Genomic DNA, 288,358 nt, shown 5'->3' with positions numbered 1-288,358 from the left:
GGTACTTGAGCATTCCCGCGTATACTCCACACGGCTATCCGAAGGGACGAAGTGGGCTCATGCACCACACAGCGGTGACATTCTGCGGTGTGCTAGATCGCGAGTTATCCAAACGAAGCTGGTATCACCTGACAAGTGTTGTTGGCGATGTAGGTGCGACCGGTGCGACCGCGATAAAACCCCGCGCCCGCGAGCGCAGAGAAATGCGGCCCTCGAATGTGCGCCGGTCACATGTGCATTTGTATGCGCCTTTTTCCAATAATTGTTGCTCTCTCGATCTTGGGCTTGCCGGCGACCAGCCGTTTCTGATGCCGCAGTCTGATCCTTTATCGAGGTTATCGAGGCGACTTGTCATTTCACGTTTCCACATTTCATTGTTGCCTGGATATGAACGCGTCACCGTCGTTGTTGCCTGTATCACGTGAAATGTTGCGCTGCTAAGCACGTGGATGAAGGTCCAATTCCCGGGAGGGAGGGAGGGAGAGAACAGTTAGGAGGGAGAATTGTGCAATGCGATAGAAAGAAAGAAAGAAAGAAAGAAAGAAAGAAAGAAAGAAAGAAAGAAAGAAAGAAAGAAAGAAAGAAAGAAAGAAAAGAAAGAAAGAAAGAAAGAAAGATAGTGCTTCAGGCACGCCTAGGCAAAGCTTCGCTAACCCCAATTTTCCCGGTAGCGCAACGGCTCCTGAATTTTTTTTTTTATTCAAGACCTGATTTGCATGTATTTGGAGTGAAGTAGTCGCTTCACGGGGGCCGGAGATAAGGAAAACTATATCCTTTGAATTTCGAGCCGCACAAACTAAGTCATTGGTCGTTTCAGAACACACAGTGGCTCATTCTTGCCGATAACAATTTAAGTGGACACGAGCAGTCCGCAGTCACTGTCTATGACTTCGTGGTGACCCGGTGCCGAACCTTCAAGGACGTCTATCACGCTTTGTGATCTCCTTTTTCTCTTTGTGTATTGTAGATCTACGATTCACTAAATCAACTAAAGTATTATTTTCCTTTATTGTCCCTTTGAGAATGCGCGTTACGCTAAAAACCGAACAATCGGTCAACAGAACCACGTTCAAAGTCAGGGGTGGAGCGCGGTAAAGGAATGGGGCCCTCTATCTTATCCTCCTGTCCACAGACATCACTAAGGACAAAATAAGTCCCTTGTCCAGAGTCGCCAATGTTTGAAATATGGAGATTCAAGCAATGCGACCGCGGACGACCGGTTGGAGATCCACGCCCGTCACTGAATGCCGATAGACAGCGAAACTTTCTGGGCATCAATGCGTACGTGCTCCAAGCGAGCGTTGCCAGGAGGAACTGTACTCGAGGCCGGCACTCGCGTTGCTGCTCAGTGCCTTCTCTTATCTATTCTTGTTAGCGAGCAGGAGAGGTACGATACGTTTTTGCGAGCACCCGCTCGCACATACGCAAATAATCACCGGAGAGGAAACCTTGAGGATACAAGTAGCGTAGACAAACAAGCAAGCCCCGTAGTATCTATAGCGAGTGGACGGGGAGGGTGTAAGACAGTGACGAGCGAATCCAGCTCGAGCAGTGCCAGTTCTATATACGCACTTCCTCCGTGACTCCTGCTTCCCGATTCGCGAGGCACGATGCTTCACGCGAGAACGAAAAGAAGACGAAGAAGACGGAAGGAAGAAAGGGAGGTCGGCGCGCAGAAGCGAGCAGCGGCGTACCGCAGCTATAGCTGGGCAACTCACGCACACGCATGGCGATCGGCAGTCATTTCGGGAGTGCGTGAGTGAGTCCGCATCGTGCCACCGGTGTTCGCCGTGGTTTTGCGGACGTCGGCGGGAGCTCCGCCGCCGCGCAACTCCGCGGCGTGCATCATCCACATTTCCCCTTGCGCGCAAGGCGGAAGGCACGCGATGCCGGCGACTCGAGCAGTGCGGACGGATCCTCCGCGTCTATATACGCGACGCGAGGCGGTAGCTTGCCGGGGGACGTCCCTGACCCTGCAGCAGCGAGTCCACGTGCTGCGACGGCAGCGTGCCGTACCGTCGGCGCTAGGCAGGTCACTGCCGCAAACGTCGCTGCTGCCGACAGCACCCGCAGACGTTTCCTCGAGAGCAGGCTTGGCAGTAATGGAATTACAGTATTGAAGCTTCAGTAATTAAATTACTTTCGCTGTAATCTTTAAGCGGTGAAAAATCCTTGGAACACGGGGTGTCGCTGCAGCCAACGTTTCGACAAGCGGTCTGAGTTTTCTTCAAGGCCGGTAATTTAGCAGCGTAACGAATTACTTCAAACGAGTAACTTCGAAAAGATTTCTCATTACTTTCTCTATCACTTCTGAATAAGATATAGCATGTTCACTTCCCTTAAGGCAAAAAAAAAAAAGGCCAATAAAGGACAGAAAACAAAAATAAATAAGAGTTAATCTGCGTGTCAAACCTACAGCGTGGGAGCGAGGAAGGCGCGCAGAGAAGCCACGTAGCATGCGAACTAGAAGCCTCGAATAACATTGCCTGAACAACTTCTGTTAACGTAATTTCGAAGTAATTTCATTAATTCTCTTAATTATCGGCAAGAGCAATCAAGTAAAATACCTAGGCATTACACTCACGCCGAACCTTAACTGGGAACCACATATTTTGGCCATGTGTCATAAAGCGGAAAAGAAACTGTCTTTCTTTAGAAGAAAATTGCGCACTGCACCATCACACATTAAAGTTATTGCCTACGAAACACTAATTAGACCGTGTTTAGAGTACGCCGATCTCATCTGGAGTCCACATCAAAAGCACCTCATTAGTAAAATTGAACGAATACAAAAATTGACAGTGAGGTTCGTATATCCAGATTTCGCGAGGCAGACCAGTACTACAGGCTTGCTCGCAAGGGCAAACTTAAAAATTCTTTCTCAACGCAGAATAATCTCACGACTGAAATTCCTTTACCAATTATATCATGGTCACTTCCACATATCACGTTCTATTTACCTGCAGGATCCGCCTAAACACTCATTGCGACTAAATCATTCTAAAACAATCCGCCAACCTGTAAGTCGTGTCAACGCTCACAAACATTCCCTTTTTCCGTCGGCTATCTCCCTCTGGAATACCTTACGTAATGATATTGTGTGTTGTAACATCATTCACTCATTCATGAACCTCATACAGTGTATAGAATTTGCACCATGAATTTTTGACAATGTACGTTTTTTCATGTATCCATGTATACCCACTCCTGCATGGGCCGTGAAAGGCCTGCAGTATATTCAAATAAAATTTTTAAAAATTTTTCAGAGGTAACAGTAATGTTATATCGTTACTTTCGGCCAGCCGTTGTTTGTAATGTAATTTATTATTTCTGTTAAAATTTAGGAAAGTAATTAGTAATGTAATTTAATTACTTTTGGGAGTAACTTTGCCGTCTCTGCTCGAGAGCTGCAGCTCTTGCCACAAAGCGTTCCGGGCGTACGGCGACGCGGCGCGAAGAGGAGCTATTTTACCTGGGCTACTCGGCGTTTCTTTGTTACTCTGACACGAGCCGACGCATGAACTTGTTAGGCAACCAAATTAGAGCATCGTGTTGCGGCGCGTCGCGATCAGTTTTTACTGCACATGTTGAACATTTATCGGTCGAATGTCTTGCATGTGTACTAAAATTCCGACTATCGTCTAAGTTATCCGACGCATGCCCCCACATGTGGTTGTTTGTGCCTTGCCTTTAAACGGCGGTGATTTGTCTAGTGCCAGGTGTAACAGTGTAACTATACCGTAATTAGCAGGACGATATTATCGCATTAATGACAATATCATCGCTTAGTTAAGCCGACTTAGTCTCGCGTTTCTGTTAGGTGTACACGACGAACACGAGTGTGTCCTACGTCATTCACAAGTCGGCGACCACACAATCCTTAATTAAAGAATCAAGTGACGTAGTCTATAGACTTCCTGCCTACTGCGAGTGCACCTCCTGGTCCTTATATAAAATTGACCTAGATATTTACTGGCAATAGTCGATAATACGTCTATATTTCCTTTGGTCTGTTGTGGCTCGTGCAATTTCAATTCAACTGCAGTTTGAAACCTTGTGGGTATGCGCGGTGAACGCTGCTATGCATGCGAGCCTATTAGTTCTCTTCTTTTTCCTTGTTCCTATATCTGTTCTTATATCTCATTCCCCCTTCCCTCCGGGTAGGGTAGCACACCGGCAGCAACTTGCGTCTTTGTCTTTTCTTTGTCTTGCTCTCTATCTGTTCCCATGCACCCGAGTGACTTTAGTCAATGAAAAACGTAAGACCTTCAGTTCACAAATGTATCCCGAAACGTTCCGTATTGATAGCTTGCACGTGACGTCACGGACGCACGACATGGCTCCAACATGGCGGCTTAGGTGACGTCAATGCATTATAATCATGCGGTGATTAGCCTGCTTCAGTGTGATAACGTCGTCGTTGCAACTTTATCGGGCCGCTGTGCATGAATAACGAAGGAACCAGCATGCCATTTACTGATGACACTAACGTGACGTCACATGGTTCGCCTGCCGCCATGTTGGTGCTCCAACGTGGTTGTTTCAGTGACGTCATTGCAGGCCATCTATAGACTTCATCGTCAAAAGCCTGTGGACATTATAAACACATTTCAGTAAGACGGCCACCAGTTGAAGCGCGTTTTTCCTAGCATTCCGCGAAGTCCGCTCGCACAAATGTTTTCTGGCAGTGTCGAGGAGCATCTCGGCTCCAGAACTATATATACTGAGAGAAGCCACCCGCAAGATTCACGGACATATCCTGAATTTAGAGTGCGTACGTTGACTCAGACGCGCACTGTAGTTTGTTCTCCTCTCGGCTGGAAGCGCAGGTTTTTACTTTCTTATTTAACCCTGCTGGCGTTCTTTCTCGGTCACGCTCTGCTCCTGGTTACTCACGCTTTATGGTTATTTGGGAAACGTAGCTGAATCACGGACAGCCTCACGCCGCTGGTGGTAGAGGCTTCGACATTCTAAACAGCCGCATATGCATGAGCCAGGCGCGGCAATTATATATCTAAAATCGCAACGCACGATGTGCCTCGCCTTGAGGTATCTTTGACGGCCTTTCTACTTTTATCTTTCTGTTTTCTTTTTCCTGAAGTGACATCGAAAGACGACTGCAATGTACATTCTTGTTCTAATATTTTGACGAGGCGTGTTTGGCAGCGCACGCCAATAGCGCAGAGGAGACTTTCTCATATCAACCAACGCGGTTGAGACCACCGTACACACCTGAAGAAGAAAAATAAGAAATAAAAGACTTGGAGGCAGCTTTCTTGTTGCATCCGCGTACGTTTTCAAGAGGTCTAAACAACGACCTGATCGAATGATCAAAAAAAGCGAAACTCATTGTTTCTTGCTATCACCGACTTCCTCAGCTGTGATATACGACGACGACGACAAGAACAACAAAAACAACAACAACAACAACAAAGTGGAGTATAGACTGGATTATAGACAGTGGAGTATAGACAACAACAACAACAACAACAACAACAAGGAGTATACACTGGGTTAGAACGCAAGCTGGTAATATTCTACTGGATGAAATATGGAATCAATACTGCTGAAGAGGGCACAGGCTCTCGATTTCACAGATAAGCGCTACAAGGACTAAGATTAAGAGAAACTTAAACCTAAGGATTGAAAAAAAAAAAAAACAATACATTGGTGGTTAACATCACTTGGGTGAAGTGCCGTGTGCTACTAGAGATGCGAGGCATTCATCGCACTGATTGCGTTCGCCGGTGTAGGTTATGTAGCCACTGCAGAGTGCTAACGAAAAGTAATTCAGAGGCAGTACTACTGCAGGGCAGGCATTTCCTAACGCAAAAGAATAGCGATATAAATAAATTAGGGACATAAGAAAAAGAAAGGAATCTTGATGACAACTGGCTACTCAAGTTGATGAACACCTTTCGAACAACGCGCAAAAACGATCCTTCAAAAATCATTTGACCAACTGCATAAGCTGCATCGAAGAACGACGAGCCCTGAGCGCGGCTAGACGTCGACTGATTCTGACGAGAACCATCTAAAGCACCCACGGGATTCTGAAATGAAACGAAGAACGAAGTGTTTTTCTAATGCCCCCGTCAATTCCCGCTGCATCAAAGCGCCCATCAGATGCACTGCGCGCATACTTCAGAACTCAGACAACCGCCGGTCCAGTTATATCTGCAGACACTCAACACTGAATAAGGGTGCCCTCTCTCAAGACATTCAATTCCCAGACTCCTCGAGCGAATCTAGAAGAGCCACTTGTCTCACGGCCACGGCGCATCACTTCAAGAAAGAAAAGACGCCGCCGAGCCACGCTGTCCAGCGATGCTCCTCAAACAAGGCCCTCTCTCTTTCTCGCTACAGCCTGTCGATTCTTTCTATATGCGCGCCATAGTATATATGTGGTCGCTCTATTTTCTTCTTAGCGGAAGACGCTCACTACACTGGATGCATATATGAGATGGGCGCGCGGCACAGCTTGAATGCAAAGATGAGCATACAGGTATATGCGTACAAGATGGGCAGTAAGCTCTCTCAGCCTATCGAACAACGTGCCTGCCGTTGCGTATACTCCGTCTCATCAACTCTGTGCAGTACAACCGAGGCTATACTCCTGCCAGCCAATCAGACACGAGAACCGGTTGCTGGCCACTTCTTTCGGAAAACCAACGCCACCTAGAAAAAAAAAAAAAATTGGAGAACCCATTTGCTTTCCAGCAGTGGGATGGCAGCTATATTACTTCGTGTCACCCTAAGGGGTGGCACTTCTCCGGATCTTTAAATAAAGTTCTTCGTACCGTACCGTACTGACTTATTTTTTTTATTGATTGATTGAGATTGCCTGCAATGTAGCCTGAGCTTTACTAGAAGGCAGAGGGGAAACAATGCACGCTCTTCGCAGCCGTTAGTTCACTCCAGCTTAAAGGAGTACTGACATGAATTTTAAAATTTTTCGGGTTGTTGCTCTAAATGAAAGCACGGGTGTCGAGAACCCTAAAAAGAGTGTCGTGGTGCCTGGGGATGCATTGCATATATTTTTAATACCGCTTCTTTCAATCAGCAGTTTCGGTTTCGGTTTCGAGAGGGCGGCTTCATAGTGACGTGTCAAGTCTGCCCGTGACGTCACGGGCAGACTGCAACCCACGAAATATGCACCTACTGTCCTTTGCTGTAAGTCGAACGTGGTTCATGATGAGGGAACTGTCGTCCAGTGCCTCCTACAGCGATTTCTGTGATTTAGGCTGCATGCAGAAGCCAGACTTTGCAAACCAAGTGAGCTGACTTGAAACGTCATAGGTCTCTCCATGCGGTGAAGCTGCCTTGCAGATGCTGGGAGATGAAAACTTTAAAATCAAACTTAAATATTTATACGTGTTTCCCGGATGCGGTGTGGGGAGAGCGTTAACACTACATGCCAAGGAAACCAAAAACGTCCGTTTTGCTGCACTTCAAAATCGTGTCAGTACTCCTTTAACTCTCAAACTCTGGAGGTGATCCAGTCTTGCAAAACGGCGTAATATGCGAGCGTTCAAGTGCTGGACTCTTTTCGTTTCCCCTACCAACGTAATTTAATTCGAGATGATGTATCGTTGCCTCTGTTAGCAATTCACGTTGCGTAAAACGCTCTCTTTCGCGTTAAGAAAAAAAAAACTAAGGCAGCTTCGGACTAGGGGTGCCAAGCCTGAAGGAAGTGCGGAGATGGACGGCCTTCTTTCTTTCTCTTCCGTTTTCTCTTTCTTTCCTCCCCTCTTTCTTTCTTTTTCTTTTTTTTTTGTTGTTTCTGTCTTTTTTTTTTTCTCTATCTTTATTACTATTTATTTGTTCCTCTTCCTTTAACTATTTCTTTCTCTTTCTTGCTCTTTCTATTTTTCTGCCTATATTTTCACTTTCTTTTTCTCTCTTTCTATTTCTCGATTGCTTCCTCTTTTTTTCTATTTTTATAGGTAGTTTTGCCTACGTTACGCCAAGCGACGACAGCATACGACAGCCCGGGCCCCTAAAGTGCTCCGCACTTATCATCATCAAGGCTCTCGAAGAACAAGAGGAAGAAGACCTCTCCTTGGTGCGAGCGCGCGCTCAGTATGCTACAGATGGCTATGCTATTCGTGGTTTTGCCTGCGTTACGCCAAGCTACGACAGCATACGATGACAGCATACGGCAGCGTACGAGAGGCCGGGCCCCTAAAGTGCTCCGAACTTAATAATGAACCGTGCATATTATACACTGTGACGGAAATTAGAAGCAACGCCCGCCACTGTGGTACAGTGATTATGTTGACCTCCTACTCTACTCTACTGTTGACCCGGAGGTCGCAGGTTCGATTCCGGACGCGGCGGTCACATTTCGATGGAGGCGAAATGCTAGAGAAATGTATACTGTGCGATGTCAGTGCACGTTAAAGAACACCAGATGGCCGAAATTTTCGGAGCCCTCCACTACGGCGTGGCTCGTAATAATATCGCGGTTTTGGCACGTAGAACCCATGATATTATTACTACAATTAAAAGCAACAAGCACTCTTTGAATTATCAATTTATTGTACAAAAGTTGGGCGCCACAAATCCCCCTGTGATTCAGCGTTAACGTCCATTCAGCAAGTTTCGTGCATATAGGTGGATCAGCGACGATCGTTGGAAGACCCTTCTTGGTCCCCTCGTCTCTGAATTGTCTCGCCCGCTGACGACCCGTTGTAGAGCGTTGGACGCACTGCACCGAATTGGTGAGAAGCCGAGTGACAGGCCGTGTGACCCCTGCGGCGATACGTTGTGCCTGGTGTATAAGGCCTAGCAGCAGTGCGGCCGTCGAGAGGGCGGCGTCCCAAAAAGCAGCCGGGCGCAGTCGAGTCGCGAAACTCGCGCCGCACTGCGCCGCGAGCAGGAAAAGCGACGAAACCGTATACACGGGCCGACAGCCGAAACAAGGCGCCCATGCAGGTGTATAGTGAATGCAATACGGCTGGCCCCCGCTGCCCCTGCGGCGTGGGCCGTCGCGGCATGCCAATCAAAGCGTCGCCCAATCCTTTTGCACGGGAAAACGGGCAGCCACGTTGACGCGCACTTTCCTCAACCTTGGTTTCGAGACGCCGCTGGGAACAGGGCGACGTGTTTCCTTTTCTATTTTATTTTTTCTGACGCGCGGTGTCTGGGTTGCGTATTGGGAAAAAGGATCACCTGTATAGCGTACACGTTCTGTTCGGAGACAGCCGTTCCACAGGTCGTGCACCTGTATTATAGGCGGGGCTTCGGCACCCGCGAAGGTGCGTGCCTTCTTTGACGCCGCAGAATTTGTGCATGTGCCAAGGAAGAGAGGGACGATATAAAACGAGTGTCTCGCGGCGGAGGGCCCTGAGCGCACAAGAAAAAGAAAATTTTGCATCCAGAGTTCCTTCGATGCAATTGTCACTGGTGACTTCCTGGACTCTGTTTTCCTAACAGTGCTGTTTTTGAACAGCGAAATAAAAAAAAAAAAGCGTCGCTTGCGCTTTGGCATGGTGGAAAAGAGAGAAAAAAAGAGTCCGACATATCTATAAAAGGAAAAAAAAATCGCACAGTCGCTTATGCAGTTTGCCTAAGACGACTCGAAGGCGAAAGCCATAATCTTTTTCTTCTTAATTAACTGTATCGATCCCCCGTCCTCCTCCTCGAAAGCTTTCCGTACATCGCGTGGTTTTGCACGCTTCAAAACAAGAATCATTTGCCTAAGTCTAATAAAACTACAAAAGAATTCCAGACTTGGTTAAACTACTGGCGAAATTCCGCTGACGGTTCCCAAACGGGCGCCATGGATGATGCCGCTACAGTTCCCTCCATGGATGTTATCGCCTCTTTGCATTCGGAAGTTCATCCCTGGAATGTAGGACTCCAAGAAGAACATGCCCCAAGCAGCTACAGTACAGGCTGCACTGGCGTACATGAGCGTAAAGTACCCTACTACGAAACATGTCCTCTTCTCGTCCTAACTCTGATTGCGGTCTTTTCATTCCTTGTACAATTCAAACCTTATTATGGCGTGTATAGAGCGAGTATACGTCATTGACATCGGCTGAGCTGTTAGCGATGAAACAGGCCATGAAATATATACTCCGACAAGGCACTAAAAGCGCGAAATCTAGAAATTATACTTTGGTCAAAGGTATCGCGTACCTAAACAATTTGGCATTTAACACTGGACATATGTTGGAAATGCAGTGGTTTCCAGGACACTACGGCTTATCACGCAATGAAAAGGCAGATGAAGCGCGAAAAGAATAGAATGAATAAAACAAACGAACGATTCGCTACAAAGTCACACGGTCTTTTATGCATTCGCTTAAGCTAAGACGGCTCTAAGGCGAAAGCCATTTTTTTTTTTCATCTTAGTCGATAGTACCGATTCCCCCTCCCCTCCCCCCCCACCCCTATCCACCTTTCCGAAAGCTTTTCTGCCCCTTACGTGGTTTTATAGTGCCTCTGGAATCGGCCCACCTTTGACGAAGCGATGATGTCACGTGATGACGCCATCACGTGAATTCACGTTTTGTCACGTCATAATGACGTCACACGATCATCACACGGTGATGATTTTGTGCATCTCTTCGAGCTGACGCCGACTCTGCCCATCACTTTTCGCGTTTAATGAGGCATCTAAGGCTCTCGCCTTAAAATGTAGGTCCTGTAGCTAATCACTTCTTGCAGATGCAAAGAATCCTCGAGCTCACACTGTCTCCCATGCATCCACGTTGTTCACCCCAGACATCGAGGGACAGCAATGACTTTCCCACCACGGCTGTGCTTCAACCCGACTTAGCCATCTACAAAGACATCGTAGAAGAGCTGCTTTTCTAGATATGTCTACCCCTAACGTAAAGCCTCTTCCCTGAAGGGGCCTTTGATCGAGGCATTATAAATAAATAAATTAATCGAGACAATAGGTTGCTTTGCTTAGGCTTTTTGACCACCCTTGATAAGGGCGAGAACCAGGCCCGTAGTAAGTAATCTTGAGAAAAACACCTATTTTCATTATTTATTTTTGGTAAACACACCTACTTCACCAAAATTTCGGGGTGGGGGGCCTGGCCCCTAGCCCCCCCCCCCCCCCCCCACTCCCCTGGCTACGGGCCTGGCGAGAACGCAATTGACTGCATTATCATACTTCTTTTTATCTGGGCACACCTTTTCGGGTCATATGTTGCGACGCAGTGTCCGCAATTTTCGTACTCCGCGCAGCCCAGAGTTGACTTTTCGAGCTATTTCAACCTGCGTGCGGAGCTGGGTTCTTAACGGCGTCACCCGCGGCGCTGCGTAAAAACGAGAAAGTTTAGTAACAAGGCCGTCGGCCCGATTCCAACGCGACTTTACTACCACGTTCGAAGACGCCTCGTTGCCTTTCGAGCGGGACTCTGACATCTAAAATGAGCACGACCCGTTTGGCGAGTATAGAAAGGGGGAAAAAAATGCGAACTCATGCTGGGAACTGTTTGCTTACGTGAGGTCGCCGACTGTCCACCATGCATGAATGGTAAAAGGGTATAAACTCTCTCTTCTCCGTGTTTCATGCTCGTTTTTTGTTTTTTTTTTCAGGAAAATGACAACAGTATATGCCTCAACTTGATTAATGCAGCATGCGAAGTAAGTCGGTAAACGGCATCATGAATGCGAGATAAGCTGAGGAAAGTGGCCGGTGTCATTAAAAGAAAGGTGGCGCTCAGAGGCGTGCGTGCGTACAAGGTATGTAGGGGGGTATGTATCTTATGAAGCACATGGTTTAACGCCGCATGGATGGGAGTAGGAAAATAAATTAATGGAATATAGATGAGGTAAGAAATTTGGGCGAATTAACGCGCGTGTCGTCGGCGCCGGTCGGCCCATTCCTTCCCTTTGCCCAAGTAATCTGAAATCCTTTAGATAACATAAGTGAACACATCTTACATGAGCTGTTTCTTTTTATATATATATTTTTTCAAGTCTGCAGAAAAAGCACTCGGGATAACCGTAGTTTTTCGCAAGAATTAGTCTTCACGTCACCCCTTCCTTCGCAAGTTTTTTTCACCTTTCGCCGCCCGGCCTGAAGAGCCGTCAATATTATCGCGCGTGCGGTTAATCATAACACAGGCCACCCAGATCGCGGAAACTCGCTCCACAAGGAATGGATCGACAGGAGAAAAAAACAGTGGTCCTGAAGAAGAGATTGCGAAAGAGAAAGAAATAGATATTTATGAAAAATATAGAATTCCTGGATGTATATGACTGCCTACCTGTTGCGCTGCGTATAGGGGGTTAGTGATCCAGAAAAGGGATGTCGTAAGACAATGAAAAGAGGAAAAGACAGAGAGATAGAGAGTAAGGGAGCGAATTGAGTGTATACGACTATGGCGTGGTGGTCGAGTTGTTAGGGCGTCCGCCTCCAATGCGGGAGGTGCTGGGTTCGATTCCCAGTGCCGCCGTGTACTCACCGGTTATTATAATGGGGAGAGAGGGTGGCGCTGGGTGTTGTGGGTACTCGTTTCTCAAGAAGGTGGCCTCTGCTTCCCTCCCTCTTGTTTCACTCCCCTTTCTCCTCCCCCCAACGACGCTGGGCAGTTCTTCCTTGTGAGTTCAGAAATATGCGTCTTTTTTTTTCTTGTCATCAAACCACTACTTCAAGAGTAATGAGAACTAACAGACATTCAAGCCAAGGAAAGTATACGGGATGTTATTTGCAGTAACTGTTACATAAGTGCGAATAAATTAAAGTGGACGAAAAGATAACTTGCCGCCGGCAGGGACCGAACCTGCAACCTCCGAATAACGCGTCCGATGCTACGCCGGCGGTCACCCTCCCGTCCATTTTATCCGGTATATCTGTACATTTAAACCCGGGAATGTTAATCAGCTAACTGATGGCTACTAGGGTGTTGCTCCTGCGCTGGAGGTACACTCCTCACAGAGCTTGTCAATTAAGTCAATAAATCGAATGAATTAAAAAACAAGAAAAGCTAGAGCTTAAAGTCGATTGCTCTGAAGGACAAGTCATAACGTACGTACATGGCATTTATACTAGTCATGTAGAGATACAGGGATTCCACCTTCCTAAAGGTGTATAGGCAGGCACTGTACCCCCCCCCCCCCCAAATGGCAGTTTTGAGCCTGCTCCCTCCCTATTTCCTCTGTGTCATTGTGTGTTTGCGTATGCAAATCAAATAATAACAATAATGTAGAGAGAAAGAGAGACCAGGATCAGGAAGTCGTCAACGTACCGGAACACACGATGCACGCTCGATCCGTAAAGTTCAGCTTCGAGGCGTCGGTCCATGCTTGCCAACAAAAGGTCGCTCAGTCTACCGTTTTCACTTTAAACAATGAAGTGATGGTACAGAAAGAAAAGAAGTCTGCATTGGGTCCTGCCTCGCGCCAGTACTGAGCGACCTTCTGTTGGCAAGCATGGACCGACGCCTCGAGGCTGAACTTTACGGATCGAGCGTGCAACGATCGTCTGTTCCGGTACGTTGACGACTTCCTGATCGTTTTCCGGAAGACATAATGCGTGATGCGACTTCTCAAGTGACGTCTATTGCTGCCGTCTTCAGCCGGGTTTTAGCTGATCTCACACTCACGACCGAGGTTCCGACGCACGGTGATCTGAGATGCCTCGACACAAGTCTCCCGTTTCTCGGGGATCATGTTTGCTGGCAGTACATTCCCGCGCTCAAACAAAGGCCTCTGTCCCTTCCACTCCGCCCATTCCGAAACTCGTGAAGAGGGCCATCGGACTCACCATCCTCAGTAACGCCCTATCGCGGTCGTGCGTGCATAACATCGACTCAAGTTTCCCGACTCAAGCAAGAGACTGACTGACGCCGGATTCCCTTCCCAAGCTCTTAGGTGACCTTGCTGCAACCCTTCTGAATTCCCTACGGGACAATCCGCAACCCCCCAATAAACCAAGTGACTAGAAAGGCTAGTGTAATTCCCTATATTCACGGAGTTTCACGTAAAATCAAGACGGTAGAGCGCGGGGCGGGTGCGAATCCCCGTCGTGTTTTCAGCCCCCAACAAGTTGAGCAGCTAGGATTTGCAAGCTCGTCAACCGAGAAGGATCCAAGAAGGCTGCAGGCAGCACCGAGCACGCGAGTCCGTTTGTGAAGTGCGCAGTGGGTGTCGTGTACGAAGTTCCCTGCGGTCCTGTGGTCGAACTTACATCGGTCGAACTTACAACACGCGCCTGAGAGAACATTCAAATGACCTGAACTACAAGCAGGGAAGTAATTTGGCCCTATATATGTATACATTGTGGAGAATGCGGATGTTCGCCGGACTTTGCTTCTTACAAGGTGCTAGCTAGTTATCGCCAAGATTTCGCGCGGCTGGAGGTGGAAGCTCACGCGATTCTTAGGAAGGGTGACTCGTGTGTTAGCACAGCATCGTCATCCCTTAGTAAGAAAGAAATTAGTTTCTTAGATAGTGCACCTCACAGTCACGTGGACCTGTCACTTTTATCTTTTTCCTGACGATATTCACAGCTGTGAAGAATTTTGTTCATATTTTCTTAAGTTTTACGTGTTTTTTTTTTTTCACTCACGTTGACGTGACGATGTGAACTGCGCATGCGCTAGCAGGCTTTACTTTTCCATACATTGCCTTGCTGCAATAAATTGTTCTTAGTCAGCGCATCGTGGGTCGTTCCTTCTAGCTGTTTTTTGCCTTTCGATGGATAAAGATGTGGGGCAGACTAGCCTGTGCACACGCCTATGGATTTACGTAGAGAAGTCTATTCCTGTACCTTTTTGAGTACGTACCGAGGAAGTTCCCTTACTTTGAGCAGCTCGGACAATCAGCCATCGACGGCGAAAATTTCTTCGAGCACTTGCGCGTACGCGTGCCGTAACAGCCACGCAAACAACGGCAGCCCCCCACCCTCCCTCCAATGCGTTACACTAGTACGTTATCCCTATACGTGTACAAGGGATGCCGTTCAGCGACGGTGACTTATTACATAAGAAAGGGCCCGTTCGCTACCACCGCCGCCGCCGCTCGACTATAAAGGGCCTCATTTTACGGCCACGCGGCCGTGGTTTTTACGTCCACACCCCCTACGCATACCGCATACAGACGCGCGCCTGCCCGGCGGCCATTTAAACGAAGGTGCGGCAGTGCGGACGGTAGTGTTGCCGAACACGATCGAGAACGGAGCGCGGCGTTCCATGTCAAAGAAAATTGCGACCGAACATGCTTGCTCGGTCACCGGCTCCCGCGCTGGAGAAGCAGAGAACATCGACAGTGTATAGACCGATGACGAAGAAGCCGCCGGCAACGCTGCAGCAGGGTCACCGGCTAAATTTCGAGGAAGTCGTTCGGAGTCGCCGTCTCCTTCGGTGCGCCCTCCTGTAGCCGAAGACGACGAGCATAGATGCTGCGGCGGTCACGAGTCAAGCCGTGCCGAGCGAGAGAAAGCGCGCGAAAGCCTTGGCTGCTGCTTCTTCGCTGGCGGCGCGGATGTAAGTAGGTTGCGAGCGGCAGGCCGGCCAGCAATGCTTGCACATTCACTGGCTCGCTCACTCACTCGCGGGTGTGTGCGTGTGTATACAGACGAGGAATCTCCCACCGATCGAGAAGCCGTTCTTCGACGCCCATCTTCGAAGAAAGGTGCTCCCGACGCGGAGCAGAGAGAGGCGCCCTTCAGACTGGGCACAGGTACCGCGGTCGAGTGCATGGGCCAGAGGAGCGGCTCACCACCGCGCTTGGCCGGGAGAGAAAGCGACAGTGCTTGGCGGCCTGAAGGGGGCGACCTTTCACTCGCCGGGGTTGTGCTACAAAGGGCAATTAAACGCCGAGTATTCCTCGCCTCTGAGGCGAATATGCGTGTGTGCGGGCGCTTTGGGCAGAACGAACAGAAGCGGTCGGCGTTTTTTTTTTGTTGTTGTTGTTGTTGTTGTTGTTTTTCGCGCGTGCGCTGCGTTGTACATACCCGGACGGTCTTCGTATCGTAGGGCCATGTGCACACACAAGATCGCGAGGGAAAGGCTCATTGCCGCCATTAATAAGGGGTGTCGGTGGCAGGAACAGAAACCGCGAGCGGGGTCAATGGCCGCGACGCATTTTGCCGCGTAATAACACCTCCATCCGTCATGACGACGGACACGGGCACTTGAATCGCGAACTGCTAGTTAGCAAAGTGCGTCCAACGCTAAATGCCTCTGCTGCGCTAGACGGCTGTCAGCTCCTGAACAAGGAAAAGTGCAGCCAGGAGAGAAGCGTGTCTTTCATGAACTCAAACTATATACGGTGCTCGCTCGTGGTCCCTGCAGAGCAGCCACGGTTTCCATTCACGATAATGTTCGTTTTGTCCCTCCCTCTTGTGCACTGCTGAAGTGAGGAAGGTAGGGCATAACAATGCAAAGTCGGCGTGCACTATACAGCTGGAAATTCTGCGTGTCGAGAAAAGGCTGACAAAGAAAAGTGTGTGCTTTCATTTTCACTGAAAAGAGTAAACAAAAGAGCTCGTACCAGTGTCCAAGTGAACGAGGTCTTCTGCCGTTTCCCGCGCTCTTTTCCAACACTGTAGTGCATGGTTATCAGCGAAACTGCGGCTGGTTTCTGAGCCAAAGAGAGAACGTGTTTTGTTTTCATAGATGACTCAAACAAACGCCTCCTTTGGGAATGTACACAAACGCCACCCAAGCTGTCCGTTATTTACGGGCTTCGCACAAAAGATGACGATTTTCCGCTTCACTGCATATTTACAGAAGAGATGTAAGCCTGGCACGATTTTCCACAAACCCAGTCTTTAGTTCACCGGAGCTTACCCGAGTTCAGCGTGCTTCAGTTCTCACGTTGGTCGCGCATTACTAGTGCAGTTTGGGCTTTTTCTGTATGAGCAACGGTTTTGAATAACGCAAATACGAGTGAACTGAAAACTAGAAAGAAGGCCGTCTTCTTTCACGTTTTCCTTTTACTAAGTTGCGCTGTTCAAGATCTTACAGTTGGTTTTGCAACCTTGCGACCGCAGATTTTTTTTTTTTTTTTCTGGACCACATTTCAACGTGCACGTGGTATCGCTGCAATTCCGTTCACTGCGCTGTCCACAGACAAACATCGCGAGAGGACTGTCCACGGTCTCGCTTTCTTGCCTGCTTAGCGACCGCACAGCAAACAACCATTGTTTCAAGGCGGGCGAGGTCGCAGGGGGGAGAAAGACTCAACCGGGCCTGCCGCCATCGTGTACCCACTATAGGCCTGACCCGCTCCGGGTCTAATTGCCTTCGTTCTGACGCGTTTTCTTTTGTCCCGCGAGCTTTTACTCACGCATTCGGCTTCTAAAATAGCGCGCGTCATGCAGCAAACGTTCTTGGCATTGGTTGCTCCTCTGTAAGTCGACCCAGAGGAGCAAGAAAAAACGTCGCTCAGTGGCAACTCACGGGAGGTCAACGCTCCTTGATGCGGTGGCCCGTATACTGAGCCGGGCAAGCTTTCACTTACCGCAACCGAGAGAGAGAAATCAGTTCATTCAGATCGGCCTCCATGATCAACACGTCGTTATCGTCAACCTAGAGCTGCGTCGATAGGCGATGGTCAGAGCCCATTGCGCTTTTCTTATGTACCTGATTGATTACAGGTTACGGGAGCTTCCACGCCTCCAACCGATGTCGATGATCAGGCATATACGTTATTCAAGGAGCTGCATAGCTGGCGGTCCTGCTACTTTGGAGACGAGTATCGACTGCATAGCTGCGAGAGTGTATGTGGGCATTGTTGGCGGTCGTTTGATGCGCGTAATGTGCTCTTCAGCTCAGCCTGTGTAGCCCTCCAGCATTTATATAGCCTGGTGGCTTCAGAGCCAGTTACAGCACACCTGATCCTGGCTCGCTGCGGTCGAAGAAGCGTGATAATTCCAATTTCGTAATGCCGAGGACGTTTTACCGAAAGCATTGCGCCGAAGTCGGCGACCAGTGAACACGGTGTTGTTGTTGTTTAAGGTTGTTATGCATGTCCTGTCCTCTCCTTTGCATCTTCGCCGTAACAATTAATACGTGATCCAAAAATTACGCACTCCGCTAACCCTAGCACGACCTGCAGTGGTGGCTTAGTGGCTACGACGTTGCGCTAAGCCCGAGGTTGCGGACCCGTTTTATTACCGGCCACGGCGGGTGCATTTTAATAAGGGGCCCTTACTGAGGGCCCTACGATCAGAACGCAGTGCAAAGACGAGCTAATGGGAGTCGCGCCCCTTGCCGGTGTCGGCGTCGGCGGCGGCGTAGTTGGTTGTGAGCAAAAATCAGCGTTGTCCGTGAGCGAAAAACCGAGAAAGATGCAATAAAAAAATAATAATAAAACTTTCGTTCGAGTGAGAATCGAATCCAGGTCTTCTGCGTGGCAAACAGGTGTTCTACACCAGAGCCACATCATTGCTTGAAACTGCCGCGGAAAGAATCATTATATGAATGTCGTGTAGTGGAAGGAGTTTCCTTAACGCATGCAATATTGCGTGGCAGAAGCGTAGAATCGCGCCAGGCGTCAAAGCATGCGAATTGCCCAACGATTGGGTGCTTTAAAGGCCCACTCATTGCAAAGCGCTCAGGCATATTTAATCATCATTGTCAGCAACAGCATCAACGAAGTGTGCAGGTGCGCAGGTGCGCATGTCACCTTACGGATGCGTAGTGGGTGCTTAGCCGATTCGCAAAAGGAAGAATTATGGCGTAGTGGGCACTTCGCAACTGTACTTGCAGAATGCATTGTGGGATAGTTTGAAACGGCCAATGTTACGCGGACAGACGTTCGTTTCCTTGCGGGACGGTTGAGGTGTCCACCGAGAACCGAAGCCAGACTAGCAACAAAGAAGGCGATGCACTCGGGGCCCGATTACGCTATCGCGTTATACTCTTAAAGGCGAAGCTCAAGCGCCCTCCAAGTTTTCTTTTTTTTAATTTTTTTAGTGAAATAAGCACCGCGACCAACCGCCAGAGCACCGCGACAGGCAACAAATGAACACAATTCGGTAGAAGCCACGGTCAAACGTGGTTCGTGTACGTTAATCGAAATTAGAAAGTGCGCTTCCAAGATAAAGAGCTCAGCAGCCGGTGAGCCAGGCTTCTCTTCCTAAAATGTCTTACTGCGGAGAAGCCACCTCTGACGAACGATTTTACCGAGTTCTACTGCAGGAGCAGCTTGGCACAAACTTTTGTAGATTGATGTTGATAATAATAATAATGTCAAGACGTTTATTAACGGGCACTCGGCGACGGCGCACGACAGCGACAGTCAAAGCGGGGCCGACTCTCTGCACGAGGGGCGTGCTCTCAGAGAAGAGAACGACCCACTGGAAGGCGCTCGAGAGGACGACCCATTACTGAGTAGGAACGCTTCGCTACAACAACAACAACAACAACAACAACTACAATAATAATAATAATAATAATAATAATAATAATAATAATAATAATAATAATAATAATAATAATAATAATAATAATAATAATAATAATAATAATAATAGTGATGACAATGATTATGAATGGTGGGACAGCCGTCACTAAAGCTTAATTGGCACAGCACGGTATAGGATGAACCGCACTTGTCTAGAGTGGTAAAACGACCAATTAGGCCGCCATTCTTCGTTGAAGAAAGTAACGGGAACGGCCAAGACCGCAATATAAACGCGAATGATCACGCCGACGCTCATCGGATAGAAGGTTTGCGCGGAGTCCATTTGGAATTTTTTCAATGGCTTGTTCACATTATTTAATACATGCTGTAATAACGATTGCAACAAGATGTCTAGTAAGCTAACTGCAGCTTTTAAATTAGAGAAAGCTAGTTGCCTTCAGTTGTACAGCGCCACGTTACAGCGTCAAATGAAGCAAGGGACCAGCGGCTGTCAAGCTTTGGTTAGACTTTGTAGAACAGTCTTCCTGTTAAAATACTGTGAAACAAAATACATTTTTCTGTTAACCTGTACTAATGAATGTTTAAATATAATTCCAGTACGCTGCCAGTCAGCTGCATAATCACACAAAACAGAACGGTTAAAATCGCTACTGCTGAAACTCGATTTAACGAGTTGATCGATGACCACGCTCGAATTATTTCGTTAAATCGGGAATTTCGTAAAATCGAGAAAGGGATTTTTCGGTCCTTCGAAATCTAATATTCCAACGTAGCGACACCCTAAAGCTACCACGGCATTGTTCTTGCCGGAAACCCATGCTTGCTCGTCTGAGAAGTCCGCCAGCGCGGTCCGAGGGAGGCACGCACGTATCCATGTCCTTGCGATGCCGGGCAGGTAGACGGTCTCGTGAAGTTATGACAGGTTACCGATATGCGATGACGCGGACAACGAAGGCAATGATTGTGCGAGCAATACGAACGAGAAAATTGCGAGGAGGCGATCAGTGCTATATGTCGCATAAATCGTGCACTAACCAAAGCAACCGCCCTCGCCTCTATAGCGCCATCCGGTATATACGTAAGCGTGCTACCGACTACCGAGTGCGTCGTTCCGTGCACGGGCGCGGCGTGCAGCCTCAACAAAGTAAAGCTAGGGCCGTAACTATACGGTGCCTAGATGTTTTAACGCGATAGTGTTAGAGCGCACGCTCCAAGAAAAACCCGTCTCGGTCAAAATAATAAGGAAATCAACCCTTTTTCACCCAGTTACTTCCGGAAAAACTTCGTTAAATCGGGTTTGGTGGCCAAATGAGTTCGTTAATTCGGGTCCATGACAACACTGAACCTTATGGGCATTTGCCGGGGAATGGAAATTTCTTCGTTAGATTGGGAACTTCATAAAATCGGATTTCGTTGGATAGAGCTTTAACTGTATTTTGTACATTTATAGCTACGGATCCAAGCTAGCCTGATGCTACGGATTCAGATGCTTCTCGTGTATTTACCGATTTATGTCTTTGCAGCAAATAAAATGCAATTCAGTGGAATTCACGTCACCCATGCGCGGGTCTGGCAGACAGCCAGGGGCGGCGCAAAAGGGGGCGGGGGCACGGGGGGCGCTCTTCCAGATTTTCGCCTCCCCCCCCCCCCTTGTAAATAAATCCTGGCGCGGCCCCTGGATACATCCTGCTTCCCCTCGTGAATTTCTTGCGCGCACCGACAACGTATACGACACGTAAGCGTGCGAAGGTGCTGTGCCGTTACAATGCTCACTCGCACACGAACTTATTGTCGTAGGCATCCGTGTAATCACAATCACTTCCAGTCGCCATCTCAGACTCCCGTAAAATAAATCTGAATCAGCACCTGGTCTCACGAGACGCAAACGCCGCTCCGCGCTTCGTTAACAAGGGATGCAGAGAATGAGCTAGGCTGGCCAAGTATTAAATCGTTTTAACCCGATCACATATAAACTTTCGGAGAGGTTGCCTCATAGAAGCGAAGGGCTCTTCGTTGAATGAGTGGAAATTGCTGAGCGGAAGTTATTTGCCCTGCATAATTTGTTCGGGAACTGGCGTTCCAGGTCAATAACTGCGACTCTCGCGCAGCAGAATTCATCGGAGCAGCCCCGTTTGCCTTTGTGCCCCCGAGACTCCACTAAGCGTTACTATACAACTCATATCCGAAAACAAACGAATATTTGACAATTTCGAGCAATAAATTCTGTAACGAAATACGAATCGAATAGGAAATAAAGATATTAGATTCGTATTCGGCATTCCGAATATTAGCACAGCCTTAGTAAGTTGGCCGTTTCGAAAGGATGGTGCACGTTTCAGCGTACGTGCTTTTGAATCCAATATAATTATTTGTTGTCCTAAGGCTACAGTCCCCACAATGGAGCAGATGACGGTAGGCAGGCGCGCAGCCGGGAATTCTATACAAAGGGGGGGGGGGTACTCAAATTTCGGCAATTACTTCCCCTCAAAAAAAAAAAACAAACGGGTAATTAAATTGCGTCCCTTTTAGTGCACATTATAGACCTATAGTCCTTATTAGAGTTGATCAAAAAAAAATCCGTGACACAGAGACCTACCCGCTGCTGGAAAAAACTCTCCACCCCCCACCATTTATGTTCGTCATAGTCACGTCACGCAATACCAGTTTTAGTGCATATAAAGCTAGGGAAACGGCCGTGAGCGCACCATGAGCGTGGCTATCCGGGGATATCGGGTGCCTTAGGTAAGGAGGAAGAACTTAGAAAACAGCATTACCATATTGATATTGAATTCCGTGCCCCGCCACGGTGGTCTAGTGGTTATGGCGCTCGACTGCTGACCCGAAGGTCGCGGGATCGAATCCCGGCCGCGGCGGCTGCATTTTCGATGGAGGCGAAAATGTCTGAGGCCCGTGTACTTAGATTTAGGTGCACGTTAAAGAACCCCAGGTGGTCAAAATTTCCGGAGCCCTCCACTACGGCGTCTCTCATAATCATATGGTGGTTTTGGGACGTTAAACCCCAGATATTATTATATTGAATTCCATGATATTTTTCCTAATAAAAATCCGGCAGATCCCACGCACTGTGGGAATCGATGTAATTCCCACGCACTGTGGGAATCGATGTGTAATCGATGTAATGCGAAGCAGCCAGCAAAGAACTGCATACATCGATTCGTTTGTCTTTCAGGCAAATGAAGTCATTCATGTCATGCCATCTAGTTCACTATATATGCATCATGTTTGTCATGCATGCATGCATGTACAATCTTTAATATAATGAAATGTATATTCTGGTATATATACAATGCATGACCCGTCATTTATGTTCGTCGCGCACTCATGTCATGTCATACCAATTTTGGTGTATATCCAGTAAACAAAACGGCTGGAAACACACCAAGACAGTGTCATGTAAATCATGCCGTACATGACATGCATGTTATGATTTGCGTATTAAGACCTGTCATTTATGTTCGTCATACAGTCACGTCACGCAATACCAGTTTTAGTGCATATAAAGCTAGGGAAACGGCCGTGAGCGCACCATGAGCGTGGCATGTAAATCATGCTGCACATGAACTGCACATCATGATTGTCATGTCACCACCTGCCATTAGTGTTCATCATACAGTCGCGTCACGCAATAGGCCTGACTGGCTGCCCAGGCGGCGCTGCGAAGGATGGATGGATGGATGGATGCTATGAGCGTCCCCTTTAAAACGGGGCGGTGACATGTCTGCCACCAGGCTCGAAAAAAAAAAAAAAAAAAAGCTTCCTTGTTTCATGTTGGCCTAATACCTTATCTACATTGATTAAATCAATGTTATTATACCAAAAAATATAAATTCACGGTCCATCTCTCTGCCTCTTAAGGCAGAATGACCTTATTTTTCCCCCATTATTTATTTTTGTTCTTTATCTCTACTTTTCTGCCACCAATACTCTAACCGTCTCTTACTTATTTCTATCGCGGACGTGTTCAGCTTTCCATTGTTGTCCCTAAAACCCAAGGCTTCATGTAGACTCGTGCCCACACGTATACCTGGGTGAATATCGCCACATTCAATCAGTACATGTTCCATCGTTTCCTTAGTTCCCCCGCAGCATGTACATTGTTCTTCTTCGTTACTAAATCTCGCTTTATAACTACGCGTTCTAAGGCAGCCCGACCTTGCTTCAAACAGTAAAGCGCTTCCCCTTGAATTATCATAAAACCTTTCCCTCCTTATTTCGTTTTTTCCTTTCGGTAGTTACTCAGAGCCGGCTTCTTTTCCATCGCTGCCATCCAATAAGTCCTCTCCGCCTCTCTGACCTTCCGCTTAATGCTCCTTGTTGCCATATCGCCCGCACTGCCAGCCGTATATTTACTGGTGAGCCTCCTAGTTCTTTTTCTCCACTGCGTGTCAACGCTTTTTCTATACAAATACCTGAAAACCTTCTCTGCCCATCTACTCTCCTTCATTTTCCTCAGCCTCTCTTCGAATCTCATTTTGCTCTGCGCTTCCCTCACTTCAAAGCCTGTCCATCCCATATCACCCTTTACCGCCTCATTTGTCGTCTTCCCGTGAGCGCCCAACGCGAGGCGGCCCACCGTCCTTTGATTTACATCCATTCCTGATTGCACCTCTGACTTCATGCACACCACTGAGTTCCCAAATGTAAGCCCCGGAACCATCACACCCTTCCACAGCCCTCGAAGCACCTCGTACCTATTGTATCCCCATAAAGCTCTGTGCTTCATAATTGCAGCATTCCTCTTTCCCTTTGCTACCGATGCTTTCTCTTGTACCTCCATATATCTATCCCCCTCATTTACCCATACTCCGAGGTACTTGTACTCGCTTACCCTCGGTATTTTTTGGCCCTGTAATAATACCGTATGGTCTCCGTGATCATTGAATACCATCAATCCACATTTTGTTGCACTAAATCCTAGTCCTAGAGCCTCACACTCCCTTCCGCATATATCTGCCAGTCGCTGTATATCATCTTGACTGTCCGCAAATAAGACAATATCATCAGCATAAAATAGACCTGGAAGCTTCTGCTCAACCATCGCTCCGACCTGTTTGTGTGACAAATTAAATCCAATGTTGCTACCTTCTAGCGCTTTTTCCATCCTCGCCATGTACAGCATGAATAACAGCGGGGACAAAGGGCATCCCTGTCTCAGCCCCTTGCTAATTTCAACGCTGTCCTTGCTACTTATTCCTTCCCATTCTATACAAACTGTATTTCCTCGGTATATTTCCCTCAAAAGCTGTACACAGTCGTCACCTATGCCCACTTCCTTCAATATATCCCACAAAATTTCCTGATTAACGTTGTCATACGCCCCGGTGATATCTAGATAAGCTACGTATAAGGGCCTGTTTTCTATTTTAGATATTTCTATACACTGGGTAAGAACAAACAGATTATCGTCTAACCGCCTGTCGATTCGAAATCCATTCTGAAGTTCTCCCAAAATATCATTTTGTTCTACCCACGCTTCTATTTTTAATTTTACTGCCTGCATCGCCAACCTGTATAGCACCGATGTAATTGTTAGCGGTCTATACGAGCGAATGTTATCCTTTTCTCCCTTGCCTTTATAGATTAAGTTCATTCTACTTTTTCTCCAACTGTCTGGTATTTCCCTCTCCTGTAAGCACTTTTCTACGGCTTTCAGCAGTGCTTCTTTAGTGTTATGTCCGAGTTCGTTAATGAGGCTGACGGGAACCCCATCTAAGCCCGGAGTAGTGCGCTTAGGAAGTTTTCCTTCGGCCTTCTTCCAATTGAAATTCTCTAGTACTACATCTTCGTCGGTTGCACTCCTTTGCGTACTTTTACTCACCGGGGGAATCCCCTGGGGGACCTTTTTAAACGAATCGGCTGTTATCTTTCGGATGTAACCTAGCGCTTCATATCCTTCCAATTTATTTCCTCCTTCATCTACCATATGTTGTTGCATTGTGACAGACTTCCTACCCAGCGCTTTTAGGTGGCTCCAAAATATCCTAGGCGCGGCCTTCTTCTTTTCGCGAATCTCTGTCATCCAGCGTTCACTTTCACCTTTAATTTTTGCCTCGACTAATTTCTGCACAATGGATTTTTGCTCTAAATATATTTCCCATATTTGGTTGACTTCGTCCTGTGGCCGCTTCTCCTTTTTTGCCTTTCTGTGCTCCCGTGATGCCTGACGTCGCATCTCGATCGCTTCCCGGATTTCTTTGTTCCACCAACTTTTTGGCTTTTTCTTTCCTTTCCAACAAATAGTTTTCTTCTCTATTTCCATTTCTTTCGTGATTACATGTAGCAGCTCACTATACTTCCAGTCTTTGCCTGGTAGTTCGTCTACTTTTTCCTCGACTCTTACGGCTATATTTGTTATTTGTTTGTCATTTAGATACGAGCTGCCAAACTTTGATTCTATGTTCTTATTTTCAGTTTTATATCCCATTTGTAATATTATGCGTTTATGATCACTACCTAAGCTGTTAATGCCTTCTTCGTCTATTCTCATCTCTCTAAGTTTGTCATATATTCCTTCTGTCATGAGACAGTAATCAATGCTCGATTGCCTGTTTCTGACTTCCCACGTGATCTGCCCCTCACACTTAGGCCCCACGTTAACTATCTCAAGACTATGTTGCTCGCAGAGATCTAGCAATAACTTGCCATTGGTGTCTGAATATCCGTCAAGGTCATGAATGTGAGCGTTCATGTCCCCTAGAAGGATTATCTCGGCATCATGACCAAATTCTTTAATATCGGTGCTTATGCATTTCACTATCTCCAGATTCTTTTCTCTGCAGTTATTGCCTGTCCACAAGTAAGCTACACCTAGCCACGTTTTCTTTCCACCTACTGTGCCCGAAACCCACATGTGCTCTGAACACGTTTGTTTCACTCTCTCCCATTTTGTTCTGCTATGAATTAGCATTCCAACCCCCCCATCTCTCCTTTCTGATGTGATCCTGTTACATCCTTCCGCGCCCCCTACGATAAGTTCTGTGGTTTCGAGTAGTCAGACTGGCGGCCGCATGCAGCACTAAGCTCAGATGCGCATTGGAGCCGCCGCTGCCGGTTGTGCTGCGCTTTGGATCTCGGCCAATTTCTGGCGTGGCTGAGTTATTCAGGCCAAGCAATCTGCGTAAACGCAAGAAGCTCGTCAACGTCAAGTATGTTTACGACGTGCAGGAGATTGAAGACCATTTCGGCGCGCTGCAACTCGCAAGTGCAGCGAATCTCATACGACGTTGAACTCGAGTTAAGTTTTACGAGGCATGCTCGCGCGATTAACGACAGTGCATAAACGAAAAGATTGCGGTTAAGAAAGCCGAAATGATTTGCATTACACGACGAAACGGAATCAAGAAAGGTCCAGTGACGAAGGCGAGCCGTCGGCAGCCCGAATGAGCGCATTCGCACCGTGTGCCGTTTTCTGCCGCATTCAGTCGCAAACACACTTTTTCCCCATGCACGGTCGTAATTTTCAACATCTGCTTCTAGGGAATTCGTCAAATTCTGTCAGCGTGCGGTGGCGGGTCGAGAAGCGACGGCGCGCAATGTCTACAGCCGGCCGCTGGAAGCAGCCGGCTGTAAGCTGCCGGAAAAATCGTAGGCACATACGCAGTGTTACTCATGGCATCGTTTTTCTCGTTTCCCACGAAATGCCGGCTGCATATCCTCGTGATCGCCGTCGGCAGCCACGGCGTGCCGTCTGGACTGCACACAGGGAATATATACATATATAAACGCGTGCACGCGCGTACGAAAAGTAATCAGCACGTTACGTTGCAAACCACGTTTTGCTCGCGTACTCACTTCACGCGTCGGACGGCACGTATCCAGCGGTTCCGTCGCTACACTTCGTATGGCTTCAGGGGAACCAGTAAAACCGCACATTACGATCCTTACCCCCATGTTCGAGGCAATTAACCACGCAACAATAACGGCGGCGACCGCGCTTCGGGACCGCGCGCTGCTCAGAACCGTCGCCCGGACGACCTGCTTTCGGCACGGTTTGTTGAAGCAGGGATCCCTCGTCAAACATGTCAGACTCTGCAGGCATAGCGGACAAGTTCCTGCGTACGTTTTAAGCACTTTTTGGGCCTGAAAACTAGCCGCAAAATTAAGTAAAGCGCTCAAAGCAACTGAGAACTGCGTAACTCGCCGGTCGGCGTCTATTTTTGACTACCCAAGCAACTTCGGCGCACGCCACCAGGCTCCGCCACAGTACTCAAAACTCCAGCGCGTCAGCCCTATACTAATACAGGTGTATGTCAAGCTGGTGAAAAGGCCGCGAGCAGGCCATGAGCGTTGCATGTAAATCATGCCCTACACGACATGCATATCATGATTTTCATACCTGTCATTTACGTTCGCCATGCAGTCTTGTCACGAAACAATAATTTCGGGGTATGCCAAGCTAGCGAGCCGGACGCGAGCGCACCATGAGCGTGGCATGTATATCATGCTGTACATGAAATGCATGTCATGATTATCATGTTACCACCTGTCATTTATGTTCGACATACAGTCACGTCACGCAATACGAGTTTTAGTGTATATCAAGCTAGGGAAACAGCCGTGAGCCCACCATGAGAATGGCATGGAAATCATGCTCCACACGACACGCATGTCATGGTTTTCATGTTACCACCTGTCATTTATGTTCGTCATAAAGTCACGTCACCAAAAAATTGGCCGTGTATCTGCGTGCTTCGCTGCAAATGTCGTCGACAGACAATAGTCTCCCGGCCGTACTACATGAGTCCTCCTCCCCTATGTTGAATCGCCGCATCTGGCTCATAGCATCGCATTTGCAGCGCAGCCCCCCCCCCCCCCCCCCCGCCTAAAAAAGTAGCATTTTCGGTGCGGCCTAAGAAACACTAGGGTCTTTAGAATTACGTATCTATGTATTTTCTAGGGGAGTGCGAATATTCGAAATTTCGAATATTTTTTGAATAGCGTTTGCTATTCGATTCGATTCACACTGGAATTTTACTATTCGAACTTCCCAAAAACAATTACGGTCAACGTCCGATTGAGAGTGACCCCTACAGATTTTTAATGTGCTTCACCTCATTACACTTTCGTATTGCGGCAAAGCTGCCTTTCAAGATCCGTGCCGCCGAACTTTGCCAAGAGACAACGTCCGATTGAAAGTGGTCCCTAGCTTTTCAGTATGCTTCACCTCTTCACAACCTGGTATTGCGGCAAAGTTGCCTTTCAAGCTCCGTTACGGTCGTACTTTGCCAAGGCACAGTCAACGTCCGATTGAAAGTGGTCCCTAGATTTTCAATATGATTCACCTCATCACCTCGACGACCAGCCGCTTTCTGACCAGTCAATCTTGGAATGTCGGAAAGATCGAGCTTCACGCCAGAAAGCAACGAAGGCGCTGATGAAGTTTCTGCGAGCGACCCGCCTCGTCGAACGATTGTGACACTCCTGAGTGTGTATGTGTGTTTGTGCTTCCCTCCCTCCCTATCCCATTCATTCCTCTCTTTCCTACTATTCTGTCTCCTCTTACCCCTTCCCCAGTGCAGGGTAGCAAACCAGATATGTTTTATGGTTAACCTCCCTGCCTTCCCGCATTACATCTCTCTCTCTCTTCACCTCATCACATTCCGGTATTGCGGCAAAGCTGCCTTTCAAGCTCCGTTACGGTCGAACTTTGACAAGAGACAGTCAACGTCCGATTGGTAGTGGTCCCTAAATTTTCAGTATGCTTCACCTCATCACACCCCCGTATTGCGGCAAAGCTGCCCTTCAAGCTTCGCTACGGTCGAACTTTGCCAAGACACGGTCAACTTCCGATTGGAAGTGGTCCCTAGATTTTCAGTAAGCGTCACCTCATCACACCCCCGTATTGTGGCAAAGCTGCCTTTCAAGCGTCGCTGCGGTCGCAAATGTACTAACTCAAGAAAACGCTGGTTCCAACATGGAGATGAAAGATGTGGCAGAGGTGGGGGCTCAATTAATGCTGTTTTGGACCCGAAATTTGGGCAGGGAGTCCGAAAAATCGGAAGCCGAAGCTTTTTAGCATCCAAAATTTCAGATGTTCTTATATATCGACGTCTACGAGGCAGATTTGGAACTCCGGACTTGAAGGGAGCACACCCTTGTCCGCCACATCAGTTGTGCTTCCACAGAAGTTGAAAGAGGAGGAGAGGCTGAGAAAATGGCATCTTTGCCTAGCACGTGTAAAGTGTTGTCGGCAACACTTTGGTTGCATCAAATCATGTACATAAATAGAATTCGGCCTCTACATTGCCTCATCCTTAATAAGACAACTATGAAACACCACCCCGCCAGTGCTTCATCAACCTAGCGAAAAGAAACACTTTCATGTTGCTATCTCATAATATGCTTAGGAATCCTCTCTAACTTTTTGTTCTGCAATTTCGCTTCGAAGTATTCGAAAAATATTCTAGAAATATTCGAGAAATATTCGAAAAATATTCGATTCGATTTGCACTCACACTTCAATATTCGAATTCGCTTCGCACCCAAAATTTTGCTATTCGCACAGCTCTAGTATTTTCTATTAAAGGAACCACCGCCTAATACTTACGTATTGATGTAGCACCTCAGATATGTGTAACATTTGCTTTTTTATCGACAATGTTCACAAGTATGAACGGTGCTACAACCAGTTCAAGATGGCTGGGCGTTGAGAAAGTGGTTAAACTTTGGCCAGGTGGCTGAATCGGGTGACAGACAGACAAACAGAAAGACTATAGTCTTTAATACCAGTTTTGGGGGTATGCCAAGCTAGCGAACCGGCCGCGAGCGCACCATGAGAATGGCATGTAAATCATGCTGCACATGAAATGCATGTCATGATCGTCATGTTACCACCTGTCAATTACGTTCGCCATACAGAAAGGCTTCGTCGTACCAATTATGGCATATATCCATCTAATTAAACGGCCGCGAAGGCCCCAAGACCATGTCATGTAAATCATGCTGTACATGACAGGCGTGTCATGATTAGCACGACAGGACCTGTCACTTATGTTTGTCATACAATCTTGTCACGCAAAACCAATTCTGGTACATATCAAGTTAACGAAACGGCCGCAAGAGCGCCAAGACTGTGGCACGTAAATCCTGCCGTTCATGACATGCATGTCACGACTTTCATGTTACGACCTGTCATTTATGTTCATCATACAGTCATCTTATGTCATACCAATTTTGGTATACGTCCCATTAACGAAACGGTCAGGAGCACGAAGTCGTAGGCGGCTAGATAGATATGCTCAAAGTCGCAGAAGTTCGCTAAGAAATGTTTCGCATTTAAAACAAGATTATTTCCACGTCATATTTTAGATTGCTTATTGCAAGACCACCAGCAGAGTACTGGAACAAACAGCATTATTGCCACGGATGCGTCACAGTGCGATGAGAAGCATAGGTGTGCGCAGGGTTCCCCATTAGGGGGTGGGGGGTGCAAAGTCTCAACTCGTACGCGTAAGGGCACTTCATGCATTAGTACTTGTTCACTTGAGGAGCCCGTTTAGTTTGGGTGCCCGGCAATAAATGATTGTTTATGAATGAAACTGCCGATTCTTTAGCAAGGTGATCAAGTGCATTGACGATGAAGTGCAGTCAATCAGTTTACGGCCGATTCCAAAAGTTATCTTTGCCACAATGACAAAATCAAAGGGCTATAGGGTGAAGCACATAGAGAATCTAAAGGGGCCACTGTAACAGCGCAGTGCGGCTATGCCTTTACTGATAAGCACCGAAAATGCACGGAGGCGAGATGGCTAAGCATCTTCAGCTAACTTGTCGGTAGTGCGTGTGACCCAGTGCAGTTGTAAGCGTATATAGAACGCTTTTAAAAGGCGACAACCCAAGTGCACCGCGCTGACATACGTTCACTGCTGCCTCCTTGTGCGAGACCGCTAGGTACAGACGCGTTACTTTCAGGAACAGATGCTATACCTTGCGCAAAATTACTTTAGATGCAGTATTCCAAATCATTAGATTATATATAGATGCACCAAATTTAGTTTCTTTGGGGGCCTTGTCCCATTGGATAAAGTGCCGGGAAGATTGCCGGTGCCTTGCAGGGGTTTCTTAAAGGTTCAAACAGATTTAGGCTATAGAATCAACTTTTATTCCCGATTTTCTGTTTTTCCGAATTGCTTTATTTCTTGGTTCAAGTTCTCAGCTTCATTTGTTATATCTGTACTTTTCAATTTAACTATTCTTACTATTTCCAGGTTTTAATTTTTAGCTTTAATATTTTTAATAGACAAAATATAACTTGTGATTTAAGGATTTTCTTTAAAAACTACCCGGTTCTTGGCAAATCACCCAGCATGTGTGTGTGTGTGTGTGCAACGCATACAAGGATCTACTCTACGAAAACAGCTAGCCACCGCCGCGCCCGTGTGCGGCCAGGCACGGAATGGGCACGACAACGGCAAACGTAAGGAACAGCAAGAACCCCGGCAGTAACGTAGGCTACGTGCTGCACACAACTATGATCGATGGGCTCTACGTGGCAGCCAATGCTGCGTCTCAATGAGGCGCCGGCGATTTTCGTGCGCACGCGCACGCACCGGGGAAAGCCACACGAGTCGTTCGTTCTCCCATCACAGCCCGTAGTGTTTAGTGCCATCGTTTCCAAACACTCCTTCGAGAGAGACGCAATTTTTTCTGCGCTTTGCCAGTACCGGTAGCGCTCGTCCCGAGACTCAGATTTGCAACTGGCAGGTACCGAATGTATTCACGAAAGCCTTGTGCGAGCACTGAAATGCCCGAGAAATGTACTGACAGGTCTTGAGAACTATTTCGGACGTGGCTGTAGCGATTTAACTGCTTGAGCAAAGTTAAACAGCATGATTTCGATTTTTTGAACAGCCCCATCCTTCGGACGATATCGCGGTCCTTTGGGGAGGTCCAAAAAATCGGACGACTGTATTCTACCACAATTGCACGAAGAATGCATTTGGCTGCAGATGAGATTGCCCAACTTATTGAGATTGCACAACCTATGGAGGGTACGTTATGCGCAAAAGCACAACATTCACGTCTGAGTATGCAGCCTTATGACTATAAAAGAACTTAGCAAAAGCCGACTTTTTTTTAGGTTTTATGCGCAAAAGCGGAACATTCACATCCAAGGATGCAGCCTTAAGACTATAAAGGAACTTGGCAAAAGCAGAGTTTTTTTTTTTTTTCCGTAGAAAGCGTGCACTGTAAAGTGAGAAGCGCAGATGTGAAAATATTTTAAATAAATAACACAGACAACACAAAAGAGTTGAGCGACACGGCATTTTTTTTTCGAGCTTGCTGCGGGAGTTGTGTGTATATTGTTAAGAGCAACAAAAAAAAAAGGAGTAAAGATGCAGTAGTGTTAAAATACAAACAACAGTGAACATTGTAAATGCAGCAACTACTCAAAAATGACAGTCTTCCGTGTGTCGCGCACACATGTAGCCGTTCTTAAATTAGAGGGTGTAAACGAGGGGGAGGGCAAAGGGGAAGGAGGGTTTGGGAGAGGGAGGTGCAGGGTCAATTGCTTGCAGCAGCTGCTCTCCCTGCGACTGGTTCTCTTGCGCGCGACAACGGTACACTGTACACGAAAAACGAGTGCAGCTGCACACCACAGGGAGAGGAGGAAGATGACACCTCGCGTGTTCTTGTTACGATGCTTTCGTGACCACTTTTCGTCCCCTACTCAGCTGCGCACTAATAATGACTACGACCACTGGTGTCAATTTCAGGGGGGGTATCGAACTGGTCCGAGGAGGTGTCCCTAGGACATCCACGCACGCGTCAAAGTCCATCGCTGCAGTTTGTGGGGGGGTGTGTGCTGCTTGTCGCTGCGGCTAACGAGAGCGGGGTCATACTTTTTTTTTTCTGTTTTTGAGTACATTTGCAGCTGCTAGCACCGTCCCGACTAAATGTGTCAGGGCATGCCCCTCGAAGTCCTCTCTTCAAGCACAATCGACTCTCAACTGGTGTCTCGTGGATGTTTTCTGTTGGCTGTTATTAGTTGAAGAGCACGGACTCCGGGTCTTCGTTGGCAAGGAGCTTGATGTGGCGTAAGACGTCCTTCTTGGTTATAATGCCCAAGATTTTTCTGGAAAGTATGGAGAAAAAAATGTAGTGAACCAAACAACATCGACGGCAGCTACTGGGTTAGGCAAGGTTGGTAGGAGGTGTACTATACACTTCTCATCCCCGTGACACACACATTAGTGAGGAAGCTGTACTATTCCAGGAACAAACACACCACCAATGACGCTTACACAACTACTGAGAATAGACTGTTTGCCACACTCAGTTTATGCTCTGTTTCTTATACCTCAAAGAGGTGGAGTGCTTCAATGCAGGAGGTACTCACTAGGCTGCCGGTGGTCCACACAAAGCATGTAAACTGGTCCAGTCAAATAACTCGGAATCCTGACTAGAAGCTTTACTGGACTCTGACAATGACGACAGGGACTAAATATATTTTCACTGTTTTAAATCTTGAAGCGAATCTCGTGGCTCCGAAAAGGCAGGACACGTCCTGGTGATGAGGACCTTCATAGGAATTTAGGCATGTCACTGCTATTTAACTGAAATCGTTACAATGTCAAAAAGCAGCACGTGACATGACACAATGTTATTGCATACAAAATCCTCACTCGTCCCTAGCAGAGGCAGTGAGCTGAACACAGCTTATTGCCTTGGTACAAGACCACAATAGTGAAACAAAAGATGAAGATATAGTGTGTCCAGCCAATGACCTGTCTTGTTCTATTGCTCTGAGCACAACAGACAGTAAACAACATCTGCATCAGAGGCATAACCCTGTTCAGCAGCTTGACCAAATGTGATATGCATTCTCTAGTGCTGCATGCAAGTTCACATGAATGTTTACCGCATCACTGAACAAAGTGAACACAGAGCATCGAAACATAAGACACTGTACAAGATAGAGTAGATGCAAAGTTTGATGACAGTTGTAAAATGCACATGCATAACAGTGCGCAGGGAAATCAAATCATAAAAGAGTTCCCAACTGTACTCTGTGAGACCATGTGATTTTGTCACCAGTAATTAGAGAAAAACACTTGACACCACAGAAATTAGCTGTCCCCTCACATTCCCCGCTGTCAATATTAATTTGGCACTTCAGTTATGCCTAAAAATAAATTTCAGCATCTTAGCTGTGCACCTTCACAAAGCGAAGCACTCACAACTCTTACAAAAGAAGGTTATCAAAACGAGGGCACTAATGCCTACCCATTGTGCGTGACTAGAGTCTGCCTCAGGCCCAACTTGCGGAACATGTCGATTACGGTTTCCATGGGGGTCTGGTCTGTCACCGTGATAGGAGCCTATGAGGAAAGGAAAAATTTAGGTTGCCTGCGATTAATTTGAGCGTACACTTAAAGCCTTGATGTATCAAATTATATCGGGTTTCAAGATTAAACAACTGCAAGGGCACGTGCAGCCTATCAGTGCATCAGCCATGCCAAGTGACCAGCAAGTTTCCTTGTTACGAAGTGATGCTGGCTATAAACACAAAGTTTTTGGAAGTTCGCAACAGTACCACAACTGATACAACTCACGCTGCATGAATCATGATATCTCAGAGTGTCTTCCACCATCATTAGCTTTAAAACAGCAAACATGAGAAAACATGTGTAGATTCTCACTTCAATTTACAACCTCAATTAGCTTACAGCTGTGATGAGAATGGATGCGGCAGTGCAGTTCCATAGAAGCAACCTGATAAAAGTGGGGCTGTCAATGTAATATATAGTGCAAACCTGGACCAATCGGTACATGGATGCCTGATAGAAAAAGTTTTTTCGAAATGTTAATATAATACTGAGTACACCCTACATCACCCCTACAAAGGGCTTCACATCCTGTTTTGCTGCTGAGTACACCTCGCATCAACCCACAAAAGGCTTCACATCCTGTTTTGCAGGAGCGCTAGAAAGCAATGCGATCCTCAAAAGTCATAGCTCCTATAGCCGACGTTTTAAATTTTAGGTTCGCACAAACACTGACATCAAAACAGTTTTGACAGAAGATATGTTTTACTTCATCATTCAAATAACTTCAAACAGATCATGCAAATTGTCACCCTTTATTAATGCAACTTGACGGCACTGCATAGATTGACCAGCTAAAGCTGAAGATCTGGAAGAATGGCACATTAAAGCAGCAGTGTAATAGAAGATATTCACATGAAATAGCACCAGTATGAGGAATAAAAGAGGCACTTGCCAGGTCTAAGATGCGACGCAGTTTGACTGGCGGTGGGCCATTCCATGGCGTTGGTACCTGGCTTGTGAAGAGGGCACGCGAGCTGCCCACAACTCCTTCTTGGCACTTGCGAGCATTGGCTGCACAACATGAAAGCGTCCAAGGGCAATTTAGCCTATCATACCTAGGATCGCTATGTTCTCTATTATCGCTCAATTATTCAGGAAGAAAATGGAGAAAACACTAATTAAGGCAAAGAAACAAATCCCATACATATAGAACACCTTGAATGACTGTGCAGGCATAATTGCAGGCATGAAGCAGAACTTTTCTTAAGTACATGTAGTGGCATAGATGGCATATGTCTGCAATCTTTCTTTTGATATAGCAGGTTAGAATGACTTGATTAGTATGTCTATACTCGGATAAAACTTTAGAAGCCTGCGGAGTTTGCTCCTCAAAGGCAGATGAATATAAGCCCACACCGAATGGCATGCACTCTAGATTAACATCATGAACCGCACGGCCAGCGACTCCACCGTACGGCTTATGAGTGGGACTATTTGTTTAGTCGCAGAGGAAATTGGCACTCACAGTTCGGTCGTTTGGACAGGGCTTCCCAGACTTCTTTGCATTCGACTATAGAGTAATATATATGTGTTCCCCAAGACAGGCCCTCAGATGAACCATATCACAATATGGTTCAACTGGAGAAGCTTTATCTTCTATAATGAATATGTCATTGTAACATACTGAGGTCGTTTGACAAAACCTGCTAACATGCATTTTGGCTGTGATGCTTTCTATTATTTGTCTTGAATATTCCTAGACAAACCGACATTGTATACTGTGCTCTGTCTAGGCATATATGTTTTTACGTCACGAAACAAGCCCAACGATGGAAAATGCAAGAACCTTTTCGCACACATGTGCACTTGTGCTGGATGTCAGCCTGCTAACCTGGCAATTTTCAGCAATGACAATGCACAGTTTTTACAATGTACTGCTTCAGGATACATAATTTCCATTCACATGGTTCTACTTCACTTTTTCAAGGTAACACGGGAGCATAAAACAGGAGCTACACATTGGACTCAAGTGCGAACACAACCTACTCGGGGAACACGTGTGTATAAAAGGGGCAAAGAGCTGTGTGCCATCAGACTGTGAAATGTTGCACCTCATTCAACTCCAAATGCAATTAAATTTGCAGTGACGTAAAAAGCCCAGTTTAATGCAGTGTAGATATCGGACAGTCTCTGCACAAAATCTTAAAGTTTGAAATATGGAGCTAGCAAAACCAGATGTTCTTGGTGCCAAACGCTGCCCTCACCTCTCACTTTCCTCTCCCCCAACCCAGAAAAACACCACCATTACTACTCTCCCAAAGTGACACTATGAATAGGATCACTAGCATTAGAATATACCAGCTGCTGCCCAGTGCACAGTGAAAAATTTTAAGAGGCAATGCATCTACATATGTTATAGGCACTAACTGAAGGCTACACGCATCTACCTAGCAGCTGTTTAGGGACCGCCAATAGGAAAATCAGACACTTACACCTTATGGTATAAGTTATGCCTTGTGCCTTTGCCAAGAATGCTTAAGCAGTACATGAAACTTATTTATAAAATCATCATCATCATCATCAGCCTGACTACACCCCTTGCAGGGCAAACGCCTGTCTCATGTTCCGCCAATCAACCCAATCATCCTGTGCTTGCTGCGGACATGTTATAGCTGCAAACTTCTTAATATCGCCTGCCCATCCTAACTTCCTGCCTCCCCCACGCGCGCTTGCCTTCTCTTCGAATCCAGTCCGTTGCTCTTAATGACCAGCGATTATCTTGCCTACGCGCTACATGCCCTGCCCATGTCCATTTCTTCTTGATTTCGACCAGTTCATCCTTTATAACCAATTCAGCCGATATAGAAATATTGTCAGAGTAGGTCTTTAAGAGAACAAGAGGCAAAATAAACTGCAAACTGAAAGTAGTGCCGGCACTTTAGCCCTTCTTAGCCCCTCATTAGTGACAAAAGCCGATGCGGACACTCACCCAGACCCAAGCTCAGGTCTTTGCGCAGCACGAAGCCGACAAGATACTGAGATTCCGTGGACACTATCACAGGGAAGCCATTATGGTCGGTTGTCTTCAGGAGGCACTCTGGGAATGCAACATGTAACGCACAACACATTCATGACAGGGCACGTTAAGGGTACTGCTACAACTGATAGCAGCCGTCTCATGCTACGAGCTCACCTAATTCTTCGACCGTCATACTATCCTGCGTCACACAGCAAAGTGGTCCTTCCCCACGCCTGCAGCGATAAAGTGAGATGTTAATCCTTTCTCTGTTAAACTGCGGGCACAAAAGGTACAACTATAGCAACATTTCTCGACATGGTTCATTCTCAGATGAACTAGTAGCAAGATCAAAGAGCAAGAATATTAAGTATGAAAAGGCTTACAAAAAGCCTGCACAAAAGATTTGTGTAAAAAAAAACATCTTGGAGACAAAAATTAAAATTTCTTTTCACCAATGAGTAGAAACCGCATTTCTCCTCGTGCAGACATCTCCATTGGAAACATTCTACTTGTTGCCTAACGACAGCATTCCAGCCTTCTACAAGTATATAAACAGCGAGTGTTAGAGTTAAAACTTTGAAGTAGCCGATCTAGTAATGCACTTGGCATGTTTACGTAACATGGTGGGAGCTAAGTTATTACTAATATGTTCACTTCGAAATTTCTCATGGACTTTGGAATGGTATTCTTTTCCTGCCCATACTCAACGCAAGACGTTTATTCTGCAACTTAAACAACAGAACAACATGTTGACGAGTGCAAACACAGCGGCAAAGCACAGTAGTGCACCATGCATTTTTGAAAGCTTACCGTGGTTGCATTACATCAGCCGCAAGAGTGGTGTGGGCGAATTCCTCTTTGTTGTCCAGGAATGGGTAGCCATTCAGGTGAATGTGGGCATCGTAGCTGAGCGCCACACAATTAAGGAAAGAAACCTTCCAGGCAGAGCCTTTCGCTGGCAATAAATATTGTTCTGGTCTAAACGAGCGTGCTGAGAGAGGATACAGGTAGATTTAGATGTCATTACGTAAACAAGATATGTACCAACCAGGGTGACAACAAATGTATGGAATGTCTCGGCTAACACACAGCAAGTAGACCGCGAAAATGTGATGGTTTTTGGATGAGAAGAACAAAATGAGCGTTAGCAACATCCTAGAGAAAATTTCAGTAGAGCAGTGTATAATTATTTAACTCTTTATTTAAATTTATGGACATAACTAACTTCAATACAAGCTTTGATGGGCACACATGAAGTCCGTTTCACTATATTATGAAATGCTGCCACTTTGTCAAAAAAGAAGTGCAAAGAAGCCCTAAAAGGCCATTGCAAACCACTGCTCGCATGGCATATCAGCTGTCGTTAAATGACAAACAGGAAATGATCAGAGCTCTGACAAACTGGACAGGAAGTATCATAACGCAAACCATGATCAGGGGCACGAAACAGAATCAAGGCAAAGTGACATCTTGAAGGTGGTGCTTGTTCAAATGCACATGAACTCAAAAGCATATGTGCAAATCGACAACAATACCACTCTTTATAGAGAAGCAAACCACTGGCTTCACAGAACGGGAAGGATACATGCCCTCCTTGCCCAGCGCGTCACCAACCCACTTGCTGGCCATGACAGCTGCCATGAGGGGCTCGATGTAGCGCACCGAGCCGGTCAGCTCGAACATGATAACCACCAGAGACACGGTCATCCGTGTCACCCCACCCAGGCAGGCTGCAGCCCCTACCATGGCGTAGAGGCCGGGTGTCACACAGTTTTCACCCGTGTTGCAAGCCCCTTGGAACACCCAGAGGGTCGGGTATTGGCTGCAGACACAAATACACGCGAGAGAGCGTTCTGCTGATACATTTGTTGGGTTGACTTGTGCTTCGGCTTGAAACACAATTTTGATAGCACAATGACTATTTTTAGACAATCAGGTATGCTTAACCAAAAGATCAAAGCTTCATAGTTGTGCAAGTTTACCATCCGCAAACTCATCCGGCTCGTGCTTTTATAACTTAAATAACAACACAATTGCCGAAGTTGTATGCAACACACTAACAATATGTTGGAAGAGAAAGCGGCAAACATCTTAGGAGAAGCTGATGGACTAGTTGGTAGGACATAATTCCCACAATAGTACAAGGAACCACACGAATGGCTCAAGAGCAAGATGCTGCTATTGCATGAATCTTGGGAAGTTCTTCAGAGAGTGAAATGGCTTGACATTTGCAAATCTTAAAGGGACACTAAAGGCAAATAACAATTTATGTCAGAGTGAAAGCTCAATGTATGACGTCTAAAACGGCAATATTATCAACAGCAGTGCCCTACTTACCAAGAATTAAGCTAAATGTATCACACTATGAGCGCCACGAGCGGCACATTTTGAAAATGATCCCGATGACGTATGAGAGTCTGCCTACAATTAATCACTAGTAATCAAACTAGCAGCAATAAAAAAAGAACCTTCCCTGCATCAAGAGACGTTATAAAATGCTGCTTGTTCGTTTCTGTTTGATTCATGGAAAGAAGAACCTCTGTGGTGTTGCCATGAGAAATGGCGCGCGTGGTTCAAAGGTTCCATTTTCGCCGAACTGCGCTTCGCCCGGTGCCCTGCTTCGCTCACGCGGTCGCGTCTGAGTGGTAGTTTCGGTATCGCGTACTGCCGCGTGCATTTTGCACGCTCGTGAAAGTCACTCTGACAGAAAGTTCGACAAAATGCCGCATGCATATGATGTTGCCGGATGCCCAAATGGCGCACGCCGCCAGTGCACACCGCCGCGCAGTAATGGCGGGCAACGTTGGGCACGGCAGCAGTGACGTGTGAAAGACTGATTTCAGGCGGGTGATTTGAAGTGCGCTAACGCGATGCGGACCACTAAAACGTGACTTTATTTCAAAATAAGCACTTCCTTGGCATAAAAGTAGCACTACGAGGTTTCTGGACCGCTATTTCAACAATCAACGTCGACTTAATATTTGCCTTTAGTGTCCCTTTAAGAAGTCTTTTAAGGGACTGAAGTGGCTTGACATATGCAAGCTATTTTAGCATTCTTTAATTTGAAATTGTTTACTTGAGAGGCCCCATCAACTTACATTATGTTTATGTCACATTTATCTTATTTTTGTTCTTTCTAACATGGTGCTCAATAAAAACCCAGGGTTACAGACCAAGAAAGCAGTTGTGAATTAAATAACAAATGCAAGCTTAGTGACTTCTGCAGCTGCATAAACCAACAAACAAACTAGTGCGACCAATCTGCATTAAGGTACTACAAAAATTGCGAGCGGTGACAAGTGGCAACAACTCACTAAGCCAGCTGCTCCACAGCGATGCCAATCATGCGGCCCATGATGGCGCCAAAGGCCATGCTTGGAATGAAGATACCAGCGGGGACCTGAAATGCAGCAAGGGTGGGGCAAGGTACCGAGCAGCTACCTCAAAATCACAGTGACTACAACACTTGCAGGTGAGAAATGGCCCCGGTATTTACTGTATTACAAGTGTAGTGACAGGTAAAGCATGAAGCGCTTCACTGTACTAAACCCATCACGATAAAATGATACACAGACAAATGTCTTATAAAAATTCGAAGGTCTACATGACATAGGGCAAAAGCTTGAGAACTTGTAAGACGGCGTGAATTTCACGAAATTCAAGATTTTAATCTTTATTCTTTTTCCGTTACGTGGAAGGTTTTCTGCTGAAAAAAAAAATGTGGTCATTACGACACGATACATACGGCCACGGACAAATGAAGCGCTAACACGAAATTACACACGAGAACAGGTTTCATGAGTGATCAAGAGTGCTATCTTAGACTGCTAATTATGTGGCTAGGAAAGATGGTTAGACCTAAAATTATGTGTGCAAGCTGAAATTATGCTGACAGGTGAGAGTACAGATGAAAACAAGAACGAAAGAATGCATTTTAGCTAACCCTAGCTCGTTTGTACTTCTACTGTCCATGACTGCACGTGCATCATATAATTAGGGATTAACACAATATATATACGTAGTTTAAACCAGTGAATAAGTTTATCAAAACCTGAATGCATCTTGGATATTAACTGAAATTCTATTAACCGACTTTGAAATGCTATAGATGTGTCCTCTGGAAACGCCAAGGAACAAACAACAAGCTTATGGCAAAGTTGCATCTGTCCAGGATGTTGGCTGAAATTGCCTCACAGCCACTCCAAAACTTAATTTAAATTGCCTCACAAGAAAAACTTGCTGATGCTCTTTTTCCATGCCATCACAGAAGTCAAAGTCAGTTCAGAAAAAAAAAAAAAGGACGCACCTTGATACCGAACGTAAAGATGGTGATGAGCAGCTTGAATATCAAGGCCAAGCTCAGCTGCCACAGGGAGTTGTAAACGCCATCCCCGGCCTCAGCTATGTCAATGTGGTTGTTTACATTGGTAAAGTTGCGCTTGTAGTCGCACAGTGGCGACACGTCAGTGATGCCACATTGGCTAAACAACACCTGTGAAAAGAACGGGAGCGAACAATGTCCTGCAAGTACGCTTGACGTCGCTGTAAACAGGACACACAACGAGCTATCTGGCCACAACCTTGTGTTGGCAGCAGGCATTACCCAAGCAACTGTTATCCTATCAAGCAAAAGAAGCAGATGCCCTCTCACATATGTAACAGACAGATACAGGGAGCTACATTCAAACCTCGATGTAGCGAACACGGATATAACGAATTATGGGTTATAATGAAGTAAATGAAGAATAGTCTTGTCATAGATGCAGTGTTAAGAATATATGTTTTTAACGAATTTTCGGATATAATGAACTTATTTTCATGCCAGATGCGATTTCGTTATAATGAGGTTTGAGTGTGTACGCGCATAGTGATCAATATTTTTACAGGGTGAACTTTCGGCTAGTTTGCACTTTATCTGCACGTGCAAACACTTTCGATAACAAATGGTGAGCAAAATATCTCCACACACGCTTTCTTCCATGGGTATGGCCAGAACTCGCACTAAAATAGGAACCTACGGAGACAGCAGTTCACACGTGCGTTACACTACAAGAGCAACGCCATAACGTTTCCTTACCTTTATCAGGTCGCTAGTATTCATACGTGTATATTCGTTGGGAAAACTGAGAACAGCGGTAATGACCGTAATCGCAATAACCTGCAAAATGAACGAGGATTACACTTTTGCCACATAAGATTGATGACAGCAATTGGATCGGTGCAAACTGTTTGGGAAGCACCACTCACCTCCGCTATGGGATACTGGCCCAAACGAGATTCCTTTCTATACCGACACCAGCGAATGTTGCACTTGATGAAGATGGTGGCCACCACACCCTGTAACACAAGATACATTGAATATAAATGGTCATTAGTGGGCAAGGAACCCAGAGTCTAACTTAAAGCACACTTGGGTAAGGACTTGCAGATGCGGTTGTTTGCTGCCTTACAAAAAGCTATTTCCACGAGCAAGTATAGTGCGATGCCACAAAACCAATAAATAGCTAGTGCAGATTCACAGACGAGCCACTGGAATCTTCCTCTGTCCTATCTGTAGTTTCATATTGTGTCTCATGAGTGTTTGAAGTAGCAAACCTACAGAGAGTACTGGAATATGATAAAATTTAGTGACGCAAGACGAGCAGGGTGGGCCCGTTGCTGTTACAGTATAACCTCATTACAACAGACCTTCATAGTGAAGAGGATTTTGGTCTGTTGTAAAGAGAGTATGTAAAATCCAAGTACTGTTACAACAGACTTTTATGTAAACGCTGAATGAGTCTGTTATAACCGGAGAGAATTATGAGTCATAAACATGGTCTTATTTTTAACGGGGAAACCAAAAAATGCGATTTTTGGACGATCGCATTTTCAGTTTCTGTAGCCCATTTTCTATCTCATTCCAAAATATCTTCACTGAAAACTACATAGAAATGCTGTAAATTTTTTTTTTTGCGTCTGCTGACTTGGCGAAAATTGTGGAAATAGCAAAAAGAAACAAAACAGCGTTTTTTTTTTTTAAATTATAGCTCAGCAACGGCGCAACCGGGCGCCACCATTTTGGGCTCGTCGTAAAGAGCATTTCTCAGTCTTCAAGTTCTCCGTTTCAGCTAGCTCCTCCATTCAGTAACAAGCGTACAAAAAGCACATGTTTGAAGTTCAATTCGAGGCCTTCAATTGGCTGCTCCTGCCGTGATGCTCGCCTCGGGATCGTCGTCTGCTGCTTGTGCGTCGGGAGGTCATGGCTGTCGAAAATTGCTCTATTTAGTACGCGTTCGCACGCGTTCACACTCATTCCTGTGTTCACGGGTCGACGATAATTTAGAATGCTTTAGTTTGGCAGCTGCAAGCGGAAAGCTCAATCATCAGATTACGATAGCGCGCCACACTCGTCGCGAACATCGCAACTGTAATAGCGTTTACTCGTTGGGCCCGCTGTTAGAGGTTCTTCTTATCAGCACTTCGGAGCTTATGACGAAGACCACCGCGGAACAACTCTTTGTACTCGCAATCGAGCATGGCGTACTTTGAAACATCGGGCACTGCGGCCACGCACAACGCAACCGAGCTTTCTACTTGACGTCGTGGCTAGGCCTAACTCCGCTCACGGTGCCGATGTACGAGACAAATCCGAACTTTGCGGGCAAGAACATCGCACTAGCGGACATGCGAAAGCGAAGAAACCACAATGTCCTTCGTCGCAAGCAACGAATCGCTTCGCCCGCTGGCTCATCAGAACCGCGGATGAGCATTTTGCGCATCGGCAGCGGACCCCCCCCCGGCCAAGCTCGCCGCGCAGCGACCGAAAGCGGTGGCAGCGGCTAGCAATTTCGAGCGTCAGTGTCCCAAAATGCAACACCAAGCACGCTGCGCGCCGATATTTTGTCGCTACAGGTAGGCATAACTGATCATTGACATACAGGAGATCGGCGGCCTTCGATCTTAAATCGGTACGTCGATATCCGCGGCTCGCTGTTCCCGTCCCGAAAGTATGCTAAGCTATGTTTGAAGTCTGAAATTATTGAATTTACTATGTCCGTGGTAGAAAAGTCCGCTCTAATGGAGGCCTGACCAGCTTGCTGGCCTGAAATTTTAGTCAATTATATCCGAATGTCCGTTGTACCAGAATCCGTTGTAAACGAAGCTCAATCAATGGAACAAATACGGAGGCATAACACCCAAATTGGTATGACATGTCTGTTGTAACACCGCAAATTGGATAAATTTTTGCACAAACATGTCAGAAGGCACAATATCCGAATGTCTGTCCAGGACACAAAAGCAAGCTGTAACGAGTAAAACCCATAGTTGACAGCGAGAATAAACTGTATAATTGTATTACCACATAGAGTTATTTTTATCGGCTGGTGCTGTTTAAATGGGAGGCGGAAAAATTTTGAAAAAATAAAACTGAAATATTTTTTTTAAACAGTCTAAAAAACTCATTCCAAAAAATTGCAGCTTTCAGTATTTGGTCTTGGCACACATGTACAGCACCTCAAAAAGTCCATTCAATGCGAAGCTAGCACAGCCATTTTGGTCTCATTATATAGCTGTTCCTCAAAGGCTTTTCATCTAGCAGAGGCCCACTTTAAAAAAAAAAAGTGTCAGATGATAAATTATTCCTTCCATCTGAAGATGCTTCTGCTCCAGATTGTCCGCCACACTAATTGATGAAAAGCAAGTTGAACACTCGCGGGAGGAAGTGAATGGCTAAGATCACCAGCGAGACCAGAGTAAAACCCAAGAAGAATAATGATCTATTGCTTCTACTATCCTAAGAACACCAATGCCTTTTCCACAGCGTTTCTAAACTTCTTTTCTCATTTTCTCAAAAACACATTTTTCATCAGAATGCTGGCCCACAATATCTTTTAAAGTGATAATTTTTCTGTATAATTGCAAGAAAACCAAGAAATTACAACATTTTTTATATCACTGTGATTTAATTGTAAGCAACAAATATTGGTGCTTTTGAATGGATACTAAAAATTAAGTTATGGAGTACTCTCGGTCTTTATACGCCATAAAGGTATTATGTAGAAAGTGGGCAGAATTTATCGTCAATATCTTACAATCCATGCTGGTGCTGTTTAAGTGATAATAAAACTCCTTTCATCCTTTCAAGTTCTGAAGATTTGCATAGACAAAGAATGACTCAAGCCAGTATAAACCACTGAGTTGCATCAGCCCTCTTTGATAACTCTGCTTTATGTAGCACTTCATTTCAAGCACTCTGCATAGTCTGTCAACTATGTTGCGTGAGACAACTCATTAACAACAGCGGCGGGGAGAACGACGGCGGAGAGGGAGACAACCACTTTTTAATTAAGAACTAAAGAGAAAACGTGGCTGGAGAGTCCTTTTCTTCTTATAATATCACCCAGCCAGACAGGTTTCTGTCAAATATGTTTACCTTTATATCAATATGTTGGTCACTAAGCTGACATGTTTTGGAAAAAATGCCGGCCCATTGGCAGCAGTCAACAGCAAAAATAAGAAAGTCAGACAAAACACATGAACACAGCAGAAGTGGCAACTGACCCCGAGAATCCCAAGCAGAACGAAGGGCAACAGCTCGAAGAAGAGCCATGGGAGGTCATACTCTACGTAGAACATCACCAGGTGGTCGTTGCCAAATGGATTGATGGAGCGCAGCACAGAGGCTGCCACCAGGGCGCAGAAGAAAGACCGCCACAGCGTCTTCAGCGGGAAGTAGTAGCTCACCTGCAAGGCATCGAGAAACACAGCTTTACAACAATGGATTTGTCACCATGCTATCAAAAAAGAAGGATTAGTGCCCAGTAGCACATTGTAGAAATATGTTGATGTCAACCGCAGAATGCTTATAGTTCTCGACAATGTATAAAATGTTCTGGGGTTGTAATCAGAGTTCTATATGAAAAGAATTCAAAAGCCCTTCCCCAATCAGGGAAAGGGGGAAAGTGACTGCTTGGCGTGGGCATGCCTGACATACTGCTTTTCTATTCTTTCTTCTTTATAGGTAGCGACCATCCCCAAAACACCGTTTAAATGAAGAATCAGCGTGGCTGTCTCATGTTCTTTCCAGCATTTGTCAGCCAGCAGAACGGCCCAACGAAAGGACCATCATGCAATCATGGAAACACGGTTTAGGAATTCAATTTTCTCAAAGTCGGAATTTTCCTGAAAATGTGCAATTCCTGATATTGACCTTATGCACTGTCCAGCAGATCGCTTTTAGTCCGCCAACACGAAATATTGCAATGAAGCACCCACAGCAAGTGTACTGCTTCCCAATTGTTTTTTGCAGTCGTCAGGTAGAATGCATTGATGTGCTTCAGTTCAGTTCACGTAGGGCAAACATGGGCACGTGGCTTGGTGTTCAAGGCACTCCCTTTCGGGCTGCGGGCACCCGGGTTCAAACCCAAGCCTCAGAAAAAAAGATATTTTGTTTTATTTATTATTTCTTTGGTGCGCACGTGCCAGCTGTGGGTGAGGAGGGTTGTTTGGAACATCACCAGCTACACAGGTCAGTTAAAACAAGCTTCGCTTGCAAAAACAAGTATGAGCACGTTAAGAGCGAGTAATACCCCTGTTACACAGGCGTGCACTTTGATGGAGTGCACTTCGCTGATAGTGCCATTCGGACGCTGTCACATGGGAACACTTAGTGACACTCGCTGCAAAGCGCACTTGCCGGTGAGTGCGTTCGCCAAATTCACTTCGCCGAGACGGAGTGTCTAGCCTCGGTAGCAGTGGCTCAATAACAGATAAGTTATTATCCGAGGCTGAGCTCACAGTATTTTTTAAACTATCGTTTTCGTTATTAGGAATATTGTTAAGCATTAAAACATACTATACCACTGAAAACGACCTTGCTATTCTCGTTCTTAGGCAGTTTGCAGCCACGGCCGCCAGGGGCATACCCAGCACACGCTGTGCAATGGCCCTTGTACTCCGCCCTTGTACCTAAAGTTTATTTTAAAGGGGTCATGAAGCACCCCTTGGGCTTGTTGAAAAAACACATCCTGCGGAAAGCTGACACGGCTAAAAACTGCTCTGCCAAATACTACAGTCGTGCGCGCCGCGTAAAGGCCACAAGCGGAGCGCGAAGTTGCCGTTTCCCCAGGCGCCCTCTTTTCAAACAGAGGCCGGTTCTCACTCTCGTCGGTGGGCGGGGCGTCTGTCAGTTTACGTCGCGGATCTGTCAGTTTACGTCGCAAGAGACATAGCATGCTTATTGGCCGATAGCCGACGTAAATCGAGAGCGGCGTTCGGATCAGATGCGCTTCTTGCCGCAGGGTGCCGCCACTTGCCGGCGCCGCACTCCTCAGTACACGGTAGCCGCACTCGCGCGAGCGAATCACAGCGGGAGAGCGATCGCGTTTCATGACGCGCGCTGACGTAACTTCTTTCCCCCATGCCATCCCTGCCTGTCTAGCTTCCAGTGCGCTCGTCGACACGAGAAAAGAGAGAAAGCGCTGGGAGCGTGCGCCAAACCCCCGTAACTCCGCTGATTCTTGACGGATTCGAGAAATTTTTGCGGCAATCGATTCGGGAGGCAGTAAACTCCGATAGTGAGGTCATTACATCATTACTTGGAAAAGTGGTTCATGACCCCTTTAAGGGCTGCTTATATAGACATATCACATTATTACTTAAGAAACATTGCCTGAAATAACAAATAGCTGCTGTGCTGTATAATTACCCATCACAATTACCATTATTTCCAAGGTACACTTCCCTTTCTTTTGTACCAGAGTGCCACCAAAGTGACGTTCTGGAAGTGTAAGTGACACTAAATGACACTAAATTTGCCAGTGTGACCAGGGCATAAGTGCAAATGGAAGCAATTACAAATTAGTATTGGTGAATATGGGTTGGAATGAGTAAGAACGTGAGTGAGTGAACATGAGCGAGTACACAGTGTGCAAAACTATTGAGTACGAGTGAGTATCCATTTATCCTGCTTACTTCCCAGAGAAACAAGTTATGTTCAGTAAACTCTAAGTAAACAGAAATCTCTCTAACGGGACTGCTGCTTAAATGGAACAACTGCCTCTGATACAATTGATCTTGTAGTTGAATTCCACACCCCTGTTCCTCTCTCAGTGAACGGAACTCCTGTTACATGGAACATGGTCCCTTCAGGTTCCTAACCAGGGTCTACTGTATGTGGTTGGTACCTAACCTCCTCCAAGCTGAACAGTACACCACCAATGGGAGCCCCAAAGGCAACAGACACACCGGCAGCTGCAGCAGCTGAAAGGATCTGTGTGGAGAGAGAATACATAACCAGGTGAGCCACAAAAACAATGTCCTTGCCTTTTTACTAGTCGGGCAGAAAATGGACAAGCGCGACAAAGTCTACCCTGAGAGTGACAGAACACCCACCTCTAGTAGTATAGTACACATCATATTGTAGTTGACATAAAAAAAGACGGCCTGTGCACGGCTTTGCAAATGTCAAGGCTATGGTTCATTAACATAAGCATTTAAAACAAATTTAAATTGCTTTCAAAGTCCAGCCTTAAATGCTGCCCAGTCTACTAATACAATGTCGGGATGCATGCCTCTTTTGCTGGCTTCCTCCCTTTGGAACAAAAAGGAAATTCCAGCTCCGTGTTAGCTTGAGAACATAAAATTGTAAATGAGTGGAAGCACATACATGCCCAATTGCACAAATCAAACAGCTGAAAAAAGGCACAAACATATCAGTGGAGAACTAAGAAATAGTCAATTATTTTCTCGATACAAATACCCATCTGATGGCAGTGGCACTTTGTTGCTACCTCTTATACTGGAGCAACGTTGCCCAACCACTGATACTCAGCTTTACTTGGAATGAGCGTCTGGTTATAAAAGTTACAAAATATGACATCGATTTTCAGGCAATTTAGTGCGAGAGATCCTCTGCCCTCTTACTGTTTGCATGACTTCTGCCATGGGAGCAGACTTGTGCAGCTTCTATTACTTGCAAATGAACAAAAGGCAGAGGCTCCCCGAGGTGGCTTCGTGTGGTTCCAAATAAGAAAATCAACCCCTTCACTTTACCTCCATTCTTCTAGCTCATCACACAGCAACGGCCTCAAATATGGCAGCAATGTTGTCCTGTGAGAGCATGGAAGCATGCAGCGGCTCATCACCTGCTGCCAAGTTGATGTACCATGCAAGGCCTATGGTCGAAAGGGTGCTCCACGTACACCACAACGGCCCACATGTGGTGCTGGATAGCACTGCCGGAGATAATCTTGTATAGCATTCCCCAAACTTTCTTGGAGCTAATCTGGATTAGCTCCAAGAAAGCTTCAAGATATAGAAGATTAGCTCCAGCAATCCGAATAGTTGAGCGGCACATGCACTCTTCAGGAAATTTTGTGGAATGATGGGTGGAGCAATAGGCTGATGGTGAAACTCCCAGTATATGTGCAATGCAGAATATGTGGGCTTGGCACCCACTTGCGGCAAATCGCCTATTTGTCTGCTCTGATTTCTATTTTCCCGATTATTTCTGCCAGTTAAATACAACAAAAGAGCAGTTCAGCTCATCTACCTACGTTTACCTAAATTCCTAGTCCACTGTCCTCACATGGTAAGTTTCGTGTCGGTTATGGAACAAGTGGCCACAGGAAAGCACTAACCAAGCCAATCTTTTCCGTTACTGGTCTTCTTGCCAGAAATGAGAGAGATCGGAGGGAGGATGAAGCGAGTACTTGCCTCTCTCTTCTTGGCTTCGTTCTTGCCATACTTGGGAAACAAGTAGGAGAAGATGTTGCCAATGCAGCAGGCAACGTGGACCAGGGGCCCTTCCTTGCCCAGGCTGAGCCCGGCGCCCACAGCCAGCACCAGGCACACCGACTTGATGGTCAGTGTCCATTTGCCCAGGTAGCCACGAATGATGAAGCCGCTCAAAATGGTTTTGATCTGTGCACGTAACACAAAGCAACCGCACAATGGCAGGGCCTATGTCAGACACGGCGAGTAGTGAAGTTCACAATACTAACCGGCTTCCCATGACCTAGTATATTATGAAAAACTGTTCACCCTCTTATTTTGTCTGACATGGCCCTACAATTTTTAAGTAGACTTGGTCATTCATGCAATACACTCGAGACACCACGCTCCTATTTCACAAACAACGGGTTTCATGCACAGCAGGGCAGACGGGTTGTGATTAAATATAATGCTGCCAAAGCTAGAGCATCATTCACCCTACCTGCATTCAGTGAACAAGGTATAAAATGTGATGCACTACAAGTCAGATAAATGAAGAAAATACATAAAAGAATGCAATGTGGACTTCATATATTGTAATTGTAGTAGATGGAGCAGCGATCACATAGAGAGTATTCTGGATTTTCACAAGAGAACTTATGAAGCTATAACATCTTTCATAATCACATTATACTAACTTCCATGACTTCTGAACGAATTGCCAGCAAGTACTGAAATGAAGTGTGTTTTCCAACTGTCACTGCAGACAAGGCTTCAATGTGACTGCTTACAATGTTATCCAGACATCATAGGTCATCACTTCCCTCTAGCTCTACTGTCACACTGAGTCAGCTACAGTGTAGAGGGCCTCTTGAGTGCCACAGCTGTGATGGAAATGATAGCAGCAGTGAAAAATTGCTACACTACATATTTTTGTGCTTCACATTCGATGTCAAATGCATGCAAATTCCCAGAGTGGATGACTGAATATGGCCTCTTAATTACCTCTCTAAAGCAGCATGGTTGAGCTGTCAAAAAGTTCCTTAAAACTTCCCATGATGATGATTAGTTGGTTTTTGTGGCGCAAGGGCCATGGGTGGCCAAAGAGTGCCATGACTGATGATGTGGTGTTAGCGTTGACTAGTGAGTTTCGATGGTTGTATTACGGCTGTATAGGGGTCTAAAAGCATGCGCTGTATGGCAGCGTAAAAGATGTGTATATAGCATAAAATTATGACAGTGACAAGTGATGTGATCTATGGGTGTGGGATGAATGACGCGCGAGTACGATTTCTACAAGTGATACACGTTAAATACCACGAATGCCTCCTTAGGGCCTTTGCACCGAAAAGCCGAGAGGCAGGTGCATTTTGTTGATATAGTACTACCACAGCCGCAACCTCCGTTATGAGGCCATGCTACAGGTTACCTGAGAAAATAACATTAAAATTATTGATATCTTGTAAGAATCCAAAAACAGACTGATATTTAAAAAGTGGTTCCCTGCCTATGAACGTAGTGGGGTGAAGTGGCCACTGTTGCCAGTATATTAATGGAAAATGCTTGTTTCTTTCGAGCGTCTAGTTCCGTGCACTGCAGTGGCATGTGAAGGACAGTGAGAGGCTTGCCACATCTATCACACAAAGGTGGATCGCCACCGGACAAAAAGTACGAGTGTGTACTGTGTGTGTGTCCTATTCCAAGTCTGCAGGGTGTTATTTCTGTACGACGTGTCTTAGATATCGACAGCCAATTACCAAGATGCGGTTTTATAAGGTGTAGTTTATTTCTTTTTCCTTATCCCATAAGCACTGCCTATGGGCTCTGAGCATCCTTTTCAGGAAAGGCTTCAGATCTAGCACAGGCATAGAGTTTCCTACAATACTTACTAGAGGGAACTCTGGCGCTAGTGTCTATGGGAGCTGCAACGCATGACGCTTCAGCCAGCATGGGAATGATGGGTAGTACACAAATTTGTCTAAACTTCATTCTTTCGGCTCCGTTTGGCTGCGCGTCGGCTGCATCCGCTTTGTCGCAAAACAAAGTTCAGCAAAAGTCAGCAGTTCCACTTCACCACTTTAACTTTTTTAGGCTCACCAAATCAAACCTGGTCACGAAGTTCACAACGGTCTATTCTTTTATCCGAAATGAACGCCAAAACACAGCAATAAACAAAGCCACAGGTACGTTTGAAGCCGCAAGCACGAAGACTAGGCAAATTTGTGTACTACCCATCATTCCCATGGCAGCTGAACGATCGCAGCGCCAGAGTCCCCTCTAGTTAATTTTAGGAAACTCTATGAGCATAGGGACAGCCATCGGTGTATCGGCGGCGTTTTCGTTAAAACTTCCCAAGCATAAAATGAAGAGATAATAGGCCCTATATATCTACTAGTATATATGTATACATTGTTATGAAGCACAAAGTTTAACCCACTAGCTGCACAATAAAGTGGCTTATTTAGTAACAAGGAACAGCACGAAATGTTCAGGCATTATTTAAAAATTGAACTAGTACGCATGAACTATAAATGCCAATAACAATTAACGCTGATAATGATAACTGCCATTATTACTTATAACCGCCCTTTGGTTGAGTGCACTTTGTAGCATTTCTTTTTGTACATACACAAATGTACTTTCTTTGTGTATCCTTACGAATTCATATTCAGCCTCATAGAATTGCACTTTATACCTTGATGTAAAACGTCCAGCTTCTTTCTAACATATATTACCTGTATGAACCCCTCTCCCTCCGGACATACAACTTTGCAATGATGCCTTTACAAAGCTTCAGGGGCACTGTTTTTGTTTTCCACTGTAAAAATGTTAAGTAGCGTCATAAGTAAGAAGGAAAGTCCCACCTCTGGAATTCCAGAGCCACAGGCATAAGGCGCGAATGTCCGCACCAGCATGACAGCCAGGCCAGCAAAAAGTACACTCCATAGGACGTACAGCAGGTAAGAGAGGAGGTAAAACCCTGCTCCCTCCCTGTCAATATCACTGTCAAACATTTCTGGCCACCTGCAAGAACCAAACACGAGCATGGATGATTTAAGAGCACAAGAACGCACGAACAGGCTCTCATGTCCTGCAAGCCATGCTAAATTTGAATCGATCAACTGCCACTGTAGACCGCACTAATTTGAATTGAACTGCCACACAAATACTGGTCACTAATTGCTGGCGGGTCACAAAGGCCACTGTTGAAAGACAATGCCGAGGACTGCAAAGTTGAAACTGAGGCCGCAGAGGAAGTGTCGTTAACAAAACAAAGGCCTCCTTGCATTTCACAGGTGATGCTAAAGGTTTGCATCACTACCTTGTGTCGCTGAATCTCATAATCGTGGAGTACAAAACAAAAATGCTAACTTGATAGCCTGATGTGAGGTAGTTCAAATGCAAACACTAGTGCTTAGGAAAGTGGGGAAATGAAATTTGAAAAACGGTAGGCTGTGTTGATTTGCCATGCAATTTTGACAGATGTAGCACATAAGAGTTTAACGCCACGAAGCAATATTTAATGTAATCACTCATTTATAAAGACCTATTAACAATTAAGGCATCAGTTTATCAATCACAAGTTGAAGCAGCAGCCACTACAGAACAAACGTGTATAAAACCATTATACTCGGCAGCCATGCAAAGAAACAGCCTGCGCATGCCATTGAAGCACCGTTTGAAAACACGAGAGAGAAGGAGAGAGTAACCTCAATGGACAAGTGAATGCTGCACTAAAAGCACTAGCATATGCTGACAATTTCATAATACAAATGAAAACGCTCTTCAACACAACAGCCCAATAAACATGTTGTGAAAAGTATTCTAGCATGGGACCTACACAACTTCTATACTGGAAAAATACATTCTCTGTCACACATTCACTCACCATATTTACATTGTGCCAGAGGCAATGCAGCATTCTGCTTAACAGGGGCACTGTGTTTCCCCCACATAAGCACCATAAACAGCTGCAGTCCACCCCAACTAAACCCAACATACAAGAGGTGCTATCAAAAACATAACCCAGTATAAATTATGCACAAGCTGTAGGAGCTGTGCACATAGGATATTACAGTATGCTGCCCTCTTCATACTTCCAGTTAGAAAATTTTGTTGTTGGGTATCCAATAGGCATGCCTCAAAGTGTATCCCACTTCATAGCCCTCAATTGTGTTTCATCGTAACTGCTAAAAATGTCAGCACATAGCTTGTTCCCAGTGCAGCTGGGAAAGGACAAAAATCTGGTAACATCCACTTGCCAAGTTAAATCTTCCTTAGCAAAACACAGGTGACGACTGTTGTGGGAATCCCAGATTTGACTTTCATCATATGGTGCTCTTTACCGTGTTCTTAAACTTTAAACAAGTGTTTTCACAATCCATCATCAGATTGTGAAATGCGGTGATGGGATTGTGAGATCCGAGATTGTGACAGCCAGGGATTAAATCTGCAAATACTCGTCAGCCATGTTACTCTTAAACGGGTACTGACACGAGAATTTTCAGATGTGTTTTTATGTCAAATGAAAGGATAGCCCTCAAGGGCCAAGAAAATGCACTGCTGAGCGTGAGTGCACAATGAAAAAACATTACAGTATGTTTTTAAAATCTAGTTTCGGTGCCTACTGTACCCAGACGTCACAACACAGTATGAGCTTCTCGTCACTGTGCTCGCACAATATACAGTGACGTTTCCACGGCCGCTCCGCACCAGAGCTCCTTTGGTGACTGCAGAAGCGGTCATTTTCAATGTTTTTGGTGACTGCACAAGCGGCCATCTCGAATGTTTTGGCCCCTATTGTCATTAAAACTACCTATACTGATGCGTGAAGTGGCCAGAATTGACACTGTAGCCTGACATCATGCTAGTGTTGATGTCAGTAGGTGCGCCATGCTGAAATGAATTTTAAAGTCAAAATAAAATACCTTATCAGCATTTACTGAGCCTCACACTTGCGCAGAGCCGTCTCTGTATACAGGATATTTGTACGGCAGAGTAAACTCGTCTTCGAAAATTCACGTCAGTACCCCTTTAAAGAGGCAAATAGAAACGTACAACACCGTGTACGGAAAAGGGGGTGGGAGAATAAATAGAAGGCAAAAAATGAAGAGGACAACCTGAGGTGAAAACTGACAAGGCAACAGCCTCTAAGCCATTGCATCAGGCAAGAAAAGAACAGCCGAGATTCTTCAAAACGGTAGCCTCCAGTAAAGGGGCGCGTCACGGACACACACCTGTACCACTGCTTGCAGTCATCCCCCTTGAAGAAGGTGTCGTTGGAGGCCCAACAGCACTGCTCCTTGTTGAGCCAGAAGGCCTGTGGGCAGATGCCCTCGCGCAGGTCCTTCATCCAGAGGGCGCCAATGTCGATGACGGCCGCAATGGCACCTGCCGCCAGCCCCACCAGGAGCACACACAGCCAGCCCGACCATGCGTCGTGAAAGCCCACCAGGAGCTCCACCAGACCGCCTTGTCCGCGACGTTTGACAATAAGCCGGTGGCGCATGCGGTCCCGGGCCAGGTCCCGCTGCCAGTCAATCGTGTGGAAGTCTTCATACTGTGCCGCCGAGGGACCCAGCTGCTCTTCAAGCTCCTGCTGCTGCTGCCCAGATGAGCCTGCAGACAGACAACGGGGCAAGCAACCATGGCTCAGGGAGACAGAGTGATAGGTTCTTTAATGAAGACTGGAGAGGACTGCCTCTCGGTATGCCGAGTATGCTACTCTAGATCGAGTACGATGAAGAGTGAAGTGAAATACACAGTGCTTGAAAGGTAACAACATACACAAAACATACCACAACAATAAACAAAGTATGTCAATGAGAACCATCATCAGTGTTTCTAATGAAGTTCAAAGGTAATTTTGTTGCTAAAATGTATACAAGCACCATTTTTTTCAATGGTCCAAGAATGCCTCTCAGCTCAAAAGAAGGCTGTTTTTCATTGTTGTTAAGTTTGGTCATCAAGGCACGTCTTTATCTACTTTTATGTAATAAACATTAAATATGCACACCTATGACTTCGCAAGTTACAGTCAAGCATTGCTCGAATACGCCGACAAACCGCTATTTACGATTTGCACATCATCGCACCGTAGTGTGCACCTCATTTCGATAAAACTGATGCCCGTGCTCTAACGACAGTGCCGACATGCCACTGTAGTCGACGTGCCTGGTAAGCACGTGATATGTGCACTACTCGATTCACACAAAAATGTCGATCCGCTCGTAATGCTGGGTCAAAGCTAAAAATATGGCATAGGCTGCTACTCACTGTCTGCTTTCTTTAATATTGATTCCCACAATGTGTAGGATCTGCCGGATTTTTGTTTTGCAATGTTGCAGTGAAATTCATCAGTGTTCACTCATTTTATTTTTCAAAACAGCCCAATGATATGAAGAAAACATACATGTCTGTTTGTGAGACACATTAGCGGGCAGGGTAATAAGTAAGTGTTAATTTTTATTTGCCATAAGCAAGCAGGAAAGGAATAGAAGCAATTTCTTTACAGCAGGCTTTGAGACAATGCAGACAACCTTGTTAGGCAAAGTAATATACAATTTCAATGAGATGAAACTTGCGCTGCAGTGTACCGTGCCCCCTTAGCTAATAATTTTAAAAATACAGATTTTCTCATCACTTTAGCTAATAAGCCTCATGAAAATCATTTCCTTCAATGTTTTCGTAAGCACAACACATGAGCCTGGTGTATGCAACTGCCCAGACTGGTCAAGTTGAAATAGCGATATCATTTTGAGACAAAACATTTCGTCGCACCATCAGTACATGTGGGTATCAATGAAGCACATGTACGCGAGTTAGGCTATTTGCGCACAACTTAAAGAACGAGGACAAGAAACGAACAGACATGAGCGCAAGCTTTCATAACCTAACCATGAATCGTGACCAACTAGCCCCATCCAGTACACTCCAAACGTACGTGAGCTGATGTAGTGATACAGTTCCCAAATAAAATTACTTTGAAACGTCCACGCACAGATGTTGCCACATCAGCCGTACAGCTAAGGAACGACAGCAGTGTTAACAGCAAACAGCGCACGAGAGTGAAATATACTTTATTATTTCAACTGAGTCATCCAAGTAAGATGAAATTCTAAATCCGCACATGCTGGTGAGCAGAACACAAATACAGCTGCAGCAGGCTCTCAGGTACAGCTTGATGTCATGCGTGTCATGCATGCATGATGAATGCGTCTGCGGAGGAAAATGTTTCAGAAGCACAATGCATCCAATGGCATGCCAGCTCAACGAAAACATCATTTCAAGGTCTAATCGAGTAGGCACCATTTGTTGGCCGTTCAAAGGAACCGAACACTTGTAGGGCGATGTAAAACAACCTCCGGAAGAGGAAGCCGACGCATATCCGATCCGATAGCCGAAACGGAACGGACCGCCCGCCTCGCGATATGACGATTTCACCAAGATGACGTCACGTCGAACGACGCGCGCGCGGTGCAACCGTACGCTGCTATCGAACGAACAGCGGGTGTCACGAACAATCGGTTCCTCGCCACGCGGCCAGGAAAAAAGGAAAATATCCAGAGGTGTCAAAGCGTGGCGTAAAGCAAGGCAACATCGATCGGAACGTGAAAAGCTGCGAACAAACCAACTGACGCGAATTCCTTTGGCGTTTAATTTTTGTTGTCATGCAGTTTAACGTTAATCATTGCGATTAAGATTGGCCGCACAGAGGGAAAGAGAGAGAGCTTTCGAAAGAAGTGGTTCTCTAAGAAGGAGGTGGCGCTAAGTTTCACAGCGTCGGCGCGGCTTGTTATATAAGGCGTACAAACAGTCCTCCATTAGGATTGGGGGGGGGGGGGGGGCAATGTTGTACCGCAGCCCCCCCCCCCCCCCCCTCACACTCTTCGTGCGTACGCCTATGCTCGTTTCGCTGGCCGCGTGTTCCCCACCTTTGGCGCGTCTCCTGCGCTTTCTGGTGTACTAGCTGGCTGCCCTGTTGGCGGTCACCAGGTAGGCCGCTGCTCATGGAAGACTGACGGCGTGTAAATGAGAACCGTGGCAGCCAGTTCCGCCGCCGCAACCGCCGCCTCTGCCAATTCCGCCTTGGTTGACGGCGACAACGACTCCGATGACAGCTCGCGAGAAAGACGACGACGATGGTCGACGGGATCGGGAGCCGACACCGCGGAAGCGACGGCGACGTCCTTCGGAAATGCACTGCTTCCGTTCGCCAGTGCAGCAGTTCACCAACCAACACACACACACAGCCTTCTTCTGTTGAGCCGCGATTCGTTCGCGCGATCAACCGCGCACGCACTCACACGCACAAGCGAACAGTGCAACGCACCGTTCGAAGCGGCGACGGCGGCGGAGACTCAAAGGAAACAAGAGAAAGAACGGAAGAGAGAGAGCGAAGGAAAGAAAAAGAAAGAATAATAGAGAACAGCAGGCGCGCGAAAAGGACACCCTCCGACAATGGTTTTTCTTTCCGCGCTCTCTCTCTCTCTCTCTCTCTCCATTTCTCAAAGAACATGATGAAACGAAATAGAAGAAGGACGCTCCTTCGGGTAGGGCTCCGGTCGGTCGGACTTGTGAGGGGAGTTCGGACCCCCGTCGAAGCCAAGGCCAACGCGGGGAGACAAACGCAGCTGTGCCGCCGCGCTCCCGACTGAAGCTATCAAGAGACGAATGACGGGCTCACGCACGTAGTGCGTACGAACGACGCGGAAAAGTTCGAACGGAATAAGCAGCGCGCGCATTCTCCGTCGACTGCTGCGTTGCCGTAAAATGCAGCCAACGAAGCACTCCGACGGTTATACCCATAGGCGTGCGCAGGGTTCCCCTTCAGGGGGGGGGGGTCGTCGCAGCACCCCCCTCCCAATTATGTCAATGTATGGCGCTGACATTGCGCCCCCCCCCCCCGAGTCGCAGCGCCCCCCCTCCCTATTATGTCAATGTGTGGGGGTGGGGTTGACTGACTTTGCGCCGCCCCCCCCCCCACCTGCACCCGCCCCGTGCGCACGCCTATGGTTATATCTCGCCAGCTTACGCCAGTGCGATGAACGAGCCACGCGCGGATTCAGGTGAGACAAGATAAAACAAAAGGCAGGCATGCAGACACGGACACAAGGGACGAAATCAGAACATCTTGATGTCTTCTCTTGTGCCCGAGTCTGCACGCCTTTTTTTTTTAATCGTGAATCCGTACCGACTAGCTCAGTTTTCTGCCGTTCTAAGATTCAGGTGAGTACGGCACGCGAGAAACTCGCGAAGACCACCTTAGTGCAGCTGTTACCGTATCGTTAAAACGCTCGCTGAAACGCAAGTAAACGTATTATTACCATTCTTGAACGTAAGCAATCGCGCAATGATTGTCATCGTCAATTCTTTAAAAAAAGTTAGAAGATAAAGAAAAGCCGGATCCGCGCCTGGAGTGGGCGGCAATAGTTTAACTTATGATAAATGACATAACTTTATAACTTTACAACTTTATTTAGGCAATTTCACGCAAGCTGTTTGCCTTTTCGCCCACCGGCGAAAAGGCAAACATGTCTGACAAGCGCTTCCCTGCCGCAACGCTCAGTGCGGATAACAAAAAAGAAAAGAAGTCAAGACTGAATATATAAACACTGGGAGATTCATTGTGAGAGAAGTATAAAAGAATGAATGAATAAAACATTTACTGCAAAGAGATTATATGTTGTGCGCGATATTCATGCGAGGAATATCAACAAGAGCTGAAGCGCTTTACAAACACTCGACAATATAACGAGCCGTCAAAGATATCTCAATGAGGATCTCGTTCAGCAAGAGTAAGAAATTTGATTTGATTTGATCCTGTTGTTTATTGTTGTATATTATTATTATTATTATTATTATTATTATTATTATTATTATTATTATTATTATTATTATTATTATTATATAGGCGGGAACGGATATGCGATTAACTGTCGCTTCAACAGGCGTGTTTTGGTATCAAGTAATCAACAGGGTTCCGGGTTCAATCCGCAGCTGATGCGATCGTAATCACGCCATAGCCGCCACGGGTATAATTCTTGACAGCACGGATTCGAAAGCTACAATGATTCGAGTGAAATGAATACAACGACAGAAACGAGAGGTGCACGCGGCGGAATACGAAAAGTCAGCCCGACGCGCGGAGCAATCGGACCTGCCGCCGACACTGACGACGCGTCGCGATATACGACACGCCGACGACGCGATCGCACACGCAGCTGCGCACGTTTCCAGTGTCGCACATCATTAATCGTATATATGCATATAGGCGATCGAATTGGCCGATGTGCGTCACAAGTCGTGCGCGACACCACTATATCATCACCTGTCATCGCGCACATATATACACGTACACATAGGCGATCGATGTATTTGCACACGAAGAAAACACCACTTCACTGAATTCGCTTTACCGTTAACGACTTCGCGCGTCATTAAAAGCAAAGGGGAAAAAAAAATCATATCACGCGCGAAAACGTAACACCCGAGGTTTTACGTCCCAAAACCACAGTATCATTATGAGGGACGCCGTAAAATTTCGACCACCTGGGGTTCTTTAACGTGCACCTGAATCTAAGTACACGGGCCTATAGCATTTCGCGCACATCGAAATGCGGCCGCCGTGGCCGGGATTCGATCCCGCAACCTTACGTGCGAAAACAACGGGGCACGGTTGGTGGACACGGGTTCAATTTCGACCACCTGAAGTTCTTTAACGCGCACCTAAATTTAAGCGCGACCGGGAACCGAACCCGCGCCTTCACGCTTAACAGCGCAACGCCACAGTCGGCAGAGGATGATCCACGCACACCGCATAGATCCGTCATTCCGAGAAAACTCTCAAATCCAGCTGCTGTCACAGTGTATTTCACGGAAAGCGCAAAGCGTGTATACAAACGCAGCGGCAATGGGAGCACCGGTAGGCGCTTGCAACCGCAGCTCGAGGAGCCCTCATTTTACCTTCGGTGCAGTCTTCGTCGTCGGCGAGCGGTCGGAGCGCGAAGGGGCGTAGAATCTTCCAGCGATCGCCGACGAGCAGTTCGCTGCCGTTGCGGTGGAGCGCAGCCAGCGACGGCTCGACGTAGCTCTCCTTGCGTTCGACGGTGCAAGCCATGGCGGATACACCCCCACATCCGCACGCCCGAGGCGCGAGCACGAGTACGGCTCGCCGAGACGCTCGCACGCACGCACTGAATCACTCAACGCGCGTGACGCCGCGACGTATGGTGGGATGTGGCAGCGCCAACAGCTGACCCCCCGACACACACACACGACGACGCCGCAGAGGCCGGCGGCCGTCCTCCCCTATCGGCGGCGCTATACACCGCTTATCGAGAACGCCCCGACGCGCGAACGATCAGGCATGTAAGGCTGGCCGAGCTCAATAAAATATACGACATCGCAGACCACCGCGAGAATGCAAATTGCCCGCTTTTTCCTCTCTTTCCCGCGGCAGCAACCGTAGAGCACGTTGCCAAGTTGTGTACAGCGGCGAGCCGTTAACGCCGTCCTCTGGGATTGAAATCGAATTCCGCGTCTCTCGAGAAGGAAGAGGAGTCGGCCTGCGAACGAAGCAGCCACGCGGCCAATTTCCCCCGCCAGAAGAGCTGTCAAGAAAAGAGTGAATCACCAGCACTTCCCACAGGGCTTCAAGAAGCAACACCTGCCGCCGCCGTCAGCAGGGAAAGCGTGAGCGGCTGGATGTCTTAGCCCCCTTCGTGGCAACGACTAGCATTACTACATTTATAGCTCCAGAAGAACACCGCGCGCGCTGTTACCGCAAGCGTTGTATAAATGCCTAAAAAGACTGAGAGTTGTACGAATGACGCGTCTGCAGCGCGAAATGCATACAGCAGACTGACGCGCACGCTGTCTCCAACTGCGGCATTCGACATTCGAAAAGCGCAGCTGACGGTCGGCCCTAAAGAATTATCTGAGCAAAACGTCCGTATTCTCGGACCACTCGATATGACATTATTATTATCTTTATTTTTGTGAGAACAGTACGTCACGTTGGGTACCTTCGACCTTTTCGCTTGTGGCCCTGTCGTAAAGAGAACTCACTGTTCGCTGAAGGAACGCCAGACTGTTAGCGAGACGTGCGTTCGGAATAAATGACGGAGCACGATCAAACATCACGAAGCGCCAGCTGCGCGAACATTGCTACGCTCACATACTACACCTGTTAATCTCATACAATCGCAGCCTGCAAATGTAAATTAGGGCTATCAATTAGTTCACTATGGACTGCAGTCCGATAAGCATTAAAACAATTCAAACAAGCGCTCAACAATCTCGCCCTAATTATAGAGTACGAAATGTTGACCAATTCCCTGTGTGATTACAATCTACAATGTTTACCTTTAGTTGATGTAAATGACTTTCTCCTCGCTATTAGCCAGGAGAGAGTCATTTACAACAACCAAAGGTAGGCACTGTATATTGCAATTACGTTACAGACATTGTATATATGAACTGAACAGTGCAACGATTCGTATAAACTGTTCAGTTGACCGTCATAATGAGAATTATTAAAAGAAAAAGCGAACGTGTTGATCTCCTTGCGTACGCGGCAACACAGAAAGAGGCGTGCTTTGTGCAAACCCCTGATTAGATTCTTTTCCCTTCGTTGTTTTCATCGACAACGCTTATGTGCCTCACCAGCGAATAGAAAAAAATTGGGCAGCTACGCATCAGTGGTGCGAAGACCGAGGAGACAGCGAAGTCGGTGGCCTTCCCCTCCTCCTCACCCCTTGCTATGCTATACTATAGCAAGAGTACGACATGCCTCACCCTCTACCCTCCTCCTTTCCCACATCACCCTCACTATACCACACTACACATGGCTGTGCCATGCTATACTATATATACCATACAAGGCTTTGCCATGCTTTCTCTCTCGGTTTCTATCTCTTTCTTTGTCTCACTCCATTTCTTCGTCTTTTTGTCTTTCTTTCTCTATCTTTTTCTCGTTCTCGCGCCCATAGCAACGCAATCATGTGGTTCCCATAAATGCCCGTTCTGCTAGCGTGCCTGGATAGCCGAGAGGTTACGATGCTAGACCATGGGTACGCGGGTTCGAATCCCGCCTCGCCGAGAAAGCTTTATCTTGTTTTATTTATTTCGTCTCCTCCTCCTCTTCTCCTACTTTCCTTCCACAACGCGTTGCTAGGCGACGTGAGATGCCATATAAGGTAGAGGCCATTCGTGATGACGATAGCTTTCTGTTAACGCTACACGGGGCTTAGACCAGCTCAAACAGTTCCGCAGTTAAGAAACGTCCAGCCATGCCGCAGAGAACTATATTGCACAGAGAACTATATTGCAGAGACGTATATTGCCCACACAATGCTCCTAGCCTTGCATTTTTTGGTAAGCGACAGACGCGACGGAATGTATTATCATCATCATCATCGTCCAGCCTTGCCTTATTGCAATTCTTCGACCTGTGCTGACGAGTTAATTCCAAGAGCGTAGCGAACTCCCACAACCGTTGACAAAAGGCGAATAAGAAGCGACAAACGGAAACAACACACCGGGAGTACAATTGCCCTTAACAACCTGCCGAATAGCTCGGGCAACTTGAGCTGCATGTTTAAGTCGCTGTTAACATACAGCTCTGCCATTAGCTTAAGCATTCACTTTCCTCAGGAATGTTGCCTTGATGTTACCCTCTTCCCGCAAATCGTGCATTCACAACGCTCTCCCGCTCTCCCTCTGCGTGTGTGTGTGTGTGCGTGTCTAAGTTGTACGTGCATCGCTTTCAATTGCTTTCTCTCTTTATTTCTTCCTTTCTTTATTTTTCTTTCTTTCTTTCTTTCTTTCTTTCTTTCTTTCTTTCTTTCTTTCTTTCTTTCTGTCTTTCTTTCTTTCTTTCTTTCTTTCTTTCTTTCCATGCCGACGTCAGCGTAGATTCCCGACAAAGCCGTTTATCAGGCGCCGATCACCGTGCACCTTCACTCGCTGATTGGAGACCCACACAGCTCGCGCGTTCCTTTCGCAGATACGCATACATTGTTCTACAGCTAACGCCAGGCTGACGAAAGGGTCGGGAAAATTACCGCAATCTCAAGGTCACGCTGGAGACAGCGAACGTGTATACGCAAACACTGGTCGAACGGTAACCCATTGTCTCCAGCTACACACACGAAGCCTCCTTTCTGCCCTATAAAATCACTACTAATCAACGCTGCGGATAGGACTTCTTTTTGAAGTGACTATTTGGTCGATTCTATCTCGTCATCCACCAATGACGATCAGTAGGTCCTGGTGATTACGCGGACGGTGCTCTGTTCGGACCATTCAAGCAACGTTGAAAAGTAATAGGATTACGGAACAGAATTGCGACATAATTCTCGTCCAGTGATATTAGTATTTTCTGTGTTCTGTAACAAAACAAAAAAAAAGCTCCGATCGTAATATGTATATTTACCTCTGTGTGTGTTTTGTGAACTTATCACCATATTACCACTGTCACTTAATGTGGCCTACTAGGCTGAATATATATATATATATATATACACACAGTGACTGTTTTTGCGACATTAATACACAACCTAATCAATTTACAGCAACGCAATCTTCCCCGTACAATTATTACCGCGAAGAAAACGCATATGCTTTAAACCACTAATTATAATAATCACTGTTGTGGTTTTGCGTCCCAAAAACCACGATATGATTATGAGGGACGCCGAAGTCTCCGAAAATTTCGACCACCTGGGTTTCTTTAACCTATATCTAAGTACACGGGCCCTTAGCATTTCGCCTCCATCGAAATACGGCCGCCGCGACCGGGATTCGATCCTGCCAACTTCGTATCAGCAGTCGAGCACCATAACCACTACACCACCGTGGCGGTGCTTTAAACCACTTTAGTGAAATATTAAACGACACACACGTAATTTATCGAGACAAGAACGTATACCGGCTTTCACTCCGAAACTGTGCGTGTTATTTCAAGGTCGGTGGCATGCAGGGCCGTAATCAGTTAAGTGCCCGAGTCCAATCTACGCTTCGCTACTGAAACAACGACCGATAAAATTCAACGACACCGCACGCAACTCCTGTGCACGTATACGAATATGTCGCGAGATAAAGCGCTTCATCAGATAACGGACACAAAAGGTGAAGCTGATAAATAGATTAAAGACACACACGTCAGCGATGATACCGACTGGTGCATATATAGCAGGTCGTTGAGCTATGGAGCTATAGTTTAATTGCGCGACATTAGGCTCATTGGCTCACGCTATGAAACGACAGATGCGAAGGCATCTAAAAGCGATAACAGGAATGTGGAACGCCATTTTTTGGTCGTAAGAATTAACTGCACGGACCAGAATCGGTTCCTATACGGGGTGCAGCCGGAGATCACGCATATGCTTGCTCTAAACGGTGTGAGATACAAAAGAATCTGGCTAACATATGCGTACAACAGCCGTTTATCATTCCGAGATACCGGTCGAATAACCTATCGGGAGACGGCACAGAACTCTGACGACATCGTGATTTGAAATCGTATGAATGGATGACCGCATGCATGGTGCGATATCTTGACGAAATTCTAACGGAGATCAATTGCTTCTACAGAAGACGACGATGACTTGAATAGCTATGTCGAAATTTGCGTTAGACAAATCAAACAAGCCGAAGGAAACTTCCGACAAGCGAAACTCCAAAGATTAGGCTACCTATATAGCATCTGGAAGCGTGCAACTCCGTGTACGGCTTACGTGGCGGTTGACGACGGATGACATACGAATAGCAAACGAATGTATGTAGCGCGTAACCTCACAAACCGACCTTTCAGAGCAGGTGTGTTGCGATCAGTTCGGTTCACCACGCGTATAAGCTTGGTGCATTGCTTATGCAGTTGAAATTTCCGAGCGTAACCGCCTCCTTTTGCCCGCGCTTACCTCCTTGGCGCCACCCAACGTTGAATGTATACAGAACATACGTAGGTTATTAAGCATGCATGGCTGCTACAAGTGGAGTCGATTTCAGCCTTCGCGACACCGCCTCAAGCAAACAAGGACAGAAAGAGAAATTGGTTCTTGCACGTGGCGTGACCATGTGCAAATCGGTCGATACGTGTTGTGCCTAAGTAGAGACAGAATAAGGCGTATATGGACTAAATTCAAATCATATTTCGTGGTCTAACGTCCCAGAGAAATGCACAGTGCGTTCTGGGGAACGCCACGGTGGAGGGCTACACGGATTAATTCTGACCATCTAGGAATTGTTAGTGCGCATACAGTGCATGTAAAAGGGTCGTTTTTCATTACGTTCCCATCGGAAAGCAACCACACGCCGCCGCTGGGTTCGAACCTGCGATCTCGTGCTCCACAGTGCAACGTCGTTTCACTGAGCTTTAAGACTGAAAAGGACGCGCAAAAGCTTTAAGATAGAAGGGGAAATGCAGATTCGCCACCGCCATCTCTGTATAGTATATCAAAGCAGCAGGGTGCATGCCTCTTTATACGCGAAGTGGCAGCATTGTCCTCATGACCCCTGCAGAAAACTTCCGGCGATGTCATTTTTACAACCAAGTTAGCAACGAAAAAAATCACTATTATTTTGCCGTGGTCTACTGCAAATATACGTGTTCTTCACGCGTTCTCATGTAAGGAAAGTTCCCCGTGCGCCGAGCTAATGTATGATAGCGGTCTTACCGTATCTTAGCAGTGTAACATATGTCAAACATTGCAAGTGCAGCAAGTTGCCGCAGTTACAATGTAGTTCCGGCTGAAGCTTATGGAACAGCCCACCTAAGTTGCTGGCGGCAACATTGGTCTTTCTGGTTTTCTTGTGTGAATACACAGAATGGATATATATACGCTAGAGTATGCATGCGATCCTGCAAAGCTGCATCTATAGCTCACAGCGGCCTCGACAAAGCATTCCAGTTAGCGCGCCCGTTAAATTCTTTCGCGCTTGTTCAAATCGACAATGGGTAAATGAATTAACGACGGCGTGAAGTGCGCACCGCTGCAGCTGGTGTCGGCGCCATTCCGTTGGTGCCTCACTGCGCGCCGTCGGTGGCGGTGGCCTTCCGTCAACGGCGGCGCCGGCAGCCGCAGCACCACGTTGCCGGCGGCACCCGCGGGTCCCGCGCCGGGCCCAACGACGGCGACGGATGAAGAGCATGCCGACGAGCAACGCTCCTGGTCGCCGGCGAGGGACGTGCAGCTTGCGCTGTCGTGGTGCAGCGGGCTCGGGCAGGAGTAGCCCCGCGACGACCCGTCGCCGCTGCGCTGTCCTGCCTCGTGGTGCATCAGTGACGACGTCGACGACGACGCGAGGCGTCCAGCGGGGCGCCCCGGCGCAGGGCCGGCCCCGCTGCGTGGTGTTGGGCTGCCTCCGCCAGACTCCTCTCTACGCAGCGCTTCCTCCTCCTCCTCTTCCTCATACCGCACAACGGCCGACAACGATGCCAGCTTGATGATGAGTCACTTGTCGATGGCACAAACCCACTGCGGGCGAATGTGCTGCCGCCGCACTGCCTCTTTTCATTTGGTACCGTTTTGCGCTGTCCGTCGGCGTCAACACGAGTGATGCAAAATATCACCGTCACGATGACGTCACAGATGCCAAACTTTGTGACGTCATCATGACATCATCGCTTGGCCAAGGTGGGCCGTTCACGGGGGCAGTGAAAAATGCCTCCGATCCTGAAGGCAGTGCAAAACCACGTTAGGTGCAGAGAAAGCTTTCGGTGAGGGTGCAGGAACGTACCAACACATCGACTGAGAAGAAGAAGAAGACTGCTTTCGCCTTCGAGTCGTCTTAGGTGAATGCATGAGGGACCCTGCGAGCTTTTTTTTTTTTTTTTTTTTGCGATTACGACTTGCCGTAAGGCACGATCGAGTTTGTGGATTATGTGTTTGCAGCGAGGCGTCCGATGCGCATGAATTAAAGCAATGTTTTGTGGTATCTGTTATGTACCCAATGATCACAGCATGTCGTGGCACAGTGTAAGGCTTCCAGTAGGAGACGGAAAGGTTCCGACTGCAATCTGTGCATGTATACAGTATGTGGTACGCATCTGCCTCCCCATCAATGGATACGGAGAACGTAACAACCAGCGATAAGCGTGAGTACAGTTCCACGTAGAGGCGACAGCCGGTGCAAAAGACAACCCGGCCAGGGGGAGGGAGCGAGCAAACAGCATAAGGGTCCTCCTTGGCTGTGCCCTACCGGACAGAACATATAAATAACAACGCGGGGTGAGGCGAACTAACTGTGCAGTGATAGTGGGGTACACAAAATAAACTCGACATTGTTGAGACCAAATTTTGTAAGTTTGCTTAAAGGGACCGACAACTGGCCGGAACGTGTGATTAGATCCTGGTAGAAAGGAAAAGACCGTGAAATACAGTGACATGTTCCAGCATCCTTTTCGCGTTGAGAGTAGGACTGACATTTTTAAATCGTCTTTAAAAGTATACAAAAAAAAAAACCGGTATGCCTAGCGGAAGAGCCTTGAAGCTGCATTATGGAGTCGGATCACTTTGCTGTACGTAGTCTGAGGCTGCATTGCGCGTCATAATTAGTGCTCAAAATTAGAGTATGTATATTATTATCTATCCCCGCTCTATTCTTTGCTGCTTACGAGGTAAAAAGAGTTGCACGGTGAGAAGCGGCGCCGCCTTCGCGGCAGCCAGAAGACCGTGTCGATTCGCGGCGCATGCGCGCGGAGTGCGCGCATGCGTATAGTAAACTGCCGCGCTCGAACACGAACCGCGATGCTATTCTGGACATTGTCAAATTCCGCCATATTGTCAAATTTCGTAATGGCGCCATTTTAAGCCAATCAGAGAGGCCGCAGCAGCCCTCTGGGCTAATCAGAATTGACTATAATGGCGGAATTTAACAACATGGCGGAATTTGGCAATGTTCAGAATAGCCCTCCCGCTCTCGCGCTCACTTTTGCAGCATGTGTTGTCACGTGTGTATACGACTTCATATACGCCGCAGACAAAAATTCCGATTACAAATGTTTCACGGCGTTTTCCACGTTACCATTCCGTGATTAAAAGAAAGTAGGTGACTTTTAAGGGCTCGTTTTTCTTTGTTAGACACAATATTAATGAAAACTAACAGTCGGCGCTGACTAATACCCCTGAAACACGGGGCAACTTATGTGCACTTTGAGGGAGTGCACTTCGCCGCTAGTGCCATTCGCACGCTGTCACACGGGAACGTTTAGTGGCACTCGCTGCAAAGTGCACTTGCCGGCGAGTGCGTTCGAAAACTCACTTCGCCGAGACGGAGTGTCTAGCCTCGATAGCAGTGGCTTGAAAATAAATAAGTTATTATCCGAAGCCGAGTTCATAGCATTTTTGAACTATCGTTTTCTTTATTAGGAATATTCTTATGCATTAAAACATACTATAATACAAAAAACTGCTATTCTCGTTCTCGGGCAGTTTACAGCCCCGACCGCCAGGGGCATGCCCGGCGCACGTCGTGCAATGGCTGCAGCCGCCGCGTTTGTACGTAAATTTTATTTTAAGGGCTGGTTATAGCTGTAACACAGTATTACTTAAGAAACATTGCCTGAAATAACAAATACCTGTTGTGCTACTTAAGTACCCATCACCATTACAATCATTTCCAAAGTGCACTTCCCTTTCTCGTGTAGCAGCGCGCTGCCTAAGTGCCATTCTGGGGGCGTAAGTGCACTCGCTCAAAATGACACTAAACTTGCCAGTGTGACCGGGGTATAGCACTCCTAGGTTTAAAGTGGACGGGAGCATGATCGCCGCCGTAGCTCAGAGGTAGAGCATCGGACGCGTTATTCGAAGGCCGCAGGTTCGGTCCCTGCCGGCGGCAAGTTATCTTTTCGTCCACTTTACTTCACATTTATATCCTAATTACTACAAATAACGTCCCCTATACTTTCCTTCGCATTATTGTCTGTTAGTTCTCATTAACCATTCCGTGATTAGACACTCTCACCGGCAAGCTTTCCGTTGCGTTAAAGAAAATAGGTACCTTCAAAGTTGGTTGTCGGTCCCTTTAAGGTTAATCTCAGTATACACTACATGTCTGGAACAAAATGTAGCCGCTAAAACAGAGCTGCTAAGGTGTGCAGCCGAAGGGAGCTAACTATAGTTCGCGAAGAAGGGGTGATGGGGAAATGGCTTCCTCACCCCTGGCAGCAAATGTATATAAAGCACGGCTGCGGGAGGTCCACCACTGACACGTTAGGGAGGGGTGCGATATCTGTTGAATTGAGAACGGATAGCCGCGATTGATTGAATCCGCTGCCGTTTTCGCTTTCGCACTCATTTCCATGGTCTCTCATCGACAACATCGTCATCATCTTGCAGCAGCCATTCGTGCGTCGATGGTGGGATTACAGCGCATAGACTCGGGGACAGTCGTACCGTTCTCTGCCTTTTACCCCCTTTTGTAGCTAGGCGGGGTATCTTGCATCGCCATTCTCACTGCTCGTGTCGTTTTGGCTATGATTGCATTTTACGACCACCACGACCCCCGCCACCACATGATGGCAATGAGCGCAGTGACGAAGACACACGTGTCTTCAGGGGAGTCTGCTTGCATATCTAGCATCACGACCGAAGAGAATCTGAGACGAGCCGCGAACCGCCTCTCTCCCATCGGCCCCTTCCACACAATCCCGCTACGTATACCGAATAGGTCATACGCCGGTCACATTTTTTTTTTCATAAAAATTTTTGCTACCAGTACTAATTGTTATTACATCCGCTGCACGTGTGGACCATGTTAGAACAACAGACGCAGCGTGGTCATGTTAGAACTTAGACGCCACCGGAATGCTCGGCTGCACACGGAAGCGTTGCTTCCTGGCTGTGTTCGCATATACTCTTTCGGCAAAACGGGAAGCGGAACTTCAGTGCCATCGATACCGTCAAATCGGAGAGAACACGTGCGCAGCACTGACGGTGTGACGAACGACAGTTATACATCAGAACGCATTAGGTATAGGGGCGCTTTCGTGCCTCACTCGTAACTGTAGACTTGTTTTTTCTAGCGACTGTATTCGTAACGGTACTTACAGTTACTATGGCACTTATATAAATTGTATGCGGTCATATATGAGTATATATGTAGACAATTGGCTTTGATGAGGTAATGCAAGAAAACAAATAATAAATTAAAGCCATCTAATAATAATAATAATAATAATAATAATAATAATAATAATAATAATAATAATAATAATAATGATAATAATAATAATAATAATAATAATAATAATAATAATAATAATAATAATAATAATAATAATAATAATAATAATGAAAGGAAACATCGCAAACGGCTCGCGTTCCTCCGGCCACAAAAATTACCGAGACCACAAGCGGCGTGGATTGAGGTAACGCGCGAAAAAGAGTTAATTAAGCTAGAAGGAGCGCCAGCGTTCATTAATTGCGCGAAGGCTGCGGAAAGAATTAAAGCCAGAGTTGAATGAGGAGAAGCGCATGTGCTGTGAAGGGCGTTACGGAGAAATCAACGGCCCGTAACTCAGCCGCGCTGTAACTAACCCGCGCTTGCAACACTCGGCCGCAACCTCCCTGCAGCACGCAATGTCGCGACGTACGGCGGCAAACGGACACATGCTGCTGTATACAAGCACTCCGCACACGACGCGGTGAAGTATGGCTATCGCCATAAAGCACGCGTACAGCAACGGGTTCGAGCCGCGCCGCTTGCTAGCCCGCATGCGACGATTGGGCGCCCACGCATGCTGCCTCGCGTCGCGTTCACAAGTGGGCCTACATATGTACTTAAGCTGTGCACAGCTGCAACTTGAGCGTCACAGTGAGGCGTTCTGTGCACAAACGAGGGGACAGAGGAAGTGTTGTGTGTACGCCATTCACAAACATTTACAGAAATAAGCAGGCTGTATAGTATTTTCTTAATTTGTACAGGCGGGTCCACTGTTAAAGGGAACACTTGCGTGAAGGACATGTTTGGATATCGCTCTCTTGCAAAAACATAGTGGCTTAGATTTGCACGAAACTACTGGTGGTTGACAGCTCTGCCTCTTTTTCACAGACTCGTGCAGTGCATGAACAATGTTTCCCAGTCCACTCGCTGTTAGACGGCCAGCAAAATGAAAGGTGCTCACTGGAGTGTTCCCTTTAACGGTGGACCGTACTGTACATCAGCAAGTTCAAACAGGTCAATTCAGACCAACGCGACTAATAGAGAGAAAAAAAAATATATTAGGAGCCCTAGCCCTATTGGCTTGGCGTGTGCGTGGTGCCTTACCTATTTATTTATGTTCGTTTGCCTTTCTTTCCTTCCTTCTTTCTTTTCTTTCTTTTTTTTCTTTCGCCTTGCGCAATGCTCCCTTCTAACTTTTTCCTTGCTCCATGCCGGGAATTGGACCTTCACTCACGTGCTTAGCAGCGCAACACTTCTGTTGCTACAGGCAACAACGACGGTCATGCGTGAAACAATTAAGTTCAACAATGAAAGGCAACAATGAAATGTGTCAACGTGAAACCACAAGTGACCTCGATAAAAGATCAGACTGCCGTATCAGAAACGGTTGATGGCCGACAAGCCCACGATGGAAAAGAGCATCAATTATTGGAAAACGACGCATACAGCACACGCACGTGACCGGCGCACCTTTGAGGGATGCATTTGTGTACAACCGCATTGCTGTGTACACTCGACGGAGCCGGGTTTCTCGCGAACTATGCCGCCGCCGAAATTTGTAACTCATAAATGCTTCGCTTAAAAACTCGTATGCAAATATAGTTCAATGCAAGGCGTAATTGAGCGAATCCAAAAAGTCGCGGGAATATTTTAAGCAATGAGAGTGTTTAATAATGAGCCTCGTCCGAAAAAAACATCGAATATTAAAAGCTTTGCTGTAATATTTTCTTTATAATCTTCCGGCAACCGGCTGCCCGCGCTGTTCCCAACAATCTCTGCCGACACACTAATGATCAATATTAATGGAAAATCACAATCCATATTAACCATCAATCACCGTAGTTTCATTGTGCTATCACGGATACTTCGCAAGACCCGCGGTCTCGCGCAGCGTCATTAAATTATCCACTTTGCGAGCGCATAATGCGAGCTCCCCTATAGGACAATTAAAGACGTTCTACGTCACTGCCGGCGCTTTAGCGCGGATTAAGAAACAAGCCATTGTTAGATGCGAGACCTCCCTGCAGGCCCTTGGTCGGGACTAGTAACTTTATATACCCGAGCAACAGAGGCCCTGAACTCGTACTGATAAGCACTGGCGGATGTATACGTAAAGACGGCTCGGACTAACCAATCACAAATCGAAAGCTGCAGTAAACAATCAAACTACACTAAATGACGTCACAAGTATATGAGTGTGCGTCGGCGTTTAAAAGCAGGCGATCTCAGCTCGCGCACAGACGGCTAACGAAGCCTATACAAAACCGCATTCGGTGAATAACGAAGCCTGCATTTCTTGCCCTATATATGCTAAAGGCTCTGTCTACATTACATAAAGCACCAAAAAAAGTCAAAAGATAAAAAATACAAAAGAACGACTTGAACAAGGTGACATAAGCGTCGCCTTCTGCCACTTCTTTTTCTATCTTTTTTTTTTCTGTATGGTGTCTCGCTACTGCGCACGTCGAATTCACAAACCACGTACTCCCATGTAGCCACTGTAGCAAGCAAACGCACAAAGGAAGGGAGGCAACGAAACAACAGAATCATTAGCACAATGCCAGAACGCGCAGATAAGCGTGCTGAAAAACAAACGAAAAACAAAATAAGTTTCAAGGATTAGTACTGCATATCGATCTTCGCGCTGCCGGGTTTTCTTTCTCTCTCTCTCTCTCTTTTTCCCATAAAACTCGAACCATGTAAGATCAAGTTCAACGTTTAACTCACGCTGCTTTTCCGTGAACATCAAGAAGCACGTTATGTCACACCTCATTAAAGAACAGTCGCATGAAACAGCGCTGCAACACTTTTGCTATGTTCCGATAAAAGCGAACCACAGCAGTGGCCTTCACGTTTGCGTCACCATACGCTGTACACATAAACACCTCTGTCATAACCAGCGATATCCACGTACTTACATTGTGATGGGGTGTCTATTCGCTGACTGACAACAAAAAACCGCATTAGAACAAATATTGTAGACAACGCAATCATCAGACGAAGATTGAATGCAGACAATGTTGCATTTTTAACTGCCTCTTTGCCTCAGAAAAGTAAACAAAGGGGCTCCTACAGAATTAAAGTAAATGCACTAAGCAATCCGAATAACGTCGGGCAATACATTCATTTATACCCCACAAAGAGCACACGTTTTGCCTTGGCTATGCGATTAGGCTGATCAAAGCGCACAGCTATAAGGGAGCCCTCTGTACTACCTAGAGGCAAGTTGCATTCAGCCAGATATTATCACACCCTGGTACAAAAAGTGCGTGTCTTCAATAACTGACGTAACGCGTTATAAGTTTCATAGCGAAAGAAAAAGCCCTATGTTTTTTTTTTTTTTTTTTAGCTGAGTATACTGTCTTGGGATAGTTGCTTAATAGTTCAAAAAAATGGACAGATAGGTCTGGCGCTCGAACTGTCCTTTCGTCGTCTTTTTCTTTTTCTTCCAGCGATATAAACCACGCGTCGCATCCTTCGTAAGGCATATGTTCTAAACAGAATGCAAACAAACAAACAAACAAACAAACAAACAAACAAACAAACAAACAAAAAGCGATATGAAAAGGTCTCACCTATACGACCAAGGCTGTTAGCACGCGAACAAATTTGAGAGACGCTCAGGTATGCGATTTACTCCGTCAATAAATTTCCCTCGCTGAACAAGAGCCGACAGAGCCGGAAAAGCGCAGTCTACTACTACTATTACTTCTACTACTACTACTACTACTACTACTACTACTACTACTGCCACCGTTACTCGAGGTGACGTTTGCCGTCGCGCGTTGCTTCTATAAAACGAACACGCCTCAGCTTTTCCTTCGTTCGCAAGCCACGAACAAAAGGAAATCCCTAATTTCTTGAGCCCGAGTCGGATAGCGAGCGACGTACACAAGCTAAAGTTGCAGGACTTTCCGTGTACACATATATATCTCTCATATGGCAGAGGACAGCCCGATTATGCATGTATTCAAGCGTGCTCTTGAATTGTGTCACCCCCAGCGGCACGAACACGTAAACACATATGGGAACGCAAGCTCGCGGAGAAGGCTACACCGCACAGGTGTCGTGTTCTATAAAGGGCTTAAGCCTCGTATGCACAAGCCGCGCGCCAGGTGTTGTCCGACCTTACAGCGCACGCAGCAGCTCGGTCGGTCGGTCGAGAGTCTGGCCTTTCGCCGTCGGCTTGCCGATAAGACGCTGTTAGCGCAGCCTTTCATTATGCAAGGTCCCACGATAACACAACCTCTGATACCATCTTTATCTGGGGACCCCATTAAAGGGACACTAAAGTGAGACAACATAATAATTTGCGGGGTTTCACGTCCCAAAACTACGAACCGGAAGTTTCGACCACATGGGGTTCCTTAACGCGCACCTAAGCAAACACACGGGCCTCTAGCATTTTGCCTCCATCAAAATGCGGCAGCCGCGGCCGGGATTCTATCCCGCGACCTTCGGGTCAGCAGTCAAGAACCATAACCACTAGACCACTCCGGCAGGTTAAAGTACGACAATGAATGGGTTTAAACCGATAAATTATTCTTTGACCACTTTATTATTTATTCCGCCATTGTAGGTTCATTATTACGAGGGAAAATGGAGGTCAAGGTTTCGTATTCAACTTTCGCTCATAAATCTCCGCACCTGAATGCCAGCGTGACGTCACACATTTCAGTGTTTTTTTTTTCTTCGTATTTTAACCACAATGGCTCAGCAATATTTTCCCAGACTTATTAAGTTAGGTCTATGGCCTCCCTAAGGCGCATTCACACCTACGATTTGCCCCGGTTGCGCAGCCATTTGCGACAAAAACTTAAGCGACTCAACGCGAGCGATGTTCATAGCTGCGTGCGTCTTATACCCGCCGCCAAACAGAATTCACGGCTTATCGCATATGGCTCGCACTGCCACTGCCCCGTAAAATAAGCTGACGCCCTGTTTCCGCGCATCTGATTGGTTCAAACGTTTGCGACTGCAGCCGCGCGACCGAAAAATCCAGTAGCGAGCTAATGAGCCACGACCACGGCGGCCACTTTCGACCGTTTGCGACCACTCGCTTAGCGACTGACTTGGTCGAGCGACCAGTTCTAGTCGCAGGTGTGAACGAGCCCTTAAAGAACAATGCAGTTCATCTTTATCGATAACGAATTATCTGGGCACCAGCAGACGCCATAAAAATTGACATGACGTCACGGCGAGCTGGTGCGGTAACTTCAACGTGGCGTCGCCACAAGCATTTTCTTTTTGCGCTTTTTCTTGATAACCAAGCGTCTTCTCGCGGGAAGAAGAGTGGATGCTTTTGGTTTTGTGAACGGGTACAATTTATTAAGTGCGGTCGCGAAAATTTTTTTAAACCAAATTAACGTGACGCGTTCACCTTATTCGGCACGTCTGTAATTAAGACCCTCATGCTCCTCGTTCCAGGCCAGGAATTTTTTTTCGGGGGAGCCCACTTGTCGAAGGCCTTGACTATTCGAGAAAAACACCTACTTTTAATATTTATTTTCGGTTAAACATACCCCTCCATCAAAATTTCGGGAGGCGGGGGGTCGAGCACCTAGTCCTCCCCGGCTACGGGCCTGACTCGTTCGTTGTGAACAAGGACCCGAATGAGACGTGGAAACGTGAAAAAAATATATATATTTTTTTTTCAACGAAGCTCTGTATGCCTAGGTTCTGATGAATCGCGTCCCGCGGACAAAAGACGCGTAGAACAACAATTTTCGGCGAGCCGATTAACTCGACTAATCGCGCGTTTTCTGCGTCGAAAAAATGGACATGGCGTGAAAGTAAGCATAAAGGTGCACGATTTCAGCGACACGGCAGAATGAGGTGAACAGTTTTGCCTGAATGACAAGACCACTTACGTAAGAAACGAACGCCATGCCATTTATGTACTTTCGAAACAACGGGGTTTCTCATGTATGTAATACAGGACTTCATTTTGAGAACGCCGTTGATGTGATAATATGCGTCATGCGCAAGCGAAACAGCGGGATCTTTGAGTGCGTATCTTTTTATTCGCTCAATATAGTCAATAGTGATAATATATGAATTTACTATAGCAATATTCACTATACATAGTCACAGCTTCGCAGGTTTCCATCGTCGCAGTAGTGGAGGGGCTCTGAATTTTTTTTTTTTTTTTCGGTTGGCGACTGTGTACGTTTTCTTCGAGCAAGTTTTTTCCTCGCTAGAGGAGCTTTCGGCGAAAGCCTCGATTATTTTTTTTTAAATGTACACTTATGCAAATACACAGCTGCAACGACTCCGGCTCAAAATCAATGTGCCCCGGTTTCCTTTTTTGTTTACACCAAAACCCTAAACGCCTGTTGCAGCCCAACTGCTGTCCAATGAACACTTTCTCCCACCTGTTTTAAGGTCCCTCTTTAGAAACACTGCGCGCTCTGAAAGGTGGGCGCTTTCTCAGAGTTTTCTGCGACGCGGGCACGTGGCGCCCCCTATGTGCCGCCTACGCACTCACCGAGAGCTTTGCCTCCATGTTTATGTTTACCACCGAACGGTCGGAGGACTCGAGCGTTTCCGCAGCGGCGTGACCGATATCAGTGGTCTTGAAGTTGAGCGACAAAACAAGGACGCACAGATGGCGCGCAAATGGAAGAAGAGCGTGCTCCTCCGTACGATGGCGGTGCCGTATCCTGTTGCTCTAAAGGTGTACCGACACCAATTTTCGAAGCCGTGTTCACTTCGCCATACAAATCTCCTGCATATAGAGACGGCTCCGAGCAAGCGCGAAGCTCAAGAAATCTTCGTAAAATATTGCCACGTGCGTTTCTTTATCACTTTTGCTGCATTCGGTTTTCGGCCACAAAGACTGTCAGCAACGCTCAGCGCGAACCGCGCCTCATTGTTCGAGAAGCTTCGCGATCATTGTAGATCGTTTTGTTAAGATTGCGCGCAAGACGCGCACACTCGAGCTTATTCTAGAATTTGCACGACAGCCAGCGATAACGCTGGAATATTCGACGGCACATGTTTAAATGCCGACGCGCTTCACCGCTTGTCGCGGTTGATCGACGGTCGACGCTCTGTCCGCCGATATCAGTGCATTACTGTAGCTTGTCTTTCAGTTTCCCGGCCACAAGTTCGGCCAAATAAAGAGTTTCATCTCTGACGTGCCGACTGCTGCCTTCGACGACGTCACCACCACGTGACAATACTGATGTCAATTTTCGCACGGCGCACCCACCGACACCGACACTAGCGTGAAGTCACGCTGCAGAGTCAATTCTGGTGACTTCGCGCACCTGCAGCATGTCTATTTGTGACGATGTCTGGTACCAAGACATAAACAATGACCACGAACGGAGCCATGGAGCGTAGGGACCGTGGAAACGTCAAGATATCCTGCGCGAGCGTGGGACGAGAAGCTCGCACAGTGTCATGACGTCAGGGTACAGTAGAAACCGAAAATAGCTTTTAAGAGCGTCTTGCAATTAATTTTTTCGGGGCGCACTCACGCTCACCAGTACATTTCCTAGGCTCTTCCTTGATCATTCATTTGACACACAAAAAAAGACTAGTCGCACACAACTTTAGAAGTCGGCGGGATTTCCTCCGCAAAGGCGGATGCACACAAGCCTGCCCCAATGGGCGTGCACTCCACACTGACGTCGTGAGCCGGACGGCCGGTGGCTCCGCCTTCGGAGAACATTGCAGAGTGCATGAGCGGTACTATTTCTTTATTCGCGGAGGCGGTCGGCTGCCGCGCTACGGTCGTCTGGGCGGGGCCTCTCCGGACATCTTAAGTTGTATCCTATACTGCAGAACTGAAAATCTTCATGTTGGTACCCCTTTGAAAGGAACACTCGTGTGAAACACTGAATCAGATTATATATAAATATATATATATATAATGTGAGAACTATTTCTATAAAATATATATTACCGTATTTATTCGAATCTAAGCCGATGTTTTTTTTTTTTTTTCGAAATAACCATGTGCGAAAGTGGGGGGGGGGGGGGGCTTAGATTCGAGTACAATGATTGTTTTTTTTTTCTTTTCTGGCCTTGCGAATTTTGAGGGTCGGCTTAGAATCGGAGCCGGCCTAGATTCGAGTAAATACGGTAACAATGCTTATTTCTTTATTTTCGCACTGAAACTTCAGCACCTGAATGCCAATGCCAGTGTGTCGTCACGGATTTCGATTTTTTTTTTTTTTCGTATTTTGGCCCAAATGATCAGTGAGGTTTCCTGAAACTTGCTATGTTAAATCGCTGACTTCACTACAACACAGTTCAGTAATTTAATAGTCGTAGTGATTCCTAGTGAAGCAATTTTAGGCGTCTAACCCCACGAAGCCCACGTCACTATTATTAATAATAATAAAAAAGAACTTCCACTTCTTTATCTTTATTTCACGACATGGAGTCACCCTGAAAAAAAAAAATGAATGACACGTGACTTCAGTTACAAAGTAATTAGTATAATGGTTATTACGGACATCTAAAGCTTCGTTCCAGCGCACAAAACACGCTAATATATCAGCTGCGTTTCGAGCGCTGCGCAAGTTTCAGTGACTTTACATTATGAAATTAATTGTTTGTTTTAGCTGTGTCCTAGAGGCACTGGTCGTGATCTGCATCTTATACCTTTGTCCATATTTTTTTTTTTTTTTGTCGGCACTTGCGGTGAGTAGTCTAGACTATGTCTGCGCATGTCTTCAAAAACCTTTATATTCTGAGTACTTCCGAAAAATAAAATTAGTTGCGAGTTGCCGCTCTTTCTGTCCTTCGATTTTTTGTTTATTCTTTCTTTCAGATTGTAAACTTGCACCAGTCTTTCGAGTAGCGAATTCAGCATATAACGCCACGCACAACTTATCTCACGGCGCGCTCCTCCGAGATTGGCGACGCGCAACGCAGCATCTCGGAGACACTGCGCAACTGTCGATAGACTCGGCAGAAGCCGAGAAGCGGCGCGACCTGTCTGCAGCGATTGATAGCTACACGAGGCAATTTAAATAGAAAAAAAAAGAAGTAATGCAAGCCACCGCACATTATTTCCTGGCGAGATATATCTTAAAATGTAATGTAACTAGGTAGGTAATCCTGTGAGCACGTTTTTCAGCAAAAACTTAGTTGACAGTATGGAATAACTAACTAACTAACTAACTAACTAACTAACTAACTAACTAACTAACTAACTAACTAACTAACTAACTAACTAACTAACTAACTAACTAAGAGGTGCGTAGCCAGACATTTCTTTCGGGGGGTGTGTTTAACCACCCTTGACATATGTTCGCGCGTGTGTTTGTATGTGTGCGTGTATGAATGTACATAAAAACTGAAAGAAAATATCGGGGGGAGCGGGGGTTTGAAGCCCCAAACCCTATGACTACGTCAATACTAACTAACTAACTAACTAACTAACTAACTAACTAACTAACTAACTAACTAACTAACTAACTAACTAACTAACTAACTAACTAACTAACTAACTAACTAACTAACTAACTTAGCTAGCTAGCTAGCTAATTAAACGTCAAAACAACACACTAGCTTTGTACAACAAGCGCATTTTGTTGACAACCTGTTGCAATCAGCTGACCGGCAAACCACGCAGCGGGTTCCCGTCTCCGACAACATTACGTGGAAGGAAAAAAATAGCAAAAAAATATTAAGACAGTCACCACCCCGTGTCCAGCATACCGTTATTAACCTACAATATTGCAACGATCGCTGCCACACAGCGAACTGCGGGTAAGCAAAACCCACTCGACCGAAAGTAGTGGTGGAGGAAATGAACGCGAGTGCTCAGTCACGACGGTCACGATCGAGTGCATACAGTAAGCGTTTAGATCAAGGGATCTGCTATTTTAGTCAACTTTGGTTTAAGGCAGAATTGGAAGCGAAACTGCGGTATACGCGTCCCTGGTCGCCTGTTACGCCCTGTTACAGATCCACAACCTCGTCGGAATTTTTCGCGCTGACGGGTGAGGAGGAAAATCCATTGCGTCAGACACTTGCGGTCCCGATTCGGTATCAACGAGTCCTCCGCGGCTAATCGCTTAGTTCAGGCAATTATTTATCGAAGATTACTGTCGGACACAATGAAACGACCCCAAAGCGATCGCATACTGTGCCTGCTGATGAAGTTGAGAGCATGACAGGATTCCCGTCTGGCCGGGATGAAACATTTTAAAAGAAGGGATCCGAACAGCGACCGAAACCGACCTTTTTTTTTATTGTGAACAGGGTTCCCGTGGGGGAGCCAAAACGTTAATGCATTTGGTTTTTAAAATCATTTTGGTCGGTGTCCGTGCTTGCTGATGACAAAAACTGATTGATCGCGTCAAAGTTACAGCGCTAAGACTGCAAAGTACCTTATTTGCAAGATTCTAACACGCACCTTTTTTTTTTTCTTCGCTGAATGTAGCCCTCAAATCTGTGTGCGCGTTACCACCGGGCTCAAAAGCGAAATCGGCATCAAGTTATCCTTTTAAATTTTCCTACTGTAAAATTATCTACGCGTTACAAACGAGGGCGGGCTAGAATCGTGCAAACACGGTATGTTGCGACTCAGTGTGCGCAAAAGATATCGAACCAATATATACAGGTAAGGGTTTCGGACTGACTCTCCCAATCTAAAGTCCCTAGATTTTCCCCTAGGAACTTTTATCCCGATTCCCTAGGGAAAATCTAGGGACTTTATCCCAATCATGTGACCCAGTGTACGGTACAGATATCGAACCAATATGGGCAAGGTTTGCAATTCACGCTCCACAGCCGTATTAAAGATTCCCGGAAGGGCAAAATTCTCCGCAGACCTCCCCTGCGGGCGTTCCTGTGACGTTTTATATGTTCTGAACTCGGACGAATGTTAAAATTTCCGAGCGTCTTTTCTCCTTTCCTCCATTATTACAATTTCGCCCCGCAGTATAATACCAACAACACTAGACGTTCGAGACGTAAAGGCTGAGCATCGGCATATTCGTGTCGTTTATTAAGGCCGTATACTTTCCCGAACAACGGAATGCACTTTCCGTCTCTACTGCAGCGAGTTCCGCTAAAGTGGCACCATTAGGCTCGCAAACAACGCACAAAAACGGTTAGCTGCTGACGCGATAAGCTCCGTGACATCCGTGCGGTTCGGCCCACACCGGTATCGGTAAACAAAAGAACAGAGACAGCATTGGGCACCCGATAACTGCGAAGGACAGATAACACCCGAACCGGGGGAGTGGGTACTCGGACGACGCTTCCGTCCCGGGAGTCGGCATTGCACATCGCTGGCTTTATCCGTGGACTTCGCGTAAAACAGAGTGGCATGTGTCGCGTGCTCACCTGTCAGCTAGCCGCGTGTACATCCGTCATCTTTATGAACGAGAACACGCGAGCGCGTGGCAAATAGCCTCGTATACCTAAGGTCCCTGCTCGTACCGCACATGCGGCGCGGCGCAGTGGCGGAATGTGAAAATAAAAGAAGAGCGGTGCCATTCCTTCTCTTACCCACACCCCTTCTTGCAGTTATCCTTTTTTTATCACTTTATGTAGTTGTGGCAGACGATTGGAGAATTAAGAGCGTTTCGTTCATAACTGATAGGGTGATCATGCCACCGCAGTTCCCGAACGCTTCCGAAGCTGTGATAGCAACAATCCTTATCGAAACAATCCTCGTTCGCTGAAATGTCCCAACAAAAGACGGGTACCAAAAAGAAAGCGCGAAATAAAGACAAACGCATTCGTGACGGGATTCTATATAGGCAGTAGAAGGAACGACACCACTCCCTCCTTTTATTTCCACATTTTGCCACTGCGCCGCGCCATGTGCGCGGTACGAGGCTATCTGCCACGCGCTCGCGTGTTCCCACTCATAAAGATGACGCTGTAAATGCACGACAGCGATATAGTCACATGACCACACGATGGGATCGCCGCGCTTCGCCTGCGGGAGCGGAGGCGCGTGATGGGAATGACGGAGGACCGGGACCTATACGTTGCGACACATAAGTGTACACGCACTGCATGCGTCGATGCAACGATCCTGTCAGCACGTTTACTCAGAGCGCTTCAGTAGTGCGCTGCGACTGTAGGGGATTGCGTTGCTGCTTGGATCGTCAGGTTATGCTTGAGAAACGACAGACACGTCAAAGTTAGCTTTTAGCGCACGGTATAAACCTTTTCACAGGAGAGCAAGCAACGCCGCCATGCTGGGCTGCGCGCGGGAGTACAAAGGCTGAGTGACGTCACAGCATCGGCAGCGCATGTTTGGGGGGTCATGCCTATTCAGCGCAGCCCATAATGTACTGGAGGCATTTTCAAACTCGTTGGTGTTTGTGCCCAAACATCCTTATAGATGCTGGTCTTATGTAAGTTAATTATATTTGTACTTGCCCTGTCTTATTACGGGAAGCGAAGACACATACATACGCTGAGGGTCACGTGACCACGCTCGACGTATACTGTTGTTAACACGCTACATAATTACCCAGTCAGAGCTTCGTGGCATGACAAATGCGCACGTACAGTGACAATGCGTCATAACACACGTGTGTCTTTGCTTGTTACGAAATAATTATCTCAGGCGTTCACTTTCTATATGACGACGCCATTATTCTGTCACCGCTTGCACCGTTTCGCATGCTTTTACGCTCCCATCCGCATTTGGTCCTCGCATTCTTATGACCAACATCTTTCTCGTAAGTTTCGTTGATTCAGCAGAGCCAATATACCTCTCGCTGCCGAGGTACCAACACGAATGCAAGCAAAGAGGACTCGAGAAAATAGAGGCAATGCAACGTGAGCTGTGACGTCGCACAGGAAGGGCCGACACCTGAGACCACCGAGGGCGCAAGCGGGAACGAAATATAAGCGCGATCCATCCGTCATAAATATTGCCAATTAACTTCAGTAAAACCGAATAAAACGACAATGGATAATGCGAATTATTCTATACATCGAACACACGAAGGGGTCAATACTCATACAGAATTGCTCGCTCAAAACGAACCGGACATTGCATATATTATAGACTAAGGGGGTCTGCTGCATGTAAAATCCATAGGGCTGCTGGCGCACCATATTTGGGCGGTTACATTTATACTGCTTCTTCTTCTTTTTTTTTTTTTAAATCGTGCTTTATTTTCATTTTTAAGCACGCGCGCCAGAATGTTCGTAAGTGGGACACTTTGTCAAAGCCAATCTAAGCGAGTCCCCTACACAATCTCGCGCATTCAGAACGCAACGCGATGCATCCCTACAGGTGACACGAAATAAACAGCCGAAGGCACAAACGAAAGTTCCTGCCTATTACACATAGTTTTTTTTTTTTTTAGTAACGAATCCCCACAATTCCTTGCTCGCTCGCTTTCCCATCACGAAGGCATTACAAAATTTCGTTTAAGTTCGTTATAGGCGACTATGGGTATATGCAATTACGTTTTATTGATCTACTTTCCAGCGCATAAGTCTGTTCATTATAAGATGGAAGGACTGTCAACGAATTAAGTTTTGACACTGCAGACTCAAACGACCATGTCCTATTGTGGTTGCCATATAGGAGGCGCTATTGAAGAATATCGCGAAGTACAATGCGTGTGTGTGTGCCGAAGCCGACTGGTTTAAATGTATAGCTAATAACTTTCAAGAGGCTCAGCAGAACACACTTCGAAGCACGAAGCCACAGGCAACGCCAGCTAAGTACCGTTATGTTCAAATTCGTGAACCATATCTCTTCCAAGTGCATGTGGGGGAAGCGGACGTGGCGATTGTGTCTCGTATTTACACTTTAACATGCACCGTTAATGTACAATGTATTGATTAGGTTACGAGTGATAGAAGGTTCTAGCGTCCCATGTGACACTTCTTCTGGCGCACGCCGATAAAGTAACAAGGCGCTCATGTTCTTTTTTTCTTTTTCCACTTTCACGTTCCCATTATTCCTCCACAGTCCGCCTCCTTGGACCCATTTTCCGCAAAGTAGCATTTAGGTAATATACTTCAGCCAAAAAAGAAACGCTTTGATTTTCGATAAAGAGCTTTCTCTCTTTCTAGCAGTGAAGAAACTATCTTCAGATTAGACTCGTTGACGAATGGTGTTACGTCAGGGGAATATAAATGTACAGCTGTAAACTGATTCGTCCAATCGCGCATGTACAGACGGGTCCACTGTTAAAGGGAACACTTGCGTGCAGGGCGTATCCGGATTTCGTTCTCTCGCAAAAGCGTAGTGGCTTCGATTTGCATAACATTACTGGTGGTTGACAGTTCTGACTGCTTTTGACAGACTAGTGTCATGTGCAAATATTATTTCCACGTCAACTTACCGTTAGGGGGCCAACAATAGAGGATTTTAGTCTGTCCGGCACACCGCTATACGCAAAATGCTTTGCGTATACCGGAATACCGGGTGTGAACTGCGCATGCGCACGCCTGGTAAACATGGCCGCGCCGCCGAAAGCGATTGCCGTCCACCTCGAATCTATCAAGTGGCCGTCGCGCGCTCTCTCGCTCGTTATGTCCGAACTGATGATTTTATTTGATTTAAGTTCACGTCCTTAAGCGTCGACAGCAAGGTATTCGTGTCGATTCGGCACCGTTTTCGACAGCCATACTCAAATAATCAATTATGTAGGCTTAGCGAGTGACAATCCGGGAATCTCGGAGGTCATACATTATGTGTGTGTTAGTTGTGTTTATCCTCCATAGCTGGCGCCACTTGACGTGGCGTCAGCTACGGCACACGCTATCCGGTATTTCTCTACGCCTTCGCGTTACCGGAATACCGGACAGACTAAAATTCTCTAATATGAAAGGTGCTAATCCGAGTGTTCCCTTTAACAGTGTACCCGACTGTACGTTCCAGTAATACATTTTCCATAACGGCATCAAAAAGACATAGCAAAGCAGTGCCCGAGGAGATCACGTTCTCGTGTTCAGTTAAAGGAATGCGCAATGCGCGCCTTCTATAGAGACCGCACTAATGAACGCATGATCATATAACGTAAGGAATAAGTCAAGACAGCTGTAGATATCACAATGGCAAAAAAATTTATTAGTACAATCTTAACGCAACGAAACGATACCTACCAGGTCATATCCGCGCTGAAATTTCATACCTCGGCGACTCCAGAAAGTTCCAATCCATCTGGTGGTGTTCATTAACGTGCATTGACATCACACAGTATACGGGCCTCTAAGCATTCCGCCTCCATCGAAACGCCAGCGTCCCGGCCGGGATCGACGCCGCTACATTCGGGTCAGCAGCCGAGCATCGTAACCACTGTATTACAGCGGCGTACACGTGATTGGAAGGACCCGTTATTGACGACGTCCCAGTCACGTCCGCGAAGCAACGCTCGCGCTCCCGATCACACGCAGGCAGCGAGGTCGGCGCAACTATTTGCAGACAACGCGAATACAACGCCTAAGCATTCCCCAGCAGCAGCACACAATAACAAAGAAGCTATAGAGGCAACATTGCGATCGGTTCACCCTTGGGAGAGAGGGCACCCGTGATTGCCAAGTGCTGAAAACTATACCGCGGAACAAGCTCTCGGTCGAGTCGTTAGGCAGTTTTTGAACGGGGTACGTAAAGCTTTGCGTTAGCGTTTGTGGCCACTGCGCATGCGTCATACACTATACAATATACCCAACGAACGCTAACGCTGCGAACCCTATTTTAAAACTGTCGAATGAGCATAGCGTCCTAAAACAGCACTCGTGACTACGACAGAGCCCAGTGGAGGCGATCGTGGTGATAGCGTTATCTTCACGACCGGCAAGAAGAACCTGTATGTTTACAAAATACGACACGTCGAACATCGGCGCTCCACAGTTCGCCGAGAGCAAGAAGGCAAGCATACTTGCGAGACAAAGCAGAAAATAAAGTAAATAAAAAGCAAGAATAAAGGAGGAAAAAAAGAGAAAAGCGTCGGGTGCATGGTAGTGCGTACAGAAACGCGCATGCGGGGTGGCATCTTGCCGCTTTTACCTGTGAGCTGCGTGTTCTCGGCCTCGAGTGACTCGAAGCTGGAGTCTCCGAAGGGCTGGGCGTACAGAGGGTTAGTGTATTTGCCGGCGTCGTTCGTGCCGCCTGCAAAGGGGCCCAACAACAACCAAGAGAAAGCCATGCAGCAGCCGCACCTACACACGTGCGCATATCGATCACCATGTACCACATGCCCCCGTACCACCCCGTGCCCCGTACACACACAGCACGCTAACTAAATACGCCAACGATCCACCACGTAAAGAGCATGCGTCCTGAGCCAATCCTAAATAACACTCGGGCGGCGTCAGCTGAGGGACGGCACGTCACCTCCGACCACCACAATTCCGCCTCGCCTTTTTTTTTTTTTTCCTGAAAAAATTCGCGATTACGGGCTGCTGTTCCGAACACTGTCAGATTCCGCCATGTTAGCGTTCTAGTAAATTGGAGAGGTCATAGGCATCCTCTCGACCAACCAGAGCTACAGTCAGATTCCGCCATGTTAGCGTTCCAGTAAATTGGAGAGGTCATAGGCATCCTCTCGGCCAACCCGAGCTACAAAGACGACGAATTAGATAATAATAATATCTGGGGTTTAACGCCCCAAAACCACGACATGATTATGAGGGACGCCGTGGTGGAAAGCTCCGGAAATTTCGACCACCTGGGGTTCTTTAACGTGCAACTAAATCTAAGTACACGGGCCTCAAGCATTTTCAGCCTCCATCGAAAATGCAGCCGCCGCGGCCGGGATTCGATCCCGCGACCTTCGGGTCAGCAGTCGAGCGCCATAACCACTAGACCACCGTGGCGGGGCAGACGACGAATTAGACAACAGGCGGAATCTGAATTGAACACGGTAATATATTTTCCCAAGGAAAGGAGAAATGAAGGATTCTCTAGTAGAAGAATCATAAAAGGGCGACGAGCCAGATTATATTACTCCAAATCGATTGACTGATTGATTGATTGATTGATTGATTGATTGATTGATCGATAGATAGATAGATAGATAGATAGATAGATAGATAGATAGATAGATAGATAGATAGATAGATAGATAGATAGATAGATAGATAGATAGATAGATAGATAGATAGATAGATAGATAGATAGATAGATAGATAGATAGATAGATAGATAGATAGATAGACAGATAGACAGATAGACAGACAGACAGACAGACAGACAGACAGACAGACAGACAGACAGACAGACAGACAGACAGACAGATAGATAGATAGATAGATAGATAGATAGATAGATAGATAGATAGATAGATAGATAGATAGATAGATAGATAGATAGATAGATAGATAGATAGATAGATGGATAGATAGATAGATAGATAGATAGATAGATAGATAGATAGATAGATAGATAGATAGATAGATAGATAGATAGATAGATAGATAGATAGATAGAGAAAACGAAAGGGATGACAGAGGAGTTCGACTTCGTTGGAAAAAAAGTTAGCAGACGCCGGATTCCTATGAAGAGGGGGGTGGGAGGAAACACCTCCGACTCGGCACGCAAATGAACAGTGAAAGCAATGCGACTAGGTAAAGGCTGGAGCCTGCCATTGTCACGAACGGCCAATCGATCTAATGGCGCCCGCGCATGCCCTTCGTGACGCCGCCCGGTGATGCGCCTCCTCCGACGGACTGCCCCGGCACGAGTCCCAAACCCCAGCGGGAACGAGGTGTTCTGCACGCTCCGTATACGCCCGCTTAGCCCACAGCTCTGAAGACACGCGTGGGAAGCGCTGCAGTTAATTCCAGAGAGTGTACGCGCGGCACGCGAGCAGCCGACGCTCACGATGCGTACGGGGAAGAAACAGGCGTTCGGCCAGGTTGCAAGAGCACGACCTTCCTAAACTGACCCTGCCGAAGCGATTGCGTTGGTAAAGCTAGTGCGCAGTTACAGCGGCGAATCACAATATCCAGGCTGCTGGTTATACAGGCATTCGCAGGTTGCTCGTACATATTGCCGCTTAAAATAATAAGCAGGTTAAAAATATACGCTGTTCGGTTTTGTGACGTTACATAGACGAAAACTTCGCTCGGTGTGTTAGCTGCGTTGTACTACCAATGCGGTGCAAAGTTGCATCGCAGATTCAGTGACGAGGACAAAAAGGATGAGTGAATAACACAGGACAGGCACTGTCCTGTGTTATTCCCTCTTTCTTCTGTCCTCGTCACGAAATCTGCGATGTAACTTTTCACCCTGTATGATCACCAACTCGCTCATCTCTATATACTAATTGGATTGTCTATGCTGATTATGCTACATTATGCTGTCTTTTACTGCTATCTCGTTACACGTTTCCGTCGACTGGCGTTCAAATATGAGCTCTACGAAGTCAGGCCTTTCAGTGAAGTCGTCGGGAACTTCTTCCTTTCGCACGTCTTCCTGTTGAACATCGTTAATAAAACAACCGATCACCATTATTATGTCTTTAAAAAGCAGATGTTTCGGCAATCAGAGAAGCGACATTTTATGCTAATGTTACTCTCTATACCCCCTCGTGACCGCGCTAAAATGTATGAACCGCAGAGGGTACACAACGGGATCAATGTCCTGCTAAGCTAACATATGCAGCCTATACCTCTACACACGGATGTACTACACAGGGAGTCGGTCCCGTAACCTGGCAGTCAGTCGGAGGGGGCGCGTAGGTATGCGCAGCGCACAGAGGTTCGCGATTCGTGCCGGGTAGTTCCCAAGGAAAAAAAAAAAAAAGAACGGAAAATGACGGCGCCTTCCTATACATACAAAATAAACGTGCAAGAACACCACAGAACACAGTCACCACTGGAATAAAAAATACAAACTAAGCACGCGCACGTTTCTATTGAGTGACACTCTACAGAAAGTCTATGTGCAGACAAATCGACATATGCATACGCACTCGCGACCCCGCTGTGCGCATGAAGTGCGATATATAGGGTGCAGGACAGGCAGTGCGTCGTGACAAAGATGTATATATATGCCCCAAGTCAACATAGTCATCGAGGAAGAGCTTGTATAACAGAATGATATTCCATTATGCATCGATAACTTTCAGGGCTTCACTTTCATTCTCGCTTGATATGTGGACTTAAAAACTATACAGCATCACAGTACAGTGCAAGGAGGCCGAGTTCGCCTATTCTTCGAGGAACTGCATTACTACACTAGCGAAGCTTCGGAACGGAGTGAAATGCATTGTTCACTCCTTAAAGGGACACTAAAGGCAAATATTAAGTCGACGTTGATTGTTGAAATAGCGGTCCAGAAACCTCGTAGTGCTGCTTTTGTGCCAAGGAAGTGCTTATTTTGAAATAAAATCACGTTTTTAGTGGTCCGCATCGCGTTAGCGCGCTTCAAATCTCCCGCCTGAAAATACGACTCTCATACGTCACTGCTGCCGCGCCCAACGTTGCCCGCTTTTACTGCGCGGCCGCCGACACTAGTAGCAGCCGAGCGGAAGTAGCGGGACCCACAGTAGCAACAACGGCGCTGCGGCAAAGACTTGCTCATTCAAAGCCGTCACCAAGTTGCGGATGGTCTCGTAATCCTCAGTACGATCGAAAGTGCAGCGAGCACACACGCAGAGGTTTTGACTGTTTAGCACACTGGCGCAATGGCATGACACTAAGCCACTTCGAGCGTAAGGGCTCATTCCGCGGCACCCAGTGAAAAGACACACCGGTTTCCTTGCTGCAGCACTGGCGTTGTGCACCATTCGGGCATCCGGCAATATCACGCGCATGCGGCATTTTGTCGAACTTTCTGTCAGAGCGACTTTCACGAGCGCGCAAAACACGCACGGCAGTACGCGATCCCGAAACTACCACTGAGACGGGCGAGGCACAGTTCGGCGAAAACGGAACCTTTGAACCATGTTTGAACCACGCGCGCCGTTCCCCATGGCAACGCCACGGAGGTTTTGTTTTCCATGAATCAAGCGGAAACGAACAAACAGCATTTTATTACGTCTTTTGATGCTCGGAATGTTCTTTTTTTACTGCTGCTAGTTTGATTACTAGTGATTTATTGTAGGCCGACTTCCCTACGTCATCGGGATCACTTCGAAAATGTCCCACTCGTGGCGCTCATCATGTGATACATTTAGCTTAATTTCTCGGTAAGTAGGGCACTGCTGTTGATAATATTGCCGTTTTAGAAGTTGTCATACATTGGGCTTTCACTCTGACATAAATTGTTATTTGCCTTTAGTGTCCCTTTAAAGAAGTACCGACACAATTTTCGAAGCGGTACTCCGCCATAAAAATATCCTGTATACAGAGACGGCTCCGAGCAAGCGTGAAGCTCAAGAAATGACCATAAGATATTTTATTTTGACATTACATATAAAGTCCATTTTCGTGTGGCACACCTATTGACATCGACACTAGCGTGACAGTACCAATTCCGGTGACTTCACGCACCAGTAAGGCTAGTTATGATGACGTCAGGTACCAAAACATACAAAAATGGCCGCTTGTGCGACACCAAAGGAGTCGCGGAGCGGAGCGGCCGTGGAAACGCCACGATGTCTTCCGCGAGCCCGTGAGGAGAAGTTCATACCGAAACTAGTTTTTAAAACTGACTTTTTTTTTTTTTTTCCGAGCGCACTCACGCTTACCAATACACTTTCTAGATTCTTGAGGGCTTGGCCTTTCATTTGGCGAAAGAAAACTACAACTGAAAATCTTCGTGTCAGTGCCTGAGAGAGTTAAATGTCCTTTATGCTCCGGCCATTTGCGGCGATAAGCAGTACAGCGCGCACGTCCAGAGCGCGACGAAAAGCCTGCTGGAGGGGGTATAGGACAGCGTTCGGTCAATACATCGACAGCGGAGCGAAAATAACCCCCCTTTCGACAAATACGCTTCCGCCGTCAGAGCGGATCAATCAATGCGAACTGAAAGGCGCGAACCCGAAAGTTATCGACCGAATGGTATATAGTATACCGCGCGAAAAAAAAAAATGTTTCATGCGGTTATATCGTGCGGTGGTGCCGCACACCCTCCTGCGGCCCAAACGTAAGTGTATACAAAACAAAAATCCGCGACGCGACGCCGCACGAAACCGAGCATTGCGGATAGATTTACCCAGAGGTAAATAAAGTCGGTTATTTAAGGTTAGCTTTGAAACCGCGTTACGGTACACTCCTAGAAAAAAAGGGAAAAAAAATTCCTTTGACGCTTTTCTGTGTCGAAACGTTGTCTCCGGCGACACCTCGCGTTCAAGAATTCGTCCTCTCTTCAAGCTGTCGGCTTACCCTGAACTTCTGTCTTTAAAAGAGTTATGTATGTGGCAAGTCATGCAGGAGCCACAAAAAAAAAAAAAGGTCAAAGGACTTTTTTTTTTTCTTAGAGTGTAGCGGTTGCGCTAATTGAGGCATCGTCAACGCACGCAAAGAAAAAAAAAATGCGTTTGCAGTGCCAGCCCATCATGCACAAGCACAACCTACACCACCATGTGCCCACTATTGTCACAAAACTCATGCCGCGTATACCAGTAACGCAGTTGATGACCGCTGGATTAATTACATACAGTGTACTTACCGCTGTATCACTGCAGCTCTCCAAAAACAAGCAGATGCACTCTGCTATACGATGACACGCGGGAGCTCACGACCCCGGGTAGTTGGTTACCATTAAACGATGAGGAGGCATAACCTATTTCGATCGAGCACTTTACCGAACCGGTTCCGCTGCCATCGAGCAACATTTACAAGTGCGCGCGGCCAAGAGCTCGCAATGGGCAATACTAATAATATATATGGGGCTTTACGCGCCAAAAAACCACCAATATGATTATAAGGCACGCCACAGTGCAGGGTTCCAGGAATTCCTACCACCTGGTGCCCTTTAACGTGCACTGACGTTGCACAGTACACGGGCCTCTGGCATTTCACCGCCATCGAAATGCGACCGGCGCGGCCGGGATCGAAAGCGCGACTTTCGGCTCAGCTGCCGAGCTATACGTAGCCAATGTACCACAGGCTTGGTTATGAACAATGCTTGTCGCTTAGTCATAAAGAAATTCTGTAGAAGCGCGCTGTGCTCCGCCAGTTGGTATATGTAATTAGAACCGAATCGAACAGCGTTTAAGACAATACAAGTAGAGACCTCATAAGACGAGTTATACAATAGAGCACGCTTCTGCTGTTCAACTGCGTCGCCTTTGTCGTCTTTACTTCGTACTGCTTTAAGCGATGTTCGATCATTATTTCGCACTTAGACACTGAATTTGCAGAAAAATTAGGTAAAACTGCTCTTCCTTCCTTATCTCAGCGGAAATTTGTGGTAAATAAAGAAATCAGCATAAGGTGTGCAGAAATACAAAACTCCGGCAGAAAAACAAAACTCCTCACACAAATACGCAAACACGGAAGAGAAAATGGTACTTCGAGGCCACGGCAGAAGTTGTTTATGAAGAAGCTGCATCAATAAATTTGGACGCGCTCCAAAAGTTACGCTTATATGCCGCACGTTCTAAGAGTAAAGGCGCCGAGCGCAGCTGGCGCGGTATTGGAAAGAATTTATTTCGCCTTTAAATTTTTTTTTAAGGCGGGCTCCGAGGCGAAAGGGAGGAATCCGTGACAGCTCGCGGTATATAGCGCGACAGATTCACCGGCAAATGTGAAAAATAAATTGAATAAAACAAAATGGCGATCCTTTTGTTTTTCTTGTCACTCGGCAACGGTAAACTCCAGTCTGTATATACGACGACAGGGAGAGAGGGAGAAAGTCGAGAGCGTTTGCACTCGCAACGGCGGAGCAATTTATCACCACCCATTCTGAAAACTCAAGAGCGGCATTTGAGAGAGAGACGAATGATTGGTTCCCGCCCCCAAGTGGCGTGATTCCATTACAGACGGCGCAAAATTCGCTGAAATATGAAATACTCGCGCGCCTGCGTGCGTTTTGCGCATTCTCTGGACGTTCACACGAGCTCGTGGCGCACGCTTAGATGTATATAAGTAGGCTATATATGGACGCGAGCGGGCGCACATCGGCCGGTGAACAGAGTGTTTTAGCAGTGCCGGTTTACCGTACGATAAGTACGGAAATGGCGTACGGTTGCGGTCGGCGCGCAGCATTAACTTTGTAATCGCGCGAGTCGCTCACTGCGTGCGGTAACGTGATGAGATAAGCAAAGTGGCTAATGGATGTATTGCAGACTTAAAGAGCTATACGTGCCGACCACAACGGTACGGTATTTCCGTATTTACCGTACTGTAAGCTCCTAACGGGTCCGAACGCGTGAATCGAGTGAGTAAGCATGTGATGATTGAGCAAAAAAAAAAAAAAACGGAGAACACGTATTTAAGTCGGAAAAGGCGCGAGTACGATATAGACAGAGGCGAGGAGGTTTGATGAGAATGCGAGTGAGAACCACGGTCGCGGATCACCAAGCCCCGTCGAGCGAAACGAGCAAAACAAAGCATTACTATTCAATATACGCAAGGGCAACGACAACTGTAGTGGGTGGGAGGAGGGACGGTCGAGTGAAAAAGGCATGGCTTTCACTCGCTGCCCGAGACTGCGACACAATAGAGCCGTATATATGTGTATATAAAAAAATATAAAGAAGAGCTGCGGCGGGAACTACAAAAAAAAGGGACACTGCCATCAAGCATTCACGATCGCTGAAATGCGCGACGGCGAGCGCGCAATTTCCCGTCACAAATCTGCCACTCTTCTTCCCCCCCCCCCCCCCCCCCTCATCACCTCCCGCATATTCTCGTCTGCAGCCTCTCTTTATATTGCGACCGCCACCGGCAGCTGCTTTCCGTCTGCCGCGCCCTTTTAATGGGGTAAAGGTTTCGTTTGATGCTCCCGTCCATGCGATGATGTGTGGGCGTTTGAGAGCGCGCGGTGCAACTCCTGACGTTTTCCTAGAGTTAGTGCAACTCAGGGATGCAACTAAAGTCCCTAAGATTACATATATATATATATATATATATATATATATATATATATATATATATATATATATATATATATATATATATATATATATATATATATATATTATAGTGTGTGTGTGTGTAGTTTTCGTTAAAAGACGAGTGTTTGTATGAGCCGTTCAGTTAATAACAATGAAGTCAAATCGGCGTTAGATATGACCGGGTAAAAAGTGCAGGAGAACGTGAGCTCTTGCAAAGGATTACTCCGGCTTTTAAGTGTTCGAAGATATCTTTGACTTGGATAAGAGGCTCACGGCTCATGCCAATGCAGCCTCGGCTGCGTATACACATACCGAATGCGACTTTTTTTTTTCTTGAACGTATACCTCCTGTCATTACGCTGTCGTCTCCTGCCAAAAACTCCAGGTTGGTGCGCAATCGTGTCTCATCAGATCCGTGATTTACGTTAGAAGATTGCGCCCCTCAACAACAAGAAATGGGATGTGCTAGCTCTGTTGCTCCGCAGAATTTATAGACCCTTTTTATCCGCGCTGTGACAGTTGAAATCTTCTCTTTGCATGCAGATGACATTCAATATGGGCTATCGAATGCTAAGTAATATTTCACAAAGGCTTTCTGGCGACAAAAAAAAAAAAGAACAACAAAAAGATGTCTTCTAAATTAAACAACCAGGAGCGAGGAACGCCCATACATGTTAAGAATGATATTAAATCAACTGAGCTCCACTAATTAACGTTCTGATTAATTAATTTACGGTAGGTGCAGCGAATGGCGAGGTGTAGTCGTGCAGCTTGCAAGGCATATGAACTGGAAATAGACTCTGAGAGGGGCGCCAACTTTATGGCGCTAGCGCCTAGCGACATATATGTTTCTCAAGGAGCGCACCGGAAGTCGGCCCCAGCCAACCGGAAGTTGAGCGTTGGCTCGAATGTAATGACCCTCCCCCCCCCCCCCCCCCCAAAAAAAAAAAGAAAATCGTACAAACAGGCGCTATTGGATAAAGTCAAGAGTTGTAGAGGACACGTATCATGTCGGAGCATAAGTTTAGTAAAGATAAGGGCCAACTAACTGTCAGGATATTTAGGATAACGAATGAAAATTGAATGAGATCACTGAAAGTGCAGACAGCTTAAAAGTGGATATGGGCCATCTCGATCGCATACCCATTTACCGAGCGCTCTCTTTCCACTCATAAGATGACTCATCGCTAAACACTAGTGCACCATCTCAGTAGAATGTGAGGGAAGGGTTGACGTCACTCAGTAGTGCTCTATGCTCAGCGTGCTTTCTCCAGAGCGCTCCCATGCGGAAATCTTCCACACGCGGGTTATGTAAAAAATTTTGTGCCTGCATGGCGCGAGGAATGCTCGATCAGTCGAGAAACGACGGCACGGACTAGATCACCAATTCTCAAGAGACAATTGAAAGACACGGTGAGGAAGCCGCGCATCTCGAAGCTGACGTGTCGGTCGACGGGGGGTACGACGGGCGACGACGGGCCCGTGCTTCGGTGTACCAAGCTTTGCAGAACTTAGTGCAAAACTGCCCGCAATTTCTTCTTCCCTTTCTTAAAAATTATCTTTCAAGCGCCACCTGGTGCTCTTTGAATAAAAGTACCGCTTATACCCGCCTCATCCGTGCGTGTCTCGCGCAGCCCACAGAACACGAACCAGTGTCGAAGATCGCCCGACATTAAGCTTGAACCGTGTGCGGACATTAAACGGGTCGATACGAAGACGCTGGATAGGGCCCCGGATTACGAAAGCCCCACCGAAATAACACGCACGAAGGACGCGCCTTTCAACTGATTTTTTTTTTTTTTTTGAAAAGTTCAAATCTGACTTTGAAATGTAGGGCAAGGGTTCCGTATAACGGACAGCCCAACGGAACCTTTACAGATGCTCCACCTCCACCTGTATCATACGATGCACTGCGCAATTGCCTCAACCTTACGAGCTTAAAATTTGTACAGGAGACGAAATCAAAGACTGAACGTAAGTGACAGATGGTGAAGACAAAAAAAATGATCGAAGACAGCTGATTTTTTTTTTGTTGGTCATACATGTCTTCACCATCAGTTCGACGTTGGAAGCAGCGATTTGCGTCGGGTTTTTCCTCAATTCCTATACGACCCATGCACCACGTTAAAGGGACCGACAACCAATTTTTTATGGTACACCTGTTTTCTTTAGCGCAAGGGAAATTAGCTTACCGGTCAGAGTGTCTAATCGCGGAATGGCGACGAGGAAAACGGCGTGAAACATTCATATTCATAATTTTTAAATCTGTGGCGACTACGTGAAATCGTACACACAACACACGCTGCAAACGGTGGGAGGCGAGCGCGACAGCGGTTAGACGTGTTTGTCCTCTGCGATTTGCTGCGCATGCGTGCACTCCGCGCGCATGCGCCGCGGCTCGCCATGTTCCACTATTATAGTTGCCGCGAAGGCAGAGCCAATCCCTCTTGCCTCGTAAGCATCATATAGAATAGAGCGGTGATGGATAATAATATACATACTCTAATTTCGAGCACTAATCGTGGTGCACATAAAAAACAGATCAGGCTACGTACAGCAAAAAGAACGACTCCACAGTGCAGCATCGAAGCTCTTCCGCTAGGCTGCGCGCCCCATACCGGTTCTATACAGTGACTTCTAGACGCAATCGCGAAAAGCACGCTTGAATCTGTTACTATACGCACGGTCTTCTCATTTCCACCAGGGCCTAATCACACGTTCTGGCCTGCAGTTGTCGGACCCTTTAAGCCTTTCCCGTCACGTGCAAAAGCGGATAACCATCACCGAGAAATTCAAAAGAAGTCGAGCGAGTGCTTAAGTAAGACTCTGCAAATCTAAGGGCTTTCAAAGCAACGTTTTTAACGGCTATAGACCTCGAGTGCCTGAAGTGGAGTTTGGGTTATTTCTAAAGCTCGTCACTTCGACTAGCTAACGTGCCGCGAGAAATGGGAAAATCCTAGTGAAAGGCCAAGTGAAAAAGGCCGTCACATTTTGGAAACGATTAGGGGTTCATAGTAACTTTGAAGAAAAAAATTCAAGGATTTTTAAGGGCTTTCAAGCACCTAACAAAGAATTTTCAAGGACTTGAAGCAACACTTGTTGAGATCGTAGAAAAAGGAAACACCAGCTTTTACAGCATGAAGCACATCCTTCATTGCACACAAGCCAAAGCAGGCACTTTTTCACAATTAATAGCAAACTAAAGGAATTCTCACAGTTCCCTTTTCGCCCATATTTTGTTTACACTGTTTTCCGAAGGTTTCAGTATTCTTCTGCTAGTTTACTTAAACTGATTCACCTCACAATATGGATGTATTGCGTGAGCGCGTGCGCACGCGACACACACACAAAATGTGCATTGCCAGCCTTAGAATTTTTTAACCTCACATGAATATATAGATGACATAATCGCCGCTAATATAACACAAAAACGCAGGAAAAAAACACAAACATGACAACACGGGCAGCACTTCCAACTTACTTTTGTCATTTTAGGGGCAATTATGTCACATAGCAAGTACCAACTAGGCGATGAACACGCTCACCTGATGAGCATATACGCACACACATTTGCAAAGGGGTCGGGCACCCTTCCCTCCCCACTGCCACAGAATAAAATCCTCGTTAACCCTCTGATCAAACTTAGGCTCGTGCGAACATAACTTTCTAGGCTCAAATTAAATGGCAATTAGTGAAGAATAATTTTGAAGTGAATTCAAATAGTGGCGGGACTTGAATTGTAGTAGGATGCAAATTGTATGTGGAACATTATTTTAAGTCTTGAAATTTCTCATACTTAGGCAATATAAGACGCTAATAAAAAGAATGAGTGAGGTGCACAAGTGTGGCTTCGCGCTGGGACGGATCTCCCCTGACAAAGTCGTTTCTCGGCAAAGCAGTCCCGTGTTGCAGTGAAACCATCTTTAAGGAGGGTTACACGTGATAGAATGTCTATCCGTTCATTTTTAAAACTTTTAAATATTAAATTAATGTCACGGAGAATTGGAACCGTGTAATATGAGCTCGATTATTCGCACGGAACTATCCAAAATTGCTCAACGAAAGTGTATTGGCTCAACAAAAGTGTATCGACAAAATTCAAGGACATTTAAGGACCTACAAAAATTAAAGGGTTTTCAAGGCCTTGAAAATGCTGTTTGAAAATTCCAGAGTTTTCAAGGATTTCAAGGACCGCTGAGATTATGACAAACCTTTAAAAAAAGGAAGAAGGCCGGAGAGGGGGATGTAGGACAGCGGCAAGAACAAGATAATGTAGAGAAGTTAAAAATGGTTGTAAGATGCCCAAAGGCTGCAGACAAAAATAGCTGTGATAAGAAAGGTGGAAGTGGTGTGCTACATATCAGGCACGTAGGCAAGGGGGGGGGGGGGGCGGGGGGCCCGGCCCCCCCCCCCGAAAAAAATTTCTGGCTACGTGCCTGCTACATATATTATTATTATTATTATTATTATTATTATTATTATTATTATTATTATTATTATACAGTAGCAGGAGGTTGAGGAGTACTACTGTACTAAATGAAATATATATATATATATATATATATATATATATATATATATATATATATATATATATATATAGTGTGTGTGTGTGTGTGTGTGTGTGTGTGTGTGTGTGTGTGTGTGTGTGTGTGTGTGTGTGTGTGCGTGCGTGCGTGCGTGCGTGCGTGCGTGCGTGCGTGCGTGCGTGCGTGCGAGCGCGCGCGCGCGCGCACAGCGATGGAGCAACGAGACGAAGAAAAATAAAAGCAAAATCGCCCCATTGCAGCTCTGGAACAGGCACGAAGATGACGCGTCACAAAAGGGATACCACGAATCCGAGACGTCCAGTTAGCGGATATATCGTGCTCGATGTGGCGCAAAAATAAATAGAAAAAGAAAAATGGAAAAGAAAAAAAAAAAAACGGGTCGCCGGAGATGGTTATAAATAACCTCTGCAGCGCAAGAGTCCGTAAACGCGCTGTGACCTCGAAAAGCGCGCCGGCTCGTCGCGTATGAATATCTTGCGAAGGCAACAATAAAGAAAACACACACACACACCGACATAAAACAAAAAGATACGTCGAGGAGCGAAGTCGGCTGACGGCCGCAAACAAGGAAGAATGGCCCCGTGCACGTATCGTACGTTGAACAGCGGCCTTGCAAAAGTCACGAATAGCAGAATAGTATCAGCAACACGAGAGTAGAAAGGGTTTATTCGACGTTTCGACCGGAGTCCGGTCTTCATCAGGAATGAAGATCGGACTCCGGTCCGGTTACCGAGGGTCTTCTATTCATTTCTGTCTATTACGCCTTCGGGCCCCTTCATCACCATGTGTGTATAGATTTGAGCGCGAACAGACGGGACACACGAATCGACATATTTTCACAGCGCAAAATGAACGAGGACGGATGAGAGTACACAACACAGGTGCAACATAGACACTGTGCGATTGCGCTGATGTGTGCTGTTGTTTGATGTGTGCTGTGTTTGATTTTCGCTAATAAATTTTAGATGAAGTGAGCGCCTGTGTTGTGTCCTTTCATCTGTCCTCGTTCATTTTGCGCTGTGCAAATATGTCGACGCTTAATTCTCACGCACGCACACTTTTTGCCAGTTTTGCAACAGCCTTGCGAGACGGCTGCACACTTTAGCGCTGTAGCAGGTCGAGTATTGTCTCGCTGGTCCTCTGATTTACGACTGGAATGTTAAGTCCATCGCACCAATGTGCACTGCAAGCAGATAAGCATTCATTCCTTCATTCGTTCGTTCACTGTACGTTGCCCTACTTTCCAGGTCGCTGGACGCCACGCGACATCCGCAGACCATCCTCGATAAGCCCGGAAGTGGAACTTCCGGACATGCTGTCACCGTCTAATTGAGAAATTCGGCGGCATCCTTTAAAATTTACGCACCGAGACGAAAATAAAGACAAGCTATTGTCTTTCTTCCCTAGCTTTTGCTACTGCCCCGCAGAAAAAAAAGGGGGGGTCGAGATAAAGACGTACGTCAGCGCGATAACGTACGACCGCGCGCATGCCTCTTTAGCGGAGAAGAATCGCCACCTTGGAGAGATAATAAAAACAGGGTATGGCTGGCAATGACGCCGGACGACGTCGGCATAACATGGCACTGGGTTTCGCAGTCTTACCTTTGCCCAGCCAGTTCATGGCACACGCGTTCTTCTCTCCCGCATAAAATGTAATAATAATATCTGGGGTTTAACGTCTCAAAACCACGATATGATTATGAGGGACGCCGTAGTGGAGGGCTCCGGAAATTTCGACCACCTGGGGTTCTTTAACGTGCACCTAAATCTAGGTACACGGGCCTCAAAAAATTTTCGCCACCATCGAAAATGCAGCCGCCACGGCCGGGATTCGATCCCGCGACCTTCGGGTCAGCAGTCGAGTGCCATAACCACTAGACCACCGTGGCGGGGCCCCGCATAAAATGTCGTCCGGATTTCGATTACTATTTCCTGAAAGACGACCGATGCGATTCCCCGGTACTGTTTCGTTCATAGAAGTACACACCTGATTGCATTAGCTATTTGTTTAACTTTAATGCGAAGCATTCTACGGCAACCCCTGTACAAAGTCCAGCCTACTGGACTTTGTACAGGGGTTGGAAAAGTTAATTTTTTTTCGGGAAAGTTCATTTTTAAAAATTTAACTAGACCATGTAGCATATATTAAAGAATACATGCAGCAGATAATAATAATAATAAAACCCGTATCGCTTTTTATATAGAACTGTCTGAACTCCTACCACAGGTGTGTTCTCGTTGCTGACTCTGCTCTTCGCACAACTACGCTGTAAAACGACAAACGATAGCTGAATTTCGCCAGCGACAGATATGTCTGGTAAAAAGCACAATTCCTTTAATAAAGTAAGCCTCTGTACGGGTGCATGTTCCCTGGGTTTGTGGTTTGGTAAGTTTACCGCCTCAAGCAGTTTAGTTAACACAATCTTTAGGATTTCCCTGTAGTACTAAACTGCCATCTCAACAACACGTTCGCAGACCCTGTAAAGGTCCGTTCACACATGCGCACGGCCGGGTGTCTCGTGTTATCTCAATGCGCTCGACGCGCCTCCAAAAGTTTCGGCCGCATTTTCGTTCTTCACGCGTAGTTTTCATCGGCCTCCCAAGTCAACGTGACTCGCGCTCTAGTTTCACTGGTGACGTCATTCTCGTGCTTCCGGGACAAAGCTAAGCAATTTAACTTATTCCAGCCGAGAAATTAAATTGCGATATTGAGCGCAGAATGATCGTCGTCGCACATTATATTCTCGGCACGACTACGAGGCAGTGTGCGCAATGCACGCAACTACAAAGGCGCGGAGGTACGCTTTACCACACCTGGTTTTGCTGCAGCACACACGCAAACACGCGCCGGCAGCTGCTGTCACAATTTCGCTCCGGACACAGAGGGCACAACTGGGATTCCTATTCCCTCGCATGACAGAGCAATAGCCTCCCTAGCGTATCAGCTCGCTTCACAAAGCGCGCATTTAAGCGCTTGCACGTAGGCAAGTAATACAAATTTACACATCGCAGTAGGCTTCAGGGTCAGTCATACGTGACTAAGATGCGTGGAATCACCGAGTATAAAACACCTTTTCTTTTCTTCTGTCAAATAAAGGGATTACACTTTTTTTAAAGGTTAACAATGAGAATTCTTGATGCCACACATTTTTCGCAGCAAACGAGACCACTGAAATAGTGCAGTAACTTTATGTGCATATGTAAAATCAATACCAATCTTCCCTCTTACCACTGTTGTTCTAAGCTCAATGACTTCTAATTTCATATGGTTAAGCCGGTTTAAATCCACGTCAGGACTAAACAAGCTGCAACCATAATGCATACAAATCAGTGGAAGAAACGGAAAGCTTTCAGAAAACACACAACAGAAAAAGAAAGGTCATTTTGTGGTAGAAACTGTATTTTTCACAGCTTAAGAGCTTGTTCGCAGGGCGGCATGACTTTATCCCAGGTTTGATCCAATGTATCCATTCCATACAATGACTGGTGAGCCTATTGAGATTAAGGAGTCAGTGTGAGCCACAGTGTTTGTGCTTCAAAGGACCTGTAATTAGGTTGCATCACATTAACTTAAAGTGCTCAAGTTGATGAGACGTGACATTACCACGAAATGATAGGTGTTCCTGTTACCCGCTCTACATATTTAGGAGAAAATAAAAGCAACAAACTGTGAATGACTACAGTTAAACGTGATCTCGTGTTAACCAGATCTGAAATGGTCACTACAGTTGTGCAGGTGATATTGCTAGTTCAAATTTAACTACAAAAACAAGTGCCTACGAGACTTAGGCAACCACATTTAGTAAACAACAGCTAATATATGCTCTTCCTGGTAACAGAAAAACTTCCAAAAAATATTTACTACACATTGTTCGTGCCGTGTGTCTATATGTCATGTTGGTTGGTGGATATATGAACTGAATTCTGAGGTTTTACGTGCCATAAGTACAATGCGATTGTGAGGCGCACCGTAGTGGGAGACTCCAGACCAATATGGACTACCCAGCGTTCTTTAACATGCACCTAAATTTAAGAACCTTGGCACTTTTACATCTCGCCACCATCACGATGCAGCCGCAGTGGCCGGGAATCGAACCCACATCTTCGTGTGTCCTTAGGAAGTCATCGCCATGGCCGCAAAGCCACCAAGGCATAAGCGAGAAGCAGCCACCATACAATCAGCACAAACATGGCAACGTAAAAACCACAGCATATCATTATAAGAATAATCCACGGAGGCTGGAGGCACTCACCCTGAACCCTACAGGTGGCCATAGCATCTCCCGATGCCCTGGACTGTTGTTCAGACGGCTTTGCAGTGATGTCTATCATTTCTTCGTCACTGCTGCTGCTGCTGCCGGTTCGATGGCGAGTGGGGGCTCTGCGTGCGTGCGGCTTAGTCCCTAGCAGGTGAGCGTGTCCCGTGGCCAGGGCCTGGTAATTGGAGCCCGTGAGTTCCTGAGGAGGCCGGCGTCCGTAGTCATGCCCCACTTCGCCCGGTGGTCCTCCGGCGACCAGACGCTCAGTTTCCATTGTCGGAGCCCGGACCCTGAGCGCAGTGCACAAGGATCACCTGTCAGACACTCGGCGACGTCCGTGGGCACCACCACACTTTCACACACAGGCGATCGAAGCTACATCGCACCGTTGACAATCACTACCGAGAGGTGCGCGCTCACGGTCTCTGTCGTGGAACTGCAACCGGAAGTACCCCGCGCGCTTGCCGCAGGAACAACTGAGCACACGGAGTGGGAGGCAGTTGTCGAGTGCGAAAGCGTTTCGTCACCGGTCCAGCCTTCTGCGCTTGGCTGCATAGGAATCTTTCCGCAACAGAACGAAGCGCTTTCTCTCGCCTGTCGTACGTGAGAGGTCTGTAGCCCCCCAGCAGACAAGCGCGCGGCATCATGCCAGTCCGCAGCTGCGGCGTCGGGTCAACCCGCTCGGTGTATCACGCACACCGAAATTCATCGTGTCACTTCCGACGAAGCGATCCGCTTAGCCCATTAGACGGGCTCTTGATGTGCGTGCACGCGAGCAAAAAAAAAAAAAAAAAAAAAAAGACGCGTTGTGTTTACTTCACTCGTCACAGCGCACAGCGCGCGAACACGACAGACATGGGCAGGCGCTCGAGCTACCGGATACGACGCGCGCTACGGGAGCGAGGTCTTCAACGACGCATGACATCGTGTACTGTATTTTCCTTTGACGTGCGCCGCAACAATTACGGTTGACCGGCAACCGAAGCGATGGGATAAACGAGAGGAAACAAACCTAAAACGCGACTTCTTCGAACCATCTGGCAGACAAAAGGTAATTCTCAGCATCTGTCAAAAATACGGATCACACGCGGCAACGAGATCGATAAACGTGTCCCAGGGGCCACGGAGCGCTTGATCCCAAGTGGCAGTGATAACAAAGCTAGACAGGCCATTTGTGAACACAGCTCGGCTGCTAAGTTCCGACATAACCTCAACGCCGATCATGCATACCATTACCATAGGATCTACGACACTTCATTTGAATTGGTGGTGTCTTGAAGGATAGCCCAATGGTGATGCAACACGAAAAGAAGCAGTGTCTTCGTGTACGTTTAGCGGTCGACAACAGTTTTTTTCTTTGCCCATCCTCTAATCTCACGAGGCATGAACGATTCAGCGAGTACGCTAAGAGGCGTTAAGAGCCACAAACATGTTTAAAAGAGCTAATTTGGTCCAAGACGCAACCCCCAACCGGAGATCAACTTTTCGGGCATCGATACGGCATCCCTGTTAGCATCTGCCGGGTTTCAGAGAGGCCTGCGGTAGTTTCGGCGCAACTGTTCGAGGTTTACGCGTTTCATGGTTCGCTAAGGGGCCAAGATGCAACCAAACTATTCAGTTTAGGAGCTAACCGCGTTAACGCAATGAAACAAGAGAAGCACAACTGCGTTTCGACTATTGCAGCAATGGACGATGACAACTCAGGCCCATGAGTCAAACATTGCAAAAATAAAACAGTAAGCCTAAAAAAAGACCAGGGCGAAAGTCAACGCACCAAGAAGAAATATGAGAGAAATGGCCTACGCGTTATGAAATAAATTCTTACCATTATAGCAGCCCTTCTCCTGTCTTCCCCAAAATTACATCCGTGGTCGTTTCCTCTGTAAACGCAGCTGAGCGGCATTATAAAAGCTTTTAGTTGCGCCTTAGGACCTACGAAATCGATAATGACAACTGTAGAACAAGCACACCGCTAAATAAAAAAGTAGCGCTGTAATCGTTTAAGATAAGTTTGTTATTCAATTTATTATTTGATTGTCCTTACCCTAATAACTTGAGATCCCCCAGATGCTTTATAAATATTGTATTCAAAACTATGGTAATGTTTAAGATTATAACATTTGTACGGTTAAAAAGTTAATGTTTTATCGTCACCACCACGGTAGTGAGAACAGCGCCCCTTCTTGCTTAATTTAATGGTATGCGCGTGTTTGACTCGTAAAGTAAATCTCTAATTTATTTATTAATTGTTTCAATTGAAATGGGACCAAGGGTGCTATTCTGGACTTCCGCCATTTTCTGTCAAATTTGACGTAGGCGTGACGTGTACACAATGATGACGCAAACGCATGAAATGCTTGCGAAACGTGACGTGAAGGGGACCTAAGATGCAAAGAAACGTGCAATTAAATAGTATTTTTGTATCTGAAATTGTTAATGCAACAACAAAAAAATAAAAAGAAAAGTGAAGCGTTTAGTTTTAGAGTTGTGAAGCAGACAATAACGTCTGCAATTTAGCGCCATATTTGGACATGAGCGACAATGCCATAGTAACTTTTTTAGCCAATAAGCGAGCCAGCCAAGCCAGCGTCGACATTGCCGACATCGTTATTTCGCTGGTTGTTTTGTGTAGGTGTTCTGTGGTTATGTCGGCAGGTCGCGAACAGTGGGCCGCGATGTTGCATTTTTTTAGCGATCGTCCCTGTATGGGGAGGGTGGTTTGCAACTTACTACTGAGGTACGATGGGAGCCGCGACAGACGATGACAGAGCGCCTTTACCGCCTGGGCCCCAGCAGCAGGCCGCCGCCGGAGTGGCGGCAGCTCGAGCTCGAGGCGCGGAATGACGGTGCAGTCAGGTAAGCTTGCGTTTCACTCGGGTGGTGTTGAAGTTGCAGCTATGCACATGCTTATTGCAGGAGAACAGGCGGATGGCCGTTCGATTTGGCGACGCACGTTTCGGTGGACGACGCCCGCGTCGTTACAAGTATGCGCGTCGACCCCGTCTTGGGCTGCGGTGGCCCTTCGTTCCCAGGGCCCGCGGCGTCCAGAAGCGCTATAAGGAGCTGCACAGTATTGCAAGTATTAATAATGCCCCTTCTGTTCCTTCTGTCTTTTTTGTTGCGGTGGCTGTTGCGCGTCTAGCTTATCTTATGTGCCAACTAGCCCAACAGCCAGCTGAGTTATTTATAACGTCTCCGATGCGCGAAGTATCTTCCTGAACTGTCGTGATCATTAAGATGGTGCTATATGTTTTGCTGAGGATGCGTAAGGACTACTGTAAGTAAAAGTTACAATCATGTAAATATACATAAGCAGTAGCAATAAGAGTTAAGTTTCAGGACCTCACGTTACGCGCGATCAGTTGAATCTGAAAGATAAAGTCTAGGCGAATCTCAATCCACAGAAGTGATGCACCTCCGAAGGTGTTAACTGTGGAAGGTACTTCCACGTTGCTTACAACATACGGATAAGAAGTGCATAATGATCACAGATAAAGAGGAGGAATTGTAGTATTTCACGCAGTTGATGTTCCATTGGACTGGCAACACTAAGAAGTGCACAAACTGCATTCAAAGAGATGTCATTAATGCAGATGTGCTGGTTTCAAAACTGGCTGGTACAATATTAGAGGCATCCTTTGTTGCTGTTGGCAGCAGTGAATGATAAGACAATGATGTAAGCAATGAGACAACTTGACTGCTTTTTATTATTGCAAGGATGATGAATTGACTCACAATGATGAATTAACAGAAGAAGATCAACTGACTCACAATACATTATGAAATATCACGTATTACTCTTGCATGTAAACTTTTATAGTCCACCAGAGAAACCAGGACAGAAAGTAGCTACACAGTGCTGTGCCCACGTTGCCCCTTTCGGTACTGGTTCGTTTTGTGCCTATAAGCGTTTACATAGATTACCAACCACAGCAAGCTTGTGTTCTTGCATGCACGAGTGGCTACTACATGAACAGAGCTTTTGTACACACCTGCCAGACTGGTACAGTCATCACATGGGTTCGCATTGTGAATAAAGTGCCCAAAACAATGCTCTGGAATGGCATACAATGTTGCATGCACAGCTGCAAAATAACACAGGCTGTTTACAGAGTCACTATGGTGTCAACAAACTAGTCCTATGATTTGCGGCAGAAGCTGAGCATGCTTTTGCCTAACGGCTTGGTACAATTAGCATGCTCTCAATGAACGAACACAATGAAGCTTTTGTCAGAATACAATTCCTGCAAGAACACAAGTACAGGGGATGGGTATAGGATCGAATAGAATGCAAGTGGCTACTTTGTCATGAGAAACAGCAAGAGCTTCTTGTGTTTCACGTTTCTGTGCACATCTCGCAGGAATGTAAACGCCATTACATCGAGTCGTGCCCAGCTGTGAACCACTACAGAGCGTGATCCTGCCATTGCCTACCCGCCTGGTTCATGTCTACTGCAGCCGTATTGTCGCTATTGTTGTTGTAAAGGTCCGCATATTCTCATTCGAGTTCTTCAGTGCAAGGGATGTCGTCTGGCTCAGGCAGCTGCTGCCAAACACCGAGGTTGTGAAGCACGACACAAACTGCGATGATTTTCGACGTGAAGAGTGGGCCATAGTACAGTGTTCTGTACCTCTGCAAGCACCGAAAGTGTGCCTTAAGGACTCCAGTGCACAGTTATACGACGCACCGCAGTGAAGAGTGGGTGCGGTGGAATCGGGCAGCAGAGGATTCTGCAGGATGTGCTCCAGGGATGGGGTTAAGCAGCCAAGGTTGAAGCGAGTATGCACTATCACCTGTGGAGGACAGTGTTCCAATTAGCATAATATGAATGTATACATGAATATGTACTATTCCTTTCTCACTTCTTTTAACTTATTCGAGGACATCGTGTCACTGATATGCACTGCTTTCCTTTTTTTACAGCTAGACATATTCACAGAATTGCTTGTCTGGTTAGGTTACATAATTACGGCTTTTGAAATGCTCCAACGAAAAAATGGCTTTATCAACACAATTCCTTCGTCAGGAGGAATGACAACGAAGCTACTGAACTGCAGCCCTTAACTTCTTTCATAGAGACGAAGGGGCGAGTGACAGAAGGCGCATCTTCTTTGGTGGTAAGGGTGTTGTGCTTTCTTTTGATTGCATGGGACTGGTGTGCGGCTGCAGATGGTCAGCGCACTCAAGGCTTGGTTTCCCTTAGTTTTCTTTTTGTGCTTAGGCCGTCAATGAAACATGACAGCAGGTTTCTTTTGCAACCGTTTCAGTTGTTTTTTAGTGCTTTTTATGAACCATGACTGAAATACCTTTGAGTTGTGAGTTGACTTATTTTATTGCTATATAGCACATGGCTGAGCTTGCTTATTTGTATTTTCTATACAAGTTGTCCTTTCTATACAATGGTATTTATGAATGTACAACATCTATGGCAGTTGTATTTGATGTATTATTTTTTTAACATAGCCTCAGAGTGTAGCATTTTCTGTATCATCGCATGCTTACTATTTATTATTTCACCACTTTATAATAAATGATCATACAATGTCTTCATGAAAGTTTATTTAATGCTTGACCTTTCTATTGCACTAGTAGTCTTTCCCATGACCATGGAAAGACAAGTTGCAATTATACACTGAGAGCAAGTCGGTTTGTTGTGTGCCGCCTCGGGTCTCAGTATGACTTGTTTTCTCAAATGTGTGCATGAGAGAATTTTCATTCAAGGGAACACGAGTGCCACTAAAGTAGATAGTGTTCGACCAAGGTAGCTGCCAGTAATAACATACGGGGCAGAAATTTGGACAAAGAGACTTTAGTAGTTAAGATCCATGCAGCATGTAATAAAATTACAACGAATAATGTTTTTGCTACACTAAGACACCACACAAGCATTCTCACGCTTGCATACCAAGCAGCTATTCACCAACCTGGCCACGGCGTCCACTGCCCAGTCCTGGCTCACGGTGGATGTCTTCCACATAACGGCGTCGTGCACGGGCCCCGAGTGCGAGGGCAGTCATCGGCAGGGTTGGTCACATACCTGCAGAGTGTTGTTTGCATTGGAAGGAAGTCGGCAACAGCAATAGAACCAGCTACATGCAGAACAACTGTAACTGTGTGGTCCAACGCACTTATTTCTCTCGAGTTGCTTTCGGAGCGCAGCTTCGACAGCTGTATCTTTTATTTCATATGTGGCAGTTACTGCATGTCTGCATATCACTGTTTATGAAATTAGAGCGCAATCAGCACGTTTGATTTCCTTTCATGCATTATTTTTCTTAAAAGCTACCACGATCAAATATGAAGCTCGATGAACTTTTTATAGTGTCACGTCACCCCTGCCAAAACTAAATAGTGACGGAAACTCCGTTTACCGCGACTACTGCGTTCTTTTCTATCACTGCAGTTGGAGCAACGGCAAATGTCGTTAAAATACTGGAGAGTGGCGAAAAGCTGTCTTTCACGTTCCTCATTTGCATTTTACTAACACCATGCGCGAGATTGAGTAAGATGAAATTTTTTCTCACCACCATGACGCTGAGGGCGTAAAAGTTCTTGCGGCAAAAGTAAGCAGCCTCGTTGCCATCGTCCTTTTCATACGGCCCACTTATGCACACGAACGTGTCGTCGACCACCTCAACGCAGCCTTCAAATCTTGCATCTATGTGGACAAAGCCTTCCTTTTGGCAGGGAGGGCGACCCACTCATTACCGAGGCGCTCGACGATCGCTTCCATGACAGCATGAATCGTGAGACCCACACTGGACTAGCTCGTCGCCACGTCCTCGTTGTTCGAGATCGCGTCGTGGTAACTGCCTGTGGCGAACAAGCGAAGGACGCAAAGCACTTGTAGCTCAACAAAAACAGCAACGGTCGGGGCTGTTCTCGTGTCCGTACGCCGCCTCTCCAGGTCCTGGCGAAGCTCCCCGCACAGCCATCGCACAGTGTCCTTCGTCAGCCGGCACCACAGTTGAAATAATCGATCGGTCATCACAAAAGCATCGCGGTACTCGCGATGCTTCCTGCAGCTCCAGCCACTACACAACAAAGGGCAGCGCCATTTTTCTTCGCTTATCTAGCGTTCTCTTGCGGCGAAAACCGCAAATTCGAACAAGCCAAATTAAACAATAACCTTTTATTTTAACAAGCAAGCTTCATGTACAACACTTTATAATATTACTAACCGAAGGCATGCTTGTAAAGTAACTCACGGAATGGCATCTACACATACGTATGTGAGGCTGCACATTGAACAAGCAACTCAATTTACAACAATATGGCGGCCAATTTTGGGCACTTCATTGTTCTCACATTTTAAGCTGCAAATTTGGCAGGATGCAACGTCACGCAACGTCAATTTGACGCTACAAAAAGTGAGATCCTGTGACGCAATGGGCGCCATCAGTGCAATGTCCAATCGTGTTGCAGACATGGCGGCTCTTCGTCAAGCGAGCAGTAGTTTCGATAAACCGCAAGTGGACCGTAGGCACAGCTCAGTACCATATTTCGGTTTCGTTGTTTCACCCAAACCTTTATTTCTACATGACAGAGTACGGCGAAGCGTTGCTTCGGAAAAAATTTACTATTTTTTGGCACGTTACGTCATCGCGGATTCCTGTGTCGTAACGCCATTGCAGCGCCACAATGCGAACGACTTCGCGTGACCAATCAAATCATCAACATGGCGGAATTTGACAACATGGCGGAATTTGACAATGTCCAGAATAGCACCCCAAGAAACATTTTTTGATGTGAAGAACGACTGATGTATAATTAATCCGAACTTGCTCCCTTATCTAGCAGTTAATGCTAAATGAAAGCCTTCATTCACCAAAATTACGTTTATTTAGTAAAAAAATGTTTATTTAGTAAGACGTTGCAAGTAAATGCTATCATAATTTGTAAAATTTGACATTTTAACACTATCATCATCCGTACCGCTGACTGCGACGCGGAAATGCCCTCGTGGCGGCTGCTCGCAACAGCACCATCTTTTTTGTGATTGGTCGAGAGGTTTCTTCCTTCGCTGACGTAACATTCTAACCGGCGTTGGGGTTGCGAAGGGGCGAGAAAAGCCTGTGGAAAAGCGACGAGAAGATCGAGAAAGTTCTCGAAGCGGGGCCTAGTTGTACCGCTGCGACCGTCGATTCATTCTTGTTCAGCTCGAGCACCTGAATTATCCGGTGCGCTTTCAGTGTCGTTTGTTATCGTGCGACGATGTCAGTGATCGGGTTCGACTTCGGCAACGAGAACTGCTTCATTGCGGTTGCTCGTGCCGGTGGCATCGAGACGATCGCCAATGAGTACAGCCAGCGAGTCACGCCGTAAGTTGTCTTTTCAATTCCTGTTCATTCCGTAGAGTAGCCTAAGGGCCCGCATCTGACGCGTAACGAGCTCGTCTCGTCTTGGCGAAGGTTTGAAGGTTAATTTCCATTCATTAAAGCCGTTTTTTGCCCCGCATGAAATCCCAAGTCCCGCCGCCAGCCCACGCCGGCCTTGGGGGGCGAGTGTTGACTGGCGTTTCCCCGACAAAGTGGCCGCGCGTGTGTTAAAAAACGTGCCTTGCGTCGCCTTCCCCGCAGGTCCTATGTGGCGTTCGGCGAAAAGACGCGTGACTTGGGCGTGTCGGCAAAGAACAAGCAGGTGACGAATCTCAGGAATACCGTGTTCGGCTTCAAGAGGCTGCAGGGCCGCAAGATGGGCGACCCGCTAGTCAAGCACGAGGCGACGTTCCTGCCCTATTCGTTGGTGGACCTGGGTGGCGGGCGCGTGGGCGTCCGTGTTCGCTACCTGAACGAGGACAGGGGCTTCTCGATCACGCAAATCACTGCCATGCTTTTCACCAAGTTGAAGGACATTGCCGAGACCGCGCTGAAGATAAAAGTCAACGACTGCGTCGTCTCCGTGCCGCACTTTTTCACAGACGCCGAGCGTCGGGCCTTGCTGGACGCGACGCGCATCGCGGGCCTCAACTGCCTCAAGCTCATGAACGAAACCACCGCCATAGCGCTCAGCTACGGCTTCTACAAGAACGACCTACCCGAAGAGAAGCCGCGAATCGTGGCCTTCGTCGACATGGGCCACTCGGCGTTGCAGGTCGGCATCGTGGCTTTCAATCGGGACCGACTCAAGATGATGGCCACCGCGTTCGAGAGCGTCGGCGGCCGTGACTTCGACATGGTGCTGGTGCGGTACTTCGTGCAGGAGTTCAAGGAGCGCTACAACCTCGACGTGTCCAGCAACCGGAGGGCGCTCATCCGGCTAATCACGGAGTGCGAGAAGCTCAAGAAGAACATGAGCGCTAACCCTCACGAGCTGCCCCTCAACATCGAGTGCTTTATGAACGACCGCGACGTTGCCGGCAGGATGAAACGCGAGGCGTTCGAGGCCATGGCGGCGGAGCACCTGGCGCGCACCGAGCGCACGCTGGCACGGGCGCTGCACGAGGCTGGCCTGCGCCCCTCGGACGTGGATTCCGTGGAACTGGTAGGAGGAGGCACGCGGGTGCCGGCGATCAAGCAACTGGTGCGCAAGGTGTTCAACCGGGAGCCGTCCACGACACTCAACCAGGACGAGGCAGTGGCGCGCGGCTGCGCTCTGCAGTGCGCCATGCTCTCGCCCATCTTCAAAGTGCGAGAGTTCCAGGTGGTGGACGCGCAGCCCTACCCCATCGAGCTGTGCTACGCCCCCAGCAAGGGCGAAGAAGGCCGTGCCGAGGTGTTCCCGCGCTGGCACCAGGTTCCCTTCAGCAAGATGCTCACGTTCTATCGGAGCAAGCCCTTCTCTCTGGAAGCCAGGTAAGTGCTGAACGTACTCTTGCTGTCAGTGCACCATTGCGTCTTAGTGCATAGTACTTTAGGGCCCCGGCTTGTCATCCATCCACTGTCTCGTGTCGCATGGTCATGCAGTGATCAATACAGGCCTAAAACAAGGCCAACAATGCTCAAAACCAGTGCAAAATAAACTGACAAGGTCTAAAATAATATAAAATACAGAAGTAACCAAGAATCAATCTCAATAATTTACCTAAAGTCGCAAAAAACTCTTTTGAAACGTTCAGCTGATACATGGGCTGCGCATGGCACACATGCTTGTCGAGGCAAAGCGTGTGCTTGCGTGCTTGACGCGCTACACACTTCGTCAGGTTTCACGGTAGTGGAGCTGCATTAAGCGCAAGGTTTAGAACTACACCAAGACCCCCACAAGAACGACGTTGGCGCAGGATTTTTTTGGACAAGGCACGGCAAGGTGCGGACAGTGGCTTTTGTTTTGCGCCTTGCCTGCAGTGTGCAAAGTTCAGTCTTATGCATTGCTTTTTGGTGCAGTAACATTGCATTTCGCTAGTGAGCTGAGTGTTAAACAGTTGTGCAGGGAGCTTAAATGCATTAAACAAGCTTTTTAAGTAAGTGCAACAGTACGTAGGTAAATATTTCTGCTTCTAAAAGTACGCAGCAAATGATGGCCTTTTCGAAGGCTTGTGTGGTTGACCTTTGGAACCAACTGAGGTGAAGAGGGCAGCCGTTTGTTAGTTTCCCATAACTGACGAACTGTAAAGCAGTCTTTTCTTCCTTTTTCGTGCGTGCACACATCGCAGAGGTAGCATGCAACCAAGGGAATAGATGTTAGCAAGAAACTGTCATGGGTGCAGGTGATAATCACTCTTCTAATCTCGCATCATCCATGTATTGTTCTCTAAAAGAAAGGAGGCAAAGTGTTGAAGAGAATTTATGGTTCGCATACAAGACTTGCATACAAAGCATGTAGGCTTTGTTTTGAAGCATTCAGCATTGTCATTTTTGCCATTCACGTGGGAAAAATATCCTTAGACATTCGAAATCAAATATATCCTTAGAACGTAACATGAATAGGAAGTAAACCTTAAAATCTTTCTCTGCACTGTCTAAACTTCTCAAGTGTCTGCACGTCCTGATGGAAAATGTCTTGCTTATTGCACCCAGGTACACAGCTGATGCTGCTGTGCCCTATCCCGACCTGCAGCTCGGCGTTTTCAACGTGAACAAGGTTGCTCCCGCAGCCGACAATGAGGCCACCAAGGTCAAGGTTAAAGTGCGGCTCAACCTGCACGGCATCTTCTCTGTGGTGTCCGCCTCGGCAGTTGACCGTGTCAAGCATGATGGCCGACAGGCAAGTGCTGCCCCGGAGAAGTGTTCAAATGGTGGCGACCTAGCAGCGGCGGGGGCGGCGTGTGGCGATGAGGTGAGTCTGCCTCCCCCCCACCCCCTACCCTTCCTGTTCCCCTTATGCTTTGCATGAAGGGCCTGGCGAGATTTTTCTGAATCTAAACTCCCTATCTTCCCCTACCCCCTTTACCCCAGGTGCCCCCGAGCGAGGGAGGGGATCCAGTCGAGAAGGGTCCCGAGACCAACCAGGCCAACGAGGCCAACAAGGAAGAGAGGCCAGAGCCGACCAAAACTGTAGGCATTGCCGCCCCCGCCACTAGACACTGTGCCTCTAACGACTGCTCTCTCTGCCTCTTTTGCACGTGCAGGAAAAGACCAAGACGCTTGAGCTGCCCATAGAGTCCCAAGTACCGCAGCTGTCTCCCGCAGAGATGGACCAATTGGTCGAGGCCGAGGTAAAGATGGTGCAGAGTGACCGGATGGAGAAGGAGCGCGTGGACGCGAAGAATGCCGTGGAGGAGTACGTCTACGAGATGCGGGACCACTTGTCAGACAAGTTCAAGGCGTACATCGTCGAGAAGGACAAGGAAAAGTTCCTCGCCATGCTTAATGAGACCGAGAACTGGCTCTACACAGAAGGCGAAGAGGTGGCCAAGAACCAGTACGTGGAAAAGCTGAACGCTCTGCGTGAGATAGGCCAGCCCATCAAGAACCGCTGCAAGGAGCACGAGGAGCGAGGGTTGGCTGCCGAAGAGATGGGTGCCGTACTGCAGAAATCTCGTAAGGCCCTCGTCGACCTTCAAGCTCGGTCGCAGGAGGAGGCCTACCAGAAACTTGCCAAGGCTGTGGAGGAGCGACAGAACTGGTTTGACGGTGCTATGGGCGCACTGTCGAAGGCTCCCTTGTATGAGGATCCTCCAGTTCTGGTGTCTCGCTTCCGGGAGGAGGCGAAAGCCATGGAGGCCCTCCTGGCAGCCCTCACAGTAGCACCAAAGCCACCCAAGGCTGAGAGCCCCGCGCGACAAGCCCCAGAAGGGGGACACACGCCGTCTCAGTCTGAGGAAGCAACAGAGTCTGAAGAGGCGACTGACAAGATGGATGTGGACTAAAGGTGCCCAAAAGGGCGGCCCACAAAAAAGAAAAAAAAAACTGCTTGTACATAACATGCACTTCTGTCTTCGCTGGAAAAACACAAGTGTTCTTTCGCCTAGTTTTTCTTTTTCTTCTGAAGAGGAAAAAAGGATGTGGTTGGTGACATTCTTGCAGACCTTGCTGTGAAGACTGGTTGATGAACTGGTGGTGATGTAATAAATCACAGCTTGGCAGTTTTTCTTTTTGCCTGCTAGTGAGGTGCATTTGTTTGTGGTAGTGCGGGGGAAAAAAAATTTGGGGCAGTTTTCATTTGTTCACCTGTCACGAGCAGCTAAAAGGCTCTGAAACACTGCTACTCGTGGAAATTTTACTAACAAATTTTTCTTGCAGTACCGGTGTCAATGTATTGCGCAAAGTTGCTTCATGTTGTTTTAGCTAACTTAATTTGGGATGTCCCCTAGTCCTAGTTCCTGTGATTCATCTGTGGAGCACTGCACTGACATGCTTTGCTACATGCCAAGGTTAGTTAGGGGAACAGAAGGATGTTTTGAGATTGCAAGGTCATGTATAAATCTGTCATTAATAAATTGCCCTGTTGCACCCAGGAATCTGTGTTCAGTCTTGCCTACAATGGGGTGCGTGAAACTACTCTTTTTTTTTAGCAGGCGACAAGCATGATCCATGGTACTAATTTGCCATGGCCACTCAAGTAAACGAGGGTGTTTCAATCTCCTCAGATGCATAGCACTACAATGTAGGCAGCTCACAAAAGGAAAAGGGGGAGGGAGCTTCATAAGTGAGTATCAGTGTTGTTTGATCAAACTTGTGGAGTGACACGTGTACTTTGATGGAACACTTGTCCAAAATGAAAGCATGCATCGCACATCAACATAGAATTTTAAGTGCAAAGCATTTATTAGCGAACTGCAGGCGCTTTGAACGTTTCAATCTGCGGGTCTATTTAGCCGCACCTACGCCTGGGCGCTCTCGTGGTCGTCTCTTTAGCTTGGCACCAAAATTGGCATGGGAGGGAACTAGTGTATGGCGAACACGAACAGGTCATAGCATCAAAGGCTTGAGATAGTTGTCGCGTACGTCATGAAACCCTTTCCTTCAGTTGCGTGTGGCACATACCCATATACCACGGCCCATGGAACGTGGGTATGAGCCACTGCTGATACACAGTCCGTATCAAACCAGGAACAGCGATAAAACTTTAAAAAATCTTTACAAGATTGCATTAAGGAGCTCGTGTTGCAGAAAATGTGGGACAGGCTTCGGCAGCGTTCTCGGTGAGGGAAATATTAGAGGGAAGAAAAAAGTTAAAATCACGGCGAAAGCAGCAATCGAACTCAAACATTCGGTGTGGCAGTCAAGTATTCATCGACAGAGCCACGCCAGTGCTTGAAACTGCTTACAAAAAAGGCCCTATAATGGCTTCATATTGCGGCAACGTCAACTGTGGTTGCAGTGTTCGCTATCACCATTTGTAAGAATGTAATAAATAATACATATTAATTTCTATGGTTCGCCAAGCTATGGTCACTCATTGCTCAATCTGGAGGAATACGGCAAAGCCGCTTCTTATGATGTGCACATCATCACACACCGTGGCGTGCAGTTCATTTCGATAAAGCTGACATCTGTGCTCCAAGGTGAGTCGCGACTTTACGTCAGACCACAGGATACCCTTTGGGCATCTGTGTAGTCGACGTGCCTGGTAAGACCGTGGTCACTCCCATAGCCAGGGAGGGTGAAGGGCCTTAGGAGGCCCCTCCCGCCAAATAGTTGCTTCCTCGTATAGGTGCCTTCCTCAAAATGGGTGCTTTCCTCAAATGGCAAGGTCTTCAACAAGTGCTTCCCTACCCACTGCTCCCCAAAAAGTTCCTTGCTACGGGACTGCCCATGATATACTACTCGAAATGCACAAAGAAGTTGGTCCAACTCTCAACACTTGACTGAGAGCAATAAAAAAAAAAATTCGGTATAAGCCACTACTCGCCTACTGCTTCGCATGGCATCGACTCCCAGAATGAGTGGGATCTGCAGCAATTTTTTTAAACGCAACCTTGTCTGCTTTAGAGTATCGGCACTAAAAGGCGATAATGGAAGGAAGGACAATGTATGCAGTGGTCGGCTGGTAAAGAGGGGTCTTGACCGAGGTTTTTTTCTTTCTTTCCCCAGGTGCATATCTGTCGCATTGCTGTTGTGTAGTGGCTATATCGACAGTATCGTAACTATAAAAGCAGATTCACAATTCAGGCCGTTTTCAATGAAGTTGGCAAGGAGTTGCTAGCACAATTGGCATTAAAGGGACCGACAATTTTTATGGTGCCCATTTTCTTTAGCGCAACGGAAAGCTTACCGGTGAGAGTGTCTAATCACGGAACGGTAACGTGGAAAACGCCGTGAAACATTTGTAATCAGAATTTTTCAATCTGCGGCGAATATGAAGTCGTAAACACAAGTGACAACCGATGCTGCAAACAGTGAGCGCGAGAGCGGTTTGTGTTCGAGCGCGGTGGTTTGCCGCGCATGCGTGCACTCCGCGCGCATGCGCCGCGGCTCGACATGTTCCACTGGTTACCGCGAAGGCAGCACTGCTTCTCACCGTTCAACTCCAATTTACCTCGTAAGCAGCACAAAATAGAGCGGGGATAGATAATAATATACATACTTTAATTTTCAGGACTTATTATGGCGCGCATGACAACATGAGACTACGTGACCACATACAGCAAAAAGTGATCGACTCCATAATCCAGCTTCAAGGCTCTTTCGCCGGACTGTGCGACATACCGGTTTTTGTTACTTTTTTTTGTTACTTTTAAACACGATTTAAAAATATAAATCCTACTGACAATGCGAAAAGGACACTGGAAACTGTCACTATATTTTACTGTGTCTTCATTTTTACCAGGATCTAATCACATGTTGTGACCAGTTGTCGATCCCTTTAAGACTTCATATTCCTGACAAAGTGTGCAACCATAGAAGTTGTACTGCAGTAGCATATTTCTTTTAATGTCACAATTTATTATACATTACAGAAAATGTAGTCTATATAAAAACTTTTATTCAACATGAGATAAAAAAAATATTAAAAATGCAATATTTGTACAATTTGTGAGGAAGCGACCAGTCTTTCTTTTTTTTCTTTAACAAAGCGAAAAACTTCCATTGCTGCCACTTTTGTTAAGTGCAGCAAGTCGACATTCACAGTCTTCATGTGGGAAGATCTTTGACTACACACACACCAAGTACACTTTTTGTGGAGTGTTTTTGTTACAGAGTGTGCCCAGAGTAGGCTGTGGGCATCTTCAGCGACAGCAGTAGCACAGTGGTTCAGACGCTGGAAACTGCCTTCACATTGTTGACCCTAACTGCAAGTAATGGCTGGTGTAATTGGACCCTTCAAGTCTCCAAAGACAGATTTCCTACTCATTCAAGAGGGCAGGTACAGTACTGAAATCGGTACTGTATTCTTTGCTGTGACACTGAAGGCGCCGAGGAGCACAACCTGAAACAAGCATTCCATAAGTGCACAGCACAAATCGCGACAAGGCACTGTGGGTTTCTTTGGTGTTACATTCTATAGTGGAGTAGAACTTAAAGGGACCCTGCAACACTTTTTCGGCATGGTCAGAAAACGCTGCCGATCGGTAGTTGAGGCTCCTGAGAATGCGAGCCAAATATAGCGCAGCACGCAGCGTGGAATTTACAATTAATTCTCTAAGTCAGCTAGAAATCTCTTGCTCTTCTCTCAACAAATGATGCCATAAACCCAGATGACTGCACCATAAGCCCAAAATCCACAGCCATTCACTGACTTGAGCATCGTGAGCTGAATCATTCTCGCGGGTTGTTGTCACGTGTCTACCCGCTCGCTCGTGATCACATTGAAAGTAAGCCATGCCTTCGAAGAAAAAAAAGGTGCTCATGGTCATGATGTGTGCTGATGAACGGACATAGCTTCTTGCCCCTTTGTCATTCCCCCTGCGTACCTTTCAGAGCAATCGCTGGGGCGAAAGGAGAGAGAAAGCACTTAAAGCGTGCGAGAAATCCCTGTAACTCCATGCAGACTTGACGGATTCTGAAAAGTATTTTGGCAGTCGATTCGCGATGCAATAAACGCCTATAATGAAGCCACTCGATGATTACTTGGAAAAGTGTTGCAGGGACCCTTTAAGAAGGGACGCGGGGATTGTTTGCAACTTTTTAGTTTCTTGGCCTAGGTTGATGGAATTTGGTACATATAATACAAGTCATCTTGAAAAGGCAAATTAAAATTTTTGTGAACGTATCTTTAATAGATTTTATTTTATAAAAATTCACAAGTTCCTTGCTTGTGGAAAGCCTGGCACAGTGATGAAACATGCTAGGAGGCTGAAACTACTTTGTTTGTACTTAATGACACTTTTAGATTTTTTTTTTACACCCCTAATAATTTTCTGCTGAACATTACGTCAGATGCCTGTGTCTCAGCTAATTGTGCCATGCAGTAATTATAAAACAAGAAATTAATGAAAGTCTAAACAAAAATTCCAAGACTGTGTTGAAGTACAGCACAGTGTGTGGATTACAGTAAAACAAACAACATAAAATTGCACGACTATGGCCGGGCCATAGTCGTGCAATGCTTCCACAAGCGAAGTGGCAGGCACAAAACACTCTTTTGAGAAAACGGACAACAAAGATTTGGTTGCAGTTGACCTTGTGCTAAAGTGTGCCAGGACAGTAATAATTGGTGTCCTTGTCAGGAGGCAGTCTTTCAGGCCTCTACTTCTTAATTTGGCCTGATTCAGGAAGTTTATTACCCTCTATCATTTTCCGCAGACGCGTTTGTGCAGCCCTCTGGAACGCAAGTGCAAAAGGCTGCATGTAAACATTGGGCATATTGGACTGTATCGCTACTTTTGCAGCCGCAGAACGTGTCATCAGGCGGTCTAAATAGTGGTGTATTAGTTTGATGAAGCTTTGCAATCACCCCTGTCAACTAGTAACGCCTAAAGATTCATTTTCTTGCACAATAAACTGCACCCACGCCGCAGAGCCGACGCCTTCTCGGCAGTCCGAGCGCCGCGTACATTGCAAGGTTCGTAAGAACGCCCTCCGATTTCTTTGTTTGCGCATTTTCTATGCGGTGATTGCAAGCGAGAAGGGCGCGAACGGAAAGACGCAACTTTGAGCTTTGAAACGACGCCAAAATGGCGGCGCTCAGTGGCAGAAAAGACAAGATACGACGGCGTGAATTGCACCATTTTAGCGTGATTTTGGACTTCTTTTTCACCGACCTCACTTACAAAATTATTTTTTTCGGGCACTTAGAGTGCGTTTTCAGCGTAATCGTTTAGATACTGCGTAAATAAGAGACCACAAATGCCAAAACAAGGGTTTTCCAATAATTGATTTTGTGGCGATTTTCGCGATTTGATCCCCGCGTCCCCCCTTAAGAAGGCAAGAGAGGCCCCACACAGATGACCAAAGCATGGCAGCCAATAGCCTCCCTGACTAAAAAAAGTGTCCTGTTCACGTACTCGGCCACATTGCCCATTGAGATGATGACTGACCGCTCTGCTTGTGATGTTGGTTTAGAATGCGTGGCCATGGTTCATTTGCCTTTGAGGTGGAAATGCCACTGCCTTCTAAAGTTGTACCCAACTATAGAAATTCGGCAATTTTTCAAATATCAAACCAAGGGGACAAAAAAATTCCGGCAGATACCACACGTTGGAATTTATTTCATGCAAAGCAGCCAGGAAGTAGCTGCATATGCTGCATTTTTTGGCTTTGAGCCAAGGCTTGCGAGGTGTATTGGAGTCTGTGTAAATTATATCATGGGTGTACCAGGCATGTCTACTACAATGGCATTTAACATCTTCCGACATAATGTTGGCACTAGCAATACAACAGACATCATTTTTATCAAAACGAAGTGTAAGCAGCGTTCATTAGCGTACTCCTGTGGGGACAGGCAATGCTAGTATATAGCTTGTTGAGTCATAAGAGTACATGCGTGAAGTTTATTACATTGTTATAAAGCATATAGCCAACACTGCAACCACAATTGACATTAGACAAGCACCACCATCACAACCCATGTTAAGCAACCGTTGATGTCATAAACTTATTTACGATCTGCACCGCATGGTAGCTGGCTACAGCTCGTTGCAGCACATTTGTTAGCTATTTTTAACTATAACAAACGGTATGCCTTTCTCTTGTTTAACCCATGCAAAGTGTTTTGTATAGGGATGGGCGAATAGCAAATTTGAGGTTCGAAGCGAATCCGAAGCGAATAGTGATTTGGTCGAATAATTTCGAATCGAATAGTTCGAATAGTATATAGCGCATATTATTATGAAAAATGAGCGTTTTTGTCATGACCCTTGGAGAATATTTTTAAGAATTGGAACTAGGTATGAGCGAATGTCACTTTTTGGGTTTGAAATATAGTGGAAGCAACCTTGAATAGTATCAAGATTTGAATAGCAGTAGGGTGCAGATTAGAAGTGGAACAATATGTTAAAATTTAAAAATTACTATACTTAGCGCATATAATCCCATATAACACGATTTAAACTTAAAAAAAAGAATGTACACTTAACCTTGAAGTGTGGCTTCGCGGCAGTGCAGATTTCTTCTGTAAAGGTGGTTTCACGGTACAACAACCTGCGCTGCAGTGAAACCACCTTTACAGGGGGTTATGTCAAAGCCACCTAGAACAGGTTAAGGCCTGCGCACTCCCTCCGTGACGTCACGCGCCTTGCCCGAGTGGGCCGCGCCTCGCGAAAAAGTTTGTCTGCTAGCCGCCCAGGCTCTACTCACTTCCATGCGCTAGACGTGTGTGGGGTTGCCTCACACAAGTCGCAGTGGTAATCACATATATGTACTTTTCACTCAAGCATGCAGATGTAAACTCGAGGGCAAGGTATGTCAAACTAAGACATGCTAAAGGAAGCTTTGATTATTTTGCCCGAAAGCCGTAGTGTTAGAAGCGTGTCAGACTACGGCGTGGCGTCTTTCGATTTACTTGATTAAATAGAAATAAACTACGATGAAATATATTTCATGCAGACTGCATCATTTATTTATTCTGAGGCGAATTTTCATGCCGTTAAAGGTAGCTTAATTAAGCGTCTTCAGTTTTCTCTTCAGTGCTGCACCCTTCTTTGCCGCCGTTAACTTGTCGGTTTTCATTTGGACGTAGTTTTTCAGTAAGGTGTTGGTGGCTGCCCACAATATGTTATGAAGCACTGTGTCTGGATGGTGTCCTTTGCAACAAATGTCCAAATCTTCATTGTCAATTAAGAGGTGCTTCACCACACTGAGAAGAAGCTGCCTTTGGTGCCGTGCTGCATGAAAGCGGGCGATGTTCTCTTTTGAGGTTAGCTTTTCTAGCACGAGTTGTGTGTGAAGAACAGCACTGATTACTACTGGTTGGGGAAACTTGAGGGCCCCTCTTGTGAGGCCTTCGATTAGCATATCATCTCCCATTGGCATATCCCTATCTCGTCTCGTGATGTTGGCCGCACAATCTTCACAGGGAATTTTTCTGAGAGCGGCGTGGGCGCAGTAACCTGCAATTTACACTATTGCAGGCAAGCTTTCCTCTTTTGATTTCACGTCCTCTTCGGTCACCTTGATGCCATATTCTTCTATCACCTTGGCTGCATCAAACACAATGCTGCTCGGCTGCCCCCCCCCCCCCCCCGAAAAGAAATTCCTGGCTACGGGCCTGGCTTTATGTGAAGATTTATTGGTACAAATCTTAAATTCTTGCCTTCGGATCACGCAGAGTATCGATGTCGACGTCTTCCCGACGAATAGCGCGTTTCCATTTTACCCTGCGGTGGTCTTTAGGGAAGGAGAACAAGCGGACCTTCGGTCCACCGTCATAATTTCCACGACAGTTCGGCACGCAGCAGCGGCCCATCCTGCGGACTTCCTGGTAATTTCACGTCACGAAACTTCACTGCTTGCACTCCAAATAACACAGATAGGGTCAAGACTTGCACAAATCTCCAAAGCACGTCCACCAGCACTATTTCCAAATTCTTGTGCAGCGTAGCACCTCGCTGTGGCAGGCCCAAACAAGTTCAGGAGTGACTGACTGTGCATTCCCCAACCGGTCCTCACCTTGCCCACCAGTTCGTCGGGCTAGGTGTGGTGACGTCAGACAGGGAAACGAAGGGAGTGAAGAGGCCTTGAAAATTCTAGGAGGCGCTGGTTATGTGCGGTCAAACATACATATATTCGTTCATTTCGAATACTTCGAAATTTCGAATAATATAAATTCGTATTGAAGCGAATTCGAATACTGTAATATTCGTTCGAATATTCGAAACACCCGAATATTCGCCCAGCCCTAGTTTTGTAAAGTTTTCAAGGTCCATTTTTGCTGCTGCTGGGTATAATCATGTATGGCACATACTCGCGTACCACAAGCCGTGGTATGCACCACATGTGACTGGGGAAAGGGTTTTGTGATTTATGCAACAGATACATCATGTTATCCATGTCATGACCTGTCAGTCATGTTCATCATACACTCATGTTTTCCTAAGTCAATCTTAGTATATTCCAAGTCAAAGAGGTGACTACGAGAGCACCAAGACAGATAGAAACAGTCGAAGTAGCTTTGGCTTGCCAAGAAATTATTTGCATTTAGAACAAAAACATGCTACCACTATTGCTGACAGGAGGTGATGTAGAACCAAGAAAGTCTAAACTCTTTGGCACAAGCTTCAAGATTAGGCAGCCCTTCGCAGCGCATCGAAAACCACAAACGCCACTATCTGGAACTTTCATCAAATCAGCTAACCACCAAGTGGTGTGAGTCGTCTGCTCGCCCGCTATTTAATGAGACAATTGCCAGTCCTGTAATGTACAAATTACTTCGTTATATTCAGTTACAACCTAGGGAAAAATGTAAGCTCTGCCAACAGAAGTGCAGTGCGCCTGCCCTTCACCTGCGAAAGACAGTCAGATGTGCCGGATTCCGCTTGAACCGTAAGTACTTTTTCTCGGCTAATGTAGATAATACATGCATTAGGAGTACAAGGTTCATCGTTACTCCCTAAAGCATTACATTTGACTGAGCAGTGATGTCAGAATCCATGACGAAATTTACCAGGACGTTCAAGTTTTCGACCTAAAACCAGCGACACAAATGTGCCTGTCTATGGGAAAGTCAACTATCGGAAACGCCTGAGAATTGCCCAGCGTCACGAAAATGGGTATGAAGCATTTATGCAAATATTCTGTGGGAAGGACAGTGATGGCTGTAGGCAGAGCTGACAATTTTTCTTGGGTTATATCTGGCTATAGACTATTTTATGTAAGACATATGGGCACTACCACCTTGGGCTGTTAAACGAATGTTTTTTTAATTTTGTTCTCATGACATGAACTGATAAAGTCAGGAAATGCCGAATGCACCAACCCAACCATTCTGACGTGTATACGGCAATCATAGTGCTGTTCGTTCAATTGTTCAAGATACAAAATGGTGAGGTTAATATGGCCCAATATGGTGGCACCGATACCCATCCGTAAAATAGTCTATAGCAAGCAGACTAATTACAGCAGACTCTCGATAATTCAAACTTTCAGTTAATTCAAACAAATTTACAATTTTTGGTTGGCTCATTATGTTCGCCATGTATTTTAAAGCCGTTTTATTTAAACTGCTCCATTGCATAAATTCGGTTAATTCATGCTTCATGCTTGTCCGGGCCTGAAAATGTCTGCTGCCTTTGTTGCTTCGAGCCGAACATTTGCATTTTTATGTCACCAACAGTCACAAATAGTCAATTAGCTGCCAACAAAGTGGACAAACTAGACAAACTGCGTGCTCCAATAATCACATGTTGACCGTGGAAGAAAGAAAAAAAACAAAACTGAGACTGTCTGGCCTCAGTCACTGAACTGACAACCATCTTCAAAACTGACTTCACTCCACCATACAAATTTCCTGTATACAGAGACTGCTCAGAAAATGCTGATAAGACACTGTATTTTGACATTAAAGTCAATTTTTGCATGACGCACCTACTGACATCGAAGGATCTGTCCTTACATTCATGCGAAACTTTTTGTGGCTCCTCACAGCTGTAGGTTGGCATACTCACGAGTGAGCTGATGTATACTCAGCTCACAGGTGCGAGTTGGTGTACTGGGTCTATGGACTGCAATAAGTACTACTAGTTTACACAAGTACAACGAAAATTAACGATGGTGAGTTCAATTAAATATAAGTGAATAAGAGTGAATACTATATGCACACGTGACCAAAGAATACACAAGAGGGAATGTCAGCAAGTATGAATGGAAGAGAATATGAGCACAAGTGAGTGTTGGTGAGGACGAATAGGAGCATGTGTGAGTGCACGGGGGTTTGAGTAAGGGCTTAGTACACAAATAAAATAACACACGACAAATAAAATTGTCGGGCAGAAGCTAACCACAGGAGAATTCTAATCTTGTGCATAGCGTAGCATTCCTTGATGTTTTTTGGCTTGTAGAAGTGGCCATATCCTGTAAGCAGTTTTCTACCATCGCGAGTATGTGACCTGCCAGGCAAGATGTACGGCTAAAAAAAAAAGACTCGGAGTGGCCGAGATGCATTATTGTCTCTGGGATCGGCCCAAGTTTCTGTGACACTGCCTACAGGGTTGGCACACCAACTAGAGCTGGCCTATTCTGAAAAATCTCAATACCGAAGAGCACTTTACTGCTTAGAGACTAAAGAAACAGGTGCACCAAACGACAAACTTGGGAATGTGTTTCATGTGTTGCATGGCTGCGATTGGCGCTGACTAACACTCCTAGGTTTAAATGCACATATATACCCCATAAAGTGGGCGGGAGGATGACCGCCGCCGTAGCTCAGTGGTAGAGCATCGGACGTGTTATTCGAAGGACGCAGGTTCGGTCCCCGCCGGCGGCAAGTTATCTTTTCGTGCACTTTACTTTCTTCACATTTATACTCTAAATACTACAGATAACACTGCCTATACTTTCCTTGGCGTTATTGTCTGTTAGTTCTCATTAATATTGTGTCTAACAAAACGAGCCCTTAAGAGTAATCTCCTTTCCTTCATGATTTTGAAAATAAATTCGAAAATAAATTGCAGTCTAGGCATAACAGCATAAAGCAGCCGAATCATCCTTCAGAAACTATTGCAGGTGCACTGGATAACCTGAGCATGCACGAAGGGAACAGACGCGTCTGGCGGCCAAGTGGATAGGGCATCATTCTTGCCGTGATGTCATTCATGAAAGAGCACCACAACAGCTTCTGACCGCTGATAGCTAAAGGCACTCTCTGTGACAACAATGTTCATCACGAAAAAGCTCAAATGCATGCACAGGCTCATCCACAAACAATTTCTCTTCAATTATATACATACTTTAGCGAGACAAAAAATAAAGAATTACTGGCATCATGGACATAAGTTGAAGGCAAGTTTCCTTTCTCGCGGCTGCTTGTAGTCGTGACACCTTTGGGCAGGGGGAAGCTTCGGGAACCTCCGAGCAGCACGATTCACCCTACAAGAACACAAGAAAGCTATAATGAGAGCTGACTGCAAAGCTTAAATACGTGCAGTGCAAGTTCTATGCAATGTGGCAAAGTAAGACAATGGAGCAAATTTACGCTACTCCTGAACAATGTACTATAGACACATTGTGCCTCTGCCGGCGAGAGCAGTATGGCCATTTTCCAAAGTCAGCCAAGAGCAGCCAGTAAAATCACCTGTGTTACAAACAGAAAGAGGCTATTCAACCAGTGTGTATGTTAGAACAGCTCAGGACATGCTTCCTCTGTCTCTGAATTAGAGCAAGGACGACATGCACAGGAGTATCACCTCCTGAATGTTTGCTTGCTGCCCTCACTATTCATAAGTTCAATAGATGCCGTGGCGCCACACATCCTCATTATGCCATTATACTGCACGTTCAGGTACGACATTTGCTATAGCGTGTTCAAAAAGCATCCTGCAGCTAACTGCCAGTTGTCTTCTTTCAACTCAACCTTCATGCTGGTTCGAGAGAATGAAACTGGTGTGAAGGGAGGGCTTTGCAGATAAATAACGAGAAATGCGACACGCACCAGAACTTCCACAGTTCACCGTGGCCGCCTCGCTTGCAGTTGTGCAGGCACCAAACTGCCGCGTGACACAGCTCGTGCAGTAGGGTGTCTCTTGTTTGTTCGGCACTGCGGAGAATTTTCGACGAGAGCTCCACACGATACTTGTTGTTGGGCAAGTTGAAACACCGGCCTGCTGTCGATATCAATCGGCCATTCCAAGAAATTTCCCCTGGAGGGAGCTATGCGTGTTGAAAAGAAAAACTCCATAAGTTTCTGCGGTACGTTTTGTAGCAAGCACACAGCGTTGTAGGAAATACAGTCAAACCATAACGTAACAAACATGAATGTAACTAATCATCGAATAGAGTGCAGTGAACGTGACATTTTTGCCAACATTGCCATATAATCAATACACATGCTTTTAACAAACATCAAGTATAGCAAAGGTATATCCACTTTCAATGCAGCTACGTCATAAGCCTTCATTTCACAGTCAGCAAAAACGAAATTGGGGACAAACTTGGTATTTATATCGCAAGACGGCCTTTAATTTGAATGCATGCCCCTGCAGTAACGTCTCCTGATATCTGCCCAGAAAAATGAGATTTGGCGCAATGACTTAATTATAACGATGTATGCTCACTTAAGACAGCATTCGAAGAGCACCACATTGAAGGTGAGGACCCGAGGTAGTACATCCAGTTTTGCCATGTTTTCATGAATACAATGCAATAAAGGTTTCTATTTTTGTCTGCTCATCCCCCTCCCCCTCAGGTTACAAACTGAGAATTAAAAGTGGAGAACAGAAAATAAATCTGTCATTGTTGTGATCAAAATGAAAATAATAAAAAAGAACAATATGCAGCTGCTAATTAGGGCTGCTAAGGTATGCAGGCCAGAGTGGGGGGGGTGTCAAGGGGAAGGGTGAGCACCCCTCCTGCTCTATGCCTATCACCCCGACAACTCTGATGGAAATTATCAGTCTGAACTGCCTTGTATGTTTCTTTTTAGAGTTTCTTTAGCAGGCAGGAAGATAGTATAATGTGGAAGATAGAGCAAAAACCAAAGTAATGAGTAGTTAAAAGGGGTACTGACACAAAATTTCATGGCCGAGATAGCCTGCAGGATCGATTCACATGAACGTGCATACATCATCTACCAAATCTCAACAGTGAATGTAGTTTCGGAGGTAATTATTATGAATGCTGAGGTTCGCGTGCACTCTCCAGTGCTATACGCCACACCTTGTGACCCTGACAACATATAAGGTGACTTTAATGTGACCCCCAACTTCCGGGACGTCACCAATGTGGCTGAGCTCTGAGCTAGCGCAGCTAGTATGACGATGTCATAGTCACCATTGCGCTTTTGCAGCAGATTAGCCAGCGCCTCGCGAGTGCATACCCGCGGCAAACATGCGGAAAGTGTGGAAGCCTCGAGAAAGTCGTTTCTACCAGACGACGACAATGACGGTGCGTCACATGCAGCAGGCGAAAGGATGTCAGCAGACGATGCAGGCAGCACGGAAGTTCGTCACAGTTATGTGTGCCATTTCACATGCTAGACGGCATTAGTTGCTCTGGTGGCTTGCCATTCTCGGAGCTCTCCCGAACCAACACTGAAACTGGTCGGAAATAAACAGACTGTAATTAATTATTTGTCACGTGTTGCAACAAGCAATGTGTCATGTTATAATAGGGCCCCGGCAACATATTGCAGCAAAAAAACGCGAAGCCAAAATTTTTGTGTCAGTACTCTTTTAAAAGGAACAAGCACAGTTGGTTAGGCCTTGTAATGCATTATTAAGAAAACGGCGCGACAGAAGAAACGAAAAGACTTTTACCACACAAACACAAGCGTCATGTTCATGTGGTAAAATTCTCAGTCTTTTTTTGTTGCACCTTTTTTTTTAATAATGCTAGGCCTCAGCGGTTTTACAAGAGAAATCGCTGAGGCCTACAATATAATGATTAGGGACAAGACTTGTATCTGTGAACCGTCAGTCGCTCTTCATGACAAGGAAATCAGCTGTCTTTGCCAACCTTGATTAGGTGCAATTTTGACAATGGTGCCTTCATGTATATTAGTGTCTTGCACATGTCACGGTTTTTGTACTTGGTACATATAAATGTTTCACAATTCTTCAATAAAATATCAGTTGAGAGCCAGAGCTGTGTTGTTCTTTTTCCTTCGTTTTGTCCGTGTCTAGTGTTGCACTGTAACAAAGTTCAAGATGAGTCTCTAAGAGAGTGCGCAGTCTTCCTTTCAACATGAAATAGGCCAACTGTGATCACACCATTCCTGTGCCAGATGTGTATAAGGAGAGTTTGCTTTCAACTCCTCACAAAATCCGCATACATTTTCAAATAGAATACAGTCAGCTTAATGACCAATGCTAAGCCCTCATGAGCAATGGCCCACGCAACGCAGGACCTACCTTGTGAGCAAAGACCTCCCTGTTGAAAATTGAAAAGAGAGCACTGGCAAGATCCTCCCGGGAACTGTTGAAACTTTGCTTGAACTTGAGCGTATCTGGGTGGCATTTCTCCAGAGGTGTGCTGTCAGACAGCGACTCAAGGAACCAGGTGTCCCTGTCCTCGGCAAATGGTGTCTTCACAGCAGCGCATGGCGTGAGAAGCCGTGAAGCAGGTGGCTTTCGTCCCGCCGACGTTTCAATTTCATCGTCGCTGTCCGAGCTGTCTTGTAGAAAGGATGGGCGCCGCCTGCAAAGAGATGTGTTCCTGCATTGCCAGCACAGCCACTCGAAACTCTCTCATTGATATAAAGAAGTTAGTTATTGTTGCTTTTTGTATCTCAAAGCAGATACAGATGAGGTGACTACGGTGAGGAGAACCTACGTAGACTTGTACATATTACCAAAAAAACTAACAATCAAACCTTCACGGTTGCAGTGCTTCTTCTGATGCCCTTTCCCAGCTCATGTAGGACAGAGCCGTTCGCTTTTCATCAAAATCAAATTGTGGGGCTGAATGTACCAATGCACCACAGGACGTATGAGAGGCACTGCAGTGGTGGGTTCCAGATTACTCTACACTGCCTATGGTACTTCAAATAGTTTGTAGACCTGAGCACATCGGCGTTCCTACATTCCGTTTTACAGTCTGGCTATGGACACTTGCATGCGTGAAATGTGGAAGCTGTTAAGAAGGTCAATGTACAATCTGAAATGTACATTTACAGACCACGTGCAAGGGGAACATTTTATCGATAACCTTCAGATGTAGATCGGGAAATGTATGTACGGTTGGGTACAAAAGTTTACGAGACACACAGGGTTAGCAAAGGGGGAAATTCCTGTGAAGTCAGCTTCCATAGCCTCAAGGTCAAAGTTTCAGTGTGGAGTAGTTTTTCGTTGCCTGGGTAACCCTTTAAATTAGAAGCACCATTCCATGAAAGCAGAAATTCACACTTTTCATAGTACACGTGGTTCCATGACCTATTGTGGCCGACTCTGCACATGCGTTCTTATGCTACATAAACTCTCTTTCCATCGAAGTAGCGGTAGAGTTTTGTGATAAGCAGGACCAACATTTAGGAGGAATTCAAACTGCTTTAAGAAATTTTGCCAGCTGATAGGCGCCTTGAAAGCTGTGATGCCCAATAGTTCCAGTACAGAATATTTTTGTTTTATCTGTTATAAAGGTTTAGCTACCGAAATACATATTTTTATGACTAAACAATGATTAGTGAAGACCTTCTTTGTTTTGTTTTTCATCTTCCAATCACTGTACAAGGCTAAGTGCAATACAACATACAAAAATTGTTAAACGTTTAGCAAAGAATTGTTTTCTGTTAGAACCGATACTATTTATCAAACACGGCGCCGCATTGCACGCAAGGAACATTACTTGAAAAGCAAGAACACGCGGCGAGTACGGTTGTATTATTAATGCGTTAGGAGAAATAAAAAGGATTTTTTTTTCATATGATCGGCGCAACAGCTATATAGTGGCTTAGCAAGACATGTGGTTGGGCAAGTTGGTTATTACTTGATGCAAAACAAACGAGCGTTAAGCAACGGGCTCCTGTGTGCCTCTCGTTTATGTCCCCGTTTCTTAGCGCTCGTTTGTTTCGCATCGCGTATATCGTGGCATTGACCTTGTATGTTCGTTACATTTACTGATTATTAGGTATGTTTATCTTCCCTTCTACATATCCTTTTTTTTTTTTTTTCACGCGACAACTTACCGAGCAGATGACCAGCAACGACGACCGGGCAACGGATCTCCCCTACTCCGCTGAGGTGTCCAAAATTTGTGAGCGTTCTTCTCTAACGGGGATTCATTCAGCCTGACGGCTCTTTCGAACGCCTCGCTTAGCTTGTCACTCGCCATGCCACCAGCCTAAACAAAGCAATCAAAAGTTAATGCACATCAACACGGCATAAGTCACGCCATAGTCAAGGAACACGTAATTACATACAGTACCTTTTCAATCAGCTCTAAGCGCTACAATCAGCTACCGTGTGGGACACATAATGAGAGAGGAATCAAAGCCATTTGCAAGTTCTCCAACTCCCGTTGAACCTTTCCGCAAATTCCTGCTAGGGCGGCTAGAGCTGCTAGAGCCACAGGGCACCTGAAGATTTGGTTGGTTGCTCCTAGGATGTGGGGTGGCCTGTAGCTAGTTGCTAGTTTGTTTGTTTGTCGCTTTTAAGGCTAGTTGCGCTAGTTGTTCGTAGTGAAATTTCCGCGCTGTTTTATAAAATATGGTCACGTGATAACCACATTAATGATGGTGATGACGATGCGATAACGCGATGAAGCCACAGTAAAAAAACCGGCACTGACTACGGTGACGGGGCCCGTCAGCGCAGTACCGTCGTAAAAGTGACGGGGCCCGTCACCGTAGTGCGAATTGTAATAGTGACGGGGCCCGTCATAATAGTGAAGTACTTATGGTGACGGGCCCCGTCGTCGTAAAGCGGTGACTACGGTGACGGGGCCCGTCAGCGCAGTACCGCCGTAAAAGTGACGGGGCCCCTTTACCGTAGATTTTTGGTCGTTTTAGACGCCCACGTCGTGTGATGTTCATGGCGTAGTTGGTTGGCGCGCTCTCCATAGTGTTATGGCTGCAGGTCGTCAGTTCGATTGCTCCCGCTTTTCCTTCCTTTTTTTTTTTTCAGGTTATGCGTCAACATCAACGTTACTGCTCTGACGGAGTCGTAACTTTTTCCTTCATGTCTGCGGCGGTTAGACAGCCCTAGCGTTCGGATGATGCGTTGTTCCTAGGCTTGTGCGAATATTCGAGCAGTTCGAATATTCGAACGAACATTATAGTATTCGAATTCGCTTCGAAACGAATTTAAATTCTAGGAAATTTCGAACTATTCGAAATGAACGAATAGACATAGATATAAAACCGCATGTAACTCTCTGTAAAGGTGGTTTCACTGCAGTAGAGGTGTGTTTTACCGTGAACACACCTTTTCAGTAGAAATCCGCACTGCCGCGAAGCCCCACTTCAATGTTAAATGAACATGCAGTAAAACCTTGTTAATTCAGAGTCACTGGGACTGTGACAAATTTAATTAAGCGGGTTTTCGAATTAACCAAACATACAAAAGGCGAGATGCAAGGAACATTGTATTACTGGAAAGTAATCAGAGGTGGTCGTTTGCTGTGCCTGCTAGTTTGCGGCTACAAGGGTTTTTTCCAGCAATACTTGGTCCGAATTTTGCCGCTAAACCGGGGAAACGGCGGGCTTCGCTGAGGCCAATGCAAGAAAAAAAAAAGAAAGAGGAAAAAAAAAACGGTCTCGTGGTCAACTGAAATGCGCGCCTGTGAAAAAGACGTGCTTCGCTGCAACACAGTGGTGACACACGGGCAGCATGCCACCTGCTCCTCGCAGCGTCAGTGCGTCATGATGCGGCCACTCGCCCATTCTTTCTGGTAAAATAAAGAATGTAATAATGACCAGTGTGACGGAATTCGCGATGTGTTCTGGGTGGAAAAAGAGGATCATTGACGCTTTCGAACTGAGTTTTCGAAGTAGGCGTTGCGGGCAAGTACTCCGCCAGCAGTGCAAGTGCGCAAATTGCCGGAGCAACCGCCAATCGGAGGTTCACACACATCGCGAATTCCGTCAGACCGCCCTTTATTAATTTCTCTATTTTGCCTGAAAGAATGGTTAAATCATGACGCACTGACGTTGAGAGAAGCATTCGTCATGCTGCCCGCGTGTCACCGCTGTGTTGCAGTGAAGCACGTTTTCTTTTCCGCAGGCGTACATTACAGTTGGCACGAGACCGCCTTTCGTTTTGTTTTTTTCTTGCGCTGGCAGCAGCGAGGCTGGGATGCTTCACTTGTCACTCATTAGTATCGCTACATTGCATTGCCTTGTAGCTCCTAAAGGCCATCGTTTCTGCGGATTTGCGGCTAAATCGGGATCGGGAATTGGCACATGGCACCCAAAGTTTTTGAATTAACCGGGGTGGTACTCACTGCCGCTTCAAATTATCCCCTCAGATTTACATTGAAAAATACAGGGCCATAGAAATCCTTCTAATTATGCGGGATTTCGAAATAAAATTTCGAATTAATGAGGTTTTACTGTATTACCCTCACATCGATTCATCATTCTTTAAGTTTAAAAGCTTATTGTTATACCGGTTTATATGCTCTAATTATAGTAAATTTTAATTAACATATTTTACAGGTTATCACTTGCATTTCACCGAAAGTCAAATCCTGCTACTACTCAAAGTTGCTTCGAATTCGCTTCGGACCTAAAATTTACTATTCGCACAAGCCTAGTTGTTCCTATGCGACCTCGGTTCTAATCGCGCTGAATAAGAAAATGTTTCCATTTTTTTTTCTTTTTTCAGTATTGTTTCACAATACCGTCCCGAGCTTCCGGCTAGTCAACAATAGTTACTCATTCGTGGTGACACGGCTCAGCGTGGGAGAGCGGAGCCCGTTAATCAGCATGTCGCTGCGCCGCTGACGGTCATGCGATGCCATGATGGGCACAGCGAGGACAGCCAGTCAAATCAGCAATGTTCCCTCCGAGATCTCTTTCGACCATGGAAAGCAATAAAAAATCCAAGAAGACTTCAGGCGCAGGTGGCTGTTTTGGTCGGCGGTGCACGTCAGTACGAAAACATTTCGGGGGGGGGGGGGGGGGGGAGCAGCGACGCAGTGACATTGGCGGCAGCGACATGCTGATTAACGGGCTCCGCTCTCCCACGCTAAGTCCGTGCTACCACGAAGGAGTAACTAGTGTTGACTAGCTGGAAGCTCGGGACGGAATTGTGAAACAATGTTGAAAAAAGAAAAAAAAGACACAAAAAATTTTCTTATTCAGCGCGATTAGAACCGAGGTCGCATAGGAACAACGCATCATCCGAACGCTAGGGCTGTCTAACCGCCGCAGACATGAAGGAAAAAGTTACGACTCCGTCAGAGCAGTAACGTTGATGTTGACGCATAACCTGAAAAAAAAAAAAAAAAAAAGGAAGGAAAAGCGGGAGCAATCGAACTGACGACCTGCAGCCATAACACTATGGAGAGCGCGCCAACCAACTATACGGTCCCTACCAACTACGCCATGAACATCACACGACGTGGACGTCTAAAACGACCAAAAATCTACGGTAAAGGGGCCCCGTCACTTTTACGGCGGTACTGCGCTGACGGGCCCCATATGGGGCCCCGTCACCGTAGTCACCGCTTTACGACGACGGGGCCCGTCACTATAAGTACTTCGCTATTATAACGGGCCCCGTCACTATTACAATTCGCACTACGGTGACGGGCCCCGTCACTTTTACGACGGTACTGCGCTGACGGGCCCCGTCACCGTAGTCAGCGCCAAAAAAACCACGGTTAGTGAACCGCCAACGCTCTTGGTGAGAACAGCATTGGCTAACTTCGCAGAACCAGCACTGCAGAACCAGCCACACCTAGTACCGATAATAATGTTTTATGGGTGATTGAGTGGAACTTCGAACTTCTTTTGGCTCATGATGTGGGTGGCGCAGTTGCAGGATTCAGCAGGATTGCAGCCCATATTAGGGTCCCATATGCTGGTCATTACTGGTCATGCTTGTTGCAGCTGCAGCCGTTTTCGCCATGTTCTGGTTGCGTCAGTTGTGTTGCGTTTCATACAATAATTAACTTTCATAGGGAAACCTATGGCATGCTTGACTGCCGTGCGGCCAGCACTTCGTCGGTAGATCGATCATGTATAATGTGTTTTGTCTCAAAGTTCCATCGACAGGCCGAGTGAGGCCGGCCAGTTCTCTGGATTCTGTGTGAGGTCTCCTGTATCAGCAATATTTGGAATCAACTACAGCTAGCATGAACCGTCAGCATTGCAAGCGCCGTTTATGAAAGCGCCAACCGTCATCAACGTGGTCTTGCGGTAAATAAAAGCATGAAAACACGACGCTTTGCAGTCGAGCATGGTACACACCCGTAGTATAATTTCCCTGCCCATTTGCTACGGAAACACACCCATATTTGCCCATTCTTTCCACGGGCAGATTATAAAAGGGTTGCCCGCATGGCCCGTGACGCAACACGCAACATTCCCACACAGCCGGAAACAGTCCATTTCGTGCTTCCGGCATCATTGCTGTTTTATGTATTGCATGTATTAATGAAATGCATAGTTTAACAGCCTTCTAAAATGTGCGCCAGCAACTTGGACTATTTTTGCAGCTTTTGCGCTCTGTCGCGCGAACGCATTGCAACGCGACGTTGCCATGGTTTCGCGTGAGCTTTGCGTTGCCGTTTATTTGCCCGCGTGTTTTGTTTGTTTTGATTTGACGTCTCTCTCGAAAAATATTACTATCTGTCGCTGTCCGACAAAATTAGGCCGAACGCCAGAGGCGCCAGGAAGTTTGTTTGCCGCGGCCTTTAATTAACTGGTTGAGCTGCAAAGAAACAGGTTTGCCGACGTTTAGGAAACGACAAAAACAAATCGAACGACACTAGCCGCAACCACTCCTTCGTACACTTTCCTCGCGTATTTTGACACCGCGGGGCTAATCGTTTCACTTTTGCGGCGCGCTGTCAAGTCCCGATAAGTTGTAGTTGTAGTACGTGCGTGTCGAGCAAGCGAAAACAAGCAAAAGTAAGAAACCGGTGCACCGACACACGCGAGAGAAACAACGCAGTTGAGAGCCCAGGGAGCCCGAGGCCTCCCATAATGCGCCGGCGGAGAGTAGGGAGAGGGTGGGCCGGTTTTGTACGCGGAACATAATAAAATGCCACGGAAGAAGTCGGCGAATGGGCTCAGTCGCGATTCTTTGATAGGATGAGCGTGGTTTGTAATGTTTTCCTACAGTCGATACAACGGACTGCTGCGCCCCGTGTGTTGAAAGTGGTGTTTGTGACAGCTCGCCAAGAACAATATAGTGACGGAAAAGGAGGCACCGAGGCTGTTCCTTGGTGGTGCGCCTATATCGGGTGTCCCAAGGGTAGATGACCCACACAAACGCGACGACAACAGTTCTGCGCGAAGCAAACGACTGGATGACTTTCGGGCGTTGGTGAAGGTGAGTGCAGCTCGAAAAATTCTCGTTGTCTTAGGTATGAAGCTGCGAATTCATGCCGACGTTCTCGTTCTTGCTCCGAGGAGCGTGGGAATGTGTGAAAGGTTACGCTAGCTTCAGGAAAGCGGGTCATGCTTGGGAACCGACGTTTGCTCTGCGACGTCGCTGTTTTTTTCTGCGTGTAGTTACGTTGACGCTGTGTATGTCCCGAGTGCCACTAAATTTCGCCGCCAGCAACGCTGCGATTAGCGAGGAAAGGGGATTTAGAGGAAGTGTGAAACGGACCGGCGGGTCAACTTCCGTGTTTTCTGAGTGTGCAAAGGTCACGGCGTCGTTCACTGCTGGCCGATTTTCTATAACACGTTCTTGACGATGTGCCGAAACAAGTTCACTTGTCCGAGGCTGTTGTGGATACTTGGGTGAAACGATCGCGACGGGAACTGACCAGCGAACGATTGGATGAACAGTGTGTGTTTACTTCCGCGTTCTATGATTGCAGCGAACCGGATTGTCTGTGTTCGCTTTCGATGTGGCGCGATTAACACTTCCTATTAACCTACATACGGCTTTCATCCGCCCCACACCGAAGATGCGCGCGACTGGGCTGTTCGTACTGTGCCGCAAGACACACCTAAAGAAACCACACATTCACTTGTAGAACCTATGCGAAAACTTCTTTTAAACAGTATGGTGGATGTCACCTCGGCATATTCTATAATTTATTATACATTTATGTCTACACAGAGGTGAAAGAATTCGAGTCTTAGATATGTAAACATCTCATTGGCATGCATTAGTTGTTTTTACGAAGATCTGAAAAGGCATGTGATGGCAAGAAATAAAAATAATCAACTCCACAGTACAGACTAGACCACGAATGGAGAGTACAGTTGCACTCAATATGACTTTCAACACAGGAGCACGTGGCCTCACGAGTTCAAAGACTGCCCATTGCTTCCACTAGCCCTTATTTCCATAACTAAACACTGTTCTTGCACTCGGGGATGATTCCAATTAAGAAAATATCATTTAGTTGCTGAAATGAAAACAAGTTGAAGCCATGTGCAATCTTTGAACTCATGAGGTCACGCGCTCCCGTGTAGCAAGTCATATTGAGCGCGGCTGTAGTTTGTGTGTTTGTCGGTGCATACTGAGTGAAGAAAAGTGGAATGGCAGGTCGATGCGACAAGAGTGGCAATGAACTGAGCAACATGAGATGGTTGGACACAAAAACAAATAGCCTGACGTAGAAGAACTGTAGCATAAGAGTGCTTGCAGATAGTTGAACATCATAGGTATTGGCACAAGGAAAGGAGCTAAATGTCCCAAAGCAGTGCTCTTGTCATTTGTAGACCAGTCCGGCATGCATGTAAAAACAGAACAAGAATGGCACAAGCACGTCCTTTCACAAATGTCCTGCGTTCTGCATTTGTATTGACTGTTCCAAAATATACAATTCGTCGAGCCTTCTGTATTACTGATACATGTGAACTTGTCTGCATGAATGAGTTGGTTTATGAGTAAGAAAAAAAAAGGTGTGGTCCACGAGGAAACGGCTCTTCCATTGATGTACAGCACTGCTTATTGCTTAACAATGCTTCTTCTACACCAGAACAAGTTTGGTGGCATTCTCCAACAGATATTAAATATCAGGCACTGCTCGAATTGATTTTACGTTTAGTTTTGTTTGGTCTACTTCAACCTTACTGGCTTAGGAGCCAATACGCTGAGTGGCTGGTCAACATAAATAGGCGACAGCATGACAAAAGAAATTGGTTCCAAAAAATATGGCCACACGTGGCATTGTCAGTTGCTGCTGTCATTTTCGCAAACAGCGTGCATACATTTTAAGTTCCCTTGTATTGGGAAATAAAAAACATAGGCGTGGCTCTCATGATGAATCCATGCATGAGAGACAAGCCTTAGCATGTGCAGCTACCACATCATCTTCACATTAACCACAACTGGTGCCGTCATTAGTTCAGGAAGTGTGCAGTGCAGAGAAGCACACTCGTGAATGATGAAAATGGGTCTGATAACAAAGTGCATAGCATTTTAAACCAGAAACTGGGGTTTGTTGCACCCGACATTTCAACGTAAACTTGACTTATTCTAAAGAGACAAATGGTGGCATAGATCTAAACATTTGAGGGAATGGTTTTGGAAACTAAGTGTATCTTGCTTGTTTTTCCGGTGTGGCTAATAAACAAGGAAGACAAATAAAGAGAGAGGTTCAGGGGCACGGAATGAATGGCAGTGAGGTAATAGCTACTACCAGTATTGTTGTACAGTGGCATGTTTTTCTTTGCAGTGGAATGAGCATATGCAATGAGTAGATTGCGTTCGGTATAATCGACAACTGACTGCAGCCAATACATGTAACTGCACTCATTCAGCAGCCATTGAGGCACCAGGCACACCATTACTGTAATGAAATGATTTGCTAAAGAACAAGGGCATTGGAAATAGATTGGCACTGGATTCTGCTGCTGGTGTTTCAGCAATATGACCTACACGTCTCTTTGAAGCCAACAGCAATTTTCAATTGGAGAGCCCAGAATGCTTGTGTACGAGCTAGTGTTAGATGATGATGTGTTTTATGGGTCTCCTTGAAGCAAAGATAACCAGCAGGAAGTCCTGCAGAGAGCACTTGGTGTATTTTTGGCTTATCTGAAATGTGAAGAACTGTGACCAGGACGGGATGCACAAACAGAAGTAGCACTTGCCTTCAAGAAGAGGCAGGAGATAAGGCAGGCAAAAAGGGGTAGCTAGCTGCAGCAGGAAGGCAGAACGTATCTTCAAAGGTGTGTAAGCAGATGAGCACATATTTGAGTTTACTCTAAGTGCCCTTGAAGTAAGCTTGCTCACTCGTCGGCGAAGTTTAGATTCACTTGTTTTGCTTACTTTTTATTCTTAACTGCTTAGCTACCTTTTTCGCAAACATTTGCCATGAGACGGTCTTTGGTAATGTCGCATACTAGCATTTTCACTTGATGTCTTGTGGCAGCTTCTTCAAAATCATTCCCCATAACGCTTTGCACCTATTGTAGCATGCTGATGACATCATTGTCTAGGAACATGGCAAAGGCACATTAATAAGAGTGCTTAATCACCTTACCTTAGTCACCATTTCACTATTCCCAATAATGTCTTGGAGGCAGCAGTATATGTTGGAAAAAGAAGAGAGAATGACACATTCGCCAACAGTACTGGTATTGGTATGCTAATGGTAACCCATAACACTGTAATTTCATAAAAAGCAGTGACCACTAAGAAGAATCTGCAGCAATGACTGCAATCACCTGCGCCAACTAAAAATAATCTTAAACTGCTTAGTGGCAATTATTCATGCAATCTCCTTAGCAGGCTTACAAAAGGCTTGAAAAGTATGTGGGCAGGGCCGTAACTAAGGGGGTTGATGGGGGTTCTGACGCCCCCCGAAATTTTTTCATGCTTGAACTTTTCGGGCGATACTAAAATATTTGTATGCTTTCACAGCGACCATCAGTTGCCAAAGTTCTACACACAAACACACCCCGAAAAAAATTCCTGGGTACGGCTCTGTATGTGGGACTAACCAGTACAGGCTGATGTCAAGTTAGTGACTATGGAAAAGCTTAGTAGCCGACCATAAGGCCACAGCCTTGATTTCCAGCCACAGCAGCCACATTCCAGTGGGGTAGCAACAAGAAAATGTTCACATACCATGTATTGGATGTATACATCATTCTCCTCTATGGAGTCTGTGCTGATTTGTGGCATTAAACTACTAAAATAATAATAAATAACACGAACCAAAGAAGAAAACACAACGTTCTGAACACGGCAGTGCATGCAGCTATTTCCATTCTTTTGTAGATATAATATTCCATCACAGAAAGCAGCGAGTTCAACAGAATAGCATGCCCTAGCCTAGAAGTCTCTTGCTGCAAGAGCATAAACTGCAACGTAAAAAAAAAAAAAGTGCAGCCTTTTCTTGCTTGATATGCAAGATATGCGTAGTTATGTTTTTATGAAGTCGAATAAAATATTGTCACTCATCTTATTATGCAGAGAACCTCTTTCATTCAGTCCTTTATAGCTTTAGTTTTTCTTTTTGCAGGGCAAGGGTGGCCTGCATGAGTGAGGTGCAGTGTAGATAATCTGTCAGTGAAAGAGCAGTGTAGTTTTCAGGCCAAGTTAAAGCTGTTTTCAGTGGTTGAACAGCAGCGAGTTGATTCAGCTGAGTGAAATAGGACAGCCAATCAGCACCAGACTGAACATGCGCAGTGTGGATACTGCTAAAATACACATAAGGCAACTGTGATCTTTTCAAAAGTATTTTCCCTTATACAGAGAACCTTGTACTCATCCTGTAGAAAAAGTAGAAAAAAGTGTAGGTATAATCTATGTACTTCAGCATATTGAAGCCAACGCACACTAATGTATCCACTGACACATAATATTTTGTCCCTGGTCTCTTCTAATATTTTTCTGCACATTAACTTCCATCACTTATGCCTAGTGTTTGATGTCACAGTATCCTCCCTCCACATAATACTTTTTTCTCATCTGCATTCCACATAGTCTGTAATGTGCTCTGCCTTCATGCAATCACCCCTTTTCTTGCCGGAGTTATCACTGTTCTTTTCTTAGTGAGGGCCTGTGTTTGCACATTCTTTCCCTGATCCTGTTCTCACTCTCGTATACGATAAGCCACAGATAGCAGAAGCAACTTCGTGAGAGACGCGTTTGTAACCTCTGCTACAAGATGAAGCATTCTGCAAGCCTTTGCTCAGTGTGCCACAACCTTCGACATTCTTTTCTCTAAGGAAGTAAAGTGTATAGTATGTAAACTGTAGCAAAGATGACTGATAAGTAGATCAAGACAAGATCAAGAATTATCGTGTTGAAACAGTGGCTAGTACTGTCTTGCTTCTTGCTTACATTCTTTTAAAAGGACACCGATGAAAAGCAATACAGCAATTTAGACTGATAAATTAACCTTTCAGAACTTCTTCTTTATTAATTTCACAGCAAGGGATGCCTTATCAGAAAAACAAATGATACGAAGGCCAAACTTGCATTTCTCAAACTTTGTGCTAGAACCTTAGCACTGGTACGCCAGCATGGTCTCGCAGGTTCCAAAGCGCTTTCTCGAATTGGGGCCATTGTAGTGTTGTGAAAGTTCTCAAAACTTAATTGTCTTTCACTTCGTTACAATGCAATCAAGTTCACCTCCACCGATGAAAAATTAATCTGGCTCTAGCAGAGGCACCTAAAATCTTTGACATTGCGGCGAAATGGTACAGGAACTCCTACGTGGTGTCACTACTCATCTCTTGGCCTTGAGCCTTTTGTGTCTTACAAATACCTTTTGCATGGTAAGAGCTTATATTATTACGGTGCAGTGCTGCCATTCACTGCAACTCAACTTTTTTCTTTAAGTGTCACTTCTATAAAAACCTCCACTTTGCAAGTGTCTTTTATGTTTGTGTGACAAGTATTTTCTTTATGACAAAGAAAATAACCGTTTCTGTGGTCGTAGCGCTTTCAGCATCTGCCTTCTAAGAAGCTAGTGCCACTACAGAGCCCTCAACGAATGCTGCTTCCTACAGACCCGCACAGTCTGACCCGAAGGTGCGCCAGCACCCTTCGTGCAGCGACTGGTTACTGACAGCGTGGGCATGGGTGTCGGCTGCCATGGCAGGCGGCTACCGTTACTCGGCTGCATTAGACAAAACGTACATGGAGCAACGTTGGGTGCCACCTAGCACCCCGACCGTCCAGCCCGTGCGCACCGTGCCCATAATTCGGGCAACGCCTGCGCCCAGCGCCTCCGACCCACTGCGATTCATCAAGATTGGACAGGCGCCCCTGGGCAAACAGGCTCGTGAGCAGCTTCAGGCCTACGAGAGCAGCGTGCGCAACCACGTGCAGGCCAAACTTGACGAGCAGGAGGAGCAGTGGCAAACGGTGAGTGGAGTGCTAGTTGGGCGATATTCCGAGAATCACTTTCGGTGACGGTGTCACTTTGCACCCGCCATGGTAGCTTGTACATAAGGTGTCGCGCTGCTAAGCTTGAGAGTGTGGGTTCAATTCCCGGCCACGGTGGCCGCTTTTTTTTATGGAGGCGAAGTGCAAAAAATACCTATGCACTTCGATTTAGATGCACATTGAAGAACCCCGGGTGGTCTAAATTAATCCGTAGCCCCCACTACAGCGTGCCTCAATCATATCACAGTTTCGGCACATAGAACCCCAGAAGTTATTATTATTAGCGTCACTTAGCATGAAAAAAGCTTGAGTGTTCATTGACTGAAGTGACTACTTGTACACCTTTCCTTAACCTAATTAGCGTTCACTGAAAGTGACATTTCAGTGGTATCTCCAAAAGTGATCATCACAAAATATGTAAGCTGTCCCATATTATCCGTAAACATTATTGCACCCTTTTACAAGTTGTGCAGTATGCATCTTCTAGTTACTTAAGGAGGGCCCTCACATTGTCCCAGCAGTCCTTCCCAACACAAATACAAGTTCAATGAAAGCATTATACAGGAATTAGCACTGCTCAGTTAGCGAGCCCATCTTTTGCCAAGATGTTCATCCATTTCTCATTGCTGGCAGAATGACAGTGTTTGATGCTGAGCAGTACAATGTCATAGTCCCTACAGTCAAAGCAGGTGCAGCAGTGCTGATGTGTAAAAGACCGACCACATTCATTCATTCGCTCATTGCAGAACCTCGACGAGTGGAAGAGCAGACGGAGGAAGGCATCGGAGAGGGCCTTTCAAAGAGTGCAAGACGCCAAGCAGCTTTTTCCCGACGACGGACGGAAGGAACCGGAGCCGGAACCAACGCTGACCACTAGCACAGAGTTACTGTCCGAGTACAGCACACGGGAAGAGTTCATACCTTCCAATAAGGCAGCCCGTCCAGCCCCAGCTGCCCGCCCGTCAACAAAAGGCCCCAAACCGCCGGTGCCTCCAAAACCAATGGCAGAGCTGAGGAGGAAAGAGTTCCTGCCCAATGCTGAGACAGGCGAGCAGGACAGTGGCAGGCAAGGTGCTCCGGCAGAGGCCACGTTGTCGGTTAGCGGCCGCAAACTTTGCTCACACTGCAATCAGCCTCTAGGCAAGTTCTTAGCATGCTTTCTACTATACTGCACACTTCCATTAAAGGGACACTAAAGTGAAACAATTAATCAGTTTAGAGTGACAAACTGTACTCTGAGAACTCTATAGTGTGGTTAATGTCGAAGTGGCGTCGCCACCCGCATTTCCTAGTTTACTAAGCACCTTCTTGTGACAAGCATGGTGACTTCGGAATTGTGAAAATGTACTATAATATCAGAAAGATCATCTCCCTCTTTAGTGTCCCTTTAACCGCCGTTGAAGAGTATAGTAGTCATGATGTTTTGTAACAGTATAAGCAACGACGACTGTAGTGGCCAAGAACAAATATTTGTCTCTCAGTGAACCTATACAGACTATACTAGTAGTCCTAATGCATGCGGTTGCGATTCCAGACACAATATTGACACACGTCCATGTTACGCAATGTGTCTCGCAGAGTTTGCCTCTGTGCCACGCCCTGCTTTGTAACCTACCATACGAATACAGGCTAATAACTGCTTTAGGGGCTGTGAAAAAGTAGGTACTTTTCATTTGCATGTTTATGTCCTTTTCTTTGTTGTGTATTGAGCCCTGCAAAATGCTTTTTTTTTGTAAGACACAAAGGCCATGCAGTGAAGCATCCTACAATCTCTGTATTCCATTAACATAACAAACTCGGCGAATTGAAATAACAGTGTGATTTTATTCAGAAAGAAAAGCGCTACATACCGAGTGAGAACAAATTCTTCGTATTGGTACAGTTTTCTTCTTTTTTCATGGTCGTTTAAGGGATCATTTGACTCTAGTTACGTTATCCCCGAATGTCAGCTGGTGCCCATGTATTTCTATAAGCTAAAACCTTTATTTGATGGCGATATATGCTCAGTAGCGTCCTGGTTGATGAACAGGTCAACTGGGACGTTACCAAGCGTATAGGTACAAGGCCTTCAAAATCAATGGAGAAGCAACAACACAGACAACAATGCTGGAAAGAACACAACCGTGCCGGACAGTCACCCCCTGAAGAGGACGCCGAAGTGGCCTCAGAACGTTATGTCAGCTGAGTTTAGCTTTTGTTGAAACTAAAACCTAAACTCTAAACTCGGCTGGAGAATGTTGTGGTTTTACCCATACAGAGGTCTGTCGTCGAAGACTTTTACATTTAAAGACTGCTTAAAGGCCGCTTCACATGCCGCGATTGCAGCGAAGAAAATCGCTCGGTTCGTTCTATTCGCTCTGTTCGCAACCACCGCTAATGGTGGTTTCATTTTACATGGACTGCGAATGGTTTGAGAATTGTCTGCGATTTGCGCTCTGTGACTGGCGCTGTGTGCAAAGTTGTTTGCTGCCGTTGTTTGTGGCAGACACTGTATAAATTTCAAATGTGATGTAACAATCTGTGCGTTATGATATTCTTAACTTTTCATCACCGGTTGCGAAGAGCATGCGTGTTTTGTCATTTGAAAACACTTTAAAATCTAAATTCACTTGAGAATATGCAACAACGGCCATAATAACCAAAACAAACTCGTTGGCGCAATTTCGACGGGACATGACTGAAAAATCGCTCCGCCGCTGTGAACAGAGCAAAAAATTTCCAACATGTTGGTCGCTCGCCGCTGACCGCTGCGGCGAGAGCGATCGGCCATTTTCTTTTTTTCTGCGAGCAAATTCGCAGCCTGAAAATCGCTCTGTTTTGTGTCATGTGAAACGGCCTTAAGGAGTGTTTTACTGAAGGAAGACCTAAAAAAGCTTTAGCAATAGCGTATGTGAAAGGAAATAAAAAATGAGGCAAAAATTTTCTGTCAATACTCACTTAATACAACCTTTGTCTGTAAAGTTCCAAGACTGAGTCCATTAAAAAAAAAATTTGTTTAACATTGAAATCGTTTGTAATCCCTTTGAAATAGTCTCCCTTGCAGTCTATACACAGTTTCCAATGCTTGAGGTCATGGAAACAGTTGGAAAACGCTTTTGTTGTGGAGTCTTGAATGGCCTCCAGCGACCTTTTAGGGCTCTCTTCACACACACGCACACAAAAAAACAGGAAAAAAATCGCATGTGGAGAGGTCAGGCGAGTATGGCGGATGGGGAAGTACAGTAATGCTGTGCTTGGCGAGAAATTTTGTCATGCCGAGAGCAGTGTGTAGCCTTACGTTATCGTGGAGAAGGCTCCATTGTCCAGATGCCCATAGTCAGGGCGACGGCGTCGCAGTGCATCACGCATGTGTTAGAGCACGCGGATATAAAACTTTATTCACTGTCTGTCCTTGTGGGACGAAATCATGGTGCATGACACCTCTGGCATCGAATAAAACTATCAGCATCGTCTTTGTTTTGGTCTTTTGTCACGGCACCTTTCTTGACACCGGAGAGCTTGTGGATCGCCATTCGGCGCTCTGCCTCTTTGTGTGAGTATCGTATTGAAAACACCATGTTTCGTCTTCAGCAATGATGCTGTCGATGAATACAGCATCCTTCTCTGCATCGGAGAGCAAATCGGCGCTCACTGATGCCCGCGTGTCCTTCTGATCCTGTGCGAGGGAGTGCGGCTCAAGTATGGTATTCAGCTTTCGTTTCACCAAGTGCTCACGCAAAATTTGGTGGCGTGTTGTCTTACTAATGTCGAGAGCATTTGATAGCATGCGGACTGTAATGGTGCGGTCTTGCTGTACAATCTCCCTGATCCGAGCCACGTTGTTTTCATTCCATGAGGCTGCAGGGCGCCCCTGCCTTGTGTCGTCTTCCACTGACGTTCTCCCGGAAACGAACCTCTTGTGCCACTCGAAAACTCGCACCCGCGATGTCTCATTGCTGTAAGCGTCACGAAGGAGCTCATACGTTTGTGTGGCTGTCTTGCCAAGCTTCACACAGAATTTTATGTTTACACGCTGTTCGAGGTGGACGTCCATCCCTCCACGTTCACTCACAGTAGAATGCGCAGACAACTAGTGACAATGTATTTTTCCACGTGTAGTGCCACCTAGCGACTGCCACAGCAATTAACATAAATATCTCAGGTTGGCCTGAAATGATGGCGCTACACATACGCACCAAGATTTGTTTTGAAGAATCATTTCTAGAGAAGAAAATAAATCGCTCTCGAAACTTTACAGACAGGTTGTAGAATGTAATACAGACAGATGCTTCTTGATGGCAATTCCGTCAAACATTTTGAAGTTTTAGCTAACACTCTATTTACTGTTTGCTTTGCAGGTCATGGTGCTGCCATGGTTATAGAGAGCCTTCAGCTGCTGTACCATCTTGCTTGTTTTCGGTGCTGTGTATGCCAAGCACCACTGGGAAATGGCCTGTGTGGGACAGACGTCCGCGTTCGCAATACAAAGCTTCACTGCACGGACTGCTACAGCAATGATGAGGGTAAGAGAATGGACCCCTCAAACTTTTTTAAACTTAAAATATTAAAACGCTTTCACATTTAATCATGTTGCATGCAGAAACCTGCAAGTCTAGGGGGTGTGTTTGCTCGTGCATAAGAATGAGGACGCATTGAGAACAAAAATAAAAAGCATGCGCAACTTCAATATCTGTATCATAAATGGGTAATCATCCGTCAAATCTTTGCTTTGCAGCGGGAGTGAAGCTGAGCAGGGTCTGATGATGGAGGTGATCAATGGTGAAGCGCCTCCCATGGCACAAATATTTTTTCACGGCTGGTACAAGACCTGCATCAACCGGTGCCGTGTCTTGGCTGCGGACCCTCCTAAGCAGCTGTTCAGCTGCACAGGCCTGTAGAAGATCCAACAGTAATCACGCAGTGTTTTTATTCACTCAGCATATATTTTGTACGTAGTAGATACAGCCCAAGAAATGGCAGCTGTTTTATACATGCAATAAAAGCTCATAGCCAAAGAGAATCTTTTACATTTCTGTCTGCCATCATTAAGAAATGTTAGCTTCCTTATCCTTGGATTAGTAGTGTCATTATTTCCATCACACTAGTCTGCAAAAGATATGGGTATTGACTTTTTGTCTAGATTGAACTTACAGAAGTCTACCAGTACTATCCGACAATCATGCCGAGGCAAGCAACAAAATATTTTTTAAACCTCCAAATGTGTCAGGACATGGAATGGTAGTTCTCAAGCATAAAGTCGCCATGAAGTATTGAATAAAATACTTTAAGCACACAGAAGTACTTTAGCGTGAATAAGTAGCACCACTGTTCCCTCTATTCGCTGATCACAACAGTTACACATTGGCAACAATTCTTCTTAAATTTTCACTACACACTCGTCTTTCAACAGAGTAGTAGCCAATGATGCCGCTTCCGTATGGAACCAAAAGCCAAGACAAGTTCCACTTTACACTGGTAGTGAGGAACACGAAAAAGAAGGGTAGTTTGGCAGAAGTTAGCCTAGTTCCCAAAGATGTTTATAGAAGGGCTTTATGCGACGAACATCAAGTTGGTAGAACAGTCGGCTACTTGGACTTCAGGGGTCTACTTAGACTATGATGATTCAAACACTATTCAGCAGGCATCACTGTTTCAATTTGAGCTGTAGGGCTGCCTTTTGTAGCGCAGAAACGAATTCGGAGAATGATGTCGAGGGACACCAGCCTGCGAAATTTGGTTGCCCCCCAGCATAACGCTTCCCCAACGGAAACGAAAGTGAGCTCACTTTGATAAGAATGCTTGGAGGGCCTCCCGGGCGGTGCTGGCAAAGTATTCTTTTGGCACCAACTCAGCTAGTAGCACCATGGCACCTTCTGTTGTTGCTGCCGACCAGCTCACCTTCTGGTCCTTCTCAGCCTGCGGCAAAAATTACGCATATAAGGTCGCTGGCTGAACAAGGAGTATCCAGTCACGCGTATGTGAAAACAAAATCACGTCGACAGCTGGCCAGGCTCTAACTTGCAGTTTTGCTCTCCCGTAAACATGCCATCAAAAGTATATCTTTATATGAAACAGACGTACAATGGTAAATTGCGACTTTGGTAAATCAGAGTTGAGCTATTGAAGCAGCTTTTGAAGAAATGCAGTCTATCATTAGCCACTAGGCTGTAGTGTTTACTCTTGTCAACACAATAAAGTTATGAGCGAATAAAGAAAAGCTAACGTCACTCACACCCAGTATCCTTTAGTGCTAGTGATGGTCATGAAGCTGTGAATTAGGTTTATAGCACCATGAATATGTGGACAATAAAAGATCCCAGATTAAAGACCACAGTTTCAAAGAAAAATGTGAAGCGCTGATATGGATAGCATGTTCTAGACAACTGCACGAAGAAACATACATAGTTTCATCGGCTGTGTATATCGCAGCAAATGTTTGTTTACTAATTAGATTACTAAGCATAGTATCACATACACACAATGAGAGGTGAGTATAACTTACTCAGGGGTGCAAAGCTGAAATAGGATTTGGAGTACGTTTTAGAGCAGGAAAATCCAAATTTGGAGCAGGTTATAGGAAAAAAAAAAACATTTTTAAGCACCAAGTCCCAAATTTGGAGTAGTACAATAAAGAAAGCTTACTTTTTGAACAGAAAATAAAAAGATGTACAAACCATTCAACGTCAGCGCAATAAAAATTTAGCTTCAATGCTGAAGGTCCAGCAAAAGTGACCAGTGAATTCTACGGACACCCACAAGGCACGATAAATTTGTACCAAATTCGAAAGCAAGTTAATCAGAATGCTTAGAGGATCTTGTTGAGTCAAGGCAGCGATGGTGACCTGCCTTCGATACTGAAGTGACATGCGCTCCACGTAACTGCAGTGCACTTGGCGGTCCTGCACAAGGATGCGGCAGCGAACGGCACATTTATGGCCAATTATATGCGTGCACTACATATACAGCGTCGCCAACACACCATGCCACATGGAGTACTGAGCAGACAGCTGAAGATGCTTACAGCGCCGTGACGAGGTTGTCGGTAACAAGTCGCACTGGCGTACTCTGTGCCTGCCATATCATGCCTTCGTGCTTTCCCATGCTTACCACTAAAGGGTCACCGCACTGACACCCAAGTCAAAATCATTAGTCGACCAGTCTGCATTTCATGAAAAGAGCGAACGCCTTTTGCAGCACGTGTGGTCAACCTCACTGTGAGTTGGGGGGCGCAATCAAGTCAAACCAGTACAGCTCAAGCGGTCAGCGAATACACTCGTCTCAACTACATTTTAATCAAGATAATGATGATTCACCTTTATCAGGCCCAAGTTTACCAAGATTTCATTGGTAAGCCATGACAATTGGTTCTCCTTTTTGGCGAGATTGAAGGCAGCAGAGATCAGTGCGTCTGCACAGTCCACAGCGAGGTGTTTTCCTGCGTCACCTTCTTGGCCACTGCCCACCACAGATGCCACCTGTAAGGAATACCGCAGAACATTTTTTGCATCTGCATCCCTAACACTTGACAACATCGGTTCATTACAGGTAATAGCGGATTCACTACTTGCCTTCATAAAAGCTGTTACATAGCCACGAATAAGGTCAGTGCCACTTGCAGTTGATTCAACCTCTCGAAGTAAATTCTGTGAACGCTGACTGCCAAGTTGAGCCAGCTTGGCTGCTGTCGGAGACGACAGGAACTCCTGCAAGAAAACAACATATATTGTGCCTATTGAGCGCTATTAAGGCTTTCTGACGACCTCAGCTCGTCACAGGTGATCACCAGTTTCCGGCCTATACTGAGATAAGGCAGTGAAAGGACATTTGTCCATTTAGTACATACTGACAACACTATTGACCGTTTTCAGCATGTGTGTACATTCACGGCGCATGCATTTGGTATAGTGTGGCACACTCTTTCAACTGTTTCGTCCACCTCAATAATGCATTTAAATATTAACATTATTTTTTTTTCTCCAGCAAGATGTGAACTGCGATAGAATTTGAAGCCATTGCCCTACTTAACAGAAGTTGCAATAGTTACATGCACAGTCAATTCTGTGCCTTCCTAATTGGAACAAGATTTTCTTGCAAGCATGCGTGCATGGCAAGACAAAGTTTATTTTATCCTTTCCCTCTACGAGACCCTCAACTTTCTTACATGTACACTTTTTCTGGAAAGCCTTAGGCCATCAGAATAAAAGTGAAAAGACTTTGCTGGGAAACTCTGCTAGGTAGCAGAGATTTGAAGTGTGACAATATGTCCAAAAGAATAGCCCCTACAGCAGCAAGTTTCAATAAAGAATTTCACAACAAGAATCTTCTTTCTCAGAAAGTACATATAAATCTAGATGTGGGTGCACCACCATAACATCATGAGCAAGTTGAATAACATGGATTCAGTTCTTATGGTAATGCACAGCAATATTAGCGACTAATGACCTCTCGACTATTTGATGTAACGCTTATTTACACAAAACGTATTTGTGAGAGTGCGGGTCACAGCCATTAAAGGAGTCGTGACGCAAAATTTTGAACACATGTTGAACATGTTAATGAAAGCGTCGCATCGGAAATTGAACCAAAAAGCAATGAGGTCATCATGTGGAAGCCCCTTGTAAACAATGTACGTCACGAGTTCTGGCCAGGTTATCGGAGACGTGTACGAGATGGACAACGCTGGTAGCGACAGCTGATGATGCAGAGCATAACCAGAGACCCACGAACATAACATTGCAGCAGCTTACCTACTTACTGACTCTGTGCAATGCAGTGAGACAATTATCAACTCATAGTCTTACACTTAAAATATTGCAGCGCTACATTTAACAAGGACAAGACAGAGAAGTACATGACAGGACGGGCGCTTACTTTTTTTTTGAACAAGAACAGCGGCACAACTGAGAATATATATATATATATATATATATATATATATATATATATATATATATATATATATATATATATATTTAGTCCTTGGACAAAACGCCAAAAGATGTCGCGACCGGCTCAGCTGCTGCTGCCATCAATGGCTCCAGCAACCGGGTATCCGCAAACATTAGGAAGTCTAGACAAACTAAAACTCTCCACTGCCGGGATCGTACTGCGCAGTGAACAGTTATATAACTGCTTTGGCGCTGCAACGTACGTATGTGGAATTTTTATGCCTTTAGAACTTAGCGTTGCCTGAGCTAAGTACGAATCAGTAAAGCGTACATCATGCCACTTACATGTTACGCCTACACACTGCTACAGAGCACCAATGTTGCGATTTCACTGCTTCCTTCGTCACTTCTCAACCTGTTACTTTACAAATGATCGGAGCGAAAATGTTTCAGCGCGCCTAATACTGCGGCTGCTCCAAAGCTCACGGATATCGTCACCTCAGTTGGATGACGATGACAAGAACAAAATCGTAGCCACCAGCGAGATTTGCAAAGTGAACCGAACTTTTCGGACCGATTTTTACACTCTTCACGGCTCCTTCGTCAATTGCACTAGATGAGCAACATAGTTTGACGATCAAGGAAACAAGGACTCGCAGCACTCAACACAGCAGACAGAACAGCAGCACTGACAACGTGGAGGATGGTGACCAATGACGTCACTAGTATTCTTGGTCACACAATAGTATTTGTTCAAGAGTAGGCCAAGTACGTTTATGAGTAGGCAGAGTATGTTTTGTGGCCGCTATTAATGAGTCAGTAGACACTGATTAAGAGCAGGAAACAGAGGTTCACAAATATTGTGTCACCACTCCTTTAAGATAGTCACACAAACATACTGCTAATTCGTGAAGCAGCTTAAAAACGAACGTAAAGGGTTTCAAAGAACGCGCTGCACCTTTTAGGCAAGCAGACGTTGAGAAAGCTATAAATAGGCCTCACTGTCTCTCTTATAGATTACTAAGCTTTTGTCAGGCCTCACACCTTTTCAAATAATAATTAGAACTAACAGACAAGAAAGCCAGGATTGTTAGTTCTAAATAATGTTGTGTCTAGCAAAGAAATAACGGGCCCTTAAACTTCCCCTTCCTTCGAACTTTTTAAATAGAAGCTCCACAGAGGCTCAAATCGATTAACAGCTTTCGCTGCAAAAACAGCCCAAGCCCTCATGACTGCTAGTTATAGTAGAACCTCCATGATACGATCACGGCTTATACGAATTTCGGGGTGATACAAGTTTTTCTGTGGTCCCGGCCAAGGCCCATTAACCTGCAATGTAATGGAGTACGGTTGTTGCGAACCAATTTTCACCCTGGGACGTTTGACACAAACGTACGCTGCCGCGCAGGTGCTGCCCACGCTGTCACCGAAGACGTGGCCAACCGCGCACAGTAGTGATGCAGAACTATCAATGGTACTATCGATACTATCGATGGCTGTGTCACTATCGAACTATCGATGGTAAAAAAGGCTATCGATAGTGCTATCAATAGTAAATTCTATAGTACTATTGATAGTATAAAATCAACCGTGCGAACTAATTGCAGCATAAGCTTGGTTGCACAAGTGCGTGGTATATGGTGGAGCAGGAGTAGCATGCTAACAGCGAGAGAGTTGGCATGCTCTTGTTCCTTCACCAGAATGCTTGGCTGACCCATGATAATTAATGCTTGGCTGACCCATGATAATTAAGTTGAACTGTACAGCCTTATCAGAAATGAAGCTGTTACATGTGGTGAAACTGCACTGCTACAAATTTATATTGCATTTTGTGATTTCAAAATAAAAATATCAAGAACGAAGTTGGTTAATTGTAAGAAGGTGCAACTGGTTACTTTTGAATACGAGTTAACTGATGTACATATTCCGGTATTTTCAAAGCGGAAATAATTTATTTCTTTTATCGAAAAAATTGATTATAGATTAAGCGAACTAAGTATTGCTGATGTTTTGGCTCTTATCACTGACCAACAACAGCATAATCATTCGCAGCGCTATCGATAGTATTATTGGTAGTTGTAATACTATCGATAGTTTGTCGATAGTAGTACTATCGATAATTTCTTTACACTGTCGATAGTTTAAAATATACTATCAATGCTATCGATAGTCAATTTACCGATATTTTGGCATTACTAGCGCGCAGGCATGCACACCACACCGCGTTGTGAGTTAAGCGCTGTCCTGTCAAGTTCTTATATCTTCGGTCCCCGTTTTATGTGCGCTTATAAGCTTTGTGCTTCAACATGAATGGTTGTAGCCAGATTGTGCACACGAATCTTGGAGGCCAAAATGCACCTTCGTGTGCCTTCGCATTTAGATTACCGTATTTACTCGATTCTACCGCGCCCTCGATTGTAACGCGCACCCGTTTTCCGCGACCAAAAAAAAAAAAAAAGTAATACATCGATTGTAACGCGCACCCATTTTTAGTGAGAGAAAAGAACAAAAAAAGTCCGTAGGAGTCAAACTTCGCACATTCAGAAGAACAAGCATTTGGGTTTTAAAGAACTAAAGTTTCAAAAAAGTAAAACACAAAGTCAAAAAGCGGGCCTTGCCGCTAAAACTGTCACCACTACGGCGGCGATACGAGTCGCGTAATGGATCAGTCCTCGTCGCTGTCGGACAACTCCTTGTCGCTGTCAACGCTCTTCGATTTCGGGAAACCGGCCCTGCTTTGGTCCACTGAAGCCTTTTCGTGAAGCTTTGCTGTAAAAAATCTGCTTCTGTTTGCACCAGTCTCGCACGCACGTTTCGGGAACTCCGAACTATATCCGAACGACCGCGATGCGGCCCGATTTCCGTCCGTCTCTCTGCACATGTAATAACTATTCTTTTAAATGCGGCATCGTGGTACACTCGTCGAGTATTTGGAGTCGGCACTTCCATGCCGTCGATGCGAACGCAGAACGGGATGACAATCTCCTCAGCACATGTACGAACTTACGAACTGAAAAAATGGCAGAAATCGTAGGAGGCGGCCATTTTGAAATGTCGGTGGCAATACGGTAACCGAGTTTCTTTTTTTTTTTTTTTCGGTACTCGATTCTAACGCGCATGCGATTTTTGGACTCGTTTTTCCGGAAAAAAGGTGCGCGTTAGATTCGAGTAAATACGGTACAGATGGCGCTGGCGTCGCACTTTTATTTTTTTCTTTTCAACGTGTTGAAACTCGCGCCAGTGTCGTTGTGCTGAGTTTACACGTCCCTGCCACGTCGATACAAGTCATGGCCTTGCAATCGGGCAGGACCGAAAGAGGAGCGGACGGTTTTGGCCAAGGAGCTAGGCCTTGCAACGTCAGCACGCACGATTATTGGGGATGTGCACGCCTGCCAACTCCCAGATTTTCATGGCAGAAAACCAACAGATTTTTTCGAGCACGGCCGTAAATCTCTCGAAAAACATCCCAAACGCCACCGTGATAAGAAAATAATAACAACAAAAGACAGCGGTTCCAAAATTTTTGTGGCCTTCATCTATTGCATGGAAAGAGCTGCTTAAGTCACTTTCGCCGCAGTGCTCTGATGCAGGGGTGCCAGGTTTGGCTACTTTGCGCGAATTTGGCTACTTTTTTACTTTTTGGCTACTTTCTTGTCTCCTTGATTTGAGCAATATGATGAAATCTGGTGATGTTGCAGCCGCTGGTGTTCGAGTATAGGTGCCAAAAAATAGCAGTCAAAGTGTGCTTCCAGCTCCAAAAATTGAATTTTGCAATTTGATTACACAGATAACTCTACACAGACGAACTTTAGTGGAAAGGATGGCACAGTGGCCTAAGCAGGCATAAGGGTCAATGGTCGATAATAACATAAATGTAAAAAACTACACGTTTATAGCCTGCCAGTCAAGTAATCCTCGCGCACAAAAAAAAAATGCTCTTGGATGCCTGGTTGGGACTCAGAGAGAACTGTTGCATGGGGCCTCATTTCGCAGATCACCCATTGCTGAACACGGCTTTAAACCACAATTGCAAGTGAACAGTAATCGAAAGTGCTCCGCATCCAGATCGGGCTTCACACTCATTGTCATTAGAAATCAGATTTCCGAAATTTCCAGTGAGCCCTGTAAAACCAGGAAACAAGAGGCAAAGGCACAGTACAAGCGCTCACTAACAATAGTTGTTAGTCAGCGCTTGTGCAGCCTTTGCCTCTTGTGTCGTTTTTTTTTTAGTGCTCTCCTTAGAATGCCTTACCAACTTACACAACAAGCAATCGTTCTAGAATATGTGACGAACTGCTTGTAACATTTCTTATTAAGCTCAGGTACGGACTGCGACTCTGGATTTGTCATCACGGAAGGAATTTTTCCGAACGTGGCTTCAGTTTATGCTTCAATGCAGCGACGGAGATTTTGAGTGCACTCATCGTGTCTTATACCCCTGTCACACGGCACATGTAATGTCATTCGCAGCGAATGTCATTAGGTGTTGATGCCATTTTTGTTGCTGCTACACGGGCATAGCGAATGACATTCACACCTAATGGCATTCGCCCGTTGAATGTGTTCACCGAACTCATTCAGGCGCCGCATGTGTACTCTCGTCAACAGGCGCTTGGCAAAAGATTGCGACATTGATATCTTAAAGCATGTTAAAGCAATATGTAAACGATGTTAACGTTCTCATTAAAGGTTGTTGTTAACTTTTCGATAACTTTTTTACGTACAGCGCGATGTTGGAAGCAATTTGTGCAGCTATATTCTCTTTCCCATACTCCGACTTGACGCTAGCGCCACCTCCTGTCAGCCATGTGGCCATGTTTACAAACGCTCACTGTTGTTTTGGTGAAGCGACGCCGCGGTAGCCGTAGCGACAGTTGCACACATATGTAAATTAAAAGCACGATTTGTAACTTTTTAATGTCACAGCCGCCTGCCGATAAACATTGACATCAATTGCGAACGTCATTTCATATGGCCGTGTAGACCCGGAACGCAAGATCGCAATGACATTCGTTTTGAATGTCATTCGCAGCGAATGACATTACATGTGCCGTGTGACAGGGGTATTAAACTCAATTTTGCTATCGCAAATTCAAGTCTTTTCAAGAAAAGTCATGCAAGGCGCTTGAAGAGAGAGAGTCATTTTTTTAACAGCACGAACACTACGTCACCATGCATGAAATTATTGCTAAAGTCAGCAATTTATGCTGGAATCCCAAGAATTATGATTTTGAATTGTTCATGCAGCACATATTTACATTTCCGCCAAAGGGCTTTTGCATTTACTAATTTAAATAAAAAATGTGGACATGGTTTTCACATATGCGTGGCTACTTTTGGCTGCTTTTACTGCCCTTGGCTCAAGTTGGCTACATTTTGGCTACTTTTTCCAATTTTCTGGCTATCTTTTGTTTTTTCAACCTGGCAACCCTGCTCTGATGTCATGCGGAAAAGCATACTTAAGATTAAGAGGGGGCTACTAGCTGTTACGGGTCACAACACATTACCTACACACGCGCGCATATTTATGATTACAAATATGATCGTTGAAGTCTAAAAACTTTACTGGTAATGATCCAGAGCTGTTTATGATGTTCCTGCGGCCCTGAGAAACAATAAATGAAGATGTGCACCAGCTTTCTTCAGTTGCATATTAATTTTCCATGTTTTCTGGTAATACATATATTTCAGATGATAAGAATATTTTTGGTGACCCCGCGAGATTCGTATCACCGAGGTTTTACTGTATCTAGAAAACTGCCTGCGCTTTATATTTACCTCTGCAGTGCAGCTAGCCTCGATGTACTCCTTCTCAGATCTGCCTTTTACAGGACTGTCACCACCTTCTTCGTCGTGGCCTTCTCCATCGTCATCCTCCTCCTCTTCATCATCAACACCTTCATCATCACTGTTAGGAATGCAGCAGAGAATTACGCGGGCATTACAGTCAAATCCCGCAACAACGAAATTCACGGGACGCGTGAAAAAGTTTGTTGTCGCAGAATTTCGTTGCAGTGAAAGTTCATCTATAGACCACAAAAGTTAGGAAGATCTGATGATCATGACTCGTTCTTTGGTCTCGGCAAGCGCATGCACTGTCCTTTGCATTTAACTCTCCCCAGCTCGGACGTACTTGGCCGCACACCGAGTGAATGTAATTTCTCGCGTATAACACGCACAATATATACAGAAAATTTAGTGTTAAACTCGGGGTGCAGGTTATATACAAATTTTGGTGCGCAAGTTGGCCTCATGGTAATGCAACGAAAGCGGCTTTGCGTCAATACGAGAGTTATACACATAAGCTGCCCTCGAAGCGAGCCGAGTGCGTAGCGCCGCAAAGGAGCGTGCCAAAGTTCGCTAGAGGCTAACTGAAAGCAAAGTGCCAAAGCTCCGCACTACCACAGTCATAAGCGTGCGAAAAGAAAGCCGAAACGCTTTGTGCTGTTTTATGACTTTATTGCCTTTAATCTTTCTTCCGGTGTGTTAGCTGCGTACTTGAGCATAGTCGCTATCGATGATCGCAACGATGGCGACCGCGATTTTCCGCGCAGCGGTTGCGCCAAACGGTAGTTCTGTTTTTAATCTGTGCGCGCTGGCCGTGCGCGTGCTTTCAGAACTGCGTCGTTGCTATCTGTGATCGCGTCTACCGTGGTTTTGACCTTGGCATTGCTTTGAGTCGGTGCGCGTACTTTCGTGGTGCCCATGATCGCGTCGACATGACCGCATTTGTGTTCGCAGTGGTTGCGGCAGAATGTAGTTACGCTTGGACTCTGTGCGCGCTGGCCGCGCATGTGCCTTCAAAAAGCCGTGGATGTCATTCACGATCGCAGGGCTTGTGACGACGAGCAGTAGTTTTGTTTTGAGTGCTACGTCAAAAACATGGCGGGAGTTCTTGAAGAACGATTCTTGCGCGGCCCGCACGCGCATCAAACCCGCCGGCAGCATCATGGCGGATGGACGATCTGACGCCGAGCATCTCAGTGGTGAAAAATTTACCGGGATGTGCGTGTGGTGCCAGAAAGCATGTCTCCGATAAAGACACGGGTCTTGCGATGCGGCTGCACGGCTCTGGCAACGAGAAATGGTAGTTTCTAGCGGAATTTCGCGGCAATCCTAGGCAAGCTCCTTTTCCTTATGTGGTGGCACTCGCGAAAACTTCAAGTGGAGATACCCAGTAAAAGTATTTGTTGTGATGAGACATTTTTCGCATTGTTTTCTGTGGGCGGCTGAAAGGGAATCTAAAATTATTCGTTGTGACGGAAATTTCGTTGTAGTGGTATTCGTTATGGCGGGATTCAACTGTTGTTCTCATTCACAGGACATAGCAATTTGTTTCGTGAGGCTATTTTAATTTACCAGAAACTCAATGACACTCTTGCTTAGCAATTAAGATTCAAATATTTTTGGAAAAAAGCTATCAATGTGCTCAGTAAAGGCTGCTGTGTTGCTTTTAACTGTTCCTTAAGGTAGTGTAAACTGTGCAGTATTAGATTAAAGAATGTAGCAAGTTGGCCCACAGCATGCCTTACTGCCAATTTGCTGTGCCTATAGGCACCGGGCGCTGGGCGAGTTTGGACTGGTGGTGGCTCTTTCGGTGGAGGCGCGGAACTAATGGCATGTGGGTGCCAAAAAGGAGCAGGCGCTTGCTGCGGGGACGCGGTGCTGGATGTTGGCTGCGCTTCATTGTGCTCTCGTTGCTTGTGTCCTGCGCTGCCGAAAGGCCCCGGGAACCAAGCCCGAGCAGACAGGCTGCGCTTTAGGCTGCACAAACAGCTATGCAAACATGGATAAAGCTGGGGAGTAGATCCAGTTCCATCGGTTCCCGTCTGCAATTGCCGTCGCCGACGGCCTTGTTCGCGCACCGGCCTCCAACAACGGCCCTCGTTGCGTCAAGCTACATGAAATACATAGACTGGAGATAGCTGTTGAAATATTAGAATCGGCGACGCTTTGAAAAGAAAAGGAAAGCAAAGAGGGAACTGGAGTTTGCAAGATGTACACCGGAGGAACAACATGTGCAATCGGCCAAGCATTGCGTAAAGAAAGCCGGAAATCGAATAGGAGACGTAGGGTATCCTTTTCAAATGTTGGGAGACAATGTTGACGTGTAGACAGAATAACAAGGTATTAAATATTCGGCAGATTCCATGCCTTGTAGGAATCGGTTTCATGCGAAGCAGTCAGCGAGTAGTTCTATGCTGCATTTTTTTTTTTAGTGTTGAGCCAAGCGTTACGAGGTGGATCGACGTGTTTTTGTAAGTGCAGTAGTTGTGTACACATCGTGGTCTTACCAGGCACGTCAACTACACTGGCGTTCAAAGGGTAACTTATGGTCTGACGTAACGTCAGCACCCACGTTACAGCACATACGTCAGTATTTTCGCAGTGAAGTGCACTTTACGGTGCGATTATGTGAACATCATACGTAACTTTCGTTTGTGTATTCCTCCGGGGTCGAGAAACGCTTGAATATATCTTGCTAAATCATATAGGAATACAAATGTAACGTTTATTACTCTGCTATAAAAGCAGAGCAAACACTGGAACCACAGACGTTAACCTGACATGACGCCTGTATCATAGGAGTACATATGTAGTGTTTATTGCTTTGTTATAAAATTAGATAGCCAGCACCACAACCAGAACTGACGTAGCACCAACATTACGTCTGCATAGGGTGTTTTTCCAAAGCAGGTTCTAGACCTGGCGTGGCTCTGTGGTAGAATACCTGACTGTCACGCAGAACCATTGGGTTCGATTCCTGCTGGGATCCTAATTTTTATTCTCTGCATTCGTCGGGTCAACGCTGACGTTGTCGGTTTTTCTTAACGCTCTCGCATTTTAATTACCAATGTCTGTTCTCGCCGTTCCTGGGTAGATATAAACTGTCAATCACCTGTGGCGCATACCCGTATACCGATGCCCGCGGTAAACGGGTATGTGCTACACGTCTGGAGGAAAGGGTATGAAACGTGGGCGACAGGATTTTCACTTTATTCATGCCATGAGCAGAGAGTCATATTCGTCAAATCCGCTTACCCTCCCATGCCAATTTTGGTCTACGTACACCAAGTTAAGGAGGCGATCACGAGAGCATCCAGACGTAGGCGGCTAGATAAACAGATACCTAAATAGAAACGCTCAAAGTGCCTAGGGTTCGCTAGAAAATGCTTCGCATTTAAAAAATACAAATGGTGCTACTTACACCTAGCTCCACATCGTAGTTTATCGCATTAAGCTTCATCTGCGGGGCGCACTTGCAATGCTGTTTGCACTCGTTGTCACCTTTATATTCCGTGATGTCGTGCACGTGACCCGCTTCGTGCAAGCGGAGACCCTTCTCTAGAGCAGACGCATGAAAACGCGTACGCCAGCTGGTCAAGTCTTTGAAAGTGCAGTGCAAAAAAACTGGCAGCGCCATGAGTGCACTTGCGCTGTCAGAACTCGCCTTCGCGCCAGGGGCCCTCCAGACAATAATGAGGAACAGCGAGTTCGGCAGTTAAAATTCAAAGATGCTTATTTTACATCGTGTCACCAATCGGGCCTGCCTCATTTGCAGTCCCGAAAGGGAGGAGGCATCGTGCCCCCTCTGGTCCGTCTTCGAACGAAAACAAACGCCTACAAGCACAGCACCACGCAAAGAAGCTGACTCGTTTGATGTTCCGACAGCGCTCATCGGTGTGGACATGAGAGGGACACCGTGTCATTCTTTCTAGATGACTTGGCGGCCATTAAACGCGTCCACGACCGCAAATGACTGCGCGGGAGTCTGCCTGAAGCCCGACGACGGGCCCCGTTGTCTGAACACACGCCTGAGAGTCGAAAGCTTCGTGCATTGTTCAAAAGAACACTGCTGCTGCCGCTTCTCTTTGCCTCTCGGCGACAAAACGCAACAGCATGCAGCTTCGAATTGCTCAAAAAGAAACGCCGCGCTTCTCTTCGAATACGTGCCGACAGTAGCAGAGCCTGCTCCGCGTCCTCTGCTTCACATGCCAGTGCTGTCACTGCCGCCGCTTGGGGCGCTTTTCGGGAGAGGCGTAGATGGTGCCTTACGACGGCCGCCCGGTGCCTATATACCTCACGAAGTAAGCAAGTTTGGAACCGTGTCGTACATTTGATTAGAAAGTAAACAAAAGAATGAAATGTTAATAGGGTATTGATGCAGGTAGCCTTAAGGAGAGTCACCTGAAGGCACACAGCGCCTCGATCTTGCCCACTGCTTCCATAACTGCCTCCAGCATGTTCACTCCTTCAGGGCCAAACTTATTACCTGTAGAACGAAAACAAGCGAAATAGATCAATAGTTGGTTTCTCTGACCCACAATACCACAGCGGGCCAGCGTCACATAAAACATCTGACACAGGTGCCCCTGAGTACTCTCAGTACTTCTTGTTAGCTATGTACGTTAACAGGGATCAGAAGTGCCTTTGCAGTGTTACTCCTTTCTATAGCTGGGAGGAACCCTTCTTTCACTGTTTTATTTGGTCCCCATGGAAAGATATTCTGATATCTCCAATACAGAATATTTAAATTGAGTAAGTAAAGCAAAACCTTGTTGCAAGAGACACTTAGGGGGCTTGGGAAACGCCTCCTGCAACAAAACATTCTAACATTGAGGGGCCCAATGAAATCACTTGATTATACTGTTAAGCCTCATTAATTTATCCCCAATTAATTCGGATGCACCATCAGGTCCAGTTAGGGTTGCCACCTGTCCGGTTTTAGACCGGCCCGGCCAGTTTTTTAAATAGCGGGCTGGTTGCCAGTCCGCGCCGGCCGCCCTTGGCCATTTTCTTTTTCGTCATAATTAGAGACCGGATTTTAGGCAAATGCCTATTTTGTTGCTTGCGCTCCTATCGCGCTCTTTTAATATATGAGCATGAATTAGGGGTTAAGAAGGGCTTTTACAGTGTTTTTATAGTGCCTATAAATGCCTATTTTTGGCGTTCATGCCTAAATACTTACAAATGCCTATAAATGCCTAATTTCAAAATTGGCGCTTATATGAAGATTACTTAGCCTCAAGTTTCGCTCCCGGGTGCAGTTTGAGACCGTTATTCATGTTACCGCGCAACACTGTTTGGAACTATGGGGTTCAACCTAGTCCTTTAAGGGGAGACATGGTTCTTAAAAATGGTTTTTTAAAAGTTGGGTGAATGGCATGAAATTTAATACACTTATTCAGCTTTTTCTGCAGATTCAAAATCTCTAAGTAGATTTTTAATAGCTGCATTAGAACAAAAGATATGCAATTTCTAACACATATTTAAGCGTACTTCTTACGGGGATTTTTGGCAACTTTGCTTTGTCAAACACAAAACCAAAGTATGTGGAAAGATTGCCAGGAAGCTGGTCTAGCCGGTGATGCTATTTATTTTCTTATAATGTTGTTCACCAAATTATAATTCTCGATTATCAGAAATAGTATGCAGCAAAAAAATTTCACTCACATTTACGTCTATTTATTTTGCATTCAAAGTTTGTCGAAGACAATCGGATTAGCATCACCGGCTAAACCAGCTTTCTGGCAGCCTTGCCACATACTTTGTTTCTGTGTTTGACAAAGCAAAGTTGCCAAAAATTCCCATAAGAAATATGCTTTTAGAGATTGCACATCTTTTGTATTAATGCAGCTACCAAAAATCTAATTAGAGATTTGGAATCTGCAGAAAAAATGGGATAAGTTTGTTAAATTTCGTTCAGTTCACCCAGCTAATAAAAGAAATAAAAAAAAGACCCGCATCTCCCCTTAATTAACCAACTCCCGGCAACAACCGCTAGCAGCCGTGAAGTGGTACACGCCAGCGAGCATTCGTCCCCGCACTGATATGGCGCAAGAAATTGACGAATGCGAACCCAGAGAGCCGTCAGCGCAAAGGAAAGTGAAGAGCAAAAAAAAAAAAAAAAGAAAAGAAAAGAAAAAAAAGAAAAATGTGATGTGCACGCAACTTTTGTTTTGTTTGTAACTTACTTTTTAAGGCGTTCACTGCAGTAGCGCAGCCAGAAACTTTTTTCCGGTGAGGGGGGAGGGAGGATTCCACCATACTCTATGCATGTTCGTGTGTGCGTTTGTGTGTGTGCGTGTATATATACACACAAAACTGAAAAGTTTTGCGTGCGTGTGCGAGGCAAAGTGTAATTGCACGGCTACGTTCAACTGTTGGCGCCTTTGTGCCATGTTAAGCAATAATTTTTTTTCCTGTCGTAGATAGAGGTCGCGCACTTTTAGTTTGAAATTATTTGCATTTATGCGAAAGTTCATTCTGCCTATATCTACGATATTGGAGGCTTAAAACGATGCTTTGCCTGCCTATTTTTGGCGCCTAAAACGAGCGTTTTAACTGCCTAAAAATCCGGCCTCTAGTCATAATATCACAATTATTTATTTCCTGAGGCACTTTATAAGCGTCAATTCAACAACTACGATGGTAAATATTTATCGTCAATCACCAAAACTCTTACGCTATTAATCAACCACTTTCTAGGATCCCTTCAGGTGTAGTGATCATTGGAACAGAGCATATTATTGCGCATGTATGGTACATGAATATCCGATATTTTTGTGGCATATGCACCCTATACATTTTAATGTTCGTTTGTATCTATAATGCCACTGGGCTGTTGGATTCAGACGCAAAGAAGAGCTTTTCATGGACGAAGTATTGCGGTTCCTTTTCAATGCAGCACATTCAAAGCAATACGCAAAGCGCCATTCTAATCACGGGTATTTTTATGCCAGCAATGAGACTAGCTGATCAGCTCAGTGTGCTGTTTTTGTTTGTACATTAAGTTTACTTGGCTCAAGAAATGTACATTATTACATTAAATGGCACTGCATGCTGAAGACTTGACATGGCGTCTATTGTTCAACATTAATCTCGTGTCACACCCCCCCCCCCTCTATCTCAGTCTGAGGGGCTTTTTTTTTTCTTCAGGAAAAGGTGGCAACCCTAGATCCCATCAGATATGTATATAGGGCTATGGCACGATACTCTAGTTAATTCAGACACTTCATGGAGCTCAGAGGCACAGAAGATGGGTGACACCAGGGGTTGTCCGAATTGCACCACCAGCAAGGGCTTTGTGGTCCATTAGTCTAGAATAATGGATCGCAAAGCCTTTTTGGGGACAGCTGTGTTCAAACTTGTTACATTGCAAAGAGTGCAGCTGTGCACCAGTGTTTTTTCTAGCACTAAGGTACTCTCAAGATCATATGACAGGGTGGCACAAGAAATCGAAGAAGCATTTTTGATAATCAAGTCTAGCGAAACGTGTTTTGTATTGCCATCCATTACGCTGCATACCACTGACCGGTGTCAACAGGTTTCTACATACGTATGTCTTTTGCATCACGTTTATTCGGTGAGTATATACCTTTTGTTGCCTCGGTAAAACCTCCGGTGATAGTTCGCGCCATGTCCGCGTTCTTCTTCTGTTGTCTTCGTTGAATTAGCGCACTTTCGTTGAAGAAAGCAGTAAAAACTTGCCCAGCAAAGCACCCTCACTCTAGGAACTCCAAAAAAGTTGTCCTTAGTAACCGAGAGTTTCTCGTATGCAATGTTGTTAACATGTTGAACATAGGAAAACCAAACAAACCAATTTTAAATGCCTTAGTATCCCTTGTAATCATGTATTTTGTAAAAATACTTTTTTTATGAATGGATATAGATAGACAGTTTCAAACATGAACAACAACAAAGACTGCTCCATTCACAAGCAAAATCACAAATATTTTCAGACCTATAAAAAGAAAACTGTCCCAAGCATTTATGTTAATAACCTCGGGAATTATTATTCAACATAACTGCAACATGCCCAGATCTGAAGAGGCAAGCTTAAAAAGCAAAATGCAAATTTTTTGCTGTTTTTACCGTGCATTCCAATACTCTCGCAGCTCTATGGCCAAAGTTGCCTTTGTGGCAACCTAACTACTAATAGTATCAATAAATAAAAAGCAAAAAGTACTATGTAAGCACTCATAAAAGGGCCAGATTATGTGTGAAGCCATGGGCTATTACTGTATCAGAAGTGGTACACGAGAACTTAGAAATCACCGGTTATGAAATCCACAGAAATACGAGTGGAAACTGGATGCCAACGGATACACAAACTGAAACTTGTTCACACAAGATGCTGGATTCAAGTCACGTACCGTCAAGTTCAAGAGTTTCCAAATCTGGCTTCCCCTTGAGGGCTTCCACAATTTCAAGGCCTCCGTCGATTGCTATTTCATTGTTGCCCAGATTCACTTCCTGAAACATCAAGTTGCCACTTGAACCAACTCAGTCTCCCCCAGAAAATGCAACACTACCAAGGAAATAACTAGGGGTGTGCGAATATTCGAAATTTCGAATATTTTTCGAATAGTGTTTGCTATTCGATTCGATTCGCACTGAAATTTTACTATTCGAACTATTCGAACTTCCCAAAGACAAATGCAGTCAACGTCCGGTTGAAAGTGACCCCTTCAGATTTTCAATATGCTTCACCTCATTACACTCTCGTATTGCGGCAAAGCTGCCTTTCAAGCTCCGTTACGGGCGAACTTAAGCAAGAGACAGTCAACGTCTGATTGGAAGTGGTTCCTAGATTTTCAATATGCTTCACCTCATCACAACCCCGTATTGCGGCAAAGCTGCCTTTCAAGCTCCTCTACGGTCGCAAATGTATTAACTCAAGAAAACGCTGGTTCCAATATGGAGATGAAAGATGTGGCAGAGTTGGGGGCTCAATTAATGCTGTTTTGGACCTGAAATTTGGGCAGGAAGTCTGAAAAATCGGACGCCGAAGCTTTTTAGCATCCAAAATTTCAGATGTTCTTATATATCGACGTCTACGAGGTAGATTTGGAACTCCAGACTTGAAGGGAGCACACCCTTGTCTGCCACATCAGTTAGCCTTCCACAGAAGTTGAAAGAGAAGGAGAGGCTGAGGAAATGGCATCTCTGCCTATCACGTGTAAAGTGTTGTCGGCAACACTTTGGTTGCACCAAATCATGTACAGGGGTGGTCAAAAGTTCCCAGGCCGCAACGCCCGGCCCTGGAGCAGCGGCTCGCTACTATCGGGGCGCTTCCATCGCAATCACGCCTTGGCGCACGCTGGCGTCCAGCGTGTGCGTGGAAGGGGAGGGGGTGGTGTATCCCTCTCTCTCTTTGTTGCTCTCCTTCATAAGGAACCTAGGTATAAACTACTACTGTGCAGCGCTGCTTATTCCACTAAGATGTTCCAACTAGCCCCAACACAAGCTCTTCTGAATACATTTCAGGCTCCGACCATGCTCGTATGCAGCGAAATGGCCTGCGAAGACGGTTGATAGAACCACCGCAGTGCCAATGGAAAGTTAAACTCACGATATTGTTTTCCAGGAAGCCGAAAACCACGGTAATGTATATGGTGCCTAGCTAAATGTGGCCGCAATCATGATGCGTCAGTTTTCTGGAAGACTGCCGCCTCGCTACACGCTGCACAGTAGTAAAACATCGACGAGTGGACAGTGAGGGAACATGACGCACCAAGTTTATATATCGCTTTTTTATCAAGGAGAGCAAGAAATGGAGAGGGGGCCCCTCCCCCTTCACGCACACACTCGACACCAGCGTGCGCCAAGGCGTGATTGCGATGAGAGAGCCCCGATAGCAGCAAGCTGCTGCTCCTCAGCCGGGCGTTGCGGCCTGGGAACTTTTGACCACCCCTGTACATAAATACAATTCGGCCTCTACATTGCCTCATTCTTGATAAGAAAGACAATCATGAAATATGACCCCACCAGCGCTTCATCAACCTTGCGAAAAGAAACACTTTCATGTTGCTATCTCACAAGAACATACTTAGGGATTCTCTGCAACTTTTTCTGTAATTTCACTTCGAATTATTCGAAAAATGTTTGAGAAATATTCGAAAATTATTCGAAATTATTCGATTCGATTCGCACTCAATCTTTATTATTCGAATTCGCTTCGCACCCAAAATTTTGCTATTCGCACAGCTCTAGAAATAACACATCTAAAATTTCTACCGTAAGAGAGGTAGGTAGTGGCCAAAGAGGAGCAAAATTATCAAGCAAGAAAATTTGTTCCTGCATTGTGCTAAACTTAACTAGGGTATAACAATAATAATTTGTGGGGTTTTACGTCCCAAAACAACATTATTATGAGAGACGCAGTAGTGGAAGGCTCCGGAACTTCAGACCACATGGGGTTCTTTAACGTGCACCTAAATCTAATCACACTGGCCTCACATTTCGCCTCCATGAAAATGCGGCCCCCGAGGCAGGGATTCGGTTCCGCGACCTTTTTCAAGTACACGGTCGCGCAGGCCTCACGTTTCTGTTCTCCGCTTGCGCCGTAGTACCAGCACTTCTTAGTAGGGGTGTGCGAATATTCAAGTTTTGAATTCGAAATGAATAATAGCTAACCGAATAATTCGATACAACTTTCGAATAGCTAGTATTTCATGCGTAGAGATACATGCAGGTGCACTAGGATATGTGTAGTATTTACGATTTAATAATAGCCAACAAGCAGCGACATGTTATTTTCATTTCCCGCTCCCATGGAGCCAACGAGCAGCGGCAGACGGAACAGCCGGCTGGCTCGACGTACACACTTTTCCCATAGCGCTCCGCATGCCTGCGGGGCGTTCTGGGAATGCTTGAAAAAGGTCTATTTAGGCTGCTACCTTAACTTCATGTGATTTTAGAATGCAGCTCTTTTGAATTCATGGCATGTGGCAGTTTTTGATGTTGTGCATGTTGCGCATGTGTTTTTGTGGCATGCGGCAGTTTTTGATATGTAGGAGGTTGGGGTCCCTTCAGTCTTGTCTTCAGCAGAGGCTTCTGAAGCCATAAGAGATGTAAGCTCTCCAAACACGGGGAATTTCTACAGTGAAATTAAGCAAAAAGAAATATTTGATGTTCCTGCAGGTGCTTTACAGTACAGGTTGCTCGCTTTACTATAGAATGTGTTTACATAACACCTACAAGTGACAAAATGCTGGTTTACCTTGGTTCACGAACACTTTTCTAAAAACCACACTTATGATTATTGTGCTTCGAGAACTTAATTTTTTTATTTGCATTTTTTCTGACATGGGGAGATCACAGAATGAAGCAAATGAGAAGAACACACTCACCTTCAGTGCATTATGACCATCTTTTAAGGAATTAGCAATTTCCTTAGCTCCAGCGGTCTTCAACAAGCAGTCACCGAAGTTGATGACTTCAAGGTTGTCAAGGTGACGCAGTGCCTGAGGAGTAAGACAGGGTGAGCATTTGTCAAAGCACTGAAAAAGCAGTACTTGCAGTAAGCCCACACACATCCTCCATCAGAACAAAAGTCTTAATTAAAATACAAATCAAGGCACCATCTATGCAAGGAGTGTACACAGCGAATAGTTGTACTGCGCCCAATAATATGCACATGGTGCAATTATGTGTGCATCGGTACCACATTGGTGTTGCTCAGAAAGTGCCATACCCTAGTACAGCTTCGCCATTGCTGCTCTGCCTTTCTGTGTGCCTTTGTCAACATATATAGCATATAAATTTAGTGCAGTAGAATCTCATTGATGCAATGCTATTATAATAATATCTGGGGTTTAACGTCCCAAAACCACTATATGATTATGAGAGACGCCGTAGTGGAGGGCTCCGGAAATTTCGACCACCTGGGGTTCTTTAACGTGCGCCTAAATCTAAGTATACGGGCCTCAAGCATTTTTGCCTCCAATGAAAATGCACTTGGTGCAATTCTGCATAATACTTTTTTTGTTTCTCTCTTACCCCAGCAAACGTCCCATAAGAGCAAAGTATTTTGATGCGGCTAATGCTATAGCATCTACACCTGAAATGGCACTATACAACAACAGAAGTGGGTTTTGCTCGTATTTCTAAAACCCGTAGCTTTACCTATATACCAGTCTACTAGCTCAAATTACATTTCAACAACCCACAAACATCGTGTTACCTGCCCACAGTTAAGGTCTCTGCTGCAGTCACATTTATAAATCACTTCATAACAAATGCTCGGTGGAGCGAGGAAATGGCAGCTTATTTTATGAAAAGAAAAAAGTTGAGCTTGAATTGATGAATCATTTTAATGTTGGCGAATAAAAATGCCTTGGCTGCAGTTTGCGTGGTGTCGAGCGGTACTGCTCTGCACAACCTTTGCTACTGAGTTTGTCGCCCAGTACACCTACTTTCATCATTTTTGGAGCTTGCATTTGATATAATTTTCAGATAATACATTCTAATTTTCTGGTTCTAGTCAAGATCGTGTCATTTACATACCACTTTATATACATCTACATTTTTCATTCAATACTGTTAAGCAGTGGGGAACTGGTTTTTAGACAGTGTTATACACTCTAACATCGATATAACGAACACTGATATAACGAATTATTGGTTATAACGAAGTAAATGAAGAAAAGTCTTGTCATAGATACAGTGTCAAAAATAAACATTTATAACGAACTTTCAGATATAACGAAGTTATTTTCGTGGCAGGTGCAACTTTGTTATAACGAGGTTTAAGTGTATATAATTTCAGCTAGCATGATGAAAACTTCAGTGCACATGTATTTTCATGTGCTGATCTCAAATGCACTCACTTATTATGTAGACTATGCCATTAATTTTAAAACAAACTATTAACGTAAAACATAATTTTATCACATACTTATTACACTGGCTGCTCAGATCTTGCATTAAATGTCATTTGATTTCAGATATCAAAGAGTGCAACAAGAGTAATTTTATGGTTCTAGCCTTCCTAGAACAAAAGTTATGAATCTTCAATGTTCTTATTTGAATCGTTGAGAAAAAGCTTATTCCACCTTTTCTAAAAATTCATAACTCCCCAAAGTAACATTCTGGCACTTTATTGCACTCACTAAACACTGAGCTTTTCAGCAAGACAACAATGATCAAAACCGCGGGTGTGAAAGCCGAGAAAGACTTCTCAGAAGATTGTAAGGTTACAAATACGAAACGGGGAAAAATAGCAAAAGAACAAAACACTATCAGTTGCTGATGTGATATAAGGCTCTCATGGCTACAAAAGTGATCTAGGATGCATGAAAATTGGCAAGGTTATGCATCAGTAATGGAAGAATTCAAGAATAATATTTCCAAAAAATAGATTTTTTGAGGCAATTTTCGGTCACAAAAAGCAGCTTCCCCCCTCAAGGAGAAAAAAAAACAACCGGCAAATGATTTGCGAGCTTCAGACTGTTTTTCAAACAAAACTTTAACCCGAAAGCCCAATTTGCGCAGACACTTCATGGGTTAGTCTAACCCTAAGCCGCTGGTTTGTATGCATCGCAGCACAGTATGCAGTGACGCATCTTATGTGTCAGTGACAGGCGGCATTTACGATTTAGTGTTCAGTCACATTCTGCTACCACAATGAAAGCTAGTTGCTTGAAATAGCAAAAGGCGCTCACACAATACCTGTGCCATATGTCGAGCTCCTTTTGCTGTGAACGTGTTATCATTGAGGTTTAGTATGCGAAGGTTTTTGTTTGACATCAAGCCCTTTGCCAATGCAGCAATCCCTTCGTGGTAGATGCCATTCTGAGGCATGGCCACCTCTTCCAACGTGTGCAGTTTCTGTAACCAAGTCAAACAGAAAGGGCAATTAGTTCATTTTCTTAATGACAAAACACTGCGAGTCATTTAACTATTAAGAATGAGAAACCATACAGTGAAATGAAACGCTTCAACTCAGTGGTGTTTGTAGTTATATCTGCACATATATTTTTACTAGAGCTGTGTGAATAGCAAAATTTTGAGTGCAAAGCGAATTGGAATAATAAAGTTTGAGTGCGAATCGTATCGAATAATTTTCGAATATTTTTTTAATACTTCGAAGCGAAATTACAGAAAAAAAGTTGCAGAGAATTCCTAAGCATATTCTAAATTACATTCTAAAAACATTATAGCTCCGCAATGGCGCAACCGGGTGCCGCCATTTTGGGCTCGTCGGAAAGAGCATTTCTCAGTCTTCAAATTTCCTGCCTCGGCTAGGTCCTCCATTCAGAAACAAGCGTACAAACATCAAATGTTTAAAGTTCGTTTCGAGGTCTCACATTGGCTGCGTTCGTGGTGCTGCTCCAGCATGCCTCGCCATTGGTCCGATGCTCACTCCGGGAGAGCGTCGTCTGCTGCTTGTAGCGCGTCGCGAGGTCACGGTTGTCGAGAATCGCACTACTTAGTGACGCGTTCGCTCATTCTGTGTTCATGGGTCGACGATCACTTATAATATAATTATGCTTTAGTTTAGCAGCTGCAAGCAGAACGTCAATCATCAGATTACGATAGTGCGCCACGCTCGTCGCGAACATCGTTGACGGGCGTCTCGGACCGACTCATCGGACCTGCGGTTGGAGGTTCTGCTTGTCAGCACTTCAGACCTCGTGACGAAGGCCATCGCTGGACAACTCTTTGTACTCGCGATCGAGCATGACGTAGTTTGAAACATCAGGCACTGCGGCCACACACAATGTGACCGAGCTTACTGCTTGAAGTCGTGGCTAGGCCTAACTCGCGCTATATATAGTTGCGGCTTTTTCGCGAAAGCGAAGAAGCTGAAGAAGCGAAGAATCGTGGATGGGCACTTGACGCATCGGCAGTGGACCCCCTGGCCAAGCTCGTCACACAGCGATCGATCAGAGCACTGGTGCAAGTGACTAGCAGCTTCGCACGTCGGCGCCCCAAAATGCAAGACCGAGCACGCTGCACGCCGATTTATCGTCGTTATATTTATTTTCCATTATCATAAACCGTTATATTTATATTCCAGATGTTTGACTAGTTCGAATAGTAAAATTCCGGTGCGAATCGAATAGCAAACACTATTCAAAAAATATTCGAAAGTTCGAATATTCGCACACCGCTAATTTTTACTCTATCACAATGACCACATTTCTGGATGTAGTACTGCACACACATTATACCAAATTGTGCCTGAGACAACGGCCTTATGAGGCCCATGGCCTCATCCAAAAGAAATGCTTTTTGCTAATTACAGTGATGCTACCGAGGACTTCTGATTTGGAGCAATTTTAGGAGCAGCGAAATTTCCGTTTTGGAGCACTTTGGAGCAGCAAAATTTTGATCTTGGAGCACTTTGGAGCAGATAATTTTGCATCTGGGAGCACTTTGGAGCAGCGAATTTTACATCCTGGAGTGCAATACAGAAGCATATTGCATTAACATTCAAGCACCTGAGTATTATTATGGGGTTCTTATGAAGGCTAGAAATATTTCGATTCATTGCAAATCTCACGGAAAAAATCATCTCAGGAGCATAGGCGTGCGCACAGGGGGGGCAGGGGGGGCGGCCGCCCCCCCCCCCAATCACCTAAGAGGGGGGGCGCAAAATCTGCCCTGTACATTGACCCTTGCGATAGCAATTATATGGACACTCTCGACGGATTTTTGCCATCGCCGTTGCCGTAATTTTCCGTATAAAGTCCAAATTAGGAACATCACGCGCGTTCTAGCCGCGGGTAAAAGCTCGCGAGCGCTGGCGACGAACGCGGCTGAAGCGGAGATTAAACTAGCCGGCCGTCTGTCTCCGCCGCACGGACAGCGCATGAGACATCTTCCCGCGTGCGGGCCTGCCGTCGATTGCTCATCGAACAGAGACGGAACAGCCCCGCCCGTCTTTCGTAAGGAGCATGAAGGGACGCCAGGGGAGCGCAAGGGGGAGGGGGGGACCGCATCTTTCGAAGGGCGCAGTTGCTGTGCCCTAAACGCTTACTTCGCGTTTAGAGAACTGCAAGAAAACGCTTCGGTTCCTGGAGGGGCCATATTCCCTTAAACCAGCGTTTTGTTGAGTTACGCGAGATCGGATCCAAAAGAGTTAGCTGCTAGTCTTACTTCGTTTCACAATACAATTTTTTGGTATCGCATGCACTGCTTCGCTATTAAGCGAAACTGAGTTTTTTTAACCGTTAGCTACTGACCAGGGGCGTAGCCAGGGAGGGGGGGTGGGGGGTTCAAACCCCCCCGAAAGTTTTCAGTTTTGCTTGCGTATATATACACGCGCACATACAAACGCACGCACGAACATACATAAAGTATGGTTGAACCCCCCCCCCGAAAAAAAATTTCTGGCTACGCCCCTGCTACTGACCCCCGAAAGCGAGGGGCGGACGTGTAACATGGCGTAGCCGCTTCACTGTGGGCCCGCTACTGACAGCTGCGCATTTGCGGCTGCTCCGACCAGGAGATATGATTTTACTAATGAGATGACATTTTCAAAAAAGCAAGCAAAAAATTCGAATTGGAACCCTAGCACGTGAGCTCGAAAGGGCAGGGCCTTTTAGGGGGTATTTACCGCACAGTGATTACAAACTCGGACGTGCTGGAGCAAGGAATTACAAAAAAGCTGTTTTGGATGAAGATTCATAGATAAAGTATATCTAAGGAAAAGTGTCAACGCGTTTCCCCCGTTCGCGTGCTCTTCCATAAATGCGAAGCAAGGAAAATTCGATATTGTTCCACATATCTACTGCGAGCGATCCCAGATTTCGTTCCGCGATGTCCGGAAACAGAAGTGACAGACATTTTAGCGGCACTCATGTAGTTAGTAGTGAACATTGCTTTCCTTACGTGCCGTGCGACGCTTGAAACGAGCTATCAGCAGCGTTTCTGGAACAGACGACGTCCGCCGATGAATCGCCGTCGCACTTTCTCGCTACCGATAGGCCTAGACGTCACGAGCCTCTGCGGAGAGCGCGTTTTGCTGTCGAGCCGACTTGCAGAACAGAAGCTGCGTCGGCACCGTGCATGGCATCGTGACTTACTCGGAACGCACGCGCGAGCGTTATTTATTCAGCGGAATAATTCTTAGTCCATGATTGCGACTTTATTGGCAGCCCCAAGATCGAGCTGCACATGTTCTGACGCGCCGGCGGTGCGACTGCCGGTGATAGACGCCCCAAACCCGAGACTTTGGCGCAGTTTGGCGCAAATTTCGTCGATATTATCAGGATGGCGCAGTAAATACAATTTGGCGCACTTTGGCGCAGTTGGCGCAGGAGTGGAATCACTGTAATTATGCTGTCAAAACAGAATAACCAGCTTGAAACTTCGACCAAACTAAACATACTGTCATAAAAAAACTCTCCATCAGAAAACTAATTTCAGCTAATTCAACAAAATATTGAAAATTTTGTCGATTTGCTATCGCCAATTTGTAACACACAACACCACATTACAGTGATCGATAACGTGGCTCCCTGAAGCAATGGCTCAGAAATCGATAATAAGTACGATGACACAAACCCCGAAAACAGCGCCCATGGCAATTGCTCCAACATTCTCCAACCTATTACGGCCACAAATTAAGGTCCGCAGAGCTAGGGGCTTGCCAGCCTTCGTGCTGTCTTCAATACACTTTGTCAGGGCCTTGGCCAAAAACTCAGCACCCCCTGTCCCAAGTCCGTTGTTGTTCAGCCGTAGAACCTGCATAAAATGTTCCACAGAACAGCAACTGTGTAATCACAGAACAAGCAATACAATTCACTTTACCTGCATCAGATATGCAGATATACCAGTTTGCAAACAACTTTTGCATGGAACTGCAGTTGTTCTATATTTGCAGTTTTCTTTAAAACTTCCACAGCGAATACATTCCTTGGGAAATTTTTTAAAAGAATCTACAGTAATAGTGACAAAGCTAATAAATTAATTAGCGTTTCAACCTTCCTATGCTGCATATGTGCCAATAAAAATTAGAGCTGTGCGAATAGCAAAATTTTGGGTGCGAAGCGAATTCGAATATTGAAGTGTGAGTGCGAATCGAATATTTTTAGAATATTTCTCGAATATTTTTACAATATTTTTCGAATACTTCGAAGCAAAATTGCAGAAAAAGTTAGAGAGGATTCCTAAGCATATTCTTATGAGATAGCAACATGAAAGTGTTTCTTTTCGCTAGGTTGATGAAGCACTGGCGGGGTGGTGTTTCATAGTTGTCTTATCAAGAATGAGGCAATGTAGAGGCCGAATTGTATTTATGTACATGATTTGATGCAACCAAAGTGTTGCCGACAACACTTTACACGTGATAGGCAAAGATGCCATCTCCTCTGCCTCTCCTCCACTTTCACCTTCTGTGGAAGCCCAACTGATGTGGCTGACGAGGGTGTGCTCCCTTCAAGTCCGGAGTTCCAAATCTGCCTCGTAGACGTCGATCTTTTGGATGCTAAAAAGCTTCAGCGTCCGATTTTTCGAACTTCCAGCCCAAATTTCAGGTCCAAAACAGCATTAATTGAGCCTCCACCTCTGCCACATCTTTCATCTCCATGTTGGAACCAGCGTTTTCTTGAGTTAGTACTTTTGCGACCGTAGCAGAGCTTAAAGGGCAGCTTTGCCGCAATGCCGGGGTGTGATGAGGTGAAGCATATTGAAAATCTAGGGACCACTTCCAATCGGACCTTGACTGTGTCTTGGCAAAGTTCGACCTTAACGGAGCTTGAAAGGCAGCTTTGCCGCCATGCCGGGGTGTGATGAGGTGAAGCATATTAAAAATCTAGGGACCACTTCCGATCGGACGTTGACTGTCTCTTGGCAAAGTTCGACCGTAACGGAGCTTGAAAGGTAGCTTTGCCGCAATACGAGAGTGTAATGAGGTGAAGCATATTGAAAATCTGAAGGGGTCACTTTCAATCCGACGTTGACTGTATTTGTTTTTGGGAAGTTCGAATAGTTCGAATAGCAAAATTCCAGTGCGAATCGAATCGAATAGCAAACACTATTCGAAAAATATTCGAAATTTCGAATATTCGCACACCCCTAATAAAAATGCATCGCCATTATACCCCCCCCCCCCTTTTTTATTCATGCATTCATGACAACCTTTCGTTGTTGGAGTCTGAAGAATGTACACATGGAGCAACAGAGGAGTGGTGGTAGAATAGGCACAATGTGTTTGCCTTTATTGAAAAGCAGCCAACATCACTGGGACCGAACTCGCAACCAACAACAATGGTAACCTATTGTGCATGCCTTTTCCTGCTTATGATGCCGCTTGCCTAGTGCTTTCAGGCCACTAACTATGTGCAAGCTATCAGCTTGACATACCATTCCCGATAGGAAAGTACCCAGCGCTGAGTTTCCAAGAATGGAAAAGCAAGCACGATTACGATTACTGTTGTCAGACAGAAGGACGCCTGAAAAGCGTGCAATTGTGTTTTGAAGGTGCAATGACATAGCTGCTAGGCTACTGCAGAGGATCATACATGATGAACCACTGCATTCTTCTGATAAATAGCCGCAGGCTTGGACAGCTTTGATGCTATAGTTGATCAAACTCAAAGTCTGACTCCCACTTACGTTCTATAGTTAGGGCTCCACGTTTTAGGAGTTTATTTTTCGTAAACCCCCAATTCTCCAGAAACCAGAGTATAATTTTGCGTGATTCTCAATACTCCAATATCCTAGATGAAGTGATGTCTGAACACGTGAACATCAGAACACAAGAAGCGTACTTTATTAATGAGCACTATCAGACAATAATGCAGAGGAGAGTATAGGAGATGTTATTAGTAGTAAATGTCATGTAAATGTGAAGAAAGAAAAGTGGACGAAAAGATAACTTGCCGCGGGCAGGGACCGAACCTGCGACCTTCGAATGCGTCCGATGCTCTACCAACTGAGCTACCGCAGCAGCCATCTCCCCGTCCACTTTACGGGGTACATATGTGCATTTAAACGTGGGATCGTCAATCAGCGCCGCCAGTAGCCACGACGGCGAGCGTGGAACACTGATTTTCTGCCTGTTCGCGTCACGTAGCACGTGAACTTATTACGAGCTGGCACCTGTCCAATAATCCCTCGCATACTACCTGAAAGCATCAAGTCTGCCAGAACGAGACCCTCGCTATGAATGAAGGAAAGAAGTGGAAATTTTAAGGGCTCGTTTTTCTTTGTTATACACGATACTAATGAGCAACTAGCAGACAATAATGCCCAATAAAGCGTACTTTAGTTGTCTGGGAGGTTTGAACGCACGAACACATATACATACAAGCACAAATACTTGTATACAAAACACCCACATTTGTCCGTACTACAAGCTTAAAGCTTGTTGTAATAGACCCAAGCATACTTTACAAGATCCATATATTCAATGTCATCCGATACGCCCCAGTGCCGCCAGGGGACCGCATTTCAAGATGTCGTCTCCCGCTCCTGGGGGCCCTACATACGTTGACGTCTCTCGCTCCGTGTGCAACAAGCCTTTTGTTAAATGTGCAATGGGTGCGGTCTACGAGATACTGTAGACGTGAGGTAAAGTTTATATCGGCCAAACCGGACGATGTATCAATGACCGCTTAGCACATGCCCTTTCAATAAAGAACGATACAGGGTCATAGTGGCCCTTAAAATTGGAGTTTATCGGATCAATCCGAATTGTCAAAAATTTTACTAGCGAGTGTTAATCGAATTTTTCCCGATTTATCCGAAAACACGGAGCCCTATCTATAATCGCCTTGGCATTAAAATTTCAGTTCAAACTCGGGACATGCTGCACTGGAATGATTTTTCATGAAACAGTGTCGCGTTAATGAAACGTACCTCAAGCTGGAAGCAGACTGGTGAGCTCAGAAGGGGCAACAATGCTCCAGCACCAATCGGTCCAAACGCATTGTCACTCAGGTCCAGCTCTGTTAACGTTGCCTTTGCTAGCAGCATGCCGGAACTCAGAAACCTCTGAAAATCATAGTAGAAGAATGGCTGTGTTAATATTAATACACAAGACTAGTGCTAAGACAGCAATCAGAAAATGCAGAAATGCTCAGTGTCCAATCTTTGTTTTTTTTTGCAAAGTTGGTTTCACCACAAAGATGTGCTATACTCAAAAGCATACCAAAACAAATAAAAGTGGGGGGGGGGGGCACTGTCATGGGACACAATTATGCACACGAACGTCCGCCACATTCTGTTAGTGAAAAATCATTAATATGTACCCGTTTTTATCACACTAATGGGTAAAATGTAATTTATGAATCCTCGACGCAGTCTACATAAAACCTAATGTTTTCGCTGCCTGCGCTGCAATGGATTGTTATGCACTGTGCCCACTGGTTAGCACATTTCATGATCACTTTTATTTGCACAAAGGGGAGGTAAAGAATAACAATAACATCTGGGGTTTTACGTGCCAAAACCATGATGTGATTATGGGGTACTCTGTAGTGAAGGGCACAGGAAATTTAGACCATCTGGTGTTCAGCTACATGTGCGCTGACATCGCAGAGTACACGGCTCTCTAGCACGCCCTTGATCCGATATGGGGTCCGGTCAGGTAATTGTGGTCGAGTGTCATGTTATGCTCTGTATCCCATGGGTGAAAATAATAATTTCAAAGGAGGGGGGGGGGGCTAGTGTGCCACCCCTTGGCTACACCACTGTGCTAGTTCATGCCCTGAATACCTCAATGAAGCTTTTCCATTTCATTCCATTAAGGGGCCTACCATGGATGGAAAATCCGCTGATATTTTCCTTATGCTTTTCTCACGTAATGAGGCCTCTAATACTTAAGCACTAAAAAAAAAAAAAACTTATCAACTACAATGGAAATTGACATAAAAAGCGCTGCATCAACTCACGTACAACAGCATCTGGTATTTCAGTCCTGAGACGGCCTGTGAATAAGTCTTTCCATAAGGCTCTCTGGAAAATGAAGGAAGACAGAAATGTCAGCACAATGTCAGTATGATACACAAGTAGTCACAAACCACAAGTAGCTACGATGAAATGGCTGGAGCACAATAATGCAGCCAGTTCATGCACAGTACTCGCGAATTGAAACGCGACATTAGGACTTTTAGTATTACGACTGGTAACTCGCAATTACTATTAGATAGCCGCATCATGTCTCGATGAGTGTGGCCGCTAAAGGAAATGTTCAAGCGTTTCAGTGAAAATTATGAACTGAAGTGAAGTGAAAATTATGACATGAACTGAAGATGGTGCGAATGAAACTACATTAGGCTTGTGCGAATAGTAAATTTTAGGTTCGAAGCGAATTCGAAGCGAATAGTGATTTTGGTCGAATAATTTCGAATCGAATTCGAATAGTGTATATCACATATTGTAAAGAAAAATGACCCAACCAACCTGCACAACATTTTTTTTAAATTGTAACAAGGCATGTGCAAATGTCATTCTTTTTGGTTCAAAGGAAGTGTAAGCAACTTTTAATAGTAGCAGGATTTGGCATTCGGTAGAATGCAAATGATAATATGTTACATTTTAAAATTTACTATACTTGGAGCATATAAGCCGGTATAACAAGTTTTTAAACTTAATAAATGATGAATAGATGTGAGGAAATATGTTCATTTAACCTTAAAGTGGGGCTTCGCGGCAGTGCTGATTTTGCCTGGAAAGGTGTATTCACGGTATAGCACCCCTCCACTGCAGTGAAACCACCTTTACAGGGGGGGTTAGCGGACTAATATACACCTATTCGTTCATTTTGAATACTTCGAAATTTTCAATAATTTAAATTCGACTCGAAGCGAATTCGAATACTGTATTATTCGTTCGAATATTCGAAGTGCTCGAATATTCGCACAAGCCTAAACTACATGCATTACTTAGCCCTAAATTTACATCACGTTTCAACCGGTGGGCCTTGTACACTGCCGTCCTTTATGAAAGGGAACACGCGAGCGCGTGGCCTGCGCCATGCGGCGGTTGCCTACAGCACCATCAACCGACAGCTAAGGAAAACACGTCCGCTTTTGCTGTCATCTATTGGCAAACAAAATAACGAGTCATGGTCGGTGGACAAGCGCTGCTAGATTACACTCCCGCTCCGGTATCGCAACGGGCGATGCCGCCAAAAGCGGACGTGCTTTCTTTGGCTGTCGGTTGATGGCGCTGTAGGCAGCAGCCGCAGAGCACAGGCCATGCGCTCGCGTGTTCCCTTTCATAAAGGACGACAGTGTACATACAAAAACGAAACAAAACGGAGCATATTGAAGACAAAATAAAAGAAAGTAACTGCAGCAGGAGCATGTGTCTTTCTAATGACGCTGTGTCTAAAGGTACGTCGGACATACCCTAATTTCAAAAGCTAAAGGTGCGTCCGATGTATGCGGAACTGAGAGACTAGAATACGTCGGACGTACCCGAATCCCAAAAGCTAAAGGTACGTCGGACGTAGCGGAATCCCAAAAGCTGAAGGTACTACGTCGGACGTACCCGCCAATACGGCCAAGCCGTTAAAATTGTGCCGACGTGTAAATAAATTTAGATTGGACAAGTGTTTCCTGATTTTCCACAATCGTGTTATGCAGGCACGAAACCTGCTCCTTTGACTATATGCTCTAGCTGTGCCCATTTAACGTAGGCTCCACTCTACACGATGCGGTCAGGTGAGATGAGCCGCTGAGCAATCCAGATCTTGCCTGTCAACTCCAGGCCGTCAAGAAGGCTTGTGTCGTCGCCGAGAGTCATCATCTCCAGGTGCCGACATGGGTGGAGCCACCGACTTGACTGGGGAGGTCTCTTGGCCTCTTTTAATCTTGTCGCTCAGGACTCCAATAAATTTCTTGGTATGTATGTATGCAAAGTGTTTATAAATGGAAGAGCACACATGCTGTTCGTTACCGTTCATGAAAACTTAATATATCATATCGCACAGATTTCTACATTCGTCTGAAAAATTGTGCAATGTCTGCCACAAAGAACGGCAGCTAGCAATTTGCTCGCCGCGCCTTTGCATTTGCAGCACATGTGAAATTAAGCCGAACGGAGCGACTTCGCTGTCATCGCGGCATGTGAAACACTGGCGACTGACAGAAGTCCACGGCAGGCGACCGCGACGCCTTTCGTCACACACGCAATGCTCAAAGTTTTCATGCTCAAAGTGTTTCATTGTCGGCAGTGGTCGCCCGGCTTGCTCCTTGTCGGTCTTTTACGTCAACAGACTCGTACAAAGGCTCGTTGCGCCGTATATATGCAAAAATCGGTAGCCGCGACCCGCCCGTCGACGAGTGCGACAACATCACGACGGCCGACGTATCTTTTAGACTCCCGGTTGCGGGTACGTCCGACAGGGTACCTTCACCTTTTGGGATTCCGCTACGTCCGACGTACCTTTAACTTTTGGGATTCGGGTATGTCGGACGTACTTCTAGACTCCGGGTTCCGCGTACGTCCGACGTACCTTTAGACACAGCGTTCTAATTATCTGGCCCTTGGGCCAATCTGCCATACTGTGTACGTTCCAGTAGTAAAGATAAACCAAGCTAAACTTGGCCCAAGACTCAGATACAGTACCTTTAGGTTTGGACAGGATTCCAACGCTTTGCCGATTGCCTTTGCAGCGTCAACACCCAATGTGTTGCCCTCCAGGCAAAGCATTTCCAACTTGGGGCAGCGTGTTATTGCTTCCACAACAATGCTCGCTGAAAAAAATAGAAAAAGACCGCGTAAACAAAAATTCACGCACACTTATGTGTCATACACGTCGAGAATGGAGCCCTTGAGATCGCCGCTAAAACCAATCATTGTTATGCAATGTTTAATCACCTGTGAGCAAGTCTGGTCCTTGTCAAGCTGGGACAATGGAACCAAAACACTGCTACAGTGTCATCACGCAACCACATCACAGTAACAGCAAAATCCTTTAGCGCAAGTAAAGCGCTAAGCGATGTTCACAAGCAGTATAAAGGCATGTCCTTACCGTCCTTTTCGGTGTCCAACTTCAAGGCTTTGTCTTTGAAGCTAACCTCTTTCGAATCTGTGATGGACGTAGAAAGGAGCTGATCCGCCAGCTGCTTCACATCACCGGCAGCCATTGCAGTTGTCAACGAATTCGGCAATCCGCTTGACTTAGAATTCGACGCTGTAAAACACAACACCGCGAAAGACACGTGCGTGATAATCTCGTTCGCCCCTTTCTCACGGCCGATAAACAACAGCAGAGGCGGTGTCGCTGGACAGATGCCCTTGGGTCCCCAAATATTCTTATTACTTTAATACAACTGTACCGGTGTTAATCAGCGGTGCTGCAATGGAAGGATGGTGAAGCAGAGACCTTCAGTACCTCCAGCTAGCCGGCACGGCGCGCGGGACAAGCAACCGAAGCCGAAATAGCTGGATGATGACTGGCATGGATTGGCCGCGAGACTGACGACAGGATTGTATTTTTCTTAATCACATTATAAAGTTTGATATAGTCGTTGTTTAAATAATTGATTACAAGTGTTATAACATACATTATACTTTTCATTTTTACCGACCTAATAGTTTGCTTTTTAGAGTAGCCTAGTTGTTAAGGCCTCTGTGACAAAACGTGACGCCTTTTGTTCTAAAAACCTTCTGTTAACTACCAAATGCAAGCTAGAAAACTAATTGTGTCAGATTCATGAACTTGGTTATGATTATAAATTTAACTATTCCGACTCGTTTTTGATGCCTCTGAGAGTTGTGATTTGAAGCAGCCAGCGTCGTCGCTATCGTCGCTGTCGTGGCCTTCGAGATTTGCAATGCAACTGCACGACTTCTTTTATCTCAAGAAGTTCTTCGCTACGAAATACAAACCACAAAACCGTGACATCGTGTTTACAACTATTACGCCGCACGATCGTGCCTTGGTTTATTTATCAAAATCGGGCCACCATTCCGTCCCGCAACGCCGTGGTTTTCCATTCCTTCTTCCGTCAACACCGCTGACGTCATGAGCGGTGAGCGCATTTTTCTCGTTTTATTATTCCATCACGGGGATTTTAATATATATGTTGTTATTTAGGCCTGACGACACGGAGCTGACGGGGACGACGACGGTGCGCTGACTTGGCGTCCACACCGAAAATCTTCTCTTACGCTGTTCACAACACCGATCGGTAAGTGTTGTTGCTTTTGCTTTTATGCCGATGCCGTAGTGGGTCAGCTGCTGCGAGGCAGGTCATCGTCGCGTGCCTAGCTCGCGCTACAAATCACCGATCTAGCACGAGCGCTGCGTGCCTTCGAGCAACGTTAGGCTTACTTCCTGCGGGCCTGCTGGGCCGCTGCAGTCTTTTAGGGACGCCAGCACTGCGATCGGGGCCGCTTCCTTCCTTTGTGGCGATCTAAAGGTAGCTGATCGCGTTCGCGAATTTTGTCCGTCGCTTAGTGCTCGATCGTGTGCGTTGACGCTACCTTATGTTAATGGTGGTCGCTATCCGATTCTTGGAAACTAAGGATCAGCCACCGTGGGATCAGCCATTGAGAAGGGGGGGGGGGGTGCAGTTTCGTTCGCGATCAGCGTCTGATATTTTGCGCGGTTCTTGCCGTTGGTTTTGATTCGCAACCGCCGCGTTAATTGCCGAGCAGCTGGTTTTATGGCGTCCGCTAAGGTAAAGTAACGAAGGGTCGTGCCTTTTCTTTTTTTATTTTTTTTTTCGCCCCTCTTTCGTGACGTTGCATTGTGAGGCCTTGCTTTTTGTTGGCGTCGCACCAAATAACCTGGCTGCGGTTTCGCGTGCTGCTTCCTCTGATAGGACTGAAGTGGCACGAGGCGACCGGGGCCGGTGAGATGGCGACCACGGCTGCGGCATTCCAGAGTAAGCGCAGCTGTTCATTGTCCATATGTGCGTCACCCTTCCCGGAATAAAAGCTGTTACGCCATAGTTGAAGAGATGAAACGAAACATAGGAAAGGCAGTTGATAATGCCAGTCATCGGCGCTGCTTAACCGAGGCACTTGTCTTGCCAGCCATTGGCGATGCTTGCTTTTCTATGTTTTCTCCTAATGACCCGTAGTGCGCCACGTCGCCTCTTATCAGTCTTAGATGCGTCTTTTTTTTTTTTAATTCGTAACCCGTCACCCTCCTTCCCCTTGTATATTCGTGAAATTCTGCCTCTGCGCGATGAGCCTATATGATGTAACAGCCTCTTAATAATTTACGAAAATATTGTAAAACGAACTTACTTGCTGCATTTCGCTGTGGTTTAAGAAAGAAAATGTCTTACAGCCCAAAATATGGCTTTAGGATGATGCCTTTAGTAATTTTAGGAAACGTGGCGTTTTGACAGTAATCCTACTGCCATGTTCAGGAATATGGACGTTTTCTGTTTTTTTTTTTTTAATTCTCTGGCAGTCTCAACGAGCTTAGCCACAATATCTTTAATTCTTTTCCCTGTTAAATGAAAGTCAGGAACCTTACAACTGTAGCGGAAAGAAAAAAATAAATAAACTGCCATCTCTTGGAGCATGTGAGTAATATAACAGCTTTAACTACTGCTAGGTTTAGTGTGTGGAGGTTATACTTTATCATGATGTTCACCACCACATAATGACAATGTCATTTTACTTCTCATGCTGTGGCACCATCTGTGCATGAAAAACGAAATCAGATGCATGGTTAGTTAAATTGAGACATTTTGCCATGGGCATGCAAAGTGTGTGTAGACATGAACTCGTATGATGTTAAGTGATGAAAAAAACTTCGTGTGACTAGAATAATCATATAGCCCCCAATTGTATCTATTGTGCCTTTGGTGTCCCTTTGAAATTGTCAGCCCCGTTGATCAGTTAACCAGCCATTGAAGCATGTTATGTCTACCTCATTACGTTTCGGTGATCATCAGGTGACTATCGTCACATTTACAGATGCGTGCTTATTTAATTCCTAGCCTTGTTGTAAGCTTTTCTCCGTCACACTTACTTACACAGCCCAATCTGTCACAGCTTGCCTCAGCTGCCATATTGAAGCAGACGTGAGGAATTTCTGTGCACACTGTATTATAGGCCTGGCCGAGCTGGCTCACCGGGAATACCAAGCGGGAGACTATGAGAACGCCGAGCGCCACTGCATGCAACTGTGGCGACAGGATCCCTCAAACACTGGCGTGCTCTTGCTCCTGAGTTCTATACACTTCCAGTGCCGCCGACTGGACAAGTAAGTGTGCTACTCAGCCAGACTCCATTTTGTTATAACAGCAAACTGTTGCACAGCTACCTCTGGGTGTTGTGCTCTGTGTACAACTTCGAAGCTTGGACGACAACTTGCCATTCACTGCAGCGATTGTCGCAGCAAACCAAATTACATAATATGGAAAGGTGGGCTAGTTAGTTTGGCTGCATAGTGGAAAATTTGCGCACACCACACGAAGACACAACGAAAACTAGTAACAAAGACACAGCTGCGCTGGTCCTTGTGTACTTTTCTCGTTGCGCGTTCATGTGTTGTGGGCAAATTTTCCGCTATGCAGCCAAATTGCACGACAGTCATGGGCCAAATATAGTAGGACTGTCATCCAAGCCATAGTGATAGGACAGTTAGCCAATAATTATGTAAGCATGCCTTCCCACTCTTTGACAAAGAAATTGATTGCCCAGGGACTAGCATACACTGAATGTCCGCATACGACACTGTCTTGTATATTGGCATACATTATCTCGCGAAATGAATGCGCTGCAAATAGTGCTTTGTGTCCTGTCACCTCTTCCCTTGTGTTTTACACAGTGCGGAACTTCTACACACTTAAATAACCAGCGCCTCCAAATTGCCACTTTGGCACACTCTGTGGTTGTTTGTACAAATCAGGCATTATGTGATAGCCTGGTGTTTAGCATAAGCCCCTGTCGTTTGACCAAGTCAATCACTAACAGGGGCGTAGCCATGAAGGCGCAAAGCAAAACATGAAGCTTTCTGGATGAGGACGTCTCTGAACCGTGCTGTCATAAATGTGCAGGTCGGCCAACTTCTCAACACTGGCCATCAAGCAGAATCCTTTGCTGGCCGAGGCCTATTCAAACCTCGGCAACGTCTACAAGGAACGAGGCCAGCTGTCCGATGCATTGGAAAACTACCGGCATGCTGTGCGTCTGAAGCCAGACTTCATCGACGGCTACATCAACCTGGCGGCAGCTCTGGTCGCCGCTGGTGACATGGAGCAGGCAGTGCAAGCCTATGTGTCTGCACTTCAGTATAACCCAGTGAGTTGCGTTGCTTACCTCGCAAGGAAAGAAAACCTTGGGGCCAGTTTCTGACCAAGCATGCGCTTTCTTTCTGCCTTGCTGTTTCAGGATTTGTACTGCGTTCGCAGTGATCTGGGGAACTTGCTGAAAGCCTTAGGTAGACTAGACGAAGCCAAGGTAAGTCTACCACACTTGGTTGTCTGCCTGTGTTGTCCAGCTTCATAGCTTATTCTAGTTAGACTCGCATCAGCTTGCTAACAGGATAGTATGGATGGCTTCCTCTGCAGGAGGACTGCTACAGACTTGCCGTAGGGAAGTAACGCTCCCTCTCCTGCGGCGCAGCGTTTATTTCTTGTTTCACGTCTTGGTTACCGTTTAAGAATCGCTTGGTCTAGTCTTTTCTTCGGTGCCTTCGCAAGCGGCCGAATGTGGCCTATTGCGGAGACCATGGCATTCGAAGAAAGGAGCTACCATGCTTTGCCAGGCCTGCAATTGGTTTGGAAGGCTTTGCAGACTTCCTGGTCTTTTGTTCACCCCTCCCACCATTGCCTGGCAAAGTGTGGAGGTGCAGCCAGCATGGGCTCTGCACCACCGGGGCCCTAGGGGCGCCTCGGCAGCAGCAACAGTAGCGGCAGCGCGGCGCATTGCGGCAGCAGCGGCGGCGGCGACGCGCGTACCTGTCATCGGAGCAACCGACGACGGCGCCTTGCGTACCTTTTTCAGGAACAGCTGCCCTGCTGTACCGGATCGCCCTTTTGCTGCACTAGGCAGCAGCTGGCTAAGCAGTGGCAGCTGTGGAAACGCGCGACGGAGCATGGCAGCGCGACGCGCGTGCGGCAGAATAGCTGGAGAGGGAGCTTTACTTTTGGTGTTTTGTGTGTGTTCCTCCTGCAAGGGAAGGGCACCCAGCATGTGCAATCTGCTAGACTAATCATCTTTCTCTCTGCTTCTCGCACTTCTCTGCAAAAGTGCTTTTCCTGGCCTTTTTTGTGTTAAAGCTTTTTTGCAAAAGAGTGACGTGATTGCACGTGGTGAGCACCAGTGTGAGCTTAGGCAGGCCATGTTAGGTCACAGCTAGCGCAGCCACCCACCTGTCAGAAGTGAGGGGCCAGGGCCTTTTTGAAAGAACAATTGGTGCAAAGGAAAACAAAGGTGGAAGGGGAAGAGACGAGCTGAGGACGCACGCAACGTCCTCCTGCACGCCTCCTTCCGTTTTGCCCACGTTTTCATTTGCACTGTTGTTCTTTCTTTGCAGGTGGGTCAGCTAGCCCGTCGTTTCACAACCACAATTGTCAGAGCAGTGTCTTTGTGTGTGAGAAGCTGATCGTGCACCTAGCGAGCCATTCTTCCTGCTTGACTAGTGGATGAGGTGAGGGGCCTGGCTCATCCCAGGGCATGTGTCCTGCCAGCCAAGCACTGGGCGAGGGCCGACCGTTAGCGGGCGGCAGCGGGTGCCTTGCGCACCCGTTTCCCTCTCCTACCCCCCCACCCCTCGGTGGGAACTCTACTAATATGAACTTTTTTCTCTTTTCTTTCTAAGCGACACGTTTGGGGTGTAGCGTTCGTAGCTCTGCGAGCGGCCAAGCGGACACTGTAGAACCATGGGCGGATTGACAAGACTGCAGCGCCAGCCCTCTCTCCCGAGCATCCCTGCAGTGGTAATCCGGCAGCGTGCCCGGTCAGTCTGCCCTGACGCCGGGTTTGCCCCCCTTTCTTTGGCTTCTATGTGGTCCCCTCCGAAGATGGCTGAGCCCTGCATTGGGCACCTTGCTTCGCTGCCCAGTGTTGTTGCTGCAGTGGAAGTATGGTGCCCTTACTGCTGGCCTCGTCCCTCTTCACATCGCGCACACTGCGGCGGCAATAGCAGCATCACTATGCTCCCTCGTCCCATGCGGTGCATAGCGGCAGCGAGCGTGCGCGTCCCGCCCCCCAGCTCCTCCTCCCACCCTTTCTCCTCAGCGCGAGCGTGCTGCTGAGGTCGCAAAGCAGCACATGTGGCGCCTGAAACACCCGAGTGCTCTTTCCTTGCGCTGCTCTGTTAACATTGTGTTTGGGCTGTGGGTATTGCAACAGGCCTGCTACCTAAAGGCCATCGAGACTTGTCCAACATTTGCCGTGGCCTGGAGCAATCTAGGTTGCGTGTTCAATGCCCAAGGGGAGATATGGCTGGCCATTCATCATTTTGAAAAGGTGAGCATTTAGCGTTGCTGCTTGCTTGCAAAGATCAGCTATTGGAGTTAGTCTCACAATGGCTGTTGAATATTACATCATGGGCTGTGTTAAGGAATAAATGGTTCAGGAAACGAGTGTTGCGTATTTGGTGCTAGCATTGCCTAGTTGGCGGATGATTTTCTGTAAGCACCATTTGTGCCTGTGTGAGCTCAGCAAATGGAGTGCTGATACATAAAGGATGTTCAGACATGATCTGTAGGATTCTTTTACTTTGTTGGCATACACTGCAGCCTTACCTGCCGCACACGCTCTCTATGATTTCTGGAGCTCACTCTGCAAGTTGCGAATGCTAGTTTTATGCGAATATTCGAATGAGTGTTACAGTGTTTAATTTTTTTTTTGCTTCGATAAGAATATAATATTTCCATAATTTCTCCAAGAACGAATACACATTTTTCCACTTGTAAAGGTGGTTTCACTGCGGTGCGGAACTGCTACGTCGTGGAACCACCTCTCCAGGGGTGAATACGAACTACCGTCAAGCCACCTCTTCAGGGGTGAATTTGCACTACCGTGAAGCCACATTTGACGCACTCTTTAGTATTAGGAGCATTTCCTAATTAAAGCAAAAAAGTTACTGCTCTGTCATTTGGCGCGTTCTGATAACAAGCCTTGTGTTTGTTGCAACAGGCAGTGGCCTTAGACCCGAACTTCCTTGATGCCTACATCAACCTGGGTAATGTGCTGAAGGAAGCCCGCATTTTTGATCGAGCTGTGGCAGCCTACCTGCGGGCATTGAACCTCAGCCCCAACAATGCTGTGGTGCACGGAAATCTGGCTTGTGTTTACTATGAGCAAGGGCTCATCGACCTGGCTGTGGACACATACAGGTACATCGCGTTGCTGTGCATTTAGCTGCCTCGCTTGTATTTTTCTTCACAGAACTTCTCAGAAGGCCTGAAGCCATAAGTGGTGCTTGTCACAACGTCGCAAAACATGTCTTCAGCTTGAATAACTATAGCAGCTACCAAGGTTTCTGTCAGTAGCCCATGTAGTGTTGATGCACAAAGTGCTACGTGAATGTTTGAGGCATGCAAACAGCCTGTGAGATGACGGCTCTGGTATGTAGTGTTCATAAAAGTACCCTGTGGTCACAAATATCACATCAAAGCTCACCGTGCAGTTTCTCAAGGGCTGTGGCCACATTTTCAGGGTGACTGAATGCATACATGAATGTGTGGGCTCTTAAGAATGTTTCAGTTGTAACAAAATGTAGTGGAGCTTTCTGCAGGGTAATCACCTACATGCTAATATGAAACATCACAAATTTATAATCAAAGGTAACCAGTTCATATGTTCATTGGTTAACTAATATTTTTTCCTGAGCAAGAGGATGATGTTTGGTGCAGGCAGGCCTAGCCTTACAAGACTTTATGAATTTCTCCACACAAGCACTGCATTTCAACATACAGTAATCCTTCGTTATAAAGAAATCGCTTTACTCGAAATATCGCTTTATTCAAAATTTCTTCCGGTCCCGACCTGAACGCATACATATTAAGCCACGTTACTCGAAGCACACGAAGAGCTTGACCTGCTTAGAAAAAAGTGGTGAGCGGAGGCATCGCCGAGCGGCAGCGACGCTTTTGTGCTTGCAGCGTAAAATTAATGCCGCCGACATCTCACGCAGGCACAGAACAGGCCACAAAAGTACAAACCAACAACCGATGACCACCTAGTAACAGGTGCCAAGCGAGTGCCCAATGCTCCCAGTCACTGGTGGATTTTTCAGACTCCAAAAATTGACTTAATGGACATTTTGCACTTCGTGAATGTACCATGAAGGTTCCCATAGCACTAATACATTTTCGCGACCGATTTTTCGGATGAAAATATGCCCTAAAGTTCAATTTTCTAAATTGCTCGTTTTGAGCCACGCCGCTTGATCTTGAAAGCAGCCATGTTGAATTTTCCACTTGCTTGGTCAAGTTTGGCTTCCAGTGGCCAGTTGTGTTGCCTCCAAGATTAGGAACACGCACCATCTTCCAGTTTCGGAGGCCATGCCTGCTCTTCCTTGGCTGGCAAAATGTGACTTCTTTTTCGCTCAGCCTTATCGTCATCAATAATACGCCAGTTTTGCTTTTCCGGTTGTCATTCCGGACGTGGTCGTGTTGGTGGTGTGTCTGGTGTTTTTGAGCCGTCGTGCACGTCACATGTTCTCTGCTGTTGCATTTGCTCAGTGCTCGGCTACTGACCTGAAACACGCGGGTTCAATCGCGGCTGCAGCGAGTGCATTTCGATGGAGGTGAAATGCTGGAGACGTACTGTGCAATGTCGGTGCAGGTTAAAGAACCCTATACCGCATCTTTTAAATCCCACCAGCCAGACGAGATGTTACGTGCATCTTCTTGTGACTGGCGTCAAAATTTGTTTGCTTCGTGCCATAGAGCCACCAACTGTGCCGCCCGCAACGGTTGGTGGCAGCAATTGCCAACGTGCTGACGTTGCTGTAGACTGAATAACACAATCACATGGCGATTGGCCGTGTGATTGTGTTATACAGAATGTTTTTTTTCGCACCTGCATAAAGTTTTGCTTCACTAAATACATTGTGTTTTAACTTCGTCGTAGTTGTAGCGCAGTTAAAGGTCGACTGCTTTAGCTTTTCTCGAGTGGTCGCTTATATTGAAGTGCCACTTACAACAAATTTTCTTGCTGTCTCGCAGACTTTGTTTTAACGAGGGATTACTGTAGCTTCAGAAACCTAAAGTTTGTATTAGTCATGTCACTCAGTGCATGTATGCTTGCTCTTTTCCATTTTGACTCTAATTACGTTCAAGTCTCATACCTTCACAATGTTGTATTTGCCCAGGCGTGCCATCGACCTGCAGCCAAACTTTCCCGATGCGTACTGCAATCTTGCCAACGCACTTAAGGAAAAGAGCCAGGTGACGGAGGCAGAAGACTGCTACCAGACGGCCCTTCGTCTGTGCCCCACTCATGCTGACTCACTCAACAACCTTGCAAACATTAAGAGGGAACAAGGTTTCGTAGAGGAAGCCACTCGTCTCTACCTCAAGGCACTGGAGGTGATGCTCGTATTGACAGCTTCCTTTCTCAAAAGCTTGCGTGTTCTATGTGTCTACATTAGTAAAACCGTAATGCATGCATGCAGGTGTTCCCGGAGTTTGCGGCGGCCCATTCCAACCTGGCAAGTGTGCTGCAGCAGCAGGGAAAGCTGGCGGAGGCTCTGCTTCATTACCGCGAGGCTATTCGCATCTCTCCAACATTTGCCGACGCTTACTCAAACATGGGAAACACCCTCAAGGAAATGGGCGATGTTCAGGGCGCTCTTCAATGCTACTCTCGTGCAATCCAGATCAACCCTGCCTTTGCCGACGCCCACTCCAATCTCGCATCCATTCACAAGGATTCGGGCAACATCCCAGAGGCGATCGCCTCCTACCGCACTGCACTGAAGTTGAAACCAGAGTTCCCGGATGCCTATTGTAATTTGGCTCACTGCCTGCAGATTGTGTGCGACTGGACGGATTACGAGGGCCGCATGAAGAAGCTGGTCGCCATTGTCGCGGATCAACTCGAGAAGAACCGCCTCCCCTCTGTGCACCCACACCATTCCATGCTGTACCCACTGTCGCACGAGTTCCGCAAGGCCATCGCCGCTCGCCATGCCAACCTGTGCCTTGAGAAGATCCAGGTACTGCACAGGGCTCCATACCAGCATCCTCGGCAGCGGCAGGGAAGGCTCCGCATTGGCTATGTCAGCTCTGACTTCGGCAACCACCCCACGTCCCACCTCATGCAGAGTGTCCCGGGCTTCCACGACAAGACTCGTGTGGAGGTCTTCTGCTATGCTCTCAGTCCTGATGACGGCACAAGCTTTCGCTCCAAAATAGCCACCGAGGCTGAGCACTTTATAGACTTGTCACAGATACCTTGCAACGGGAAGGCGGCCGACCGCATACATGCCGACGGCATTCACATCCTGGTCAACATGAACGGCTACACCAAGGGCGCACGCAACGAGATCTTTGCACTCCGTCCGGCTCCCGTGCAGGCAATGTGGCTCGGCTACCCTGGCACCAGCGGAGCTCCCTTCATGGACTACCTGGTCACGGATCGCATCACCTCACCGCCGCACCTAACTAGTCAGTATTCCGAGAAGCTGGCCTACATGCCACACACCTTTTTCGTTGGCGACCACCGCAACATGTTCCCCCATCTTATGGAGCGTGCCATCATTGAATCTCGCGAGTCTCGGCTCAAGGGAAATGGCGAGGTGCCGGACAATGTGTCCATCGTGAATGCAACAGATTTGTCTCCCATTATCGACAAGGCAGAGGTGAAGAAGATCCGTGAAGTTGCTGCCGCCGAGCAGGGAGAACGTGTGGAAGTGGTCAAGACCGTCATTGAACTCCCAACCACAGTCCAGGCTATGATTAGTTCCGGCCAAGTGCAGGCTCAGGTGAGGATCATATGTCTTGTTCCTTTATATTCACTATGTCTCTGTGTTGTAATGCTGAGTTCGTGTCTTTGTAGTTGTGGCTAAGGACATTTCATGGTTCTGCAAGAGCTTCCACACTATTGTCTCTAATGAGGCGTCCCATCTCCATCCTTAGGCCATTTGAAATCTGTTGAATCTACAATACTACTGGCATATGCCAGTGTATCTCTGATCAACTTTGCAGAGTTTGCAGCAGTGAACACAAGTCATGGACCTTGCAGATATGCGAAATAAAAAAGCTAGATTCTTTTGAGCTGTTGTGCTGGCAGTAAAGTTTTGAGAATGCCATGAACTGCCAAACGAACAATTTTTTTTTTTTTTTTGAAGGAAAGCTGCCAGTTCAAAAGAATGAAAAATTAATGATGTTGCCCATGCACAAGATGGTTAGACAGTATTCTTCTGGCCACAGGCATATGTCTGCGTGAGCTCAGAGAGATAATGGCATTCATCTGCTCATAGTGTTGGGCATAACTAAACTTTGTAGGTGAATGGTGTGCTGGTGCACAACGGCCTGGCGAGCACCCAAGTGAACACACGGGCAGCTACCGGAGAGGAGGCTCCGCGGGCCATCTTGGTCACCTGCCGGCAGCAGTACGGCCTTCCCGAAGATGCAGTGGTGTACTGCAACTTCAACCAGCTGTACAAGTTGGACCCAGCCACGCTGCGCATGTGGGTGAACATCTTGCAGCGCGTGCCCAACAGCGTCCTCTGGCTGCTGCGTTTTCCCGCTGTGGGCGAGGCGCATGTGCAGGCCTGGGCACAGGCTGAGGGGCTCACACAGCCGGGTCGCATCATCTTCTCCAACGTGGCTGCCAAGGAGGAGCATGTGCGTCGAGGCCAACTGGCGGATGTGTGCCTCGACACGCCGCTCTGCAACGGCCACACGACGGGAATGGATGTGCTCTGGGCTGGCACACCTGTTGTCACATGGCCGGGGGAGACCCTGGCATCACGTGTGGCTGCCTCTCAGCTCCACTGCCTGGGAGTGCCCGAGCTGGTGGCGCGCTCTCGTCGAGAGTACCAAGACATCGCTGTACGGCTAGGGACCGATCGAGACTAGTAAGTTTTCATTTGCTGTTTAGCATAATGCAAAATGAAAACACTTAAGTTTACATTGACAAATTACTCTTGTCATCAGTAAGAGGTAAGAATAAAGGCCAGGCTTAATTTTTTTTAAATTACGGTCTTACACACAGTGCCAGTATGTGCTGCATCATCAACCTTACATACTTCACGACTTAAGTGATGTTCTCATCATCCTTTAGACTACGTGTCTTCTTGCTAAAAGAAATGTAACCAGGCAAATGTTCAGAATTCACAACATCTCGCCACAAGCTTGTGTGTATAGCAGTGCAAAACAGCATAGCCGCTCTACATTAGCCTCTCTCTCTCCCTTTTTTTTTTCTTTCTTTTTGAACTCGCTGCTGCAATAGGTGGTGCGGTGCCCGTTAAGTGGTAGTGCTGGACAACATGAACTTGGTCTTATTTAACCTTTTTACGTGCATTTAATAGGGGGATGGTGAGGTTAAGCTGTGTTGGGCTTAATGGCACCTGTGGTGCAAAAGGAAGTAGCTAACTGCATACTCCTCGCAGCTTTTATGCCTGCATCTATACTGAGAGCTATTGTTTCATTCACAGCCTCAAAGCCATTCGAGCGAAGGTGTGGGCTGCCCGTATGGAGAGTCCCCTGTTCAACGTGCGCACCTACACATCAAACTTGGAGAACCTGTTCCTCAAGATGTGGGCCAACTATGAAGAAAACAAGCCACTAGACCACATAATGGATTGAGAGCAAGCAGCATTTTGACACCAGAAGGCCACCAGCGCAACACACCGTACAGTGGCAACGTTGTGACCATCACTTCAGAGCATTGTAAATAAACATTGAGGGCAGGCTGCCTAGCAGACAAGTTATATTAATCTTGCTAGGCTTCAGTTGGAAATAAAAGTCGCTAAGAAGTTTCACATGTTTTATCAATTTACTTCGCTTTGGCAGTGGATTTTTAGAGGTAGAGCAACTACAGTAAAACCTCATTGATTTAAAGTCACTGCTGGGACTGTGAAAAATCTTTGAATTAAGTGGGTTTTCGAATCGACGTAACACATCAGAACAGCAGGATGCAAGGAACTTTACTGAAAGGATTACTGAAAGTAATCTCGGGTGGTTGTTTGCTGTGTCTGCTAGTTTGCGGCTCCAAGGGTTATGTTTCCAGCAATAACCAGTCCCAATTTTGTCGTAAACCCAGGGAAACGGCGGGCCTCCATGCTGCCAGCGCAAAAAGAAAAATTCCGCCATCTCCACGTAAAGGGAACCCTGAGTAGTATGCGAAGCAGCCATGAGTTGACTTAGATTTCTGTAAATGTTTTATTTTCATCACGGTTGATGGTCCTTCTACTATTCGAGGTTCCCCTGATGGTGTTACTCGTCATATATGACTTTAAGCTCAGGGGAACGTTTTCCCTTGAGTATAACGGCTTTGTGGTCCGTAAAGTATAAAGTTAATGGCTCTTGCTGCAAAGGTTGCAGCTTGAAGTTTGAGAATGTGATGTCAACGCGCCCGTTATGCTTCGGCTTCGCAAGCCCTCCGCTCCAGATCGGCTGGGGCACTGACTACGTCGACGCGACGCCGGGGAGACTGGCCTCGTTCATAAGCTGCTTCGCATTTAAGGGTACCTTGCATGAATGACGGTGATTTATGGCGAAGTAGGTACCTTGCACGATTTGGGGTGTAGTGGGTACCTTGCATGATTTATACTAGAGCACGCACCGCAGTGGAGTGAGAACACTATCGCACGTCCATATGTCAGGCAAACATTCCTTTCCGCACACCATGCGCGAGCTCTCCTCTCGTGCCAGCACTTCGTTCTCTTCTTTCTTCCATACATCTAGTTGCACGCGGAGCACTGGTCATGCCAGGGGGACAGGCCTCGTTTATAAGCTGCTTCGCATCTAAAAAAGAGTCAGCTGAAATGCGCGCCTGCGGAAAAGACGTGCTTCCCTGCAACACAGTGGTGACACGCGGGCAGCATGTCGCCTGCTCCTCCTATGGTCAGTGCGTCATGTTGCGACCATTCGCCCATTCTGTCTGGTAAAATAAAGTATTTAATAATGGCCAGTGTGACGGGATTCGTGATGCGTTCTGGCTGGAAAACATGATCATTGAAGTTTTCGAACTGAGTTTTCGAAGTAGGCATTGTAGGCAAGAACTCCGCCAGCAGTGCAAGCGCGCAAATTGCCGGTGCAACCGCCAATCGGAGGTTCGCAAACATCGCGAATTCCGTCGGACCATCCTTTATTATTAACAGCAAAGCTGTTTAGAAAATCGCTCCTTGTGAGTCGATCGCAGTAAACTATCACCTTAACGGGTATGTGGCACTGTGCGGCTACCTGAGAACGATGAGTACAGAGAGAGAGATAAACAGAGAGACTGAAATAACGACATAACGAGAAAAATCGTTGCAAAATAAATATTCTCGCGACACTGGGTTCGAACCCGCGTACCCTCAATACGAAGGCAAGCGTCCTAACCACTCGGCTATCCAGGCACTCTAACAGATCATAGCATAGCCTTGTATAGTATAGTGTAGCAAGGGGGCAGGAAAGGGAAGTGAACATGAGGAGAGCTGTGGTAGTGAGGGAAAGAAGGATGGGAGAGAGTAAAGCATAGCACAGAAAGAATGCGCAAGAAACAGGGCGAAAGAGACAGAGAGAACATCAAAGAGAGAGAAAAATATAGAAAGCAAGAGGAAACAAGCATCGTATCGACTAGCGACCAGATACCGCACCACCTGCCTTTCCTCTTCTCGCTTTCTCCCTCTCTATAGTCAAGCCGCGTAGTAGCCACTAAGCAATGCCCACCGACGGAGACATCGAGCGCACCCTACGTTCTACAGTGCATACTCCCGGGGAGGAAGCCGCGCATCTCGTACTCCCGCAGCTGCGTACTCCCGAGAAGGAAGCCACGCATCTCGAAGCTAGACGTGTCGGTTGATGGGGAGTACAAGCGGCGACAGGTTCGTGCTTCGCTGCGTCAAGCTTTGAGCGACTTCGTGCAAACTGCCCGAAATTTTTTTTTTTCCCAGAAAGAATGGGTAAATCGTGAAGCGCTGACGTTGCGAAAAGCATGCGACATGCTGCCCGCGTGTCACCGCTGTGTTGCAGTGAAGCATGCCTTCTTTTCCGCAGGCGCACATTTCTGCTGACCACGAGACCGCTTTTTCTTTTTTATTCTTTTTTTTTGCGCTAGCAGCAGCGAGGCTGGTGCGCTTCAGCTGTCGCTCATTAGTATCGCTACACTGCACTGCCTTGTGGATTCTAAAGGCCATCGCTTCCGCGGATTTGCGGCAAAATCGGGAATTGGCACATGGCACGTGCCCAAAGTTTTAGAATTAACCGGGCTGGTGCTGACCGCCGCTTCAAATTATCCACACAAAATTTACATTGCAAAATACGGGACAGCAGAAATCCTTCGAATTAAGCGGGATTTAGAAATAACCGAGTTCGAATTAATTAGGTTTTACTGTATGAAGAAAACAAGCCACTAGACCACACCACGGATTGAGAGCAAGCAGCATTTTGACACCAGAAGGCCACCAGCACAACACTTCATACAGTGGCAACGTTATGACCATCACTTTATCGTAAATAAATGTTGAGGGCAGGCTGCCTAGCAGACAAAAGTTATATTAATCTCGCTAGGCTTTAGTTGGAAATAAGAGTCGCTAAGAAGTTTCACAGGTGTGCTTGTCACTTGATTTTACTTCGCTTTGGTAGTGGCTTTTTGGAGGTAGAGCTAGATGAGGAGGATGCACTACTACTGCTGCTGCTGCTGCTGCTGCTACTACTGCTGCTCGAAGAGCTGTCACTGCCCGATGAGCTGCTGCTACTACTGCTGCTTGATGAGCTGTCGCTGCTTGACGAGCTACTGCTGGAATCGGACTCGTCTCCACTGTGAGACTCCCCATCTGAACCACTGGAAGACTTCTCGGAGCTTCGTCTCGTGGGCTGTACGGGTTTCTTGCTGCAATTGAAGTAAAAATAATAAAGTTCAAAGTAAAAAAAGGTAACTGTAGCCAAGTGGAGGCATACATATATATACTTCAGGAGGCTCGATAGTTTATACTCAACGGGACCACGGCATTTTGTTTGAATTATCAGTTCTCATAAATATGACTCAGGGCAACATACAAACTTGTGCTGTAATGGAATGTTCACATATAATACATAACTGCCAACTACGGAACCTTAAAATTCAGGAGATTTATAATGTGGAAGGGGGGGCACCACAAAAGAAAACTGGCATGTGTTTTCATTTATTGTTTCTTGGGCAAAACAACATCATGGACAGCAATGAATGATTGCCAGTAGTTTTTCGATGTTGGCAATCGTACTGGTACTTGTTATATGGCATGTGCATGCGTGTGTAATGAAGGGACAAAATGCGCTGTGTCCCGTGACCGAGGCCTAACCAAACCTTTGTACACTTTTTTCGCAAGACATTAACGTGCTGCGGCGAAAGTGACTTAAGTGTTCCACACGTGACAGACCAAGGCCAGACCGTCTCTGTTTTTTCTTTCTTTCTTGCTCAGTCAACATGCCATTGTTGGTGCTGGGGATTGGCTAGTTTGGCTGCTCTGACAAATGCAGGCAGGCAATTGGCTTTATCTGCGACTGTTAGTGACATGACACAAATTATCATCAAGAAGTGAAAAAGGCAGCAGACGTTTTCCAGTGGGAACTAGCAAAAAGTATGAATTAAACAAATTAAGGCAATGGAGCAGTTTGAATTAAGCGGCTTTAAAATACATTGAAGGCATAGCTGGCCAACCAAAACTTGAAATTTGTTTGAATTATCAGGGTGCGAATTATGTGCAAGTGGAAAAACGCCACGAGTGGTAGACAGCACCTTAAGCACTATGTGAATCTGCACTTTGAAAGTATACGGATGCGAGACTAAATATTGCAATTAGCATTGGCAGAAAAAAAAAAAAAAACTAGCATGGCCCTTTCACATACACACTGCTGTAGCACTGGCAAGCATGTGACACCACATTCACCATGCATACCGTCGCTGAAGCACCAATCAACCTGAGCGTGTTGCCTCTCATGCCTTCCTTCTCTTAGCATCAAACTGAACCAATATTTTTGGAACATACCTGAACTGAAACAATGATATTCATTATTAATATGGAAAGAGGCAGTTCAAAGAATAAGTGGCAACAGTTGCTGCAGTCTACATGGGGAGACTACTGATTCTGGTGAACTGCTGTTGCTGCACAGATGAGTGGGTTCCTGAACAAACGCACGAAGCAGGTCACTAAAGCAAAACATTTGCCTGCAGTTGGGTAGGCTTGTCTCGCCTTTAAGCAGCCTACTATTTCACTATCTCGATTAATAAGTCAAAGTAATTTACTGATTCACCAATGTCCACATGTTTGTATTCCTTCAAAATAATGCACACTGCTGTAATTAACTATATGAGCACAGCAATCCACATTAGATGCATCTATTGCACTTCTCTTCATCATTAATTTGAACGTGATCATGAACCTGATGTAATACTGCTGTGTCACATGTAATGTCCATGCCCCAAATGCAAAGAGTTTCATTGTCAAGCAAATTCTATGACACTTTTCCCTTCAATTCATATTCTACAGTCATTTTTATCTAATGCCCTTATTCGACCGGCTTCCAAAATTTCGCTCTTCAAACATCCGTGTAAACATCTACTGATTTACATGCTCTTAGTATCATTAGCACTAGAATGAAGCATAAGAAAAAGAGAGCTAAGGGATGGACGTGTTGAAAGGCCACACACAAGTGCCATGCAATGCAGCGCTAAGAAGATGGTCGTGTTTTTGAGTATATCAGCTGTAGCTATTTTCCCCAAACCTTACTCGCATTTATGCAACATCGGTCGCAGTTTCCAATTTGTCGACATACCAAATTCTTCCACCCCCTGATAAAAGCTGAAGCTTCACCCGACGTAACATATCATTGGAAACCTTTCATGCATCTCCAGCACGGGGCGGGTAGTGTGCTGGTCTTCAACTGATATTTATTTTATTTTTACTTGTCCTATGCCTTTTCTCTTCTCTCATTTGTCAATTTACTTTAAAGGGGTACTAACAAGAACTTTAAATATTTTCGGATTGTTGCTCTAAATAAAGAGACTGTTGTTGAGAAACCTAAAAAGAGTATTGTGGTGCTTGGGAATGCACCAAATATATTTTTAATACCACCAACTTAAAAGAACACTCTCGGTTTCGACATCGAGTGGGCAACTCCTCAGTGATGTGTCATCGCAGTGCGACTTTGCAGGGAGACAGCAACTCGTGACGTACATGTAAACAACAATGAGTGAATTGGAGTCCAACGACCCCGACAGTGATTTCTGCGATTTAGGTTGCATGCAGGACACAGAGTTCGCAAACTCAGTGGAACTATGTTGACTCGTCAGGGTAATGTCCATTGCAGTGGGGCTGGCTTGCAGATCCTCAGCGACAAAAACTTTTAAATTAAAGTAAAATTTTTTATTCAGAATGTCTGACTCCGGTGTGTGGAAAGCGTTAGCAGTGCATACCGAGGGAACGAAAAATGTCCCCTTTGCGATGCCCCAAAATCGTATCAGTAATCCTTTAATCACTGAAAATGCATGAAAAAGTCGATTTTCCAATTAGCTCAGCTTTCTGCTTTAAATCATTGGAAACGAAAAGGAAATTAAATGGAAAATTGAAAAATACAAGTGCTCGTGCGCTTGTAAGCACAATCACTTGAGTAGTGCTGCTGCATGGAGCACTTCAGCTTAGCATGTCAGCACTGCACAATGTGGCAAAGATAATGCTTACTGTGGTAAACAGGCTTGCAAACAATTATATAGATTTTCATTTCACTGAACCAGAACGAAATGGCGCATGCTGAGCCCATGCTTGAACCCGTTTTTCTTTTTAACAGCAAAGCTGTTTAGCAAATCGTTCCTGCTGAGTCGATCCAGAAAACTATCATCATCATAACGAGTATGTGCCACAGAAATTGGGTAAATCCCACTACTCACCACTGGTCCACTAAAAATGAAGAAGGCAACAATTAGCCCAACAAATGGCTGTGAAGCGACGGCGGCGAGCCGAAGACCCCGAGTACGTACGAGAGAATACTAGGGAACGGGAAAGGCAACGGCTGCTGTGAGAAGACCCCGAAGCAATGGAAGGCCTATGCCAATGACGACGCGCCCGTAGATCTATGATAGGTGCAAATGCTTGGTTTCAGCGCAAGTTTATGTCTGTAGAGTTTGGACAACCGTGTTGTGTCCGTGACTGTCTATGGTTTAAGTCAAACCTCTCTGCACTGAGAGAATGTAGAGACAGCCTAGCATCACCTAGCTAAAGCCTAGCAACAACCTAGAAGCAACCTAGAACCTGCATCACCTAGCTAAGGCCTAGAAACAACCTGGAAGCAACCAGATTAGTCTTCAGAATAGTCCATTTTCGCTGTTTCAAGCCTTGCGCAGCTTAGTGCAAGCTTCGCCAATTTTGTTTCCTTTTTGTTCGACGCCTTCATTAGTTCTGCACCCCAGCTATGAAACAAGATCTAATGCAGCCAAGAAATACACAAACAGTCTGGGGCAAGTGTTGTGCCATTCCTTCACATTGAAATGATTGTTTGGATAAAGATCTCAGCCCTTTGAGTATCGTGGGGCAAGAAAAGCAGCCATGTGGCTTTATTTTCTCTGTTTATGTATTTATCTTTCGAAGCGAAAGTTGTTTGACTTTATTTACTCATTTTATTTATTTATTTGCTTAGGTTGGGCAGGTGGAACTGGCGCAAGTTCTTGGACAGCGCCTTTCGGATATCAAGCGTAATTTTTAAGCAGTTGATCACGTGCAGCATTTGGTCATCGCCTTTTCGCGCTGCTTTGTCCCACCGCGCAAGCACACGCGAGCCGAGGTGAACATTCGATCGCGATTGGCTCATTAGTGCAAGCTGCGCGGAAAAGAGCCAATCATGGTCGATATGTTCAATACGGGTCGTCTCGATCACAGCCGAAAGTACACCGTGCGTGAGTCGTATTATTCGTCTCGCTCTGCTGCAATCTAGCTACGCAAAACCGGCGCACAGTACGTACAGTTGCATTGTGCTTGCTAGGAGTTGCTTCTTCACGTTGTTTTTCAGAAGTGTCGTCCTCGAATCTCTGTGCACGTATTTGCGCTTCCCCGTGCACTGATAAGTCCAGTGGCCGAGCTCGAGGCACTTCTGACAGCGCACCCCGGACAGGTTTTCTCTGAAGGGAAAGCAAAAAAATGTGTCCCAAGTCAATCGACAGTTCTGACGCAGAAAGCTTCAAGGGATGCTAAGGCAAAAGCGCACTTACACTTTCTTCCGCAACGGCATGTCGAATCGCAAGCGGTGCGAACAGATCGCTGACAACCGAAACGTTCAGGTTGTGCGCTTACGGTCAGGTAAGTCAGGAAAACGCCGTCTTGCGCCTTCAAAGAAACGAAAGCAGCACGTTTCAGCGCGATATGTCAAAACGCGCGACCATGTTTGTTTTGGTATTCTAGACGAAGCAATTCAGTTGATTCAGTGACCCAGTGAAGTCGGGTGTTGAGCGCCTAGAGCAATTTGACACTTGAAGTCCTAGAAGCTAAATTACGCCTGCGCCTCTAGTGGGATTGCATGAGACAACATCCCATGAAACACAAAACCTCTATAAAAAGTCTTTAAAACGTTTAAAACCTCTATGAACCTCTATAACACGTTTTATAGATGTTTCGTGTTTCCTGGGATATCACATATCACCTCCGAGATTGCCGTCAGGGAGATTAAATCTCAGAGGCTGGGGTAAGAGGGAGTCAAGTGTGTGTGTGTGTGTGTGTGTGTGTGTGTGTGTGTGTGTGTGTGTGTGTGTGTGTGTGTGTGTGTGTGTGTGTGTGTGTGTGTGTGTGTGTGTGTGTGTGTGTGTGTGTGTGTGTGTGTGTGTGTGTGTGCGCGCGCGCGCGCGCGCGCGCGCGCGTCCACATTCATCGAGATAAAGTTGGCGCATAATTTCTTGCATTTTCCTCACCATCCCACCAATTACCTTTCTTGAAGTTTCTTGCTGCGTGCGAGGGCGGAAAGGAGCAAGTTGGCGGCGAGCCGTATTTTTCAGCCCATGAGGAAGCATATGGCTCAGAGCCACGATCCGTACTCCCTAAAATAGCGACTCTCTCTCCAACCAGTAGAAGCATAGAGTGACGAGGGGTTATTGGTCAACTGTCCGCTCGGTAGAGGTTCATGTGGTTCACGTGTAGAGTGCCTCGATGCCCGCTCATCCATGCACCCTCTTCACGTGCTACGTGACGCCGCGCCATCTGGCAAAAGAGTGTTCCACGTTCGCCGTCATGGCTACAAGCGGCGCTTACTAAATCTCCAGTCGTTGATCCCCTCCCTAAAAACATACATCCTGAGCACTACATATGGCACTACCCCGAGCAGCGCGAGCCTCCGCGCTCTGGCGTAGGTTCGGACTGCAACCTGCCGTGGCTTATGTGGATGCCGCCCCGTACCGCCACTACACACACAGCCCACGCTCTTGCAGTCAACGAAAACTACCTCCGACCCACTATTACGGCCTCCGTCTACACTTCCACCTCTGTCGAGGCCGAAGAGGCTGCGAACGGGTGGCACCCCCGGCCGCCGGTATCTTGCGTTCTGGCACCACTCCCTCTCGCCCCATTTATATCATCTGGGACCGAGCAAGCCCGCCCCCGCCGGGAATGGACACGCGTGGCGCGACGCGCTCCTCACGTACCACGACATCACACTGCACTACCGCCTCTCTCCCCTCACTTTCCCCCCACTGCACAAATTCCTTTCCCAGCATCACCAACACATACGGCGCCAACTTCAGTCCCGCACGTCTTGCCCTCTTCCACCCCGGGACGTACTCGCCGGCCTGCCGCTTATGTGGCAGCTCCAACGCCAATTATGACCATATCTTGTTCTCATGCCCCGCCTCTTGGCAATTAAGAAGACCGCAGCAGTGGGGGGGCTGCTTTGTCTAGCACCAGGCCGGATCTCTAACTTCGGCTGGTGACTTAGGCGGAGGACGTCGCGGCTAGGCACGGCCTGGACGCCACAATCGGTAGCCTGAATGCCGCCCACAACGCTGCTTTTTAATTTTTTAAATATTTTTTTTACCTTTTTGGCCTTCTCAAAAACAAAGTTTTTCACCACCACTAAATCTTCCAAGTTCGGATGCACATAAATACCCGACAAAGTGGATGAGGGGACGACCGCCGTCGTAGCTCAATTGGTAAGAGCATCGTGTGCGTAATCCGAAGGTTGCAGGTTCGGTCCTTGCCGGTGGCAAGTTGTCTTTTCGTCCAATTTACTTTCCTCACATCTACATCAAAAACTGTACAATTAACGTCCCCTATACTTTCCTCGGCTTTTACAGAGCGTCCCAGAAGGGTCCGCCTCTATAGTACACTCTAGCCTCACCTTATTCACAACTTTCTGCGGGCAGTAACTTACGTTTATTGTGTGACTTGGTCCCATGTGGCATGCAAAAAAAAAAAAAAAAACGGACAAATGGAGACCTCGGGGGATGCGGACCCTTTCGGGAGAAAGGATTATACTTAGGAAAATGAAAAGGCGCTATTTTCTGCAGCTTATAAGGTAGCACGGCTCAGTACTGTGGGTAATATAGCGGAGCAATAAGATATTAGAAGAGAGGGAGGAGCGAGGAGATTTGAAATATCCAAAAGTACTAACTGTCTAACATAGCTGGCGTGCGCAGGGTTCCCCTTCAAGTGGGGGGGGGGGGGGTCATCGCAGCACCCCCCCCCCTCCCTATTATGTCAAAGTTGGTTGGTTGGTTGGTCAAACTTTATTAAACTGTCCTGAGAGACGCAACTAGCGCGCTGTGGGCTCCTTCCACGTTGGGACGCGGCAGGCTAAACCTGGACTCTAAACCGTGGGCTCCCTGGACGGCCCATCGCTGATCCCCGTTGTTGGGGCTTCTGATGCCGGAGAACCACTGGGCTTGGATGGCTTGATCGCTGCTGGGGCAGACCTGTCTAACAACAGTAGCGTAAACTAATGTATAATACAAAGGGTAATATCGGCTTTGTACTGCACTAACAGGCTGACGGATTCATGTGCGGAGCGAACGTCCACACGTCCCCTCCTCATCCCTCTCTGCCCCTTCATCTTCCCAAGGATTTCGAAAAGAAAAAAGGACAGGAAAGGGCGGGGCGAAAGGAGAGAGGCGTTCTGGCGTGGCTATGGTCTTGAGCGTTCTAATATTTCACAGTGATAGCAGTGCTCTAATGCACCGATGTATATTGCACCGCAGAGGTGGCGAAATGGTTGAGTGTCTGCTTCCCATGTGGTAGGTAACGGGTTCTGTTCCCAGGCCGACCGAAAACTCGCCGCTGAATTCTGATGGGTAGAGGAGTACCCCGACCTGGCACTCGTTGATTCGGGTGTACTATCTCGAAATCTGCAGAGTCCGATGAGGTTGTCGGAAGTCCTCGAGTCTTTCCTTCTATACAGCGATAGCAGTGCTCACTGCTATCACTGTCAAAGCTTCGCACTTCATGCCTAACTACGACATTCTTGAAAGTTTATCTGCTATAGCTGTTACGCGAGATGTATCTCCAAACGAGCGCGCGACTGAGCAGGGCCGCTGGCGCGCCAGCGGCCGTGCTTCTGGTACGGCACCCAGATCTTCGCATACATCTCTTCACACTGAGCTATCAGTAGCACTGCTCCTAAACGCAAAATTTAGTTACCAATCCGTTCGTCTAGTTGGTCCAGTACGAAGCCGATATTTTCCTACTTATTATAAATCATGGTGAACCACAGTGCAACTACCGAGACAGGCACGAAAGGAAGAAGGACGAGCAAGGCGCCATATGTTGGTCCTTCTTCCTTTCGTCCTGTCTCGGCGCTTGCGCTGTGGTTCCGTCATGCATCACCAATTCACCCCAATTTTCCTGTTATTATACATCAGTTTACGTTACGGTCGTCTAGAGAGTTTGTATTTCGGATATTCCAATACACTTTTCCAGCTGAAATATTTGACAGTGAATGAATATGAAGGTTTAGCTTCTCCCTTTAACGTTAGCCACGGCGGTGAGGACGTTACAGTGACGCCATCGCATACGTCGCTACTTCATTATCGGCGTACGTATACTTTCCATTCTGTCCGCAGGTAGCAACCGCAGTTGTTGCTGAGGTTGCGACCTGCGTGGTTCGCAAACCTGGAGGGGTCCAATCTTCCTTTATACATATGCTAATTGCAAAATATTGCCAGGCTGGCAAAGATCGAGGAGGAGGAGGAGGGGTAGGTTGGCATTGGGCGCCAATACGTGGGACAAGGTACAGTTACCGAGTCATATGCAGTAACTCTAGGACAAGATATAGATAATGTACATTGGCGCCAGTGGTGGCTATAGAAGTGATCTCGAAAAAAGATAGAGCTGTGCAAACGATGATATTTCTGGGCTATGTGTTAGAGTAGCGATGTAGAAGGGCTTGCGAAAAACTATATGACGAAGCATATTAAGGTAGACAAAAAAAAAGGAACGAAGTAACAATGTATACCGACCACATCTCGCGCCTGAGGATATTTCCATTGACCGCCGCTCGCTCCCCAAAGAGCAGGGTTATGTAACGGGACCTCTGGCGAGCCTTCGGTCCGGGCAATATTGAGTCCGCGAAACCAGTGTGCAGACGTTAACTCGTTGCATTGTGCTTGTAATTTGCTCCAGTTCTCAAGCGTACATACTCGTGCTTAAGAAGCATCGCCGCTATTATAAGCGAGGAACAGTAAACGAGAAGGTCCTCGCTCGCAAGCGTGTTTTATAGGCTTCCCCAACACCACCCCACAAACAACGTCGGAAGAAACGCCGCAGACATTTCTTTGCAGAGTGATTTAAAAAAAAAAATTAAAACGGCACTCTGTAGACTGAGGTCCCACGCGCAGCTGACGAGAAAAGAGCGTCCGTCACTTGTGGCGTTTGTCCGTGTGCTCGGAAGAGATGATCTCGCAGCGTCGCCACTTCTCGGTCTGGAAGCGCACCTCGCGACTGTCCCTCCGTGGCACGGGGCGCGACGGCGGCTGGGACGACGCGTCGCCCGAGTCGCGCCGCGACTCCGACGAGCCGCCGAAGAAGCTCAGTATGGACGACGCCGACTTGCTCTTGTTGATCTTGAACGCCTTCTCCTCCTTCTCCTTGCTACTCAGGAACCGGCGCGACGAGCCCTTGGACTTGCGAGCCGTCGGCGTCGGCGCCGCCTCGATGGTGATGGTCACTTCTTCCTCCGTCGTCGCGGTGGACGACGGAGGCGACGTTTCACGCGTCGGCTTCCTCAGGGGCCTCGCCGCGGCCGAGGACTCCGACGTGGCGTCGGTGAGGTACGCCGGCACGTTGGGAGCCGAGGGCATCTTTAGCGTGAAAGACACCTCAACGTCAACGTTGCCTCCTTCGTCGTCGTCGTCGCCCTCCGGACCTCGGCCCTTTGACGTCGCGGGAGCCCGACGCCGCTCGCTGGCGCCACGCGCCTCGGGCGTGATTAGTATGTAGGGCACCGAGTCGTCCTGCTGCTGAGCCGGCGCGGTCGAACGACGTTCCCGGCCCCGGTGCGTCGCCAGCGTCGTGACGGGTCGCATGAGCACTGTCCGAAGTTGTTCTTCTTCCGGCTCTTCATCTTCGTCCTCCGCGTTGGCGCCGTCGAAGACTTGGTCGCTGCCGTCGTCGTCTTGAGATCTGTGAAGACGGCGTGGAAAATGAAATTTAGCTCTCAGAGTACTCTGCGACATAGAGGTCGTTTCATTCATTCACCACCACACTTCGCGATATTAGCTTGATTATTAGAAAAAAGACATGAGCGCCGAATGAGGTCATTTCTCCATCTTTAGGCGATTGTGGTATAAAGAACCTAGTATTTTATTGCGATAGCAATTATATGGACACTCTCGGTGCGTTTCTGCCGTCGCAGTCGGCGCCGCCGTGATGCCCTGTATAAAATTACAAATCGGTAAGCTCTTTCCGCGCGTGGTATGTTCCGTGTGCGAATGAAAGCGTGCGAGTGCAGGCGAATGAACGCTTATCTAGCGGAAAGAAGCGTGCCAGCCGTCTTTTGTCGCACGAAAGGCCCATGGGGAGGCTTCGTGGCTCCGCACTTTGCTCAGCCGGGCGCAGTCTCCCGCGTTCATCTTTAGAGGCATCAGAAGGCTTACACCTTTGTATGTGCTGAACTCACCGGTTGGTTTTGCGATGGTCGTTTCGTTCGCTGCAGCAGTTGTGTATTCTTACGCCGGCGTTTTGTGGAGTAACGCCAGGCCGGATGCTAAAGGAGTTAGCCCCTATAGACCTCTTCACAGACGGCTGCCTGGGCGCCGACATAGTCCTCTTTGATCTGCGCTAAATAGGCGTGACCCCCCAAAAAATGCACTGCCGAGGCTGTGACGTCAGCCTTCGTACTCCCGCGCGCAGCCCAGCATGGCGGCGTTTTTTCCCTGCTGAGAAAAGGCTTATACCCTTACTTCGTATAACGTTCACATTTGTTGCTATCGCATTCATTGCTTCGCCCTCGCGGTGCGCAAGTGTTACTTTTTTTCGTTCTCTGGCAATCGATGCAGGGAAAGGAAGAACAATTACCCAGGCGCGCTGTAGAAGCGCCTCCTGAGGAGGATTTCGAGGTCCTCGGGGCTCTCGACGAGAAGCCTTTTGTAAAGACTGTCCAAGTCTTCAGCCGAGACCTACGCCAGACGACAGACACAGACGGAGAGTGTAAAGAAAGGGACTAGGACAGTTGTAATATCACAAGCTTTCCTATGATAAGAATGATAGAACACATATCGTACGGATCTCTCCAAAAAAATGTTCACTGCTTGCGCTCACCCGAAAGAGCTCCTCGTAATTCTCGATCAGCTGTCGCACCACGAGGATGACCTCGCAACGCTCTTCGGCCCTCTCCAGGTTCTCCACGATGAACTTGTCCTTCTCGGAAGTCTTGCTGAAGCGCAGAATGTTCGGTCCCAGCATGGTGGCCAAGTTGTGGGCGTCCATCTTGTTTCCCGGAAGCTGCAGTGACACGTGCGTTTGTGCACGCGTTTTAGCATCAGATGGGAGGACAATAACTTTCATTTGGCGTCGCTACCTAATAAGCAGCTACTATATACGATGAACAGCACTGTAGAGGAATTCAAAGTGGTAGCGATACATGCATGCCCGGTGTGGCTTAGCGATCGCATGCGCAGATGGCTGAAGCCAATGGCGATAACGGAAAGGGATAAAAAAAGACTACAGCTTTTTACTATGACGTGTTAGCGCATAGCCTTACGCAGAGCACAGAGAGGCTTCCGCGCATGTCAGTATACGTGTGAAAACCCCGAGGAACTCTGTACAGTCAGATAATAATCATTGTTGGAATTTTACGTCCCAAAAACCACGATATGTTTATGAGGGACGCCGTAGCGGAGGGCTCCGGAAATTTCTACCGCATGGGGTTCTTTAACGTGCACCTAAATCTAAGTACACGCGCCTCAAGCACCTCGCCTTCATCGAAATGCCGCCGCCGCTGCCGGGATCTGATCCCGCGACCTTCGTTCGGGTCAGCAGTCGAGCACCATAACCACGAGACCACCGTGGCGGGTAGAGGCTCTGGATTTAGTTAATTCTTATATTTGGCCTACACCAATATCCTACCGCTACGCCTGGGATCGAAACCGCTACCTCGAGCTCAGCTATGTAACGTAGGAGAGGATTAATAAATTGTCTAATGGTCTTCCAGGTGAAACGCTCCACTCCCTCGTGTTGCATACAAAGTGCGCTCAAGCGTGCACTCACGGGCTGTCCCGTGGAAGACTTCTTGTCGACTGAGTTCTCGGCCACGGTGTTTAGGAACTTGAGCAGGGCCCACAGGGTGTCTCTGCTGTGCGTGGGCAGGAGCCGCACCAACTGACGCAGGATGTCCAGCTGCTTGCTTTTCTCCCGCACCCCTGCGAGAAGGACGGTTGAGCTGTAAGACTGTCGGTTGAACTGTATAGACCAGAGTTGTACACGTTACAGAAAATAAATAACCGATTACAATTACTATTACTTCTTTTAAAATGTAACTGATTACAGTGGTCAATTGCAGCCCCAGAAAAGTAACTGAGTAATTAAAGAAATGTAATCGATTACTTATTTCAAAATTTTCTGCCCTAACACAATAACTCATGTTCATTCAAACTGCAACGAAGGGCTGTGCTTGCATGGTAGAGAGAAGGCTGGAGGCTTACTGTGGCTTTTGTGAGTGCTACATGTCGTTAACTCTCAACAGGAGTTGTTTTTCAAAGTTGTCGTCACTGATTCTTCCACTTTTCCTCGTTCAGAGGTCAGCTGCTACACTGAACACTCTTTCAATAAAAGTATGTGGCCGGACAAATGTTCTGGTCGCCTCCGTAGCAGACATTTGTTGCGAGCTCGCAATCGTAGATGTGAGCCTTATTGGGACAAAAGATGGAGAGGCATCGTCACCAGTGCGAAGAAAAAAAAAAACTTTCAGTGCTGAGTATAGGTGGCCTTGGAGTCAGTGGCGTAGCCGGGGGGGGGGGGGGGCACACCGCCCCCCCCCCGAATTTTTTTTTGCCATGGCATACAAGCTCAAAATGACATTTTTGCGCTTTTTCGTCTCTCGTCTTCTCTCGTCAACCAACTCGCCCAACAAGTCACTCTACAGTCGATCACATTTGCCTGCCTGTCCCCCACTTCAGATCAAGGAGGTACCCCCCCGAAAATAATTTCTGGCTACGCCCCTGCTTGCAGTTACGAAACAGGCGTAGACAGCCGGATAAACAGGATGAAACATTCGTGAACGAAGGTGGCTCTTACGCTGGGTGTACAGAAAGGGCTGGTACAGGTCTCTCGTGAGCAGCGGCTGCGGCAGGTCGCGCAGGTACTCCTTCAGCAGCTGCGCCACGTCGTGCGGCTGAGGTCGCTCCTGGTCAAGGTGGACCTCGCGGCCACTGTCGAACTCCTCGCGCAACTGCGTTCATTCATTCGTTGATTATCCCCCTAGTCCGCAACGTCCGCAAGGCGACTCTGCTTATAGCGTTTACAACGTAGCGTTGAGCGGGTTTTTATCAGTAAAACGAATTAACGTGAATTGCTCTTCGAGTATTAAAAAAAACGGTAAGAACGCCGACACTATACACTGTTTTACTATAATCATTCTACTGTCGAATCCGATCGACGTGCATTTACTGTAGTGCGGGTCTCTGTGTAAACGTGCCGCCACGGCGTTGCAAATTATGCGCGAACGCGATAGTGCAATGGCACGCTTACGCGAAATAGAAATAAAAAAAAGCGAACAAAACAAAAAGAGCTCCGATTATGCAGCCGAACATCTCAAAATGAGTCAACTCCGGGCGTACAACTGAAGTTGAAGAATTAAGTTGGTATACGGATAGTCTGTGCGCGGATACGTATAGTGAATAGGAAAATATTGTCAAATGTCGATATTTGTATCCTGCTATTGTATTCGTCATTTTGACAATGGCAAGTTTCTTCGTTCCAACCTTGGTTACGGGGTGGGCCTCTTTTGTTGTCTTCGATTGCGCAGCTTCCGGTATTTATATTTCGTATGATCAACGATCCGTAAAACGCAGCTACGGTCGCTTGCCGTGTGATGTTCACAGTGTAACGGTCTCGTATTTCAGCGTCGTCACTGGCAGCTGCACGATTTGCATTGAAACACATTACTGTGAGTATTCGTGTGTTTAAAGGCTCCATCACCCGATTAAAAGAATAAAAAGAAAGATACCATTACAATACTAAGAATAACACGGCGTTGTACCCTTACTTGGCGCACTCTCCGCTTGGAGCCGCTCACCCTAAATATGCCCACGGTGTTGAGACCTGCGATGCAAGAATTCCACTGCGTCACACACACAAAAACTGGCAGAACATCATGGCGATCGCTAACTCAAGTGACGTATAGGGCGTTAGCATTACTGCGACAGACAGATACGCTAGCGCGTCTACAAATCAACCCGATTCTGCATGTTTCTGGGCGCGCAATAAATGTTCTGAAATCTTTGCTGTCGAGAGGTTATCTGGAAGCTAAACTGAACCACAATAGGTCGGAAACATTGCATTCAGCTCCGAACCAATAAACTTTGAACACTCAAAGAAAATCGCAACCTCTCTTTGCATACATAGTACTCCTTATATAAGTCGCGTTCATGCACCATTAGCATTAATTATCTCTACGGATATTATCCCAACCTCAATGTGCTTCCGAGGTCGCCAAAGCGTGCGTTTGAGATACCCGTAAAGCTGGTTTCACAACATCTAGAGGCATTGTGAGGAGAAGCTTCCTTCTGTCACTACTTTACATATACTTTGCAGATCACGAACGCGTTGCTGCTGCGTACTGAGTTAACTTAGTCGCAAGCTTTTTTTAATGCGTGAGGATTAGGAGAGGCAAAATGGCAAAATGCGCATAGTTTGTCTGAAGCCTGCCGTGCGAAGCCTACCGTATTTAGTCGCGTAATACCAGCACTGTTGGGTATAATGTTGGCTGTAAAGGTAATTAAACATTAATTAGGCATATTCTCACACATTAACTGAGAGTCTAACCAGAAGTGAAAAATGAGAGGAGTTCAAGACCGGAAGCGTGCATCCAGATGTCACGGACCGGAAGTGGCACAATTCAAGTGAGGTATGACCTGGAAATCACGCGAAGGAATTAGGAAGTCACCTACAGGGGGAAAATCAAGGTGCCGAGCCGACGTAATGCTCGTGCACTTCGAACGCTCACGCTCATGCCTTTCGTCACATGGACACGCGCGTTTCCCAAGTATATAGATATATCTATAACCACAAAACGGGGCCCGGGGAGGTAGGCCTGGGTCACGTGGTCTCGAGACTGTCAAGTGCTTCGCGGCCAAGACACGCGAGGGATACGCACCGTAGTTTTCGAGGTAGCGTAGGCAGCAGTTGACGACGCGTGGCACCTGAGGCCCGTTCACGGTGAGGCCGTCGTCGTCACCGGGATCCGTAGTCGAGCTGCGGTGCCGTAGAGAGTCCACCGAATCCTGCGCATTCGATACATACCATTCTACGTAAGATATATGGGCGCCACCACCCTGGGCTGTTAAACATATGTTTTATCATTTTTGTGTATCGCGACGTGAATTAACGATGCCACGAAAGGTCGAATGCACGAACCCACTTGCTCTCATGCGCACGCGTCTACCGTAGCACTGTTTGATTAGTTGTTAAAGATACGAAGCGGCAGGGTTCACAGCCCAATATGGTGGCGCCGAAACTCATCCGCGAAATATAGTCTATATGGTACGGCCTAATGATATCGTCGCTTGGTTGCGAAGACGATGGATACGCAGCAGTCAAGCCGGCAAGAACTGAGCTATATTTGTTTAAAGAAATGATGATGCCTAGCAAAAACAAAACAAAAACACTCGCAGTACAACGACAGCAGCGAGCACGATCGTCGAGAGTCCGATCGCTGGGTGAAACGAGTCGGCTTTTATACATGCGTCATAAACACATCACATCTCAGTGTCCGGTGCAGCTTAGTCTCTGCAGCATTTAGCATGAGCACAAGTTCATTCTAAAGCTGTCACAGGAATCCGGCCACATTGAAAAAGAAATAATAATAATGAAGACAATAAACAAGTACGCGTGGAAACATGCACGTCTAATCGAAATAACAGTTTTTCCAACACCATTTTCAACCACTCAGCCCGATTCTCCCTTCGACCAAGTGGTGCCAAAGCCGTTAAGTGTACACTCTTAAATATGAGAACGAAAAAAGAAGAAGAAAAAAAGAAGAGTTAAGGCGCCGGGAAGAGATGTGGGCTGCTGGTTTGGACGGGGTCCGCTCATTCGATGAAAAAAAAAAAAAGAAAGAAAAAGAGCCCTCTCGTCCTAACGTTATCACGGAAGCAACACCAGCTACTTTATTGCACTGATCTATCTTCAAAGTTATATGACGCATAAAATAGAGAAGGCACAGCGGCCATTCTCGCTGTCGGACCAACATACTCTGTTTTGTTCAGTAATTTCGATGTTCTGTAATTTTAGCATGAGAATACTCTTCGAGGTCACTTGAATACAAGTGCAAATCCACGGACGCTATCCGCCATCTCCGTGCTGGATGCACGCTCAGAAGTACTCGCGGCGTGCGCAGACACTGCAGTATACTATACTGCCAAATTTCTACGGTCGCGAGTCAAAGGCGTACAACGCAGCGGCTCTATAGTAACGGCGTACAAATGGGCGACACCGTGAGTAATGAATCACTGACAAGCGTTATTTTGTAGACTCGCTCGTACGGGGCTTTTCTACGCCGTTGTGAAGCCAGAAACAAACAAAACAAAAAAAAAAAATCGTTAGCACATGTCGTTCTTTCGGGCAGTGTTCCAAGATCACTTCGGACGCGCCGTAAGTGAACGTAAAGAAACGAGCTGAGGAGACGACGGGTTAAGCACGTCTTCTGGAGTCAGGAGTGAGGCGGGGGGGGGGGGGATGCAAATAAGGAACTTCAAAGGCTCCGCGCGGCACCGAGCGGGCTACTTCGCGGGAACCGAAGCGTCGACGGAGGCGCTGTTTTCTTGTCACACCTCGTGCGCGACGACGGAACGGGAAGATCGACGCTGCTAAATGCGTCTTGTCTGGACGGTCGAGACTAACTACCGCGAGTCGTCGTTTTCTCTACTAAGAAAGGGCCTCGGAGACGCTGAGCGCGGAACAGCTAGGGTACTTTTTCAAGGCCTGCGTCGAAAGGAAGGAAGGCTGCTAGCTGGCCGATTTCTCTTTTTTTTTTCTTTTTGCGTGGGCTCGGTGCCATTTCACGAAGGTCGCGCTCGCCCCGTAGTCCCATAGCTAACGCGCAGACCAACCGTGGGAAGGATGCACCCAGCCGAAGCTATGCACGGTATAAGAAAGGCGTGCGCACCGAGATGATCTACGTGAAAGAGGTACACATGGCATCCGTGATCGGACAGCGTGTCGAAACTGCGACCACGCGTGATATCGGAGACCACGGTGTGGAGCTGTATGCAACTATAGTAAGCAAGTCGGTCACGAGGAGAAGCATGGCGAATACGCTATACTTCAAAGAAGACAGAAGATCAGGTGAAAATGGAGACCTGAAGTGATGAAATATCGTCGAAACAAGTAACGTCACTTGATCCAACGTTTCAACTAGGCGACTTTCCGTTGTCAGGGCAGCCACAGCCGTAGATTTCCAGTGTGCCCGGAAGGGGGGGGGGGGGGGGGGGGGGGGTGGGAGGAGGGGAGGGGATCGAGCCAAACTGCATATTGAGAGGGAGGTTCAGAATATAAAGCAGGGATTGTGATCGAAGCTAGCAATTTGGTTGGGCAAGGAACATTCCAGCATGTCTAGAATAATATGTAGCCGTTGCTAAAGCTATGCGGTCGAAGACGGAAATAGGGGGAAATAAATATATAAATAAATAAAATACAAAAAAGCATTGTGAATGAGGAGGTAAAGGTCGGAGTGGGACGCCAGAGACGTCGTCTAGTTCTTCGGCGTTGTTATGCAACACTTTTTTTTTTTCACCCGATTGTATCCCTACCTTATCACGTGCCGCTCTTAGTGGCTGATCATCCGTTAACCTCGCACGAAGTGCGAAGTTAACGGATGACAAAGGACAAAAAGATAACATTCATATAAATAGAATGAAGAAAAAAAAAGAATCGTTACATAATACGGGCCCCGCCGAATGCCGGTGCTGGCGCTCGTCGTTGTCGTATGCAGCGTTCCAAAGGCAGCGAACAGCGCATCGTAGAGGAAGCGACAGCACATCGCGCAGGAGACGTACCTTCCTGGAGTCCTCGGTGGAGAAGTCGGCGAGAGAGGACAGGGAGCTCTCGCTGGCGTTGTCCGAGCGCCGCGACAGGGCGTCCGCCGCGGCCACGTCCGGGCCGAGGTCCCAGGGCGACCAGGGGGCCGGCTGGGCCAGCGTCGAGTCCGGGAACCGCTGCCGGTCGCTCTGCACCACCTGTTGCAGTCCCACGCCGAACACCTGTCCACACGGAATGTCTGCTGCAGAGGGCCGAGAGACAGAAGTGTACAAATTGAGAGAAATGGCGCTGGTACCGGGTTCGCGATCCCCGGACCAGGACGAATTTTCGGCAGCCACGAAGCTTTCTGTCCGAGAAATCTGTATGGATTTAATTGAGACTTTGCCACCTAGCAGGATTCCGCAGAACCGATTCGCAGTGTACCAACTACCACCTGACGGAGTAGCTTACGCAACCTTACGGAACTAGCTGATAATAAGACGAAGAGAATCATGGCGAAAAAAAAAAAAAGGCCCACATTTACAATGCCGCGTGGCAGCCTATGGAGTTCCTGAAACTAACCGGACTCAGTAACACTAACCTTTCTCTCATTTAATATTTCCCTCCCATCATCCCCTTCTCCCAGCATATATAGGGTAGCGAACCGGACTCGTGTACGAGCCAGAAACCAGATTGTCGCCAGTCCGGAGATCGTGTGCGTTACTATACGATCATGATTTCAAACTCTGATTTTACGGCTGACAGACCTGAATTGTTGCTTCGCCCTCGATCGAGGTAAAGAACATATAACTTGTCAATATCTGGGTAGGTTCGCCGACAGTGCTTGGAGCACGGTATCTGCGAGACAAAGCAGAGCTTGTGGTTTGGGCGAATTGGTTCATTCATGACACGCAAGCCTTTGCAGTACACAGTGTATATACGAGAAGGAAGACGAAGAAACTTGGCGCGTTCCTCTTTCTCCAACTTTGTCTGCTGCGCTGTGAGGATTTATAATGTCAACTTGCGAAGGTTTTCACGGGCCTTTAGAGAAATCTCTAAATGTAAACGTGCCGTTGTGATATTTAACATCGAATTTGGGACAGCCATTCGTCACAAGCGCATGCACACAGCCACCACGGTGACGTGAAATGTCACAAGCCCCTGCACACTTTAGTCTACGTTTTACACCTGTACACCCTCTACTATGCTGAATGAACTCAGACTATAAGGATTACTCAATTTCTGGACTATTCGCCGTTAGAGTTTTCCGACGTACAAATCGGGTTATCGTGTCGCCAGAAGAAAGTTTACGTTGATCGAAAGCAATTTCCCTCAGCGAAGTCTACCAAGCGTTCCTCTCCGCTAATCCTGCGGTCAATGCCAAATCTTGCGTAGCAGTAGAGCCTTTCAATTGAAGGACTCTGGTTGTAGCTTCGTACGCGTCAAGAAAACACACCCGCAGACGCGCACGCACACATACCCCGAGCTAACGTGACGTGAACGTCACAACTTTACTAAATAACTATCGGCACTGACAAGCGACGTCTTCCTTACATACTCAGGAGGTCTTACTGTATACGCCACACACCCTCCGTCTTTCTCTCGTGGAAATAAACACAGACGCTGTCGCTGAGAGGGCTCCTTCAAGCTAACAACTTTAACGCAGTGCTGTAAACTCAAAGCGTGGATAAACTATGACAGTGACATGCGAGAGACGACAGGAAAGCACCCGGAACTAGTGCTGTTTACAAACCGACACAAGCATATGCGAAGCTTAACGTGAAGAGACGAGGCAAAAACTAACGCCCTGACGCCGCAAGCCTTCCATTTTTTTTTTACCTTCTCACGCCGTTCCGAATAAAAGTGCTAAACATGTACGCTCCGTCACAACGGACAGCTAGCTACAAGAAGGGGAAATAACATCGGTAGCCAGCTGGGGTCGCCAAACTCCAACCACGGTTTTTTGCCAAATAAACCTCTCCGCTAGCATGACGTCACCGAGCGAGAGCGAATGAAAACGCGCACCTGCTTGAAACCGCGGATTAACGCGCGCGGCGCAACGCGAAGCTTCGAGTTTTCGTTGGCACATGCGATGGTGGCGTCCACTGACGTGATACCGCCGGTCGGGGGGGAGCAGAGTGTGACTCAGCTTGGTGTGTCACCTGTTTACAAACACCGAAGCGGGAGTGCGCATGCGTGAGCGCTAAAGTTTCCTCGTCGGGGATCTCGGCACACGCGCGTGAGTTGGGCGACTGAGATACCAGAACGCTAGGAGACTATATAAGGATTCGCCCCGGAAGCGAAGGTAAAAAAAAAATCGATTACGGTTATCAATGCGTGAAATAAAATAATACCAGCACGCAACATTTCCTACAACCGGCTTTCTACACCCCATCGCAAATAGATAAGATGGAAGTCCAGTAACATTTGCTGGCAGGCTAGATTGGTGATGCGTAGTGTATAGGTATAACAACATAAACGTACAAAGAATCCAAAACACAGGTCAGGGTGCTGACTGAGCACTCTGTCCTGTGTATTCTTGGTTTCATGTTACGTTTGTGCTGTTATACCTATGAACTATGCGATGGAAACAGTTACCGATTAAGACTCAAAAATCGGTGGAAAGTCGTTTCTTACTTACACGTCAACGTGTTTCCAATATGAAGCTTCGTAAATTGAGGACTATATGCACACGCATATGCATAAGCATTAAGCTTGAAGAACCAAGGCGAGCGTGCGCTCGTGCTTACCACTTTCTTTGCGACTTTCGAAAAAGCTCGTGGTAATGGCCTTCTTACGAAGTAGGGCGGGCCGTCTCCGAAGTTTCGCCGACGCCTCCGTACTGTCCTCTGCACGTACAGAGGAACACAGGTGAAGAAAGACGTGAGACGGAATTCGCGTAATGCAGTTACTGAAGCAGGTAATGCGGATCCTATTTAACAATTCATTATTCAACGCAGAACGTATCATGTATTGCCAACCGCAAAAGTTTCTGGTTTACGGGACCAAAAAATAATAGGAAGCTTAAAAAAAGAGAAATTTCTTCGCAGCCAACGGTTTCACCATCGACTCGGAAGGTACTGTGAATAGCTTACCGCTGTACTACCATAATTCACTGGCTAGCCAAATTATAGACGCGTCGCGAGATCGAGAAGAAGCAAAACTTTTTCGCGAATCCCCTGTTCCGAAGAAGGTTTGCAGTTCGGGGTTTTAGAAATAAACTGCTTCGTGTATGAGATGGAAAGTCACCAGTTTATAAAATACGCAAGGATGATGCCCCCGTTCATAATACGATAGGCGAGCATTCGCTTGAGCGTGTCGACTCACAAGTGTGCAGCATGCCAGTGATGTCACACGTCTCAACATTTCCGAAACGCAGACTCGATGCAATGCGAGATCGCGTTGCATTTTGCCTGTAGTCAACGGAGATATTTGCGTGTACACTGCAACCCTCGTTATCCGCGCGCTCCGTTTCAATGGCTCAAGTCTGCAGTGCAGAGCGGAAGATATACTTTCTTGTGGCCCTCACACAGGACAGATGCCTGCTTATACGAGATCGGACCCTGGTGTACGTAAGCGACGGTGGTAGCTTACAAATCACGAAATGAAGCGAAAAATAAAAAGAAGAAGTAACAAAGAGAATCAAAGCTTGCCCAGAGCTTCAAGTTTATACACAAAACTTCGGCAGAACGTTTGTCACCGCATTCGTCAATAACACGTTGTCTACACCACCGTTAGGCAACGCTCGGTTTTCATGAACTGGCTTAACGCGTAGGACTAGCTTCTAAACGGGGGCGCTAAATTATATGCTAAAAATGGTGCGAGACAACTTGCTATTGAAAAGCTTTGACGGAGACGCTTGCGACCGCCGCCCGATCGGGCTTCCTGCGACTGGTTTTCACAGCTATATTTTATAAACGTTCCAGGCTTTATACAGTAATACGAAGGCGATCCTTATCGTCTGGCGCTGTCCTAGCTGGACAGAGTTCAGGGTAACTATATAGAGGTGGTCTGCCCAGTAAGGCCGACTAGTCGGAGAAGGCAGTTGTCTCAACCGAGCGACTTGTCCAATAGAAGGCTTCGCATTCCACGAGAAGCCGTATCAGTGATTCCACTCCTGCGCCAACTGCGCCAAAGTGCGCCAAATTGTATTTACTGCGCCATCCTGATAATATCGACGAAAATTGCGCAAAACTGCGCCAAAGTCTGGGGTTTGGGTGCGTCTATCACCGGCAATCGCATGGCCGGCGCGTCAGAACATGTGCAGCTTGATCTTGGGGCTGCCAAAGTCGCAACCATGGACCAAGAATTATTCCGCTGAATAAATAGCGCTCGCGCGTGCGTCCCGAGTAAGCCACGATGCCATGCACGGTGCCGACGCAGCTTCTGTTCTGCAAGTCGGCTCGACAGCAAAACGCGCTCTCCGCATAGGCTCGTGACGTCTAGGCCTGTCGGTAGCGAGAAAGTGCGACGGCGATTCATCGGCGGACGCCGTCTGTTCTAGAAACGCCGCTGATAGCTAGTTTCAAGCGTCGTACGGCACGTAAGGAAAGCAATGTTCAGTTATAACTACATGTGTGGTGCTAAAATGTCTGTCAATTCTGTTTCCGGACATCGCGGAATGAAATCTGGGATCGCTAGCAGTAGATATATGGGACAGTATCGAATTTTCCTTGCTTCGCGTTTATGGAAGAGCACGCGAACGGTGGAAACGCGTTCACACTTTTCCTCAGATATACTTCATCCATGGATCGTTATTCGGAAGAGCTTTTTCGTAATTGCTTATACCAGCACGTCCGAGTTTGTAATCACTCTGCGGTAAATACCCCCTAAAAGGCCCTGCCCTTTCGAGCTCACGTGCTAGGGTTCCAATTCGAATTTTGTGCTTGCTTTTTAAAAATGTCGTCTCATTAATAAAAGCATATCTCCTGGACGGAGCAGCCGCAAGTGCGCAGCTGTCAGTAGCGGGCCCGTCGCTGACGGCCCACACTGAATACCCCATGTTACACGTCCGCCCCTCGCTTTCGAGGGTGAATAGCTGACGGTTAAAAAAACTCAGTTTCGCTTAAGGGCGAAGCAATGAATGCGATACCAACAAATTGTATTGTTAAACGAAGTAAGGCTAGCAGCTAACTATTTTGGATCCGATCTCGCGTAACTCAACAAAACACTGGTTTAAGGGAATATGGCCGCTCCAGGAACCGAAGCATTTTCTTGCTCTGATTTCTCTAAACACGAAGTAAGAATTGAGAGAACAGCAAGTTTACGAGCCGTCTCCTCATGCCTCGAGATAGCGCGCGCGCAAGCGACTGCGCCCTTCGAACGATGCGGTCCCCCACCCCCCCTCCGCTCCCCTGGCGTCCTTTCATGCTCCTTACGAAAGACGGGTGGGGCGTTTCCTCTCTGTTTGATGAGCAATCGACGGCAGGCCCGCACACGGGAAGATGTTATCTCATGCGCTGTCCGTGCGACAGAGACAAACGGCCGGCTAGTTTAATCTCCGCTTCAGCCGCGTTCGTCGCCAGCGCTCGCGAGCTTTTACCCGCGGCTAGAATGCGCGTGGTGATGTTATTAATTTGGTCTTTATACAGAAAATTACGGCAATAGCGACGGCAAAAATCCGCGGCGAGTGTCCATATAATTGTTATCACAATAAACATTTTAAAAAAGTTGAGGAGCCATTTCACTCTGTGAAGTGGATGATAAGCGAAGCTGTTTCGCGCATGGCAAAGAGGTGACATGGTGGAGGACAGTTTGGTATGTAAGGCCAGGTTGTTAACGTTCAATACGCAATATTAATGCGAAAGCCTCAGATGCTTTATCAAACACGAAAATTGACCGTCGGCGGCGTAAATCGATTGATGCAAAAAATAATCATCATGTGATGCCGTCATCATCACGTCGTAGATCGTCAAAACTTGTGACGTCATCATGGCGTCATATATCGTGATGTCACGTGATGACGTCATCACATGACATCGTCGCTTTACAGTGCTTCCGTAATCGGTGCGCCGATCATGGAGCTAGCGCAAAACCAGGTGAGGTGCAGAAAGCATGCAGAAAAGGAGGGGGAGGATCAACCCGTCGATCGAGAAGAAAAATAATCAGGCTTTCGCCTTGAAGTTTTTTTAGGGGAATGCATTAGAGATAGTTTGGCTCTTTGGCATTGAGGCACTGCTGTACATCACGGTGTTTGTCTACAATGTCTGCTGATAACCACATAGATGCATTTAGAGTTATTTCATAAAGTGCAATTTTATTGATCTGGTATTCTGTTTATTTGGTAGTGTCGAAAATAATCGCCGAAGAGGTGAATCCAGAACACTCAACTGCATGAGCCTTTCTTTTTCATTAGCGAGTGAAATATGGAGTACTCCTGAGATGATTTTTTCCATGAGATTTGCAATGAATCGAAATATTTCTAGCCTTCATAAGAGCCCCATAGTAATATTCCGGTGCTTGAATGTTATTGCAGTATGCTTCTGTAGTGCACTCAGGCCAGGATGTAAAATTCGCTGCTCCAGTGTGCTCCGAGATGCAAAATTATCTGCTCCAAAGTGCTCCAAGATGAAAATTTTGCTGCTCCAAAGTGCTCCAAAACGGAAATTTTGCTGCTCCGAAAATTGCTCCAAATCAGAAGTCCTCGGTAGCATCACTGAGCCGTGTACATTCCCACCTCTGGGTATGTCGACTTTGCAGCCGATGCCGATGCTCTGCAGCCTATTTACAGCCAGCGGCCGGAAACCCATGGCCTCCGTCTCGGTGAGCGCCACGAGAGTCGTCGGCCGTAGCGTCAGCCGGCCTCCGGTCCGGGAACGCCAACGGCAGCAGCCCTGCACGCACCGACCAAACATATCTTACACAACGCAACACCACCAAAACTCAGTGGATCGTACCAACAAATGACCGGAACACACGCTGAGTTTTTGCGTGCGTGACTGTGTGTCCCCCCTGTGATATAGAATAAGGGTTGTGCAGTCGGCGTCTCAAAAGTAGGTCACTATAAGCCTGAGGAAACATTGACTTTCCCAGCAATCTGAGACTTTGTTAGGTCGAACCAGCACAGTACATGTTTGCGCGTTTTTACAACAGGCCGGAAGAACAAATTCAAGGCTGGATGCCGAAGCAGCTTGAATATTCAGCTTTTTCTTGAGTCTCGTGGTCTCTAAACTTGACTATACAAAGCGGAATAAAGTGCCTCAGACAGGGTGGCCAACGTTTCGATAGGTGGACCTATCTTAGTCAAAGGCACCTTGTCATCTGTGGCATGTTAGCTTCAAAGGGTTAGTGAATGACCTCACGTGATGCAGCTGTCGGTGGACAGTGCAGAGACAGCATTATGGACTGAACTAGCGCATATAACCATGCATATAGCAAATCAGTTCTAAGTGTTTGAGTTCATCTTAGCGAATAGACGAAGGTGGCGACGAGGAAAAGCACTGCTTATGCATATAAAGCGGGCGTCTACTTCCCCTGTAGTTTAGTCAAATAATTATAAAGGAATGTCACGCCTCAGGTATACGTATGGTTCCTTCATTTTTTTTCTTCTTCTCACAATTGTTGAACGTATCGTAGCATTTTTCGAACACTTGTGTCGCTAAAGAGAAGGTACAATTACGAGACTCGCGCAGTTGTCACACCCACCTCGGGGCTCCAGCTGCAGACGCTAAGCGTGGACACCCTGGACTGGGACTTGGCCCGCGACCTCCACAGCTTGCGAGGAACGTTGGACAGCTTGCCGGGCGGACGGCCGGCGTGCTGCTGCTGTTGTTGGTGTTGCTGCTGTTGGTGCATTCCTGGTAAATAAAAGAGAGACATTTTCTTTTCATGCCAGCACAAGAGATATGGCACGAGTGCGCTTTGGCTTCGATACCGTATTCATAGGTATAAAACATAGAGTGCATGCATGCGTGCGTGCGTGCGTACGTAGTACATACATACATACATACATACATACATACATACATACATACATACATACATACATACATACATACATACATACATACATACATACATACATACATACATACATACATACATACATACATACATACATACATACAAATAGCTCTGCAGCAGAAACATGGCGTCACGCAGAACTTTAAGGACAAGCCTCCAACCGCTTTACGTTTATGTCGTTAACTGGAGTGGGTCGCTTGGGCGTTTACGTTGGGACGAGAAATTGTCCCTGCGCGATTATTAAACGGAAGGAAATTTTCGACCGCTAGCAGCGTGGGGTCACGCGGCCTGTGAAGTAGCTAAATGTTTTCGAGATTATCAATATATAAGGAGCATTGGACTACTTCTATAATGCAAGGTCATTCCTATACCGATATACTAATGCGTCCTGTTACGGATCAGTCAGCGAAGACTTAGCTTTTCAGCTCAACTCTGTCGTTATCTGTCCCGGTGTTATAGGACGACACTGATATTGGAAGGTTTTCACTGTTTCAGCTTAGCCCTGGCAGCGAGTTGTATATGAATAAAGAATAACAATGTGAAGATAATAGGCGCCCAACCGAACAAAGTCCAGCGGAAAAGCTCGTGGCGTTCCTCCATTGCCTTCTTGGGCGATCAGCGTCTCCGGGTCGATGTTTAGCAGCGCGGGCGTCGAAAATCCGAAGCCCCACGCAGTACCGGTCGGGCTCAGGTGCACAAGTCCACGTAGACACGCCGAAGACCACCCGTGCTGATAAACTATACTGTTGTTGCCGTTACCATCCGCAAAAAGGTCATGCCTCGTACCCACTACGGGGGATCGGAAACAACCAAGCGTATTAACCGAAACGACAACAGAAGATAAATGAATAATAACCACCCTATACCATCACAGTAATGGGTGACGATGAGTGGCCAGTTTACTTGTATATATATATGCAGACTAGGAACAAATTTGTTCATGGCCGCGGAGATGGGCCGCACGAATAAGGCACTGGTCGAAAAATAGGTTCACATGCAGATTTAAAAGCTGGAGGCGTAGATAATTAGGTCAAAGATTGCTTGCTTGCTTGCTTCTTATTCTATCACGATGCGAACGCACAATGGAAGGGGGTGAGGTGGGGAAGGGGACTAGCTTAAAAAACACGGCGGTTAAATACGGGAGGTACAAGTCTGTCTAACAGCAGATTGAAGCTTCAATTATTACTTGAGCAATTAAGTCCTGCACTAAGCTTGTGACACAATGTAACGCGCTTGTTCCGTTGTCATGCCATATATGATATCGTTGCCGTCTCCATCGTGCTGTCATTATTTTGATGCCGTCACTGCTAGGGTTGATGCCATGGTGAAGCCGCTATTGTCTGCATCGAGTCGTTTTCAGTGTTGTTATTGTCCCGCTGTTAAATTCGTGCAATTGTCATCTTGGTGCCGTTTCTGTTATCGTGTGCTGTAAAAAAGAAGTATAGTGGAAGGCTGGCTTCTCCACACAATGATCCGTACCGTGGAGAAGCAAGCCTTAAAGGCTCTGGTTGCCCCATATGCGTGCTCATTCGAAACGGTATCGATGTTTTCCATACGCAAAGGAAGGAATTGCTGCTAATTGCCGTTTCTGAAACAAACGGAGCAGCACCGTGCGAAACGATATGGGATAAAATTTAATGTCCTAAAACTGAGTGAGCACGCGCAATAGCTATGCGCGGCATGTACAGCTAGGCATGACAACGTAGATTCCGCGTCTGTGGAGCCAACCGCAATCGAGCCGCAAGCGAAGGCAACGGCGGCCGTGTTCGTGTTTTCCTGACACGCATGAAGAAGTGCACATTGAAGACTTTCATTCTGCCGCATGCAAGGGGCTGGGAGGATGAACCAAGGTTGACGGGAGAGCAACCAACCAGGCGTTCGCACGAGTGAGCGGCTTCGACATGCGTGACGTCGTATGACCTTGAAATTAATTGTTAATTTTGAAACTCCGCTACATAGGCGACTATTCTGTCTTTGCTAAGTCATCGCTGAAATAACTGCTGCTGGGAGTGCTTACTCGGAAGCGAAACCAAAGGCCCACGTTATGACCGAGGGTCGCTAGACAACAGGAAACACGTCAGTGACACAGTTCTGAAACGTGCCAATCCTTCCTCCCGCAACACTGGTCCGAACCTCGTCAATGTAGTCCACTGCACGTAACTGCCGCGGCAACGTGCGGCAGCGCGCTTCCTGCAGCGCCCTTTATTGCTGCACCGCGCAGTATTCGGGCGCACAGACAGACACGCCTCGCCGTGCGTCGCATGTGGAGTCATATAGTTAGTTGCACCGCCGCCCTCCCTTTCTCTCCACGCGGCAGGCTCCCGGCAGTCGGTCATCGCCGCTCACGGAGCCGCGGCCCTCATGGCAACCCCGCCGGGCAGCCCCGTGGCTTCGCGCTCTGACGTCAGAGGGGCGCGCCAACAAAATAAACCCGGCCGCGTCGCGCGCACGCGGTTCGCTTCGCCTTGTTCGCGCGTTGCACGCGTGCGCGCGGTGCTGAGGCAATATTTTGCTTGTTCGCTTTCGGAAACAGTCTGTTTAATGAAAAGCCCGAGAAGCCTCAGGTTGGCCCGACGTATTTCGAGGAGCCGAGAAGGGAGGAAAAGGAAAGGAAGGGGGGGGGGAGACGCGGGGTCTTCCCCCGAAAGAGAGCATGCGGCTCCCGCCTCCCAGCTCAACCTGCGAGCGAAACAAAGACCTCGGCGCCGCGGCGCGCATGCGACTATGCACGCGGTCGTCGACGGTGAGCAACGCGCCTGAGTGGAGACAGGAGGCGAAGACAGATGGGAAGACATTGCGCCCACTGTTGCATGAACGAGTACATGCTTGCGTCGAAGCAATAGAGCCAGTGACGAAAGGAGGAGCTACTCGTGATGTAGGATTGTAACGTTGTACAATTTTAATGGAATGCTCGTGGAAGGAAGACCCGTGGAAGGAGTCCGTCCTTTACAAGGTCTGGGTTTCAACGTGGATGGAAGTATATCGGTTGCGATAAGCAACAAAAAAAAAAAAGAAAAGAAAAGCAGGGATGTATTTGAGATACCGATGAACTTGTACCCGTTCCAGAGACAAACGATGGTTTTTGCCACACATGGTTGATCGATGTACACGCTTACATCATGAACGGAAGATGTACGCGCAAGCCAGGACCAGTCGCACGTGGTAGAAATGTCCGTTCGTTCATAGGACGGGTACAAGATCCTGACCCTGGAGTCGTTAAAAAAGCAGCTAATAGGGCACTATAGAAATAGAGGCTCGCAGGGAAAAAAATAAGAGAAATAGCCAGGATCCTAGTTGAAATAACAGCTGATTATAAGATTAACCGGATTATAACAGGGCAGATAGCTACTTGTGGGCACCCCGTTTCAAAGGGGTGGCATTTAAAGATGATCATCAACACAGCCACGAGTTTCACGTGCTTGGTATGCCCCAACCAAACGATATGAAGCATTGCCAACGCGTTTGTTTGGAGGTCTCGCCAAGGTAAGTTTTGCGCGTCATAATGCACTCGTACTGCACTCAAAACTGTGATGGCCGTATATGTGATGCGGGGTACGTAGTATTATGTATAACTGAAAGTGGCAACCACGCAGGACAGGCACCTAGCTTTCAGCCGTGATTACAGAGTCGATACCTTGCACCTCGAAATAGAGGTTAGGAGTCTTCCAACGAAAGTTCGTTGCATGTGTATTCGACGCGGCCTTAGCGTTAGGTGAAAGATTTACGGCGTCAGTTGGTCTTATGTAGTAGAACCTGCAACGTAAAAAATCGCTCCACCCACTGCATGAAGCCATGACCGGCCCCCGAAAACTCTTTCAAGGGAAGTTCTCAATAAAAATATCTCGTGTGAGTCACGCATTTCATAAAAATATCCTTACTGGATTGAAACCAGCGATAACTCGCATTTGAAGGTACAAGATGAAAAGACGTATCGCAGAGCACCGATTATGAGAGATAGCGGTGTTAATGAGCATTGACACAATAATCGAAAAAAGCTAATTTTACGCTAACGGACTCGTGAGCCGACTCACTCACGCTCAGTATGACTCGGGTCAAGCCGTGAGTGTGAGTCCGAGCGAGCTTTAAAGCAGAGCAAGATATATTTCTTGAGTGAGCCTGAGTGAGCTCCACACCTTTTTGCCGATCTTTGTTCTATCTACACTACTTCAGCGTTAATATCAGCTTTATGTCGGCCTCACGCTTATACTCCCGTCGCTTCACACATACTTCAAAGCCCTAGAGTTCATACGCCAGCTCAATATTTATTGATCAGAGGCGTGAGTTACAATGTGTGTGTGTGTGGGGGGGGGGGGGGTACCGTGACCTGCCCCCGCAAACTATTTCACAGGGAGTTCTTGATAAAAATATCTCGTGTGAGTCATCTCTTTCAATAAAAATGTCCTTACTGATTGCAACCACTCATAAGTCATATCTGAAGGTACGAGATCAAAAGGCGCCAAGTAGAGCACCAATTATGCGAGATATTGGTGTGAAAGAGCACTGACACCATGCTCGATAAAGCCAATTCTACGCTAACGGACTCATGAGTCGACTCACTCACGCTCAGATAGAGCCGTGAGTCTGAGTCTGAGTGAGTCCGAGTGGGCAATAATTTGGTGAGTTTGAGTCCGAGTGAGTCCGGCTGAAAAAAAATTTCATTGAGTCTGAGTCCGAGCGAGTCCGGTTGAGGAAAAGTGTCGTGAGTCTGAGTCCTATAGTGAGCTCTAAGGGCAAAATAAATTTCATGAGCGAGTCTGAGTGAGCTCCACATTTTTTGCCGACCTATGCTTGATGGGCAGTGGATAGGTGAGCCACCCCCATTTCACTCATACCTCATTCGGTAACGCCTAACTTGAGATCACCGTCATTTAAACCTTTCTCCTCTGAGGATGTTATTGAATGAAAGCCAACTCAAAGCTTATTTCATTGCGGGCGACGAGGCCAGGTTCTCTCTGAATCGAGGGCACGCTCTATTGCGAGGGCCGCGCTTGAACGAACTTTTCCCGCAGGAAAAAAGTCGTTCTGCTTAAATTACAGCGTATAAAAGTGGGCGCGATAAACTTAGGTTGAGGAGATGTTCCACGCGCGCGCTTCCCAAGAAAGAAACAAACATATCACCCGATAAACACCACCCTCCTCCTCACAGGCGCACACGTGAAAGATGGGTGTCTTCTGCGCGAAGAGTGGGCGCGACAGCGAGCGGTCAGTCACGTGAGTTAAAACCGGGGTGCGTTCGAAAGGTGAGTTGGCGGGGGCGGTGTGTAGCGCTAGCAGAGCGAGTCATCGGCGACTTTTGCGCAACAGCACCGGCGGTGCGGTGAAGTGGTGGCTGGCTGCTGGTGCGATGGCAGACCGACGACTCCGTTCGCTCCCGAATTGCCACCGTTCGCTCTCGGCCATTTGTCGCGCCTGTCTCCTCGGCGGTTCCTCCCGCCCGTAGGCCGTACGACGACGCGCCGTTCACTCATCCGTTGCAGACCACCGAAAAGAACGCACCAGCCGCCACGTACGCGACGGCGGCTCGAAAACGAATGCCGTATTTATTCTTGCAAGGTCCGCGCACCTCTTCGAGACCTTCGCGGACTTTTATACGACGGCGCCGTAACTACTCCGCCTAATAGGAACACCTCACTCACTACATTTGCCATCACAGTGTCCAAGGCGCTGTCCGCCGTGGTGGTACAGTGGTTACAGTAAACGGCTGTTGACCCGGAGGTCGCAGGTTCGATCCCGGAAGCGGCGGTCCCATTTCAATGGAGGCGAAGTGCTAGAGGCCCGTCTACTGTGCGATGTCCGTGCACGTTAAAGAACGCCAGATGGTCGAAGTTCCCGGAGCCCCCCACTACGGCGTCCCTCATAATCATATCGTGGTTTTGGCGCGTAAAACCCCAGATATTGCCCCAGCCGTCAACATGCCCCAGCTAAAGTGGTACACGCATTAACGCGCGGCTGTACATCGGTGCTGATCTGAATAAGGAGGAGGAGAAGGAGAGAAAGGAAAGGCAGGGATGTTAACCAGTCTAGAAGGACCGGTATGCTACCCTACACTGGGGGAAGGGATGGGGGAGATATAAAGATAGAGAGAGAGAGAGAGAAGGAGAGCACGCACGCACAAAAAGTCACACACATTTCACGGTCATCATAACGACGTTAGTCTATAAGCGACGGTGGAGGTCTGATGCCTTCAAGAAGTTTAGCACTGCCTTCGTCGCCTTCACCCGCGATGACCTATCAGGACGACATTCCAGAATGGTTCCTGCCGTCATCGGTCTGGGATCTATGCGAGCAAGAGCGACGGCGAGGGATTTCCTCTGCGCATTGTAGCGAGGACAGTCGCAGAAGATGTGCTGTAGTGTCTCCTCGCTACCACAGTTGTCACAAAACGGGTTGTCAGCCATTTGGATTCGAAAGGAGAATGACTTTGTGAAAGCCACTCTTAGCCATAAACGGCAAAGCAGAGTGGCATCATTTCGGCGTAGTCCCGTAGGTGTCTGAAGACGCAGATTGGTCGGGCAGTGGCGGTGGTGGTTGTGCAGTCTGCTTACTGTGTTATAAGTGGAGGAAGTCATTTCTTGTGCAGCCACTCGAAGTTGGCTAGCAGCATCGGTCCTTGATAGGGGTATCGTCTCGATCCTGTCACCTTGAAGAGCTGATCGAGCAGCATTGTCGGCGTGTTCATTGCCTATCAGGCCGCAGTGACTTGGCAGCCACTGAAATGTCACGTGGTGTCCTTTCTCTAACGAAGTATGGAGGAGGTATCTAACCTCGAAGACCGAGCCGGCTATTTGCCGCTCTCAGAAGTGTGGTGTCTTCGGTTATATAGAGATGCCACGACCCTCGGTTGACCACTTTGCTCGGTCCGACAGTTCTCGCTGGTCCTTGTGATCAGCGTTGGTCGGCAGGTCCTTCACACTCTTTTTAAGATGGCGCTGTATGGGCTGGCGCTTCCACAGCACCGTTGCGCTTGCAGACCACGATGACCGGAAGTATCGGGCATTCGGTAGAACGCACAGTTGTATTCGTGCATTCGTGCTCGTGTAATTATGTTGCGTGCACCGGAATTCGTTTGGTGTCTTCGTAGCTGCACTGCACCTAATAAGTGTGGGATGAGGTGGTGGGTAATCTCGAGTGTTCCAGAATGTCTCCGCACCGTTTTTGAGGCAGGCGTCGCAGAACGATCGCCAGTCGGTGATGCCCGGTTGGCAAGGCCTCTTGTGCAGCACCAGTCACTATATGTTTTCCGCGAGGAAATCGTGTCACGGATTCCGCACGTTATGTCTATTGGGTTGTGCAGTTCAAGCAGTGTAATTGAGTGCCGCTATGGAAATACGGCCTTTCTGAAAATATCTGTAGCAAAGATTTCGTTTCAGAGACTGCCAATAAATGAAACATTTTTTTTCTCTTTCCCACACCTTCGAGCTTCAAATAACCAGGTGCGGTCTTCATTCGAGAAGATACGATACCTCGCAGTGGTTCATCCCGTGGGTGTACTACGAGCACTCCGTCCTCCTGCCTTGCGGTTTCCTTTCAAGCAGTGCGCGACACTTTGAAGAGAGTCGCGCGTATTTATTTTCTTCTTCATCTTCTGGAAGAAGGAGGGAAGAAAGGGGTGGGTGGAGTGCTCGCCTCATATCGGCAGCTATATATATATTTTTTTCACCGTTACGCTCTTTTTCTTTTTTTCGTGGGGTCCGTTACGCACTTACGCGGTGACTTACACCTGAAGCTATGCAGAGGTCAAAAGTGGAACGATCTCCACCAAGGCCCGGCTCAACTCTTGCCGCTCGACTCTGTCGCACGGTGCAACACCCAGGCGCGTTGCTGTTGATATACGACTTCGGCTGGGTTACGACTCGACCCGACGTCGGCACACCGAAAAGGCGGAGCGCGTACAGCGATGGGCCTTCACGGAGGTTTGCACAACGTTGCAGGCGAGACGGCATGCGCCGGTTTCTCGGAAACACTTGCTGTTAGGAGCCAACACTGTAACTGTTTGACTGTCTGCGTTCGACACGGCTGGTTACCTACTGATGGAAGCGCCTTGGCGTTCCGTTAGACACGTATTCTTTTGAATTAGCGAACGCTATACAGCTTCTTCTTAGAATGCACTGTGAGGATGAAGTTACAGTGCACATGCTAACATATGCTAAAGTAACACTTGAAATACTGCTCTTAGTGCCCAGCTTCACACACAGTTTCGCTTTTATTTCCCCATGTGTGGCTAAATGCATATAGGCAAGGGAACTAACGGGAGTCATTCTTTCTTTCCTCTGATATAACGACAGGTAAGAAGGTTGGGGGGTGAGGGGTGGAACTTGACTCTGTCTTTCAAATCTATACTATTTTGCAAGCTGTAAATCAAAGCACACATATCCTATCTGCAGTGACGACGAAGAGCCCTGAAAATGCTCTAAATAACACGAAATGCGCAAATGGTACCGCAAGCGGGAATCGTGTACATGTTAGTTGCTTTTCGTGAAACTGTTTTGACTATCCGTCCAAATTCGTTACATACTTCAGGAGAGCTTGTTAGTGGCCTTCTTGCACTTTTGATGAACGCAAAAGCCGGCAGGGCTGTGTTAAAAAAAATAAAGAAACATGTCCGCTGTATATGCCGAATGTGATACAGGAGTTGCGTATACCAGATCCCCATGACGTGCTGACGTCCAGCCAGTCATATTTAGACAGACTGACCACTGCCTTAACGAAAGAGCGAAGGAAACATCATCTAAATATAAAAAAGGAAAATAAACTTGCGGATCTCTTCGCGCTCTGTAAGGCCTGCATATGTGCAAAAGGCAGCAGCAAGCATCAGACGGCTCGCGAGTTAGTGGAAGCGTTTTACATAAAAATGTTGGAAGGCGCGTGCATTAGCAACACGTCAATACACCTGCACAATTCTGAGACTAGACTCTTTCAAAGCTGGTTGCCCCGTTGGGTACTAGCTGTCATTCTGTGCATGCGTTTTTTTATGTGTTATTGTCGGTTCGGCACCTGAAATAAATCAGTTTGAAGTACCACCCGTGTTGTGTTTGTGTTTCTTTCCTGCGTTTTTGTGTCTTTTTGACGGCAATTATGTCATACTGCATTATACATACTAGCTTTGGGAAGCGCCTATTATTTCCAATAGTAGTTAAATATGCAATTTGAAATACATGTTAAATTCATCTTGAACACAATGACATGTGGGAAAGGACTTCTTTGCAAAATGCCTTTGAAAGAAGGCCTCTCCCACATGTCATATATGCGACATTTCTGAAGGGGATTTGACGCCAGGATTCGAGAAACATATCGATACTAACCTCCAGAACCATTGAAATCTGGCCGCCGATGTTGAAATTTAGTTTTTGTTCCACGGTTATGTTTCAACACATGGTGACTGCATGGGATGGCTCTCTCTCGCACGCACGCACGCACGCACGCACACACGCACGCACACGCGCACACACACACACACACACACACACACACACACACACACACACACACACACACACACACACACACACACACACACACACACACACACACACACACACACACACACACACACACACACACACACTAGCGAAAGGTTCGATACAGTAAAAGCTCGTTAGTTCGGCCATCGTTAATTTGGAAAACCGGATAATTCGGACGTGTTCTCTGGTGACAGCAAGAATAGGCATTATTTACGGCATCGCACTCTTGTTAATTCGGTCATATTTGGCCGCAACCCGGTTAATTCGGACGATTCTGGGAGCGCGCCTAACGCGAAGCCCCGCAAATGTGCAACGCAAAAGGAGCGAAAAGGACAACCGAAATGAGGTGGCGCAGTCTGCATCGCCATCGTCATCAGCGAGAACCATACGGTAACATCGGTAGTGACGTTTCGGGTTACGTTCGTGTTAGCACGTTTCGGGTTAATTAATACAGGGGCGTCTTGAGCCGCAGTCACATCGTGAACGAATGTTCCGAATGGCGAAAATTGCGGCTCTTACAATGCTCTAATGCAAAGTAAGTACAGGATTTACGTATGAGAGAGAGAGAGAGAGAGAATAAACGTTTATTTTGAGCAAGCGCACTGTGCGCCCAAGGTGGGCGGCCTCCTTATTCCAGGTAGCCGCGGGCCTTCGCCAGTCCTTGATTCAAGAAAATGAAAGTGTGTTGACGTAATAGACATTTATTTATTGTTTTCTTGATACTTGCAATAATTCGGAATTCGGCTATTTCGGACATTTTTTCCGGTCCCGTGAGAATCCGAATTAACGAGCTTTTAGTGCATTAGTAGTACGATCCATGTCCGCGGTTCGTGCTCCATTCGATACAGAGTTAGCAACAATATGCATATAAGCAAACATTGAATGCTTTGGAAACACTGATTAAGCTAAGTGAGAGGGAAAACTGAGAGATACGTCATCTAAGCTGACTGTGTGGTTGTCTAACCTGCAGTGGTGGATGGAGTAAGGGCCGGAAATATTAGAAGAAAAAGGAACGCTACGTGGCTAGGCTAGAGAAGAAGCAAGAAAACATCCGCGATCGGGTCAAGTATGATGCTGATTTTAGGCGTATAGTGAGAAGAGATTAAAATAGAACGCTAAATCAGACTTCACCGGAAAGCTAACATTTGGAACTCTTCATCCCTCCATTGAGCTGAAGAGAGCAGGGACCCGATGAGTGAAAGCATTAACAATAAACGTTCTTCCTCTCAATATCGCGCCCAAATCTCGGTGCCATCGACGTCAGTATAATGTCACGAATTTCAACAAGTTTTGAAAAACCGACACCTCTGCCATAAAAAAAAGAAAAAAAAAGACGTACGTACAGAAGTTGGAAAGGGAGGCATCATTTCGTATATTTAAAATATGCAAGCTAATGGATATCCTATGCCAGATGTTGACATGATCTATGGCGGCACGCAAAGCTATGCTCGCGAAAGTTGCGTGTTGGCGCGGCCAACCACATTCCGCAGCTACGCGTGTCTCTCTGGCGTACCAAAAGCTCTGCTCTGGACACAAATGACCCGTTCGCCATTTGAGAAATTTAATATATTAATCTGGCTCAAGGATCTGGCTTAACCTAATATTTTAATTCGCGCACATTCCTTGCTTTAACGTATCAACGCCTCCTTTATTTTGGACGTATAGGCTGTCCGACTATACACGCACCAGTTTCAGTCACTTCTGCTGGCAGCACCTTCCTGCGGCGGTAACGATACAGGGTTTATGAGAAGCGAGGTTCCGAAACCGCTTAAGTAATTTGATCACGAAGAGCTTTCCATCCGCAATGCAATAACTCATTACGTTTTTTTTTTTCTGCTACTATTTAGGTAGTACCCCCAGTGCTCTCCCCCTCCTCCTCGCCGCGATGCAACATGGGTTTGCATCCCGCAAGACAAAATCCTGCCGACGCCCATGATAGAGGAAACGAAGCATCTCCGTTCTTTCACAAAACTAATTCAGGCTAAACTGACGTCACGTGCGCGCGCCTGACGTTAGTTTATAAACGAAGACGTTACAAAAACGTTACGATGGCTCGATTTGGACTCCGAACGTCCATCACCTAACAACACGCTCTATAACTACTACGCCCGCAGGCGCATGCCTCCTCATCCGCAATAGATGGCTTGCACTGACGTCACTGAAAGCGCCGTGTTGGAGCACCAGCATGTGGGGACGCGACGTTTCCGATGTCACATCAATGTCATCGAAACATCACATGCAGGTTCTTTTATTATTCAAGCACGGAGACGTTCCTACCGCATCGTTTTCACATAGATGCAACTTGTTTGTCATCAAAGCCGCCATCATGGAGTCCCAGTTCCTTTCAGAAGCTGCGTCCATGACGTCATGTGTAAGCTAGCCATCTATAAAACGCCTTCAACGATGTGCTGTGCCTAAACAAGCGCGTTCAGACGCTTGGAGCGTTTTGCAAAATGCTGGTGGAGCGTCGTCAAGTCGCCGTTCAATGAAAAGGTGGGCGCAAATAACTATGAAGAAACAGTTGCTCAAGGACAATACTAATACGCATTGACTGTGACAAACAAGGATAGAGAACTTCTGCCGTAAGTTTTTCTTTTTCTGATGATCTACTTGACAAACTGTCGGCGTATCTGAGTGCCCCATAGAAAGGATGACATAAATTTAGCTTGATGTTTGCTGCGCGTCCCACAGCGATTCAGCCCGATCGAGCTTTGACTTCTCGATTGTTATTAGCTCATTTACGCAAGCTGTGGAAAGAAGCCAATCGTAATCGAGTAGTTCGATTATTCCGATTTGGCTCAATCGCGAATGAAAGTGCCCCGTGTGATCGGAGTATTGGAGTCACTTCTTATTTTAGAAAAAATCACAGCATATCCACGGAGTGAATGATGATGAGTGGGCGAAGCTGCGGAGGTTCATCGGTAAGCCGTGAATCTTCCGTGAATTCTGCCCAGTACATCATCACCGACGTGAGATCGGGCGCGTTTATACTAGAGGTTCGATGGGTTATGACGACTTGCAGCTCACTTTAATTTTACATGTACGCTGTGAATTTTCATTGTTTAGAAAACCATTGCTTTAGAAAACATCTGGCGTCTTTCGTTAAGCAGCTGACGTCTTTTCGTTTTGCTTTAGAAACATCTGGCGTTCTTTCGTTTTGCTTTTAGAAAACATCTGGCGTCTTTCCTTGGTTTATTTCATCAATCAACGGCGTTTTGAACAAAATTTTTATTGTTTAATCACGCACAGGAGAAATCTCACCAGGCACTACCTTGGAGGTAAACAATGGCTGCTAATGGGAATGAGAGACAGAAGAAGTCGGCTTTTAGCTAACACTTACACTTCTACTTCTACTAACGTTTCCTACTGGAACATGCCAATGGCTGCTAATGGGGAATGAGAGACAGAAGAATTCGGCTTTTAGTTAACGCGCACGCTGCGAATTTTTTATTGTTCAACAACGCACAGGAAAAATCTCCCACCGGCACCACCTTGGAGGTCAAGATCTGGTACTAGCGTTACGACTGGTTACGCACTACTACGACTACGAGGGACGAACAGGTGCCGCCTTAAGGAGCTTCGCCCCTAAAAAGGAAGTTCACCGGAAAGGCTGTCGACAGCCACACACGCTATACTCTGTAAATAACGACTCCTCGGTAGCAACCATTCATTATTCATTAAGACCGCAAATCTAATAAAGCGTCGAGAGTTGTAACGCACCGTACCGTGCCTTGCGAGGTTACAGACCTCGCAAGGCACAGAACAGTAGAAGTATACTTCTACTGTTCTGTAAGTCATACAGATGACTTGCAGATTGACTTTCTGCAAGTCATACAGATGACTTGCAGAAGACGTCAGGCGCGCAGCGTACCACCGTACTGTTGCTCCAACGTGGCGATATCAGTGTATCATATTCAATGCCACGGAACGCTACTGGCGTGAGTCCGAGTACAGCCAACGCCAGGAGGCGTCGGTACAAAACGTTGGTTCGTACAGCAGAGCCACTAAAACCCCTGAATGCGCCACCGCGTGCTTCAGTGTCACCGAGACGCAATCGGAACGTCTGTACAAGAACCTGCAGCAGACCCACCGCACCTGATCACAACTGATGCAACTTTCTGATATCACTGGGTCCCCAAGCTGCGTTGGGTAGGCTGCTCTTGTGTTCGAAGGAGCAGCGGAGCTTGACTTCGGTCAAACGCATGCGGCGTTCGGTCTAACGCACGGAGCTCCACACGTGGCGAATTAATGTTATGCGAGACGCGGGCCATACTGCGTCGTGGCCCGCGCTGCGTTTGCGTCGTCTCGCTGACGACCCAAGACGCCCTGGGGACCCACGCTATAGTTTTCGATTTTTGGGTCTTGGGGCAACGTAAGCGCAGGAGCCCAAGAGTGGCCTGGGTTCTGCGCATGCGCCCTGGCGGCTCGCAAATTTCTTGGGTCCCCAAGCTCCATGAGAACCCAATTCTAAAACTCCCTATTAAAAAGTTTTAGAATACGGTACCCGGACCTTAGCGTTTGCTTCGACTGCGCATGCGTCGTACGCTAACCTCTCGGGTATACCCACGTTAAGTTACGAACGAGCGCTGTCTCTACGTAGCCTATTCTAAAACTGCCTATTGATGGTCCTCCAATACGGTGGCTACGATGACGTCAGAACAAGGTCATTTGCGTGCGAATTCTGTGCTAACGCATTAGGAAAATACGGTGCAAGTATTCAAAAACAAAAATATGCGCCTCGTCTCTAAGTGTGACAACGTATGAGTTTTGCCAATAGTTATGTTAGTTAATTGCACGGGGATGCCGGAACTGTACAGAACATCAAAGAAAGCATCTGAGCCGTGCTCCATATATGCGGCTTACGGATACCCGCCCATGCATGCTCCCTTTTGCGTAAGGCAGAAGGCTGGTCTGACGAATCTTACATATACATATATCTAGGTCGCAACACTCCTGTGCAAAGCAACCAATGGCAGCTAAACCAAACACCCGCACAACATCATTTTTTGACACCCAATATTATCTCGTTAAATCCATTGGAAATGTGCAAAATCAGGAAGCAAAAGAAGTTTTGAGGCACAATAAAGCCCTTTTCGATATTTAAAGTCAGCTCTGTAATGTATAACCTGCAATGTCCAAGCCCTGCTCTGCACTTAGAAAAATTGCAGCCATGGATAGTACGCTTGTCACAATACATACAATGAAATGATATAAATATATGAGCTAACAATATATATATATATATATATATATATATATATATATATATATATATATATATATATATATATATATATATATATATATATATATATATATATATATATATATATATATATATATATATATATATATTGAAGAAATGGGAACTATAGTCGTCATTTCTCGATAGTCCGGCAAAGTGTAAACGGACAAGATCCGACGTGCAGTCTTCGGGGGCAGCAGCAGAGGTCGGGTTCAGTGACCTAATCTCCTGCGTTATTGCAAAGGCTCGCACCAGCGGCCCTCACGTTTGCGTGGACATTGCAGTTGTTAAACAGAGCGCCGGCAGGAGCTATATACGAATAATGCATTCAAACGCCCACCGTCAGTCCAAGGGGAATAAATAGGCAAGGAGCCGGGAGTGAGAGATACCCAAATAAAACAGGACCTGCTATTTCGATCTCTGGACGTGGTCGCGGCAATAAAAACCGCAGCTTCCGCCTGCGGGAAAAAACATATACAACGGTAAGGTCAGCGGTGTTTCGTCGACGCGCGAAATATATCTTCCGAAAAACTTGCATAAATAAATGTTCGACAACTGCAGGATTTACTTGCTGCATGGACCGACACAAAATGGTCGATTCGGTGCAAGCGCTGAACACGGTCGCGCAAGAATTTTAAAGAACAATCTGACAGCTCCGCATAGCGCATACGAAGAGTTGCATCATCTTTTTTTATTGTCCACCACGGAACTATTACAACAGTATGCATGCATGGCCTAGAGTATTTCTGAAACACGTTAATGGAGCGACTGCGACCAAGCATGCAAGACGCATCTGAGTGTCGACTCGGCACGCCTAAACAGGCACGTCGATTAGTGAGAGCATTCAAATAAATACCAAGATAAGAAAGTATACTGATCGCCAAATAAGGCTGCGAACACGCGTGCTGCGAACGGTGACGGTTGCCACGAGGCTGGTATCTCGTATTTATACTGCGCAATTAAAGCGTTTATGAACATCGGGCGTCCGCGACGCGAGCATGTATTCAGTCGTTCACAAATTGCACATCAGCCACCGCAAACTCATGGTTAGACGGTATGGAACCACAATCGCGTAGTTTAGGTATACTCTACTAGAACAAGGTCTTCGTGCGAAGGAATACATTCAAAAAGGCCACGCTCACCTTTGTCGTAAGCGTCTTCTTCGCTAGTGGCTCCCATGCATGCGTCCGGACGCCGAACGTCCAAGTGAAGAACCGTGGGACAACACTCGGTGTCGTCGTCGTTGTGGCCGCGTGTCCCGCATAATCAGTGCCGCATAAGAAAGGACCCGGGCACGCCGCACTCTGAATACTATCTCACCACCGCAGGGGCAGGCACACCCGATCTTACTACTTGTCGCCGTCACAGCAAGCGGCGAACTCTCGCCTCAGGGGAACGGAGACATATCCAATGTCCCACGGCGCCACTCTTTTGCGGAAGGCCGGCTGGTTAAACGGCCGGACCACCGTAGTAGACTCACACTGCTGCAGACGTTGCGCTGGCGATAGCAGCACTGCAATCCAGAGAGGCGTCTCGGTGGTGCAGACGCCGCCGGCGCAGAAGACGCAACTGCTGCGACCTCATGCAGTGGACGCTGGCCGAAAGGGTGGGTGGCGACGGACGCCGCAGGCGTGGCACGCGCTTGTCGTCGACGACACGGGTGGCGGCGTGCGTGCGTGTCGGTGGATTCAAATTTGCACGAGCGGTCGCAAGAAGCACGGTGACATGGCGGAGGAGACCGCGGCGGCAGATCCCGGAGGACCTCGCGCGGGACCGTTCCAGAATAGCCGGGCTCTGCCGACGTAACTGGTTAAAAATAAACGCCGGCGGCGGCGGGCCGGCCCGGTGTGTGCTTACTCCGCGCTCTTCCTTTCGGCACCGCCGGGAGCGATCGCTTTCTTCTTGCTCTTCTTGTTGGTGACTGCAGCCCCGGCACCCCTCGGCAGCCCTGGGCTGCCGCGCCAGTGCGGGCACCACGCGAGCGCCCACCACGCTCGGTGCGATGATCAGCTGGTTGCATGCACCCGCTGACAGCGCGCTACGGAAGCGAGGCTCGCCGCAGAGATGTGTTGTAGAGCACCGTAAGGGGGTATACGGACGGTCGTTTCGAGCCAAAACCTGCACAGATTCCTTTATTGGTCTACTTCTTGGAAAAGTACGTGTCGGAAGGACGTTTAACGCTGATCGTTGCTGCGTTTGCGACTCCTTGCTCCTATATCGAAATAAAGCACTTTTGTACAGTAGTCAGCTGCACACCCTTAGTGTCACTATTCATGTCGACGACAAGCGAGTACCACATCTGCAATCCGACTGCAAGGCCACATATTGTTTCAGTTTGTATGTTCGGTTATTATAGTTTCTAAAGCGCTGGTGACATTTCCGTCATGCATACATCGCGGTATATTACACTGTTGCAAGGTTTTGCTCCATAGCAAGATTAGCAAGAAGTCTTTTTGAAAGCGAGAGAGAAAACAGCTTTATTAATAACGATATCTGGGGTTTAACGTCCCAAAACAACGATATGATTATGAGAGACGCCGTAGTGGAGGGCTCCGGAAATTTCGACCACCTGGGGTTCTTTATGGTATGGCACCTAAATCTAAGTACAGGGGCCTCAAATATTTTCGCCTCCATCGAAAATGCAGCCGCCGCGGCCGGGATTCGATCCCGTGACCTTCGGGTCAGCAGTCGAGCGCCATAACCACTAGACGGGGCTGAAACAGCTTTAATAAAGTACGGCTGTTTGGTTGTTTGTTACTGTGGTTGGAGTCCCTCTTACAGGTCCTCACTGGCTACTGCGGATCGCAGGGCTTGGTCAAGGGTCGCCAATTGGCTTCCCAAGTCCAGTACGGAGAGTCGCGCCTCACACAATGAAGTCAGTACTTACAGACACACTTTATCATGGGGAATGCCGGCGAACGCGGCGGCAAAATACGTGCAAGAGCTGATGGCAATCTTCAGTGGCCAGGTGCACTACACCTTCACACTTTTCACGGTGCGCTATATACTTTCATTAGTCAAGAGTCATAGTCACGAGAGCACGCAACAGGAGGAGCACGTCTTCATAAACCCTATGTATGTATGTATGTATGTATGTATGTATGTATGTATGTATGTATGTATGTATGTATGTATGTATGTATGTATGTATGTATGTATGTATGTATGTATGTATGTATGTATGTATGTATGTATGTATGTATGTATGTATGTATGTATGTATGTATGTATGTATGTATGTATGTATGTATTACTACAGTACGTACAGGGTCCGTTAAGCATTCCCAGGCCATGGTGCCATAGGAATACATGGCATAGTGGTTCTAGTAGAACTCGTTGTTGGGCTAGTTGGTGCATTGCATCAAGGAATTATACAAGCCGAAAACAGACGAACACAGGAAACGGTGAAGGAGACAGGCTTTCCTGTCTCCTTCACCGTTTCCTGTGTTCGTCTGTTTTCGGCTTGTATAATTCCTTGATGGCATAGTGGCCTGGGAACTTTTGACGGACACTGTACGCATTTATGCATGCAGACAAAACCTCGGAAGCATGGTCAGTAAGCACCTGCAAACTAAAAGTAGCCTCGCGGAGCTTCCCACACTTTTATTTTGTTCAATGCGTCGTTCTGGGCGTTTCGGCGTCGCCAACGCCGCAGCCGCCGTGCGCAAGCGCGAAGAACGTGCACGTCCTGCACGGAAAGTCACGTGATATTTCGAGTTTCGGGAAGTGCAGAACCGTTAAAATGCTAAAGGAAGCACGAAAGCTTGGCTTTGGGATAAACAGGCTTGCTCACTAATGCGGTTGCGAAGAGCGTTCAAGCGTGTCTTTGGACGCACGCTTATAAGCGAATAATTACGGTAGTTCGCACTGCATGCCTGCCGATGTAAGACTACGCACCTTAGTTTGCGTAATCTTCTAATATTGCTATCACTGTCGATGCTTTGCCCTTCGGACCAACCTGCGCCTTTATTCCAGCACTACCTGACACGGCAAAGTTCTGCAGCGAATTTTAAATTATATGTATCATGTCAATTGGGGTGATTCCACGTAAGATCGAACAAACGATGGCTGGTCGACCTCTCAAATTTATTTCAAAATTTTATATATTATTGCCTGATGAGTGGAAAGAAGAGATCCGCAATTTGTTTTGCCGCCAAAAATTTTCTCGAAGCACAGGAAATCAATAATGACGAAGAGGTGGAGTGGAGCGCTCATCCGCTCTGCTGTTTTGGCCAACTTTCGCTATGAATTGCACAAAATATAATAAAGTTAGGTAGCTGAAATTTATTTACCTAAATATATGCATGTTTTTGCTTCTTCTCAGGTATTTTTAGTGTTTATGTGTAGTGTAGATGTTTTTATAAAAAACCTCAAAAATGGCCCAATTGGCAAAATTTTCTTTATTTTGAAGGTCTTTATCTCAAAAAAGCCTTGTAGCAGAGCGACAAAAATTCCGCATTACGTTCTTCGCATGCTTATCTACCAAACTGCTAAATCTTGTATTTATATAGCTTTGCAGTGAAGAGATATGATCGGGCTAAGTTCAAGAAAACACCGAACAATAGAAACTTCTGACGACAATTAAAAAAAAACCCCATTTTTTTAATTTCTTAAACTTTGTCCACTTATTCTCCTCCACATCAGCTTTCACAATCATTAAAAACATGTTGCATAATGTCGTTGTACTAATAGTTACGGCCCCTCCAATGAGACCCTTAGGCAAGGATGGGCAAGTCCGACTTCTTGCCGAGCAAGTGTATAAAATGCAGGCAGGATTGAATTTCTTTTTATTAAAAGGCGAGCAGGTACCGAAAAAAGGTGTCGCCGGCACTGAAGACGTTAATTTTGAAATTATTTGGTCACTGCAGCGGCCACGAGCGCGGAGCTACCGAGCAGGCGCGCGCGCACCCGAGATGCTCGTTGTAAGAGACGGCGCAGTGAGAGCTCGTTCTCGCGTCCTCAGACCGATTGTGTTCGATACAGCAACACCTCTCGGGTGACTTGAACGCACGTGCACTGGAGCTTCGCTATTCTATCCGCCCTGTGTTCGCACTGCAGCTAGGCGCTGATAACACGGCGGAGATGGAAGCAAGATGAAACCTCTATAAGGGAGCTATGAGCGCTCGCTTCACGCACGCTGCTGCCAGAGAAACTGCGCTGCGCCAGTTGCGATCAGTGGAAAGCATGAACGTGGTGCTCCAGTGGCAAAGCAAAATATGGAATGTGAAAGGAAAAAAAAGCAAAACTATCGGTAACCGGATGCGCTGGCCTATATCAGATGTCGGCGGCAGACGGCCTGAACTGGCCGCGCGTTCGGTGCGCTGTTCACACTTCATTCGGCGCGGACGGTTCTTGTGCTTTGCACTTACTCTACTCCTCCTGTGCGTCTCATGACGAGAAAGTATAGCTCTGAATGAGTCTATTGTGGAGACTACCTTTCGAAGCACAAGAAGCTTAAAGGAGTACTGACACGAATTTAAAAAAAATTTCGGATTGTTGCTCTAAATAAAAATACTGGTGTCGAGAAACCTAAAACGACTATTGTGGTGTCTGGGAATGCATCCTATATATATGTTAATTAGCGTCACCTTAAAAAGACACTTTCGGTTTCGATGTCGAGGGGGTGGCTTCTCAGTGTCGTTTCATAACAGTGTGACGTCACGGAGATACAGAAACTCGCGACGTACTAGCGGGAAATCCGTCATCTGCTCGTGGTGCAATAGACAACGATGAGTGAATTATCGTCCAGTGACCCTGACAGTGATTTCTACGATTTAGGCTGCATGCAGGACGCAGAACTCGCGAACTCGGAGGAACTGTCTTGACTCGTCGGGATAATGTCCTTGTAGTGTAGCTGGCTTGCAAATGCTGAGCGACGAAAACTTCAAAGTCAAATTAAAATATTTTATACGTGTTCTCCGACTCCAGTGTGTGGACAGCATGGACACTGCATACCAACGAAGCAAAAGATGTCCCCTTTGCGATGTCTCAAAATCGTGTCAATACTCCTTTAATTATTGCAAAGAAGCCGAAATTTCGCAGAGTTACCGACCTAGACATAAATGCTTTGAAGGAACGTTTAACGCCCGAAAGATCAGTGACTGTCAGTGAGACGGACTACTTGTGCTACGCGTGCTTTTACTACCACTGCAATGAAAGATCTTCACGGAACGCACAGTTAACGATGACATTCTTATGCCCCCGGAAAAAGAAATCGACGCAATTAACCAGATCACTGCGACTACCGGTGCACGTGCGTTCAAATTACCCGAGAGGTGTCGCTGTTTCGAACTCAATTGGTCTGAGGATGCGAAAACGAGCTCTCACTACGCCGTCTCTTACAACGAGCATCTCGGGTGCGCGCGCGCCTGATCGGTAGCCCCGCGCTCGTGGCCGCTGCAGTGACCAAATATTTTCAAAATTAACGTCTTCAGTGCTGGCGACACCTTTTTAGGTACCTTCTGGCCTTTTAATAAAAAAACTCAATCCTGCCTGCATTTTATACATTTGCTGGGCAAGAAGTCGGATTTGCCCATCCTTGCCTAAGGGTCTCATTGGAGGGGCCGTAACTATTAGTGCAACAACATTATGCAACATGTTTTTAATGATTGTGAAAGCTGATGTGGAGGAGAATAAGTGGACAAAGTTTAAGAAATTTAAAAAATGGGGTTTTTTTTTAATTGTCGTCAGAAGTTTCCATTGTTCGGTGTTTTCTTGAACTTAGCCCGATAATATCTCTTTACTGAAAAGTTATATAAATACAAAATTTGACAGTTTGGTAGATAAGCATGCGAAGAACGTAATGCAGAATTTTTGTTGCTCTGCTACAAGGCTTTTTTGAGATAAAGACCTTCAAAGTAAAGAAAATTTTGCCAATTGGGCCATTTTTGAGGTTTTTTATAAAAACATCTACACTACACATAAAAACTAAAAATACCTGAGCAGAAGCAAAAACATGCATATATTTAGGTAAATAAATTTCAGCTACCTAACTTTAATATATTTTGTGCAATTCATAACGAAAGTTGGCCAAAACAGCAGAGCGGATGAGCACTCCACTCCACCTCTTCGTCATTATTGATTTCTTGTGCTTCGAAAAAAATTTTTTCGGCAAAATGAATTGCGGATCTCTTCTTTCCACTCATCAGGCAATAATATATAAAATTTTGAAATAAATTTGAGAGGTCGACCAGCCATCGTTTCTTCGATCTTACGTGGAATCACCCAATGATTAAAGATTTCTTGTCAGAAAGTTACACTAGTGGGTACTTTCTGGGCAACCTCTGAGATCTTTAAAACTGTCGTAGAGGCCATAGTGGCCATATAGCTTCCCTGCCGTTATAATGCTGCGATAAATAAGAAAACAAACACGCGCTGCTCGTAAGTGTAGCGGTTAAAAAGCAGGTCACTGACCAATGTCAAAAAACAAAATGACGTTTCGGGGTCCGTACGGATCCCTTGTTCACAATGCCCGCGGTTAAAAAGCAGGTCACTGACCAATGTCAAAAAACAAAATGACGTTTCGGGGTCCGTACGGATCCCTTGTTCACAATGGCCCATTGTGAACAAGGGATCCGTACGGACCCCGAAACGTCATTTTGTTTTTTGACATTGGTCAGTGACCTGCTTTTTAACCATGCCTTTACCTGACCAGACGGTATTCCGTCGAACTCTCGACTTCGTAAGAGTAGTCTACCAGGGTGCAGTTCCACGACGTGGGCGAATAGCGCAGCGGGGTCGTGCGGGGACCCTTGGACGTACAGTGCATGCCCGAATCCTTTGGTCAAACGAAGTCTCACCTCTCTCTCTCTACCATGTCGTACAGTTGGCGCAGGTGGAATCATCCTTGACAAAACTCTTCTATTTGCACATTAGAGTATAATGACGGCTACCCGATAGTCCAGATTCTCTTCTGACACTTAACGCAAACTTCCTCCCCCCTCGTAAAATCGCGGGAGAAAAAAAAGGTATCCAGGGTATAAGAGCACGTGTGTTTATTTTTTATTTATTTATTAACACGAAAGTGTTTTATGCCGGGGTCCACCAAGACCTCAGTGACGTATTTCCGTCACGGAAATGACGTACAAAAAATTTACACGATCAGATGTCAAAGAAAAAAAGTTCCGTCAACGGGCATCGAACCCACGACCGCTTGGTCCGCAACAACAGATGCCAGGCACGCTATCCACTGCGCCACGGCCACTTTTTCTTTTCATGGTATTTATTATAATGCGTTTTTGAAATTATCACAAACGCTATGACGCAGTGATGCATTCACTTAGCGACAATAATCGCACAAGCACTGCACAAGCATTCAAAGGCTTACATGCATGTATACTGTGCAAGTCCAGAGAAACAGGAAACGTTCTTCAAAGCTTGTTACACGTGGAGGCTGGTAAGGATGAACACCTCATCAAGATGGGGTGCCAGTCTGGTCTCATGTCAAGTTCTTCGTAAATGTCTCATTATATTCTGACCTTCCAGGACATGATGTACTAAAACGAGTTCGGAAAATGTATCTTTCTCCTGATACAAAAACCTTCTTTTACAAACTCCATACTGATACACTGCCGGTGAAATCATGGCTGCAGAAGAAGGGTATTTTTGTTTCTTCAGAACTGTCGTCTCTGTGATGTACCAGAGACAGTAGAACACTGTTTTATTAGCTGCAAAGATGCCATTCTGTTTTGGGACATCCTTCAACGAACTGTTCAAAAATATTTTAACATTAACTCACATACTATACGTTACCTTCTCCCAACGTCTCTTGATGAAGTGCCCTTTGACATGTTTTTCCTTATGGGACTGCACAGTCTGTGGAAAACGCGCATGCAAGACCGTAATGCAGAACTAACCACTGCTTCAAGTATGCATTTCATGCGTATGGCTCTCCATGTAAAGGACATTTACGAAGAACTTGACATGAGAACTGCGCCACGGCCACAGACTCTAGAGGCTTTACAAACGCGCCTTTTATATCTACCACTCTCCCTGTCGGCGGGGTGGTGTTGCCCTCTGGGAGCGGTGAAGTAATTCGTCATTACTGTGGCCTCCGCGATTAGCACCTGCAAGGCGTTACACGTCCGTCCCATTCGGCCTGTTTTCAATAGAAGTTCAATTTTGTCAATGCCTTAAAACACCGCGAGGTGGCGATCTTAGACCAAGCGTCGTAAAAGCGTCGGCCTCGCTCATAGCATCACTGCGACGTGCGCCTGCTTCACCTGGCTGTAACACCGCGTTCACCGCTGACGCGCTCGCCCCGAGGAGGAGGAATAAACATTTTATTCAAATGGCAAACTAAGGTTCCCGTGGTTGGAGCCCCTATTCCAGGGCCCCACTGGCCCGAGCGGCTCGCTTGGCCTGGTCCAAGGTTGCCTGCTGGCTTCCCAAGTCCTGCCGGGTGAGTCGCACCTCCCACGACCTATCGAATTCGTTGCGTGTGATGAGTGGCGAGTTGCCCTCTGCTGGTCTTTGTCGGCAATTCCAAGTGATGTGAATGAGTGTTGGTGTGTCGCCACACCAAGGGCAGCGGTCAGCGTATTGGGACGGCCGCATTTTACTGAGTGTGTGTATGTTCGGATATGTGTTTGTCTGTAGGCGTCTCCAGTCCCTGGATTGCCAGCTTGTGAGTTTAGGGTGGGGTGGCGCCATTGTCTGCCGCGCCCGTCTTTGGCTCTCGAGGATATCTCGCGGCAGCGTAGGTATGAAGTAATCCGCCCGGGTCGGCATGTCCGCGGCTCGGAAAGTTAATGCTCGAGCCAAGCGGTCCGCCCGTTCGTTTCCACCTACGCCTTCGTGAGCGGGGCACCATGTGATGCCGTGGTCTTCTTGGAGGTTGGATCCTAGTATGCGTAGGACGCTCTGGGGAAGGACGCCTCTGAGAAACAGTCGACAAGCCTCTTGTGAATCTGTGATTACGTGCGCAGATTGTCCGTTGCCCTCTGCTGCCCGGATGGCTAGTGCTATGGCCGCCGCTTCTGCTACGGCGATGCTCTTCGTGCGTATTGTCGCCGACGTGATCGCTTGGTTTCCATTGGTGACGATCGCTGCAAATGCTTTTTGCCTCGTTGGGTATGGGCTGGAATCTGTATAATAGGTGTCTGGGTTATTTCGTAGCCGTTCCAGCGCCACCGCTCTAGCTCGTCTGCGGCCGGCATTAACCGTCGGGTGCATGTTTTTCGGGATCGGGGCGACGTGTATGTGTTCCCTAACTTCTCTGGGTATTTGACGTGTCTCCTCACCGCAGAACTGTGGTGCCAAGGGGTAGTGAAGCCTCTTTAGCAATGCTCTGCCTTGCATCGTCGAGTTGAGTCTTTCTCTCTGCGCGATCAATACGGCTGCAGCGTGTTCGTCGTATGTATTATAATTTCCCAAGCTTTCCAAGCGCTCTGTGTCAGTGCAGTCGGGGAGGCCCAATGCGGCTTTGTAGGCAATGCGTATGAGTATGTTGACCTGCTCTGCTTCCCATCTGCGTGTGAGTTGGTACGGGAGAGCATATGTAATGCGGCTAATGATGAAGGCATGTACCAGCCTCCTGGTGTCTCCTTCCGTCATGCTCTCATTACTGCAGGTTACTCTCCTTATGAGTCTCGCTACGCTCCTGGTTGTGCGTTTAAGTTTTTTTATCGTTGACGACACGCTGCCCGTCTCCTCTATCAGCATTCCCAGCACCCTGAGCTCCGACACTTGTTTTATCTGGTTTCCGTTCAGCTCCAGGTCGAAAGTTGGGGAGCGTGTGCGGCGGGTGTTTTTGGGCCTCATTTGTATGCCCCGAGAAAAATCGCAGCTGGGCTACCGGGGCGGCAGGACGCGCTTTGCGCTTCCCTCTAGTCCGGCCGTGGTGTTCAATCACATTTTAACATGCCGCGGGATGGCGATCAAGTTCAGCGTCCAATATGCGACGCTCTTCTGGCTATCACACCTCCTTCTCTGATTACGCTTTCATCGTTAACTACTACAGCTACCACAAGGGTTTGTTTAATCATTTAACATGTACGTTAGTCGTCGGGATGGAGATGTACCACCAATCATCAAAGTGGGTGCATCCACGTTAAACGGTGGTATAATAATAATAATATCTGGGGTTTACCGTCCCAAATCCACGATGTGATTATGAGGGACGCCGTAGTGGAGGGCTCCGAAAATTTCGACCACCTGGGGTTCTTAACGTGCACCTAAAGCTAAGTACATGGTTAACGGTGTTATAACTGCCAGACATCGTATACATTGTGCCAACTCTCTTATATCAATTCAGTTACTTCTGTACACATTCAGTTACTTATGTAAGGGCACGCTTTACTTTCGTGTTATTCCGATTCCTATGAAGGAGGGATCAACCGTCTTTTTATTCCGTGAGATTTGCCACAAGGTACGTGCTGGCTTTATTGCGAGAAGGTCTCACGTTGCCAGGCTGAGTATTCGTTTTTTTTTTAACGTAATCTAGTCTTTGACCAACGTAAAACATATAACCAAGTTCCATCACGTAAACGGAAGATAGTGCGGGCACTTTAAGCGGCGTAAATTCCCGGATTCCAATTCTTTCTTGCCATCCAACGCTTGAGTTCTTGCTGTCCATATACAGTCCTCTTTCATCGCTCTTCTTTTTTTTTGTGTGTGTGTGTCCTATTTCCTTTTTTCTGCTGGGCAAGGCAGCAGGCCAAGCTTTGTGCTCAGGCAGAGCTCATCACCTTTCTTTTAATCAATACACTATCTCCTTCTTTCTATGTATTGCGTACATCTCAGATTATGAAACCTGCTCTAAGTAATAGTGTCTGCTTTCCGGTTGCAGAAGCGCTATTTTACAAAGCCAGCGCGTTTTACGCTCGGAAGAAAGCCACTACCGCTTGCGCATGGTGGTATATGCAACTATCCCCTACAGTAAAACGGAAAGGCGGGCTAGTTGGTTTGGCTGCATAATGATAATTTTGCGCACGCAACACGAAGACACAGACGAAAAGGACCAGCGCACTCCTTGTGCGCTGGTCCTTGTGAACTTTTCGTCAGTGCCTTCGTGTTGCGTGCACGAAATTATCAATATCCCCTACAGGTTTCTTACCGGGGATATCACATCCGCATTTCTTATAATACACCGTGATAGCCGGTATGAACTGTCAATCAACAAACATTCAGATAATAATATACGGGGCATTACGTGCCAAAACCATGAAATGGTTGTGAGGCACGCCCTAGTAAAGGGCTCCGGAGATTTCGACCATCTGGTATTCTTTAAAACGTGCACTGACATCGCACAGTACGCGGACCTCTAGCTTTTCACGTCCGTCGATATGCGAACGCGGTGGCCGGGATTGAACCCGTCACCCCCGGGTCAGCAGTCGAACACCGCAACCACTGTACCACCGCGACGGACCAACCTTCAAATATGCCTGCACCTTCGTAACACACGCCTTGAAAGATGGCTTCTCCACAAACAGTATAACCACGCGGAGAAGCCCGTTGCATTTACAAAGGTTGTGTTGTGGAAATTTAAAGCGATTGATTTCCTCGACTCTTACGCGGGATCTCGTGGTCATTATTTTTCTAAACGCATTCCCAAGCTTCTTAATCAGGTTAGAGGCGTGGAGAGGGTGACTTGAAAGTGAAGGAGGGGGATAGCGGGGATCCACCTCAGTCACCCTAGGTACGTGCTGCTCGGTTTCGCTCACACATGCACATGCTTGTGTTGGTGGTCTAGCATGCACATGGAGAGCTAACTATCTTTGCAGCGCACCTGAAATTCTACACCATCACGGCCGCTACATAAAAAAAAATGCTGGAAGTTTGCGATAAGCTGCGCAAAGCATGGCGCAGCGAAGCTGCTTTATCCTCAGCTCGTAGTGCGCAGCACGGGAATCACAACGCCGGCGGCGATTGGATCCAGCGTGCTTGCCCGAAGAAGCGGCATCCAAGAGACGGCGACGGACGGACCCAGAATACGCGGGGCGGTTTCTATAGAAACGACACAGCAGGGGTTTTTTGTTAACGGACGTCTTACTGCCAGTTTTAACAGCTGTTAAAAGTGCAGCCTGCTGCGTCGCGTCGTCGTCAACGGGCGAGCGCGTCTCGGCTGAGTTCACAGTTGCGGCCGCTGTTTGAACAGCGGGGCTGTTTAAGCTGTCCGTAACGTGTGCTCCGTCGTAAAAAAAAAAAAGCTATCATCATCATGAACTGGCACACGCTCTCCTCATTCTCTTTACAGAGAAGCTATTTAAGCTATCGGTAACTTGTGCTCCGTCGTGCAAAACTCTTCAGATGGGTATGCGCCACAGGAACTGGGCAAGCCCCACTACCGTGTACAATAATAATAATAATAATAATAATAATAATAATAATAATAATAATAATAATAATAATAATAATAATAATAATAATAATAATAATAATAATAATAATATCTGGGGTTTTACGTCCCAAAACCACGATACGATTGTGAGAGACGCCGTGGTGGAGGGCTCTGGAAATTTTTTACCTTCTGGTGTTCTTTAACGCGCACTGACATCGCACAGCGCACAGGCCTCTACCATTTCGCCTCCACCGAAATGCGACCAAAATGCGACTCTATTACCGTGTACAGCAGGTGCGAGTTTGAAAAGAAAACGAACACGTGAAAGAGAGAGAGAGAGAGAAAGCAACTGAAAGAAAAAGGCAGAGAAAATAGAAAGAAATAAAGGGAATAAAGACAAAAGTTAAAAAGAAAGAAAAATATACACAGAGAAAGAAAGAGAGAGAGAAAAAAATTTGCAGTGGCTTAGCTCGGCTATGCCAGGATATACGTATCGTTAGCAAAGGTTCAGCTGATTATTCTTAGCTTTACAGATTGTCTAGGATTATTAGCCTTCTTCTGTTCATTCTTCGCACGCTGAACCGCTAATTGCAAGGCAACTACTTCGGGATCCGATGAGATAAGCTTCTCGGCTCTTCTGCGCCGTTGAGGAGCATTTGCGCTCTCCTTCTCCATGGCGTTACCCACCTGCAAACGCCAGTCAGAGGCGCTATCACGCGGCTCCAGCGCTGTGTCAGACGGCGACTGCACAGCGAAGGACAATAGCTGCGCGCGCGCTGGCGCCAGTGTGTCTACCATGGCTACAACGTCACTCCTCTCGAATGCGCAGACCAGCAGCGGCGAGTCGCGCGCGGCGGTGGCGGAGTGAGCGCGGTGGTGGAGAGCGGTGAATCAGCTGTGTGACATCACTGAACCTTGCGCATGCGCAGCACGGCTCATGAGGATCCACGCGAAATCGGCTCCGACTAGGCAAGTGTATCTAACGCTACAAAAGAGGAAGTTTATCTTTAGCATGCCACCACACAAGTGAACTTGACTTCTTTGGTGGCGCTTGGTTTTGTCATCGTCCACCTTTTTCGCGAAACTTTCTTCTCAGTACTATGGCAGTTCCATTGGAACAGCAGAATATGGAGCGAGAATTGCAGATTCAGTCCCTGCCGGCGGCTAGTTGTCTTTTCGCATACTTTAATTTCTTCACATTTATACGATAATTACTACAGTACAGTTAAAGGACTACAAATAAAGTCACCATACCTTAATTGGCTTCATTTTTTGTTGGTTTTCACTAAAGTTATGTCTAACAAAGAAAAACGATCCCTTAAATTCTCTTCTTTCATTCAGAATAGGCAGTGAGTAACTTATGCAGATCGATGCATGTAAACAAATGCAATATGTGCTACTTTGTGCGCTCTTTGCAGAGGACTAAAGGCTGGCATTCAAATCACAAGTATTCGAGTGTGATTCCCCACAAACAAATGCAGAAGTAGTGAAGTGGGATATTGCACATGCTGCAACACAATGTGCGCAAAAAAAAAAAAAAGCTTTTTCGATGCCTGCAGACAAATTTATTCGTGACGAATAATAAACACGAAACATTTGTCAGATAGAATGTCAGTGGATAAACACACACCGTAATAATGGCATCAATATATCGAAACACTAGCGTGGAGTGAAGTGCTTGTAAATCACTCTCTTGAGAAAGTGCAGCTTACCGTAATTTGTCACCGTTAGATCTTGTTTACTCTAATAAACAAACAACGTTGTCTGTGTCGCATGAAAGATTAAAATTCAACATGACCTTCAATGGTTTTAGTTTTAACGTTTTAAAGAATCCATCGTCCCCAAACACTTCTGGTTCATTGACTTTGGCAGGGTTTGCGTTTGGATCTCTATGCAGAAACTAAGTACAGTATGTCAAGGGCAATCTTAGAAATGTGCACTGGCAGAGATTAACTGACAAGAGCTTCCAAATCTCGAGAGAGCAGCAACACTCGTAAGCTAAAAACTCAGCCAGTCGAGGAGAGTAACTTGGCACTAATTAATCATGTTACAATCGAACCCGCGAAACAACAACAAAACGACGGGAATTAGTTTGATGTATCTATTATTCAATATACAACTTTTAATAAAATAATTGTATTTGTGGTGCGAATTTCGGTGCGCAAGTTGGCTTCACGGCACTCCCTTTGATAAAATAACGAAGACGCCTTCATGACGTTTCGTATCTTTCCGCGGTTTGTAGTTGGGGATGCGGGGCTATATACAGGGGCGGTATACGCAAGAAAATACTGTATCAATGTAGATAGCGCCTTAATATCTCCATACGCAGCTGTGCCTACTCGTAGGGCGCCGGAAGCATCGGTCTCCCTTGGCCCTAATGTCGGCCTTGTTTTTCGATATCTTACCGAGCGCGCTTCTTGGGATGCTGTACGCAGTGGCGACGTAAGCCTTCTTTTTCCCAAGTTCGACTGTACTGATTATCGCCAGCTTTGCGAAGAGTAGCAGTTTCTCGAGGGGAGAAGCGAACGGCGAACCCGCAAGACGGGCCGGCGGCGCCAACGACGAGGAATCTTCGGGGCGGAAAGCACATGGTGGCAAGCGGTAGTTTCTACTCGCTCCGCACAGCGTCGTTCTAATCACACACCGCTTAGAGCTACTGTATATGCTACCTTTAGGTAGCGTAGGGAGCATATAGAGTAACTCTAACACCGCTCACTCTCCCAAATGCATGCGGTAAAGTCTTCCGAGAGGAAAAGCTAAAATTTTGAGGGAAAGCCAACTTCTTAGGAGGTTTCCCGCTGCCCGATGTTCGACACTTCCAAGTGTTCGGGCTGTCTTTGTTCCATGTAGCCGTTGATTTTTCTACGTATTGACGTCAAAGCGTTGTCGTCATCGAAAATAGTTCGATATAAAGGGTTAGAGCTATATATAGTTCGATACTATTTACCGGAGTTGGAAACCAGAGTCGGTTACAACTATACTAAACGGTAAGATACACTATGCACCCAGCATTAGCAAAACTGATTATTTTGATAGTTTAATAGCAATTTAGTAGTACTAGCAATCAGGATTAGTGGGTCAGCAGCAAGTAATTTGATAAGAGAGACCTTGGAATGGTTGACTGTGCTCACCTGCCACAAGAAGGTTACACTGGCGAGGCTGTTGATTGTAGAGCGCAACTAATCGACGGGACACAAGAAAGGTGCACACACAACACAATGCTTTGTTGTGCATCTTGTCTCCTGTCAATTAGTTGCCGAGTCTTCACCCCAGTCTTCAACTGGCAAGTTGTTGGTGATTTTTATTTAACAACAACAAAGCTGGAACAAAGGCAGAGAACATCTTCAATCCATCCAGAAAATCGGAAATTGCAGATCTGGAACTGATAATAAAAAGTACAAAGAAAAGTTAAATGAGTCTATCAAAGCAACTACCTATATACAGATCAAGAAATAACTGGCAGCCACGGTTACTACATTTCATTGTGTCAAACTTGCACGCAGACAACACAGCCAAGCCTGGTACAACAAGCGTTTATTTAAGCCAACGAGTACAACAGGTCAATAAAACACAACAAAATACTTTGAAAGAGGGAGAGAGGGAAAGAAAGAAGCTTTACACGAGGCACTTGATCCACGGAGAGTAACATGAAAACTACAGCATGGCACAAGTGTTTCATAGTTGCCACTGCAAAACTCTTCAAAAAGAACATTTATTATACAGTAAATGCAACATTTGGTCAGTTGTAAAATATGCACATGCACGTTGGCAGCCATGTGCATATAAAAAAGTGTAAAACCATATATACATACATATATATTTGTTCACATTGTATCACCACCAACTTCTGTCCATCGGTGCTGCCCTGTCTACATTCACATGTTCAACAATGTTATTACTGAGTGTTAGTTAACAGTTAGTGTTAGTTAAAAGTTCATGTATAGGCAGAATTAAAAATGTATCTGCATGATTTTACTATCTCAGAACTGGCTGCAGCCACATAACGGTTATTAAACGAGCTTATGTTTAAGAAAGTAACTTGCTTTCAAAGCCTGCCTTAAAAACGAACCCTGTCAATTGAGTGTTCGAAAGCAGATGCTCGTGATGACAACTTTGTCTCTGAACATTCTTGATACTATGCATTTGATCCTGTAAAACTTAAAATCTTCCATACAAATGAGCAAATCAAATATTTATTCAAACCACAAAGCATAACAACGTCTATGTATATACCTCCATCAATTCCCCAGCACCCAATTGGGCACTTTGCTGTTAATCCTCTTCAAAACTAATTTGGAAGCCATTACTGTTTAAAGTCTGATGCATGCAGAGAATAATGGAAGTGGTTTAAATGCATTGTAGTCAGCATTTGCAAAATATTTACGCCAATTTTGGTGTACACAACTGCATTGTCACGTAGAGCAAAAAGTGCCCGTAAAATATCTCTCGAATACCACAAGTTGTCACAGACATTTACAATGCGGCTTTAAAATGAGAATCTGTGACACCATTTTGCAATATAACCTCTGCGTTTAAGCCAATAAAAAGGATTTCTACAACAGGGAATACAAGAAGCCCGCTCTTCCTCCACATATGTAAAGGTCCTGCTCTACCATGTAACTGCGATAAGCAAAAAAATGGGCTTTTCATGATTGTAACGTCCCATTTGGTAATGGGAACCAGCTTGACGAGCAGTTCTTGGGTGGATATTTAGGTGTGAGGAGGATATTGTGTAGCCGTATTTGCACAAATATGATAGGCCAACAGATATGACGAGATAAAACATTTCTGACACCTCAGAAAGTTCACGATGCTTGTAACCATGCTGGTTTTTGGTGTAACATTGAGATGGAAGCACCAAAGACTACTAAAACTGAAATAGTTTCACCACTAAAAACTGCACAATGCAAAAGATCGAGACAGTTCAATAGACCACACTAAACACAGCATACATAGCTCATATTCACAACACATGTACTACTTTGCTACAAAACGCATTGGTCTATTGTGCGACAGATCGAGCAACATGAGTGTCAACGCAATATAGAAATAAATGGAGATCTAAGCGCACTAAAAATCGAGCTTACAGAACTGAGGAGACACAGACTGTGCTCACACTGAGGCCAAGTAAAACAGTATTGCTACAATCAATACAGATCCTCAGCAGGCCTCCAGATTTCAACTGCATTACAGATCAATGCAAGCAGATTAAAGCACCACGTACATTTTACTCTTTGGCTCCACTCGGAACACGTCATAGAGGACAGTTCGAAAACACAAGAAGAAAAAGCGGTCGTCATTCCGGGAAGTCAGATACAGCTGGAAAAGACTCACTTGGCAGGCCTACGCTCGTGACTGATTGAAATTCAGAATGCACGCTTCACTCACCATGAATGGCTTTTTCAATGCGCACAGCAGGGGCTGCCACACCTTCTCTAACCCCTCCCCACCCAACCCTTTGCTCAAAGCAGTACCCTGTGAAACCCTTAGCATCATCAACATGCCTTGGCCTTGAGAAATGCCAGAATAAAAAATGCAAAAAAAAGGGAGAGTAAGACATATTCGTTGTATAAAACATAACCACGCATAAGACGGGTTTCTCGAGTACAGCTTCACGCACAAAACAAAGCTACACAAAACTGTGGACGAGATGCAACTACTATACAAAGCAACAGCCACACTTACGTACTACAGACACTGCAAGTGTGCGCATGTTACCACTTCAACGTCAGCAGTAGAGGATAGAAAAACACATAGTAAACAACGAGCAAGCCACAACAAAAACAGTGGCACCTGGAGAAAAGGAGGTCACTGCAGAAGTTTACGGGCTGAGCAGTTACCAGCCAAACCATACTGCAAGCAAAATCTGACATGGTGAATCTTAAGGCCCTGAACGCACTAGCGGAAAAACACACGTGGCGCGCTGTCGGCAGAGAAACGCTGCTGCAACGGTGCGGCCACACCAGATCGCGGTGAGCTTATCCATTTTGGATTGTTGCGCGGGAGTACAAAGGCTCAAATCGCTTTCACAAGGTGCATTTTGGGGGGTCACGCCAATTTCCCCCAGAAGCTTTTTTTGAAAGGGTGCAGGGGCCTCAGTTGCGCGTCAGTGACAAAGCTTACTTGTAGGGAATGAGGTATGCAAGCTTGAGTTCTAAAACCTTTCCCTTATTACACCTCTGCTCAAACCCATTCCAGAAAGACAGAATGACCAAGGCAAACCCGCGCTAAACTAACCTCCCCATCAAACAGCGTCCGGCTGGGGCCCCCCACTGTACTGAGCGCGTACGTCACGGAAGAGGTCAGGGAGCCGCTCCAATTGGTGTCCTCAAAAAGCGACACGTGGCACACCGCAAAAAATGGTGCACGGACCCATTCCTCTTGCGGCTCAGAAATGCTGTTGTTCGGAAGCTTTGGAGGCTTGCGTTTTAACAGCGACGGCGTGCCATGCGTGTTTTTTCACTAGCGCGTTCGTGTCTTTACTCAGCCATTAAACATGCACATCTCCTTCTTGCAGACATGTTTGCTCACTTGCTTATACAGAACTACCTCTAGTGTCCGCAACAGACACGAGGCGCAGCTATGCAAGATACTAAGGCGGATGCATCTTGCATAAGATGCATAGAGAATTTTGGTCAGCTTGTAGTGAGAAGTCCAATATCGCACAAAGGAGACGTTTAAAAATGGTTTTGCTCAAAATGTGGCTCTGTGGTTTGCAAAGCACGAGCAGAGGATCTTATAAAGAACCAAGCGAGCAAACGCGACTGCAGGAAAGTGGTGGCATCCCAAACATGCTGCTCTGTCTCTGATTACAAGACACGCAACAATGTGGTTTGGCCAACGCTTCCTCGTCCCGCAAACTTTTGCTGCTGACAGCACCAGAACCAGTACAAACCGAAAAAGCAAGGAGATTCAACAAACTTAAACAACTTAAAAAAAAAAAAGCCGGATGCTGAGAAAAAGATGAAAAGGAACTCGCATCTCCCTCAGCCGATCAGGACAGCAGGTCGGGAATTGGCTCGGGAGCAGGGGGGAAAATACCTTTGGGGAACTCGGCATTCAGCATTGCCGCGAGCCACTTCTCAAATTCTTCCTGGGTGGCTAGGCTCACACAGTTGCCAAAAAATGGACGGTCTCTTGTCCTACAAGAGAAATGTGAGCAGCAACAAGCACATCAATTTGAGAAATGCAAATTAGTTTTGACATGTCTAGAAACATATGTTTTGATACATCTAGAGAAGTGTTTGCCAAATGAGAAGCTTTACAAACAAGTCTCAATGAGTGACAGTGCTCTTACACGTATTTACAGCCTTGTGTCCTCTTTGCTGCTACAAATCTGCTATATTCACTTGTCATGAATTCCTTTTCATGAAACAAACAATTCTTTCTTTCTTTTGTTACATAAGCTTTAGTACACTTTTGAAAGGCTGCAGGTACAAGTACAAAGAAAAGGAGTGTACGCTGTAACTTTATCTTATGTAGTTTGTGCACACCTGGATTTGAGAATAGGGGAGCACTTTGGAAGGCTGAAAGTGGAACTGACCCACAGGAGCGGACAACCCGGGAAAATCTAGACTAATGGCACTACTTTTCTTTCAACTCTGAAGATCTTCCTAAAAGCACTGCAGCGAACTTCAAGTTCCCAAATTACACGCAGGACCCTTATTCCTTCAAGAAATTTAACAAAGTTTAAAATAATGAATGCAATAGTGTTCTCACGTGGCTGTGCTCGAGCGCAGTGCAAAGCAAAACATAGTGGTACAACATGGAAACAAAGTATCAAGAAAGATCAGATAAACATTGCTACTTGCCTCTTTATGTCTCCCTGACGCATCACAAATGTAAAATTCCACCTGCAAAAATTGAAGTTATGCAAGTGAAGCACTGAACAAGGAGTTGCACTTCGACAACATACATTCAGTGGTGGACAATACTGAAAGGAGTGCTAACAAAACTAGAGAGCTCTTTTACTGCTTCAGAGGTTTTAACTTTTTTTTTTCCAGTAGGCCAAAAGAACAAGTGAGGCTTGGCAAGCTACTGGATGTAAATTCAATATATACATTTCAGGAATGTAAGGCTGAGCTACTGTAGAAGCTGTCAGTATCACAGTGCTTTCGCATGAGTCTTGTGGGGCATATGCAAGCAAAGAAATGAGTATTTCTTGTTAAATATTAGTGGTAGTGATGAAACTTTAGCTTTTCGCAGTGGTAAAGTAAATAAAGCGGAGGATCCCCACAAGAATGTAATTTTATTTGTAATTCAGACGCACAAATAGCAATTGTTGAGCGCATAAAAAGGTTCACAATGCTATGTTTAGGCCATAGGCGTGCGCACAGGGGGGGCGGCCGCCCCTCCTAATCACCTAAGAGGGGGGCGCAAAATCCGCCCCGTACATTGACCCTTCTAGTCACCCAAGAGGGGGGGGGGGCGCAAAATCTGCCCCATACATTGACTTAGTAGAGTGGGGGCGCGCTGCGACGAACCTTTGACCCCCCCCCCTAATGGTGAACCCTGCGCACGCCTATGGTTTAGGCTGAAGCACTTAATTTCAAGTGCCAATTTATAGACTATTTTAAGGACAAGTTTCGGTGCCGCCATGCTGGGCTGTTAACCTTGCTGTGTTTTATCTTGAACAACTAAGCGAACAGTGTTACGGTGGGCGTATACACATGAAAACTGTTGGGTTGGTGCATTCGGCGTTTCCTGACTTTATCAGTTCGCGTCAGATATACAAAAATAAGAAAACATTCGTTTAACAGCCAATGATGGCGGCGCCCATACACCTCACGTAACATAGTCTATAAGTGAAGAAGAATGTAGCCAACATTGATGGTGCTGGCTACCACTTTTGCAAAGAGACAATGATAATGATGATATTCAATGCAACATTTTGCAAAGTTGACAATTTTCAAGTAAGATTAGCCATAGGAAATCTTCCAAAAGCAGGCTGAGTTCACTGAGGCAAAAAAAAAAAACTGCTCGTTTATTAAATAGGGTTAGCGATTGATACAAGAATCAAATCTCCTGGGTATGACAGTATGGAGACGAGACTGTGAAAAATCGCTACACAGAGTATGAAAATGTAAACCAACTTGGAAGGTGGGCTCCGCCGCGATTCACACCCCATGAACCAAAGGACATCCTCAATGTTCCACTGGTTCAGAAGCTGACTAGCCTGCAAGCAGATGCATTGAAAATCAGGAAACAGAGTGCGAAATTTCCTCAGCACTGGCACTTTCATTTTCTTGCAGTACTGAGTGACAATTTATAGTTGCATCAATGCAAACATGAAATTCCAGTGTTTGATGTGCTGAAACCATGACATGATTATGAAGCACACTGTAGTGCAGGAATCTAGGATTAATTTGACCACTTGGCGTTCTTTTGACCGCCCTCAAAATGAGGTCACTGGCCAGATGTCGAGCCCACAGAATTCAAGCTTAGCAGTGCAACAATGTAGCTGCGAAGCTACAATGGTGGGCAACACAAAATCACTGTTTGTACGATGGACTCTCAGCAAACGGAAATATCTTAAAACGGAATTGCTGCTTAACTGGAACAACTGCCTTTAGTATGATTGGTTTCGTACCTGAATGTTTCAACCCAGTTCATCTCTCAGTGAACAGAACTCCTGTTATTAAATGGAACATATTTTCCTGGTCCGTTCAGGTTCCGTTTATTGAGAGTCTACTGTATTTATATTGCATTAGCAGGAGCTGCAGCACATCTCCGTAACTTTACTTGAATGCAAAGCTAGCTTAGTGAGGAAAAGTTTATTTTATACTAGCAGCCTGTTATAACTGCTAACACTCTGAAGTGGAAAGCTAATTTTCCTATTAAGAAGACCTCTCTCTTGGTGATCTCCATAAAACTATTGCAATACGTATGTCGTGGTTCCCGAAAAAAATTTCTGAAGGCAGAGCAGCAGGAACAGCTTATCTATTTCAGTGGTAACAAGTTACTCTGAGTGGTATACATGTTAAATTGTCCGATAACAAGCGATAAACTGACAACCCACATCATGACAAGTAATTAACTTGCGAGGACACACAGTAGTTATGAAAATGATGGCAATGATTGCTTGGAGTATCAATGTTGATTAACTAGAAGCCTGCTAATAGGCAGTAGATCGGATAGCTGCATCCCCTAAATCTGCTGTAAAACCCATTGGTGTTCTACATAGCTACGCTACAATCTCTACGACGGAAGTTTTCCAAGAAACTATGCATGCGAACAGTAATGAGTTAGATAGTATACATCTCCGGAACTAATTTTGAATGGCATAAGACTGCTACTTTTGTCAGTACCAGCTTTTATACGTTCCTTGAAGTTCTCATTTGGAAAACCAATGAGTTAATAACATGCAACTACTTAAGGGGTCTCATTTATTTTCATCAAGTGTTTGACGTCTTTCGACAGAAAGCACAGTAAAGAACTATATACTATTTCTTATGTGTTTACTGCATGCAGTTATGAGGGGCGAATCTGCTTGCTCCGGGACAAGATTGGTGTCCCAGCCATTTAGGACACAGGAGAATTATGCTGAAACCATCCTTAGGTCCATCATACATACACTGCATTTTTATTATTGTGCACAAAACTCACTAATGTGCCTAGATCATTAGCACTGAACAGTTGAGTGTCTCATAAGAGAGACTACAAAGCAGCTTATCAGAGGGGACCAATGCAAACGTGTTATCAGTACTACTACTGCAATCTGCAATGAGTGCACATGCAAGCACCATAAAGATAGCGGAGCTCCAACCTTTGAATCTTTGTACTGCGTTATCTTGCCACCCGTAAACTCAAGGACAGATTTCTTGAAGCTCTTCTGACGGGCCTCGGCATAGCGAAGCTCACTGAACACAGACAGTGGCTGGCGATTCTGAAATGCAACGGAGCCGGCACTGCCGTTAAAAACCGGGACACTTTATGAAATGTAATCGCGCAGTGCGGGAAGTCTGTGGCACTTACCGATACGAGGGGTGCTATTTCGTCATAGACGTAGTTGTTCTTGATGCAAAGGTAATTGGACTTTGCGAACGATGCATCCCAGTTGGCCCAGCGAACGACGACTGAGAGGACGGGCTCGCTATGATGCAAAGGTCGTTCTGAAAGAATCAAGCAATGCTATAAATAAGAGCAATGTTAATAAATGTTGGAAAGTAATGTTTGGGCAACACATCGTAACGTGCACATTTTAATCATTGCATTATCTGACAGAGAGAGAGAGAGAAGGAGGAATAGAGGAAAGGTAGGGAGGTTAACTATAGAATATGTCCAGTCTGACAGACAATGCTGTGTGGCAAACTAGGTGACGTGGAGTTACGATAAAAGAACGATTAGTGCTTCTAAATCATACATTGCTAATTTTTCTGCATACATTAGCGATCTCAAAGCATACACTTAATGCATTTGTTGCCTCAAAACAATGCAGTGACTAATGAGTCAGCACAGATTAAGGTTCTATGCTACATACAGAGGGGATGGAAAGAAGTGCAAACAGAGTGGAGCACTGTTTTCATCACACTATGACCTTGGTGGCAATAAAAAGATGTCAGAATGGTTCTTGATTGTATCATGGATGACTCTGTTGACATGTTATAACCATCCGGGCTACAACCGCTAGAAAAGAAATGCAAAACAGCAGGGAATGAAGATGCCACCCTGTTTGCGTTTCTTTCCATCCCCACTGTACATTAGCTTTAACCATTTATGATAACATGCAATGAACACTTGCTGCTTTGTACTTCTTCCACATGAATATTTGCGACAACACTAACAGGATCTACTGGGCAGAAATACTCTTGTGTTCCAATGCTAGGTACACAAGCATTTTCGAAACCCAGCACCAATAAAATTCAACCAACACGGCTAGGAATTGAACCCACGACCTATCACTCAACAGTAGCAGCCACTGAGACAGTGCGGTGAGTAAGTGAGTGGCAAGAACAGTAGCCCCACTAAAAGACACAATGTGGAAATGGCGCCTGAACCATAGAGTTTCCTAAAATTAACTAGAGGGGACTCTGGCGCTGCGATCGTTCAGCTACCATGGGAATGATGGGTAGTACACAAATTTGCCTAGTCTTCGTGCTTACGGCTTCAAACGTACTTGTGGCTTTGTTTACTGCAGTGTTTTGCCGTTCGTTTCGGATAAAAGAATACACCGTTGTGAACTTCGTGACCAGGTTTGATTTGGTGAGCCTAAAAAGTTAAAGTGGTGAAGTGGAACTGCTGACTTTTGCTGAACTTCGTTTAGCGATAAAGCGGATGCAGGCGACGCAGAGCCAAACGGAGCCGAAAGTACGAAGTTTAGACAAATTTGTGTACTACCCATCATTCCCATGCTGGCTGAAGCGTCATGCGTTGCAGCTCCCATAGACAATAGCGCCAGAGTTCCCTCTAGTAAGTATTGTAGGAAACTCTATGGCCTGAACTAGACTAAGACAAAGTGAACAAAATTAAAGATCCTAAACAACCAAAGACAGTGTAAATCAGCAATAGAAATTTGGTTGAACAAGCAACCAGGGGAAATTTACATTTTTTGGTGTTTCTGTTCCACAGTGGTTTAAACTAGTCTACTAACCCAGATCTTGATCACAGACAACTTCAAAGACAGCCATTTTGTTAATGGGCTCCTTGATGTTCAGCTGCTGCATGGTATGCTTGCACAATGCACCTGCTGTCATGGCTGGAGAGAGCTGAAAAATGAACAATGAAAAACAACCGTATTGGCACTGGCACATTCTACCTCATGTGCTAAATATAGTTGTAGCACATACACAACGCACACACACTCACCTTGACATTGATGCAGTGACCCCAGTCTTTGCTGTAGACATACACACCCACTAGAATGTCACCAGCTGGTCTCTGAATGAGAAAGAAGGAACGACAAGTTGCTTGAAAGCCCTTAAAAAAAGTCATCACAGAATATGGAAAAAATAAAGAAAAAAAAAAAAAGAATACTACAATACCTGAGCAATTTTCGCTTCTCTAAGGAGATCCATGGCTGCCTGAATTCGTTTCTCCTTTTCCATCTCTGCAGGGTCCACCTGGAAAGTAGAGGTGATTTCAACATCCACAAAATATTCAGATTTGAACAACCAGTAGACTCACTACAAGAAAGACCTAAAGACACATTTGACTAACACCACTTTAAAACCCTAAAGATCCAGTGGTTGTATGCTGGTGAGTGAATCAGCTTTTTCGTGAATGGAATTTATTTGTGATAAAACTTCACAAAGCATTCACAAATTTGTAGAAAGTGCCCCAATTAGTAAACTTCACTGAAAATTCAGGCGAATTGGCAGGCATAAATGTGTTACATGTATGTTTAAAAAATTGGATCATGGTTTTTGTGTTTTCCATCTGGTGGTATGTATCACAAAGACCAGAACATGTAGAGCAGAATTCTGGTTTGAGCTAGTTGGTACTGGTTCATAACTGAGATACTTCTGGCGTAAATTGAACGAGGACACATAATACAAAAGAACGGGACGGGCGCCGAACTGTGGAATAAAATTAGTTGGAAGTTCAGCGCCTGTCCTGTTCTCTTGTGTTGTGTGTCCTCGTTCGACTTGTGCCAGAAGTATCTCAGGTATGTAGAGCACTTACTGTAATAAGATGCTGCAGGAATGCAGTGTACTCAGTTTCATACATCAGATGCAACGCTATGGAGGCTAGTGAGACTTCTTGCAGTAGATGCGTTTGCACCAAGAAATAGTTCAATGATTTTACCAACCGCAATGTGATTTGTTTTCTTTTTAGACTGAATAAATGAAGAAGCTTTGTGCCTTTGAAATAAACAAACCCCATTACACAGTTGTCAACGCATTGTCCTGGACCACATAGCGTCCCTTTATTTTCGTTTTATTGGAGTTTCGCATGAGCCCATTGCAATGCCTCCCAAGCAGGCTCATGCTCGGGTCGCACGCTTCTTTACGACTTACGACAACGAAAGTGCAGTGCGAGACACGCGGACTTGCACATTTTGTTGACTGAATTTTTTTGCATAACTTCAACAGCTTTGCACCTGATGTATGATGATGTATGAAACAGAGTATAGGAAGCAAAGATCTTCTGTATGATTCCGTGACAGAGCTCACACACACTACATTTAGATGTGTGCATGGATGCAAAAACGTGTGTTTATTCGAGCACAAATGTGATATGCTTATGCTTGCACATAAAAGGCACAATAAAAAGAACAGCAGAATGGCCAAGGTTTTTCACGCTGTACGACCTAAAATTCAGCCTGATGCATCGAAGTGTTACCTAGTGAGTGGCAGAGAAAGGCTTCATTAACGTGCCTCGATCAGACAAGTTCTATCTTTGCTTGTAAATCGCGAAGGGGTAAAAGATTAACCGAAATATAATGTACCTCGAAGAACCAAGTGTAGCCAGAAATGAGGTCAGCAACAACGTCCATGGAGGCATTGTTCTCCTCAAAGCTTGAGTTGGCTGGTGTCTCGTTTTCAACATCTTCGACCATCTTGTAAAGCACTGATGGTCCAAACACAGGTGCCAGGTTGAGCACTGGCATGAAATTCTTGTCACTGTGGTCACTGATGCTGTAAATGAGTTCATAAAGTAGCTCAACCAAGAGCAAACTTACTGCCAAATATGCCAGCAAAAAAGTTGCCCAACAGAGATGCGACATATCACTACAGGACTCTTGGTTTACAATAAGCACAGCTCAGCATCAGGGTTTCCCTACGTACAGTCGCCGACCGATAAATCGGACACCAATAATTCGGACATGCTCGGTAATTTGGACAGTCGCGCGGCGCCGCCGATCATCCTATAGAAGTAATGTGTAAAGACGACCAATATTTCGGACAGCTGCCAGACCTACATTTGATAATCCGGACCCTGTCCGAGACTGTCGCGCACGCCGAATCGCGAGCCATTATCTCCTCCGGCACCCATACCATACAAAGTATGGCCTCGGAGATCAAAACGAAAGCTAACTGGTGATCTATGAGGCTTTATTTCGATCGCTACTTTATGCCTCAGAGATTTGCAATTGAAAAAGCCAATCTTGGAGGCACTGGTCAACTGTGGGAAATCGTATCGACATCGCGAACACCCTACATTCCGGTTCCTGTGTCCCCGCGCTGTGCTGCTATTGCTCTAGTACAATCTACCAGTGACTCTACTATTGCTGCTATCGCCACCATTCTGTCGAATGTGTCTGTGGTAAAGCGTTTTGCTAAGGCAGTAACTACGATGACGGGGCCCGTCAGCGCAGTACTATCGTAAGCGTGAGGGGGCCCGTGACTGTAAAGCAGTGACTGCGGTGGTGAGAGGGCCCGTCAACGTAGTGATAACGCAAAAGTGAGGGGACCTGTCAGCGCAGTAAAATCGTAAAATTGAGGGGGCCCGTCACCGTAGTGTAATACGGTGACGGGCCTTGTCTCGAGCCCTCGCTGTTCTTTCGTCATCATACAGCGATCACGTCACACTGGCGGAGATAGGCGAACTTGGTTGCATGTAAGCGGAAGTGCGTGCAGCAATGCATTGTCAACTTTTTTCGGCCACCGGGACACTGAAGTGTCAATTAAAGTATTTCTTTTTCTGACGCATTAGTTTTTTCGGACATTTGATATTCGGACTTATCGGTCGTCAACTGTAGTATAATGTACATGTGAATGAAGCCAACAAGTTGGTTCAAGGAACACATCTTAAGCAGGGCAAGAATAGTAATAAATGAGACAGGCATGGCATATTAACACATTAACCCACATAATTTGCACACTTTCTTTTATACTAAGGTTTTAAGAAAGAGATGTGCACAAATTTCGCAAACAAGCCCTCAGTAATGTCTACTAAAATTTTCATATGAAAAATGTTGTGCCCACTTGATTCTAATAAAAGAAGTATGCTGGTTATGAAAGAAAAATCAGCTCATCAAAAGTGGCAGTAAGCGACAATAAATGCCAATAAACTGACAGCGATAAACCCTCGGCGGATGTACCACCATTTCAGAAAGCTATGCACTGCAGTTGAACCTCTCTAATATGCACAAGGAAGCAACGGCTGGGATAACTAACTATGCACTAAGTGCAATGTACCCATACTACAAGACCATACAAGCAGATACCAGTACCAGTATCTACTTTTATCGCAATTTAATAGTAATACACATAATACATCTGTACTAGGTACTATGCCTCTGCCTAACTCCATTAAATGCTTTACACCCGATGGCATTGCCCTTAGAAAACTTAACCACTGAAGTGGCTGATATACTTTCACAGGCTATGTCGATGCCCTAACATAACCCTCTGCTATGCGCTTGCTTACACAGCTTAAGTCATGTTCCTGTCCATCAACATATCAAATTAATTATTATCCTCCTCTGTTTTAATTCCTTGTACTGTGCAACGCGACGCTGCGCCTTGATGTTCTTGCGTGGTCTGCTTTCTCCATTACCTTTAAGCTGCAGCTTCACATTGTATTCTACGTTTTTTTTTTTCTGATTGCACTCTGCTCAGTGAAACCACTGCCATTCGTGACGTAGCACAGATGGCTGATGACATCTTAACATGCCTAACAGCTGTCTTCGACATGCAAAAGTCATCAGTGTCAGGCTGCTCAAAGGACAGGGCAAATTTTAACCTCACAGAGGCAGACGCCTTTCCTTCAGAGTAGCAACTGTACACTATCTGCTTGAGTGGAGATGTAAAGAATGGCTGAGACATTTACGAGGACCAAATCAAACCACCTTTACAAGATTTTGCTCGGCTAGTGCTCAATGCATTGGTATCTACGGGGTAATGCCTTCCAGGTAATTAGTGAGGACGGCGATGTTGGCATAGTGACAGGAATGCTCTTGCCTGTAGGTATTAACATGCTCAATGTTAATCAAGCAAAATCTCGCGGAAGTAACTGCATACCCGAAAGTAAACAGTCGAGATCTGCCTGAGCTTAGCGGACACACTCACAAGTTTATGCGGCAGATCCAAGCAGGAATTGGACGTCTGCCTTTTTCACTGTCCGAACAGTAAAACTTGTAGTACTGACCTTTTGAGGTGGCTGATCAACTTCTTCAGGAGCAAGTAGTTCACTGTGGGGAGCTCGTTCAACAGGTTCTTGACCATCTTCTTCCTTTCTGCTGGATTCTGGCACTCTGTAGACCAAACAGAAAAATTAAAAATCAATAATTTAACCGGAAGTCAATGGCTTCAGTGCCTTCTGAAAAAGTACTTTGTAAGGTTGCTTCCAATGGCCAACTGGAAATGTCCAGTCATACCAGCAACCAGTGCTCTCATAGGCCATGCTTCAGCCCCTGCTTCAGGAAGTGACCTTGCTATGCACAGGCTCTCATTTCTTCGTTCTTAGCGCATGGAATTTTAAAGTTGTCAAATGAATGTTACTTATGATGCCTAGAAATCCTCTATGTCAATTTCGGTGAAGTATTCTCGTTCCCTTTGTGGAGCTCACCATGTTGGTATTGGCAATCATCTTCCTTTTTAGATATGAGAAAAATGTCTGCTGTTTGAGTTTATACATTGGGCCAGATTTTATAGAATATTAATGTTAGTTTGGGGGTTCGCTATATCAATTATTGGCATGAGAAATGGAGAAGCGTCACAAAAGTCAAGAGGAAGAGAGACTGCCTGTCTGAATAACACGTCGCATAACATAAGTCCATGCAAGAGCATACTTCACATGACAGTCAAATTCTATGGCTGTGAACAGGAAATTCCAGAACAGTCTCGTATGCCTTGCAGTGATGAGCCAAATGGCAAACTGAGAGCAAGTTCTTGAACATTGACAATTTCACATGCACTGCTCTAAGAATTAAATGAATAAAACATTGCTGATTGTGCCACTTGGCAACTCTGCAACCTGTGCTTGGCTGTTATGGACAGATGGTTCACCGTAAGAAGGTACGAATATCCCCTAGGCACGGTGGTAAAACTTACTGCTTGACTGAATCCAGCTATTGAACAGCGAACTTGTCAGGAGGCAGTCCTTGAAACTCCTCAAGTAGCGCTTCAACGCATTGGAAACATCGTGCGGAGAGTATTCCTCAGTAGTCAGGTGCAGGTCCCAAGGGTCTGAATGTGAACAAGGTAATGATGGCATAAGCGCTAAAGGCCGGATGCCACTAATGTCCCCAATTTTCATTATAAATAGCTTCAGCACATACACCCAAAAAATCGTGCCGTTGTTCACACGTGTTCGGTACGTAATGAAATGAGAAATGGAGAGGTACTGCAAGAGAAGAATTGAATTTTGACAAAACTGGTTTTAAACATTTTGTGTCGCAGGAGTGTGCACTGTTGTGCACGTCCTATGCTAACTGAAGCTGCCGTTTAAAAGTTCATTGCCCATGTTACTGCTAACATCCTATGAAGTACAGTTGTTTTCTTCAGCACTTTGATGGCAGATAAATAAAGGAGGTCAACTACACTATTTCTTACAGTAAACAGATATCAGTGCTGCACTTTACACAGACACTGTGCATCTCAGCTTCGCATCCCCCCCCCCCCATCAAACCTTAATAGGAAATTATTAATGTTGTTGCAAGAGATGAGCAACCTGCCGAGCTGCACAACTAAGTACTGGGCAACTGTCCACTGTCTGCTGCGTGTGAAGGTGCAATGAAACTATTGCATATCACTCTAGAATTTTAAAGTTTTATAACATTACTTTCCTTCTGCCCCATTTTTTGAGGAACTCACGAGTGAATGAATATTTAACAACTTCTAAGTCTGTTGAATTGGCTTTTCCACAACAGAGGTTATGATCAAGGACATGTATAAAACTAGTCCCTCAGTAAATTAATACACTCCAAACTCATTGCACTTGAAGGGCTGCGAAACACAGTGTGCATACAATGTTCAATGAACAACTTACTCTGCAGCATGTGTTCCACCAACTTCTTTATCTTGGAACTAGAACCAGCAAGTCGGTAGATACCAGTCAACAGGGTGCCTGCAGAGTGGACCAGAGGGCGTTTCATTACACTAGCAAACAAAACTTTGGCAGGAAAGCTTTGTCTGACAACTGACTGGCCAAAGGCAGCACCGGCATGCTAATGCAATAGCTTCAAGACAGAAGAAAGAAGCTGTACACACCATGTGTGCTAATGAAGTTGATGCAGCGGTCCACGGCCACAGGGATGCCCTCTTGGGTGATGTACTGCTCGGACAGCGGTGCATCCGGAGGCGTCTGCCACGCCGTGGTGACAGATGCTAGCCAGGATTCTGTGTGCTTCGGGTGGTCTGCCTGAAGGTAAAGCACCCTTCCAGGGATTCTCACTTGGAACGAAGGACCTCGTTCCTGAGCCCCTCCGAAGGTCAAGTAGGTCTGGTCAGCAGTTATCTTGCCTGTGAAACATTACGAAAGAACACAAAACAAGATGCGCTTAGCACATGGCCACATATGTGACAGCACAAGGTTAACCCATTGTGGTCCGTTCTCGGCCCCTGCCCGACAACATAACGAGGCCGCAACGGTCCGTGGTCAGGCACTGCTGGATAAGTTCTTTCGTGGTTGATTCACGCGTGCATGCGTTTTCTCACCACATTATGTGCCATCAGTGAAAGGGTAAGTAAACTTTTTTTGCTTGAGCTCTGGGTCTTTCAGTATCAGACCAGAAAGTACTTCTGGAAGGTGGGAAAAGGTTTCGGACCGCAAAGGGTTAAAAGAACATGCCACGGAGGCTTAGTAGCTAGGGGATTCTGCTATTGAGCATGAGGTTATGGAAGTTCAACTCCTGGCCACATTCTGAGATGGGTGGACCCCAACAATACTAATTTACCGAGCTTTGTGTCCCCATAAAATAACATCAGGTGGCAAAAGTTAATTCAAGCAGCATACATCAAGGCCATGGCGAATCAGTCCTGTGAAAATCTGCAAGATGAAATGTAAAAATTTCTTAGCTTCACACTACAGAGTAGTGTGAAGCTATGAAATGAATGAAAATAGGGGAATTAAGCTTTGAAGCTTTCGAAGATGCCTGTAAAGGTTTCTTTTATAGATCCACTTTACTCTTAGGTGTCTGAAAAATTTGCCCACCAATAGCTCACCACCTAGTGTGCAGCTTTGGGACTTGGTAAACCTCACAATTTGAAGGGACACTAAAGAGAAAAGCAATTTTTCTTGTACTGGTAAACTTTTATTTCACAATACCAAAATAACCATGCTTGCCGCGAGAAGACACTTGCTAAGCGAGAAAATGTGAAAAAAGATGGTGTCGGTGGCTGCATCACCTTGATGTTCCCGCACCAATCACAGTGATGTCATAAATACTAGGGCCTACGTAGTTCCTAATCATCAAAAACAATGTTGATTGTCCTCTGAGGAGGCCAGGGACTAAACGTGCCTAGTTTCAGGAAATTTCATCGAGACAATGTTGCTAAAATATGAAAAAAAAACTTGAAATAAGTGATGTCACATGCGGAGATTCTGGCATGAAATTTCAGAATGAAAGATTGACTTCGATGCTCTCTTCTTTCAGTAAAGCTATCATGGTAAGATTAACGACAGTAGAGTTTTCAAAGTATAATTTATCAGTCTGAACTGATTTATTGTTTCTTTTTAGTGTCCCTTTAACTATTTAAGTTCTGGTCATCTTTAACATTTGATTCAAAGGTTACAAGGAAGGCCAGGACGCCAGTGAAAAGTCGCTTAGGTCACTTGTCTAAAACCTTTGTAATGCAATCCCTTTCCAAACATGTGCGGCTTTGCTTACCTACGGACATGACCTTGTGCAAGTCGATCTGCTCCACGTTCCCGGGAAGGTGTATGCCAAGAGATCGCCCACGAAGCACTACGCCTGCCGTCTGCCAGAAGCCGCTGGTGCCTTCCTTGAGGTGCAGCCGGCCGGCATGCTTGGGCTCGCCATGCAACTGGCGTGCGCTTAGGCCACTGCTCGTCTGCGGCGCTACCAGGCGTGCCAGTCGCTCGAGCCACTCCCTTCGCTCGGGCAGCGTTTGCACACCCAGCAGGAGGGGTCGGTTCTGCAACTGTAGCGCTTGTATCTCAAAGCACCACAGGTTGGGCACAGTGGACGTAGCTGGGCTGAATGCAAAGGGGTGAAATTTAGGAGGGCATTTTAACACAAAAATAATTACTCACCCGACATACTAAACGACGTGAAAATTTTGTTCATGCACTGAACGGTATTGTAATATGTTAAGATATATTTATCAGCCTCTAGCTACTGTTTTGATAAGGGGGCTTGTATACATCAAAATAAAGTCTGGTTTTCTGATTTCAATGGCAATACTCACAGATCATCTTCTCTCACTTGTACCTCCTGCATATTGGAAGCAGGTGTGCTAAGCATCCACAGCCAGAACGTGAGCATCGTAACCACTCTGCTATCCAGGCCCGATAGCAGAACAGGCATTTATGGAAACTATGTGATTGCGTTGCTATGCGCGAAAGAATGAGAAAAAGAGAGAAAGAGGAAGAAAGATGGAGAGAAAGACAGAAAAAGAAACAGAGCAAGGGAAAAAAAGAGATAGAGACAGAAAAAAAGAGAGAAAGAGAGAGATAGAAAGAAACAAAGAGAGAAAGAAAGCCTAGAATAGCCACATATACTACAGTATAGCAAGGGAGAGGGAAAGGGAAGTGAGGGCGAGGGGAAGGCCACCAGCTACGCTGTTTTCAGTGTCTTTGTACCAGCAGTGCATAGCTGCCTCACTTTGTTCTTCCAGCCACTGCTTGACATTTTTTTGGCAACTTGCGCTCAGAAAGGGGCATGCAGGGGAGGCAGCAAGCGCGTTGTTAGTTCATCGTTGTGGAAAAGCTTTTTGTCGTTGTGAGAATAGTCAAAATCTTCAGAATGATGAAACCATCATCAGAGTGCTGAAAATTTCCTAACAGCGCTCTTCTTTTCTTCCTTATTGTTGATTACAAGCAAGTAGCTGGCCCTTTCCCATGAGAAATTAGCAACAAACTTAATTGTGCTAACTGGACTTTGTATTTGCTTCATGTTTTTTTTTTCAAACACCAAAAACTTTCTTTTTAGAAGGAAAATGTTCAAAATCAACACTTAAGGGGGTACATGGTACCTGGAGCTATTTTTTTTATTTATGAACCAAATTCAATTTAAAAGCACAGGTATATGTATTTTGTTGTGCTGATTTCAAAAATGCAGTGATTTTTTCTGTGACTCAATTAGTTACCGAAATAATTAGATATTAATTACTAATAATTGGTGAGATAATAGATAAAAATCTACTGAGCAGAAAGTTAAATTTAGTGCATGAATGCAAAGTAGAATACATAAGGATTGAACTGCTGCAAGCAGTTTTCAAATCCAACAACAATTAGCAATTTAGGAGCTCATCAAAGCTTAGATGTTTATGTCACAGCCACTAATGAACTTGAACAAAAGCAAATAAAAAGTTATAGAGAGAGAAAACAAATAATCTGCTTGCAGCAGTTCAAGCTTTAGGCATTCAGCATCATATATAAAAAAAAATTACAGCTGTAGCTGTCCTAGGAATTTAGATATCACTGTACCAAACAAGAAAAAGGAGTAAAAAGCTTGTTCTGAGAAAATCGCGAAAAACGTAAACAGCTCAATTTATTCCAGAATATCATAAAATATTTACAATTTACCAGTTGTAAATGATCAGTAGCCCCCTGGCACATAGTCTGTCTGCACATTGTTGCCTGTGTGGCGTTTTTTCAGGGCTCGGTGCATATTTTCTGCTGATGCACGCTTTCGAGTTGAAGCTTCCAGGCGCCGCTGATCTTTTTCAGCCATACGATTTCTGCACAGTGTGCTGGGGCTTAGGCTCAGCTCCTTTAGTATTGATGCAGTTGCTCTCACATTTCCTGCATTAAACCTTAGCACTGCCTCCGCCACAGCTGCTTTTACGGTAAAAAGGGAGGCATGGCGCTCCTTCGGTGCAAGCGACCATATGACCGAATGGAGGCTCTCATTGCTGTTTTGAGTCTTCCCTCGCAGGCACCTCTCAAGCAATTTTCTGTTGCTGAGGCGTTCGTATATAGGCAACAAAGCCTGACAAACATGAGGAGGCAGGTTGCGAGGGTGTTTTGGTGCTGGCTCACCCCTAGCCTCTGCGGCATTTTGGCGGCACCACGAATTGGGGCCTGTTGGGCAGAAGGAATGGTTTGACGCAGTGTCGTTAGACGTTATGTGATGGTAGGTTGCCATCACTGCCTTGTGCATGGCATCCACATCTCCTTTGTGCGTTTTTAGTGCCCATCCGTAATAGGAGCTTAGCCGCGTAATTAGGTCAGCTGTGAGCCGACCTTTTCCGCCAAGGCTCTCAAGGCCAGAAGCTTTGCTTCTTGAGACGAGGTTGCATAGTGCCGTGCCCATACGTTTTTGTACGTGGTTCACGCAGTCCTCTTTTTCCACTTCTACGTAACTGTAAACTTTCTCCTCTTGGAGTGCGAGATACGTACGGCTGTCTCCATCACTAAGTACTGTAGTGTACCGAAGACCGTGCCGCTCGAGGGACCGCTTCCATAAAATAAGAGCTGCCTCCACTTCCATTTCTCCTGACTTTTTGTTAGTGTTCTTCTCACACTTGTGGCCTTTCTTCCAGCTTTCGAAAGACGGATCGCCTTCCTTTGGGCCCGTCTCGCATCCCGCGCAGAAATTGCTCAGGACAACGTAGTCCAAACAAAGCCCCGTGAACAGTTCTATCACGGTGCCGACGCCGATGTGCGAGGAATGTCCGCGAGTCATCCACGACCCATCGTACGACACCGCGATGTTTCCGGGGTTGCTGAGGCACAAATCTTGATAGAGCTCGCGAACCGAGCGCGCGCACTCGCTTGTCACATTTTTGGCCGCACGATCCGCTGCGGGAACCAGCTTACCTTTGAGGTAGCTTTGCCACGTCTTTGTGTGGAGGCCGCGACGGCTAATGTTCATCAGCGAGAATATATCATTAAAAGCTGTTTGTCGGTTTCCTGTAGCTTGCATGGCGCGAGCCGCGAGAACATTCACACAGAACGGGTTTGCCTTCAGTTCACCACGGACGCGCGGCGAGCTCCAAGTCCACGTCACGTCACTGCAGTTCGTGCACACGAGACGCAGCTTGACGGCGAGGCCGTATTCACGATCGTCTCTGACGATTTCTAGGTCACCAGCACTGCATAATTTACATTTCGCATGCACAAGCAGAGTGTTCACCAAATCTAAGCTTACAATTGTAAACACACTCGCGTCAGGCGTTTCACATGCGGCATCGGCGTTGTCGGTCAGCAGATCCCGTTTCCTTTCCGTCGCGGGGGTGGACGACAGCTGCAGCAGTTTATCTTGAGCTCTTTTTCTGCCCTCTTCCAATTCTGCGGGCTGCAAAAACTTCGTATCGCAACGCACGCGACCGTCGGCACCTCCGCACGACGACGGGCTTGTTAGGCCTAGGTCCGTATCGGCGGCATCAGCAGAGGCGGCGGCCGCGACGCTTTCGACGTTCAGCTGCGTTACACTCCTCTTCCTGATGTTCTCGATAAGTGCGCGTCGCAGCTTCTTCGCCCCAAATGCTTTTTTCGTGTGCGACTTCTTCCGAGCCATCGTTCTACACTTCAGCCACACCGGCGTTGGTCACACACTGAAAACATGGCGCATGGCCGACAGCGCGGATGAGCGCTGTGCAGACGACAAGAAAGGAATTCCGCCAATCGTATGCCGAACTCAGGTCACGTGCGCTGGGCAACGAATGAGGGCTTGCGCTGGGACTCTTTTTTCGCGCGCTTTTTTGAGAAAGCCAATGGCAGCATAGAACAGGAGTTGGCAGGAAAATGAAGAAGAAAAATAGCTCTTTCAAACGAGACCAAGATAGCCACGCTACGACGCGTGAAACGGCCGCTGCGTTTTGCGAAAAAAGGGCCTTTTTAGCAATAACTTCGGCTGCAATTCTGCCAGTATTGCTGAAATTGAGTTATGCTACGGCTAAAATATTAATGCAAGAGCTGAGAAACTTTGTGTAGTCGTGTAATAAGACCTCTAGATTTCGAAAATGCCATTTTCCAAAACTCGATTTTTTCGCGATTTTTTCGTCCCAAAGACCCGTGTCCCCCCTTAAAGAATAAGCATTTTAGGGAGAAAAATTCTCAAACAATCGAAACTATTAAGGGGTTAACCATATGGCGTCTCCACTTCATCTCAACATGTTGAGCGCAAGAAAGGACAGCATGTGAGTAACTCATTGAGCCAAGACCGGGCAAAACTGATGATAGCTAAGGCAACGACCCCTCCATCATCTCCATCCTCCTGACCCTTTCCTTGTACAGAAGACTGTAGGATTGGGCGCGTTGGTACAACATGATTGAGAGTGCATATCAGCGCAATAGACAAGAGGGGACAGAGTGCCGAGTGTCAGCGCTCTGTGTCCTCTCTTCTGTCTCCTTTAGTCGTTTGCACGGAAATGCACTCTTAATCCTTGTACAGACTGTTAGGAATTTCAAACAAAACTTTAATCAGCCATGATTCATATCTTCTCGTTTGTCCTGTTATTTTAGATGCGTTTTATAGCAATGACAGCAGTAATATAATCTCAGGGACCAGAACCCAGCTCGGACACCACTGTAACTGCTGGGGAAATATAAGCAGCCAGTAACGACTCATTAGGCCCATATGCAAAAAGAAAAAAAAAGAAAGTCTTGGAGACAAACTCCACAGCAGATGCTGTTGGTGCATCATTTACTTGAGGTACAGCAAGCTGCTTGATTTTTTTCGTATTGCCTGCCCTGTAACATTGCTCTGTCGTAATTATGAATTGCATAATTCAAGTTTTCACAAAAGAGTCGTGTTTCTTTATACTGAGCTTGAGGAAAACTAAACAATGTTTCCAAACTGTTCAATGATAATGCAACAATCCTATCATTAGAGCAGTGCTGCTTTGCAAATTAAACTAACTCAAAAACACTTCTGTAACCATAATTCATGAACAATGCAATGATGTATAATCACTGCTTCAAGCATGCATGATGCGCATGACACACGCAAATATACTTACACACTTAAAGAATGAACTGGAAGAAGAACAAATAAAGTGCAACGCTGAAGCAGATTCACGGTGACAAAAGATGAAACCGAAAAGACTACCTCGGTTCGTTTCCAGCTACAGCAAAAACGGCCCCAATATCTTGAGGTGCCAAGGCGCCTAATGGAATGGTATCCTAGAGAAAAAAAGGAAGGGCGCACATTAAGTGGCAGGTTACTGAAAATGCATGGCTGAAAGGCGAGCGTCATAAACCACACCTTTTCTGATGCATAGTAGCTCCAACAGCCATCGTTAAGCGTGCACCAGCATTTCTGGAATGCTGAAAAAAAAAATAACAGAAGCATTACCTCCATCGAAGAAGCGTGCAAAACGTATAAGCTTGGTGAGCGTGTCAGGCACTCAAGTTTATTCATTATAGCTCAGAGTTTACGTGAAATGAAAGTTAAAAAAAAAAATGCCCATGAAAGAGGAAATGACAAAAGAGAGTTTGTATTTTCAGCATTTATGTTAGACCTGCAATTTCTAGATGGCCCAACATACACGGGTGTCTAGTGATGAGTGTTTGGCTTCAAACCAACCACATGAGAGTCAGGAGGTGCACTTTACCACCCAAATTCGTACAATACAGAAATTGGTGAGCTTCGTGTTAGCAGAAATGGTGAAAGGATTACACCAAATCCTACACACATTAAATATGTACTCTGTGTGTGCATAGAGCAAATAAGTTTGGCAGTTTACCTTTAATGCCCTACCCTCACTGCGTTCATTTTTACAGTTGACGATAAGATACTTTGTGTACATTGTAAACTTGTGTACAGAGCATACAAGGACGAAAGGATAGAAAGAATGACAAAGTAGAACGCGGTATACTTACTGTACACAAGTTAACAGTAGAATACCAGCTAGCCCGTACTCAAACCCCACTTCAGTTTGTGTGCAACCTGCCCATGTAAGTACAACGCACACCAAACTTGAGAAGAAATAGTGCTTAACTGTGAAGCACCTTGGAATAAATATCAGGCAATAATAACTGGTTTTAAATAGTGCCAGTCAAGAAAAAGTCAGAGTGGGCACAAATATGCAAGTGATGACAAGAAGGCAGAACGTACAAATTCTACTGCATGGCCGCACAGTTTAGTAGAACACTTTCATGGGGATTATTCAAGGAAAATCTCAAAGTATGCTGTGAAAGGTTAACAGACAACAGTGTATGAGTCAAATGTATCTGGCACAATGCCTGTATCTGCATATAAATCAATCCTCACAGTCACAAAGGCCATCCTTGTAATACTAGTGCTCATTATATGCAAGCCTGACTGTACAACCTTTTCAAGCAGCTGTTAGAAAAAGAAAAAAGTCTGTAACTACAACACATCACAGTAAAGCACCAGACTGCACAATAAATAAGATAAAAGGTAAATCTGAGTTTATTCTAATGGTTACAGTATTGCTCAAGGCATGAAGAGTAAATATATCTTCAAAGTCGCTAGTGAGTACTCTTTCCATAAAAATCAAAATATGAATTCAAGCAACAGTAATGCGTTCTAAAATGAGAGAGTTTTAATGCCAGGGATGCCTAGCAGTTGGGTCCATGCGTTCTAGTGTCTTAGTGTACACCTCCCTGCTCTCTTCTGTTTGACAACTTCACCTAAAAGGAGTACAAAGGAACGCAAGGGCTTACGTATGCAAGCATCTTTGGGGGCCCCGGCACAAAAATCTCTATTACTAATGACAAGGTAGCTTAATACCTTAGCATGCAAAATGAGCAAGTCAACATCATACCTTTGCGATTTGATCCAGCTTTGTAAACATATCCAGAGAAGTCCAGCTTGTCTGCAGCCCAGCAGTCTTCAGATTGCAGCGAAGAGGAGTCGCTTGTCGCAGATGTATCTTGCCTGGAGGGACAGCGATCGCTCACATCAGCAAAAGCTCTGTGCCCGAATAGGCTTTCAAGTTGCGGAGAGTCTGGTGCACTATGAGGAGCATTCGACGAAGCGCTTCGTTGGGATAGGGTGGGGCTTTGGTCGAAATCAGCCTTGAAGGCAGCTGGAACAGGGTGCTGGCTCGGGAGAAGAGCACGATAGAAGGTAGATACCGTTTTAGCTCGAGGGCTGGCCTTCCCTTCATCTGCGGAGTTTGAGAGTGGTGTGGAGCACTTCGGCTGCTGGTCAAGCTGGTTCCGCCTTGCGAGTGAGGTTCTAACTGCTGGAATTGGGACCTGTGGGTCAGGCAAGCATCTCGTTGGAGGCAATGCAGCGGCAGTGTTGGTCCTCGGGGGTATTTCGGGGGGCTCTGGTTCGGGAGGTGGTGGCGGTGGGTAGGATGGCGGAGGAGTTATTAATGGCAAGTATTCAGATTCTATATCATCCGACATAAAAACATCAAATGCATCCATGAACTCCGAGTCCCTGGGTGAATCTGAGAGTGAAGTAAAAGCTGCCCGTTGCGGTGGGATGTCGTAGACTTGAGATGAGCCCGGGAAGACAAAAGCGTTCCCTGGAGGTGAAATGCAAGGCCTTGGGAAAGGTTTGGGCACTTCGTACAGCATTGGTGTCGAGGAAGGTGAAAGTGAGTCTTCTTGTGCCGCGCATGCAGCAACTGGAAATTTAGGCTCTTCATTGTCCGAGGATTTGCGTTCCTTTGGTGTCTGTGTGTCACAACTGACGGGAAGAGGCGGAGGTGGAATTTCGTACGATGGAGGTGTTTTGAATGAAACGCTTTCGTATTCACTGTCAGTCAGTGAGATTTGCTTCCTGAGGCTAGGAGGTGTGTCATAGGTCGGTGAAACCAGATCTTGCTTGCTTGGAGGAGATCGGTGGACAGGAGACTCATAGAAGACACCTGAAACAGACAGCTGGGGCGGGTTCCAAAACACACTCACATCGCGCACTGGCTCTCCAAACTCCTGAGGAGAGCCCTGTGGAGTTATTGGTGGAGTTCTTGGGCTTTCATCTTTGGCACTTGCATCTTCCGGAAGAGACTCAAGAGACTCAACGGCACTTGAACTGCGAGCCTCCTGCTCTGCAATGAGCTTCCTGTTTTTCTCCAGTACTCCTTGAGGTACATCTTCGTAAATGTGAGGAAAAAGTGAAGGTGGCAACTGCGGTGAATTGGGAGCTTCCTCGCCCTTTTGCCGCTGAAGCTTTGGCCTGTTCCTTTTAAGGAACATTATAGAGTCGGTGTCGCTGATCTCCGGTGCGCGGTTTGCTCTAGGTGCTTTTTCTATGCTGGTAGCGGCTTCCATCTTGTCGTCCATGAGCAAGTAAATTGGGTTTGTGAACTGCTGTGCCATTGGCTTCTGTGTGTGAGACAAACAAGGTTGTGCCGCGGATGGCTCCATCACAACTTCCGATGCGGCCACAGAACTGTCTGGAACATATCTCAAGCTCAACGGCTCTGATGATGTCATGTCCTTCTTAGGTGCTTTAAATGAGAGTGAACGACATGGGACTTTGGTGTCGAGCGAGAGCGGCGGGGAAAGGCCTTGTTCTGTGCCCGACGCAAGTGGCTGCGGCCTTCGTGGAAGGATCGGGGGAGGATTGTTCATGTCTCGGTGGCTTTCATGCCAAGCTGCAAAGCATTTTTTTTTCCCTTTTAAGAAACGTTACTAAAGCACTAAAGCAAACTCAAGCTTCAACGTTTTTGTCACTGCACAATGGTTGGCACAAAAACAAAACATTACTCGAGTATTGCTGTCACAACACAAAAGTACAATAAACTTGTGCAAAAATGGAGACTGATTTTTATCCGTCATGCCACAGTACGAGAAAATCACAAAGCGACATCGCAGCAGGCTTTCCCGTAACACGTCGAGCGCGGCAACAAAAAATAAATAGCAAGCCTGGACACCTGCGTCGCCTTTCCCAGAGAAACTGCGACATGTCATGCACGTGGGGCGGTCAGAACGGCAGTGTTACGTTGATAGGGAATGAAGCGGCCGGTATGAATCACAGAGCAGCCGTAGTACGCCTCCTCTGGAACAGCACCAAAGTAGACAAAAGAGGGGCATAAAATTGCCAGCTGCGAGGCGCTACTGTTCAACTAAACGCACCATTTTGAAGGCCTTCAAGAACACTCGCCGATAGTCCAGGCCAAGACTTCAGACAACACGGTGCACTTGTTGCGCCGTCCCGTCACGAACTTGGGAGAAGGAGAAGCTCAGGCTAGAGAGCCGATCAATTGTGTCATCTATGACTCACGCGCAGATTCCGCGTCGCCTTCTCATATATAGGAAGTACTCCGGCAATAACAAGTGCCAATTAATTTCGAGGTGTGAGGATAATCTATGCCGCGACGTATACTTTATCGTTCGCATTTGACGCAAGAAGAGATGACTAAAGAAGATAAAAACACCAGCTTACCTCACTCGGGGACGGAGCGTGTTGTCAAAGCCACGCGCGTATTTGCCGGTACCGCATGATACACGAGTGTTAAAGCATGCTTTTAGCCATGCACAAAGCTTACGATTTACGACTTCGTCAAGTCAATCCTGTATTTACTGCGCCAGCCAACGGATGTCCGGCGATTCCAAGCTTCTAGCGATCGGCAGCAACACTTTGTCAAGGTCCTCCCCGAATTGTTGCGCACTGTTCAATAACTTCGCGTCACAGCATCTCGAACGACTTCCACGTGACGGCCTAAGATGATCGATACGCAGAGAATGTATTAGGAGTGCGTACAGCTGTTTACCTCAAGGAATACATTACGCGCAATGTAGACAGGGCGGCAGAGCAACATGCAAGCATGGGTACATATTTTTGCGCTGCTGGCGCCATCGTACGGAAGCTATTGGAAGCACACCACGCCCCTTCATTTCAGCTGTCCTTGACAAGACCAATCAAATCTAGCGGATGGTTTGGCGCGCCTGAGAGCAGCGTTCAAAATGAAACTGTCACAGCGCACGTGCCGTCAATTTCGATTCCTTGTTTCTGTGTGCGCCTTTCTTGAATGTTGCGCTGCGAAAATCAGTAAAACCTCTTGCAACCAAATAGCCTGCCTAAACGAGCTGCAGCTGTAATCAAGCATTAAAACACAAAACCTTTGTCAACGTTCAAAAGCACACACACATACAAAAAATGACCGTTATTGCAGAGTTAGCCACCCTAGCAGAGTGACGCCCAGATTTTTTTATGATTTCATACCGGCCACCCACCAAAAAAAAATTCTGGCTACGTCTCTGATACCGGCCCATGTACTATGCAAGTAATAAAATATAGGATCATATAAATAATTGTGTTGCCCGCAACAGGGACGGTATGATACCGGAGTACAATGACTCAGCAACGTAATTGGGTGCTCCAGATAAATTCACTAATTGTGACATTCGGCTGCGATGGCGCCTCCAGAATATCCAGAATTTAAGTACATGAAAAAAGGAAAGCAAAAGAAGATTACTTTTCTGAGGAAAAATAGCGAAAAATAAAGCACGTCATCGCCGTCGCCGCCTATTTGTCCCGAATTTTTTTAATCATTACCGCTCTGTATAAAAAAAAAGAGATTAACGTATGGTGGTGATTTGCGTGACATGGCCCTTTGAATGAAGAGCGATTGTGTTATATTTGATGTAAATGTAATCGTGTCTTCTTAACCAGTACTGCATATTTATTTGCGCAACTCGCACTGAATTACCCATTTGTGTCAGATGTCGCACTACAAATATAACATGTTCTATTTTCTCGACGAAAAATTGTTTTGATATGTAATTCTAGCCACGGCCGTAGCCAGGGGGCGATAGTTAGGGGGGAACCCCTCCCGAGAGTTTTAGATTTTGTACACACACGCACACATATAAACGCACGTAGGACCAGACATAAAGTACGATAAAGTATACCACGGCAGGTATATGCAGGTTCGAAACAGCCACGAATAGGAACTGTAACGTACTACGAGTACTACTACATCAATGTTCGTCGTAAACAAGAACGTGGTATACGAAGGAGAAAGCCCTACTATACGGTGAAGCGTCTGAGCAGTCGGAGTTCCAGAACAACACCCTTCGCCAAGCGTTAGGGAATGCGCAGTTTGGGTTGGGTTGGACTTTGTTCCTTGTTATCGAAATCGCCTTATCTCTTACGGCTAGCGCGCACGTCGCTCATGTCATCATGCTTCCGCCACCGCACAACCGCGCTCCTTGACTCCCGTCCGCATCTTATCGGCAGGAAGGCTCCGTGTTAAAGTTGTCATCGCAACACCGATACCGTTCTTTTCCTTGCAGGTTTTCAGCACATTTTCCACTGAGGGCAGTCGTCGCAGTGAACACTTTCGTAAAGTCCAAGATCAAGAAGGGAGCCGACGGATGGATACACGGAGTGGGATAGGTTTCAAACGCTTGACAACCATCAGTGCTGACGAGCAGTGCGGCCCAGTGTTCCGTATTCGATGCAAAGGCACAAGGTGCCCGAGCGGTGTACTGTTCCAACTAATACCAGCAGATCTAGAGGGTTCTGTTTCCCATTAACCAAATTTAGTTTTCTCCATATTCACGACCGCTCCAGACGCGTGGTAAAACTGCTTAGTCCTTCTTGAATACTACTTTTTTTCAGCATAAAAATACGCTATGTCGTCATTTTAGCATTAACACATTTAAGCTTAAACATTATTAAAACATCACCATTCGTTAAAACATGCTGACCATGCAAATACTATAGGTAGCGGAAGAACTGCCTCTATGGAATTAGTACGGTGGTTGTACTGCACGAGATGTCACCAAGCTACTATCCCTCGACCTTGGTAACGTGTTTTGCGTACTTTTGCAGTTCTTAATTCATCTGATGGCATCAGCTTTATGGGGCGTTCCTTCTTAACTCAATAAAACTATCGAAGTTCCTTTCCTACTTTGAGGAATTACAGGAATGGAATTGAACTGCCCGGCCATTCCCGGAGTGGCAATGGGCCAAGTTTTTTCATTCCGAGGAATTGAAAGGAATGGAATTGCGGCAAGTCCTAATTCCCCGGAATGGAACTGGAATGGTATGGAGGCTCCCATTCCGCAACACTGCTTCCCACCCACTGCAAAGTGCTAAGCCATAATTCCTCATCATCATCAGCCACAGCACAAAGTGCACTGCCTTACAGATGTGTAGCGGGTACCACGTTGCTCCAAAAAATAACGAAAAATTGCATAGTGGGAAGCATTTCAAAACGTTATTCAGAAACTTAAGAATTAATCTGAATTCTCAAAATATTCTTTCCCTTGGGGCGTCTTCTCTTGGCTTCTGCAACAGGAACGTCTGCTCAGCCCTATGCGAATTTCTCGGTGAGACACGAAGAATTCCTTGTTAACTTATCCCTGAACAAAACTTGGTACTCCAGACTTCCTTTCATTCATTCGTACATTGTTTCTCATATTGTTGTATTATTCTGCTCCTTAATCCATATCGACTGGTCATTCTTAAAATTTCGTTTATTCTTTTCGCAAATGATTTATTCCTGATTCTTTATTTAAAAAAAATATATTAATAACCGCCGGTTTCATGGCCGATCCCCCGTAGTGGGCAAGAGCCAACAAAGGGGAACGAGCAAGCAACTTCGCTACTTGAGAAAAATTACGATGATTTATGGCGTAGTGGGTACCTTGCATGTGTACTTGTATTAGTTGCCCCAAGAGAATCTTTAACGGGCTCTACAAAGTCCGCTCTTCCAGCTTTCGCTGTGAATGTGCTGCGCATTCCGCGCAGGTTTATCAGAACAGCGGTCTCACACATCAGAGAGTACACTCAATGACGTGCTGCTTCTGAGATCGCGCTCACTCCCTTGACACAAAGCATTGAGCCCACTAAAAAAAAATCGTGTTTGTCTTTTGAGAAAATAAATACTATGACTTTGAAATTAATACTGCTTTGTGCAAGTTGGTAGGAATTTGTGGTAGAGTTGCTTCCGCTCCTCTGAAGAACGTGTTTTACCCTTGTCCCACTTTCCAAAGAGGAGGGCAAGTAACTACATCACAAATCGAATGTTTTTTTTTTATGATTACCTTAACTTCAAATTTTCGTGTAAAAAAACCGTTACGAACCGTTACGGAACATTTTTTTTTTTTTCGTTCCGGAACAGGAACGGAACGGAACTTTTTGCGGTGGAAAGAAACTAAAACCGAAACGAAAAACATTTCGTTCCGACACCCTGTCGCAAACAGTGGGCGTGTGCTCAAGCCGACGTTACCGCAAGTGGTCTTGTATTCTTCAAGGCTTCAAGGATTCAAGTTCCAGCCTTGAAGAAGACAAGTCCACTTGTCGAAACGTCGGCACTTGTCGAAACACACCCTGTTTACGGATTTCTTTCATGTGCAGGTCCTACATTACATCAACAGGGACGTTTCCCCCGATTTTAGCTCGGTGAATTGTTTCCTTTTATGCTGGCCCCAAAATTTTCAGAAATTCTGAATTTATTTTTCTTAGAATGATTCGCGTTCATAACTGGTGTAGGATAGTTACCATTGTCCTGGTCGTCGTGTTGTTTCTTTAAGTGTTTAGACTGGGTTTGGTCAGGTTAGGTTAGGCCTGACGGTAGGTGACAGCGGCTTAGCGAGCCCACGAATGACCAAAATGGATGCAGGCTCATTCCTGGCTTCTTGCACGACGGCAAGTCGTGCTGTCGTCTTGCTACAGAGCTCTCTTTTCAGGAAGTCCTGATTCAGCACATCGCTTGAAATGAAAATGACGTTAACGTGTATACAGTACTCACGGATTCACATGAGACGTCAGATTGTTTAGCATAACGACTGGTATTCGCCATTTTTCGAGACAACCATGTCATGTCGCGACGAATCTGGTCTCTAGAGATAATGTTGGCTCTGAGGCTATGCGTTCGAGCCGAAATTGCGCCGATATGACTCGTACTGAAGACGGTGGAGACGAAAGTACGTGCGTTACTTAGCCCTAAATTACTGTCCCATTTCATAATATCTGGGGTTTAACGTCCCAAAACCACGATATGATTATGAGAGACGCCGTAGTGGAGGGCTCCGGAAATTTCGACCACCTGGGGTTCTTTAACGTGCACCTAAATCTAAGTACACGGGCCTCAAACATTTTCGCCTCCATCGAAAATGCAGCCGCCGCGGCCGGGATTCGATCCCGCGACCTTCGGGTCAGCAG

General features: G+C 46.3%; 9 protein-coding genes, 1 non-coding gene and 1 pseudogene across 22 annotated transcripts; 4 read left to right on the top strand and 7 right to left on the bottom strand.

Annotated features, from left to right (window-relative positions):
• Positions 1–32,651: 32,651 nt before the first annotated feature.
• LOC119383490 (H(+)/Cl(-) exchange transporter 3) lies at positions 32,652–106,180 on the bottom strand. Of its 4 annotated transcripts, XM_037651652.2 has the most exons (19): positions 106,055–106,180; positions 104,224–104,519; positions 87,479–87,580; positions 55,587–55,968; positions 53,214–53,373; positions 50,353–50,559; positions 48,827–48,907; positions 46,198–46,380; positions 42,901–42,990; positions 42,731–42,811; positions 41,960–42,145; positions 40,968–41,053; positions 39,239–39,475; positions 38,464–38,559; positions 37,828–37,886; positions 37,624–37,731; positions 35,587–35,705; positions 34,591–34,685; positions 32,652–33,439 (listed from the first exon to the last, which is right to left on the bottom strand). In XM_037651652.2, exons 2-19 carry the CDS (start codon positions 104,501–104,503, stop codon positions 33,349–33,351), a joined length of 2,643 nt encoding a protein of 880 aa, XP_037507580.1. In that variant the 5' UTR covers positions 104,504–104,519; positions 106,055–106,180; the 3' UTR covers positions 32,652–33,348. The 4 variants fall into 4 exon arrangements, with proteins under 4 accessions (XP_037507580.1, XP_037507581.1, XP_037507582.1 ...); XM_037651653.2 differs by lacking the exon at positions 87,479–87,580; XM_037651654.2 differs by lacking the exons at positions 87,479–87,580; positions 104,224–104,519; positions 106,055–106,180 and adding an exon at positions 61,315–61,525.
• A 6,086-nt stretch (positions 106,181–112,266) lies between these two features.
• On the top strand, positions 112,267–117,068 carry LOC119383489 (heat shock protein 105 kDa). Its single transcript, XM_037651651.2, has 5 exons — positions 112,267–112,551; positions 112,810–114,024; positions 115,186–115,444; positions 115,564–115,662; positions 115,737–117,068. Exons 1-5 carry the CDS (start codon positions 112,445–112,447, stop codon positions 116,475–116,477), a joined length of 2,421 nt encoding a protein of 806 aa, XP_037507579.1. The 5' UTR covers positions 112,267–112,444; the 3' UTR covers positions 116,478–117,068.
• A 6,455-nt stretch (positions 117,069–123,523) lies between these two features.
• Positions 123,524–124,396, bottom strand: LOC119381782 (uncharacterized; annotated as a pseudogene).
• A 2,943-nt stretch (positions 124,397–127,339) lies between these two features.
• On the top strand, positions 127,340–127,411 carry Trnat-ugu (transfer RNA threonine (anticodon UGU)). Its single transcript has one exon. It is a non-coding gene; the product is annotated as a tRNA-Thr (tRNA).
• Positions 127,412–127,866: 455 nt separating this feature from the next.
• On the bottom strand, positions 127,867–133,173 carry LOC119383488 (germ cell nuclear acidic protein). The gene is made up of 5 exons (XM_049412544.1): positions 133,154–133,173; positions 132,764–132,918; positions 130,992–131,277; positions 128,576–128,793; positions 127,867–128,013 (listed from the first exon to the last, which is right to left on the bottom strand). Exons 2-5 carry the CDS (start codon positions 132,907–132,909, stop codon positions 127,908–127,910), a joined length of 756 nt encoding a protein of 251 aa, XP_049268501.1. The 5' UTR covers positions 132,910–132,918; positions 133,154–133,173; the 3' UTR covers positions 127,867–127,907.
• Positions 133,174–137,477: 4,304 nt separating this feature from the next.
• On the top strand, positions 137,478–149,049 carry LOC119383487 (LIM and calponin homology domains-containing protein 1). The gene is made up of 5 exons (XM_037651647.2): positions 137,478–138,077; positions 143,611–144,029; positions 144,797–145,190; positions 148,388–148,552; positions 148,765–149,049. The coding sequence occupies exons 2-5, from the start codon at positions 143,757–143,759 to the stop codon at positions 148,788–148,790; spliced, it is 858 nt and encodes a 285-aa protein (XP_037507575.1). The 5' UTR covers positions 137,478–138,077; positions 143,611–143,756; the 3' UTR covers positions 148,791–149,049.
• On the bottom strand, positions 148,601–183,990 carry LOC119383485 (ran GTPase-activating protein 1). 2 transcript variants are annotated; one of them, XM_037651644.2, is made up of 15 exons: positions 183,943–183,990; positions 183,636–183,797; positions 183,230–183,357; positions 180,551–180,610; positions 179,513–179,647; positions 176,216–176,395; positions 172,373–172,531; positions 170,053–170,166; positions 167,074–167,173; positions 163,106–163,190; positions 158,696–158,825; positions 151,598–151,732; positions 151,343–151,504; positions 149,815–149,945; positions 148,601–148,921 (listed from the first exon to the last, which is right to left on the bottom strand). In XM_037651644.2, exons 2-15 carry the CDS (start codon positions 183,748–183,750, stop codon positions 148,840–148,842), a joined length of 1,716 nt encoding a protein of 571 aa, XP_037507572.1. In that variant the 5' UTR covers positions 183,751–183,797; positions 183,943–183,990; the 3' UTR covers positions 148,601–148,839. The 2 variants fall into 2 exon arrangements, with proteins under 2 accessions (XP_037507572.1, XP_049268500.1); XM_049412543.1 differs by having other exon boundaries at positions 183,636–183,783; positions 183,935–183,956.
• Positions 183,991–184,697: 707 nt separating this feature from the next.
• Positions 184,698–196,501, top strand: LOC119383484 (UDP-N-acetylglucosamine--peptide N-acetylglucosaminyltransferase 110 kDa subunit). Of its 5 annotated transcripts, XM_037651638.2 has the most exons (11): positions 184,698–184,797; positions 185,434–185,496; positions 186,683–186,833; positions 187,630–187,873; positions 187,958–188,032; positions 189,929–190,045; positions 190,718–190,917; positions 192,900–193,116; positions 193,203–194,513; positions 195,037–195,611; positions 196,191–196,501. In XM_037651638.2, exons 2-11 carry the CDS (start codon positions 185,469–185,471, stop codon positions 196,339–196,341), a joined length of 3,069 nt encoding a protein of 1,022 aa, XP_037507566.1. In that variant the 5' UTR covers positions 184,698–184,797; positions 185,434–185,468; the 3' UTR covers positions 196,342–196,501. The 5 variants fall into 5 exon arrangements, with proteins under 5 accessions (XP_037507566.1, XP_037507568.1, XP_037507567.1 ...); XM_037651640.2 differs by lacking the exon at positions 185,434–185,496 and having other exon boundaries at positions 184,735–184,797; XM_037651639.2 differs by lacking the exon at positions 184,698–184,797 and having other exon boundaries at positions 185,293–185,496; positions 187,964–188,032.
• A 2,781-nt stretch (positions 196,502–199,282) lies between these two features.
• LOC119383483 (zinc finger CCHC domain-containing protein 10) lies at positions 199,283–204,113 on the bottom strand. Its single transcript, XM_037651637.2, has 3 exons — positions 203,921–204,113; positions 203,675–203,830; positions 199,283–199,573 (listed from the first exon to the last, which is right to left on the bottom strand). Exons 1-3 carry the CDS (start codon positions 203,938–203,940, stop codon positions 199,300–199,302), a joined length of 450 nt encoding a protein of 149 aa, XP_037507565.1. The 5' UTR covers positions 203,941–204,113; the 3' UTR covers positions 199,283–199,299.
• Positions 204,114–208,370: 4,257 nt separating this feature from the next.
• LOC119383482 (rho GTPase-activating protein 6) lies at positions 208,371–241,838 on the bottom strand. 2 transcript variants are annotated; one of them, XM_037651636.2, is made up of 12 exons: positions 241,169–241,838; positions 225,003–225,154; positions 224,035–224,191; positions 220,109–220,207; positions 217,397–217,617; positions 214,498–214,624; positions 213,388–213,443; positions 212,418–212,571; positions 211,392–211,543; positions 210,444–210,626; positions 210,201–210,301; positions 208,371–209,306 (listed from the first exon to the last, which is right to left on the bottom strand). In XM_037651636.2, exons 1-12 carry the CDS (start codon positions 241,203–241,205, stop codon positions 208,544–208,546), a joined length of 2,202 nt encoding a protein of 733 aa, XP_037507564.1. In that variant the 5' UTR covers positions 241,206–241,838; the 3' UTR covers positions 208,371–208,543. The 2 variants fall into 2 exon arrangements, with proteins under 2 accessions (XP_037507564.1, XP_037507562.1); XM_037651634.2 differs by having other exon boundaries at positions 208,373–209,306; positions 217,397–217,620; positions 241,169–241,540.
• Positions 241,839–256,598: 14,760 nt separating this feature from the next.
• Positions 256,599–284,015, bottom strand: LOC119383479 (uncharacterized). 4 transcript variants are annotated; one of them, XM_037651632.2, is made up of 19 exons: positions 283,628–284,015; positions 281,049–282,836; positions 279,524–279,585; positions 279,368–279,441; positions 274,019–274,347; positions 272,400–272,651; positions 272,179–272,256; positions 271,242–271,376; positions 270,337–270,442; positions 267,692–267,881; positions 266,286–266,363; positions 266,110–266,181; positions 265,895–266,009; positions 264,280–264,416; positions 264,071–264,190; positions 262,398–262,480; positions 261,117–261,158; positions 260,347–260,447; positions 256,599–256,687 (listed from the first exon to the last, which is right to left on the bottom strand). In XM_037651632.2, exons 2-19 carry the CDS (start codon positions 282,811–282,813, stop codon positions 256,650–256,652), a joined length of 3,777 nt encoding a protein of 1,258 aa, XP_037507560.1. In that variant the 5' UTR covers positions 282,814–282,836; positions 283,628–284,015; the 3' UTR covers positions 256,599–256,649. The 4 variants fall into 4 exon arrangements, with proteins under 4 accessions (XP_037507560.1, XP_037507561.1, XP_037507558.1 ...); XM_037651633.2 differs by having other exon boundaries at positions 256,619–256,681; XM_037651630.2 differs by lacking the exon at positions 256,599–256,687 and having other exon boundaries at positions 256,823–260,447.
• Between the last annotated feature and the right edge of the window lie 4,343 nt (positions 284,016–288,358).

This window comes from Rhipicephalus sanguineus, chromosome 2 (genome assembly GCF_013339695.2).
Source record: "Rhipicephalus sanguineus isolate Rsan-2018 chromosome 2, BIME_Rsan_1.4, whole genome shotgun sequence".
Taxonomy (NCBI): Eukaryota; Metazoa; Arthropoda; class Arachnida; order Ixodida; family Ixodidae; genus Rhipicephalus; species Rhipicephalus sanguineus.
The sequence above is the reverse complement of the archived record's forward strand: the minus strand, read 5'-3'. Positions and strand labels throughout refer to the sequence as shown.

What these genes read in the sequence shown, in the direction of transcription:
- LOC119383490 (XM_037651652.2), bottom strand. Translation starts at nt 104,503, where the DNA reads ATGGAAACTGAGCGTCTGGTCGCCGGAGGACCACCGGGCGAAGTGGGG. An exon ending in TTCTGCTTGGGATTCTCGGG is followed by an intron (nt 42,991 to 46,197) that starts GTCAGTTGCCAC and finishes CTTGTGTTACAG; the next exon opens with GGTGTGGTGGCCACCATCTT. An exon ending in TGCGTCGCATCTTAGACCTG is followed by an intron (nt 34,686 to 35,586) that starts GCAAGTGCCTCT and finishes CTTTCCTCATAG; the next exon opens with GCTCCTATCACGGTGACAGA.
- LOC119383489 (XM_037651651.2), top strand. Translation starts at nt 112,445, where the DNA reads ATGTCAGTGATCGGGTTCGACTTCGGCAACGAGAACTGCTTCATTGCG. An exon ending in GGGCGGCGTGTGGCGATGAG is followed by an intron (nt 115,445 to 115,563) that starts GTGAGTCTGCCT and finishes CCTTTACCCCAG; the next exon opens with GTGCCCCCGAGCGAGGGAGG. An exon ending in GGCCAGAGCCGACCAAAACT is followed by an intron (nt 115,663 to 115,736) that starts GTAGGCATTGCC and finishes TTGCACGTGCAG; the next exon opens with GAAAAGACCAAGACGCTTGA.
- LOC119383488 (XM_049412544.1), bottom strand. Translation starts at nt 132,909, where the DNA reads ATGGCGAGTGACAAGCTAAGCGAGGCGTTCGAAAGAGCCGTCAGGCTG. An exon ending in CGTTGCTGGTCATCTGCTCG is followed by an intron (nt 131,278 to 132,763) that starts GTAAGTTGTCGC and finishes ATCTCTTTGCAG; the next exon opens with GCGGCGCCCATCCTTTCTAC. An exon ending in GGGAGGTCTTTGCTCACAAG is followed by an intron (nt 128,794 to 130,991) that starts GTAGGTCCTGCG and finishes CAACACGCATAG; the next exon opens with CTCCCTCCAGGGGAAATTTC.
- LOC119383487 (XM_037651647.2), top strand. Translation starts at nt 143,757, where the DNA reads ATGGCAGGCGGCTACCGTTACTCGGCTGCATTAGACAAAACGTACATG. An exon ending in ACACTGCAATCAGCCTCTAG is followed by an intron (nt 145,191 to 148,387) that starts GCAAGTTCTTAG and finishes TTTGCTTTGCAG; the next exon opens with GTCATGGTGCTGCCATGGTT. An exon ending in CTGCTACAGCAATGATGAGG is followed by an intron (nt 148,553 to 148,764) that starts GTAAGAGAATGG and finishes TTTGCTTTGCAG; the next exon opens with CGGGAGTGAAGCTGAGCAGG.
- LOC119383485 (XM_037651644.2), bottom strand. Translation starts at nt 183,750, where the DNA reads ATGGCTGCCGGTGATGTGAAGCAGCTGGCGGATCAGCTCCTTTCTACG. An exon ending in GGAAACTCTTGAACTTGACG is followed by an intron (nt 163,191 to 167,073) that starts GTACGTGACTTG and finishes TTCGTTCTACAG; the next exon opens with GTAATAAGTTTGGCCCTGAA. An exon ending in ATGTAACAGCTTTTATGAAG is followed by an intron (nt 151,505 to 151,597) that starts GCAAGTAGTGAA and finishes TATTCCTTACAG; the next exon opens with GTGGCATCTGTGGTGGGCAG.
- LOC119383484 (XM_037651638.2), top strand. Translation starts at nt 185,469, where the DNA reads ATGGCGACCACGGCTGCGGCATTCCAGA. An exon ending in TCTACCTCAAGGCACTGGAG is followed by an intron (nt 193,117 to 193,202) that starts GTGATGCTCGTA and finishes GCATGCATGCAG; the next exon opens with GTGTTCCCGGAGTTTGCGGC. An exon ending in CTAGGGACCGATCGAGACTA is followed by an intron (nt 195,612 to 196,190) that starts GTAAGTTTTCAT and finishes TTTCATTCACAG; the next exon opens with CCTCAAAGCCATTCGAGCGA.
- LOC119383483 (XM_037651637.2), bottom strand. Translation starts at nt 203,940, where the DNA reads ATGCCGTTGCGGAAGAAAGT. An exon ending in ATGCCGTTGCGGAAGAAAGT is followed by an intron (nt 203,831 to 203,920) that starts GTAAGTGCGCTT and finishes CTTTCCCTTCAG; the next exon opens with AGAAAACCTGTCCGGGGTGC. An exon ending in CTAGCAAGCACAATGCAACT is followed by an intron (nt 199,574 to 203,674) that starts GTACGTACTGTG and finishes CTTCAATTGCAG; the next exon opens with CAAGAAACCCGTACAGCCCA.
- LOC119383482 (XM_037651634.2), bottom strand. Translation starts at nt 241,205, where the DNA reads ATGGGAGCCACTAGCGAAGAAGACGCTTACGACAAAG. An exon ending in CCACCGAGGACTCCAGGAAG is followed by an intron (nt 214,625 to 217,396) that starts GTACGTCTCCTG and finishes TCGAATGCGCAG; the next exon opens with GATTCGGTGGACTCTCTACG. An exon ending in CGCTTCTACAGCGCGCCTGG is followed by an intron (nt 209,307 to 210,200) that starts GTAATTGTTCTT and finishes CCGTCTTCACAG; the next exon opens with ATCTCAAGACGACGACGGCA.
- LOC119383479 (XM_037651630.2), bottom strand. Translation starts at nt 282,813, where the DNA reads ATGAACAATCCTCCCCCGATCCTTCCACGAAGGCCGCAGCCACTTGCG. An exon ending in GGTGGAACACATGCTGCAGA is followed by an intron (nt 271,377 to 272,178) that starts GTAAGTTGTTCA and finishes GTTCACATTCAG; the next exon opens with ACCCTTGGGACCTGCACCTG. An exon ending in GAGAAGCGAAAATTGCTCAG is followed by an intron (nt 266,182 to 266,285) that starts GTATTGTAGTAT and finishes TTTCTCATTCAG; the next exon opens with AGACCAGCTGGTGACATTCT.